Source organism: Esox lucius, chromosome 12 (assembly GCF_011004845.1).
Source record: "Esox lucius isolate fEsoLuc1 chromosome 12, fEsoLuc1.pri, whole genome shotgun sequence".
NCBI classification, from domain to species: Eukaryota; Metazoa; Chordata; class Actinopteri; order Esociformes; family Esocidae; genus Esox; species Esox lucius.
This window is the reverse complement of record NC_047580.1, coordinates 5,595,144-5,836,601: the sequence shown is the minus strand read 5'-3', so window position 1 is coordinate 5,836,601 and position 241,458 is coordinate 5,595,144. Positions and strand designations below refer to the sequence as shown.

At 42.6% G+C, this 241,458-nt stretch overlaps 16 protein-coding genes across 23 annotated transcripts; 7 read left to right on the top strand and 9 right to left on the bottom strand.

The window, feature by feature from the left end:
• The first annotated feature begins 9,572 nt into the window (after positions 1 to 9,572).
• On the top strand, positions 9,573 to 34,338 carry col2a1a (collagen, type II, alpha 1a). Of its 2 annotated transcripts, XM_010897699.5 has the most exons (54): positions 9,573 to 10,145; positions 12,617 to 12,823; positions 14,687 to 14,706; positions 15,030 to 15,062; positions 15,880 to 15,912; positions 16,027 to 16,080; positions 16,657 to 16,758; positions 16,957 to 17,034; positions 17,649 to 17,693; positions 18,020 to 18,073; positions 18,693 to 18,746; positions 19,366 to 19,419; positions 19,636 to 19,689; positions 19,872 to 19,925; positions 20,051 to 20,095; positions 20,203 to 20,256; positions 20,734 to 20,778; positions 20,962 to 21,015; positions 21,286 to 21,384; positions 21,516 to 21,560; positions 21,689 to 21,787; positions 21,933 to 21,986; positions 22,109 to 22,216; positions 22,344 to 22,397; positions 22,704 to 22,802; positions 22,918 to 22,971; positions 23,113 to 23,211; positions 23,324 to 23,377; positions 23,535 to 23,588; positions 23,841 to 23,894; positions 23,999 to 24,052; positions 24,226 to 24,270; positions 24,592 to 24,690; positions 24,866 to 24,973; positions 25,100 to 25,153; positions 25,272 to 25,325; positions 25,473 to 25,526; positions 25,970 to 26,023; positions 26,127 to 26,234; positions 26,405 to 26,458; positions 26,569 to 26,622; positions 26,709 to 26,870; positions 27,454 to 27,561; positions 29,290 to 29,397; positions 29,753 to 29,806; positions 29,915 to 30,022; positions 30,138 to 30,191; positions 30,268 to 30,375; positions 30,479 to 30,532; positions 31,064 to 31,171; positions 31,258 to 31,546; positions 31,757 to 31,944; positions 32,159 to 32,395; positions 32,531 to 34,338. In XM_010897699.5, exons 1-54 carry the CDS (start codon positions 10,055 to 10,057, stop codon positions 32,675 to 32,677), a joined length of 4,467 nt encoding a protein of 1,488 aa, XP_010896001.2. In that variant the 5' UTR covers positions 9,573 to 10,054; the 3' UTR covers positions 32,678 to 34,338. The 2 variants fall into 2 exon arrangements, with proteins under 2 accessions (XP_010896001.2, XP_010896002.2); XM_010897700.5 differs by lacking the exon at positions 12,617 to 12,823 and having other exon boundaries at positions 9,579 to 10,145.
• A 1,211-nt stretch (positions 34,339 to 35,549) lies between these two features.
• Positions 35,550 to 46,817, bottom strand: aaas (achalasia, adrenocortical insufficiency, alacrimia). The gene is made up of 17 exons (XM_010897702.3): positions 46,727 to 46,817; positions 46,372 to 46,489; positions 46,068 to 46,195; positions 45,653 to 45,708; positions 45,470 to 45,561; positions 45,313 to 45,359; positions 41,402 to 41,500; positions 40,354 to 40,497; positions 40,146 to 40,266; positions 39,924 to 40,048; positions 39,738 to 39,798; positions 39,568 to 39,658; positions 39,403 to 39,496; positions 39,054 to 39,121; positions 38,879 to 38,957; positions 37,270 to 37,354; positions 35,550 to 35,756 (listed from the first exon to the last, which is right to left on the bottom strand). The coding sequence occupies exons 2-17, from the start codon at positions 46,477 to 46,479 to the stop codon at positions 35,601 to 35,603; spliced, it is 1,554 nt and encodes a 517-aa protein (XP_010896004.2). The 5' UTR covers positions 46,480 to 46,489; positions 46,727 to 46,817; the 3' UTR covers positions 35,550 to 35,600.
• Positions 46,818 to 47,273: 456 nt separating this feature from the next.
• map3k12 (mitogen-activated protein kinase kinase kinase 12) lies at positions 47,274 to 61,677 on the top strand. 2 transcript variants are annotated; one of them, XM_034295978.1, is made up of 14 exons: positions 47,274 to 47,501; positions 50,255 to 50,808; positions 51,738 to 51,921; positions 52,095 to 52,286; positions 52,687 to 52,845; positions 55,176 to 55,334; positions 55,544 to 55,652; positions 57,928 to 58,037; positions 58,286 to 58,402; positions 58,648 to 58,782; positions 58,927 to 59,638; positions 59,732 to 59,799; positions 60,046 to 60,343; positions 60,535 to 61,677. In XM_034295978.1, exons 2-14 carry the CDS (start codon positions 50,316 to 50,318, stop codon positions 60,676 to 60,678), a joined length of 2,880 nt encoding a protein of 959 aa, XP_034151869.1. In that variant the 5' UTR covers positions 47,274 to 47,501; positions 50,255 to 50,315; the 3' UTR covers positions 60,679 to 61,677. The 2 variants fall into 2 exon arrangements, with proteins under 2 accessions (XP_034151869.1, XP_034151868.1); XM_034295977.1 differs by having other exon boundaries at positions 50,255 to 50,817.
• Positions 61,678 to 61,911: 234 nt separating this feature from the next.
• Positions 61,912 to 70,916, bottom strand: pcbp2 (poly(rC) binding protein 2). Of its 4 annotated transcripts, none has more exons than XM_010897703.4 (13): positions 70,755 to 70,916; positions 68,131 to 68,264; positions 67,869 to 67,892; positions 67,721 to 67,753; positions 67,347 to 67,463; positions 67,010 to 67,141; positions 66,678 to 66,809; positions 66,428 to 66,502; positions 66,088 to 66,147; positions 64,980 to 65,052; positions 64,812 to 64,867; positions 63,186 to 63,355; positions 61,912 to 63,074 (listed from the first exon to the last, which is right to left on the bottom strand). In XM_010897703.4, the coding sequence occupies exons 2-13, from the start codon at positions 68,197 to 68,199 to the stop codon at positions 63,038 to 63,040; spliced, it is 978 nt and encodes a 325-aa protein (XP_010896005.1). In that variant the 5' UTR covers positions 68,200 to 68,264; positions 70,755 to 70,916; the 3' UTR covers positions 61,912 to 63,037. The 4 variants fall into 4 exon arrangements, with proteins under 4 accessions (XP_010896005.1, XP_010896006.1, XP_019907547.1 ...); XM_010897704.4 differs by having other exon boundaries at positions 66,106 to 66,147; XM_020051988.2 differs by having other exon boundaries at positions 66,681 to 66,809; positions 70,755 to 70,915.
• A 5,336-nt stretch (positions 70,917 to 76,252) lies between these two features.
• Positions 76,253 to 92,737, bottom strand: kif5aa (kinesin family member 5A, a). 2 transcript variants are annotated; one of them, XM_020051364.3, is made up of 29 exons: positions 92,090 to 92,737; positions 90,353 to 90,440; positions 90,007 to 90,080; positions 89,698 to 89,802; positions 89,464 to 89,512; positions 89,312 to 89,367; positions 89,131 to 89,218; positions 88,453 to 88,577; positions 88,129 to 88,233; positions 87,710 to 87,858; positions 86,501 to 86,649; positions 86,156 to 86,358; positions 85,854 to 85,922; positions 85,055 to 85,261; positions 84,727 to 84,873; positions 82,160 to 82,348; positions 81,830 to 81,947; positions 81,681 to 81,742; positions 81,476 to 81,585; positions 81,264 to 81,365; positions 81,123 to 81,183; positions 80,891 to 80,962; positions 80,670 to 80,774; positions 79,512 to 79,728; positions 79,080 to 79,245; positions 78,873 to 78,955; positions 78,384 to 78,411; positions 78,165 to 78,250; positions 76,253 to 78,058 (listed from the first exon to the last, which is right to left on the bottom strand). In XM_020051364.3, exons 1-28 carry the CDS (start codon positions 92,216 to 92,218, stop codon positions 78,172 to 78,174), a joined length of 3,135 nt encoding a protein of 1,044 aa, XP_019906923.1. In that variant the 5' UTR covers positions 92,219 to 92,737; the 3' UTR covers positions 76,253 to 78,058; positions 78,165 to 78,171. The 2 variants fall into 2 exon arrangements, with proteins under 2 accessions (XP_019906923.1, XP_010896010.1); XM_010897708.5 differs by having other exon boundaries at positions 86,156 to 86,340; positions 92,090 to 92,736.
• Positions 92,738 to 95,953: 3,216 nt separating this feature from the next.
• On the bottom strand, positions 95,954 to 105,615 carry mbd6 (methyl-CpG binding domain protein 6). Of its 2 annotated transcripts, XM_010897711.3 has the most exons (14): positions 105,409 to 105,615; positions 104,344 to 104,543; positions 104,031 to 104,170; positions 103,475 to 103,577; positions 103,199 to 103,367; positions 101,781 to 102,817; positions 100,712 to 101,141; positions 99,614 to 100,566; positions 99,408 to 99,525; positions 98,177 to 98,322; positions 97,439 to 98,086; positions 97,254 to 97,306; positions 97,043 to 97,109; positions 95,954 to 96,875 (listed from the first exon to the last, which is right to left on the bottom strand). In XM_010897711.3, exons 3-14 carry the CDS (start codon positions 104,144 to 104,146, stop codon positions 96,804 to 96,806), a joined length of 3,912 nt encoding a protein of 1,303 aa, XP_010896013.2. In that variant the 5' UTR covers positions 104,147 to 104,170; positions 104,344 to 104,543; positions 105,409 to 105,615; the 3' UTR covers positions 95,954 to 96,803. The 2 variants fall into 2 exon arrangements, with proteins under 2 accessions (XP_010896013.2, XP_010896011.2); XM_010897709.3 differs by having other exon boundaries at positions 100,712 to 102,817.
• Positions 105,616 to 106,775: 1,160 nt separating this feature from the next.
• On the top strand, positions 106,776 to 113,690 carry stac3 (SH3 and cysteine rich domain 3). Its single transcript, XM_010897712.3, has 13 exons — positions 106,776 to 107,017; positions 107,404 to 107,470; positions 108,731 to 108,809; positions 109,230 to 109,383; positions 109,494 to 109,591; positions 109,725 to 109,785; positions 109,871 to 109,968; positions 110,079 to 110,142; positions 111,444 to 111,496; positions 111,583 to 111,677; positions 111,796 to 111,847; positions 111,952 to 112,089; positions 112,428 to 113,690. Exons 2-13 carry the CDS (start codon positions 107,454 to 107,456, stop codon positions 112,524 to 112,526), a joined length of 1,008 nt encoding a protein of 335 aa, XP_010896014.1. The 5' UTR covers positions 106,776 to 107,017; positions 107,404 to 107,453; the 3' UTR covers positions 112,527 to 113,690.
• A 6,571-nt stretch (positions 113,691 to 120,261) lies between these two features.
• LOC105026345 (neurexophilin-4-like) lies at positions 120,262 to 121,026 on the top strand. Its single transcript, XM_010897745.2, has one exon. The coding sequence runs from the start codon at positions 120,262 to 120,264 to the stop codon at positions 121,024 to 121,026; it is 765 nt and encodes a 254-aa protein (XP_010896047.2).
• Positions 121,027 to 133,391: 12,365 nt separating this feature from the next.
• ndufa4l2a (NDUFA4 mitochondrial complex associated like 2a) lies at positions 133,392 to 136,014 on the bottom strand. Its single transcript, XM_010897713.4, has 4 exons — positions 135,838 to 136,014; positions 134,360 to 134,445; positions 134,005 to 134,065; positions 133,392 to 133,816 (listed from the first exon to the last, which is right to left on the bottom strand). The coding sequence occupies exons 1-4, from the start codon at positions 135,889 to 135,891 to the stop codon at positions 133,760 to 133,762; spliced, it is 258 nt and encodes an 85-aa protein (XP_010896015.1). The 5' UTR covers positions 135,892 to 136,014; the 3' UTR covers positions 133,392 to 133,759.
• A 19,793-nt stretch (positions 136,015 to 155,807) lies between these two features.
• On the bottom strand, positions 155,808 to 160,079 carry actr5 (actin related protein 5). The gene is made up of 9 exons (XM_010897714.3): positions 159,662 to 160,079; positions 159,278 to 159,510; positions 158,601 to 158,770; positions 158,250 to 158,467; positions 157,966 to 158,103; positions 157,564 to 157,671; positions 157,302 to 157,441; positions 156,834 to 156,966; positions 155,808 to 156,440 (listed from the first exon to the last, which is right to left on the bottom strand). Exons 1-9 carry the CDS (start codon positions 160,043 to 160,045, stop codon positions 156,147 to 156,149), a joined length of 1,818 nt encoding a protein of 605 aa, XP_010896016.2. The 5' UTR covers positions 160,046 to 160,079; the 3' UTR covers positions 155,808 to 156,146.
• A 9,146-nt stretch (positions 160,080 to 169,225) lies between these two features.
• Positions 169,226 to 173,744, top strand: LOC105026331 (vesicular inhibitory amino acid transporter). The gene is made up of 2 exons (XM_010897715.3): positions 169,226 to 170,083; positions 171,075 to 173,744. Exons 1-2 carry the CDS (start codon positions 169,688 to 169,690, stop codon positions 172,260 to 172,262), a joined length of 1,584 nt encoding a protein of 527 aa, XP_010896017.1. The 5' UTR covers positions 169,226 to 169,687; the 3' UTR covers positions 172,263 to 173,744.
• Positions 173,745 to 182,942: 9,198 nt separating this feature from the next.
• bpifcl (BPI fold containing family C, like) lies at positions 182,943 to 187,966 on the top strand. Its single transcript, XM_010897716.4, has 16 exons — positions 182,943 to 183,048; positions 183,604 to 183,713; positions 183,811 to 183,922; positions 184,115 to 184,243; positions 184,588 to 184,743; positions 184,846 to 184,909; positions 185,005 to 185,065; positions 185,178 to 185,269; positions 185,403 to 185,579; positions 185,696 to 185,755; positions 185,874 to 186,041; positions 186,133 to 186,200; positions 186,289 to 186,331; positions 186,436 to 186,499; positions 186,692 to 186,768; positions 187,154 to 187,966. Exons 2-16 carry the CDS (start codon positions 183,614 to 183,616, stop codon positions 187,211 to 187,213), a joined length of 1,431 nt encoding a protein of 476 aa, XP_010896018.2. The 5' UTR covers positions 182,943 to 183,048; positions 183,604 to 183,613; the 3' UTR covers positions 187,214 to 187,966.
• A 7,791-nt stretch (positions 187,967 to 195,757) lies between these two features.
• Positions 195,758 to 199,213, bottom strand: prelid3b (PRELI domain containing 3). Its single transcript, NM_001303713.1, is given in 6 exon segments — positions 195,758 to 196,417; positions 196,522 to 196,624; positions 196,736 to 196,806; positions 196,886 to 196,975; positions 197,485 to 197,653; positions 199,102 to 199,213. Coding segments are annotated over 6 exon segments (582 nt in total). The 5' UTR covers positions 199,134 to 199,213; the 3' UTR covers positions 195,758 to 196,300.
• A 280-nt stretch (positions 199,214 to 199,493) lies between these two features.
• Positions 199,494 to 200,700, top strand: atp5f1e (ATP synthase F1 subunit epsilon). The gene is made up of 3 exons (XM_010897719.5): positions 199,494 to 199,593; positions 200,051 to 200,175; positions 200,514 to 200,700. Coding segments are annotated over exons 1-3 (159 nt in total). The 5' UTR covers positions 199,494 to 199,561; the 3' UTR covers positions 200,516 to 200,700.
• A 615-nt stretch (positions 200,701 to 201,315) lies between these two features.
• si:dkey-11f4.7 (piezo-type mechanosensitive ion channel component 2) lies at positions 201,316 to 229,859 on the bottom strand. The gene is made up of 42 exons (XM_020051969.3): positions 229,719 to 229,859; positions 228,481 to 228,629; positions 228,145 to 228,312; positions 227,878 to 227,919; positions 227,507 to 227,539; positions 227,266 to 227,390; positions 226,148 to 226,320; positions 225,815 to 225,991; positions 221,795 to 221,920; positions 221,371 to 221,571; positions 220,965 to 221,169; positions 220,503 to 220,604; positions 220,178 to 220,343; positions 219,754 to 219,997; positions 214,742 to 214,838; positions 214,105 to 214,264; positions 213,660 to 213,749; positions 213,489 to 213,571; positions 210,888 to 210,953; positions 210,533 to 210,645; positions 210,268 to 210,388; positions 210,120 to 210,194; positions 209,737 to 209,903; positions 209,408 to 209,607; positions 209,071 to 209,232; positions 208,003 to 208,175; positions 207,729 to 207,966; positions 207,298 to 207,556; positions 206,080 to 206,268; positions 205,807 to 206,002; positions 205,371 to 205,500; positions 205,047 to 205,194; positions 204,742 to 204,956; positions 204,477 to 204,635; positions 204,209 to 204,356; positions 203,597 to 203,785; positions 203,398 to 203,490; positions 203,137 to 203,306; positions 202,806 to 202,922; positions 202,391 to 202,470; positions 202,024 to 202,252; positions 201,316 to 201,841 (listed from the first exon to the last, which is right to left on the bottom strand). The coding sequence occupies exons 1-42, from the start codon at positions 229,806 to 229,808 to the stop codon at positions 201,589 to 201,591; spliced, it is 6,321 nt and encodes a 2,106-aa protein (XP_019907528.3). The 5' UTR covers positions 229,809 to 229,859; the 3' UTR covers positions 201,316 to 201,588.
• A 197-nt stretch (positions 229,860 to 230,056) lies between these two features.
• On the bottom strand, positions 230,057 to 235,490 carry LOC109616402 (piezo-type mechanosensitive ion channel component 2-like). The gene is made up of 8 exons (XM_020051544.2): positions 235,409 to 235,490; positions 234,982 to 235,195; positions 234,485 to 234,653; positions 231,866 to 231,958; positions 231,731 to 231,784; positions 231,437 to 231,578; positions 231,194 to 231,357; positions 230,057 to 230,494 (listed from the first exon to the last, which is right to left on the bottom strand). The coding sequence occupies exons 1-8, from the start codon at positions 235,455 to 235,457 to the stop codon at positions 230,057 to 230,059; spliced, it is 1,323 nt and encodes a 440-aa protein (XP_019907103.2). The 5' UTR covers positions 235,458 to 235,490.
• Between the last annotated feature and the right edge of the window lie 5,968 nt (positions 235,491 to 241,458).

The following is a 241,458-nucleotide window of genomic DNA, read 5'->3' as shown; positions in this document are numbered from 1 at the left end:
TTTTATGAGTACATTTTCTTTATTTCCTTTTCTACGTTCTGTGTGCCTGGTTATATAAAACCTTACATGGGGATTTTGAATGTTTATTAAGGCTTGTTAATAAAAACAGTCTGGTAGATTCCTCCCTGTTGCCTTAAACTGAACAAAAAGGTAATAGACTCTGTGCACCAGCGTAGTGGCGAACTTCCGCTTTTGTCTAGAAGTCGGTATTGCAGTTTCCGGTTTACTTACTAATACTCATCCCCATTAGTAAACACCTAAACTAACAAGATGAGTGATGCTGTTGTACGAAAAAAATAAATATATATAATGTACGTTACTCATTTAAGTTTCAAGGTACAAGTGGGGCATCATTTTAATCAGGAGAATATCCTCTTTTTAATAAAAGATGGCTTGCACCATTCAATGACTTCAAACGCTGGACTAGAAATAGTCAGAAAAGGCGATTTTTTGTATATACTTCCACGTAACAAGGTTCAAGGTTCACATGTCGAACGCAGGTTTAAGCGCAATTAATACCATATAGGACCAGATGTTTACTTCCTATGCCAGTTGTTATTTTTCAGTTTTGTTGTGAAATGAGGTTACAGTAGTAAAATAAAAGAGGAGACCTGTTTTGGTGCTTTTTTGAGGCTATGGAATTTTAAGCTTCATTCAGGTTGAAGAGGCTGAACGAAGGTTTGTTTCAATTCACTTGCTATGGGGACGCGCTAGCGTTCCAGCTCAGCCAGCGTTCTTTTGCCGTTTTTGAGGCTAGGGTGAATTTTTATGCATTCTATTGTCCTGCCTAATACTACACTAAAAAGGAACACGTCGCTAACTAGCGATAACTCGATAGTTGTGCAGATAACTCGATACGTAGATTTTGAATCCCTTTTTCCGCTTGCTTGTTGGAGCAGGGGACCAGGCATCAACAATTCGATGGACATCACTAATGCTTATTTTAGGCAGGTCTTGGAGACATCTACTAAAAACAGAAATTTTGGGCTACGCGGGTGATTGCCTTAAGTAAACCGGAAAATTATATGCCGACATCTGGCTAAAGCGGAAGTTCGTCCATACGCTTGTGCACAGAGCCTATTGGCCTCCCCGAATGTGTGCAATGGAAATTCAGTTTAACAAAATGTTTCCAAATTAAAACGTTTATTTATTTATTTTATTTGGAGGAAATTAGGAAATCCCAGCTTTCTTGCTACAAGCTGTACTGAATGTGATGGAAAGTCGGTTTTACCGTGGGCAGTGACACTGCTAGAATCATTGTGGACGGTGGTCTTCTGTAGTGTTGCTGGTTTTGATTTTTATAGGTTACAGCAGCAGGCGAAAATAGCGCCAAATGTATCAAAAAGGTTGAACTGCAGGCCAGTGGGAGCACGGATGCTCAGCTCCCATGTCTCATTTTAAACCTAGTGTGGGAGCTCTAGCTCAATTTAACCCCTGACAGTTATCAATATCATTGGTAACCAATTTGTCCCATTTTGTTGTTAATCCCTTAATAACGGGAATTGAGAAATACAATGAGCAGCATTAGAAAGCAAACCGTTCTCTTTTATCTTCTAGATTCCCTTTAAAAGGCGGGACCATTTGATTTATTTTCCAGACAACCATTGCATATAAAGTGCAGTGGCGTGTAAGTGCTTGGCATTTTAAAATAAATCACAGTGCCCCTTGGTAAAGGGTGTCAATTGATCTTAAATACTGAGCGCAGCATTCAAATATTAAATCTTACCATAGCCCAGTATAGGCATAACAGTAGTACACAAAAAACAAGCCTTCCTAAAGTTCCTAAAGTTTTAAACTGCAGTAATTTGTTCTCACCAAATAACAAAACATTTATTTGGAGAGAACCCTGAGATGCAGTGACTACTATCCATGCCATTAACGTCTGTTCCAGCACGGTCAGCGAGTTAGCATAAATAAGACTATTTCCATGTTAAAATGGGTTAATCAGAGGAATCAGCCATTGACCAACCGGTTTCTTTGGGAGAGCAAAGCCAAATGGAAGTCCCATCCAGCTGTTAACAACATTCAGTAGTTCAAATCAGTGTTCTCACAATTTTGATTTGGTAGCCAACTAATCTGCTTGTAGATCAGGACATCCCAATCAGCCCAATAAGGCCTTTTCTACTGTTGGTTTATGTCTCTGCCTGTAGATGTCAGGCTAACTCCAGATCTCACTGGCTATTTTTGTTGTATCCACAGAAGCACCCGCACACATAAACACGTGAGCACACAGACACAAAGGCCTAGTGTTCCTAACCCAGAAGCCTCTGTTTGAGGGGACTTGCTTCCTGTATCTTGTACTTGAGTTTGTGTATGCCCCCTTTATATATGCCCACTTTTTGAATCTGATGCCAGCAAAATGTTTAAAAAAAGCTGGGATAGAGACTACAAAAGACTGGAAAAAATGCTAAAAAACCTGGTGGAACATCTCACAACTAATTACTGTAGGTTAATTGGCAACTGGTCAGTAACATGAGTCTTTCAGAAAATGGGGAGGGGTCACCACTCTGTGAAAGACTGCATGGTAGTGCAAATAGTGCAGCAATTTAAGAATAACGTTTGTCAACATAAAATTGCTAAGAATTTGGGGATCTCATCATCTATGATACATAATATCATTAAAACATTCAGAGAATCCAGGGAAATCGTTGTCGGCACGACAAGGCCGAAAACCAATATTGGATGGCTGTGATCTTGGCTCATTATGAAATGAAAATACGACAAAGGAGACCCCAAACTGTTGAGCAGCTGAAATCCTATATCCAGTAAGAATGGGTTTAACATTTCAATTTCAAAACTACAGTAACTGGTCTCCTCAGTTCCCAAACGCTTTAAGAGTATTGTTTAAAGGGGAGATGCAACACAGTGGTAAACATGCCCCTGTCCTAATTTTTTGCTGTGTTGCTGGCATGAAATTCTAAATGGGTGTGTATTTTTTGCAAAACAATAAAATGTTTCAGTTTCAACATTTGATATGTTGTCTTTGTACTATTTTAAATGTAGGGATTAAATGATTTGCAGATCATTGCATAATGTTTTTATTTGCATTTCACGCAGCAACTATTTTGGAAACAGGGTTGTACATAAGCAATTAAAAAGTTAAATTACATTTACTAAGGTTCCACCAAGAGGAGCTGCCTTCGAGGCAAGACTTTCAGGAGATTGTTAAAGCCACAAAAGACCCCCGCGGACCATCCACGCAGCACACAGCCTTAGAAGAGTCAATGGGTTTTAGACAGAAAGGTCTGTTCAGCTGTAAACCATCCAGGCTCTGCTAATGTTCTCTAAATGGACAGAATGTTATAATATCCACTTCCTGGATGACTTTTTAGGTGACAATATTACCTCCATTACCAAATAAACAAGGCCTCATCCGGCACTGGTGGAGCCTTTGGATGTGCCCCCATAGGCATGTGACTGCTACAAAGGGCCACAGGCAAACCCATGGCCTCCCTGCATTACCTCTGCCGGTTGTAGCTTCTCTGTTTTCAGGAGAAAATGTTTTCCATTCCTCAGCCCATGAATGCCAGCTTTGTGTCGTCGCCGCCCCCCACTCCGGCCTCCATCTTGTGTGAGAAAGCCCCTGTGCCCCACCCTCCATGTCTGCACAGCTCTCCACCCACACCCGTCTCACACAGTGAAAGAAACATACCGGGGTCTGCTACTTAGAAGAGCCTACAATGGACAGTCAGTTTGGAAGACCTGGGGGTTGGAGATGCTTTATTTGGGCAGAACTATGGGTCAATATGTATTCACGTGAAATACTGTAGTCAACATTGTAAACTATTTTTCACTCCTATCAGATAATTGTGTTTAATGTGACCTTAACTAAGTATAGTATCCCATACTTCTGTTGGGTCCAAAGGGTGTTTGGGATGCATTGAGCAGTTTATGGCATGGTAAATACATCAGTATTCAGATCCTTTATTCAGTAATTTTAAAAGCGCCTTTGGCAGCGATAACATCTTTGAGTCTTCTTGGGTGTACCTCCACCAGCTTTGAGTCTTCTTGGGTATGCCTCCACCAGCTTTGAGTCTTCTTGGGTATGCCTCTAGCAGCTTTGCACACCTGGCTTTGGGCAGTTTCTCCCATTCTTAATCTCAAGCTCTGTCAGATTGGATGGGGAGGTCGGTGAACTGCGATCTTCAGGTCTCCCCACAGATGTTCAGTAGGGTTCAAATCAGGGCTTTAGCTGGCCCACTCTGAGGTCCTCTGTGCTCTGGATCAGGTTTTCTTCAAGGACCTCTTCTGGTCACGAATGTTGCCTCAATCCTGTCCTGACCAGTATATCCAGTCCCTTGCAGCTGAGATGCATTCCCATAGCATGATGTTCATCCTTTAATGTGGGGATGGTATTAGCCAGGTGATGAGTGATAGCTAGTTGGTCTACCCTGACAGGTTCTCCCTTCTTTGCAGAAACTCTGAAGATCCGTTAGAGTGGCCTTTGAGTTCTTGGTCAAGGCCCTTCTTGCTCGGTTACTGAGTTTCATGGCACAGGGTGTGAATGCTTATCTACATAAAATATTTCAGTTTTACATTTTCAGTAATTTGGCATACATTTCTAAAACATTTCGATTTGAAGTTATGAAGCATTGTGTGTAGATTGATGGCAATATATATATTTGTCAATTCTAAACTAATTCTAAAACACATTAAAATTTGAAGGAAGTGAAGGGGTCTGAATAATTTCCAATGCCACTCTATAAGTGGATGTTTGCACACAAACATATTTCTGAAAATGCGTGCAACACCAGAACACAACTAATCCATTATTTGCTAAAGAACCGATTGATATATCAAGGGGAGTGTTTTGCCCAAAGTCTGACTACTTGTCAATGGCATCTTTCTCCAATTAAACTGCCGATCTCTGAGGAAGAGAGGATGTTGTTTCTGAGCCTCCCTAAACCCTCCTGGGCCTAAGAGGTATGCTTTCAACTTTCCACCCCAACATTTTCAATGTTGAATTAAAGCCAGTGAGGAAGAAAGGTGTATGTTACACCTGTATTTCATGCTATTCCTATCCAGAGCTACTTTCCAATCTCAACAAGTTTTCAGATTTTAATTATAGAACCCTTGTTAAACATTAATCTGATAATAATCAAAGCAAGAGCAACATTTGAATTGTGTGGAGAGTGGAAACTCCCATATCAAAGCAATGTTAAATGCTTGTAGAAACTGAAGAACATATATAGACCTTTTTGATGTCAAAAATGTAATTTCAAAATTCTATTTTCTGTAGTCCCTAGCCCTAAGTCTAAACCTAACCCTTCCTAAACTCTTATCCTAACCCTAACTTTAATAATACACCTAAAATGTCCTTGTTTTAAAGTGAGGACCGGCCTTCATTTAACCAGATTTTCCATGGCTTAAAGTTCTGGTGAGATGTTCTATAAAATCACTCTTCCAAAACATTCACAAAATGCACACACACACACACGTGCGCGCGCATGGACACACACCACACCAACACCAGGTGCTCCTAATGGGTGACAACTGGGGCCAAAGAAAGACAAGTCATTTCCACCAAACTACCACTGGAGGGAGTTTTTTCACCTACTCATCTTCACATCTAAGTCATACACAGAAATGAAAGTATTTCTCACATTCTTCTCATTCTCCAGTGCAGAAGTTAAAGTTTGTCTAGTTAAACACAGTGCAATTTCATAATGTGTAAAAGAAAAAGAAAAACTAGTATCTGATTTCCTTTTTTGTACCCGTGGTGTCAGTGTGTTATCAGGTCATCTGGGTCAACCCATCCAATTTCCAAAATGAGATGTCCTGCACAAATTCTAGAATAATTATTAACAACGGTTACAATAAGTGAGATATTTTATAGAGAGAGAATGTGTTGGGACGCAGCCCCTGTCCTTTGCTCTACTCCCCCAGTTACCCCCCACTCCCCGCCGGGGATGACTGTACACATTGCAGCCATCCCCTCCACAGTGGTCACTGTGCAGAAACCTAGACACCCTGTAGACCCCTGGAGCCTCTGTGCAGTCCTGAAAGATCAACCCCTCCCTCTCCTTCCGTCACCACAGCTCTTTCCCATACTCCCCTGATACTCCACCCTTCCTCACCCCCACCCCCATCCTACCTTCTCCACCTTTCCTCCCCCTGAAGCACCCCCCCCCCCCCTTCACCAGGGAGCTATCCCCACTGCCCTGCCATCTGACAGAATTCCGTGGGCCTAGCGCACAGAGGCCTATTGTGTGTTTAGTGAGTCGGAGAAAGCGTACAGTCAGGGGAAGCAGAGGAATACACAGTATCCTATCTCAGATTAAGCTCTTCAGACCGTTGAGGGGCCATTGTGGAGGTGCATCTCAGTTCATCCATTGTTGTGATCTTTAGGTTATAAGTGAAGCAGAAATGGTTATTTCAAATAAGTCCCCAAGATGGCCGTCTCTAGTAAAATATGAATCTAGGTTGAACCATCCCTTACAAACAGCTACATTTATTGTAAACCCCTCTAAGAAGGACTGTGGGAATGGATTAGTACCAGATCAGTGGGGTGCAAAATTATGGTAACTTTTTACCAAATCCCTGCTTTTCCAGTAATCTTATTTGGAGGATTCCTCATTTTTGGGTTATTCCATCTTAAGAATCTTCCAACTATGATTTCTGAAAATCTTGTGTTGATCAGTTTTTACAAACAACTGTCCTATACTTAATTAATAATTACTGGAGTAACTACTTAATTACTACACAGGAATAAGTGTCTTTTAATGAGCATGTTATAATGAGATATACAATATCCTTCATTCCAAGGGTACTTGACCATACACATTTATTATTTAAGCAGAATAAGGCAGCTTTGGTGCTCTGCACCAAGTTCAGCTTTATTTGCAAAAAAGTTGTCTTTTTTATTTATGTTTTTACATATTTGTACACATTGATATCTGAGCTAAATTCCAACCACATTCACTGATAAAGATAAACTACAAATGGAGAAAAATCTGTCAAACATCAGAAATCAGAAGTACATCATTCCATTGTCTGAGGGATGATCTACAAATGCTCATAGACAAATTGCTCTAAGAAGTCACTAAGAACCCTAGAGTAACATCACACGATCAAAAGGCCTCTCTTGTCACAATCCATTCCAAATTCCATGAGTGAACTGTCAGAAAGAGACTCCACACACTTGGCCTACATGGTTGGTCAGGTAGGAAGAAGCCTGCTCTCCAAAAAGAATATCAAGACATGGCTGAAACCAAAACTACTGGAATAATGTGCTCTGTAAAGATTAAAGGTAAAATTGCTTGGCTGCAATGCCAGATGCCATGTTTGGCAAACACTGCATTTGAACAGAAGAACCTCATACCAACTGGAAAGCAAAGGGGTGGTGGCATTATGGTTTGAGGCTGCTCTGCTGCCTCAGGGCCGGACCAACTTGCCATCATTGTGCCAACCATAAAAAAGCTGTCAAAAAGCTGAAGATGAACTAAACATGGATATTGTAATAGCACAAAAACAAACAAGCAAAGCTACAACAGAATGGCTCAAAAAAACAAAATGGAGGGTTATAAAAATGGCCTCGTCAAATCTCAGATTTACAACCCTTTCGGAATTATGTGGGGGGACTTGAAGAGATCAATGCATGCAAGAAAAGCCCACGAACATGACACAGTTTAAGCTGTACTGTAAAGAGTGGGCAAAAATTCCTCCAAGTTGATGTAAGAGACAGACAGACAATTACAAGAAACAGCTACATTAAGTTATTTCAGCCAAACAGGGAAATGTTAGCTACTGAAGATAGGGGTATACTTAGTTTTCCTGCAGTAAGAAATTCAATTTCTGTAGATTTCAGATTCATAAAAAATTGCTAAGTATAATCTTTCGGAATAACTTGTTAAATTAGGTTAACCTTATCTGTCAGTAACATTGAGGGAATTAATGCATAGCCATATGTCCAAATTAATATAAAAAGAAGGGAGATGTACTTACTTTTCACATGACTGTAAATGATTTAGGATGAGCCAATCCAAATCTTAACCAATGGGCACTAAACAATACAACTGTCTCTGGATAACTTGTTACTGTAAGAGCAGAGGGATTTAGACTCTTCATTCCCTGTATGAGGAATGAGGGGGCTCATTCAAAGGTTATGACCCAGGCGTTACTGTGCATCTCCACTCCACAAAGACCCCCTTTCATGCTGTCTCACCTGGCCCCATCTGTCTCTGAGAAATATATGATAAAGTTTGAAGAGTCATTTTATCTGCATGTTCACCACTGTCAAGCATCACAATATAGAGACTGACATATGCGTTATCTTAATCCGGAATGATGAGGTACTGGAGGAAACATACAGATTGGAACAGCTCATTACACTGTGTGTATTTTGGATCCAGTTAATAGTACAATTAACAACAACAGCACCTTTCACCTTGTGAGGAGACAATTAAAATACTGCAATACTAGGGCTACACATTTTTTTCTGTTGTCAAGCCAAAACAGGCTATGCAGGAAACTGACAGGAAATGCCAGCAACATGCCTGATATTAAAGGGATTTTAGCCCTTTAATATCCACTGCTAAGAGTCACAGCAGATATCGTCTTTTAACTGGTTCTCACAGCCTCATGTCAACTGGTCTTTGCCCAAACATACAGGCCTCTTGTCGAAACTCTGACTGACCCCAAGTATGTAACGTGACCATGATATAACACTGTCATTGACTGGACTGCTCAACACACCCAGAGGTTGCCTCGGGTCCTTCAATAATTAGACACCCCATAAAGCCATAATCCAAGACTCTGTAAAATCTGACAGATTTAATTTAGTTAATCCTCAAAGACATGACCGGTTCCCATGCTTGTCCTCAGTGCTTCCTTCAGTAGTTCACACCATGGTCCACTTCATCTACACTCAACTATTGTTAGCAAAGTTGACAAAAATGCAGGTTAGTTTGAGGTCAGTGAATGGGTGTGTTTGGTTACAAAGGTGTAGGACCAAATTATTCTCTTGGCAATATTTTTATTCTGTAACACAGGGCCAGCATTGTACAATTTAGGACATAATTATTAACATTGGGGGGAGAGAGAGGTTGTTCAGATGTTAAAATTTTGACATTTTGGTATGCAGTGGCCATGCATCATCACTGCTGAGTGTGGGCACCTATAAGGCAGGTCAGTAGGATCCTTCTCGCTCAGATGGGACACGTGATTGACTGTCTGTCGGGCTAGAAATGTCTCCTCTTGGGATATCTACTGTCTGTCATATAGTAGATTTGCATCCGATTTAACGTTATTCAGAATATTACCTGAACCGTCTTAGCGGTCTCTCATCTAATGACCTTGGTTGGCCTGTACTGGTTCCCTTGTGGTTTACTTGTGTAATAGGCTACCGTTGCATGAATACAGCCAACCAGGCCTATCCAACTTTTTATAAGACCATACAGAATAAATATAGCTTTACGTGCCAATACATAAAGTGCAGATGGTTATTTTACGTGCCAATATAAATAGCCTTAAAAGATTAGTTGCATGTGTATATAGGTTTATAAGGCCCATACACGTGCTTTCCGCCATAGATCTACCTTAAATACTGCAATGGGCAATTATCCAGATCTGAGCTTGTGAATTGAGTCGACAGTACTCCACATTACTGTAGACTAATCGAAGGTTTGAAAGAGCACAAAAAATGCGATTTATAGGTAGCCTAGCCTAGCCTACCTCGTCCTCGAAGGTCATCATGGGAGGAATGGAAGAAAAAGCAGTCGTCCTTGGTAGAATAGGTGCTGATGAAGCTGAGGGGAGGGAAATCTGGGTCGGATTTCAGCTTTACTGGGGGTCGGTGGGAGGACTAGTATTTTGGAATATACGAAGATTCGTAGAAGGCACAGTGGACATAAAACCGCGGTTCTTGCCCTGACGCGGTGGGTGTAAAGTGCCGGCTGGGGCCCCGCGTTGGATTCCACTTTGATTTTGGAAGGTTGACTGCATGGTTCGGTTGTAGTCTCTGGGAACACATACACAGACAACACAGAAAGAAAGCCGTTTCTGCTGCATCCTATTTTTTTTCTCACCCAAGGTCCTGCATGTCTAATATTTAGACATGTTCAGCTTTGTGGATTCACGGACTGTTCTGCTACTTCTAGCATCCCAAGTTGTTTTACTATCCATTGTCAGATGTCAAGAGGATGACCGTAAGTTGCAACTTTCTGTTCAATTGTCATTTGCTAAAGTTTGCATTCTGCTGATGATGAGATTTGATGAACTGGTCTTTGTTTTTTTGTGTGTCATTGGCTCGGCATCTGAACTTTACTGTTACTGCACACATTTAACTGGCAGAATGAAAAGGCCGAAAGTAACGTGAAGAACTGTTGCAAACAAGTAATGAGAACGATAGTGATTTTGTGAACCAGTGGCGTATACTGGAGGAGCACAATCTAAGAAATCTGACACTGGAGGAATTGAACAATTATGCATTAGCTCTCTTACAGATCCAAATCAGAGATTTTTTACGCTAGTCAATTAAAGAAAGTAATGTGTAAGTATTTAAATGACGGGATCTTATCAGTTAGTATCTTGCTAATACGGGTTTGACTGTGACATACTTTCAACAATTTGATTACATTCTAAGTGTTTGCAGATACAGTTTGACCTCCCTTTGGGAGAAAAGGTGAGGCTATCAAGGCACAGCTCTGAGATGGAGGACCAGGTGAACAGGTGTCCATTTGTTTCATTCCTGGAGTCACTGTTTGCAGCTAGATCACAGTGTATTCTCTCGTAGTGCAAGTATATTTTTTAAACAAATCCATTTTGTGGAACTGTACCAGAACAGACACAGATGTCTACTTGAGATGTTTTATCAGTTCCAGAAATGTCTAGGCAATTAAGATAACGTTTACGTTCTGCCGTTTAGGCCTACATACCTGGGGGGAAAAAACATTCTGATTCAAATAAATACTTTTATTGTTTAAGGAACTGTTTGTTAGAAAAGGTGTATAGATGTTGTAATTAAGTTTTGGCCTGTGGTTGAAGTAGATAAAACAGTTAATTATATTCATAATTTAAAGAGTCAGAGACCGGGTCAGACACAGCTTAACCCCAGACTAGAAGGCTCAAAGGGGAGCAGAAAGTGAATGGCAGTTTTTCACTCAGTAAGGGGTTTTTCACTTTAGTAAGGGGTTATGCAAAGTAAAGGATTATTCCAAATATGGAAATGTATGTGAGAGATGGTAATGATACAATAATATATCATGTACTTTATGATGTGCTTTTACAGTCATGGACTGGTGCTACATAGCCAATGTGTTTTCCTCCAGCTCTCTACAAGTGTTTCTTCTAATTCTCTTTTAGAAACTGAATGACTAATGTTTGGGACACAGGCTAACTAACTACACTTGTTAGTATTTTCTAGCCTTTAATAGGACATTTGGGACTGTTCATCTGTATCTTAAATAAAGGAAAGTGTGTCCATATGTATGGAGAAAAAAAAATGGAACATCATGCCACCTACCAATCCGACATAAAGTGGAGAAAGCTATATTGTAATAGTTTACTCATCCATAATACAGTACAGTTTGGTAGCAGGTATGTGCTTAGAACCACTTTCGCATAAACGCAAGAAAAACTAATAGTTGCATTTAGCCTAGTAGGCCCAACCTTCGACCTTCTGCATGAAAGCTCCCTATTCTAAATGGTCCAATGTGTTTGAACTGGCACTTGAGACAGCTATGCAATCCAGAAGGAGAAGGTCCCCTCTGTTTACCTAAGGCAGAAGCTTGTCAATTGGGCACAGTCTCCCAGTGTGAGGGACTCATTCATACGGGTCTACAGGTTTACAACAGAGCTTTGCAGGCCTACAGGTTAAATACACTCAGTTCACCACACAAAATACCTACATCTACTGGCTTTAAATGGCACTGCTAAATGTAGTCTTTGTTGGTAGCATTAAAGCCTCAGAATACTCCTGAATGTGATAATTGTTATCTAAATGGATGTTATTAGCGCTGTGGCTTACTTTAAAATGACTCTATAATAGCGGTTAAGGTGCTAGAGATATTTACTTGGTTGAGGCTTGTTGAACTGTGTTGCTTTACGAAACCACAGACAGTTGGTTAGAGATGATCTGACAGAGGAACACAGGTATAGGCAGTGTCCTGGATCAACCCATGCTCACACCAGTGCCTTGAAAGACCCAGCGTGCTCAACATGCCTATACACATTTTATCATTTGATTCCTGGACGTGATGGACATATTGATGCTGTGTTGGGTTAATCGCTAATGCCTCTGACCTCAGTGTGGTTGGTGATTTGTGTTGTGACGGACATTGACGTGTGAAACCTGCTGACGCTCCCTCATTGGAGGGCGGAGGTTGTGATGCTTTGTGTGTGGTGTAAATGAGGCCTCATGCTAAGCTAATCACTAATCTCTCTCCCCCCTCCTTTCCCCCACCCTTTCTGACTGCGCCCCCCGGCCTCTTTTTCCTCCCCGACCTTTTGGGAACGGGCATCCACCCTGCTTGCCCTCCACCCGGCCCTGCATCCCCCCCGTGCCCCCTCACCGTCATGCCAACTTTAACCCCCCCGCACCCGCCCCCACGCCTCCCCCTCGCCCACCATCCTCCACCCCACCTCCCCTCGTGCCCTCCGGACCCCCTCCCCTGAACAGAGGAGGCGGGCGGCTGCATCCAAGACGGCCATGGCTATAATGAGAAGGATGTGTGGAAGCCGAACCCATGCCGTATCTGTGTGTGTGACGGCGGGACGGTGCTGTGTGATGACATCATCTGCGAGGAGATGACAATGTGTGCCAACCCCATCATCCGACCCGGAGAGTGTTGCCCCATCTGCCCTGCTGATGCCAGCACACCTATTGGTTGTAATTTATTTATTCACACCAGTCATGAATAAATTACTGCGCCCTTAACAGGTCACCGCTTTTGAATGGGGAACCTAACGCTGGTTAACTAGCTTTTTGTTTGGCACAGGGTTTTCGTCATGGGCCTACACTGGAATCGGGACAGATTTTGTGCCAATTAATTTTGAGGGTTTTAGCTAGGTGTGATGTTCCCCATTGAAAAGTCTTTATTTCCTGCATGTTTCAGGTTGGAGGCAGGACCTGTAACATTATGTGGATTAAACCTCTCCGTTTATGTTGACTTCATGAGAAGTTTAATCCTACAGGTGTGGCATCTGGTTTCCATTTGAAACAACACAGGGTAATAATGAAAACAACCTCTTCTGAGTTTGCTTTCACTAGTGGAAGATGGCAGCTAAGACGCCCCAGAACCTACGGGAGGATGAGTTATACCAGAAGCTCTTTTCGCACCAATCAAATCATTTAGTTGAACCTAGATGATATCCCACTAATGTCAGAATTGATTTGGAAAATTTAAGCGGCAGTTTAGGGGGATTGATGTTGCAGATTAGATTGAAAAAGGGTGAGGGTTATCTCACACAGAAAATAACATTTGAAGTCAATTTCATTTGAGCAGAAATGAACACATCGATTTGGTTGAATAAAATATGAAAATGATTTTGAACACATAAGTCCTACCCACTTTGGTCTCTGAAGTCTCATTAGTCCATCACTAGTGTATAACATTTACATTTAGACTGCTTTGCCATCTACCAAAGTTTGAACACCCATTCTAGTGAATTAAAGTAAATAACTGTGTCCAAACTTTTGTATAGTACTGTCCTGCAAAACACATGCAAAACATTATATCAAGTTGTATTTCCTGTCACATACATGTGATGGTGCTTCATCATACCAAACTTAACCCAACCTCTCAGAAAAATGGGTACCAAACAGATCTCACTGTAAGAGAACCTTTTGAGGAACTCTTTTGGGTTCCAGGTGGGATCCTTTGTGGAATCCATGTAGAATTATTTTAGACTCTGAATAGAACCTGACAAGTTTCTATATGGAAATGATTCATACTGTAGAGAAAACCAAATTCCTGTCCTGTTCCTGTCCTGAGTTAAAAGGAAATGTTCCTAAAAGATCTTTTAGTTCTTCATATTGAAGTGGTTATACGGGTTCTCACACAGTTTCAGTTTAAAGAACCCACAAAATGAATCTTCTGTTTTTATTGTGAACTCCCAGGCTCAGATGCAGATAACATAAGAATAGAGGACAGAGGATTAGGTGTTCTAACCACATCTAAGATATATTAACTTTAAGCATACATACTATATTCATATTTTGTTATCAAATCATAATAACAAAAGCTGCTTTCACATTTCAGTTATTTATGAATAACAATTACATTGGTCTATATATACAGAAATATAATAACATTCATGCATTTTAGAACAATTAGAAGTGTCTTTTTAAACACTTCTTTTTAAGTGCTTCAGGATAAACTATTTCACAACTGGATATTCTTCTACATAACACCATTGATGCAGTGTACTGAAATATGTTTGGTATCTACTACAGACTGTGGTTTTGATCCAAGCCTCTTTCCCACCACTTGGCTTTGCTTGCTTTGGCTTCCTCCTAAATGTGGAAATACAGCTAAGCTCCTGGCACACTGGTTTGATGTATTGTCTTTGGTGTTCATTGGTTTCCACAGGTGTTGCTTTTAATCTGGAGGGTTTTACATTACCTCTGGAGGTTTGGCACCCAACCTCAGCATGAAGGATCCTCAACACACAGCTGTCAGCAGTATGTTGTTCACCTGTTTTAATGTTGTTTTCTCTCTCTTCCTCATCTCCCCGTGGCCAACATCAGAGGCGGTGGTTGGTGCTAAGGTGAGACCAAGGGAACCGGTTACACGGCAACCATTTACATCTTTTATTGAATGATTCATGTGTGATTTAGACCAGTGTTTCCCAACTCCCGCTCTGAGAACCACAACAGCACCACAGCACACATTTAGAGTCTGTTGATTAGCTGACAAGTTCAGTCTGCTGTGCAGATTAAACAGGTGGAAACACTGTATAATCATCCTCACGCTATAAAATGCTTTAGACTCACATGATTGGAATAGCTCTTGATAATGTTAATTACTTCATGAGGACCATTGACTTTTTCATTATGACCATTGACCACTGACTTTCATTGATTCCATCAGGGCCAGAAAGGTGAACCAGGCGATATTGCAGATGTAAGTATACAGAACAGAGTTTAATAATTGAGCTGGAACTCTCGACTCAGCAGACCCGTCATACACATTTCTTATACATACACATGAAAACAAGCTGCTGTATTCAAGGGAAGAACCTGTACCTTCCGCTCTCTCAGAAAGAGAGGGAAGCATTTGCTTGCTGAACAAAACAGAGGGTTATGTTTTTTTTTGTAACAGCACTGAAGCACCTTTTTAGGGACTCACGCAGGGTATTGCAATGCATTCGTGAACTACTGCATGACCTCTTCAAGTCTCTGGCACGATTACTAGACACTGCGATAACACTCTGTTCCAAAGCCCTGATTAAAACGTGCCCAGACATACGCGTGGTTTCATCGGACTGAATCACAGTCTTGGCTGGACTGTGGATGGACATTCCATGGATTGTTATGGATTGCCAATTTGCCCGTTTTGTTTCGGGTCCATCTTTTGCTGAATCATATGATACCAAGCATGCCAATTGCTCAAGTTGAAAAGTGATAAGCTACTTTGCTCTAAAACTCGTGGTTTTAGTGAGAGACTTTCTTCATGCCTTGACTGACAACATGAAAGGAAGCCTACGTTCCTAGGACCTAATGGACTCGATTCACCTGTATGCAGGTCTTCTCGGAAAACTCTGACAAGCGGAGGAGGTTTTCCTTTTAAGTAGCTGAATTGCTTTTGTCTATGGCCAGCATCTTAGCTATTAAAATCAGTGATACCCAACACTGTATCAAAGACACCAGGCCTTTGAAAAGACAACTTCCCAAAAAGTATGAAGAATTGACCAATCTCTCCCTCCTCTCCTCTTGTCTAGGTTGTAGGACCAGCTGGACCAGCAGGCCCTATGGTAAACAAACTCTCAAAGTCCTATTAATTATGATGATGGTTGCCATGACATTATGTATGATTGATGTCGTTTTTGCGGGGCATCTTCCTCACCCTAATATGTTTGGTTTGGCAGGGCCCCCCAGGAGAGCAGGGACCACGCGGAGAAGTTGGACTTAAGGGTGATAAGGTGAGACACTAAATCCCTGTCACCTTTGTGGCAGAAGTGCTTAGGAATCTGTTTGCGAAATGGACGGAACAGTTCACCTTCAGAGAACACCGTAAACAGATAATTTATCAGGTCTTGAATTAAGACCACTGCTGGTAAGGTCGAAATGCTGCCTTCTTGTGAAAAAAACCCTAATTGATAGAGATTCCTGATTCTAATGACTAACACAGTATCATAAGATAACAACAAAACTGTCTCCATTCCTACTCCAGCCTCCATTCCTAAAGCTCCTCAGTATGTTACCAGTAGTCATTCTACCAGAAGCCAGACCAGTTATGCGGCAAATTAAAAGGTTAATTCATGCATTAAAGTCAATTGACCGCTTTAAGGTCGGCACGGTGCCACTCTCTACAGTCACTCGTGGCATCTGCTCGTGCGCACGGAGTCGCTTCATGCTGTTTTGGTGTGGAAGCAGTGTTGCAGCGCCGGACCAAAACCACTCATGTGTTTACTGTTGCTCGTCAGTACCTGAAGATGTTATCCGCCGACCTAAAACAGACGCAGCACTGTCAAAGCATGTCCCTCTCTTCTCCCTAGGGAAACGTTGGCCCCAGAGGTAGAGACGGAGAGCCTGGCATCCCCGGGAACCCTGGGCCCCCTGGCCCCCCTGGACCCAATGGAGCCCCAGGCCTCGGTGGGGTAAGTGCCAAAAATAAACTGAGAAGTCTGTGATATTATTCATTAGGACAGCGGCCAAATGAATGTGCCAGCATGTGTTTAGTTTCCCCAGAGCAGTGGTTATATCTAGGGAGGAAGAACAAGCCTGTGAAATCGATGGCAGGCATTGAATGTAGGCTGGAAACCGTCAGTTTAATAATAAATCTTGTGTTTGTGCAGAACTTTGCTGCTCAGATGGCTGGTGGATTTGATGAGAAGGCTGGTGGAGCCCAGATGGGAGTGATGCAAGGACCTATGGTAAGAGGACTGAAGATGCCACTGTAAACACATACATATTTACAGAGTACTGTGGACAGTAAATATATGCACTAGATAATGAATTTACAGCCTTACTGTGTTACGAACTGACAGAGTTGGTGACAGACTGCCACCTTGTGGTGGAAATGAACCACTGTAGGGAACTTACACTAGGGTTGGAGATGTCATAGCAACATGAAAGTTCACACTGTCCTATTGGCATTGAATAAGACATACAGTATTATTACGACAGTCTGTAAAATAATATATAGATTACACAAAATGTGTCTTGTTTGTAGCAACTATAGGCGTGAATTGTATGTATCTATGAAGACATAGATACCCCGTCCACCCAGATAGGAGTCCACATTAAGTCTCTGCGGTCCATCCCTGTTATCCACAAATTGTTTTTAAATATCACCAGAAAGCCATAGCCAAAAACCTGACTAACTGTGCAACATAAGACACACAATGTTTCATTTAAACTCACCGACAGGTCTGACAAGCAAAATGGTTTGAGTAAAAAAGCATTTCCCCCAACAATAAATTAACTGTGAATTGATATCCATATGCTGTATTTTCTCTCATTGTGCCTGTACTTCTCTCCTCTACAGGGCCCTATGGGTCCCCGGGGCCCCCCTGGCCCTTCAGGAGCCCCTGTAAGTATACACACCATCAGTAATGTTGGCTGGATGCCTGTCACAGCCTTGGAATTAGAACCAACACAAGAAGAATGTTGTCTAGTACAGTAGCTACTATCCATGTCTACTGACATTATAGTAGATGTCTATGGACATGCAGTGTGACTTAGTGCTGAAATGCTTTAATAGTCATTACAGTCCTTTGGCCATCAGTATAGAATGTATAAGCTAGATTCACAAGTATTACTGTGTCCTAATATACTATGCAATCCTTAATGGTGATAACTCTATAAACGTATGTAGACTATTATCTTGAACTAAATATTCCTTCTAAACAATTCCAGGGCCCACAAGGTTTCCAAGGTAACCCCGGAGAGACTGGAGAGCCTGGCCCGGCTGTAAGTATCCCACAGGGCACCACACGGCCTAGAAATAGAATGCATAGATTCTGGCAGCTGCACCTTAGCTCTCTAGTATTAGATATCTACTGAGCCGTATTCTATCGACAGGCTATAAAATTGCCTTGTTACCTCGTGAAACCTAGTGAACCCTCTCAGATACACGATATAATCAGTTGATTCTCACCCACAGCACTTATAGTTATTTTAGAAACATTGCTTCTACACATAGCCATAATCTCACCCTGATTGAACTCTCACCCGTGACCCATAGACATTGATGGAATGTTGGGTCTCCCACAGGGCAGTGAAAATCCCTACCATCATTACCCTTCATTAAAATCAAACCACTAGTAACAGGGAAATGCCTACTTGGTCGACATGCTATGAATGTGACATATACTGTAGACAAGGCTCTCTTTTCTAACATACCTGCCTGCTACATGTTTTTTAGAGCTGGCCCTGCCAGTTAGACTAGGTTGAAGGAGTAGAAATCATTTATGAGTTATTGCAATGTAGAAACGTACAATTGAAATTACAACAACAACTTACACCAGCCTACACTTATTCTCACAAAGTACGACCACACATCAGTGAACACAATATCTCCTTATAACAGGGGGCACTGGGACCACGCGGACCCCCTGGACCTTCTGGCAAACCAGGAAGTGATGTAAGTATTGTCATCTTTATTAACATAACCAGAAACAACCTGGTCTTGAAACAGATCCATGCTCAGTTAAAGCATATCTCAGACCATGTTATTTACACTCAGCAAGATCAAGAAGCTTCCATATAATATGTAGGGATTTAAATATGCCTTTGCACTTCCATATCCTCACATTAAGGTGCATTTTCTTTTGTAGAACAAAACTATTGCCTCCTGCACAAAACCACCATTACCTCACTGACCTAGTCAGGCAATACTACAGCCCCCCCCCCCCCCCCCCCCCAGTTCAGGCCATACTACAGCGGACCGTGTTTCTTACCCAATTTTGGAAAACACAAGAATGACGCTGTCTGATACAGGATCATCTGAGCTGTCCACCAAGTATCACAAATGTCTACAATGTATGATGTAACACCAAAGAATAATTGACTATTCATTTAGCAAATGTCACAGCAACAGTCATTGACAGGGCAACACTGCTCCCCCCACCTGTCTGTAGTATACTGATGATCATAGAATACATTTAATAGGTTAAACAAGACTTTACTTTTCATTTAAATCACATCCTTAATTCAATAATATCTTCAATTATAGTCAATAATGCTTTCCTCTTCATTTCTAGGGTGAGGCTGGCAAACCTGGAAAGGCTGGTGAGCGTGGGCCCGCTGGACCTCAGGTAAATGAGAGAGATTACTAGTAAAACACCTATTGTCATGGTCTATCATTTTGGAATGTGATGTACACTGGGTTTCTACCATCAATTGCTTTTATAATTTTCGACAACTTCCTGATTAAACGAACATTCAGTATACTAGGAACAATTTAAGTTCCTTTTACACACGACTCCCACACAGAACCCTTTGTCATTTCCTAATTGTTCTTGTTTTTCCAGGGAGCACGTGGATTCCCTGGAACTCCTGGTCTTCCCGGAATCAAAGGACACAGAGTGAGAGACAGATTATGCTTCGTTCATAATTACAACTGCATTACCAAAGGATAGTGTGTGTCCGGCCTGATTAGAAACATAACAGATGATTTAATCCATGCTTGTTAATTGGTGTACTAACACGGCAGGCCAAGTGAGACTGATCAGCTCTGACAAAGTCACACATTTTTCTCTGTCTGTAGGGTCACCCTGGTCTGGATGGATCTAAGGGAGAAAGCGGTGCAGCTGGAGCCAAGGTAAGACCTCCTAGATCTGTCACTCCAGTCAACCCGGGAAGGGTCCATTTCTGTGTCTATTTGTCTGACGGTCTGAATGACAGCCTGATTGAACGTCTAATTGGCTAACTGTCTTGTCTCTCTAGGGTGAGGCTGGTGCCCCCGGGGAGAACGGAGCCCCTGGACCAATGGTAAGAGAGTGTAGCAACTGCCCATTAGCTATATATCAGGAGTTTAAATGTTGTATTTCTCTACTGTGACAATCTGACCGTTAATCTAATAAATGACTGTCCCGTAGGGACCACGCGGTCTGCCTGGCGAGAGAGGCCGTCCTGGACCTTCTGGAGCTGCTGTGAGTAACCACCCAAACATTACCCTTTAACTGCGATTAAACCCTGCTCTCCTGAATAAAACATGAGCCCAACTGTTATTTATTAATACACCTAAAGATCCCAAGCTACACTCTAACCCTGATGAATGATAATGGCTGTCCCGAAACCCAATACGTGGTAAACAGACCCCTTTGATATTCTGGACTCTGTCGTAGCTGATAAACCCCCGATTATTGTGTGGGATGTTGTCTTTGGTTAACGCTTCCACCCAGTGAAGACCTATGCTACATGGCAAATCAAATGTTCCGCTAAGCCTGCTCAACAGTAATCCCATAAACCCTACTCTAGGCGTGTTAAGCCAGAACATTGAAACACATGGTGGAATGCCAACCGGCATGTCTAGGGTGACTAGCTTAACAGCGTAAATGTGTTTGTCCATAAACGCCCTGCGGTATCTACCGCTGTCATAACGTCTCCCATCTCTGGTCTCTCCTCAGGGTGCCCGCGGTAATGATGGCTTACCTGGCCCTGCTGGTCCTCCTGTACGTATGACTCTCCTCAGATTGGTTCCTCGCTGTTTCAGAAACATATGAACATTTATAATACGCATCACTTATGTGTATTTTCTCTGCTCAGACTGTTCTCCAAGTCTGCGCTGTATTCATGTGTGATAATATCAAAACCAGGAATCAGTGAGTCTGACCTTTCAACTCTGATTCCCATAGGGGCCTGTGGGACCTGCTGGAGCACCTGGTTTCCCTGGATCTCCTGGTGCCAAGGTTTGTACTGCTCACAATTATGCAACCTTTTTATATTTTAGGTTCCATTCAGACATGAACCCAATGGAAACCTTTACGACATATGACAAAAGATGGGAGACGCATTTCACCACACCACCAGTGATAAACTCCACTGAGATGATCAATAATCATGAGCTGTAATGAGATGAGAAACTCACACAGTAACTGTACCTGAAACAATTTAACGAACAGTTTCGGAGCGACGCTTCGGCCGCCCTAATGCTCCGGTGAATCTCTTCAATCCTGCAGGGAGAAGCTGGACCCACTGGTGCCCGTGGAGCTGAGGGAGCCCAGGGACCCCGCGGAGAGGCTGGCACACCCGGATCGCCTGGACCCGCTGGTGCCTCTGTACGTAACAGTACAGGACGTGATACACTCTGAAGTACATTATCTCCCGGTCAATATCTCCCAGTCATTATCTCCTAATTCGACCAGCGCAATGGTTATGTCTCAACAATATTTTTCTTTTGTTCCTTTAGGGCAACCCTGGTACTGATGGTATTCCTGGAGCTAAAGGATCTGCTGTAAGTACACTCCGGTTCAGAACGTTCCGGGCCTCTACACGCTTTATGCAGTCATTTTCTTTAAGTCATTATCAGTGTACTACAGAGCCAGGAACACTAAGTTGATTTCTCTCATCCTTCCTTTATAGGGCGCCTCTGGTATTGCTGGTGCACCTGGTTTCCCAGGGCCCCGTGGCCCCCCCGGACCTCAGGGAGCAACAGGGCCTCTTGGGCCCAAGGGACAGTCGGTAGGTTCCACTTTGTTAACCCAAAAACCTGGACACCCCAATATTATGTGGCGGTGTAGTTTGGTTTGCATTGGTTATTCTGGTGGTAGGGGTGATGAGAGAATGTGCTGTGGGTTTTTTGACTTTGCCCCTGTTTTTGTGATAGGGAGACCCCGGTATTCCTGGTTTCAAAGGAGAGGCCGGACCCAAGGGAGAGCTTGTAAGTTCAGTGGATCTTTTTTTTCAGTGGATCACTCACACCAGAACTTCTCCTCTCACCTGAGTTGGACTTGGAAGTAGGTTTGGGATTAATTAGGCATCTTTTTTGGTCTTCCTGCGCAGGGCCCTGCCGGTCCCCAAGGCGCCCCTGGCCCCGCAGGAGAGGAGGGCAAGAGAGGACCAAGAGGAGAGCCCGGTGCTGCTGGACCACTTGGGCCTCCTGGCGAGAGAGTAAGAATTACAACCAGCCCGGGATCTCCCCAACAATTGTGTTTGCTTCTTGTGTTACTGGGTCACATCAGTTGTCCCCTAATCCAATCCCTCGTCAGGGAACTCATCTCACTGTGTTTGTTTCTAGGGAGCACCTGGTAACCGTGGTTTCCCAGGACAGGATGGTCTTGCTGGTGCTAAGGTGGGTCTTCCGATGCCGATTCAACCCGTTTCCCTGTTTCAAAGTTACATCTTGTCTGACAGACAGTAATGGAGTAATGACCAAATTACCATAGCTCACAACAAACTCTACTAAATGAGATCTTCCCTGAAAGAATATGTTCAAATAGACCCCTGAGTAGTTTCCAAACACCCGAACCAGGTGTGTTAGTCCACTGAAACCTTCTCCTGGTACCCTTTCACACCAGTTGTGGTTAATACAATCACAGGTCATGAACAAATAGATAAAAACAAATGATGACTGTGTCTCTTCTCTGTTCCTCCTCAGGGAGCCCCTGGAGACCGTGGCGTACCCGGCCTGGCCGGTGCCAAGGGAAGCACTGGTGACCCAGGACGCACTGGAGAGCCTGGTCTCCCCGGCGCTAGAGTGAGTATAAGAGCCTACTTGTCCCAGTCACAGCCATCAGCGTGGCTTTAAATTGGTGTCCATTGTCATGTATTACTGTGTTTTGACACTTTTCATTGTTGCGTGATTCTCACAGGGTCTCACTGGTCGCCCTGGTGATGCTGGTCCTCAAGGCAAAGTCGGCCCTGGTGTAAGTATGCCATCTTGGCCTTACAATTAAACAATATGTGGTGCTCTAATACCAGCGTTCTACTTTGGAAACCCTGGACTACATAGATACAATGTGACTGGGTGTTGACTGGTTCTCCGTTCACTGTGTGTGGTTTTATAGGGTTCCCCTGGTGAGGACGGTCGCCCCGGCCCACCAGGGCCTCAGGGAGCCCGTGGCCAGCCTGGAGTTATGGGATTCCCCGGACCAAAGGGAGCCAATGTGAGTGTCAGAGGGGTTTCTGATAAAGATTTGATGTCCAGAGACACTTCAGCCCAAATAGCTTGAGAACCAGGTTACTCTGTGACTGACCAGGGGGTTTTTCCTTCAACAGGGTGAGCCTGGCAAGACAGGAGAGAAGGGTCTCGTGGGTCGTCCTGGTCTGATAGTAAGTTGATCAGCTGTTGGATTTACTTCCTGTTGCCTTTGGCTTATGTTAAGTTCAGGTCAAACCTGTTCAACTGCGCTATTTTACAACCATGGAAATGTAAGTAATTCAACAGTGGAGGTTGATGAAGTACTAATAAATGTGTCTCTTTGAACAGGGTCTGGCTGGTAAAGATGGTGAGACTGGCGCTGTTGGACCTCACGGCCCTCCTGTAAGTGTTCCACCTGTGACAGACTTACGTTATTAAACACCTCTTTTAAACTGCTCTTAAAGAGACAACCATTCCAGACATGATAAGTGCTCTGTAGTAATGCAATCCATTTCTATGGGACATGCATATCAAAACAGAGCTTCGCTTTGCGCCTCACACTTCCTTACATCTCTACAGTACGCTGTTGTCTACCTGAGTTGACCATCTGTGTCAATCACCTTTGAGTACCACTGAGTTTGCTTTTATCCCCAGGGACCTGCTGGTGAGAGAGGAGAACAGGGAGCGCCGGGACCTTCTGGCTTCCAGGTGAGTTCACCTTTCTTTTCCGGATCTTTCCATTCAGAATAGCTTGATGTCCGTTTTTTGACGGTGCCATACGAGGTCACTGACTGTCCTTCGTTGTGTCGCAGGGTCTGCCCGGACCTGCCGGCCCCCCAGGAGAAGGAGGCAAGCCTGGCGACGCGGTGAGTGTCCCCGCTGTCACGGCAACAGAGCCGTCCATGTCCCTGATTGACTGAACACGGTGGATGTGTCTCGAGTCAATGATGACATCGAGAGCAAACACCTTCTGTGTTTTGATGGTGTATTTCCTCTACTGTGAGTGTGTGGCTACAGCGTCTCTGTTCTCCCTCTGTAGGGTGTCCCTGGAGAGGCTGGTGCTGCTGGTGCCACAGGACCCAGAGTGAGTTGCCCTTCCTCATTTCTGATCTAATTCCAATTGTCTTCTTAGCTGCCACCCCATGGAGAGGGAAAGAATGTTTCTGTTCCATTAAAATATCTGTTCCAGTCACCTGGAGCTATTATCCAGTAATGTTGGCAGTGCCACATGTTTAACTTGATTAAAATGACAGATGCCGTTGATGGCGACAACCAGGCTGGAACCGGTTCTTCCAATTAGATCCTCCAACCATCTCTATGCCAATTCCATTTACTTGTCAAACCTTCATGTCTGTAGTACTTCCTGTTTCTGCCTCTCACTCGCTGTTTCTCTGTTCCCTGTTAGGGCGAACGTGGATTCCCTGGCGAGAGGGGCGGCGCCGGACCTCAGGGTCTGCAGGGACCTCGTGGACTTCCTGGAACTCCCGGATCAGATGGACCAAAGGTTAGGAGCCAATCCCCCAAGTCAACCTCAAATTCAATAATAGTGACCGCGATTACTGGGAACTTGGAGTTCTGAGGCCCGATAGTTTGGCAGTTACAATGCTACTATCAAGGAGAGGACCATTAGAAGCAGCGTTATTGGCCAATGTCTGACACTACGTTCTTCTCTGTGACAGGGAGCCATTGGGCCAGCTGGTGGTGCTGGAGCTCAGGGACCACCCGGCCTGCAGGGCATGCCAGGAGAGAGAGGAGCTGGTGGGATCCCCGGAGCCAAGGGTGACAGAGTGAGTAACCATCCGCAAAAAAAGGACTCCAGGCGGAAAGGTAGAAAACGACATGGCGGATTGCAGTGCTATGTGGATGTCTGATTGGTAAATACTGAGGATCTCACGTTTGACCTCGTCCGACAGGGTGACAATGGCGAGAAAGGACCCGAGGGCGCTCCTGGAAAGGACGGTTCTAGAGTGAGTACTTAGCTGAAGGTTCTCCCTTGGCAACGCTGCCCCTATATCAGAGACAATGATCCAACGGCCAAGCGAAGTCTATAGAATATATAACTTTGTCTTCTCTACTCCCTCACAGGGTTTAACTGGTCCTATTGGCCCACCTGGCCCATCCGGTCCCAACGGAAACAAGGTGAGAATGACCAGGGATAACCAGATACGTGTTGTCAGGTGCACTGTCTAATATCAGTTAGTTACCTGTATTTGTACAGTTGGAATGCTGGTTTATGGGTTGTGGACTCTAGGGGTTTCTCATTCCCACTCTCTCCTTCCCTCTCAGGGTGAGACTGGACCTTCTGGCCCAACCGGAGCTGCTGGTGCCCGTGGTGCTCCCGTAAGTTTGAGTTCTCCACCTCTGGTTTTTTATTAGTCCGTTTTGAGATTCGGTACATTTACATTTTTGGTTTGAAATGTAGACAGAGCAGGATGAACGCTACATGAACCAAACAATACCATGACACTCTGTAGAGGTCTTCAGATCAAAAGATGCTACTTGAAGTCATCCAGAATATTTATCCAGACATATTCTATACGTCATTGTGTCTAAGGCCAGTGTCCTAGTTTTCCATACATTCATGGAGAGCGAATTTCCAGGTTGATTGCCTGAGCTGGAGTCCCTCAGAATCTATTTCATCCTAAAATGTTTGACCTTTGTTGAGCAAAGCCCATTTCACAGCTCAGCTCCTGACATTTTATACATGTATAGGCTCATGTTTCTCTATTATTTTGTGTGTTTCAGTACCTGTTTTGAGCCTGTCTTTCTTTTGCTTCCTATAGGGTGACCGTGGTGAGGTTGGTCCTCCCGGGCCTGCTGGCTTTGCCGGTCCTCCTGTAAGTAGAACCTCAGCGTCACATATATAATGGACACATTATTTTAAGCCATGTAACTAGTTGGATCTTGGCTGAACTGTACCTTCCATCCTCCAACCTCCAGGGTGCTGATGGTCAACCTGGAGCTAAGGGAGAGTTGGGTGAGAGCGGACAGAAGGGAGATGCCGGTGCCCCTGGACCTCAGGGACCTTCTGGTGCCCCTGGACCTGTGGTAGGTTTCCCCCTGAATGCACTTTCCAATAATAAATACCAGTATGGCCGAGAGACAGATGTTGGTTCAAAACATTACCATTTAGAGTGTACAAGAAATGGATAGCATAATATCAAAATGGGACTTGTTTCAATTTTTCTCATGGTGTTCCTTGTTGCCTTTTATCTCAGGGACCCACTGGTGTGTCTGGACCTAAAGGAGCTCGTGGTGCCCAGGGTGCCCCTGTAAGTAAACTGTTCTGATGAAAATGTATTTTTACCTGTCAGTAAAATTCAATGTTCGGTACTTGTTATGAGCTATTTTACTTGCACTAAACTATTTTGCTTGTTGGCAGGGTGCTACTGGTTTCCCTGGTGCTGCTGGAAGAGTTGGTTCTCCCGGTCCCAATGTAAGTATCAAATCAAACAACATACAGTATGACAACATAACGTCACATGGTCATTCGGAGGTTCATCTCTTCGTTTCATCTCTCAGGGTAACCCTGGTGCTGCTGGCCCCGCTGGCCCTGCTGGTAAAGATGGTCCTAAGGGAGTCCGTGGTGACACTGGCCTCCCAGGCAGACAGGGAGACGCTGGGCTGCGTGGACCTGCTGGTGCCCCTGGCGAGAAGGGAGATGCTGGAGAGGATGGTAAACCTGTAAGTGTGAGGGCTGTATCGCAGCTATGCGTGACATCAAGCATGTGGGATGAGTTTCATATCCACTCGTAGTTGAACTCTTGTTTCAGTCATAACAGTGCATTTGAAATGACTGTGTCCACTTTGGAGAGGTGTGCAGTATAGCCACTTTGAGATTCTAGAGGCTGTACTTATGAAAACCCTTGTCATTTTTTTTGTCTTGAGTTCACCTATCCCAAAATTTCCAGCAATATTTTGATCACATAAGTGAATCCTGGGTATTTTCAGATTTTGTTAAGAATGAATAATGTAATGAAAAGTTTAGTAAATGTATAAATGTCAATAGTGTTTGTGCCCATAACTTTGGTCTAGAAGTTTACCAAGAACATCTCCAAATTGTTCCTATTTAAATTTATAACATGGTTCTGTATTTTCTGTCAGGAACATGCAAATTAGCCTTGTCCATACAGCTGAATTTCCACCAGTGTTGAGGAGTTTGTTGAGTTTTCATGTACCAACTCAGACACTTTTCAGTCAGCTAATTTCAGTGTGTCTGTGTTTGTAGAACTAGAGATTTATTAACCATTTCATCTCCTCTGTGTAGGGTCCTGATGGTCCTTCAGGTCCCCAAGGTCTGGCAGGCTCTCGGGGTATTGTGGGTCTGCCTGGGCAGCGTGGAGAGAGGGGCTTCCCTGGCCTTCCTGGACCTTCTGTGAGTATCTCACCCCAGATAGTACCACACTTGAAAAAAACATATTTTGTCTGGAGTGAGGTGATAGTTTGATTCATACATTCAATATAATATGGAGATTTATATAATGTAAAGACAGTCGGAACTGGTTGAAGTTTCCATGTTTGTTGTTATTATGGTGACCTTTACCCAGTCGCTGATGCCATACTGCTACATGAAATGTATCCATTCACTTATTGACTAGATACATGTTACATCCAATGGTTTACTGGCTGGTCAGTTGTTATATCCATTAATTCACCTATTGGCTAGTCACATATACCATCCATTAATTCACCTGCTGGTTAGTCACATTACATCCATTCATTCACCTGCTGGTTAGTTACATGTAACATCCAGCCATTCACTCACTGGCTAGTCACATGTAACATCCATCCATTCACCTGCTGGCTAGTCACATGTAACATCCAGCCATTCACCTACTGGCTAGTCACATGTAATCCAGCCATTCACCCACTGGCTAGTCACATGTAACATCCATCCATTCACCTGCTGGCTAGTCACATGTAACATCCAGCCATTCACCCACTGGCTAGTCACATGTAACATCCATCCATTCACCTACTGGCTAGTCACATGTAACATCCAGCCATTCACCTCCTGGCTAGTCACATGTAACATCCAGCCATTCACCTACAGGCTAGTCACATGTAACATCCAGCCATTCACCTACTGGCTAGTCACATGTAACATCCAGCCATTCACCTACTGGCTAGTCACATGTAACATCCAGCTATTCACCTATTGGCTAGTCACATGTAACATCCATCCATTGACATATTGACTAGTCCTATCTTACATCCATCCATTAACCTATTAACTAGTCACAAGTTTAAATTAATCCATTCAAATATTGACATGTGATGTTACATTCATCCATTCACCTATAGAATAGTCACGTTACATCTAACCATTCACCTATTGAATAGTCACATTACATCTAACCATTCACCTGTTTGCTATTCACAGGTAACATCAATCCATTCACAGATTGGCCAGTCACATTACATCCATCCATTTAACTACTTACTATTCACATATAACATCCATCCATTCACCTGTTGGCTAGTCAAAGTTTACATCTATCCATTCACATATTGACAAGTCACATGTTACATTCATTCGATCACCTATTAAATACTCATGTAATATCCATCTATTCACCTATTGGCTAGGCACATGTTACATCCATCCATCTTTCCACCTGCTGGCCAGTCACATGTAAGATCTATCCATTCACCTACTGACTAGTCAAGTGTTACATTAATTCATTAACCTTTTAACTAGTCACATTACATTCATCCATATAACTATTGGCTCATCAAATGTTAATCCATCCAATCCCCTATTGATTAGTCACATGTTACATCATCCATTCTCCTATTGGCTATTTACATGTCACATCCATCCATTCACCAATAGGCCAGTCCACTGTTACATCCATCCCTTTATTATGGACCAGTCACATGAAATCTTTTCAGACAGTAGGATGTCTTTATATATTCAGTGCACCCTAAGGGGGGCCTGTGAGTCGCAACGTATCTGTATTTGGTTTTTTTATGTCACATAACAGAGTCCCTTAGATTTTTTACATTCATAGGCTTCTATACGGCTACTGAATTTTTTCAGTATTTGATTTTGACTGGGGATGTCTGACACTTCCTGACATATGTGTTTTTTTTGTTCCAGGGAGAACCCGGTAAGCAGGGTGCTTCTGGTGCTAGTGGTGACCGTGGACCCCCTGGGCCTGTGGGACCCCCTGGATTGACTGGTCCTGCTGGAGAGCCTGGAAGAGAGGTCCGAACTCAACCACAACAAGAAAAGATATAGGGCACAGACTATAGGCCAGCCTAAACCTGCACTGTACTGCCACCAACTGGCACAAACCAGACAACCAAAACCACATCAATATACCACAACATGAATCACCGCAACAACCAAGAACAACACCAAACTACAAAAACACGCCCACAATAACCACATAACCAAACAACGTAAATCACATCAGTAGCAACAACGTTCACAAACAGCAATGAAACCCAGACAAGAAGATACAACCACAATCAAAAACACCAACCACAACAGCATTAACCCAAACACAAACATTTAACACAAACATTTAAATCCTGTCTTGACTGTCTTTACCTTGCAGGGCAACGCTGGCTCTGACGGGCCACCTGGTAGAGATGGATCAACTGGTGTCAAGGTGAGACACCTGCATTATCAAACCAAATAATCACATTTATGGATAGAAGAACCCTTAGCCGACCTCTCAAGAAATGCTTACATCCTATTCTCTCATGTCCACCTGTAGGGTGAGCGTGGTAACACAGGTCCTGCTGGTGCTCCTGGTGCCCCCGGCGCTCCCGGTGCCCCCGGCCCTGTGGGTCCCTTGGGCAAGCAGGGAGACAGAGGAGAGTCGGTGAGTAAACACAAAACCATGCACAGCATCAGTTGGAACGCTGCTGTTGTTTTGTAATTAAAAGTCGTTTGGTTCTGGTTATCCTGTGTAATAGAAGAACCTTGTTTGTTTTTAGGGTGCTCAAGGACCCGCCGGACCCGCTGGACCCGCTGGTGCTAGAGGAATGGCTGTGAGTATCAATACACCACACCGTGCAGCACACACACGACGGATGAGTAGATTTAAAACGTTCTGTCCTACTTCAGGGACCCCAAGGACCTCGCGGAGACAAGGGAGAGTCTGGCGAGACAGGAGAGAGGGGCCAGAAGGGCCACCGTGGCTTCACCGGTCTCCAGGGTCTTCCTGGACCTCCCGTGAGTCTGCCCTACTGTAGCTCCATATTGTCCGACCTTCGATCTGGGTTGCTTGTTCATTTATGACACATCTCATTCATACAATGTTTGTGTAAACCAACAGGGCCCCGCCGGAGACCAAGGAGCTGCTGGACCTGCCGGACCAAGCGGCGCCAGGGTCAGTGTAGCCGAGAGAATAATGAAGGACAGAACACTGTGAAAAGACCACTAAGACTACTTCAGTCCCTAGTCCTCCCATGCTATGATAATTAGGGGCAAAGGGTAGACTTTTTAAATTTCCTCTAACACCGTGATGAAGAGAGGGTCACAGAATTTTAATTAGCCTGTCTTCTGATAACAGGAAAGGCTAATGCTTCTGTGATTACCACATGTTGTAGCAGAGAGGAAAACAGAAGCCTAATTCAAAAATAACCCATTGAGCTGAATGACATGATAAAGATAACAATGTGATAAAGAAGCTGGGAGGGACAGACAATAAAATATGAATCATATTAGTGCATAGCTTCTATACCTGTTAATTCCAATAAGCAGAATCAAAGAGTTCAATCTCACTGTCAGGCAGTTGAGCAAAAGTGAACAGCTCAGTCACGGGTAAAAGTTAAAAAGCAATTTAAAACTAGTGAATCCACAGAAACACTCCCATTCGTGCCTTTGTGCGAGCAGTGACTAATTTCATTTGTCACCTCAGGGACCTGCTGGCCCATCCGGCCCTGCTGGTAAAGATGGATCTAGCGGTACCCCAGGACCCCTTGGACCCCCTGGACCTCGTGGTCGTTCTGGAGAGACTGGTCCTGCTGTGAGTAACGAGGATCAGCAGTGTAAATAAGGTAAACGTGTAAATGTATTCTCCACCTTGTGACTGTGTAAGCTGTTCCACTTCAGGGTCCTCCTGGTAACCCCGGACCCCCCGGGCCCCCCGGTCCTCCTGGCCCTGGCATCGACATGTCTGCCTTCGCCGGCCTGTCTCAGCCTGAGAAGTCCCCCGATCCCCTGAGGTACATGAGGGCCGACGAGGCATCCAGCTCCCTGAGGCAGCACGATGTGGAGGTGGACTCCACGCTCAAATCCCTCAACAGCCAGATCGAAAACCTGCGCAGCCCCGACGGTAGCCAGAAGAACCCGGCCCGCACCTGCAGAGACCTTAAACTGTGCCACCCCGAGTGGAAGAGCGGTGAGTGGGGTGGGGTGGGTGGGGTGTGGTGGGTGGGTGGGGTGTGGTGGGTGGGTGGGTGGGTATGGGGCTGGAGGAGATGGTAGGATTAGAGAGGAATGGAATCATGCCATTTGGTTTCATTAAGGAATAGTCCCAATCCAATAGAGAACAAAAACATGTTATCGGCCCACTAAGAGCTGAGGTTGGTGCTGGTCCGTTGTTCTGCAGGCGAATATTGGGTGGATCCCAACATTGGCAGCACAGCCGACGCCATCAAGGTCTTCTGCAACATGGAGACCGGCGAGACCTGTGTGTACCCCAGCATAGCCAACGTGCCACAGAAGAACTGGTGGACCAGCAAGAGCAAAGACCGCAAACACGTCTGGTTCGGAGAGACCATGAACGGAGGATTCCACGTGAGTCTCTTCTCCGCATGGATCCTTATTCCGCTGAGTGAAATAAAGCTAAGCGGATCGCCTAATAGGATCATTTTATTTTCAGACTTGTCATCTGTAATGCACATTCGGCCGTCGTCCGCTTTCACGAATTACAGCCTGGGAAATATTTTGTTGCTGCCCCACGTTCCACATTTAACCATACGTTCTCCCTCTCTGTCTCCCCCGTCTGCAGTTCAGCTACGCTGAGGACGGAACCAATGCAGCCAGTATCCAGCTGACCTTCTTGAGGCTGCTGTCCACAGAGGCTTCTCAGAGCCTCACCTACCACTGCAAGAACAGCGTGGCCTACATGGACGCAACCACCGGCAACCTGAAGAAGGCCCTGCTGCTCCAGGGCTCCAACGACGTGGAGATCAGAGCCGAGGGCAACAGCCGCTTCACCTACAGCGTTGTGAAGGACGACTGCAAGGTGAGAGGGAAGGGGAAGATGGACACTCTAAACCATCGGGGAAGGCAGAGGACACTGTGTAAAATACAGCTGTTAATCTTTGAATGAATACAGCCAGATAGTGCGCTGAAACAAATCTCTGTTGTTGTCCCACAGAAACACACAGGCCAGTGGGGAAAGACTGTCTTCGAGTACAAAACACAGAAGACCTCTCGTCTGCCCATCGTGGACATTGCCCCTATGGACATTGGAGGAGCGGACCAGGAGTTTGGCGTGGACGTGGGAGCAGTCTGCTTCTTGTAAAGTGGAATAAACACGACGGCTAAAAAACCAAAAAAAACATGAAAGAAATAGCTCGACCATAAAACAACACTCCACAAAAAAAGAAGACAGGAACAAAAAAGAAAATGTATACTTTTTCTCTCACAAAGAAGTGCTCTCCAAGTTTTACTCCATGGATGCTAGCACTGAAGGGCACCGGCAATATCTGTGCGTTATTCCAGCACTCCCTTTCAACCAACTTCCTGAGATCCAGTCACGTTTCACATGGCCCACAGTTGACAGGAATGAGTTTGAGCCAGGAGGAAGAGGGACCAAGCCAAGGGACAAGTGAAACAGAAACATGACTTGATGTCACTTATTTATTGTGTAAAACCTTAAAGGGGTGAGGTAAAGTAGGACTGGCGGGGCATTACCATAACAGCAACATAAGCCCCTCCCACTCCTACTCAACCTCCCTCCCCCAGTCACCTTCCAGAACAAGCTACATATAGACCATTTCGAATCAATGTAGACCAAAAAATATTTTCAGTAATTATAGAAGTCCATGTGCTCCAAATATTTTTTTTTACCATCAAAACCATGAGCAAAACATTTTTACTGTGTATTATAAATCCTTGGTTCCATTGTTGTAAAAGTCTGTGTTTATAAACAACCAGATGGTTTTATATCTACGTTGTGTGTACATGTGTCAATATGCACACCAACACTGTTTGGAAAGTGAGGTTTCATTTGGGATGTATTTTTCATTGTCCTTTACCCCTTGACTGCCCATTAGAGAAACATGTTTTATTCAGATCACCAACAACCAAAATTTTCTAATAAAATTGGGGAAAATAAATCTGTTTTGTTGTAGTCATCCTGATTGTTTAAAGCTACCTCACGCTGAAAAACAAAGTGAAAATGTTGACCTTAAATCTTGAGCTGACCAAAATTAGCTTTCAGGTGGATCTGCGACTGAACGGCCAATCTTTGCTTTGGGTTGCTCGGTCTTCAGAAGGTGCTATGAGTTTGAGATTTCAGTCTCTGCCATTGTCCCCCCCCCAATTCCCACTAGCCTCACAGCACATACACATCTCACCCTGGAGGACAGGTGCAGCCGGGCAAGGCAGAGAAACAAAGGGCTTCTGGGTAGCCTCCTATGGAGTCCAGTTCATGCCCCCACAAACAGAATCACGGGACTCCATGGAGAGCCGCCTAAAATGACCAGGGTGGGTTGTCTTGGTGTGTGTGAGGGTGTGTATATTTTTTTTGTTATTATTAATATTATGAATATTTTTTTTTGTTTGGTTTTTGTTACACTTTTAATTGATGTAAATTGGAAATAAAAAGGAAAAACTAAGTAACAATGAAGTTGATTTTTAATTGAGTTCCTTATAAGTACGTAAAATGGCATGGGGTTGAATAGCTTTGTTTTTGTTAACGGAACCCACAGTTTATGTACTGTTTTTGTTTTAGTTGCATTTCTTCAGAGGTCAGCCATCATTCTTGAATGTTTGTGAGTGCATGGTGTATGAGCGAGTAAGCATGCGTGTGTGTGTGTGAGAGGGACTGTGTTTATAGCTATAAAAGAATCAACAGAGAAACATACTGTATTCTTTCAGTGGTTTCAGGGCGGGGCTGGGCATGGTTGGCTTCTGATTGTTTGAACTAATAGATATGAATAAAGAAACTGATGTGCTGAATGGTTTTGTGAAGTATTTTGTAATTTAACCAACATGTTTGAATGACGCTCCAAGCCACAGCCATTGGTGTTGCTTAGCACTTTGGGACCTTTTCTCTAAGGCCTTTCTCTAAATTGCCATTTTCTACACCTCTCTGGATCTTTCTGCCGGATAAATATTAGATTGAAAATTCTAAATACTGATATCTTATTTACAGAGGGCTTGAATTGCGCTGAGGAAATGGCAAGTTTTTTGCCCTACCCATACCATTTTAAAAGATCAACTTTCAGTGACTTTAAAGTAGCCCCACCCTGTCCATTGAGTCAACCAATCAATATTTAATGTCCTTCAGGGTAGCTCTGGCTCAGTACATTTAAATGTGCACTCAATTCACACGATAACACCACTGAAATCAGCAGGCTCCAAAAACACACAGTTTTTAAAAAGTGACCTGGTCATAGACATGTCACCACCAATTACCATCAAAATCTAAATGAGGTTTAGGCGTGCAGCAGGTTGTTGGGGGAGAGGGATGGAGTTACCTAACACAGACACAAGCTCATTTTCAGAGAATTAAAATAAAATGGTATATCCAAGTGTACAGTTAATTATGAAAACAATCCTTAATAGCTCAAAAACAATGTGCATCCCACTTTAAAAATAAATACTCAACAGGAAATAGAGCCTGTCCAGTAAGAAAGAAGTCAGAACCATGAACGATTTACAGTATGTCACAATTCTATAGTAACTAATATAAATTTACATTGGGTGCATAAACTCTAATACAATTTTGCTGTTAGTGATTAAGACACATGGGCAGAGCACCAGGCTTCTTCAACATTCAATGTTCATTTTTTCAGACTACTTTTCTTCCCATAAAAAAAAAAGAAGAGTGGTCTCATTGATGGCGTCTCTAATAACATTTGAACATATTACAATAGAGTTATGTCTTTTGGAATATAGTTTTTCTTAGATGAATACCATAAGATATTATTAAAAAAACTATTTGGACAAACTAAAATAGGACATCTTGCATATACCAGCACCTTGTCAGCAGTAATAGCAGCCTTAATCCCGCTGGTCCTGGACAAAATACCAGATGCAGCTGGTAGTGCTATTGAAGGTCCAGTAGGGGGCCGGTATGTAAATGACAATGTGTTGTCGGCAGCGTATAACATTTCATATTACAAACCCTCTAGCAATGTTTGACAGGGGATTCACATGACACGTTCCATTTGCGTACAGGTTTATTCAAAAAGATTTACAAATGGTACATGATTTGATCAGGAGATAAGTTCAGTGTACAGGGTCTGGTTGACATAGTCTGCTGGCCTGCCCTGGGAAATGGGGAGCGGGGGGCTGCCTCCAACGCCAGGCTGGGGAACCCGGGCACTCATAAAGTAGAACGCCACGTGGGTGATCTTCCCATTGGACCAGCACTGTGAGGAGAGACAATGTCACTTAAGTCACTGGGGGTTCCAGCTGTGTCACCCCAAATCCCCTTTCATGGGAATATCTATTAGACCACCAAGGATGTTGGCTCCAAATATGACTGAGTATATGGTTGGATCGTACACATTAAAACACACGGCCAGTCAGAATGCTGCATAGGTCACCACAAACAGACTTCACCAGGTCTACAGGGGATAGCTAACTATGGCAAATGGAAATGACCAATTAGAAAAATCAGAAGACGAGCAAAAGGTTCTGTATGATTTCAGTGTATATATACACATACATAATGAGTAGTTACAGTGAACACTGAGCCTGCAGCACCAAAATACAACAGGAATGTCTGCCCACATGACCTGGAGGACAGCTTTCCAATCTCTATTATCTGACAGACCTCAACAACAGTTTCAGGAACTGTCCCTCAACTTTGTGTTTTTATACTGAATTGAATCAAGCAATAACACAAGGGATCGTGGTATATGGACGTGGTCTATTGATCATACACCACAACCCCCTAAGATGCTTTATTTCTGTCATCAATCAAATACCAACGGTACTAAGTAATTATTCTTATTACCCATGATGTACTTTGTCATGCCATGGTTTAGAGCTGGAAGCAGCTGGTATATAGTAGATGCCTATGACTGTTTCATCGATATAAAAGGGGCTTAAAAACAAAAAAAACATAGGAATCACGTCATCAAAATTATTTCTGGATAATAGGCAGTTCACAGGTTGGAGAATTGATTCAAGTCTTCATTTAGAGTCCACTATAACTACTGTGAGGAGCTCAGCGACCAGCCGGAGGAAGACGGTTCAACAGCTCCCTCTCCAGGGGTTAGGTACTCATTGCGCTCAACTATGACCACACCTGCGTCCACTGATCGCTGCATATCTAACTCTAAAGTGAGGCTCAGATGGGGAGCAGGAAACTACCACAGGGGGACAGGAAGACCGAGTGCTGAGCTTGAGGGGTTGTAAAGGCAGGCAGTGAGGAAGCCTAGCTGGGGTTCCCCATTGATAGCGTTACGTACGCGGTTAGCCAGTAACAATCATAGTTTCCTGTCTCATTATAGTTTTGCCTCGGCCTTCGCCTGAGGTTTTTCTTTTGTTTGGTTACTGCAGCTGTACGCCTAGACATAACAACATTCCCTGTTCCTGGAGTGTACAATTGTTTGGATTATTGTGGGAAGAGAAAGAAAAACACTTCTGAATGTTATAATGAAAACGCAAAATACCACAATCTGGTCTCTTCATTTCAAGCCTCTCACTTGTCTCTGAACATTCCAACCCATTACACTATATTAAAGAAATTATTTATGATTTTGGCAAAGAAGCCCTTTATACACTAACGCAGAATCTGACATACGGATGCCATTTTCATGCACTTGTGTTTCATATAAAGGACGTAAAAGGTCAAATCATGGGCCACAGTGAACAACCCCTTTAAGATCAGTTTAAGCGGTGAGGACAGTAAATGACAGTAGTAGAGGGACTGACCACAGTGAGCTGGGCTCCGTGTCGGAAGTTTGGGTTGAACTGCATCAGTCTTGGCTCTGTTCCAGGCTCCCCCTGGACAAAACCACTGACACACCAAGACATGCATTACTGACAGAGATACACAACAAACCACTGACACACCAAGACCTGCATTACTGACAGAGATGCACAACAAACCACTGACACACCAAGACATGCATTACTGTCAGAGATGCACAACAAACCAGACACACCAAGACATGCATTACTGTCAGAGATACACAACAAACCAGACACACCAAGACATGCATTACTGTCAGAGATACACAACAAACCAGACACACCAAGACATGCATTACTGTCAGAGATACACAACAAACCAGACACACCAAGACATGCATTACTGTCAGAGATACACAACAAACCAGACACACCAAGACATGCATTACTGTCAGAGATACACAACAAACCAGACACACCAAGACATGCATTACTGTCAGAGATACACAACAAACCAGACACACCAAGACCTGCATTACTGACAGAGATACATAAACCACTGACACACCAAGACATGCATTACTGACAGAGATACACAAACCACTGACACACCAAGACATGCATTACTGTCAGAGATACACAACAAACCAGACACACCAAGACATGCATTACTGACAGAGATCCATAAACCACTGACACACCAAGACATGCATTACTGACAGAGATACACAACAAACTAGACACACCAAGACATGCATTACTGACAGAGATACACAACAAACCAGACACACCAAGACATGCATTACTGACAGAGATACACAACAAACCACTGACACACCAAGACATGCATTACTGACAGAGATACACAACAAACCACTGACACACCAAGACATGCATTACTGACAGAGATACACAACAAACCACTGACACACCAAGACATGCATTACTGACAGAGATACACAACAAACCAGACACACCAAGACATGCATTACTGACAGAGATACACAACAAACCAGACACACCAAGACATGCATTACTGACAGAGATACACAACAAACCAGACACACCAAGACATGCATTACTGACAGAGATACACAACAAACCAGACACACCAAGACCTGCATTACTGACAGAGATACATAAACCACTGACACACCAAGACCTGCATTACTGAAAGAGATACATAAACCACTGACACACCAAGACATGCATTACTGACAGAGATACACAACAAACCAGACACACCAAGACATGCATTACTGACAGAGATACACAACAAACCAGACACACCAAGACCTGCATTACTGACAGAGATACATAAACCACTGACACACCACGACCTGCATTACTGACAGAGATACATAAACCACTGACACACCAAGACCTGCATTACTGACAGGGATACATAAACCACTGACACACCAAGACCTGCATTACTGACAGAGATACATAAACCACTGACACACCAAGACCTGCATTACTGAAAGAGATACATAAACCACTGACACACCAAGACATGCATTACTGACAGAGATACATAAACCACTGACACACCAAGACAAGCATTACTGACAGAGACACAACAACACTGATAACCACCGATACACCATTAGACACCCCAAGCAAATACCATGGCAGAAGTTTAAAAGCAGGGTTGATTTGTGTCTTGAACACTGCTATCATGGCGGGGCGGCCTGCTCCGGCGTCTCCTGATTGGACAGGGAAGACGGAGGTATGTGAGTTGAAAAGACCACAAAATAGACATTTCTAATTGGAAAAAGTATAGAGGACGCAATCAGTCAGACCTTTGAGAAGTACGGCTAGTCTCTCTCCTCTTGGGTCCCAGGCTAATGACTGGATCTCCCCTCCCACCCTAAAACACATAAAAACGTCAGGACTCTGAACTTAACTTCTAAGCCTAAAAGTAATCCTAACGTTAACACCGAAATCCTAATCCTAATTCCAAGCCTGTCTCATAACAGGGACCATCCCCATGTCATCTCTCCTCCAGATTTATTAAGGGCTAATAATCTTCTGAGGACTTTCGCTCCTCAACATCACAAGTTATACCGGTTTACAAACACACTAAGCTAATCTGTGAAGGTAATAAATATCTAGTTAGCAGAATGTCTAGTAAACCAAACCTTTCCTTACATGGTATCTCCGTCCGGTGTGTCCAAGCTGGTTTCAGACAGGTCGGCCACCACGGTTGCTGCCTTTGGTCCTCCAGACATCCCTAAAGGCAACCCTAGAGAAGAAACAGGAGTTGTAACACAGCAACAAGCAACCGTGTGTGTGCGTGCGTGCGTGCGCTCGTACCTGGTGTGTCAGTGAAAGTCAGGGCATATATGACGGTCTCTCCTTGCACAGTGAAGAGCAGTCGACTGCCATCAGGACTCCAACAGCCAGACTAGACGGGGCCAGACAGACAGTTAACCCGAGAGACAGACAGTTATCAAGAAAGACGCCACACACGCAAGGCGTCTCACCTGACAGCGCCCCTTCAGACTTGGCCATCGCTCGCAAGTCCACATCCTGGTTTCCCAAACCCTGCAGCAACACAGAATCAATGAATGGAACAAACACATGCACGCACGCATACCCACACACGCGCACGCACGCATACCCATACACGCACGTGCATGCACAGGCGTGCACACACCAGTGTCTCTGACCTGAACAGTGAGGACGGCGTAGCTGCCATCAAACGGCTGCCGTCAGGAGACCAGGAGATGTGGGTAACCCCACCCCCTCCCACGCGGTGGAGGGGCACACAGCTCTCAACCGCTACGTCCCACACCTGCAGCAGAGAAACCAACAGTCACATAGACCTTCTACGCCACCAAACCCACCCCCCTCGCCAGCAGCCAGTAGGGGCCACCCCGGGCGGTACCCACCAACATGGCCGTGTCCCTGGGAGATGCCGACACCAGGAGAGATCCGCTGGGGGACCACGCCACGGACGTCACAGGGGAGTGGCCTGGGTGGGACAGGACCTGGGCGCAGCCAGAGGAGGGCCTACGGGAGGGAGAACAATGGAAACGTTGAGGGAGAACCTGAGGGCTGTGTGGCTGTGTGTGTGTGTGTGTGTGTGTGTGTGTATACCTGGTAGAGAGTGAGGTGGGGTCCACATGCCAGACCAGCAGACAGTTGTGACAGGCGACGGCCAGGTCGGACGCACACAGAGGCTTCCACTGCAGGGCAGCGACGCTCCGTTGCAGGCGGTGTTTCAGGGTGGGACTGGTAGAACTGAGGGACAGCAACACGGTTCGCATGAGAGAGACCAAAAAACAGCTGGTCCGGGATATGTCTACGGCCTATACGTGCGACATCTGCATCCAAGAACACGAGTTTGAAGCCGTTACTAGAATGCCAAGTTCTAGTACATATTGAAGGAGAATTTCTCTTCATGTGGCATGCAGCACGTATCTACACTTCATTGTGATTAATTAGCTCGCAATAAAAAAAAAGAAGAATTTGCTTGTTTTTTCATTTCTAACGCATTTGTATCCTTCATTTGACAGGAAGAAGGGGGAGATTTTTGCCGTCCAACGGTAGCAGCTTGTCCAACGCCAGAAAGAAATATTATTCTCAAGTCCGCAAATAGATTCTTTAAAAAAATGATGAATAATTTGCCAACGGCACATCACTACCACCCGTCCCAGGTGGCTGTTAGTAGGATCTTGTCACGCTAGGCTGATTAAAGGGGACTTCCTCTAGTGTTCCAGTGCAACGTTGCACAGAGTAAAAAGAAACTCTGACTCATTTGGATCTAGTTTTACTCAGTTCTAAGATGGTAATAGTCCTGCCCGGTCAGTACTAATCCGCCCGCAACACTGTTTTCAACGACCACAGGGGTCAGAACTGATTGGAGCCCTTTAGTGCAGCAGTTATTCAAAACAGGAAGCTCTTGCATAACAGGCGTGGATTATTTGATTTTCCACTGAGTTAGACAATTACACATTCATTGAGGTAATAAATAAATTGCCATCGATAGAGGAAAACCGAGACAACATTCCACTCACAAAGCGAGCCGCTACATAGTCCATGCAAACACTGTCATTGGCCATCTGTTCCAAAGTACGTAGGCCTCAGGTTGACAAGTCCCTTTGATAGTCAATGACACACACAGAGTCCCCAGCAACACACAGACCTCTTAGGGTTGTAGATTTTGATGGAGTCGTCAAGAAGGGCCACAGCACATTTCTGTGTATGGGGGTGCCAGGCAAAGCCCCTCACCGCACAGTCAGACCTACGCCACAGGGAGACAGAACACAACGCCCTTCAACTACAGGTGCTTCAGAAAGGATGGCTTTGTGAGCATACGCCTTAAGTCCTCTTTTCACAAGGACGTGCAGGATGTTGAATCATGTTAGGGGCGTTTAAGGTGTCACAGAAGGAACAAACAATATGAACATTCATACACTTTGTGGGGTGTGTACTGTGTGCGTTATGAATCAGAAATATTGGCCTTTCGGATGTACACAAATCACAGATGTGACAGACGAACAAGATGTTTAAAGCATTTGATCAAAACATGACATTCCAAAGAAAACGGTTCACTGACCACGAAGAAATGAAAAGATGGTAACGGTCCATGATTAATTCAGCATAATTAAGATTCATAGATATGACACCCTACAATATTATTGTTACAGAAACTGAAAGAGTACAGCGCAAAAGTGGAACTAAGGCTATTTATTTGGGTAGGGTTTAAATAAAATAAAAAATGCAACTCATTTAAATCCTATTTGGAATAGAAAATAGTACAAAGACAACACATCAAATGATGAAACTTTTTTTTCATGAAAAACATATGCCCACTTTGAATTTGATGCCAACAATGCATTTCAAAAAAGTAGGCAACAAAAGACTGGAAAAGTTCTGTAATACTAAAAAACTAACCTGGTGGAATATCACAAAACTAATTAGGTCAACTCGCAACAGCTCAGCAACATCATTGGGTATTAAAAGTTAATTCCAGAGAGGATGGGTCTGTCAGAAGAGAGGATGGGAGGGGGTTCACCACTTTGTGAAAGACTGCATGAGCAAATAGTGCAACAATTGAAGAATAATGTCTCTCAACATAAAATTGCAAAGACTTGGATTTCATCATCTACAGTATACACTGATCACCCTTAACATTATGACCACTGACAGGTGAAGTGAATAACATTGATATTCTTGTTATCATGGCACCTGTCAGTGGGTGGGAAACATTAGGCAGCAAGTGAACATTCTGTCCTCAAAGTTGATGAGTTAGAAGCAGGAATAATGGGCAAGCATAAGGATCTGAGTGACTTTGACAAGGGCCAAACTGTGATGGCTAGACTACTGGGTCAGAGCATCTCCAAAACTGCAGCCCTTGTGGGGTGTTCCTGGTCTGCAGTGGTCAGTACCTATCAAAAGTGGCCCAAGGAAGGAAAAGCGGTGAACCAGCGACAGGGTCATGGACAGCCAAGGCTCACTGATGCAAGTGGGGAGCAAAGGCTCCGATCCAACAGAGGTCCGATCCAACAGAGGTCCGATCCAACAGAGGTCCGATCCAACAGAGGTCCGATCCAACAGAGGTCCGATCCAACAGAGGCCCGATCCAACAGAGGCCCGATCCAACAGAGGCCCGATCCAACAGAGGCCCGATCCAACAGAGGCCCGATCCAACAGACGAGCTACAGTAGCTCAAATAGCCGAAAAAGTTAATGCTGGTACTGACAGAAAGGTTTCAGAAGACACAGTGCATTGCAGTTTGTTGCATATGGGGCTGCATAGCCGCTGACCAGTCAGGGTGACCATGCTGACCCCTGTCCACAGCGTCTACAATGGGCATTTGAACATCAGAACTGGACCACGGTACAATGGAAGAATGTGGCCTGGTCTGATGAATCACGTTTTCTTTTACATCACATGGATGGCCGGGTGCGTGTGCGTCATTTACCTGGAGAACACATGGCACCAGGATGCACTATGGGAGGAAGGCAAGCAGGCTGAGGCAGTGTGATGCTTTGGGCAATGTTCTGCTGGGAAGCCTTGGGTCCTGCCATTCATGTGGATGTTACTTTGCCACGTACCGCCTACCTGAGCATTGTTGCAGACCATGTGAAGCCTTTTATGGCAACGGTATTCTCTGATGGCATTGGCCTCTTTCAGCAGGATAATGTGCCCTGCCACAAAGCAAAAATGGTTCAGGAATGGTTTGAGGAACACAACAATGAGTTCAAGGTATTGACTTGGGACTCCAAATTCTCCAGATCTCAATCCAATCAAGCATCTGTGGGATGTGCTGGACAAACAGGACTGATCCATGGATGCCCAACCTCACATCTTACAGGACTTAAAGGATCTGCTGCCAACGTCTTGGTGCCAGATACGACGGCACACCTTCAGAGGTCTAGTGGAGTCCATGCCTCGATGGGTCAGGGCTGTTTTGGTGGCAAAAGGGGGACCCACAATATTAGGTAATGTTATGGCTGATTGATGTATAATATCTTTAAAAGATTCAGAGAATCCGGAGAAATCTCTGTATGCAAGGGACAAGGCCGAAAACCAATATTGGATGGCCGTGATCTTCAGGCCCTCAGGCGGCACTGCATTAAAAACAGACACGATTCTGTAGTGGAAATCACTGCATGGGCTCAAGAACAATTCTGAAAACCATTGTCTGTGAACACAGTATGTCGCTGCATCCACAAATGCAAGTTAAAACTCATATATAAATAAGATCCAGAACTGCCGCTGCCTTCTCTGGGCCCGAGCTCATTTCAGATGGACTGAGAAAAGTGGAAAACTGTCCTGTGGTCTAACTAATGAAATCATTTTGGGGATGTATAGGGGTGCATTAGTGCACGTGCCATGCACATCTGTGAAGGCACCATTAATGTACAATGAACAATATATACAGGTTTTGGAAATATATATGCTGCCATTCAGCAACTTTTTCAGGGAAGGCCCTGCTTATTTCAGCAAGACAATGCCAAACCACATTCTGCACATATTACAACAGCATGGCTCCGCAGTAAAAAAAAGTCTGGGCGCTAAACAGGCCTGTCTGCAGTCTAGACCCATCACCCAATGAAAACATGGCGCATTATGACATAAAAAATACGACAAAGGAGACCTCGAACTGTTGACCAGCTGTAATCCTATATTAAGATAAATGGGGACACAAAAAAACATTTCAAAACTACAACAATGGGTCTCCTCAGTTCCCAAACGTAATATTGTTAAAAGGTGATGCAACACAGTGGTAAAAAGGCCTGTCCCAACTTTGAAATGTGTTGCTGGCATCAAATTGAAAATGGGCATATGTTTTCCAAAAACAATACAATTTCTCAGTTACAACTTTTTGATATGTTGTCTTCATATCATTTACAATTAAATACAGGGATACATGATTTGCACATCATTGCTTTGATTTGAATTTTACACAGCATCACAACTTTTTTGGAAACCGGGTTGTACTTCAGTTTGAGTTTCAGGTGCCTAAGACTTTTGCACAGTACTGTATATAATGAAAAACTGTACAATTATGTTGAATATAACAATTATTTTAATATGCAATGATGTAGCCCAGGTAAGCAGAAAGCATGAGACCTTTGAATGACAACTATAAGTAGTCAGAATAGGAGACCACACACACCATCAGGGTTTGATATTTGTTATTTTCTTCACCCATTGATTATGACATACAATTACTTTGGAAAACACATAGTAAAAGAATATACAAACTACACAATATGTACAATTCAAATAATCCCTTCATAGTGTAAATAAACACCCATCTTCTGATCTGAAAATACACGGCCAGAGATGGATGCTGCATTGCCCGTTCCTTCTCCTCCCCATGTATTTCCAAAACTCAGAACACTTCAATACGGTCAACACTGATCCCTTAACACATCGACATCATGAGCAACATTGTGAGTTGAATGTTTTCTGAGGGCTTAGAAAGAGACTGACTACACCAAAGTGCCTTATTCAGGGCTTGGAATGTCTTAAAATTGACAACTTTTGGAGTTGATTAGAGAGCAGCCAGAAGCCTTCTGCATCTAAAAAATGTGGTCTTACCAGTCAAGGACTTGGGAAAACTCAGCGGTCATTTCCTCACTACTCAACTGAAAACAAAGGGCAGACAATCACAGTCAATCAGCAAAACCAGCACAATTCAACACAACGCAAGTTCTGTACTGACTGTACTGGTCCACGTAAACGGACCGGAACTTACGGTAAGGTGAGGAAACAGGGAGCCGTGGAAAGACGAGACCCACTGTAACAGAGCCAGGACACAGCGCGAGCTCACCCCTAGCCACTTGGGTACTGGGAACACACAAACACTGAAAACTTGCCAAACTGAAGCCCAGCCTGCATATAACAGTTATGATAGAGAAAGACTACAGATGGTACTTACCCTCTGCACTGGAGTTGGCAATCTCATTTAGGAGCCCAGAGAGGCCAGCATCACGCCTAGCAGGCACACACAGAGGAAGGGGTCAGGGAATAGGGCATTCAAATAGACTGTGTTAATGTTCTTTTACCCTACCTCACTACAAAAGTAAAAGAAGAAACATGCAAAGTGAGGACATTTTTCCTGTCCTCACATTGACAAGAAGCTTTATATGACTCAGGGTTAAGTTTAGGGTTACAGATTGAATTAGGTTTATGTTTAGATGTTAAGGGTTAGGTGTAGGAGTTAGGGGTAGGTTAAGGATGAAATTAGGTTTAGGTAAAACATTTATTTTTAATTGTACTAATTGCCAGTCCACACCATGACAATAAAACAAAATGTGTGTGTGTGTGCGTGCGTGCGCGAGGCAGACACACACCAAGCTCCTGCGCTCCTTGTGTACAGCGTCTCACAATGGTCCCGAAAGGCTGCCTTGCTGCTGCTCTCTGGCCGGCTATGAGGCTTCAATGACTCTCGTGGAAAGTAAAGATTCAGAGCATGTGATTCCTAGAGTAAATGAAAACACATTAGACCACTCGCTCGAAACACAGACACACAATAATGCATCTGTAGTTAATACTGAATTATAAAATAAAACCCAACCATACGCTATGACAGTTTATGGGAATCGGTGTATTACAAAGTAATTAGTTGAATTAGCAGTGATATGACAGCCCACTCACCTCAAACCAGACAGATGGATCTGTAGTGAACTCATCCTTACTGTAGTAGTGAGACGTCTCTCCATCGCCGGGCAATGGAGGGGGGAAAAGCGCCAAAGAACACATCATAACCACATTCCTAAAACAGACGCATACAATTTAGTTGCTCATCAATTAGCTGTCACGACGTAGTTGCTAGCAAAGTTGGCATACTAGCTAGTTAACAACAGCTGAATAACTGAAAGCTACGTCTACTGTAGCTAGCTGTTTCGCATACTGAACTATAATTTAGCTATCAAGCCGGACAGACTTTTGCAAAATACAACTACATGTTTAATGGTAACGGTAAGTTGTCTATGTAGCTGAGGTTAGTTACCTTTATTTTTAATATAACATGTAGGTTTGCAGCTTCCGAAAAGAACAGTGAGTTAACCAGGAAATCCCGCCGTGCTCAAATTGATTATCTACGGGAACCAAACGAAGACAATTCACAAACATTTCACAAACTTTGTCCATTCGTAAATACGCTGCTGCCATCTACCGGATAGTAACGGAATTGCATACCTCTGTTCACTTGGATGGTATAAGATCTGGATGATCCTTATAACTATGAAAACGTATTGAATCTTAATAACCGATTGTTTGCTATTCAAATTCAATTTTATGAATATGTATGCATCATCAGATGGGTAAACATTGGAGGATAAGTTCTATCGCATTTGAACCATTAATTTTGTGCGCAAGTGAGACATTTCTAAAGACATTGTTTTAAGCGTAGACCAAGTATTCATTGGAACTCACGAGACACAAAGATAGTTGCTGAAAATATGGAAACTACTGTACCATTTTAAGTGGGCGATATTCGCGCCCCCTTGTGGGTAGCTTGCAACTCCGTGACGTCAATTCAGCACTGGGAAGGAGACAGCTCCCTCCCCCAACCCAGCGCGCGCCTCACGTTCCATGGGTCCCCGGTTATTGATAACACAATTTGCCCGCTGGGATTCGTTCTGATATCGTGAACTCGTGGGAAGATACTTTCACGCAATAAAACGACAGACAGACCGGAGAGGAAAAACGACGATTGTTCTTTATTATCGCATGTAGAAAGCTGAACCCACCCCTTGACAACGCGACATCAACCGGGCAGAAAGGTATGGGAATTTCATAGGCTACTATCAAATATTACAGATCAAATACTAAATCAGTTATTTTAAGATGTTCAGATACGTTGTCTTTGACTCGTGCAGTCTATGTTACTTTTTCAAATTGGAGCCTGGCACCACGTGAATCTTGCAGAAAATGCATAATCGTCGATTAATGAGAGAAATCATATTTGTGCAGCAGCATGATAGTCTGTTACGAAATATGTTTGTGCTGGTGCCAAAATTCAGTAAATCTACAGACGCTGCGGCAGTTAGACTTGGCATGGACTCGTTGGGTTCAGTATTTAATTCATGCACGTCGACTGTGATGCTAGTGAGTGTCATCATCACATCCTTGGTTATTTAAAGATTGATCTTCCTGCATTTGTGTAGCTCCTTCCCACAGGCCCAGTGTTTTTCCCATTTCACGCTCACTATTCGCTCGAGCGCCGCTGTTCTCATGCGGTGGTGCAGTAGTGTATCGGGCTGCTGTTTATTAGGAATAAACGGCAGCCTACATGTGGCAGTTTTCTTTCACTCTCCCCCCTCTTTCTTTTACAGACACACACACACACACACACACACACACACACACACACACACACACCTAAATGGGTTAGTTATGCAATTTGGTATTCTGCAGAAATAACATGGCGTGACAAGAGCATGTTGTGTATAGTTTGCAGCATAACGATGTCAAAACAAGCATGTAGCAGGACAGGAAGTGCCATTCAATACATACAGTACTAGAAGCAGTAGCTTTCTCATCCTTATTGATTCCAACAGTGCACCATCCATCTCCATCAGTGTTAAAAATATATAGGCTATCCTGACCTATGGCAATGCTCCTAAGGGGAGCTTAAGGATACAGGGATGATTATTCAGTTGTCAGTGTGGTTTACTTTGTTCCTCCATAAAACTGCTCCCCATGCCAGTTTTTTTTTGCCCTGGTTGAATGCTTCAATCCACTTTATATATATATATATTAAAATGTGCTTTATTAAATAATTTAGGCTTTTGTATTTATTAAGGAGAAATTGGATGAAGTAGTTAATTTGCTCTCACATTAATGGGTTTTATGAAGAAAGACAGAGGAAGGTTCTTACTGACTGTCTTTCTACTGAATGTGTACCTGGTATTATTTAGAATCATTTCTGCCCTACTTCATCTAAATACTAACACTCAGAAACAAGTGAGAGATGTTTTTTTAATAGGATACAAACACGTGTCGCCCTTAGAATTCTTACATGGAATCTTTACTGGTAGAACTACTACAAGGTGTAGAACACTACAACAACAAAGAAGATGCTGCAAACACTGTTATTTCCCCCAGACATCACTGGATGTGCAGTAGAAACGGTATCACCACATTGCATCGCTCCTGTTTGTCCATAAAACTAAAACCATAACAAAGGTGGTGTTCTTTGCCCTCACCTGAATTAGATGTTTAAATAAATATGAAAGGTACAAATTAACTAATACATTTTAGGAACCAGAATTGACAACAAAACTGTTTTGGTGTTTTGAGGTGAAACAGAGCATATTGAGCGTTACCCAGCAACCCTGGTATCCATATGATGCATGACTGAAAATTGTCAGAACACTATTAAGGTCATTAATACATAAGGGTAGAGCAAGTCATATTGTGTAAAAGATAACACATGCATTGCATCTAATTATGATTTTGCAGTATCTTTTAATGATTCCTACAAGCTCTTGAGCATCGTAGAGGAAAACCTTTATTTGAAGAGCTCATAGAAAGCTATTAGCTCTAACTGTTTGAAAGCTTGAGACAAATTTGCATTAGTTAACTAAACTGAAAGTGCTCTGAATGTGTGAAACGTTAAATGGTGGACAGTGTTATTCAAAGGACTAAATGGTGCATGCAATCAGCATTATATTTACATGATGGACACGGCACAGACCGGTGTTGGTCCCCAGACCTGGGTTTGAGAATGGCTGCCTAGCTCCTTTCTTTCTCAGTGCTCTGTCATTCTGTGACTCTGCTGATGCTTGTACACAAAACAGTTTGAACATACGTAGTTCTTTGTCTGCTGCATCAGTAGGCTATTGCAAACATAAACATGACACAGACAGGTTTAATTTGATGTTCTGTTTTTAGGGAGTAGCGTTAAGCTATTTAGACTAGCTGTGTGTAGCCTGCACAACATATCAAACAAACCAGACACAGACGGGGAGGCAACTTTATCATTGCAGCCATTAGCTAAACAGCAGGCAGAGTGCTGAGGCAGTGTAACTATAAAGATTTAGTTTTATATTATTACGAAAAACGCTAATTGTTTCACCCCCATTGCAATGAGTCTGGTGTCTTCCCTGTGCTGTGGTATCTGTTAAAACAGACAGAAGAGGTTCTTCAGAATATATCTATTTTGGGAACGTTCGTTCACATCACAGCTGTTCAGAAATACAATCCAGACTCATACTGTAGACTACATCACCATGTCAGTCCAACTGGTCAGGGACCGAGGGAGAGTGAAGAGAGAAAGGTGATTTTGTGTGGAGAACAGCACGATTAGAACGGGATTCAGGGCGGGGTGAAGCCTTATGCGTGTTAACGTCTTTCGGTAGCCCAGAGAACAATACTTTATTTCTGAGAGTCTATGTGCCAGACATAAAGCGTAGTGTTTTCAAAGAGAAACTTAGGTACGGGTTTAATTCAGCACCGGACAACCCCTAACAGCCAAAACAGTACTAAAGCACAGATTTTCCTTTTTTGTTCTTCTTTGTGTGTCCTCATCCAGGCCTCCCCCTCTCCCTTTCTTGTCCCATCCATTCTCGGCCACCGTGTTGCGGGACCCCCCGATGAGTGGGACCTGCCTCCATGAGCCCCGCGCCCCCTCCCCCTCCCTCTCAGGCTTCAGCACCCCCATTTCAGAGCCCCCCTTCCGCAGGCTGGATGCGGACACCCCCGCCTGCACGCCGGAGACTGACCTGACCCCCACCCAGTGCGTCCTCCGCAACGTACTGTCTATAGACACCGGAGGGGCGCCTGGGGTGCCGGGCGGGGTCGACGGCTGTCCTCACACCTGTGGAAGCAGCCCCACCCCTAGCGACGGCCCCCCGGCCCACTTTGACAACAGCGTGCTAAAGTTGTACGAGCATGAGGCTTGCCAGTGTGGAGGCGGGGCGGAGGCGGGTCTAAGCTCAGAGGCCGGGGCCGTCCGCAGCCAATCAGACAACATCCGGATGCAGCAGGGGAGCGGAGGGTTTTTGGAGGGACTGTTTGGCTGCCTCAAACCTGTCTGGACCATGATCGGAAAAGCGTACTCCACCGAACACAAACACAACCAGGAAGGTGCGTGGAGTGAGTATATTGGCCAATTCTTTGTCACTTTACTATCCGCCCAATGTTTTTTTGTAAAGACTTTGTTTACACATAGGCTTCTGAATGCCTAACTAATAGAGACATACACAAGAGACATTCAGCGTAAGTAGTAGGAGATGTCATGTAGGACACAATCTTTTGTCACTTGAAATGTTAGTCATTCACTGTGTCAAGACTTTGAGGTAAATCCGTAACCATGGTGATGCATTGGGTATCCAAGAAAAAGGTTCAACTTGGAGATGCTGCTCAACATCCCCGCTTATCATTCAGACTCCACAATAATCACTTATATTCCTCTATGCTTATATCTCTCTCGATGTCTTCCTGCCCCCATGCCTTAATCTCCTCCACAAAGCTGCATGTGTCGAATGTGGAGCTGCCTCAGTTTAAGCTACAGTAACAGATTCACAGCTAGTTAGCAAGACAAAATGAGCAGATACTTCTACAGCAGCAGGTCCCTGGAGACCAACAACACTTCAATGGACCTCTTATCCCACCTACTGATTCCTCTCTCTAAACAGTGACACCAACTTTCAGTCATTTATAACCCGTCTTCAGTACTGTAATGACAGACAGATAGGAGGTGTGCATCCGTTTGTCTTTGCATCTCTCCACAAATTCCCACATTACACTGCACATATTGATCCTGTTGTGAACTATGACGATGGTGCCACAGGGTATACGTGTGTCAATATAAATGACTTTTTCTGCAAGAAAGCCTCATATCTGTACATAACTAGGTTGTTTTGTTTCCCATGAGGACCGTCTCATTGCAGTCAGTGATCCAGGTTACATGATACACCGCAGCTGGTTTGCTTAGCAGACTGGAGTCGTTGGTCTCCATCTACCACCCGGGGCCTACCACTGACGACTTCCTGTTTTTCACCTGGTGTTCTTAGAATCCTGGGAGGTTCCATTTGAGGAGATCTCCGACCTGCAGTGGGTTGGCAGCGGGGCGCAGGGCGCCGTCTTTCTGGGGAAGTTTCACGGAGAGGACGTGGCTGTCAAGAAAGTACGGGACATCAAGGAGACGGAGATCAAGCACCTACGCAAGCTCAAGCACCCCAATATCATCACTTTCAAGTGAGGAATACAACCTGAAACCCCCAAGAGACCCGTAATGATTTAACAGTAGAGCACAACAGATGGAAATATCAAATGTTGGTCTGAGCTGTTGTTGCCTCGACCTGCTATAACCAGCCCACACTGACTGTTTTTCTAAGGTTTTTTCTCTTTGTCCCTCCATCCCTCCCCAGAGGTATTTGCACCCAGGCTCCATGCTACTGTATCCTGATGGAGTACTGCGCGCAGGGTCAACTATACGAGGTGCTGAGGGCGGGCAGGAAGATCATCCCTTCCCTGCTCATTGACTGGGCCATGGGCATCGCAGGGGGCATGAACTACCTCCACCTCCACAAGATCATCCACAGAGACCTCAAGTCCCCCAAGTGAGTCACTGCACTAGATATGATTTAAACCAACATTGTTTTGCTATTTCTGGCTTAAGAACACCTAAAATAATGCAAGTTAGGCTTTTTTGTCATGACGCTTGTTCTTGAGACAGAACTGCTCCCAAGGCAGAAATATTTGACTGGTTAAAGGGCAGAAACTACGTCACAACACTGCAGTCATCCCATTGGTCTTGACATTCAGAACAGTTAGGGCTAGGGGTTAAGGTTTAGGGTAGGGACAAGCAAGGTCAAATGTAGGTTTTAACTGTACCTCACCAGCTAGACAACCATTCACATCATGTCTGTGTTTGGGGGGAGAACCTGCACTAGAACAAGATTCGTGATGAATAATGTACCCCCGTTAAAAGTATAGTGGCTTTCTTTTGAACCGTGATAGTATGCTGATTACCCACGATGACCTTGTGAAGATCTCGGACTTCGGCACCTCCAAGGAGCTCATCGATAAGAGTATGAAGATGTCGTTCGCTGGTACGGTGGCCTGGATGGCCCCAGAGGTCATTCGGAATGAACCCGTGTCAGAGAAGGTTGACATCTGGTAAGTGAAGCAATCCAACTTTTTGCTCATCCAATTATTTGTTTAAAAGAAAAACAAGGCATCAGTAAACATGTTGTCCCCCACTTCTGCTGTTTGATGAATAGTACAAGCTTAACCTTTGAACTCCCGTTGTTTAGTTGGAGCATTTACTTAGATCTTCCGGAGTTCCTCGGTTTTACAGAGTTGCGCAGACCATTGGCTTTGAGCCAGCTTGACGAAGCAAGTGACATTTCATGTGGAAATGCATTTAGATCTTCTTGAGTTATAAAGAGTTGTTCAGAAGTAAACTCCAATGTGGTTTTGAATGAGTAGGCACATTTAGATAAAAACACAATGTATAGCCTAATGTCGATAGAGCTCTCTGGATTTGAACTCTCAAGCTTTGGTTATAAAGACAATTGTGTTGACTATTCTACCACCTTGGTGTGGCATGCACAATTTACATATACATACATATACATGTTAGCACGCATGTTAATTGATTTACATGTTTTTGTATGTGTCAATCCACGTAATTGTGAAAATGCCGGTCCTCAAAATCAAGATACATCATTCAAAGGTTTTGTCACAATATTTCTGACCCAAATTTTAGATCATAGTATAACAAAAAACATCACCTCATTCAATCAAAATGAAAATTCCCAGCCTATCATCCTAGTAACCATTTAGATTCTGATTCAGATTGCTGGGGATGTACATTTACATCTTTTTGAGTTATAAAGGGTTGTTTAGAAGAAAATTACAGTGTTGTTTTAAATTAGTAGGCACATATTTATGAAGAACATTAAGTATAGTGTCAACCAGCAAACTCACATACATGTGCCAGGTCTCTGCGTGTGCCGATTAATGTGCTACACATGTGCCAGGTCTCTGCGTGTGCCGATCAATGTGCTACACATGTGCCAGGTCTCTGCGTGTGCCGATCAATGTGCAACACATGTGCCAGGTCTCTGTATGTTCCAATCAATGTGCTACACATGTGCCAGGTCTCTGTATGTTCCAATCAATGTCCAACACATGTGCCAGGTCTCTGCGTGTGCCGATCTATGTGAAACACATGTGCCAGGTCTCTGCGTGTGCCGATCAATGTGCAACACATGTGCCAGGTCTCTGCGTGTGCCGATCAATGTGCTAAACATGTGCCAGGTCTCTGCGTGTGCCGATCAATGTGCTACACATGTGCCAGGTCTCTGCGTGTGCCGATCAATGTGCAACACATGTGCCAGGTCTCTGTATGTTCCAATCAATGTGCTACACATGTGCCAGGTCTCTGTATGTTCCAATCAATGTCATTTTGAAAATCCTGGTTCTCAACAGTGAGACACATCACAGATGTCCCCCATTACATCATCCCCCTTCCAGTGTCATCGGTGGGGGACGAATATGAGGAGTGATGTGAACGGCAGGTCCTTTGTGATCACTAATATGAGGAGTGATGTGAACGGCAGGTCCTTTGTGATCACTAATATGAGGAGTGATGTGAACCGTAGGTCCTTTGTGATCACTAATATGAGGAGTGATATGAACGGCAGGTCCTTTGTGATCACTAATATGAGGAGTGATGTGAACGGCAGGTCCTTTGTGATCACTAATATGAGGAGTGATGTGAACGGCAGGTCCTTTGTGATCACTAATATGAGGAGTGATGTGAACCGCAGGTCCTTTGTGATCACTAATATGAGGAGTGATGTGAATGGCAGGTCTTTTGCGATCACTAATATGAGGAGTGATGTGAACGGCAGGTCCTTTGCGATCACTAATATGAGGAGTGATGTGAACGGCAGGTCCTTTGCGATCACTAATATGAGGAGTGATGTGAACGGCAGGTCCTTTGTGATCACTGATGTAAGGAGTGATGTGAATGACAGGTCCTTTGCGATCACTAATATGAGGAGTGATGTGAATGGCAGGTCCTTTGCGATCACTAATATGAAGAATGATGTGAATGGCAGGTCCTTTGCGATCACTAATATGAGGAGTGATGTGAACGGCAGGTCCTTTGCGATCACTGATATGAGGAGTGATGTGAACGGCAGGTCCTTTGTGATCACTGATGTAAGGAGTGATGTGAATGACAGGTCCTTTGCGATCACTAATATGAGGAGTGATGTGAATGGCAGGTCCTTTGCGATCACTAATATGAAGAATGATGTGAACGGCAGGTCCTTTGCGATCACTAATATGAGGAGTGATGTGAACGGCAGGTCCTTTGCGATCACTAATATGAGGAGTGATGTGAACGGCAGGTCCTTTGCAATCACTAATATGAGGAGTGATGTGAACGGCAGGTCCTTTGTGATCATTGATGTAAGGAGTGATGTGAATGACAGGTCCTTTGGTGTGGTGCTGTGGGAGATGCTGACTGGTGAGGTTCCCTATAAGGATGTGGATTCCTCCGCCATCATCTGGGGTGTGGGCAACAACAGCCTGAACCTTCCAATCCCAGAGAGCTGCCCTGATGGCTTTAAAATCCTCCTGAAGCAGTGCTGGTGAGTTGAAATGAATGGATGGACAGACGAATGGTGGGATTTGGGGGGAGGGGGGTTGGAAGAAAAAAAGAGAGATTTTAACAGAAATTCTGTTCTTTGAAATTCATCCCAGCTGGGCCTGGTTCATGCAGAGCCAAATTGATTGTACAGTGGATATACCCTAAATGTCCAACATTGTCTCTGACCAAAAATATCTCTGTGGTTTTCAGGAACTGTAAACCCAGAAATAGACCGTCTTTCCGTCAGATCCTCCTCCATCTGGATATAGCGTCAGCCGATGTGCTCTCCACCCCGCAGGAGACGTACTTCAAGTCTCAGGTAGCTTTCCCTCTGTACATTACACCACCTCTTGTGTAGGCCAGCAACTCTGGAACCCTGCAGGTTCTGAGTTGGGATATAGAGTTGGGATGCAGAGTTGGGATGCAGAGTTGGGATGCAGAGTTGGGATATAGAGTTGGGATGCAAAGTTGGGATGCAGAGTTGGGATATAGTGTTGGGGTGCAGAGTTGGGATGCAGAATTGGGATATAGAGTTGGGATGTACAGTTGGGATGTACAGTTGGGATGTACAGTTGGGATGCAGAGTTGGGATGCAGAGTTGGGATGCAGAGTTGGGATGCAGAGTTGGGATATCGAGTTGGGATCTAGAGTTGGAATGCAGAGTTGGAATGCAGAGTTGGGATGCAGAGTTGGGATGCAGAGTTGGGATGCAGAGTTGGGATATAGAGTTGGGATGCAAAGTTGGGATGCAGAGTTGGGATATAGTGTTGGGGTGCAGAGTTGGGATGCAGAATTGGGATATAGAGTTGGGATGTACAGTTGGGATGTACAGTTGGGATGTACAGTTGGGATGCAGAGTTGGGATGCAGAGTTGGGATGCAGAGTTGGGATATCGAGTTGGGATCTAGAGTTGGAATGCAGAGTTGGAATGCAGAGTTGGGATGCAGAGTTGGGATGCAGAGTTGGGATATAGAGTTGGGATGTACAGTTGGGATGTAGAGTTGGGATGTAGAGTTGGGATCTTGAGTAAGGATGTAAAGTTGGGATGTAGAGTTGGGATGTAGAGTTGGGATGCAGAGTTGGGATGCAGAGTTAGGATATAGAGTTGGGATATATAGTTGGGATGTAGAGTTGGAATGCAGAGTTGGGATATAGCATTGAGATATAGCGTTGGGGTGCAGAGTTGGGATGTAGAGTTGGGATGTAGAGTTGGGATGCAGAGTTGGGATGCAGAGTTGTGATATAGAGTTGGGATGCAGAGTTGGGATGCAGAGTTGGGATGCAGAGTTGGGATGCAGAGTTGGGATGCAGAGTTGGGATGCAGAGTTGGGGTGCAGAGTTGGGATGCAGAGTTGGGATATAGAGTTGGGATGTACAGTTGGGATGTAAAGTTGGGATGCAGAGTTGGGATGCAGAGTTGGGATGCAGAGTTGGGATATTGAGTTGGGATCTAGAGTTGGAATGCAGAGTTGGAATGCAGAGTTGGAATGCAGAGTTGGGATGCAGAGTTGGGATGTAGAGTTGGGATATAGAGTTGGGATGTACAGTTGGGATGTAGAGTTGGGATCTTGAGTAAGGATGTAAAGTTGGGATGTAGAGTTGGGATGCAGAGTTGGGATGCAGAGTTAGGATATAGAGTTGGGATATAGAGTTGGGTTGTAGAGTTGGAATGCAGAGTTGGGATATAGCATTGAGATATAGCGTTGGGGTGCAGAGTTGGGATGTAGAGTTGGGATGCAGAGTTGTGATATAGAGTTGGGATGCAGAGTTGGGATGCAGAGTTGGGATGTAGAGTTGGGATCACACAACTACCACCCACCACCCCTTGCACATGCTGAAACATAAGAAACAGAAGAACACATTCATACAGTTTGATGGCACAGACATTTGCCTTTACACACACACACATTGAGTGTCTGTGTGGGTGTATGTACAGTGTGAAGAACAAGTATTTGATACACTGCCGATTTTGCAGGTTTTCCCACTTACAAAGCATGTAGAAGTCTGTCATTTTTATCATAGGTTCTCTTCAACTGTGAGTGACGGAATCTAAAACAAAAATCCAGAAAATCACATTGTATGATTTTTAAGTAATGAATTTGCATTTTATTGCATGACATAAGTATTGGATACATCAGAAAAGCAGAACTTAATATTTGGTACAGAAACCTTTGTTACAGCTCTCTGGTCTTGGCCATTGTGGAGAGGTTGGAGTCTGTTTGACTGAGTGTGTGGACACGTGTCTATTATACAGGTAACGAGTTTAAACAGGTGCACTTAATACAGGTAATGAGTGGAGAACAGGAGGGCTTCTTAAAGAAAAACTAACAGGTCTGTGAGAGCCGGAATTCTAACTGGTTGGTAGGTGATCAAATACTTATATCATGCAATAAAATGCAAATTAATTATTTAAAAATCATACAATGTGATTCTCTGGGTTTTTGTTTTAGATTCCATCTCTCACAGTTGAAGTGTACCTAATATAAAAATTACAGACCTCTACATGCTTTGTAAGTAGGAAAACCTGCAAAATCGGCAGTGTATCAAATACTTGTTCGCCCCACTGTATTTCTGGGTCTCTGGGTGTTACACAGGCTGAGTGGCGAGAGGAGGTGAAGCAGCACTTTGAAAAGATTAAGTCAGAGGGCACCTGTCTGCACCGCCTGGATGAGGAACTGATCAACCGTCGCCGAGAGGAGCTCCGGTCAGTACCAACACATTTACTCTTTACTCTCTGGAAGTGACGCAGTGCCAGGACATCAGTGCCTTGTTAGGATCAAATGTCTTCCGGGTCCTTTTTCATTCAGTGTCCTCTGATTTATCTACCTTAGGAGATATAAAACGCAAGAAAGAGACCAAAAGAAAATGTGCCCAAGGCGCATTTCCGTTTTACAGCATTTGGATCCTTTCATGCGAAAGCATGATGTCATTTGTGCACTCTTTTCTATTCAGGCACGCTCTGGACATCCGTGAGCACTATGAGAGGAAACTGGAGAGGGCCAACAACCTTTACATGGAACTCAACGCTGTGATGCTACAGCTGGAGCTCAAAGAGAAAGAGCTGCAGAAGTAGGTTTCCTGCAGTCAAAGCACTCAGCGCTTTCCGAGTTGTTTAGGTAGTTCTCGGATAAGACTTATTCAGCATATCAGTCATACCAACTAATACAGTGAACACAGTGTTTGGGAATACATCGGTAATTTGTCTCTTTTAATTTGGTTTGTAGACGATACAAGGTAACAATCTGAATATATGGCACAGGGCAGTTTCTCGGTTTGCCATGCAGTCAACATAAATGGTATTGATGTGTTCCTAGGCGAGAGCAGTCTTTAGATAAGAAGTATCCGGGCTTGTTCAAGCACCACGCTTCCAGGCAGTCTAGCTCCTCCCACTCCATGGACAAACTGATCAAGAAAAGAAACGTCCCACAGAAACTGCCCTCTGGAAAGAGGTGAGAGTTCATTCCAAGAGCCGAGCGGTTCTAACGCCAAACCCTGTCACCGGAGATCACTGCGTCGTGTAACCCGGTAACCACGTTACCTGTTGGTATCACAGCATATTTGACCTTTCCTTCTTTTATTTCCTGTTCTCACAGGCCAGACATCCTTAAGTCGGAGGTGATCATTCCCAAGATAGATTCCTCCATGATGCAGGTTACTATTCCCTCCTGCCCCAATAGGGGCTCCACGTCCCCCAACCGCTCACGGAGGGTCAAGACCCGCCACCGCAAACCTGGCAAGGGCAGCAGTGGAGACCTGTCCAGCCTGAAAGCCAGTCAACCCTCTCCTGAGAGAGAGGACCCTGCCCAGCCAAACGGCTCCAGCACGGGCCCCGCTAAGCAGCTCCTGGACACAAACGCGGCTTTGAAGGCCCTGGGTCAGGAGCAACAGCAAAGGCAGTTGTCATCCTCCAGCCCGGACCTGATCTGCACCACACTGGAAGTCGAGTGTCAGGGCAAAGGAGAGCCACCCGCTGGGGGACTTGAAAGGGGCGGCAGCTTGAGTGCCTCCGCAGGCCTCGGTGGTCCGGAGGTGGGACCGACAGGTCTGGAGGACCTCACGGAGACGCCGCCGCGAAGCGACACGCCCAGCGAGGATGCTGCCTCGTTCCCGTTCTCTAGCAGCCCAGACTCGCCGTGCGGGAGGGGGGCGGCTGCTGGGAGGGGGTCTGTGCCAGGAGCCCCACGCCTACCCCACGATGGGGACGATAAGGAAGAGGGAGTGAGCGGTGTGAGGTTACCACGGGGAGGGTCAGGACACCTCACCCCCTCTGCTATCCTGTACAGGGCAGCCATTGCACGCAAACAAGTAGGGTACCAGTGGAAGCTAGTCCTGTTTATGTCCCCTGTCCTTTCATCTCTGTGGATATATTCCTTCACCGTCTTCCTGCTCTGTCCACAGAGGCGAGGTGTGTCTTCAGAGGAGGAGGAGGGGGAGGTTGACAGCGAAGTGGAGTTGCCACGGAGACGGTGAGAGCATTGCCGCACTCCAGTGCCCGAAAAAAGAGACAAAAATGTTCTATTTTCTTTTCTTTAATATGTTTACCGAATGTTTCGCATGATATGGTATTAGGAGTCACAGGGTTGGACACAATTATGAGAACTGCATTTTGAATGGATGACTATTCTTACGGTTTGTGTAACCAGTAGAAGTTGTGAAGCGTGATTACTATTCAGTGCGAATCAAAACCAAACAATTCCCCGGTTTTTCCTCAGACGTCCGACCAGCATCACCAAGTGCCAGTCAGTGTCCACGTTCAGCTCAGAGAACCTGTCTGTGTCGGATGGCGAGGAGGGTCACACCACCGACCACTCCCACAGTGGAACGCCGGATGTCGTCAGCACCAACACGGACGACCGCCTGGACGACCGCAGCGATGACCTCCTGTCGCAGGGTTCCGAGATCCCGGCAGACAACACGGACCCGGCGCAGGCCTCAGACGGCTTGTGCGAGAGGGAGGGAGCTCTGGGCCAGGTCAAAGCCTTGCTGGACGCCTCGCAGAATCTTAATGAGGTAACGTCAGTTCTTTCATGACAGCGAATACCTGTTCCCCATTACTAGTTTCTTAAATGCAGATGTGATCGCTTCATTTTTATTTCCATATTGAGGTTAGACTAGGAGCATTAACTCTTGCTACACCTCTGAGGTTTTAGGTGTTGTTCAGTCATTTACCTCTAGAATGTTCTCTTCCCTCTGCCCCCTAGAGCCGGGCCCTTTGCGATGACTCAGACTGTGACAGCGCTGAGCTGGACCAGTCAGGAAGCGGGGAGCCCAGTCGTCCACCCAGTGCTGGGGCCTGGGCTCCTCCATCAGGGTACCATTGTGGGCCCCAACACGGGCCTCCGTAGAGCCAACACCCTGGAAACCATAGAACTACAGCTACCTTACAGTAAAGGACCATCACAGAGCCTACCTACCTACGCCAGTCTCTAAAGCAGGACTTCACTGAATGTGATGAAAGGGGTCAAATCAACTAAGCTCAGGCTATGACAAATTAACTACTAGTGTCTCATGCAGCAATATGGTTTGTTAGTTAGCAAGCCTTCATAAGACAACCCAGGTGATTTGTTATAAACTGACTGCAGTTGCAATGACATCCTGTGATATTGGACTTGATGTTTAGATTATTTTATAGAGGGATTAGGTAAAGTGTTAATACAGGTACTTTTAGCCACTTCTCCAGTTCAGCAAAAAAAAAAAAAAACGACAACTTTGGTATCTTGCCAACTGGTACTTTGCCATCACAGCTCTTGGAGGAGCCTAATGTCCAACTCACTAATTTCTCCCATGCAAATTAATATAATAATGTAGATATCCACATATCACATTACAAAAATCTAAAATTTATTTTACGTGTAAGATAAGAACTGATGTAAAAAAATAATAATAATAGCATTTTAAAAAAGCAGAATGCAGCCCAATGAACAAATGCATGACTACACATTAAGTTTTGGATGTGTCCGTTTTATATTTTGTGAGATGGTTTACACTTTTTTACCCTGGAAGTATTATTTCCATAGCAATTTTTGTTATTGATGTTGGCACTTAAGAAAGGTTATGATGTCAAAGGGGAATGTCTCACTGAAATGTTTTAACCCTTTCGTGGATAGGTCACTCAGCTGGTAATGTTTAAGTCATACTTTTATCTTAACTCTCGTAGCACTGAGTTTTGAATACACATCCCTTTAAGAGATAGCCAGAACAAAGGTGGTCGTAGTGGAATAGCAAGTATCCATGAAATATCCATAGAGGTTTTGTTTTTATACAGCATTGCACATTGGAACTGTAATATAAGAATTATCAAAATCAAAATATTATGAGCAAGAATAAAACATTTAACAAAACAATTAATCTATTGGAAAGCGTCCTGAAGAGTAAAAGGTGTGTAATATTGGGAACTTGGGATAAAAGTTGTATCCAGTTGAAAAAGCAAGACGAAAACTAAAGTGAAGATCTACAACAACTGCATGGTCCCATTCAGTGGGCTTGGGGAGTTTTATCACTCACATCACTACCAGGAATACAACCACTATTAATCAACCCCGGAAAGACGGGGGGAAAAAGGCAGCTTAAAGCCAGGGTTAATTTTAGCATTTCACGTCTTTTATTTCTGTATTTAAGTTCAACGATTCATTTTCACCCAGATCTACAATAGTTCGAAAACGTGCACAAAAACATGAGTTTCTTCATCCTGCAAAGAATAAAAAATAAAATCTGAACCAGGCAAAGGAAACTAGTGTTAATTCTATAATCTTCCTTCTAGTTATATTAAATGAATACCTCAAGTCATCATATAAAGACCCACAAGTACATTTTTTGTAGTTTAGCCCATTTGTAGTTTTGCCCCGCCCCGGCAGTTAAAAAAAATATTTTCTCTATTTAAAACAAATATTCCAACGTTATCATTATTATCTTCTTAGTCATGTCAGAGAAAAGAAATTCATCCCTCTGGCCCGATGTCACCGGGTTACCATGCCCCACCCACCCTATCAGAATCCAGTACAGAACAACACTCCGATGTTCTGATGGAGAAAAATTCAAACGGATGGAAACAGGAATGACAAAATAATTATACAGCAAATAAAAGATGTGACAAAAATTCAGTTAAAAGCACTACACGTAGACCCACTTCAGAGAGAAGTTTCAATTAATTTCATACGGTCTTACATTACATATGTTTTTAAGAGTACATCATTTACACCCCACCTATACCCATTACCCACAATGCCCCATTCAAGAAGTTCAGCTTTAAAGAATTGCAAATATCAGTGAATTCTAACAAACATGAGGACCGATGTGTATTAAATAAAAAATAAATACAGATAGAAATTCATCAAAATGCAGGGAAGGAACAGTCCATCTAGAATGTCTTTTTTTTTTCTTCATTTTTAACATTTTGTAAGAAAAATCTGACATAAAAATATGCCTTTTCAGATTTTTCCAAAACTTTTCCCCAGCTACTAAGGTCAAAACAGAAATACACCTAAAAGAAAATATCTTAGAAAAAAAAAAGCAACGGGAATTTAGACATAATAAATAAATAAAATACCAATACATCGATTAATTACAGCTGAGTAGTAGGTAGGTGTTTAACCAAAAGAAAGAAAACAGTAAGTTGAGAATACTTGGTTTTTGCATTAACTTCAGTAAGGGACCTCTCGGTAAAAAGTTGGGGGTTACATCAGGTGGTGATGAAGACCTTCCATGTCAGTTGGCTGCCAGTCCAGTAGCTTCAGAAGACAGCCTATATCAACACAACAAATAAGCATTGCATAAAAAAACATAACAGCCTTTGTATGCAAGCAGCTTTGATATCTTTTTAGTCGGAATCATGACTTGACATATCAAGACTTACCTGGCATTGATCAGGTACTCAGCCAGGCTGATACTGGCAGGGGAGCCAGTGATGGTCACCTGCCTGTCAGAGGAGCCCTCCACTGGGTTGGCGATCTTGATCTGAGCCCCAGACATCTGACGGATCTCATTGATCTTAGCCCCCTGACGGCCAATGATGCAGCCAATCAGCTGACAATGAGGAGAGGGAGTGTCAGAACACAAGGCAAAAACACCAACATGACTAGTATGATCACATTTGCCCACATTTACATAGGAGCAAATGTGAGAATTGTTGGTGGAAGAGTTCACAGAGAATGGGAAAAGCCTCTATTTACATGTTTCTTAGGAAAGCATTCCACACACCCTTTGCCCAACATAACTTTAGTGTCCTGTCAAATCAAATGCAACTTTTTTTGAGGTGCGGATTCTAGAGATAAACAAAAACTACACACTAGTGCAGGGATATTCAACTCCAGTCCGGGAGGGCCTAAACACTTCTGGTTTTCAACCTTTCCTACTCAGGGGCTGACTCGGAGACACCAGGTGAATAACTAGAAGCAAAAACAAAACACTCTGAGCCCTCCGGGACCAGAGTTTAAAAGACTTGCTCAAGAACAGGGGTCCGGAGCCTGGTGCCACTGGTCTAAATAAGCCACTATCCAGAGGGTTGAAATGAAAAAACTAGGTCCTGAGTTCATGATACATAGGGACTAGCACCACAATCCACACGCGGAAGTTATCATTTGTTCATACTATACGTAATCAATGGCTACTCCTGACTTCACCGCACTTGTTAACACCCATATGAGGCTCTCCTGTTCATATTGAGTGAGTGGCCCAAAAAGGTGATTGCTTGGGTCTGGGCTGCCGGAATCGCTGTCGTTAGAAGCATGTAGTACAAAAAAAATATACTGTATGAAGTTACATAATAGCAATTATACCAACATTTGTGAAAATCTTAAAAAGTGACTTCATAGACTTATGGCTGCCCTAATAACTTGTTAACAATATACTTTATGTAATATAGCCTACTCTGTTAAGTTGAAAGTTAAGTTAAGGCAAATATGTGTTGTAACATTTCTGTTGAGCAATAACCTTGAAAAGGGATTTCTTAGGCTCTTGCCTGCCATAATAACAGTTGTTAACAGAGTATAACAAAAAACATTGTTAAAGGAAATTAAATCACATTATGAAAATGGTGTTGCAAGGAAATGAAATATGCATAAATATAATATGCAAATGAACAGAGTTAGCTATGTTGTGTGTCTTTTAGGCATGTTGGTTAAAAAAGTAATCTGGCCCACAATGCTCTCTGGCATTTTCAATGTGGCCCCCCAGTGAAAAATATTGCCCACCCCTGGTCTAAAGGATCCAAACCAATCAGTACATTTTTACTAACGTTTCAACAGCCAAGTTAACTTCATCAGGCCACCATTATAAAACACTACAGGCTGGATTCGGACATGGATTAAGGCTAGCCCTAAAAACCTAAATCAAGCTCAATTGATCCGGCCAGCCTTCTAAACAGGCTACCCCATAGCCTTCTAAAACTTCTAACTCCTGATGAAATGCCTTTTATATATAAAAATAAAATAAAAAGAATTGTCCAAACAAAGATACCGAACAAGGAAAACATTTGACTTACATCGTTGGGAATGGTCAGCTCGTGGGAACCAGTCTGTGCAGAAGCATCCAACCCAGCTGAAGAGAGAACACGTCAGTGGCCGACTGAGCAAATGTTTCACAATGCACTGTGGGAACACGCAAACGCCAATCGATCGCATTGCCATGTCCGCCTTTCCTGTGGACCTACCTTGAAAACCCTGGTTGCTGGGAGCGATGGGGAACGGGCTCTGCTGCATGGCCAGCTGGTGGAGCTTGGTGAGCTGTGGAGAGAGAGAGAGAGAGAGAGAGAGAGAGAGAGAGAGAGAGAGAGAGAGAGAGAGAGAGAGATAGATACACAGAAAGAAAAGGGGCGACAATGAGAAAAGACGACCATCCGAACATAAATAGGGTCACGATCACAATGGACATTTCCAATACGAAGCCGTAGCAGCAAATATGCACCCACATTTCTCCACGTTAGTGAAACGAAAGGCTGAAATCCCTCACAGCCCGACATAGTAACCTTAAGTACTGTGTGTTGGCAAATAATTACAGTGCAATCAAATAATTAGCAACATTATTGGGCATTAAGCCACTCAACACAAAACAATAGAGTGATTGAAGCATAGCATAGGATCCCAATCAGGCCAGTGAGTCACGAAAGCCTAATTTCAGAATTTGCACAAACACCATAGATTGGGGGAAAAAAAACTAAAAATCAATGATACACATGGCGACAAACAATCATTTAAAGGACAAAGACCAGGCCTCATTGCAGTACATTAACTGACTGAAACACCCAACAGGAGGAGTGGATGGAGGGGAAAAGAGGCACATCTAGGCGCCGTTCGCAAATTCACTCTGGCAATCTACTCAGGGTTCAAAGTGCTCCAGTTTGAGAGCGCCAGAACACAGAACAGCTGATGAATTTACCAACGACCTAGCATGGACCACATTATTACAACAGGTGCTTAAACATCAGCTACACCACAAGACAACATGAACAGTACGGCCACAGTTTCAAGACCAAAAAAAGAACAATTAGAAAGAAATTTTCATTGTGTGTGTGTGTGTGTGTGTGTGTGTGTGTGTGTGTGTGAAAGCCGAGCAAACGTAAGCGTGGCTGCTTGGTGAGGTCAGAGCTCTCAGGTCAACCCTACCCCTCAGCCAGAGAGCACCCAGGCAGGGTGTGAATTAAACAGCTCAGGGTGTATTCCAGGCTCCACACTGAAATGTACAAACGCACCTGCGACAAGGGGGGGGGGGGGGCTACCTAGGGAGGGGGGCTGTATGTTTAGAGAGAGGGGCTCACTTACGGAATGACCTTCACTTACGTCAGGCTGTGGAATGGCGTGCTGTCCTTGGACAGCGTAGGCCTGCAACGAGACAACAGCACTTAGGAGGGTGTCAGGGGAATGGCTGCGAAAACCAAACCAACACCAGGGAAATGCATGCACACACACTGTAGTATCCTGGAGGCTTAGTGTGGGTCTCGTTTCCAACCTTCAAGGACATAATACGCTGCTTGAACACATGCACACAACCTCCAGCTGACACATCTGACAGGTCAGGACACCACACGGCGGCAATGTAGAAACAGACTAAAATAAGTCCAATTCCACCTTCCTAGAACAGGTTTAAACTGGGTTTATTTACCTGACCACCTGCAAAGATGACTGGAGAGCCTGAGGGTTTGGGCCTGTAGGGGATGGTCACACCTTTAGGTGGAGACTGAGGAGAGCAGGAGAAACATGTAACCATTAGGAACAGGAAAACAGACGAATGCCGTAGTCATTCTGCAGACACGTCAATGTAGGACAACGACGAAGTCAGTCGGGGAGGGGGGCTCGGCAACATCCCGGATCAACCCTGGCAAAACAGAAGGGGCCCATTGTTTCTATACTACTACCTCGAGCATGACCACGCAGATCTGCTTGACACACTCGATGATGGACTGGGGGGTCCCTGCAATAGTTATGGCACGCTCCGTGGAGTTGGGCAGCATGTCCCCAGCCACCTGTACCTGAGCTCCTGTCGACTGGACAGACAGAGGGTCAGCGGGAGTGTGGAAATAGCACTCAGAATTGTTTAAAGGTAAATATGGGGTAGATTGACAATATACTCCATGACGCGGCATTCCTAAGACCAGCTATTAGCCATGGTATATCGTCAATATACCACAAACCCAGAGATGTTCAATGTTAACCATTGCAATTAGTAGGGCCATACTGGACTTACCTCTCGGATCTCCTTGATCTTGCAGCCTCCCTTGCCTATGAGTGAGCCACACTGGCTGGCCGGCACGACAATACGCAGAGTGACTGGAGGTTTGCTGGTGGCCGTGCTGTTGGTCATTGAGCTGCTGATGTCCTGTAGGGAGTCCAAAAGAAAACAAGAATGAGTCTTTTAAGTCCAAATACCTCCTTTTCTGTTTACAGAGATAAATAAAAAATGTTTAACAGGTTCTCTTTTTTGTGTGTTCAATGTGCTGTTTAAAATGTCACAGTAACACGTTTACAGCACGATTTAAAACGTTATATAAGGCCTGATTGCCCATCTCCGTAGTGATTCGAACCTCCTCTAGCTTCTCGATGATCATGGAGAAGGCTTTAAAGATGGCGGTGGTGGGACCGGCCAGGGTGATGATCCTTTCTGGGCAGTTCCCCTCTGAGATGTTGATGCGAGCACCACTCTGCACAATACAAACAGGCCTCAATCATTTGTTAGCGAAAATTATTAAAAGTCCATGGGCCGGTTTTGCAGAGAAGTTAGGTCAGGTGTATAATAATATATATATATTGTAGCTAGACTAGACTTAATCTGCGTCCGCAAAATCAGCTCTAGAACAGACACCGGACAACCCCCAGAGACAAGTCATCAATCATACATTTAAAATGTCTACAGCTGGGTACATGCAGCCTTCCTTCCACCCAGCGACAGACGACTCACCTCCTCTCTCATCTTCTTCACAGACTCTCCTTTCTGTAGGTAAAGCACAAGGATTACACAACAGGCAATGCCGCAAGAAACGCTGCAAAGCTGAACACCCTGGACACATTTTAGTTATTTTTTTAAACATAAGGAAAAGGACACTCACCTTGCCAATAATGCTCCCAACCTCCTACCGACAAGAAAAAGCAACAACAAAATCAGACACCCTCATGTTTTCACAATAAACTTCACGAAGCCATCCATGCAGTGCGCAGGGCCAGGTCTATGCTAGTCTGGGCTGCCCGTCTCAAGAAAACAGCAGCCGTTGCTTGAGTTTAGATTGACGTTACACAGCAGTTACTCCAATGTTTTCATGGAATGACGAGTGTGGTCCAACAGCATATTGTGCCTTTCACGTGCACACTCACCTTCCCATGCATAAGTAGCCTAATAGTTAAAGTGACATTGAGTCCTCCTTCCACAACACCGGTGTCCATAGCTGATGTAGGGTCGGATTTTCAGACAGGCCAGGAAATTGTGTCTTTGGTCACAAGTATCACGTCTGCAAAGAGGGGGAGGAAAGATTAACTAGTACTGGTCGTTGGTTGCATATTTTCATAACTTTTCAGTGGACGTTCTTGTCAAGAGCCACTGAATCGTCATGCTTCCATCTAAAGACAATAGGTGAGAAAACCACATTGCCAGTCACAGTTAGACAGAGGGGTTAGCTTATTGGCTCATTGTTTTACATCAGTTGTGCTGACAACAGGGAAACGAGGCACGGAGTCTGCTGACCAGATGTACTGTAAAGTCCCAAGTATTTTGTATCATTATAGATTATATATTCCATTAGCCAGAACCTCATATTTGGGATCACTTGTTTGGACTGATTGTGTATCGTTGTGATTTTTTGTGAAAGTCTGTTACCATAGACTTGGAAAATGAGTGTAAAAGTAAATAAGTCAAGGAAAGCTACAAATAATTTGCACTGTCATTGCTGTACCCAGTTATTTTCCGATGGAGATTTTAGTGTGTATGTGAGGCAAATAATTGCAAAAAAATGAATTGAACAAACCAATACATTTATATTGTTGATTCTTCAAAGTAGTCACCTTTTGCCTTAATGACAGCTTTGCACACTCTTGACATTCTCTAAACCAGCTTGAATATTTTTCCTTTGTAATTATGGTATAGGACAGGAAATATGGAGATTTGGGAGAATAACAAACAAATGCTGCAGCAGTACACGTGCATCACATGCTGTGGCTATATCTGCTTCCTTCAAGCCACTGGAAGCAGGTATTTACAAAACAGTTTGGCAAGAGGTCCTGACAGGTAAACAAATTTGAATAATTGATAATACAAGCAACTTTGTATACTCTAGGTACTGCAATTGTGTATAAAATAAAAACAATATTTGAGGGCTCCCAGGTGCTTAGTGCGCTCTTTCATTGTGACAAATTGTCCAGCCTACTCTACGTTAGAGCCTCAAACCTGGTATATTCAGACATGGGGCTGAAAGTTCCATGCTCTGCAAACTGGTCAGCATAGCCCAGTCTGGGGCTTGGTGTGGACACCAGGGATCTACTTGACTCACTGCACTCTAGCAATTCTCTCAGGTGAGTGAGGTCCCTGCAAAGAGCTAACTGAAGTTGTCAGCCAAGTAAGCTTGTCCTCACAAATGCCGATCTGACTGAATTCCTAGCTGGAAGTGCTGTGCGTTTAAAAAACATTTATATAATAAACAGTTTATACAATGACCATTCCCATATACATTTAATATGTTTGAAGATGTTCTATTGAAATTATGCCTCATCGATAACTGGGTCACAGCACAAAAGTATTTCATGTAGATACGGTCATGAAAAACTGTCTAAGACCATCCTACTGTGTTTTTTAATCTTCTATGGAGTCAATGCATGAATTCTGTGATTCACAAATATTTTTCAAAACACAACTTTCTATGCTGGATATTTGGTTCCTCTAATCTTTTTTCATTGCAAAATAAAGCTACACCACTACCTACAATTCAACAGTCCCATGGCGCTTTCAATGCCAATGTTAGGCGTTCAGTTCCCATCGGGTGACCCGAATGACAAGGTATGCACTGACAACTGTAAATCACTGGATAAGGGTGCTAAATATACACGTTTATAGGTTTCCTTTTACATCTAGGTATACATGGGATTCTGATTAGTACCCTAGAGGTCAAAGTTGTATTGACCTGAACATTCAGAAAACGAGTGGCTCGTGGACTACTGATAGGATAAGGGTTTCATTCAAACAGCCAAGGTTCACTTCAGCTGTTATTGCAGTGTATCTGTTCATATTTATCTTTAGTATAGCTAACTGGCTACTTGCACCATTAACATACAAACCATGCCTCAAAGCTAACGTTTACTAGCTAACTCAACCGACGTTAAAATATTAAGTAAAAAATTGTCAGTAGCTAGCTAAATATCTAGCCTTGGCTAGCTGCTAAGGTAAACGAACTCATCAAGACATGTACCGTACGAGAAGATTGTTGGTAACGCTCACATAAATACATTATACTTCGCATAGTTACTTAGACTTTAAGTAACTGAATTTTATGAATAATGCGTGGGAAAATCTAACGTGAACAGTGCTAGCTAGGTAGCCAGCCAGACATCTAAGTCAAAACTATGTCAGCCAGCTTCAATTTCCAACTTACTTGGCCTAATTTGCTGAAATAAAAACATAACGTCGTTGATGAACAAATCAATTAAAAACTCTCTCTTTTTAGTATAATGTAAATAACTTACTAACAGTACTAGTCACATCAACATCATTATGCTGTACCTGGAACAGTAATTAATTATCTGACCAGCCCATTATTTTACACCTAAGCAAGCTGCTATTTAGAAATACGTGCGCTACTGAAATCGGAATGGGCACAATGCTAGCAAGTTAGCCTAGTATGTGACGATAATCCGCAATTTTGAATGCTGCGGCCTAGGTCCTCAGACTCATTCGGGCGCCTTTAACCCTGTCCTTCACGCCAAAGAAAATGCAGTAGTTAGGGCAAGCTTACCTGAACAGTCCCGTGAGATGTGTTCAGGGGGAGGGTAGGGTGTTAAGGGTAGAAGGGGAGAGGTTCGGGAGGGAGTTTTAAAAGGATTCGGGGAAGAGGGAAGAGACGCTGCTGCTCGATCGGGCTCCACTCTTCTGCTGCACAAAAGACAACAAAATGAAAATGGTTCAACTTTCACCTTTAACGCGGTCCTCCCCGACGTTTTAACCCCGCCCACCAAACCCTCGCGTTCGTCATCATTTATTTCAGTTGACAAACCACGCGACATATTCCCTGTGGAAGTGTTTAAAATACAGGGTATATTTTCTATGACGATGAATATAAACAGACACATCTATTAAACATGTTTTTTTTGCCTAAGTATTTTATTTTGATGTACAGGTTTGAAAAATTTGTTAGAAGAGAGCAGGGAATATGGAGGTGGCTTGATGCATTTAAGCTACTGAAGTGTGAGTAATTTTGACCAGATGGCCACGTACTGTGAACTCATCCTGGGGAAAATATCAGTAATATGTCTGGGGAAAAGCTGTTTTTCAGATTGGTTATGCGAAGCATCCATTGTAAAATGTTTTTTTTAATCTCCAGTACGGAAAAGATACAATGACGTGACAAACGACAACGTAAATCATCAGTATTTTATTCTTCAACAAGAGCCTTAACCAATACTCCCCTCTGCCTATAGGTCACACGGCAGGCAAGCCGTTTTCACAGTGTTAATCTAATCACTTCGTTTTACATTTTTTGCAAAACAAAAACTAACAGTCTAGTTCAAGGAATGTAAGACTTTTCACCTTGCTTGCTCTGGGATTCAATCCAGCAACCTTTCAGGTACTGGTCAGTTAATCTAACCACCTGACTATCATAATATGACTTCTCCAAAAAGAAAAAGTGAGGTGAGAGGAGCTTTACATTCGGGTGATTAAAATAATACAATTTTTTTTAATTGTTCTTAATCATCTGAATTTGAATGTGCTGTGAGTATCAATAAACAAATAGTTTTATTGAAAATATATTTTTTAAATCCATTTGTAAGTACCTAAAGCAGTTTTAAAGAAGCCAAATGAAGCCATATAGGATTTTTACACTATGACCAGCATAGATGACCAATAGATATCTGTAGTTAATTATTTAAGTTAATGTTTGAAATATTGTTTTGACAAAAATCTTCTGTGTGCCTGAGATGCATTTTTTTGTAATCTCATACTCTCTTTACACTCACAGTTCTGCCATTCCTCCCACCCCCTATACACACACAGACACACAACCACCCTGGACTTGCTAATACCAGGAGACAGGATTCTATAAGGTACCTCTTTAACTATATATAATCTTAATTAGCATAAAGGAGGGGGATGGGGATGGTTGTCACACTGGCTACTATACTGAACTCTGCTCCAAACAAAACCAAATTTGGTTGGTCCAAATCTGAACCAATCATAGATGTACAGAGTCCTCCATAAGGATTGGGACAGTATAGTCACATTTGCTATTTTTGCTGAACACTCAAGGCACATGAAAGTATGTTTAAAAGATGAATACAAAGTACAGACTGTCACATTTTATTTCTGGCTTTTTTTTAAAACACATATTTTCCCAACCAAGAATAACAGCCCTTTCAGAGTTCCATACACCCATTCCATGTGAGCATAGGTATAGGGACAACTCAACTTAAAGCAAATGTAAGTAGAATATTTAGTTTCAAATCCCTTGCATGCATTAACAGCAGTGAGTCTGCGACCCCTTGACATCACCAAACTTTTGGTATCATCATTTCAGATGCTTTGCCAAGCCTTTACTGCAGCCATTTTGAGCTGCTGTTTATTTGGGGGATTTTCTGACTCCAGTCTCTTATTCAGCAAGTTAAATTCATGTTCAGACATTTTTAAATCAGAACCAGTCCAAGACTTTGCACATTTCCCCCCGATATACTCCTTAGTTGCATTGGCAATGTGTTTTGGGTCATTGTCCTGTCGCAATGTGAAGCACTGACCAATGAGTCTGGTGGCATTTTCTTGTAGATGATGGCCACGGTGCTTCTTAACATTTCTGAATTAATTCACAGATGAGGAGGTGTGCTTTGGATCATCTGCAGCTCTTTTTGTCTGGATAAAGATTGGATAAAGATTCACATTTGTCTCATCTGTCGATTAAGCTCTGTTTCAAAACTGTAACCTACTGGCTGATCTCTGTATTTTTTATCAAATTTAAATCTGGCCTTTCTGTTTTTTGGTGTTGATTAGAGATTTGCCTCTTGCGGTGTAGCCTTTGTAATTCTCCTGACAAAGTATTCTGCAAACAGTAGATTATGAAAATTTCACCCCATCATTCTGGAAGTTGTTGGTGATTTCATTGACACATATTTTAGGGTTGTTTTCACAACTCTCCCATTTTTCTGTCATCAACTGCTGTTGTTTTCCTTGGCCTTCCTTTTTCAGGACGTTGGAACTCTTACAGTGCTGTTATTATTAATTGGTAAAATATATAACTGTTGAAAGAGACAGAAATAAAAGGTGACATTTTGTGCTTTTGCCTCACATTAATCTTTTAATCGTGTCATTCTTTGACTGCAGAGCAAAAGTAGCAATTTTAAATTAGACTGTCTGTTCAAATAGAGTGCACTACATGTATATGTTTCAAAGGTTTAGGATAGAGAAGAGGTCTTCACACAGGAGTCCAAGGAGAACATGGGGGTTTGCAGGGCTACTGCAAGGGGTCCTTGGTAAGATCTCCCAAATGTATTAATTTAAATGATTGTTATTATTATCATTAACAAATTATTATTGGGTTTATTTAACTTCTGGTTTAATCTTTAAAATGTGAAAACTGAAGAAAAAAAATAAGGGTGAGAAAATATATTATTGGAAAAAAAAAAAATCTGTCACTATAATATTTAAAACAATTTCAGTGCGAATATTAACTTAAGGATGTAAAAATTTATTAATGATAAATAGTAAACATTTTATTGTACTGTCTTGAAAGTTACAGTTAGGTTTGGAAATATTTGGACACAATATTTGGACAACATTTTCATAATCTTGGCTCTGTACGCCACCACAATGGATTTGAAATGAAACAACTGAAATGCAATTGAAGTGCGAAGTTTCAGCTTTTATTCAAGGTGTTGAACAAAAATATTGTATGACATTTTTAGGAATTGCAACCATTTTCATACACAGTCCCCTTATTTCAGGGGCTCAAATGTAATTAACACAATCATAAATAAAATGTACATTTTAAATACTTTGTTGAGAATTATTTTATTTTCAGGCAATGACTGCTTATAGTTTGGAAAGCATGGACATCACCAAACGCTGGGTTTCCTCCTTTGTGATGGTTTGCCAGGCCTTTATTGTAGCTCTCTTTAGTTGTTGGTTGTTCGTGGGTCTGTCTGCCTTATGTTAAGTCTTCAGAAAGTGAAATACATGCTTGATCATATTGAGATCAGGTAATTGACTCGGCCATTGCAGAATATTCCACCTCTTTGCCTTATAAAACTCCTGGGTTGCATTTGCAGTATGTTTTGGGTCATTGTCCATCTGTTAAGTGAAGTGCCATCCAATCAACATTGCTAAATATGTCTGAATCTGAGCAGACAATATATCCCTACACAATTCAGAATTTATCCAGCTGCTTCTGTCTCATCATCAATAAACACTAGTGATCCAGTGCCATTGGAAGCCCATGCCATCACACTGCCTCCATGTTTTGCAGATGATGTGGTATGCTTCAGATCATGAGCCGTTCCAAGCCTTCTGCATACTTTTTTATTCCCATCATTCCGATACAGGTTGGTCTTAGTTTAATCTGTCATAAGAATGCTGTTCCAGAACTGAGCTGGCTTTTTTAGATTTTATTTTTTAATCAAAGTCTAAACTGGCCTTTCTATTCTTGAGGCTTATGAATGGTTTGCACCTTGTGGTGAAACCTCTATATTTGCTCTTGTGAAGTCTTGTTTTTATGGAATACTTGGGTAATGATATGCTTACCTCCTGGATAATGTTCTTCACCTGGCTGGATGGGGTTTTCTTTACCATGGAAAGGATCCTACAATCATCCACCACTGTTGTCTTCCATAGACGTCCAGGGCTATTTGTGTTGCAGAGCTCACCAGTTCGCTCTGTTTTTCTCAGAATGTGCCAAACTGTTTGGTCACTCCTAAATGTTCCTATCTCTGATGGATATTTTTTTGCTGCCAAAGTATGGCCTGTTTCACGGTTAAAGGAGCATTGAGATCTCCTTTGACCGCATGTTGTGGGTTCACAGCAACAACTTTCAAATGCGAATACCACACCTGTAATCACCTCCAGATCTTTTACCTGGTTAAGTGATGAAGAAATAACAAAGAAATAGCCCACACCTGTCCTTGAAACAGCTTTTGAGTCAGTTGTCCAATTACTTGAAGTCCCTTGAAAAAGAGGGGCTACATATTAAATAGCCGTAATTCCTAACTGTGAAATATTTTTTGCTGACATTCTTGTCCTTACTAACTAAAAGTAGTGAGTCATACTCCCCCCTCAGTTGCATCAGTGGTTTTAATCGATATCAATTAATGTATGTGACGGAGGCTGAAGCTTAGAGCGTATGTGGACAATAAAAGGCAAGATGTCAGCATTTAGGGCGGTGTCGTTTCCCCTAAAGAGAAGCAAATGTAAAATTGGCATTTCTGTGTTCTTGTCTCTTCTCAGTCTCAGGATAGATTGGGGACAGTCACTGCTTGCTAGAGATGTGTATAAAGGTGAGAAGGTGATCTGCAGAAGGCAAGAAGTCTGTCTGCCTCACATTAATGTTAACCCTTCGCCAGTAACAAATCCATCCACTCCAACCCTGTGCTCTCATTTTGAAACAGTTGAAAGGTAGAAGCTGGGCAGCCTATGTAGCGTGGGTAGAAGTTACGGTTGAAACCAATAACAGACCCACCAGTGTTGGAACCAACCTGACCTAAGATTGTAGCCGAGTCAAGGCTCAAAGTCTGAGCCAATCAAGGAGTATGATGACTAAATAGCTCATACTCATTGCCTTGTGTCTTAAGAGATCAAGGGCAGTATTTGAGGCAATGGAGAAGAGCACAAACCTCCTGGATGGCTCCCAGCAATATGAGAAGCGAATCAGCCACTCTGTTGATCAAAGATTTTTATCATTCTGGTTTCTCCTCTGATTCATAAGGACTCTGTTAGCATTGGAGACAGTACCAATGTTTCCTCTGTAATGAACTACAACCACCAGCAGGAGGAGCAGTGGCTAGATAGGTCACAGTAAAGGCTGGTAAATGGTCAGCATATCACTACAAAAGAAGACAAATTCCTACAGTGTAATTTAATTCAGACGACTATTAGGTTTCTGGTTTGAAAGATGACCTTTTCCTGTTTAAGCACCAGCAGGTAAAGATGTTTTGTCAGTAGATGAATTTCAGCAGGACCTTTGACACTGTATACCCAGTATATAATGTGTAGCAAGCAACCAATAAACAGTCTCTTATCCAAAGTTTTCACAACACAATGGTTCTTTGGACATGATTGTCTTTAATTAACTTATTTGTGATCTGTTTGTTTCTGCCTACTACAACACAATGACTCACATATTTTAATGAGAATACAGAAATAAGCATGTCGCACAATGAATCACATAATGAGCATATAGGGCTACAGAAATAAATACATACTGTAAAGCATAAGGTTCCCTAACAAAGTCATATTATGTGCATATTCTTTATCTTCATATAACCACATGATGATATCCTGTTATACTTACAAATTTAACAATATTATTACATATTTTAGTTATGCTAAATTCAGACTTAATGATGTGTTCACACTTTAGGAACATTTCTCAAACTTGTTCCATCCAAAAAGGAATTTTTAAAATGTTCAGGGCCTGGTTTGAAAAAAATGCAGTCTTTCCTCTCTTTAAGTGGAATATGTTATGAGTTCTAAAGTGACAATCTTAAAATTTACTTCAGAAATTAGTATTTTCTTGTTAAAAAGGTAAGGAAGACATAGTTGGGCTCACTACACACTCTTATTAATTAGATATCCTGAGAGGCTGTAGTTTAGGCAAGAAGTGGATCAAGGGGTCCGCGAGATAAACCTGAAATTGACACAAAACTACAGACCAACTACAGTCTGTCTACACAGCACTGATCATAAGACCAACATCTCCCCACACAGCTCCATAAGCTGCTGGTTTCTACGTCCTGATTGGCTGATCAGGATTCTGACTGAGAAATCAGCAGGGCAATGGGAGAATCAAATGAAGCTGTGATTGGTCAGCTGCTGTTCCTAACATTTCACTGTTCCTACGAAAGAAAATGCTTACAAAGCCCATAATGGTAGGACCTCAGCTGAACCGTTCGAAAACATGTTCAGGTGGGTTTTTGTGATATGTTACTACTTTTAGAGAGTTTGAGAAAATGTTTACGGTGATTTTGAATTTATAGAGCTGGTAGAGGGGCCACTATTTGAAATAAGATGTGAGTATATTTTCAACAGCCTAACAACCTTAATATTTTATGATGTCAAGTTAGGGGATGACTCTTGGTACAAACAAATCTGCAAACCGGACAGCATAACAGCTACCTTTACTGCCTTTCAATCTACCAAAATTACATCACGTTGGAATTTGTTTGGAAATAAAGATATACGTTGCTAAGTTTCAGTATCAGTAGATCTAGAGGTAGTAAACACACATCTTTCTACATGTACACACACGACTCCATGTTATGATCACGTGAGATCAGCTGTTATTATCATTTAAGGCTGGGTTAGACTCTATCGGACATAGAGCATGGCTGAGTTACACACGCCTCATTACTGACTGGACAATGACATCATACAGCTAATAGAACAGCATCATAAACTCTACGCGACACCTGTCAAAACCTACGGTGTAGTTTACGCCATTTCGTTGCTAACTGAATTAACGCAGTCGGGGAACATGCAACATATTCGGGTCGGCTAACTGACCAGCTGGGCGACATGCAGAGCGAGATCCTTCGCGGTAAGCTAGCATCACGTCTAATAGAAGAGGTGCTAGGCGTGGCTATGACGGCGCTATAGGTTAGCATTATGATGCCACTGTCGAGTGAAGTGGGCCAGTACACACATCGATACAGTGCTGGTCAATACCCATACAGGAGAACACACTACTATGAGACCTAAACACAGGAGCGGCGGTGAGGGGCTGAGTTATACTGTAGGACTGGGGTTACAGGAGGATGTCAGTGGCCGTGTATGGAGGCAGTGGGGGAGGGAAGCTAGATGGCTGCATGCAGATATATGGGACATGTCCTGAATACAGTGTTTGGTCATCTGTGGAAAGATCAGGAAATAGGTGGTTAGGAGAAGAGTTGGAATCAGGCAATAGTCATTTGTCCTTGAACATGTATATAGAGTACATTATCTGTGCGTGAGTTACCATGTCATTAACTTGCAGCGGTCTCCTGCTGAATGATGTACAGTCTGCCTGGGTCGTCCACCTCACTGCTGCAGTGCACATCGCTCCTGCAAACACACACACTAGTCAGTACTGTAGTGTTGAAGAAGTAGAACTGACAGCAAAACTAAAGGTTGAAGTGCTGGTATAGTCTCAGTTCTTGTACAATATGTGGTATAACTGAGGCTCTGATGTCATTACCTGTTGTCGTTGATGTCTACTGTGTTTCCTGTTCATGAACATAATAGGGAAGCAATAGGATTAGTTTGTAAAATTAAAGTCAATCAATCTGGTTAGTTTGGCTGAAAGCTATGCCTGCAGAAAGTATTCAGACCCCCAATTTTTACCTTTTGTTTGTTTTTTATTTTCAATATATTGGCACACATTTTTACAAACATGTTTTCCCTTTGTCATTATGGAATATTGCGTTTATTTTGATAGCTCAAATTAATATAATATATATTTAATCAAATAAAAATTATGTCTATAACACAACAATGTGGAGAAAATTAATGGGTCTAAATACTTTCTGAAGGTACTCTATATAAGACAATATACCATGGTTATGACATCAGTTTTTGCTGTTGTAATTGTATTAGTAACTGGTTTACAATTGCAATAACGCATATTGCCAATATACCTTGGGGAAGTGCTGTATTCAGTCACTATATGAGAATAGAGATGACTTACCGTTATCCCTGTCCATGTTGAGTGGATAGGACTCCAGTATATCTGTGGGTTGGACTGCTCTTAATCCCAGCGCTGTAGACACTCTGTTCAACAGAAAACAAAACAGTCCCTCAAAAAGCTGGCCAATGACACCACAATGCAAGGAAATTATTTAAAGCAAAATAAAAGTATTACTAAATATGAATGCGAGTCATAGGTTGGACTCACGTGTTGGCCTGGACGGAGCTGAGTTGAGAATGAGGTGATGCGGTCTGTTCTGTGATGGACCTCTGGAACAGAACATTACTGTAGGTGTTGGCTGGCTCACTGACGCGGGTGTAGAACGGGTTGGTAGGAGAGCAAACTGGCAGCTGCTTCGGTCGTACTGGTTTAGCTGCAGAACGACAGGAAAATAAGCTAATCAACATCACACAACACTAAATATTTTCTTTTGTTCTCTTTAGCAGCGTTTTAACCTAGTCTCTACCACCATCTATTTCAAAGAGCTATGTGTACTTGGCCCATGTCCAAGGCACATGTCATTTTTCTGTGCCTTTATGATCATGATTCATGATTCTGTTTATCAACAACTGCCTGTGAATCTCTCCATCTAATAACACGCTATTCCAGTCTGTACAGACAATGGAGAGGGTGCCCTACCGATCTGTGCAGCATGAGGGCGCCTCAGAGCGTTCTTGGTCCTCATGGCATCTTTGATGCGGTCCACCTCCTGCTGGTAACGACGCCTGTCGATCATGGCGCCCTCCTTGGCGTCCCTTAGTGCCGTCTCCAGGGCCTTAACTCTCTCAGCAGTAGACCGAAGACGCTTCTCCAGCTTTGGAAGCTCACAACGCAGATCTGCATTGTCACGAACCAGCTATTGAGAAATACACAGAGAGAGAGAGAGAGAGAGAGAGAGAGAGAGAGGGAAGAAATAAAAGTGACACAAGGGAAGAGAGATTTCTGAATTGAATACTAATAGATAAAGGGTGGATGAGCTAAGAGGCCGTGACAATTGAGACACAGGGAAAGAGTTTTAACAGCTATTGAAGAGAAGAGACTGGATACTGTACTTGATGTAAAACAATGCGATTATAACACATCAAATGCTATATTTACCCACAAAGCAACATTCTTTCAAAACCATTGTGTCCCCTATCAGAATGTCACCTATTAGGTAGAAATTAATGCATAAACTAACAGGCAAGTCATTATCTTAATTTGGAACACCTGTTTAATTAAATTTATTTTACACATATGCAATCCTTTACAATGTATATTGAGTATTGATTCCTGTTCTCTGTCAAACCCCTCTCTGATTCGCTCCAAAAGTTGCATAGAAAGAACCAGGGCTTTGGTGGTGCCATGTGCCGAGCCATGTGCCGAGCCATGTGCCAACCCGATGAAGCCTAATGGATCGTGCCCAAAGCAGACCGTTTAGATGAAGACTACGGTATACACAAGAAAAAGGGACGCAAAGGCTGCTGGGAGATGGAGGCGAAAAGAGAAGACACGTGTTGCTTCCAAGGATTTACTGATCATTGTAGTATAGCCTGTGTCTCCAAGGGTAGCTCTGCTAAACAGCTTCCTCTTGGTATTTTCAAATGTCTGTTAAAGCTCATCAATGAGCAGGTGTTCATACATGACATGGCATTTGCACATCAAGCTTATTAACATTTTGCATTGTTTTAATGGAAAACATAAAAATTTATTTAAAAAAATGAAGGATGTTTACACTGGGAGTGAGAGTTATCTGGTAAGACTAGGTTTTACTTAATCAAAACTAGTCACACTACAAAATGATCTTCTAAGACTCACCTGTTTGTGAACCTTTGTAAGCTGGTCCAGGTTATTCTCAAGAAAGGAAATCTTCTGTTTCTGGGTGCAAGACCCCCCGCTATCATCAGGCTCCATTTCGGAACTCTGTGTAAAACAGAAGGAACAGGGAGGAACAGGGAGGAAAAGGGGGTCAACGACCCTTCATACTAATTAAATCATTAATTAATTTGGGGCATATTTTATATTTCTTTACAACTCACTTTTTTAACCCGCGACGTGAGGTCTTGAACGAACAGCTTGCGTAGGTTGTGGAGGGTCTGGAGCTCCCGGGCCTAAAAAACCAAATACAGAGAATGAAAACAATTCCAGAATGGAAACAGGGAGACAGAGAAGATTTAAAGCAAGGAGATTTAAACAGGGCAAGACAAAAGACATGAGGGGAATTGTGGAGCAGAAGACAGGAGACGAGAGACGAGAGTGAGGGCTACTCACGACAGTCTCCTCCAGCCCTTTCAGGTCCTGCTTAGTTTGCTCATGGCGCTCATGCAGGAATCTGCCAATAAGAGGAAACATCCTCGTTAGTAACAACCAACGTTTTCTTCTTGGGTAAGTGTGTCCTGCACTCAGACTTACGACAGCTCCTCCAGCCGCTCGCTCTTGCTGTTGTCCACGCTCTTCAGGCGGTCAAAGTCGGCGAGCACCTGAGCCAACTCAATCTGCAGCTTCTGGTTTTGACTGAGAGAGAAACGGGACAATGTGTAACGAGAGACTTCCACGGCAACCCTTCCATCGGTATTATCTGGTCATAAACTAAGGGGGTTACAGCAGTTTTGAAAATCACTGACTCTGTGAGGTCATCGATGATCCTCTGCTTCTCGTTGATCTCGTCCCGCAGGCGGGCCATCTGCTTGTGATAGTGACCGCGGTGAGCGTCACCCTGCTGCGTGGGGACCTTCTGAACCACCGCACAAAGGAGCACAACCACAGCGTCACTTTGACTTGGTCACTGTGACTACCGGGTTACGTAGCTGATCTGAGAACAGTGTTTACCTTGCCGTTGACCTCCTCGGTCTCGACCTTCTCGCTGTCCTTCTCCTCGACCAGAGAGTTATCTGTAACGCAAGCAGAGCTCCGGTGAGACGCAGCGCCCCCCCCCGACCCGGTTGCCTGGCTGATGTGACGTCGGACGGGTGTGTCACCTGGCTCCTGCAGCCTGGCCAGCTCCTCGCTGAGGGAGTCGTGACTCTCCTCCAGCATCCTCTTCTTCTGCTCCACGCTCTGCATGTACTCCGTCAGAGAGCGGATCTTCGCCTCGTGCTGCAGTCACCCAAACCAACACACAGTCAGTTAGCATTGAACACTGTACATCGTACGGACAACACATTCAAGTGTCCGGGACGTGAGGGAGTGTATTCAATGTGTTCTGTAGAGTTATAGGCATGCAACTTGGATTATATATGTATTTCTATGGACGGTGTGTACAGTATGGCGGTTGTAACTGGTGGAGGTGTTTTTACATTGAGGCTGACCTGGGAGATGAGGAGCTGGCAGGAGGACAGCTCGCGGCCCGTCTCCTCCATCTTGCGATGACACTCCAGTTGCAGGTTCTCCAGCTGGCGGCAGCGCTTCACCATGGACTTGACCTCCGACTTGATCTTGCTGATGTAGAGACGGGCCACCGTGAACTCCTCCTCGATCGCCCCGCTGATCTCCACCGGCTACGGAGGGGAAAGCCATTCGCACTTTCATGAGTCAGCATTTCGCAAAAACACTGTGCATAGCTAACGATATGACATCCATAATGTCTTTATCCGTTTGAAGACTGTATTTGTGCATACCGTTAACTTAGAACTGGGTTAATTTCCTTTTTGTTGATGATCTACAGTTAGGTCCAGAAATGATTGCACACTGACACAAGTTATGTTATTTTGGCTGTTTACCAAAATATATTTAATTTGAGAGTATTCACATTAGGGCTGCATGATATATCGTTTCAGCATCGACATTCCGATATACACATTTGCAATAGTCACACTGCAGAATGTGCGATTTAGTAAGGTAAACATATATCAATCTACAAAATTTTTTTTTTTCAAATGGAAAACCAGCATTATATCTGTCTGATATAAGGTCATTTACTCTGATTTATGGGTTATTGGAAACACAGTTTATTATTATTTTAAACACGATTTGTTGCTGCACTTAGTTGACATACAGGCTCTGCTTGCACGTGAAGAAAAGATAAGCGAGGAACAGGCAAAAAAGACCGAAATGGAGAATTTGGTTGCAAAAAGGAATGCATTGTCAATTACATGGACATTTTTCGGCTACAGACAGGATGATGTTGACCAAAAACAGGTACTTTGTCGAGAGTGCCTTGCAATTGTTGCCACAACACGACCAATTTGTTCGATCATTTAAGGCGGCACCACAAATCTTCGTATGATGAGTGCAAAGCATCTCAATGCCCTCCAAAGCAAAAATCTATTTCGGATGCATTTGCCAGTATTACACCATCCGAGAAAGGTTCCAAACGGCAGAGAGAAATCACAGATTAAATAACATTTCACTTCGCCAAAGACATTGTACCAATTAACAAGGTTACCAAAGAGGGTTTCACATGTGGCATTCGCATTTGGAAGCTGTTGCTGTGAACCCTCAATACAAGTGAAACAGGCCATCCTTAGGCTGCAAAAAAAATTATCCATCAGAGAGATCACAGGAACATTTAGGAGTGAACAAACAGTTTGGCACATTCTGAGAAAAACAGAGCGCATTGATGAGCTCTGCAACACAAAAAGGCCTGGACGTCCATGGAAGACAACAGTGGTGGATGATCATAGGATCTTTTCCATGGTAAAGAAAAACCCTTTCACAACATCCAGTGAAGAACGCTCTCCAGGAGGTAGGCATATCATTATCCAAGTCTACCATAAAGACTCAAGAGTTCATGAGAGCAAATACAGAGGGTTCACCACAAGGTGCAAACCATTCATAAGCCTCAAGAATAGGAAGGCCAAATAAGGCTTTGCCAAAAAAAAAGGCCAGCCCGGTTCTGGCACAATATTATTTCAACAGATGAAGGATCAACCTGTACCAGAATGATGGGAAGAAGAAAGTATGGACAAGGCTACGAACTGCTCTTGATCCGAAGCATACCACATCATTTGAAACACACGGTGGAGGCAGTGTGATGGCATGGGCATGCATGGCATTCAATGGCATTGGGTCACTAGTGTTTATTGATGATGTGACCGAAGACAAGCAGCTGGATGAATTCTGAAGTGTGTAGGGATATATTGTGTGCTCAGATTCAGACAAATTCTGTGAAGTTGATTAGACAGCGCTTCACTTTACAGATGGACAATGACACAAGACACTGCGAATGCAACCCAGGAGATTTTTAAGGCAAAGAAGTGGAATATTCTGCAATGGCCGAGTCAATCACCTGATCTCAACCTGATCGAACATGTATTTCTCTTACTGAAGACAAAACTTAAGGCAGAAAGACCCACGAAAAAACAACAAATGAAGACAGCTGCAGTAAAGGCCTGGCAAAGCAAATGAGGAAACCCAATGTTTGGTGATGAACATTCTATTTATGATTGTGGTAATTTGTCCAATTACATTTGAGCCCCTGAAATAAGGGGACTGTGTATGAAAATGGTTGCAATTCCTAAATGTTTCACGATATATTTTTGTTCGCCCTTTTGAATTTAAGCTGAAAGTCTGCACTTCAAAGTGGTGTACAGAGACAAAATTATGAAAATTGTGTCAGTGTCCAAATATTAACAGACTTAACTGTATGCCGCTTTCTTTGGCAATGTAAACCAATGTTTATCATGCCATTGAAGCCTCTTAGGACTGAATCTAAAAAGAGAAGAAGTAAGAGAGAGTGAGACAGAGAGAGAATGGAGATATTAGAGAAGCATGGGAGAGAGAGAGTGATTTGAGGCAACCCACGGAGGGATGAGATACGGGGAAGACTGGGTGGTATTTTGATGATGGCCGGTGGCAGAAGCTGATATCTGCTGGTACCCATTATCCTGACTGTTGCCTTATTGCTTCCAAAAGTTTTCAGTAGATGTAACCTCACCAGCTTGATCTCCCCGTTGCCCACGATGGTGCTGAACTCGCTCAGGTCCCTCATCAGGCCGTTGAGAACGTCAGCGATGCGCTTCCTTTGCTGACCGCTCACTTCCTGCATGTGGGATAACTCCGCCTCCAACTCCATCAGACTGGCCTGCCAAGCAGAGGATGAAAGGAGAGATTTATTAATGCTACACTGTCTACTATAATGATGGCACTTTGTCAGCAGAAGTTTGGTAACTACAAGTGGAGCAAATCATCCATAAAGACAATATACATTTCTGACAGGAAATAATCTGTTCTATTCTATGTATTTCTATGCTCTGCTGACCCACCATCTTCTGGGCCAACTGGTCAGCCAGCAGCTGGTTCTGCAGGCCCTTTTCCTCCACCTCCTGGCTCTTCTGGTCGTAATTAATGGCAAGCTCCTCAAGGGCCTGGAGAACTTCCTTCACTTCAGTCTTGGCGCAGTTGCTTTCCACCTGTAGCCGGCCCAGCTCCGCCTGCACCTTGTCCCCATCCCCGCGAGAAGATGCCAGCAACTATATGAAACCGAGAGAGATCCCACGAACACGACCTCACAAACATTCTCAGTACAACAGTCCTACCTAGACAACGCACACCATTAGAAATATTTGTACACAGTAGAAACCCAAGACAAACACAGATGGCCTAGATTAGAATTGGCCTGGAGCCGTCCCCTGTTGCGGCTATGACAATGGTTCTATTGAAAGAGATTTGTCGTCACACTGAAAAGGTAGGAAATGGAATTAACAGTCCAGTGTGACTGATTATCAACTTATTATCAAACTTCTGCGTGGTGGAGAGATACCTGGACATACACAGGCAGAGATACAGCTCCGCAAAAAATTAAGTGACTACTGCACCTTTTTCTTTCCTTTCCAAAAAAGTTGAAAAGGAACATTTTGAGTGAGGAACAGAAGCGTTCAATTTGCAGTGGTCTCTTAATTGTAACACTTCTGTTTCTCACTCAAAACCTTCCTTTTCAACTTTTTTGTAAAGGAAAGAAAAAGGTGCAATGTTCTCTTAATTTTTTCCAGAGCTGTACATGCAGAAGCATAGAAACAAAAGCCAAATACAGAGATACAGACGGGGAACAGAGCAGGTCTGTACCTCATCCTGATCCAACATCTGCTCCTTCAGTTTCTCAACCAACTGGCACTGCAGGTTGATCTCATCATCCTGTTGACACACACATTATGGTCACTTGATCTGCAGGTGGAAATGTATTAAGAACACTTCTGGTACCTGTTAATGGCACTGGTCTACTTTTGGATTTTATATACAGTTTGTAGATGTTTATGTAATGAAGTGTGTATGTGAAGTGTGCAATGAAGTGTGTATGTGTCTGCATGTAAGACTATATACCATATGTACTGTACATAATGTGTGTGTGTATTTCAACTGACTCTGACCTTGTCATCCAGCTGCTTGTAGAGCTTGCGGATCTCCTCCTCATACTTTTGGCGCTCCTCCTCAGAGATGCGCACCACGATGGAGGAGGTGTCATTGTCCAGGATAATAGTGGGGCTACGGTCCTCCACAAACTCCAGGGGCACCACGTCAGCAGTGGTCCTTTCTGTCTCCGGAACATTCTCCCCTGGAGGAGAGTGGAGACCAGGGGGAGAAGAACCTCCAGTAAAACACCCTTACATTTGGGGTTCTGATGGGGTATGACCAGGGGTAATAGTATACAGCAAAGAAATGAACTAGGAATTTTTAACAAAATGCTCTCAGGTTGGGTTGACAGTCATTCTCACCGTTCCTCCAGCGGTTCAGCTCAGCCTCCAGCCTTTGGATAGTCTCCTTCATGATCTTGTTCTTCTCCTTCTCCTTCTCGTACTTCCTCTTCCACTGATCGGCTGTCAGCTCCAGGTTGACAGAGGCTGTGTTCCTGATGGTCTTAGCACTGGAGGGCAGTGGAAATAACAATGTTGATGTACTGGCTTCAAAAGTTTTTATTCATCATACCTGTAGACGTGTAGAAAACAGAAAATGTTCTAATAAGGTAGTAAAATATGGTGTGGGAGTTCAATGGCCGGAACATGACACAACAGCGACCTCTCCTGGGGAAGGAGCATAGAGCGCTCCCAAATTAACCACAGCTGGGATTGCTTTGTCTCCCTTATTTAGGTCCTGGACACCAATCGAATGCCCAGGGACAGGTTGATATAAGGGAAAGCTCTAAAAATGCTGGATGAAGGGTTACAGCTGAATGTTCTCCAAAGTTCTCTACACAGCACCAGTTTTCTTGGTTATGATAGTGCAGTATACTTTGCTTCCCCTTAAAGTTGTAATGGAGTAGGGCGTATTTCAGATGTTTTATTTTTTCATTCTTACGCTTCTTTGTTACCTCTTTACATGGTCCAGGACCCAAAACACGGCTCCTTCAATAAATGATTGGACTTTACTCATCGACTCTGGTCTCTTATATTACTTGTCATGTTGTTGTTTTAGTGACAGTAGTTTTCAACCCGCTACAATGGGTTTTGTTTAAAAAAACAAGTACAGTTTTGGACTGATAATCACATAGACATTTCTGTATTCATAGTAGTTACTTTCTGAGATCTGCAATCAAAGACTTCAGTAGTCAATATCAGAAATGCATACCAGAAATATTTGAACAGTGCATTTGAATACATTTATGAAATATAATACTAGGCAAAGTGTGGTAATATCTGAATAGTAACTATACATTTGGTTAAGAAACCCTTCCCTTCTCAGATGTCTTAAATGGCTTTCAGAGTTCTCTTCCAGACTGAAAGCTATGGTAATTAGTCTGGTAACTACCAGGCTCGCCCCCTTGGGCCAACCAGTGTAATTCAGTAAATGTTGTATCTCTACGGCAAGAGGCATTATCCATAGAAATGTCTTGGAAATTGGAACAATTGGTGTCTGAGAAGGGATTGGCTTCATTTCATAGGACAATGACTATACTGTCCACGTATGACGACGACAGAGTGTGTTACCGTTGTCCAAACATCAGGGTGGACTTGGTCTCGGCGTCGTTGAAACTGGAGGGGGAGCAGCAGATGAACATGGTGGTGCGGCAGTTTCCCCCCAGGGAGTCCTGTAGAATCCGGGTCATCTTGCTGTCACGGTATGGCACATGGGTTTTCTGCCAAACAAAACGAGGTAAGAGGTGATACGGTGAGTAAGATGAAGGGGCAGGATTCAGTCAGCCTTGCTGGAAGGGTGGGCCAAGGAGAGGGTTATCACTGATGTGTGCCTGGGAGCGATTGCTATTTGATCAGACTTCAGACGGGTTATCGTCCTTGAGTGAGTTGGTGTGGATGGTATGGAGAAAGTTGACCATGATGTATGCATGCTGTGTCTGGAAGAGGTGCTGATGACATGGGGATAGATGGCTGTACTGTCCTGGACTCACCGTTCCTTCTGCCAGAGCTGAAATCACGTTGCCCAGGGCAGACAGAGACTTGTTGATGTTCTTGGCCTCATCAAGTACGGCACCCGCAGCACCAGTTTTGCTGACCTAAAAGATAGAAGGAAGGAGAAACGGGGAAAGGGGGAGTTAGATGACCCAATTAGAAATGAATTAGTGCCTGTGACTTAATGACCTGTGGACCTTCAGCTTCACACATCATCTCTTGGTTCTAAGAAATGCTGCAACAGCGTACACCAAGTTTTAAGGGCTTCATAGATTTAAAGAATCTCTCTCAGGGAGGCAGACAGACAGACAGTGAAGTCTTACCTTCTCACTACCAGCCAAGTCCACCAGGTACAGTTTCCCACACAGCTTCTGCTCTGTCTCCACATGCTCCTGCTTGATGTTGATCAGGAAGATGCTGTGGCTGCGAGAGCTGTGCTCGTTCATGTCTATTAGGAGAGAGAACAACATAAACATAAGAGTTGAATCTTCACGCCAATACGAACAGTGTCCAACCTAATATATACATGGCCTATCTACAGGTGGATTGTTTATTTTGATTAGCAGAATGAGATTAAGGTCAATTTCACCAATGAAAAGTTCTAATGGTAACTTCCCTATGCAACTTTTAAGACGAGTCATATCGGAATCTTCTGATGCAACCTCCATTCCCCAGGGGAAGGGCTCCTGTTACTCATCCACCCCTATCTTATTGCACCGACTCAATAATGGCTGACCTAAGCCCATCACTGTGTTATAACAGCTCTACAATGAGTCAGCATTACATCGGGCCAGCAATTGTGATATTCCAGCTGATGTTCTCATTGTAGCTTATTCATAGAACAGAGAAAGGGTAATGTTATATAAGCCGCCATACGCTGCACATGACCCCACTGTCACCATACACTTGACTGACCATGCAACTCTGCTGCTAGCGGAAAGACTAGATGAAAAGGAATGGACTAATACATAGAAATGTATGGGAATAGTTAGAGGCCTTACTAGTCACAGCAACATGCCGGTTGTTCTTGCCCTCGTCAATGACGTCCATGACCTCATCTGGGCTGGACACAAAGCGCTCGGTGCAACCCTACATTCCAGGGAGCGGGAAGGAGTGAGATAATGAAGGAATTATCATTTCAATGCATACTCCTTTTCTATATTTTTCTTCTGTTCAACCCACCTTCACATATGGAATTTTGTTCTTATCCTCGTGAACGGCCAGGTTAGTCTTGGTCACTAAATGAGAAAGAAATAGCCCTTAGAGCAGACCGTCTTTAAAGATGTAATGACATTCGACTTGGTACATCAAAGATTGAAGAACTGTGCACAAACCATCTAGAAGATCACGGATTTTGTCCATGTAGACTTCAAAATATGAAACCTGGAAGCACAGGAAAGAGAAGAGACACTTATTATCCTTAAAATTCATCCATGATGTGGCTCCATAACATAAACATGCTTGCTGTTAAGATTCATAATGGTATACAAATGGATGATAACTCAGAGGTGGTAACAAAAAATAAATCATCCTAAATGGCAGTGGAGGTAATGGAGATGAATCCAAACCTTGATGTGGAACTCCAGGTTCTCATCCATGCTAAAGATATGGCTGAAGATGTCCTCTGCAATCCTGGGGATGATGCCCATCTGATTGGGGTCATGCAGCTTCCCCTATAAAGATATACTGAACAGTCAGTCTGGTGTTGGAGAGGTAATACCTGCTATACATTGTATAAGGCTAAATGCATGCTAATCTACTGAGATATTTTATAATACAAGATCACTTGTTTGGGATGAGAAACACTTTTTAAAACACTGTATTATACACTGGTAAACATTTGCGTTCATCCCTGCCATGAGCAGCCCTGTAGATACCTCCATAGTATGAGTCTTGCCAGAGGAAGTCTGTCCATATGCGAAGATTGTGCCGTTGTATCCACCAAGCACATCTACAGAAACAGAAAGTAACCCAGATTAATAGTTACAAACACAATTATTTCTTCAGGCCTTTGTGTTTAGTATAAGAAAGTCACCAACAATAATGAATATAACACATTTCTAGGACACAAAGGAGGCAGGTCATCCTGTGAGATTCCACTGACTCATTTAATCAATTCATGAGTCAGAATCTCCTTGCAAACCTCACTTTTAATTCTTTGAAATAGCTTCAATGGTGATGTCTGATGTTGTTCTGGCATTGTTGACAGTATCTGGTCCTTACCCTTGACAATCTGCTTAGCACAGGTATTGTAGACCTGCTCCTGAGTGGTATTGGTCGGAAACACCCGGTCGAACACATAGGACTTCCCCTGTGAGACAAAAGATAAGGTCAGCTTGTGAACCCTAATACAGTAGTTATAATTTAGGCCCATCAAAACTAGCATTGTTACCCAAAACGGACTATAGAAATGCAATACAGTTAATTTGAAGTCCCTTGTTTATGGACAAGGACAATACAAGTGTGTATTTCACAAAAAAAGAAAGGGAGAGATGAAAGCTGAAATGAAGCGAGATGAAGCTTGATATCGTCAAGCTTGGAGACAAGGACAAAAGCTAAAACACGTTAAAAAGTAATACCGGAAGGGGCGGCATAGTGTTTCCCCGTCCCACACTAACTATGCAGTCAAAACCAAAACAATTGGGTATTTCTGTGACTTGTAGTCGTTTGGGAAATCATATCATATAGGCATTGACTGAAGTAGGTGACACAGGCCAAGAGCTTGACATCCAGACTTCTACTGTAGAACTCCCAGAGTCAGTGGCTGAAATGATGCTAGTTCTAAACCAGAGCTGTCAAGAAGATCTGTAAATCTGCCTATGGTTGAGGCATTTAACCCAAATTGCTCCACAGTTACTGGCAATAACGACTGATCCCTGGAAATGATGAGGGGGCGTTAAAGGAATAGTTATGGGATGATTTACATTACCGTTGTACAAACGGCCAGCTCACTCCCCTCAGAAAAACAACAGTAATATGCATCTGACCGCTTCACATTACTAGTTATACAGACACATCCTCCAGTTAAAACCATTGTTCAGAGTTAGCCAGACAGTCTGGCACAGATCTGGTCTGGTCAGAGCCCTACACATGATAATTATTATTGATCCTCTCCTCTCTATGCAGCTGGAGAAAGACTGAAGACATGGGTGGACATCATATCTCTGTAATGGACAGTACCATCCTGACCATCTCTGTCTTGGAGTAGTCAGATTCAGTGTAATTCATTGTCTCATCCTTCCTGCAGACCCCTTTGCAGTAGTCCGATCTTCATAAGAGATCAACAAATCGGTGGGGGGGGGGGTTGCCAAGAAAGCTTAAAGTCCCACCCAATTGACTACAATAAAGTGGTGGATGCCTTTGGTAAGAATGTTTTCTCCCATTTATGCCCCCTAACCCTCTCTATGGCTCTGTGCCAAGTTAACGTCCCTAGTCAAAACACTCTGTCTGGGCACTAGTGGATAATTACAGACAAGTAGGCCTGTCTAGGGAGGGAATGATTAAGCTTTTGTGGTCTTTAGAAAGTAGTCCATACATTTAATATATAATTCCATTACTTATAAACCTGCCAGAATCTGTTTTCCTGGCCATCCTATAAACAAAGTCATAAAGAGGCTGGTTATGTAAATAATTAAGAGGAATAGGATTATATTGAACACTTTCTGTTATCCACGTCCTAAGCAGGTTAATGTTGGTTTTGGGCATTTGTCTGATATGTAACTGCAGCACATACAGGTCAGCAATAGGCCTAAGGATAAATCACAGATGACTGAATGCTCAATTGATAGATTTGACTGAAAAATTATCATTTTGGCCTTTACAGGCTATACGCAGTTTAATGACATGCTAGAGAATATATGTAAGGCCTCCGTTAATTCAGAAATCATTATTAGCAGTCCAAGTGAAAAAATAAAACGTGAATAATTTATGAAATATCAAATGAGAAACAAAGCGCCTTACCCCAACCACAACAGTGTCATCTCCTTTAAATGTAGGGATACATTGATCCCCACGCAGAATCTCCGATTGATTCAGGGGGCGAAAGCGACACAACACCTTGATATTACATTCAGAGGTTGCATCCGCCATTGCGCAAATTCAATGGATGGTGTCTGAATAAACTAGCCGAGAATCAAGAATCGAGAATGATAACAATGTGCGGGCCCAGTCGACCGTTAAGATAAGTATTGACAGACCTGGTAAAAGCAAACAGATACGTCCTTATATCTTCAAGGTTGAAAACCGTACAACCTCGAGTTGTAGGTTAACAGTAAACAACGGATTTATTACAATTTAGATACCAGAAAAGATGCTTCCAACATGTCGCAGCAAAAATAGGCTACGCATTTAAATTCAAATTAAAATCTCAATAGGTTACATCATTATAAGAATAGACCATAGACTACTGCCATATTCCTCTTCTGGTTAAATCTTAAAAGGTTGAAGTAGTCTTTGATGTTTTTCTTATGTGTTGTCGTTGTCGAATGACGGGATGTCGGTCAGGCCGGCTGAAGGTGAGACTGCTAAGGACAGTGAGGTAAGCAGTGTTTCGCCCGTCTTGCGCTGGGTTTACTGTGGTGCGTAGGGCGTGGTCTGCCTCTTCCCGTTAAAGTGGTACCCGCTTCAGCATCCTAACAGCAAAAGCATCCAAACACCGGATGTAGCCCACCATAAGCCTACGTAAGTCTTCTGGAATAATTGCTTGATTCCACTGTAGATAATTACGAGATTTAATATCTCACAAGACTTAACGATGTTCAGTCATTTTTAGTAGTGGCTCTTTCTATACTCGTAGTTGGTGCACCAAACATTTGTTTTTGAGAAGTCTGACTGACATGTGGGTGATTACAATGCATTCTGAAAATGGATATGTTATAAAATCAGTAATAGTTACTCATGAGTATTTAATTTTGGATATTGTCCCTGTTCAGGTTATTATTATAATTTGTTTTACTTATTCCATCATCCAATGAATCCCTATTTGCATCGTTTTTATTGTTGTAAATCAAATTGTTTAATGGATTTATGATAACAAATGCAAAGACATTAGCTAGAGTAACATTGTAATGGAAGATGGTTCTGAGTGTTTTGAATGACTTTATAACACGCTAATACACATTTTCACATTGCACTGTCACACATTACAGGGGCCATAATATGAATGTAACTGACCAATATATTCAGTTTGGATAAATTAAGCACAGAAAGTAAAAAAAAAAAAATGTAAAATTGAGTAAACTCCCCCTTCAAGTAAATTGTAATGTTCATGTTTTTTCATTTAGTTTTTTTTTTTCACTTGTAGGCTATGTACTGAAGCCCTGTAATATGTATCACTTCTCTCCACTAAGAAGGCCTTCTTCTTGAAATGTAAGCCTCATCACAGAAAGAAAAGCATTTATTGATCACAACCTGAGTTGGGGTGCCTTCCCTTTAAAACAGACTGATCCAACCACCATGATTTTGCAAATAAGAGGGTAGCTAGTGTCTAAAAACCATTCAGGCTGCCAACATTAACAAACAAGGAGGCCCATTTTCTGTAAATAGTTTAATATTAAATAAAAAAGACCCCCATATAAAAAGAAAGCTACAGTACACAATTTAATCTTTTTTTAACATAAGTATTGAAAGCAAGGGTAGAATGAGAAAATACTTAATTACAATTCCCCAAAAATTCACAATTCATTGTTTTGTCTCTAACAATATAAAATCAAAATAAAACACATTAACTGTACATATTTACAAATCTCTAAGTGTAGAAATTGCATAATCTGCTTCTTTTCTTTTGATTTAAATACAGTAAAAGATGCCAGTAGGACTGGTCTGGCTTATAGTGTACAGAGCACAGCGATCTGAAGGACAAGGAGAGAAAGTACAACTATCTCACCCAAAAAAAAACTCACACATATCAACACACAACTTCCTCAGCTGTTTCCCTGTGAAAGGACCTACTTGAAATGTGCATTGTTCACTAAATTCCACACCAAGAACATACTAACGCAGGTATCGCTAAACATGACTGCCTGACGAAGCTGGTTCTTTAAAAAGCTGACCGTGAATGCGGGACGTTAGGGCTGTCGAGACATGCCCTTTTCACATCCATCTTTATGATCTTAAATTGTCCTTCAGACTATTTAGGAAGAAGAGTTAGCGTGTTAACTTATTAATTCTGCCTAATGACACACCGCTCCCGATGGCAAATGATTACTTAAGCCTTTGCCTTGCAATCTGTCGGCTAATAGTGTCCGTCTACACAGGTAGCCCAATTCATTGGTTTTTATTTTGACCTATCAAAATAAAACTGAGTGAATTGCAATTGACCATTTCTGTGTTTTGCAATTAACCATTTGGTGTTCTATATTTTTCACGTAATTCTTTTCCAGAGAACTACAACACAAAAATGTTTTGGCTACCCCCCCAAACGTGGCACACCTGGCACAGATAAGTGGTCTCTCTGGGTTCACATGCTGTATGACTACCAGGCTGGCACAGTGACAGGGCTCTGCAGGGAGCTGGAGGAGTTGGTACACATCGCCCCACATGTCCAGGGACCCATTTATTTATGCTGCATTTACATTGGCAGCACATTTCAACAATCGGTCAAGAAACCAATCAGATCAGCTCTGAAAATGACCTAATTAGTCAAGAGACCAATTAAAATGAAGCCTTGATATCCTCTTAAGGATTCTAGTTTCAGGCTCTCTGTTAACCAGCCTCAAGCATCTCTAACACAAATCACACACACACAGATGTCATACAACCTCAACCTGACAGCAAACGTAGATCATTCAAGTAGACAGTCTTATTCTGACTCACAGTTAACACACTGAGAAACAGTACAGTTTTTTTGTAGACAATTCTAACACTCACACTACTGTTCAAAGGTTTGGGGTCACTTAAAAATGTCCTTGTTTTGAAAAGAAAAGCTATTTCTTTTGTCCATTAAAGTAACATCAAACTGATCAGAAAAAGTGTGTTGAAATTGTTAATGTTGTAAATGACTTGTATTTGAAAACGGCTGATTTTTAACGGATTGTGTAGAGACCCATTATCAGCAACCATCAGCCCAGTGTTCCAACGGCAGCTGTGTTTTAGTGTTAGTGTTTGCTAATCCAAGTACATCATTTTAAAAGGCTATGTGATCATTAGAAAACCCTTTTGCAATTACGTTAGCACAGCTGAAAACTGTGCTGATTAAAGAAGCTGATTAAATACAACTGGCCTTCTTTAGACTAGTTCAGTATCTGGAGCATCAGCAATTGTGGGTTCTGTTACAGGGTCAAAATGGCCAGAAACAAAGAACGTTATTCTGAAACTCATCAGTCTAGAATTATACTGAGAAATGAAGGCTATTTCATGCGAGCAATTGCCAAGAAACAGATCTTGTACAACATTGTGTACTACACCCTTCACAGAGACCCCAGCGCAAAAATGAGCAAAAGGACAAATACATTAGAGTGTCTACTTTGAGAAACAGATGCCTCACAGGTCCTCAACTGGCAGCTCATGAAATAGTACCCACAAAACACCAGTCTCAACGTCAAAAGTGACACGACTCTGGGTTGCTGGCCTTTTATGCAGAGTTGCAAAGAAAAAGTCTTATTTTAGACTGCCCAATAAAAAGAAGAGATTAAAATGGGCAAAACAACTCAGTCGCTGGACAGAGGAAGATTTGGAAAAAAAAGTGTTATGGACAGTCCAATCTAAATTTGAGGTGTTCAGATCACATAAAATAACATTTGTCAGACGCAGACCAAATGCTGGAGGAGTGCTTGACGCCATCTGTCAAGCATAGTGGAGGCAATGTGATGGTCTGGGGGTGCTTTGGTGGTGGTAACGTGGGAGATTTATACAGGGTAAAAGGGATCTTGAAGAAGGAAGACTATCACTCCATTTTGCAACGTCATGCCACACCGTCGGGATGATGCTTGATTGGAGACAATTTCTTCCTACAACAGGACAATGACCCAGAGCACAACTCCAAACTATGCAAGAACTATGTAGGGAAGAAGTAGTCAGCTGGTATTCTGTCTATAATGGAGTGGCCAGCCGGATCTCAACCCTACTGAGGTGTTGTGGGATCAGCGTGACCATAAAAGAAGTGCCCATGAAGCCAATCCAACTTGTGGGAGGTGCTCCAGGAAGCATGGGGTGAAAACCTTTTTTACCAGATTACCTCAACAAACTGACATGTAGAATGGCATAAGTTCTGCAAGGCTGTAACTGCGGCAAATGGAGGATTCTTTAACAAAAGCAAAGTTAAGGATACAATTATTTCCAATAAAAATCCTTATTTCTACACCATTTCCTATTCATTTTGCTATATTTCCTATTCAAACTAATTTCATCTATGTTTTCATGGAGAACAAGGACATTTCTAAGTGACAAACTGTTGAACAGTGGTGTACATCATAACAGGTCTCAATCAATCACATTGTCAAGCAACCACAGACTTAAGAGAGGACCTAAGGGAAAGCATCCACTGAATTCTTTTTTTTTCATTTTCTTATTTTTCTTCTCTCGACTAGATCCCTCTCATTCAAAAGGTAAGAGGTTGGCGTGACGATATATTAGTGCAGTTGAATAAGACAGTGGAGGAGCCGGGACAATACAAAGCAGTGATGGGGGGTTGAAAGGGAAGATGAGTCCCTGAAACGGTTGGGCGACCCAGCTCCAGTCACTGTCTCTGGGACCTGGCCCCACGTCGCCTCCTTCCCCGGACCGACCGCTCAGGCTTCAGCAGCACCACCTACAGGACAACATTGACATTACAGTCTGGAAGGGAAATACACAGGAGACAACCTGCACTGTCAGCGGCTACATACATGCCAAGCCATTATTGCAAAGTATGTAGATAAGACATGGACCGAGAAGGTGCGACAAGGTTAATAAGGGTTGGCGGTCTTGTTTTTTTACCGTGGGATTAGGTTCCTCTAGAACTGAAGCATCCAGATCTCTGAAATCCTCCAGCACATTCTGTAGCCTGAGGCACACAAAGAAGGTGATTTCCGTAACCCACATAAACACTTGTACAGAGACTTTGAAAGGAAAAGTGCCAATGTTGTAGGTGCCGTCAAGAAGTTGGGGGCCCACAGCTGTAAAAAGTACAGAATCAAAATGAGCTCACGTTTGTTTCCTCTTCCTGCCTCTCCTGGCTCCGCCCGTTTGTGCAGTTTGGTTCTGGAAGGAAAAAGAGCATCAGAGTCAATCAGGCACAAATTACCGGTGAAGAAAGTTTGAGGGGTAACGTGATGTGAAAATATGGGCGAAGTGGCGATAGAAGGAGAAGGCGTGGTTACGGCCCGGCCTGACCTGCTCTGTCTGCTGCAGGCCCACGGCCTCGTCTCTGGGGCTCGGGTACTCCCCTGCCTGGGGTCCTTCACCCTGCCTGTCCGACACCGCCTGGCTGTAGGAGTCGGTCTTAGCTTCCTCCAAGTAGACTGGAGGCTGGGGGGGGTTGGTGCGAGCCTCAGGGACGCCTGGCTTGATCTGCGGGGGCGTGGCTGAGCCGTCGTCGCTGGGTTTCGGGGTGCCCTGAGCCGGGGAGTGGGCGGCCTCCATGCTGAGTCGGGACAGGTCGGAGTTCCTCAGGGAGCACGCCCGGCGGGGGCTCAAGGAGAGCGGGGCGCTGGCCTGTGGAAGGGGAGTGGAGGGCGCCGGGGGTTCTTCGGGATAGGACGGGGGTAAGGCACAGAGGGCGTCGGCCCCGGACTGAGCCGCTTCCTGTTCTTTAGCACTGACCTGGAGGAAGGAGGTGTAGATGGTGTCCATGAAGGAGGCGTAGGGGTCCAGGATGCTCCCCACAGAGCCCTCTCCTCGCTGGGATGCTGGGGCGGGGCTGGGCGCCAGCCCAGCCTCTGGGGTATGCCGATTGGCTGGAATGTCCTCCTGAGGAGCGGAGCTGTCTGTTTCCTGTAAAGAGACTGACTTTTCTCCCTCTGTGGGTGGTGCCATGTTGAGCTGAAGGAGGAAGAGGAACTTTTGAGGATATCAACGTCCAACACAGAAATGGCCAACAAAGGACTGTTAGATGTGGGATACAGCAAATACCTGGAGGTTGTTGAGGAGGTTGATGGCCCCATCAGGGTCCTGGAGGAGAGCCATGCCCAGGGCAGAGGCCTGTACGGGGGGCAAGAGGAGAGGGCCTGCCCCTAAACCCAGCAGACTGTGGAGGCTGGTCATAGCAGACAGGTCGCCTATGGAGATGCATGACTCAGCATTAAAACATTGACCTGTCATTTTGGCTCCTAGCGGTGTGCTGACCTCAGCAAAATCATATCCACTATCATATCCGTTTGACAAAGTTGATACCCTTTAATTAGAAAAACCTGGGAGTGTGTTAAGAATTTCTATACATTTGCTATGCACCCAGAGCTCTTATCAGTGCCAACATTCCTTCATTCTCACTGTTTGTAGTTTTAGAAACAATCCAAACAGTTCAAACAGTAAATTCACATGACATTTTAACAGAACATGCAAAGAAATAATGCATGGCTTCCGGGTACTTATAGTTGCCCTGTTCCACCCTTGGCTGTTTCACTTTTGAGGGGCAAAACGTGTCTTCAACATGTAACCCCAAAACACTTAAAACAACAAATGGAAGAGTAGATGCTGTATCTTATTAGAAGATCCGGTCAGAAAATGTCTGGGATTAGTAACACTAGAATTTATTAACTAGATGCTTGTTCAACCCATTTAACAACATATGACAAATAAACCATATCATGGCAAAGTAAGATATAGCTGACTAACTATGTATTGTTTGTGTTATTATTTAGACAGAATATTGAACCCTAAGGCAAGTGAAGACCTGGAAATCACAAGAATGTGTAGTTGTCTGGGCTGTTGAGGGGTAACAGACTGGTTTCAACTCCATGTTTGTGAGTAAGAAAATAATTAACATTCTCACAGATCTCAAATGCATATTCCTGATACAACTAGCTTAAAGGCTAGTAATAACTATCGTACAGAAATTGCTGGCCATCAGATGATTGTTTGAGCACTTCTCATGGAAAACGAGGACAGAAAGCGCTGCTTATTACAATCCAATCGTACCAGGAAGCTCAACAAACAACCTGCCCATGAGTCCTGACAGCCTGAACCAGCCAACGGAGCGCTCAGCATTCCGCACTGCGTGACACCAGAATATCTGCGTTTCAGTAACTTTATCGCATTCAATAATCAACTCATATCCGTATTTGACACTGTAAATAATTCACTAGTGAGAGTATATATTTCTACACAGATTAAGCATACGGAAATGAATGGTTCTGTGACTAACCTAGAAGCCCTGGGTTGAGAAGAGTGGGGAGTAACTGGTGGAGGACAGGGTTGTACTTCCCCTGGACAGACAGAGGGATGAGTGTATCGACCCCACCGTCAGGGTCTGAAGCAGAGACCTGGATGAAGATAGGAGCCAAACGTCAAACTGACATCCCTAACACAAATCCGGCGCCAACTCCTCCCGCATTACAGGGCGGAGCCTACCTGAGACGGGGGCTGTTGGGGTTGCTGGGTTGGGTGGAGCTGAGCGGGCGGGAGGTCGTTAGAGCCCAGGGCCGCGGTTAGCAGGGCAGGGCTGAGGGAGAGGAAGGCCGGGGGAGGCAGTGGGGAGGGGAGCAGGAGCGACTGCAGGGCCTGGAGGGGCCCTTCGGTCGGGGGAAGCAGGCCCTGTAGGGCCTCGAGGAGCCCGGGGAGGGGGAAGGATGACGGATCCGGCAGCCCGGAGCTTTTGTCCAGGGACAAACCCTCAAGCAGGGCCGGGATGTGCTGCTGGTGCAGCGGGAGGTCCAGGCTCAGCTGGCCCAGACCGGACAGGGGCAACATGGCCGCCTGCTGTTGGCCCAGTAGCAGAGAGGCCATGAGGAGAGCCTGCAGGCCCATTTTCTCCCCCATCCCCAGATCAGCCTCCTGGCCGGGCGTAGGGGTGGCAGAGGGGGGTGGCAGCGGGTTTAACAGGCCCAGGAGATTCAGAGGCAGCTCTCCCTGACCTCCGACTAGCGAGGGCAGCAAGCTGAAGGGAAAGCTGTGGTTCATGTGGGCGTTCTGCTGCTGGTGGTGGTGGTGCTGTTTCTCCTGGTGTTCTTCGTGCGGTAACAGCAGGTTCTGTTGATGTTCCGACAGCTGCTGCTGCTGTTCGGGCAGTTGGTGGTGTGGCTGAGGGGTGTTGGAGGGGGGGAGGTGACCCTGCTGACCGCCCATCCACAGGCCCATGGGCAGAGAGCCCAGCACGGTGGAGTCCAGGAGGGAGGGCAGGCCGGCCGTGGCCGAGAGGAGCTGGAGAAGCTGCTCCTGGCTCATGAAGGGGAAGGCTTCGGCCAAGGGGGACGACCCAGAGGCATCCCCCGGCGCGGGGGGCTGGCAGGGGCCGGGACCGGGGCTGCAGCCTCCTGAGGGTTTGGTCGGTGCGGGGCCTTGTTGGTCCACACTCCGAGACTCCGCTGTAGAAGGACGAGAGGGCCGAAGTTAGGGTCGAGGGAGGGGGTCGTTTCTGAAACCGCGTTCAAACACTAACACATGAGTCTAACGAAGGATCAATACACCCTCCAACCTGTGATGGAATTGACTCTAAAAACATATCCTTACCGGGCACGTTGCTGCCGGCAGTTCTGTCTGGGCCACACTCCCCGGGATGCGCGTTGGAGGAGGCCGCCAGCAGGGCCAACACATGGTTGCTGAGATCCAGGGGTCTTGGGGAGGTGGTTGTGCTGCTGTAGCCGTGACCGGAGGAGGGAGCATTGCTGGGAGGATGAGCCGGACCGAGGCCCGGGCTTAGTGTTGAAATCTCTGCTGACGCGCCGGCGTCAGGCGGGGGAGACCGAACAATGGTGGCGGCTGCATCCGCGTGATGGTTTTGGGCCTGCCGCAGCCTATCGGATGGGTGCTGGGTGGGCGAGGGGCTACCGAGTCGCGGGGAGGACTGGGCGATGGAAGGGGACCATCTTGGCGCTGGACTGGCCTGGGTATGCGGTGCCGACGGAGACGGTGCGCCGCCGCTACTTCGCCGGGCCTGGGACTGCGAGGGAGAGAGTGGGTTGCACGGTTGAGAGGGGGAACGTGCGGGTCTCACGTTCAAATGGGAGGGAGAGGGAGACTGCCGCGGGCTGTGCCTTGTAACTCCTCCTCCATGCCCGGAACCGGGCTGGGCTGCGGCGGCCTGAGCGTTCTGCACACTGAGCAGGTGAAGCAGAGCTGAAAGGGGCTGTGTCGGGGGATCCGGTTGACCTGCCGCAATTGTAGTGAAATCCAGGGCGCCGTCGAGGAGCTTCTGGGAACCCGAGAGCGCGCCGGGGTTTCGGACCGAGATCCTCAGAGTCTGGAGGTGACTCTCTGGCGTGACGGGGCGGGGCGAGGCTGAGGTAGAGGAGGGTTGCGAGTGCAAGGCCGAGAGGTTCAGCGCGTCGCCGGGGGTTCTGGGACCGCTCATTTGGGAGTCCTTCAGCATGCTAAGTACCGTGGGCGAACGCCGCTGACGCTTCCGGTGGGACGTCCGGTCCGCGGAGGAGAGGTGCAGCGGACTGGAGGTGCAGGGCTGAGAGGGGGAGGCGCAGGGCTGGGAGGGGGAGGCGCAGGGCTGCGGAAGCAGGAGGGACGCTGCAGGTGGGGGCCTAGCGATGGAGGGATGGCTGTTGTTGTATAAAGTGCTGTTTGTTACCTTCGACTGCTGAGACTCCTGGGAGACCTCCAGGGAGGGGCTCTGGCTGTGGGTCATCTGGCTGGCCAGCTGGGCTTTGGCCGCGGCCGAGAGGAGGCTGCTGGCCGGGAACGACGCCGGGTGCGGTTGCTTCTTGTGATTCAAGAACTGTCCGAGGGGCATCCCGGAAGGGCCAGCAGTGACAGCTGTGCCTGAGCCGGAACCGAGTGCCTTCGTCGGCTTCCCGCTCTTTTCGAGCGCTAGAGACAGGATCTGAGGATGGCTTTGGTTGCAAAGTGAGTTTGGGTGAAGGATGTGGTTGTTAGTGCTACTGCTGCCTGAGTTCCTAAACTGCTCTAAGATATCCTCGAGCTTGTATTTGGGGAAGTGGAGGTTAGGGGACCCCCCGGGTAGAGGGGAGTGCGGTGAGGAGGAGATCCTCCTAGGCGGGTAGCCAGCCAGCACCGCCCCTCCCAAACCCGGCTCAGAGAACGAGGAGGACGCGGACGGGTGGCGCGAGCGCTGCCGCGGAGACGGGCAGGACATGCTGACAGAGGGAGACGGGGAACACGAGGGGGAGAGGGGCGAGCCGACGACGCTGTGCGGATGCCCTCCCCGTCCCATGGTCACGGGAGAGGAGGATGGGGGAGGAGGAGAGAGGGGCCCCAAATGGGGAGATCGGGGCCCTTCCGGAGTGTGGGGTGTTCTCAGGCCGTGACTGAGGTTGTGAGGCGTTGGGGTGCGCGGTGACCTCTGAGGCGTCCCATAGCCGGTGAATTGTGAGGCGGTGGCGGGGAGGTGGAGGGGTGGGGGCAGTCTCCTCAGAACCTCGGGAGAGTGAGGAGAGTTAGTGACAGCGTGTGACAGGGGTGAGGAACCATTGTAGGAATACACAAGTTGGGAGGAGTTTTTAGGACTGGCACAAGGGTTAGGGGTGACAATACTGTTGGGCCTGGACGGGACTAGAGGATGTTTAGAGGGGTAAGTGACACGTTCTTCATCCCTGTCCACTCTCATCCTCTGAGGGTTTTTGTGCTCCAAACTTCCACTGGTGACATCTATAAAAAAAGATAAATATATGTAAAATAAATATAGGTAGGGCTGGCATAATAATCACATTTGTGAGCATAAATTACAGACAATAAAAATACATTTAAATGATCACAATGGTTATTAATTCAATGTAGGAGGCAGAAATGCCTGATGGGGAGAATAAACTTGTTTTCCAAGAGTTCAGAAGTGATCAGAACCATTCATTTTAAGTATGTGACCAAAGCTGTGTTACAGTCATTATTTATGTTGTAGCTCATTATCAAGTATGCAGTGTGATGATGCTCTTCAAGCTCATTGTAAACAACTATGATGATGACATGTCTGTTTGCATTACAACTGTTACCCGAACTGTTACCCCATGATTATCAGAGCCCTAACTTATTTACCTGGGTGACGGGCAACATAGGGCATTTGTGACGCCTGCATACTTCGACACAGCGCTGCCATGGCAACCACTTTCCTCCGATGATTACAGAGCTTTGTCATATCCTGCTCGCACTTCCCTGCGGGCTGGCTGTGCTGCTGAACTTTGATCCCCACACTAAAGTTGAACACCTGCAGAGACAGCGTAGGGACACTCCTTTAACCAACCGTGGGAAAACCAGATGTGACGTTAATAAAGCAAGATGGAGTCTGAGAGAGCAGAGTTAGGTCTACATTACCTTGTGGATGACCAGCGGACACTCAAGGCCACACTTGCAAGTGCCATCGGTCAACAGATATGACTTTACCTCCTCCAGTGAAGACAGGACTGTACCACTTGGACTGAGGAAGTGGACAGTGATGCAGGATGTGAGTAATCAATGAAATCAAGTATGTACTTATAATTTCCTGCTCCTGCCCTTTTTTTGGGGAAATTAAAACAACACACACCCAGAGTCTGAATAAACATGTAATAACATATTACAAGCAATATAACTAAGACATAAGGCATGAGGAAGGGAGGTATATGGCCAATATACCACAGCTAAGCGCATTTCTCAGGCACGAAGCAACGTGGAGTGGCCAGACATTGTGCTTAGCTGTGATATACTGGCCATATAGCACAAACCCCTGAGATGTCATAATGCTATTATAAACACTTAACCATGGCAATCAACGCAGTAAAAAGGGATGTGATGTCATGCCTGTGGTATATAGTCTGATATATCAAGGCTGTCAGATTATCACATTTTAGGTAGGTGTACATTTATGATACCAGTTACTTCTGTTGTTTACCTGATATACGCCACAAGCCCATCCTCCACTCTCCTCTGCCAGCCAATGGGGACATGTACTGTTACAGTGTGGACTCCATCCTTGTCTCCACTGCCACTCTCACTGCCTCCCATCATTTTGTAAAAACCGCCTTGCAGCACCTTTGGAATAAAAGAAGCAGGAACCAATGTAGTACAAAGAACTGCGATAATGAGTTACTAAGGTCATTTTTTCCCGACTGAACACACAAAACCACCACAGTTCCAACGTGTAGAAGTATTAAACAAAGAGCATGCCCGAAGTATGAGGTGGGATATAATGATCCCCAGTGTACCTTGTCATCTTTGAAAAGCCAAAGATAGTATTGGCTATGGTTTCCACAGTCTGAAGGCCATGGTGTCACGGGAAAAGCACAGAGACTTTGCCAAACACCCTCCAACGATGCCTTGCAGAACTCTCAGAGATCTGACTATGTCTTGTGTGTTTCAGAGGTTACCTCCTCCAAAACTTGGCAGCTGACTCCTGGGCCACAGTCTGTATGCAAATGAATATTGAGATAGACGTAGTCATTTAAAACTAAAACGACTAGTGAATGCTGAATTGGATTTCTCAATTCTGTTCGCTACAATAACCCACACAAAAACCACATATAGGATCGGCCTAATGGTAGTTCAATTTAGTTTATTATTATCAAATAGACAGCTAACTTGCCTAGGTACATGATGTTGTGTGCTTCTAGGTGTTGAAATGAGAATAAACATGATTTGTAACTAAATAATTGGTACATAGCAACATGCACACTATTCTTGACAATAAAATACAGAAAAAAGTAGATAATCAAATTCACATCATAGGTCATTTAGCTGGCTAACGTTAGCTGGCTTTATCCTAATAACATTTGCTAGACAGAAAACGTAAGCTAATGTTGCTGGCAGATGAGTCGTGACAGCTTGACAGACCCACCGTGCAAAATAGTAACATTTTAATCAGGAGAAAACTTGTAAGGATTGTTTATATTAATGACTTTCATGAATCCTAGCCAACTAACGAGCTGTTGTACAAAATGTATTCAGCCGTTCTGTTCTCAAACAAGCTCGCGAAGTTTTTGGAGTCTTCTCCAGTAAGCTCGCGGGAGAACCTGGACAGTTAGCTATAGTAGTTGGCTTGCTAATGCTAAATTGTTTTGAATGTTTTGTACGTTAACCTTGTCTAGACAGCCAATATGGTGATACATTATTTAATGCAAAGCATTTGCGCCACAAATCAACTGTCTGTCTGTCTACTAGCTACATCTGCCCGTCCGGTTAAAAACAAAGGGCAATAATGCTTCATTTTACTGCGTCTAAGATCACGGGCTAAGCTAACGTTAGCTGGAAAGCTAGCATTGACAGAAATTTACTTGATTCTGGAGTGTCCCAAACCCAAGGATGTCCGATCGTGTAAACAAATTATTCCGTTGTTATCTCCAGACACTGTTTGGTCAAGTCGGTGTATGTTTAGCAAAAAAAATATCGTATCCCCAAAAACCTTTTGATCCCTAATTTCACAGTTACTAGCAATTTTTTCTTGCAGATTCCGTGCAAAAAAATAATGGAGTTTTCTACGGAGCATGCGCACTGGGTAGGCGAGGGACTATTGTACCCACAATGCAACCGGACCTTTGTAGTGGGAGCGCAGTCAAAGCGCGACAATTCAGGATGTTATGTGAGATTGTTATTCTTGAATTTAAGTTGTATCTACTGCCTTGAAACAGATGCAATGTAAAACACTTTAGTGGCATGTTTTGGGCATTTATATATATATAAATATATTATCAATTTGAATACTATAAAGTGAAGACAATGTGTAATGTATTGGCACTGTATATTAATAAAAACAAATATAGTATGATGTACTATGTCCATCAGTTGACAATCACTTGTGTTACAGATTTCAAATCCACCGATTCCAAAGATATGCAAGGACCTGGAGAATTCTCAGTATTAAAGAAACTTATTTGCCAATCACACCCTTTTAGCACTTCATAAATTCACTGTATAATTTTGTGTACTTACATCTATTGTCACATGGTTCTTGACTTAATAGAACAATCATTAATCCCAATGCTTTAGTTAATTATTTAATTGGAGTTGATTTTAGATTTCACTATTGATCTTAGATTTCACTATTTGTGGCCTGCATGTCAGAATCAACTTACCAAAAATATATAAATTGGGTTTTCGGCACAATATTATCAGGGGAAAATATTATTTTTAAACTACCATAATTGGATGATGTATAAAAATGCTTTCAAATTAATACAATATCTAGAATATTTTTTTTTGTTAACTGTAAATTGAATACTGTGAAATCTCTAGCAATTATACTGTATATAATACACTTTATTTTGATAGAGACAGTGGTAAGACATGTAGTTTTGGCTGAAAAAGCAGTACCTTGCATTCAAACCCATGCTGCAGCAGTACATGGGCACCAGAAGTAGCAACCAAGTCTATTGGACCACCTAGGCTGCAACAAAGCCAATATTTATTACAATCCTCTACGTAAGTATTTCCTATAGGATGTCATTATTGATGGTAGTGACACCAATGAGAGAAACTACAACAATTCAGATGATGTCTGTTTGCACATGACGCTAACAGGCAAATGGGGGGTGCAGGGGGTGGGGGGGTTGCCTGGCAAAGGAATGGGAATGAGTATCTGATTTCTCCCCGTCATCAGTGCCCTGAAAGTTACCCAGCTGTCTCATAAACTCAACCTGTCGCCTGTCTAACGGTCACTTACTCCCACTCCTCTGGTCTAACCGCTCACCATTGGATTGCTCTGAGGAAATTACCTGCATAAAGAATATTTCAAAAGGGAAGTAACAATCTGGAAGGGTTTTGGAGGCCTCAGGTTTGACAGATTGCTCATTACACATGAACAGAACGTCTTTGAATCAAAACTGGTGACAGCTAGACAGCTAATCTAATTTTTTTATTCAGTGGACCAGCAACCAGTAGGACCAAGTATGTCTGAATTTCAATTAAATTGCATGTTTCTGTTGTTAGTAGGTGCCATCCGTTCAGTTTTTTTAATAGGTTTATTTGTTCAGTCAGTTTTGGGAAAAATTGCAAGTTCCTTAGATTTCATTGAGGGACTGACTTTTCACTAAGACAAGTCGTATATTGCTGAACTTCATTAAAAAAATTGCCATACCTGGCAAGGCACCCAAATGTATGTCGTGATGAGATGTCGTTACACTTCCCCAAAATAGTAGAGTGGATCGGTGTATTTTTGAGTGTACTATATGGCTGCATGAACTGGTATGAATATGTCCCAATCAAATGGTTCTCATGTTGAAGGTAATTTTGAGAGGCAGTGTGTCGGTTTCCTGAACTGTGATTTGTTTCAGGTTAACCAGGTAGCAGTTCAAGACGAGAGAGTGCTCACACACACTACACCATGGCCCAATATGACCAGTGAGTCAGCACCTGCCTTACCCAACTCCATACACCATGTACAGAATACACCACATACAGAATACACCATGAACAGAATACACCATGCACATAATACACCATCTACATAATTCACCACTTTACATAATAGACCATTCACATAATACACCATGTACAGAATACACCACTTTACATAATACACCATGCACATAATACACAGTGTACATAATATGCCATGTACATAATACACCATTAACATAATACACCATGTACATATTACTCCATGTACAAAATACACCATGTACATAATACACCATGTACATAATACACCACTTTACATAATACACCATGTACATAATACACCATGTACAGAATACACCATCCACATAATACAACATGTACAGAATACACCATATACAGAATACATCATGAACCAAATACACCATCTACATAATACACCACTTTACATAATAGACCATGCACATAATACACCATGTACAGAATACACCACTTTACATAATACACCATGCACATAATACACCGTGTACATAATACACCATGCACATAATACACCATGTACATATTACACCATGTACATAATACACCACTTTACATAATACACCACTTTACATAATACACCACGTACATATTACACCACTTTACATAATACACCATGTACAGAATACACCATGTACATAATACACCCTGCACATAATACACCATGCACATAATACACCAAGTATATATAACACCATGTACAGAATACACCATGCACATAATACACCAAGTATATATAACACCATGTGCAGAATATACCATGTACATATTACACCATGTACAGAATACACCATGTACAGTATACGCCACTTACATAATACACTAGATGATAAGAATTCACTATGTACAAAATACACCATGTACAGAGTTCCCTAGATGTACAGAATACACCATGGACACAATAAACTGTGTACAGTACACAATAGATTTACAGAAAATACCATGTAAAGAAAACACTAAATATACAGGGTGCACTAGATGTAAAGAGTAAACCATGTACATAATACACAGAATACAGTAAATGTACATATCATGGCACGCTAAAAATTGTGTTCTTGGTTCTAAATAAAACAAAGCGGGAAAAGTATTTGTTTAAATGTTAAACTTGGTCAATTTAAGCTAAGCCAACATAACACTGTTACTGTAACGTTCACTCTAAAATATATTTTTGGTTTCCTTGTGGCTTGATGTGGCTTAATGGTGGTCTCTTTTTGTCTGTATTAGACTGGAAGATAAACATTCTGTGGATATCCATGATAACCCCATGACCCCTGACAATATTGTAAAAGAGGAAGACAATACTGTGAGTAGTACTTCAATCTGCCCCTGGTGGTAACACCATCCCCCAAACAGTTTAAAATAGCAACCAACTGCCACAGTCAAAAGTAACCTCATTAGCTTAATATGTGTAAGGATTTCGGCTTCTATTTCCATTCTGTTGTAAGCTGACACTGTGGTCAAAATCCAGAGCTTTTTTATTGACCACTAACTCTCCAAAATAAACAGAATAGTTGTTGTTAATCATTTAAAACATATTTTACTGGGGCAAACTAAAACACTGGTTACCATGTTACAGAAAATGACCTCTTCGTAAATGTTGATTTCAGAATGACTTTGGATTTCATTATAAATGTTGTTCCTCTTCATATCAGTAGTCACTAATGTGCGGGGAAGAATGAAAGTTATGTACCTATAACATTATTTACGGAGACTTTCTCTGCAGGTATACTTTATTTATGAGGAGGAGGTGGAAGTAGAAGAAAAGGAGCCAGAGCCTGAACCCGTTGTTATCTTGGTGAATGACAAACCCCACAAGTTCAAGGACCACTACTGCAAGACCCCCAAGTTCTGTGACGTCTGTGCCCGTATGATAGTCCGTAAGTTTATCACAGCCCACAGTGGCTCTTGTATTCTTCAACAGTCTCTAAATCTCTGTAATCCTACTGACTAGATTCTTACCGTGCTTTTTTCATCTTCTACCATTCAGTCAACAACAAGTTTGCTTTACGGTGCAAAAACTGCAAGACCAACATCCACCACGCTTGCCAGTCTTACGTTGAGTACCAGAAGTGTTTTGGCAAAATTGTGAGACATTTACAATTCCTCATTTACGTTATTATCTGTATAATGCCATTTCAATGATGTGAACAAGTTCACGTTGCAAGTGTTTTTCAGTGGCACAGCAATTCTCCCTGATGTTGCCGTCTCACCCCTGTAGCCCCCAGGTTTCAGACGTGCCTACAGCTCCCCTCTGTACAGCAGTGACCAGTCAGATGCAGGTGAAACACCGTCCACCTCAACAAGCTGAGTGCTACGTTTGTGTGTGTGTACAGCATCTTTTTGACCGTGTTCCCTCCCATCCAGCCCACTCCAACCGCAATGACCCCGTGTTTGACACGCTACGGGTTGGGGTTGTCATGGCGAACAAGGAGCGCAAGAAGGGGTCTGAAGACAAAAAGAACGTGAGTGCTGTTTTACCTGTTCATGGCACATACTGGAAACATAGGTCACAAAAATGCTAATATTACCTGGGAACATCAAGTGTATGTTAACCATCTATGTCCTCTCCAAGATGATGATGATGATGATGGAGGAAGAGGAATCCCAACAACCCAAAGAAGACGAACAGACCGAAGGTATTGAAAAATAATTAAGAAATTCTGTTATAGTGTGTGATAATATACATATACAGTATGTACAGTACCAGTCATAAGTTTGAACACACTTACCCATTCACTAATATAACATAAACAGTATATTTTACCGTAACATAACTATTAAATATAGTAGGTACATATTAAATGTCTTTTTAAAATCTATACTACACTATAAATATAGCCATAAATTCTTTTGACGAGAGGAATGAGCCATATTGTGAGCAAAGGGGAGTGATAATTGAATGCTAAAATGTTTTGTTTCATGTGCAGTGTAACAAGGTTAATGTGTACTTGCTTTCATATGATGTGACTATTTAAACAAACACACACGGACATACATCCATTATGTAAGTGTATGTTGTAGCGTTTCGCAGACAGCATCTCAAACCTGTGACCTTCAGCTCCACAGCTGGGCACACTACCTGGTTATTCAAGGGAATTTCTTAATTTTTTATATTTTTCACATAGTGAAGACATCACAACAGGGACATAATACAAATGTGTTAAACAATTCAAAATACATTACATATAGTAGATTATTCTCAACACTTTGTGGGAAACATGGGAAAGGATACCACAAAGTATCTGCAACATTAAAGGTGTCCAAGAACACAATGGCTCCATCACTCTTAAATGGAAGAAGTATGGAACCACCAACCCTCTTCCTAGAGCTGACCGCCCACTGACAGTCCTTTAGGTGGGACTCCAAGTGGAGTGGCTTTTGTCTGGCCACAACCATCAAGTCCTGAATGGGTCACTTCAGTTAATATAATAGGAACTTAAATTGTGATATTGAGGCACAATTTCCACTCTAAATATCACTCTTCTTGGAACCACTGATATACAGCTCCGAAAAGAATTAAGAGACCACTGCACCTTTTTCTTTCCTTTCCAAAAAAGTTGAAAAGGAATATTTTGTGTGCGGAACCTTCCTTTTCTACTTTTTTGGAAAGGAAAGAAAAAGGTGCAGAGGTCTCTTAATTTTTTCTGGAGCTCTATTTGTAACAAAATAGCAAAGATTTGTAAACAAACTCTGCCACGTGATAAGATATTGGTGCCTATCCAAGTTAATGGTAAACTAACTGAACTATAATGTTATGTACTTGCTACGCAATATACATCATGTATGTCAACCTACACAACAAAAAACAGAATAGCACTCAGTAAGAAAAAATACTGAACATATTACACTGAATGCCTACACATCAAAGAAGTGTAAGACAGGGTATATATCCGCGTAGCCATAGTTGTACTGAGAACTCTTTTTGATGTTCTTATAGGAAAGCCAGAGGGTGATAAGAAGGGAGACAAAGCTGACAAAACAGATGACAAGGTAAGAGACCCCTTGACATGCACACGATGACCATTTAAATATCTACATGAACAGTGTAGCAGTTCAACGATGAATGTTTGTTCCAGAAAAAAAAGGAGATGGGAAACATGGGAAATCAATCCCATTACTACCTGGCCCTCTACCGCTTCAAGGCCATTGAGAAAGACGACCTTGACTTCCAGTGAGTTTACTCATATGTTGCCTTATCTCATATGAGTTTGCGTCCCATATTTTAGTTGTGATGTAATGCGAAACGTGATATCATTTGATCCGAATACACAAACCCGATGTGTTTTCAGCCCTGGTGATCGAATCACTATAATTGATGATGCCAATGAGGAATGGTGGAGGGTAAGTGTTCTTGAAACGAACCAAACTAGCGATGGTTCAAATGACTCATAGGCTCTTCATACATTTTCGTCAACACCATAAATAAGGTCTGTATTTCTTCTCAGGGGAAGATTGGGGAGAAGACAGGTTATCTCCCCACCAACTATATAATTAGGATAAAAACGGGAGAGAGGGTGTTTAAGGTGACACGCTCAGTGGTGGGAAACCGGGAGATGGGACAGATCACACTGAAGAAAGACCAGGTGACAAACCGCTGTCTCTTTGTATGTCAGACAATTGTCAATACTGTGTATCATTAATAATAATAATACTAATAATAGCATCTCGTAATAGTTGCTCTTTAAGCATCTTTTGTACTGGGCCTGCTAAAGCAAGCGCAGAATTTGACCCAGATCAGCTGTCTGTGTTTGTGCTTTTGTTTGTTTTTTCAAATGAAATTGATTTCAGCTTTACGATCATGAACAGTATTGAAGGATGGACTGATTGTAAATGACCGAGTGTGTGTGTGTGCCATTTTCAACAATTACTGTACCACTGTGGATGCATAGAACCTTCCAGCATCCTTTGTGTCGTGTTACAGATCGTGGTGAAGAAGGGAGAGGAGGTGAATGGCTACCTGAAGGTCAGCACTGGCCGTAAGCTGGGCTTCTTCCCGGCCGACCTGCTCCAGGAGATCTGAACCTGATCCGATTGTGACCACCACTGGATTGGAGTCACAAACCGTCACCAGGACCGTGGCCACACACCAAACCCACCCTGAACACACATTATTTAGAGTTTGAGTGTTTACCTTACACTACCAATCTAGCCCCTTGATTATTTTCCAACTTCAGGGGCCTGGGGTTGATCTTGGGATTATGTCAGCTGTTTGAGGGCTGTGAGGCTCAGCGATGGGAAGGGTGCTGAGTGTAACCTAATACGGCAGCCTTTCCACCCGGTTGAACCGGCTCAGCTGACCAGGCAATCCAGGCTGGAAGGAGACGTGTGACGCAAGACACATAGTGTGGTTGACAATTAAAGAGTTAACATGTTTGTGTCCTTTAAATGTGATCAACTAGGTGAACCTGAAAATAGGTATTCAGCCACTTTTCAAAAAGCAAAAAAACTGTGTATCTACCAGGAAGTGTTATGCATTCTAATGAATGTATCTTTTGGAGACTTTGATTGTAGTAGTTCCTTGGTTTTATATGCTGCTAAAATACTAGTTTTTCAAATCCCCTTAGATTGAAATGTTAAAGCGCATGTAGTCAGGTTTTTTAGAGGTCTGTGTTTTTTTAATAACTACCAAAACAGAGTGCTGTGTATTTGTTGTTTAAATTTAAAAGCTTGGCTCCCATTCAAAACAACATGCTTTTGCCAAAGAGATGTTGGCATAGAGTTAATGACAGATTCTTACATGACTAGTATTGCGTAATTAATTATCTATTGACATGCTAAGTCTTATTCCATGTATCATTTTTCTTTATTCTTTCAAAATCTGAATAATATCTTATCGCTGTGGAACCATTTAATCAATTTCAATTAGGATAACATTTGGATAAATAAAATCCTCTATTTTTGTATCAGAATTTTGCATTCATAGACTGTTTAATATGATTCAGTATTTTATGCCTAACCTTAACAGCGAATAGTTTTGGTTCGTCAGTAACTGGTAATTTACAGTACTCAAGCCTTATCTCCTAAGATTTATGCGATCTGAAGAGAAACCAGAGTGAACTGCTGATTTAGGGAAACATTTCTGACCGACTTGAACTCCGTACAAGATGTTTTACAAAACATTATCACTTAACCTTAAAAATGAACAGACCACAGTTTCAGTGATAAATAAAAATAATTCCACATTCCTCGTCGTAACATGTCTAAATTTTTTTAATACATCCAATTAGCCTAAATGTACAAACAAAATGCATGGTGGGCCATATCATGTTTCTATATATTCTCCAGGGAAAGTGTTCTTGTCATTGTTTCATCTTCCTAGTGGCAGAAGCAGGCGCATAAGTCATGAGTCATAACAAGCCAGTAGGATTGGTGACAGAAAGACAGCAGCAGAATGGTGACAAGCCTGCATGCCACCAGCCTGTCAGATTTTATTTAGAATGTTTTGACAGTGTGAGGGTCTTCCTGATTTCAATGCTTTCCGTCTGTTTACAGTTATATGGCCTAGAAGAGTATCCTTAATCCCCAAAAATCTAGAATGTTTAAACAAGGTGCATTGTAACACCAAAACCAACGGAAAGTCAGCTGCACCAATCCGATGTTGTCTCAACTTACAATAGTTACACTCTGAGGTGTAACGCCGCTTAATCAAATGTTTTGAAACAGCTTGCCAGGGACTGGGAGTGCTAAAAAAGGTTGGAAAACTTGGTTGTTTTTAGAATTTTGTAAAGTACATAATTAAACACCTCTGCTGGAATCCCTCTTCTTTCTAGAAGCTTCTATGAAGACACTATGATGGTGAGTAAAATCATGTCTAGTGCACCATTACATTTACATCTGGAATGTTGTAGCATTTGACATTGACTTGACTTAAGAAATGAATCATTTGTGACTTTAACCAAAACTGACACAGATCATGGTGGGTTCAAGTCTTTTTGGGGGCCCTGAGTGGAATTTGATGTTGGGCCCCATCTTACACCATAAATAGGGGGTATTCAAATCTTACCCCACGAGGGCCAGAGCCTGCTGGTTTTCTGTTCTAACTCATCATTAATTGCACCCATCTGGTGTACCAGGTTTAAATAATGATTAGGGGGTTGCAGTGAAAATGTGGAACAGGTTTTGAGGGCCAGATTTGAATATACCTGCCCATAAAGGTTTACATTATAATTATATTGTTTCCTTATGGTTTGTAACATCAAACCAACTTAATTTAGCACATGACCAATAAGCTGCAAATATCTTCACATAATATTGTAAAAATATTGTCTGTGATCTATACATATACACTGCTCAAAAAAGATTAAGGGAATACCTAAATCACACATCGGTTCTCAATGAACTGAATATATGAAACATCATAATCTTTACTGTACATTGTGTCATTCATTGAGAACAACATGACGTAATAACGGTCAATGGAAACCAAAATCCCCAACCGATTAAGGGCGGGATTCAAACTCACACCGTAAATCAAAGTGAACAATTGAAATCACAAGCTGTGAATTTCATCATGGCAACAAATAATGTGACTCAGTAGTGTGTATGGCCCCCACGTGCCTGTATGCACTCCTGAAAATGAGAAGATGAGATGGCGGATGGTGTCCTGGGGGATCTCCTCCCAGACCTGGATCAGGCCATCAATGAGCTTCTAGAAAGTCTGTGGTGCTACTTGGCAGCTGCGGATGCACTGATACATAACATCCCAGAGGTTCTCAATTGGATTCAGGTCTGGAGAATATGAGGTCACTGGCATCAATGCCTTCCTCATCCAGGAACTGCCTACACATTTTGTAGGGCTCTAACAGTGCTCCTCCTGTTCCTCCTCGCACAAAGGAGAAGATATACGTTCTTCTGCTGGGTTGATGCCCTTCTACGGTCCTGTCCAGCTCTCCTCGTGTAACAGCCGTCTCCTAGTATCTCCTCCATGCTCTTGAGACTGTACTGGGAGACACAGCAAACCTTTTTGCGAACAATGTATGGATGTACCATCCTGGAGGAGCTGGACTATCTGTGCAACCTGAATGGGCTGCAGGTACTGCCTCATCCTACCAATAGTGACATGGACACTAGCAAAATGCAAAACAAGAAGAATCAGTCAGGAACCATAAGGAGAGAGCAATTGCCTGTGGCCACCACCTGCAAAACCATTGTCTTTTTGGGGGTTGTCTTGCTGTTGCCTCACCTGTGCACCTGCTGTCACATTCATTTTTACCAAAACAGGTGAATATGAATCACTTATGCTTCCTAACTGGACAGATTGATATCCCTGATGTTTAATTGACTCTGTGTTATACTGTGATGATTACATGTTCCCTTAATTTTTTTGAGCACTGTATATTTGCCAATATAGACAATAGTGCAGGATGTTGATTTTAACTCACCAGCATAACTGGCAGTAACAAAAAAAGAGATACATATTCTTGCTGTTGTCTCTAAATATGTGGCTTCATCACCAGCAATGAAGGTGAAGGATCTGCTATGAAATAAAAAAAACTGTTATTTCCTGAATGGAAAAATATCGTACTTTGGGAAGCATGCTTCATATTATTATTATCAAATGGTTTGTTCTTTGATTTTTTGTTGTTCTTATTAAGTTCTATATTTTTCTTTTGTTCTTATATGTATTGGCAATATACCAAAAACCGATGCCTTGCTATTGCCTTGCCAATTACCAATGTAAATACAACAGTAACATACTTTTTTTCCTGTCTTACCTATTTCATGCAGTCTTTTATAAACGAACAGGAAATGGTTTTCGCTTATTTTTTTGTCATAATTGTATAAAGTATTTTGTGAATGGCGTGCTTTATATACTGATTGGTGATGATAGCCGTGTTATTTGACAACATACGACATCACGCGACTGCTTTTGACTGCCCATACTGAGTTGGTGACCGGTCTATAAGAGCATTAGGGCATCTCGGGGTTTGTGATATAATGCCAAATTACCAAGGCTATTCGCTGTGACTTGGCACTCCGATGCGACTTGCCACGGTTGTTCCTAAGAACAGTGCTTAGACGCGTTATATGGGCCATATAGCACACCTCCTAGTATCTTCTTGCTTACATATACCACTACTGTCAGCCAGTCAACATTCAGGAGACCTATATAGTATTTGCTAGTCCAGGGTGGTTTAGGGTGGGGAGGGTATTACTGCCAGTGTCTAAAGCGAGTATAGGAGATTATGAGTCAATGCAAAGTGATAGGGACCGGGTTAAATGGGTTTAAATGGGTTAGAGAATATTTAAAGATTATTTAAAAATTATTTGAAACATTAACTTAAAACTTCAGATATCTACTCGTCATTTTGCTTATTTTTACCACTGTGAAAATATTACATATTTTTAAAGACATTTATTAAAGACTTTCATTCATGTTTATTTTCAAAATCAGACATCAGTATAGTTGCACAATCTTTACACGTTACAGAACGGGGTTTTGAGTCATTTGATTTTTACAGTGTACATTTGAATGATTTGACCATGGTCTATTTCTAACATGGTGAAATGAGTGGCTAAAATGCTTGTTGTACAGTTTAGGGTATTCACACATACAGTACTTAACAATTATGAGAAGCAAAGCAGCGTGAGAGCGCGCGCAAATGAAGAACGGGCTGTCATCAATACGGTGAGTGTCTCTAACACTTTGTTCTCTTTCCTGCAACTTTGTCCTGTTTTTACAGAGCCATGCTCGCTACATTACATTATTGAAACCACTAAATACATGTGTTGTGCATGTCTTATGATTCTAAAGAGTTGCACGTTTTCTTTTCTCTCTTCCACGTTGATTGCTTGCAGACTTCGATTTCCCCGGTGTCGAGATCCGTACGTCCACCGACCTTCTGGGACGATGAGGATACTCATCAACTTTACCGTCTTAAGTCTGTGTTTTTTACCAACGGTAAGTTAGCTCACATTTCACGTATTTTGGCAATAATTATAGTTACATTTGTTATTGAATGCTATACAATAAGACCAAGCAAAAACATGTGGCCGTGTTAATCCCATGTATTCCAAGTGTACTTGTTTTTTTGTCTTTATGCATACTCATATTTTAGTCTATATATTATGTCACTTCACTCACGGTAAGAAATCAATGTGCTGTCTGTCCATATGTAGTGCTTCAACTTGTATGTGGTGCTGATTTGAGATGTAAAAGCAAACGGCAAGTTGCTTATAAAGTGTACATTATATAGCATATATTCCTTGGGCAAGAAAACGACATATCAATTATCTGACTAATTATTCTACTGAGCATGGAGCGAGTTTTTCTGTGCACAAACAAAAAGCCATATAGGCTACAGAATGTCTTATCATAGTTTCTATCTCCATGGCAGAGGTTGATAGTTATGATATTGGTGCCAGGCTTTGCAGATTTACTCTGTTTTTGCTTATAATATAGGATCATTTCTTTGAGTAGAACATCAAAGTAAAATGTATATTTTCTAAGTTATCTTATATTCACTATACAGCAGAGGTCTCTGGTTCCAACTAGCAGTTATGTCTAGTTTTAGGTCTGAAGATGTTTACTGACACAATTGCATGAATGACTCCTTAGATTTTATCAATAACAACTGTTCCCATATTTATCAAATTTGTGATTTGCTAATAATGCACAGGATGACTTCATTTAAGAGAATTCTCCCTGTAGTTCAAGAACACATTCCTAACAGGGTAATTAGACAGCCTACAGTACATCATCATCGTAACAGATGCATAGATGGATCATGGCTTTTTTATTCCTGCTCCAATAATCACTAAGTGTTATTATTTATTTAATGGGCCTCTTCAGTCACAAAGGTTAAACTAATATTTTTTGCAGCAAACACAATCTGGTGAAACATTAAGTAAATTATTTGTTTGCTCTTGTTTTTTCTGATTCAGCTTACTGTGAAATTTAGGTTGAGTGATTTGCTCAAAAATGAATTCATTTATAATAATTGCCAACAGAGCAGGGCTGCCCTAGCCTTTTTGATGTCAAGATTTGGTTAGGGTTATACACATTCTGCCATGGACAAAATTAAATGTAAAAAAAATCATGCAGTTCAAACTTGCAGCAAAGTCTATACATTCTGCCATAGCGCACTGAGAAATCATTTTCACCTATGGAGCTAATATTTTTAAGAATAATAATCTACAGTGGCCCCCTTGAGGTCATGTGCCCTTCGTGCCAGGTTGGTATTCGGCTGTGCTTGCTTAGGTGGCTTGCTAAACTACCAATAACAATTATTTAGCTGACAGGGTTTGTTAAGTGACTGTCAATAAAAAATGTACCACAAACTGCACCTGGTATATTGTGTACTATAACCTCAATAGTGGATATCCCGGCTGATTTCCAAATGAAATGGGCCAGCACCCTGTGCGGCAGGTCGCCCCGACCATCTAGCAGTGTCTACCATCTTTCACTGCCATCCTCATTACCATGAGCTGAGGTTCCCTCTAAGTATTGTGAGCAGCCAAGTCCTGACATACAGACACCTAGCCATGGCCTGGGTTGACAGAGTGTGGTGCCCAATTAGTGCAGGAGCATGGCTGACATACCACCCTGCTAGTGGAAGAGATGAATGCAGGCTTAGAGCTCATTAGCCTGCTGAGAGTTCTCTAATGGAACATTGGCTTGGCAGTGGATTACTGACAAGAGTATTTATGAGAATACAGAAAGTAGACATAGAGAAAGGAGACATACTTATAGGTCCATAGTACATTGATGATGGGAAGTCTAATGTAAGGTGAGATGTGCCACGATATATAGCTAGGGTTTACTGTATTTACAGGGTGTGGTATATGGCCATTATAGCATGGTTAAGAGCGGCTCAAAGCAGTTTATGTGCAGGGATATAATATATTGTATGTTGGCCATTTGCCACAAACTTCTAATTGCCTTAATGCTTTCATCAATGGAACCTGACAGTAGATGGCAGCCTTTCTAAGTTAGCATGATTAAAATGATCCATCCATAGCTAATTGAAGAACACTTTTCCCTATCTGTTTAAGCCTGAAAATGAAGGAAGTGGAACTTTGCCCGTTCTAATTTAAAGAAAATAAATAAAGCCATGGTCATTACTTGAACTGTTTTCTAATCTTGATCACTGATCCCACAATCACAAAGAACTCTTACAATAAATATATTTTTCTAAATCACAAGTGTGTGTTTGGGAGTGTGTGTGTGTGTGTGTGTCCGTGTCTTTTTGTGTGTCCTGCTGTGTTGCCGATTTTAGTAGCAGACAATGAGATAAGTAGCTGCAGCAGGGGACATGGAGCCAAGCTGACTTCATATTCAACTTTGTCTAATTCTGAGAGTCACCGTTAACAAGGGCACTTAGTACAGCAGCACAATCTATAATATCCAGTTATATCTTACACTCGATCAACCAATTAAACACTCCCGGACCACAATGGCTCAGAGCAAGAACAAAGAGATTGTCTTTTTGAGTGGATAATGGATTGATGCGATGAACTATTTATTCATACACATTCAAGAGCTTATGGCATCATCCCGTCAATTTAATCATCACTTTGTCAATTCCCCATTAACACTCATGTGTCTACTCTTAAAGTGAATTGTAGGATTGTGCGGACAGTGATCAATAATAAAAATAATACAGCAACTAATACTTTTCTCGATCAAGGTTATATCCAAATGATGCCTACAGGCCTGTGAAGACTGACAGCAATTCATTAGAGACAGAAAAGACTGACGAGAAAAAATACAATACGTATATTTTCTGTGTCCACAGGGGCAAGAGGAAAGGGCTATGAATGCCTTGGACCATCTGAATCTCAATCTAAAAGTCCACTCCATAGGAAAGTCAGGGGAAGAAGGAAACCTTGGAGCCTCACTGAGAATCAAACAGCTTTCCAAAGATTTCCAGGGCACATCTGCCAAACGCACGCCCCCCAGCTCTAGGTCTGTTGGCCCATATGACCGGTGGCAGAACCTCTCCCTTCCTCTGGATCAGTCCCAGATCCGCTCCAAACCCAAGCCCCCAGCGAAAACACCTATCAAGGCAAAAAAGACCTTCGGCTGGGGTAATTTCTACCTCAATATCAAAACCGTTAAGTTCAGCCTCCTGGTGACGGGTAATATAGTAGACCACATCAACGGCACTTTCAGTGTGTACTTCCGTCACAACTCGTCCCGTCTGGGGAATATCTCAGTGAGTATTGTTCCTCCCTCCAAACCCATGGAATGGGAGGATTTGGGACGCGCGGAGCTCAGGTCCCAGAATCAGGCACAGTCCACCACCTATGAACACCAGTGGGAGATGAAGGCCCTGAACTGCAGGGTGGAGTCCCAGAGAACCAACAAGGCCAAGAAGACCAAACCGTGTCTTTATGACCCCTCCCAGACCTGTTACTCAGAACAAACCCAGTCTCATGCTGTCTGGATCTGTGCCAAGCCCTTCAAGGTCATCTGCATATTTATCTCTTTTCTCAGCACAGACTACAAACTGGTGCAGAAGGTCTGCCCAGACTACAACTTCCCAGCTGAGCCCTGGCATTTTGGAGGACGGGGATAGGGGAGGAACTGGGTGGGGGATTTCTCTTCATCTGGTATCCTACTGAAGAACCTGGGTTGTCTTGAACAGAACGTCATGGAAGGCCCAGTGCAAACATTGCAATGGAGAGATGTGCTTAGAGGAATGGATGTCATGTCATCAGCCCAGGAACAATGAGCACATACTGATAACACATCACTAAAGGGTTGAATATGTAGTAGTCATTGTTACTGAGAACAGCTGGGATATCTAGTCATTAGGTAAACTGTGTTTGGAGATAGCGTTGATGTGGTTGGAGTGCTACTCGATATGCATGCCAATGCAGCTGGTATTAGTACAAAAACAATTCCTGCTATTTCCCTAATGTAGTGTAATTATGTTTATTTAATTGGTCTTCATTTTCATCATATGATGACCAAGTCTGATGGCTCTGATGTCATAATGTATTCATTCGCTGGTGACAAGCTAATCGTCTTTTACAAGCTCCATAGTTAGCTGCCTTAAAAAGCTTTAACTTTCTGTCCTGCCAATCTACATAACGTACTACACATTTTCAAAGTTAAAGAGAAAGAATAGAACATTTGTAAATTCAAAAAAACACATCTTCATACCCATAGTTAATACATTGTAGAAGATCAGCCAGTACAACTGTAAGTCATTTTGAATAAGACTTTTCTGACCTTGCACAAACGTTAGGGAAACATACAGTATCTACTGTTTTAGAAAAAAAGTCTCATGCTCAGAATATGTGGCAGGGAGTCAGTACAGACAGCAATATTCATGCTTAATCCTCGACTGGTGACTGTTAAATCCTCCTGCATTGCAGATTTGCCTTTGAGGATGGGAAAAGTTCTGCAGAAATAGGACAACCAGAGGGTTGGTAATTATTTTTCAGGGATACAAGATTTAACCTTCAGACAAAGCAGAACAAATTAATGCCCCAGATCCCCCACAGATGAAATGCTTATTAGAATATGAGTAGTCCTAGTGTCATACATCACACACTAGTTTCATAAGGATATAGGGACAACAACATTATTAAGAAAAACTTAATGTATAGGAAGGATGCACCTGTCCCAAACTTCTGGTATTGAAGGTTTCCATTCAAATATGTTAAATATAAAAAAAGATAGATGGAGCTATAATTGTTTCTTATCATGATATGGTGAGCTAAAAGGCAGATATGTAAAGAGACAATTAAAAAATGTTTGCCAAAGGTTTGCCTTTTGCCTTGAATAAATGAGTTTGGTTGTTGGACATCCTCTTGTATAGACATGCTTTTATGGTAAATATAAACATTATTACATTAAACATAAAATATACCTATTTAGACATGCTTATTCTATCATTTGGAACTGTTTGTAACTCTGTTTTAACTGTTAAATAAAAGAACCCTATGTGTTTTTATCATTATGTTTATCAATTATATCAATTCAACATTGCCTGGCTACCCAAAGAACAAACACTACTCCTCGAAGGAGTCTGGGTCCGAGTACCTCCAAGATGATGTCTACATTTTGATATCCCCCAGAACATACGGTTTCTGTCTCATTGTCCTCAGAAGCCAGTGGGTTGGGCCAGAACCAGAACACACATGGGTAAACCAACATTCATTACATCTGTCATTAGTGTCTGATTGGTAAGAAATTATCCAACAACTGCAACTGAAGGAGTCTGAGGTTTGTGGTGAAAAGTTTAGAAGCAGTAGAATTCAGTTGAGTAGAACATGTATCTTTTGGGTACCAATTTATATAATGCCCTAATAACTCAAATACATCAACTGACCCTCTAAACTACATGTGGCCTAGCATGGTCCAAAACACACGTCTTTTATTTCTTATGAGATTCACATTCAACTGTAGGTCATAAAAGAATGGCACAATCATCAAACAAAACATGGCAACAAAGAAAGAAATGAACTGACACCTGTTCAAAAGTCTGCATTCTCTTAGTTCTTAATACTGTGTATTGCCCCCTTTAGCATCAATGACAGTGTGCAGTCTTTTGTAATAGTTGTCTATGAGGCCCCGAATTCTTGCAGGTGGTATATCTGCTCCTTCATCTTGGCAAAAGGCCTCCAGGTCATGCAAAGTCTTAGGTTGTCTTGCATGAATCACACGTTTGAGATCTCCCCAGACTGGCTCAATTATATTAAGGTCAGTAGACTATGATGGCCAATCTAGAACCTTCACCTTTTTCTGCGGTAACCACTGGACTTGGCCTTGTGCTTAAGTCGTGCTGGAAAGTCCAAGAGCGTCCCATGCGCAGTTTTCACGCAGAAGAATGCAAATTGAATGTCAGTATTTTCTGATAACAAGCTGCATTCATCTTGCCATCAATTTACACAAAATTCCCCGTGCCTTTAGAGTTCACACACCCCCAAAACATCAGTGAACCACCACCATGCTTCACTGTAGGGATGTTTTTCTGTTCATTATAAGCCTTGTTGACCCCTCTCCAAACATAGCACTTATGGTTTTGACCATAAAGCTCTATTTTGATCTCGTCACTCCAAATTACAGTGTACCAGAAGCTGTGAGGTGTGTCAAGGTGTTTTCGGGCATATTGTAACCAGGCTTCTTTGTGGCATTGGCACAATAAAGGCTTCTTTCTGGCAACTCGACCATGCAGCTCATTTTTGTTCAAGTATTGTCGTATTGTGCTCCTAGAAACAACCACACCGTCCTTTTCCAGAGCAGCCTGTATTTCTCCTGAGGTTACCTGTGGGTTATTCTTTGTATCCCAAACAATTCTTCTGGCAGTTTTGGGTGAAATCTTTCTTGGTCTACCTGACCTTGGCTTGGTATCAAGATATCCCAGAATTTTCCACATCTTAATAAGTGATTGAACAGTACTGACTGGCATTTGCAAGGCTTTTGATATAATTTTCCATCTTTATGAAGTTACATTACCTTGTAACGCAGGTCTTTTGACACTTCTTTTCTGCTCCTCATGGCTCAGTATCTAGCCTGCTCTGCGCATCCATGTGAGAGCTAATAAACTCATTGACTATTAATACACAGACACTAATTGCAATTTAAAAAGCCACAGGTGTGGGTAATTCACCTTTAAATGCCATTTTCACCTGTGTGTGTCACTTTGTGTGACTGTAACAAGGCCAAACATTCAAGGTAAGTAAACTTTTGATCAGGACCATTTGGGTGATTTCTGTTATCATTATGATTTCAAAAGGAGCCAAACAACTATGTGATAATAAATGGCTTCATATGATCACTATCCTTAAATAAAATCATTTTCTTTGCATGATCAGTCATATTTAAAAAATCAATGGCAGAATTTCACAATTTCTGCCAGGGTATGCAAACTTCTGAGCACAACAGTATTGACCCGCTGGTCGTTGGAACATGCAAAATTATTGATGTGGTCGTAAAAGGTAATGTACTCCCAGCAGTGCCAGAAGAGCACCAACCAGCTGTTCTCTAGGTTTTTTTGCTAGGTTCTGACCCTTCTAGGTTTTTTTCCCCTATTCACTTTGCATCAAATTCTTATTTTTACTTAATCTTTGGGGTTTTAGGCTGTCTGTGTGTATAAGCACTTTGTGACAACCACTGATGTAAAAAGGGCTTTATAAATGAAAGTTGATTAGAAATTAATTATATGCTGCTCTTTCAGCAAAAGTCTGCTTAATCTTTCACAAATCATCTTGTTCAAAAAAGTATAAATTGTACATTGCTTAACAAAACAATGGTAATACTTAAAGGATAACGTCATAACACCTTTTTATAGGAATAACCATTCCATAACATCATGACAACTGACATGCCATAATGTTAGAGTATCTGACCAGTAACTGAAAGGTTGCTAGATTGAATCCCTGGCAATGTGAAAAATCGATTCGGTACTCGAGTACTTGTCTTTAGGAACATCTGCTAAATTACATAAATACACACAATTTTGTTGTTGATTATAACCAAGGGCATAGGAACATGTCCCCCCAATGTCAGAAGCAGATCAATTCATACCCCTACAATAATAATCAATCAATCACATTTATTTATAAAGCCCTTTTTACATCAGCAGTTGTCACAAAGTGCTTTTACAAAACACCTGGCCTTAAACCCCAAGGAGCAAATATTATTATTATTAATATTATTATTATTATTAATTACAGTGGGGAGAACAAGTATTTGATACACTGCTGATTTTGCAGGTTTTCCCACTTACAAAGCATGTAGAAGTCTGTAATTTTTATCATAGGTACACTTCAACTGTGAGAGACGGAATCTAAAACAAAAATCCAGAAAATCATCCATCCATCCATCTTCTTCCGCTTATCCGGGGCCGGGGTCGCGGGGGCAGCAGCCTAAGCAGAGATGCCCAGACTTCCCTCTCCCTAGACACTTCCTCTAGCTCTTCCGGGGGGACACCGAGGCGTTCCCAGGCCAGCCGGGAGACATAGTCCCTCCAGCGTGTCCTAGGTGTTCCCCGGGGTGTCCTCCTGGTGGGACGGGCCCGGAACACCTTCCCAGGAAGGCGTTCAGGAGGCATCCGGAACAGATGCCCAAGCCACCTCAGCTGACCCCTCTTGATGTGGAGGAGCAGCGGCTCTACTCTGAGCTCCTCCCGGGTGACCGAGCTTCTCACCCTATCTCTAAGGGATCGCCCAGCCACCCTGCGGAGAAAGCTCATTTCGGCCGCCTGTATCCGGGATCTTGTCCTTTCGGTCATGACCCAAAGCTCATGACCACAGGTGAGAGTAGGAACGTAGATTGACCGGTAAATCGAGAGCTTCGCCTTGCGGCTCAGCTCTTTCTTCACCACGACAGACCGATACATCGACCGCATTACTGCAGAAGCTGCACCGATCCGTCTGTCAATCTCCCATTCCATCCTTCCCTCACTTGTGAACAAGACCCCTAGATACTTAAACTCCTCCACTTGAGGCAAGAACTCTCCACCAACCTGAAGTGGACAAGCCACCCTTTTCTGACTGAGGACCATGGCCTCGGATTTGGAGGTACTGATTTTCATCCCAACCGCTTCACACTCGGCTGCAAACCATCCCAGTGCATGCTGAAGGTCCTGGTTTGAAGGGGCCAACATGACAACATCGTCTGCAAAGAGCAGAGACGGAATTGTGTGGTCCCCAAACCTGACATCCTCCAGCCCCTGGCTGCGCCTAGAAATTCTGTCCATAAAAATTACAAACAGAACCGGCGACAAAGGGCAGCCCTGCCGGAGTCCAACATGCACTGGGAACAAGTCTGACTTACTGCCGGCAATGCGGACCTAGCTCCTGCTTCGGTCGTAAGGGACCTGACAGCCCTTAGCAAAGGACCCAGGACCCCATACTCCCGAAGCACCCTCCACAGGATGCCGCGAGGGACACAGTCGAATGCCTTCTCCAAATCCACAAAACACAAGTGGATTGGTTGGGCAAACTCCCATGAACCCTCCAGCACCCCGTAGAGGGTAAAGAGCTGGTCCAGTGTTCCACGACCCGGACGAAAACCACACTGTTCCTCATGTATCCGAGGTTCTACTATCGGCCGTATTCTCCTCTCCAGTACCTTGGCATAGACTTTCCCGGGGAGGCTGAGAAGTGTGATCCCCCTGTAGTTGGAACACACCCTCTGGTCCCCCTTCTTAAAAAAAGGGACCACCACCCCGGTCTGCCATCCCAGAGGCTCTGTCCCCGACCGCCACACGATGTTGCACAGGCGTGTCAACCAAGACAGCCCCACAACATCCAGAGACTTGAGGTACTCCACCCCAGGTGCCTTGCCACCGAGGAGTTTCTTGACTACCTCTGTGACTACGCTCATTGAAAACACGCTCCCTACGTAATGCAGCTTGTGTCAGATCCTCCAGCAATGCAATGTTTGCCATGTTGGACACAAAGTCACTATGTCTCTGCGTTGCCTTTTATATTATTTAACTACTTTAACTAAATTGCCTCCAAACTTAAGTTCCATTTTCTTTCTAATTTACTTATTCAATTAGGCTTAAATTGTTTCATGTTTATGAATTTGAAAGCACCTTGAAAAAACTATTAGGAGCCTAAGTTTTAAGGGCAGTTTGAGTTTTGTACAAGGTGCTGTGCATACACATGGTTAGCAGAGTGCTCTAATTTACGCACATTCTCAAGTCTGAAATTGATAAATCACACACTTTGCTTAGAAATGATCTCACACATTGTTTGTGAAAATTTCTGTTTGTACGCAACATTGATAAATGAGGGCCCAGAATCCCAGACCTACCTACGCCACTGCTTGTGTTCTCAAATTCTGCATTTTAGTAGCCTTAGTGCTTTTGTATGCACCCAAATTAATCTATGGTGAGAAAATTTTGTAAAACACTATCATCCCACTATCACGCAAAATTCTACATATTGCCCATTTAATGAAGCATTACGTTGTACTAGTTCACCTGTATAAGGAGGAGTATATGGAGGAGTTGTGGAATAGAGGAGGAGTTGTGGAGTAGAGGAGGAGTTGTGGAGGAAGCAAATCCAAATCCCAAAATGTATTTAGCAACAACTAAGCTAGCTTAGAAACATATTTCTCAATTCAATGTTTACAGCAGGTCATTTTAGCATGGGTCTTTCTGTGAATGCTGCATCATAGTGACTGACTTCTAGATGCATAGTATTTCCTTCTACTACAGCCTACAATCATAGGCGCCGATTTATGTTTTCCTCCGTGGGTGCTCATAGGCGCACGCCATTTATATTTATATATATATACACACCTATATATACCTATATACACACACCTATATATACCTATATATACACCTATATATACATATATAAGCGCACTACTCACACCTATTCATTTACTTATTAATAAAGCCGTAAAGTAGATCTTTCAAAATGTACCACGTATCACAAATACAGGATTGGAGATGAAAAGTTTAACTGACACGTAGGCCTAACCGCGATCAGTTCGTGGGAAATTAATGTTTTGCGCTATTATCTAAATATCGATAATAAAAAAACGACACATAGTTTCTGGGAGTTTCTCCCTAATTTCTGCTACGAGTTTTTGATAGTGGCATTTTTTCATCTGAGAAACGATGTGATTGGTGGATAGGGAGCACCCGGACCAAGCGACTGGTTATGTCGCTGTCACTAACATCAACATAACCAATCACAGTGTGACAGAAGCTTTACATATCACCAACGGCAAGTTTAATTTTAAATGAATGTAGCCTACTGGCGGACTGGCGGTCTGGCACACGTGGGTGCTCGTGCTAGGTATTTTCGTGGGTGCTCGCTATTTTCCGTGGGTGCTCGCTATTTTCCGTGGGTGCTCGAGCCCCGGAGCACCCACGGTATCGGCGCCTATGCCTACAATACCCACAAGCCCCAACTCTGATTTCATAGTGCTGTGTTATCAAAGCTTTCGTGAAGACTTGTGTCTGTTTCAAGAGCCATAATCTCGTCAGGACAAGGTGAGGTTATCAATATATTTGCTTCCTGAGCTGTAGCCTACTAAAATAAGTTTGCTTATATTGAGCCGATATTGATAGAAGCCAAATTGCCCTGCAGATTCTTGATTATGAAAGGTGATGCCTACTCTAAACGCAGACTTTTTTAGAAGTTAATCTATGAATTCCATATGGAAGAAATTAATGGTGTGAGAACTGAAAGAGATGCTTTTCTAGTTGTACCTCAAGGGTTAATGGAGATTAACCATTGAGGTACAACTAGACTTCTACTATTTCAGTTTAAAATGGGTTCGGAAAAGCCCTTTAGACTTGAAGTAAACAGAACTGTAATAAAATAAGTTATATACAGCTTCAGAATAAATTAAGAGACCATATGCAGCTTTTTCTTTCCTTTTCAAAAAAGTCGCAAAGGAAGGTTTTGAGTGAGGAACAGAAGGGTTCAAATTAAGAGACCACTGCAAATTGAACTTTTTTGGAAAGGAAAGAAAAAGATGCAGTGGTCCCTTAATTTTTTCCGGAGCTGTATATAATATAATATAAACAAAACTCAAATTCTAAAACATTCAAACCAAACACACACAGACCGAACATAAAAACCAAAAGCAAACTATATAGGAAAAGAATGAAAAGCAACACTCCGCCATCTACAGAAAAAGGTATTCAATTAAGTGCATAAAACAGTGCTGACACACAGGACTCATACGATTTGGGCAGCTCTATAATAAGTAAGTTACTTTCAAAAATAAGACGTTAAAAAGGGATATCAAAAACATCATTAATTGACAGTAAAATATGTGATTCTGAAGGGTAATCATTTTCATACAAAGTTATAGAAAAAGTTGCCACTTTTTCATTTTGACTGTACCTATTCTAACCCTCCACCCTGGATATCCACTAACCTTGTCCCTTCTAATCTATTCCTCAGGTCTGTAATTGCTGGATAGACTTGACCTATACAACAAATGTATTGCTTGAGGGCAGATTTCCAGAGGGATATCATCTTAAAGGAAATGTTTGTCGGTGTTGTCTACTGATGGAATTATCTACCTGATAGAATATAAGACAAAATAGATTGACTGCCTTGTTTAGCTGAACAAAATGTATTTAGTGAATCCCAGGTAGAAAACGTTTGAAAATCCAGCAACAGTTCCACATTATCTCAGTAGAGGTCACTACAGAACCGTGCAATAGGATCCCCCACAGTCATTCAAACGCCATACATTTTTTGTGAAATTAAATTGTGTATTAAAAGTACAAAACTAATATTTACTTTGGCAGTACATACAGCTCTGAGTCTCTTGAGATAATTCTACACCAACTGTTCACTCTTGGATTTGTCAGTGTTTAATATTTTTCTATTAAAAACTGTTCAAACTGTGAATTTCCTTGGGCAAGGTCAATAGATATCAAGCATGCTTAAAGGTTTAATTTTATTTAGTTTGGGGCTCTGTCTGGGTCACTCATGGACTTTTAACTTCTTTATTTCGTAGCCACTCCATTGTAGATTTGGCTGTATTGTTTGGTCACTGAATTTCCATCCCAGTTACAGATTTCTGCAGAGGGCTGCAGGTTCTCCTGCATGTGTTTTTTGCCATACTTCAAATGGCATTCAAGCTTACCAACCTAATCTACATGTTATATTTGTGGAGTGATTAGGAAAATGCTATCCTGTGCACACTTTGACCAATCATGTCTATAAAAACGTCTTTCAAAGTCTTTCAAAGTTGTATTGGCCTCTTGCTAGTCTCTCTGATCAGCCTACTATATGGTCATCCAGTCTGAAGGGGTTGGCCTGATCTAGGCAGGGTCTTGGTGGTGCCATACACAATTGATGTCTTAATAATCATCCTGACTATGCACCTCGGGATATTCAAGGCCTTTGAGATATTTGTATATCCATCCCCTGATCTGTGTATCTCCACAACGTTGTACTTTGTTCTTTGTTGACTTCCAGGTTCTCATGGATGAGCATTTGCTTTTCAGTTCACAACCCAACAGTGGGAACCTACAGAAGTTACAACTGACGACTGGTAGAGTGCAATCAAATTGGTGTGGCATTTAGAAGACAAAAAGGGTGAATTTATCTAATTATAATATATGTTTTGTATTTTTGATAAGGTATACAATTTAGTTTAGTAATAATAAAGAACAAATTCCATTAAATATGTAGAGTTTGGTCTGTATAAGTGGGAAAATAAAACAATTTTAAATGCATTAAACACTGAGGCACTACACAAAGAAATCTTGAAAATGTTCAAGTTGGGTGTGGACTTTTTATTGGCACTGTAAATCTTTGTTGCATTGAAGTCATTGATACTCATTGCTACACCACAGTAAAAACAAGTTATTTTCAGCCTTGAGGCTCCCATATAAGTTACCTGCTGTGCCAAAATTACTGCAAGTACTTAATGAACATAATTGAAACGCTGGTAGGAATGGAGACAGAGGCTGACAACAGGAGCAGAAACAGGGGTTTAGTGACAAAGAAAAACAAAAACACGAGTACAGGCAAAAGGCTCAGTGTGGGGCTTGGAAATGTCAACAGGACACCCACAAAGCCACAAACAAACAATACTGCCTGCCAAGAGTGCTAAACCAAGAAATATACAGCTCAGGAAAAAATTAAGAGACCACTGCACCTTTCTCTTTCCTTTCCAAAAAAGTTGTAAAACACGTATTTAATAAGAATATTTACAACAGAGAATCATTTGATCAGGTGTAACAAGAACTAGGTTGTTGAAGTCATGTTTATAATCATGACCACCCCATCTAGGGAAAATGATTGCGACCTGGTGAGGTTTTAGTCCTTTTAGTGTTTTTGTATATTCGCTGGTGGATTGGCATCATTGTCACACGTCAGAGTCACTGAACTGCCCCAACTATTTCACCAGAGGACCTGACTGACTCAAAGGTGTTCTTTGGGATGTATCTAGCTCTCACAGTCACTTCATGGAACCTGAATTCCTCGTGGCCTTTGACAGCGCAGGAGTAGTTGACGGCATTGTGAGTGTTGACTGGGCCCAGGTGCAGGCTGTCGGAGTACATGTGGCTGTTCTGTATAGGTTTTCTATTTTCATACCAAACAAGGCCTGTGTTGTTAGCCGGTGTACATTTGGTTGTGCATTTCAGTGTGGCTTTCATAGTCTCTTTTTCCGAGACAGACATATGGCTTACATCCAACAAGACATCGGTGATAGTAAGGAATACACCAGGTGAACCAGTGTAATTGTTTCTAGCAGTTACTAATCGAAGTGTGTACTCCGCTGTGTCATTCTCTCTCAGGTCTGTCATTGTCAGTGTGTCTTTTTCTTGCCATTCAAGAATCGGATAGAGTTATCTATTACAATGAAATTGCAGAACATAGTGATTAAAAACAGTAAAAATAATGAATTAAATATAATAACAACACAATGTCTAAAGAACACAATTAATGTGATCATTACCCTCCTGAGACCCTGAGTCCACACATGAGGCCACTATGTTTGAGGCTTCCTGCACCATGTTCTTCATTCTGCTGTGCTGGTGCAGGTAACATGCATTACTTATTGATCTTTGAATACCTCTCTGCTACTGACATATGCAGTACACACTATGATGTATAGAAATATAACACTTTGACTGCATATGTCATTAGCAGTTGGGCCCTTATTTGTTGCCATGGCATTGAAATGCACACACACTTAGTGCACACACACATACATAGACTCACTCAAACTGTTTGCAAATTTGTACATGTTCTGTTTTGATGAAAACAGTTGAAATTAACAGTTTTCAACTTTGTTACACATTGGTGACTTTGTGTTATGTAGTAAAATAAAATAAAAAAATTCAGAAAGTACTTTCTGTTCAAAGACAATGCTTAGATATTATACTTATCAGGTCCTACTAATCCCAAATAGCTTAAAGAAATTAAATTATCAAAAGCTCAGGTCTTAGGAGGTTATGGTATTTTTATATGATACAGTAAATGAATGCACACTTACACAAATGAGCAATGTCTGAGAGCTCATAAACAGACAGCATTAAAGAATCTGGTATTTCCTCTGAGCGTTTCCTGTTATTATTTAGACCTAAATGTTTCAAAATGTTTTTGCTTGTGGAATATTGTCACAGTTTTGAGAATATTACATAACTTGGGATAAGGGATCAGGGTTTCTCCTGTCTATTACAGTATTAAATACTGTCTATTACTGATTTGAAAATGCTGCATCATCAGGGCTGTTAAAAGTCCCACAAGGCAGAAGGTAGTCCCCAGCAACCGGACCTAGTCCAGCTGTAAAGGTCAGGAAAATGAAAATAAAACATTGGCTTGTCCCTCACTAAGCTCCCTCTCTGCCTGTTTCTCACGACCTGATAACTCTAATTCACTCTTAGGTTTTGTTCTGTGTGTTTACATTTGCTCCCCCCCCCCACACACACACACAAAAACACACACTTGGGGATTTTAACTCTCCTATGGGAACCCATTTGTTCCCTTGTGTTATTCCATACATGGGTCATCATCACGGGCATGTTTTAATTTCCATTCCAGTTACACGGATCAAAGTGTTCTAATTGTAGAAATGAACGCTTGTTGAGTTTGTGTCTGGTTGGTCTGAGTGAGGGTGATGAGAAGTGCCTCCGGTACAGCACAGCAGGCTGCTGTCATATGTCAACGTGCCAAATAGTGTCTGTTCCTCTGCCAGCTGGGTCTGTTGTTGCAGAGATGAAAGGAGCAATGACTTGTACCTTACAGCTGGATCAGCGCACCGGGTATGGACGGAATACACAAACAGCACCATGGACCTACATCAGCAGCTGTCACCATGTTACCAACGGAAGCACAATTTTCAGCTACATGTTGTCGGCAGGTCTGTCATTATAAATGGAACTATGACTAAAAACTGTTTCACTGAAGTCTTGCCATTTCTCCTAAAAAAATCTCCTACTTTGTTTGGGTAGAGTATTATCAACATGATGTAGACCCTCAGAGCCACAATTAAGACATTTTATTTGGACAGCATTTTGAATAAAATAAAACTTTTTTAGCTTAAAAAAATTATAATCTATGCACACTAGCCACTTCCATTAATGCACACATTCATTGTAACATTCCGTGACTGCCAAACTAACAAGGAAGTATTAAATGATAAAGTAAAACAAATCAACATTACGAATCAATATGTCAATATCCATATTGTGTGAAAGTGTTGAGAGAAGAATTATTCTCTGATTAACATTCTTTAATCAAAACACAAACTACAGAAGGTTGACATGTGGACAGGCACAACATGACTAAAGGTTATTTACAATGCAGTCAAGTGGGTGGGATCTGGTGTTGTCAGGACAGGAGATAAGATACTCAGAACCGAGGTCCCTCCTTCTTTAGGTTCTTGTAGTCTGTGTCGATGGCTACAAACTGGAAACAAATATATAATATACAAAACTGTATTGCTATTGGCTTCTTACATTGTTCCAAAATAGTTTATTGATTTAACTGATTTTGAATGAACACATTACAGTTACATTGATGTCAAGTCGAACAAGACTCAAACATCAATCCACATAAATTGTGGTGCCAATGTATGTATGTTGCCAATGCTATACCTTATACTGGTATGTTGGGTCCAGCTGATTCCAGGGCTCAGGGTTGCTTGTCTTGTTCCAGCTGTACACCAATCAAGCAGGCCAAAATAGGACATACAAAAAAGAACTGTTAGTCTGTATGCAATGCCCTGTCCATTGGCCAGGCCTAGCTTTAAAAAATTACAGAAGACCTTTAGTTATTGGAATCAATGCCTGAGAACAGCAAGGTTGAAATAATTCCATGAATCGATTTAGCCAATGCTTTATGATTAAACAACATGCACTACTTTAGGTTTTAATGGGATAGTATTAAGAAATTGATTTCAACAATACTGATTAAAAAGGGGAAGGGACAATAAGAGTAAATAAGTCTTACGTGACATGGGGTCCCTTTGCAAGACGAACCAAATACATAGAGGCTCCTCCCATGCCCAACATGATGAAGAAGAACTGGGGGATGAGCTATGAGAGAGTAAAATAAAAAGTGACACCACATTAGCGTAGCACTGACGTATCAACGTGCAGTAGGGTGTAACAAAATAACAGTGTTTTGGAGGTTTGCATATGTCGCCAATACAGCAGAATAGAATATTGATCTGTAGTAATGCCATTTCAAATACATATGCAATACATGTTGACACTAGCAAACGCTCTCCATGAGACATTTCTACCCGTTGGACGTACAAAAAAGGTGCAGTGGTCTCTTAATTTTTTCTGGAGATGTATGTGCTGTGTGAGGTTTTGCAGATTATTCACATTCAAGTTTAGCGCGCATGGCTTAGGCCTAGGGATTCTGTTTCAACGCAAAATCTTTCAACGAAGCAGTAAATAGCAACCCGGCATTATTTTTAAGGAACAGACCTGGGGCATAACAACCAGATAGACATAACAAGCTAAAGTAAATAGTGCTACTGGTAAAACATGGGTTAATCACACTAATTAGCTTAGAACGAAATACCAATACATATTTTAGATTTCTGTCTAAATGGGAATTAAGAAACAAACTTCACAACCGCACGGATGCAGTTTGCTTAACCACCACCATAGCCGGATCAGCACTTGGACAGCACCACAGGGCTCGTTAATTAACCACCAGTTGGCTAGCAGACTAGATAAAACAACCTTGGGTGCTGCTTTGTCTACCTTAACACAGGCTTACAAAAGGTATACCAAATGTTTTGAAACAGTCTTACTCTTTGTAAACGAACAAGTTTATAAGAATAAAATATTTGCTCTTATTTTATCAAAGGGCGAAATACTTCAAAAAAATCTATAATCTGATTGATTGTTGAAGAATCGGCCCACAACTTAATTGCCTTATGAGTTCTTTTTTTAAGTGTTGTAACCTATGAGAAAACGTGTTTGAGAAAACGTGTTTGATTACAGTATTGGTAAAACAAATGCAAATGAAAACACACACGAGCCTAAGAACATGATAAAACTTTATTTATTTCATGGGTAGCCAGCCGAAAGCGCAATGTAGTCTATGTTTCAAATGACAATGTTAACAAATTCACCAATAACGTTAGGAAAAGTGGAAAAAAACTATTTTTGGCAAAAACCAAGATTGTGTCAAAACGTAGTGCTAAAGCCGTGGTAAAGCCACTAAATTAATGTATTTTACCACAAAGACAGACGTCAGCAATAGGGTCCATATGTTCTAATCTGCCATCCAAGTTATTTTTTATAATTCACGTGAACACTTAAATTATTCAAATAATCAAAAATTAGAATTGGTTTATTATGGCCTTTTATTGCTTAGGCTACATAGATAACAGAAACAAAAATAGCATTTTCTGTAGACTAACTACTTGGGTAATTACATCGCAAAAAAAAAACAAGTTGTTTACTTACCCCTGGATGCCTCTTTGCGTGTTGCATTGCTGTTCTAATCATTTTAACCTGCATTATATTAATTTCAATATTGTTTTGTGATTTGAACCACAACAATTATTCGTTTTATTCGGACGCTGCCAATATCTTTCAGAGACTATCCACAATTAGCGGTGAATCTCAAACCTGCCCCTCGCGACGAGTTTTAAATCCTCAACGACTCCCTTCGCGGACCCTCCTTGTCACGTGTTGCTAAAGGAACTTCAGTAACCTCAAAAGAGTTGTTAGTAGATCAATAAACTCCAGACATTGTGACTTCAGTTATTTAAAAAGTCGAGTTACCTTTATTCGCTGGGTTCACATACCCCAGAAACATAGCCACTTTCCTTCAACATTGTAGTTGCTTGCTCCTTGGGGTTTCAGGCTGGAGGTTTGGTAAAAGAACTTTGACAACTGCTGATGTAGAAAGGGCTTTATAAATACATTTCATTGATTGATATATACGGCGCTCCTAGTTCGTATGCTATAGCACATACATATTTACAGCTCCGGAAAAAATTAAGAGACCATTGCACCTTTTTCTTTCCTTTCCAAAAAAGTTGAAAAATAAAGTTTTGCATGAGGAACAGAAGCGTTCAGTTTGCAGTGGTCTCTTAATTTTAACCCTCCTGTTCCTCACTCAAAACCTTCCTTTTCGACTTTTTTGGAAAGGAATTATTTAATTTTTTTCCGGAACTGTACATAGGAACAGAAAACACAATCTATGCACAGTTGACATATACAATGGTAAGGATATAAAATAATCCAAAAGGAGATGGCCTATCATACACGTTAATATACAGTCGATGTCGTTATTTCTAGATGCACAATAATATAGAGCATATATACAGATGCACAGTACATGCGTATGTGCAGATGCTGGGGAATTAGCTGAGTTCCATGCAACTATTACATCATTTAATGGAGCATGAATTAGCACCTTTCCCATGGGTTTTGTTTAACAAATATATGTCATTTGTTAGTTAGGCATATTTAATTTACTGTCCAGAACATACATGCCTTATACTGCTATGTCATATAACTGGGGTTTGCCTTTTTTTTTTTTTATTATATTGAATATAAGATTAATGTTTGATGTCAAAACATCATGATTATCAAAGAGTATGTATAGCAAGAGGAAAGAATGAGTCTGTACGTGACATTTGCAAGACCGACCAAATGCATGGAGTCTCCTCCCTTAACAGGATTAAGAACAACTGGGGGATGGGCTATGAGAAAGTCAAGAAAAAAGGGGGGATAACATTAGCATAGCATTCACTCTGAGGCATAGAAATCTGAGATACTTGAATAGCTTTTGTCAACAGTGATCCAGTAAACAATGACCAACTTCCAACCGGATAATTACACAGTGAGGGATCCGTTGTGCTTTGGGTTACGTAACTGATTTTGTGTTTGTTTGCTTGTCCGAAATAAATACAAAGGGAGGCATAATTGCAAAGACCCTACGTTTTTTATCTTTTGGTTTTCACCTTTTCTTAATGAATTAAAGTTTTGTACTACATTTTTTTTTTGATTTTTTAGAAAGTTATATTAATAGCTTTATTTTTAAATGTAAGCCTTGGTTGTGGATTTCTTCCTTTTAAAGTCCTTCATGTCTTTCACTAAATACGTTTTCTTATGAATCAAGAAATACTTAAAATTCTAATTTATGAAAACATAATCTAGATTGATAAATTTTATTTAACACAACTTTCAGAGGTATATTTTTCTGCTTAAAATGTAATGATATTCATGCCTATACACACATTATAATATTTACAGAACTCAAACAGTAAAACATACTTATTGTTTTTGTAAACACTGCTGAAGCTCATTACATTTGGTTGGAAATCCTTGATGGACAATATTTAAACTGTATTCCTGTATTTTTAAGCATTGTGGTAGCAGTTATGGGTTTGCTGGTCACTGCAGGGACTGGGGAGTTTTTCAAAATTAATGCATTTAGAAAATGTTCTATACTTTTTCTTTCACTTTAAATATGTGCAAGGGATATTGTCAACACCACTATGTCATGCTGCTAGCTTATTTGGCTTGAACTCGAGACTTCCATTTTAAAATATCACCAGGGTCTATAGGAGGTAGTCTGGCAATGGGTTGGGGGCTACATTTTATTATTATTTTCAAGACAGCTATTAAATGCTATTTTTAGCAACTTTTTTGGTGAGAACTTAATAACCACAAAGTGTATCTTACAGATTTACAAGACGAAGTGTTCATGCAGAGGGGCACTAACTCTGACACCGTCCAATCTCTCTTGAGACCATTGGCTATTCATATTATATGGCATGGAGTTGTTATGCCATATTTTCCTCCACACCTATATCTTGCAAACACCCTGGTACATTCATCTTTGTTTCACATGTACACAATACCTTTTTTCAGAACTATGCAGTCACTTCTTAGGCCATCTTGTTTTTGAAGCTGTGTTTGGTCTTCTTTGATCTACCAAGTTGTTTGCCATTTTTAAGCTCACCAGTGTTTTTTCTTTTTAAAACCGAACATATGCCATATGTTTTGGAAACATCTCTGACTATTGTTTTCTGATCTTCCATCTTGATTTGGATTGACACTTCTTTTGTCCACACATTGTCCACAAGCAACAGACACCAAATGGAATTACAAAACCTAGAATCAAGACTACAAATGTACACACCTGCTTAATAAGAAACCGCTGTGAAGCCAACTTTCCAAATACATTTGGCATCCTAATAAGCACAAGTAAAGCTAGCAGTCAGCCCTTTACCTCATGTAGTCATGTTATTTGCAAATCCAAAGTGCTGGTATAGAGACAAAAACAAAACCTCATACCTTAAGAGTTTATTATACTTTTTGATTAAAATCTACATAACCCGGGTTGTGCGATTATCTCACTTATCTACCTTAAGATGAATGTACTGAATGTACTGAATTGGTCTGGATAACAGTATGTGCAAAATTACAAAAATGAAAAATTCTCAAACATTCCAATGCAAGAGCTGAAAGGAGTTTGGTATGTGTTATAAAAGTACAGAATTGGGCAGTCATAATTTGGACACTCCTGAACACCTCTGTCATATGTTTAACGGCAGATTGACTTTAGATGTTGTAAAACATAAGCCAGCTGGCTAGCTAGATAAGATAGATGGGACTCGAGTGAATTTAAGCTTGCTAACATTAGCTAGCAATTTTTGACAGACATTGCTAAAAAGTTACAACATTACCATCTGTCTAAATAGCATTTGGTTGACAATGATAATGTCTAAGAGTTTTTTTACAAAATATTTGTCTGCTTTAGCAATGCCATTATATTTCCAAGCCCGTAGTGTACGTTCCACAAAACAACAACTGCAGCATCTCTAGAATGCTGATAAAATTGTCCATGACGTGACAACTTACAACTCATAGTAAAGAGCTATAGTAGAATACTAGCTCTACAAATCAAGCCAGAAAGGACTACCAATTAACCCTGATACTAAATGAGGTGTCTGTGCACAGAAATCCCACAAAATGGAAAATGCAAAACCCAACTAATTGTTGATAAACTTCTAAATATATATCTATGTTCAGTTTATGAGGACAGAACACAGCTTTAATGAACATTCTATTTATGGTAAAGTAAAATAGGAGGAGTTGTTGCTAAATTTGTTTATAATCATACAATTACACAAGTATTACCTCATTTGGATGTATGCTTACTCTCTGTGTCAAGAGATTCCTTTATTTTGTTGTTACCACTTGTAGCCTGGAGAAAGCCCTTGGTTGGTCACATGGCACATCCATTGATATTTTGATGACCCTGTGACTAAGAGACTTATTTTGCAAGTTGTTTTGTATCTAGTGAGAATAATTGGCTTTAAAGCATTGACTATCAGTTTGTCACACAGCCAGCGTTAGCAAAGTATGGTTAGGAAATTACTAAACCCTACAGCTGCTGTAACTAGTCAGCTATGAGCTAGAAGAATGTATTTAATTTAATGACTGTCAGAATGCTGAAAGTCATTGTAACATACATTTCCGCCCTGGTTCCTTGGCTCTTACGCTCTTGAATGTTAGTGCATGAAGTTTGACAATTTAATTACGGTTTGAGCAAAATAACCAACTAGTTCAGACAGCACCAGTGGTTGATTTGAGCTGGAACCGGCTGGAACAGGATCCAGCACCTCTGAGATTTTCCTCAGTTTGTTCGGGCACCTACTTTCACATGTCCAGTCTGCTGCACATGACTTGTCTTTCCATCACTGCTTGCGTTGCACTGTAAACATTCTACTGAAACCAATCAGAGTTATCCGTTATTTACGCTACCGATTTGCTTCATTCATGTCGATTGGCCAACCAGGTCCATGTCTTATGCATGCCCCAATGTGTTCTGGGACCTCCAGATTTACAAATTAAGCACTGGAGAGCATTATTGGCTGTTGGGTGCTTACAGGACTTTTAACTCAACACTCGTGATAAGTCCAGGTCACATGTGAAACTGGGGTCAAGATGCTTCTGGGTACCATTTCCCCCTGACTTAAATGCACACTGTACTCAAACTCAGGACCCAACTTGGCGATACACAAGACCGCCTCCATTGCAACATACACTTTGAGCTCTATAAAATACACCAACAGTACTAGAGGAATGGAATGACTTACAATCAATTCTTTACCATTCTGTGCTACTGCCCTGATGAGTTAAAAACTCTGATGTATGGTTGTTCAGAAGTAATGTAAAAGCATTCTGTAGCTTGCATAATTTTATTTCTACATTCTTGGCCAGGTTTCCCTTGAAATAGAGACTGTCTCAATGGGCTTCTTGCCCCCAATAAAAAAATGAAAACTTTAATTGGGTAGTTGCATTTGCAAAATGTCAAGCCAGCTGCACAGTGACTTTACAGTATGTTTTTAAAATTCTTCAGTCTCAACTTACCACAGGGCCTTGGTGATTGTGTAGTCCGTGGATCTGTTAAGTTGGTATGCAAATTGTAATGGATCCAGTGGGTTTTGTAAGGTGTGTCACAAAGCACTTTATGGTGACAGAGGTGAATGCCACAGGGCAAGAGTTTGGGGAGCTTTTTACCCTTGTTTTATTTGTGTCAGGGACAACTGTGGATATCTTGGAGCACTCTAGAAGAGGCAGCTGAAGTACAATAAAGGAGAGGCTACGACCTAGAGGTGTTTCCAGAAGATCACTGTTAAAGATAAACCCCCTTTCACCAAACTGAGTCAACAAGTTGGCGCGTCGAAGCACAATGGACAATAATCCATTGACAGCCCCCCTTCATTCCCCGCAGGCAGCCCTCATTCCCCTCCCCCAGGACTTTCCCTTGTGTTTACGGACATCTGCAATCAATCATTGTAGGTAGTGAAATCCACAATATGAGGAGTGCCTGTGTCATTGTGAACCACGTGTTTGCGTCTGGTGTGACTGGGCTGTCTGAAGCCCAATGGGCAAGCAACAGAATATTACATTTCGTCCCGTGTTGAAGACAAAGCCAGTCAAGGTTGACAGTATATATCAATTTCCTAGCGCACTAAACCACTCGTTCACAAACCTTTTCACTCAGGCCCTGCTTTCACAATGTGGGCAGTCTTTCTCAGAATAAGCAGGCTCTGGAAGGAAGATTTCTAGGTTGCAGAAACCTGATGCTATCACCATCAATTGAAGTCTTAAAATTAAGAGGATAACATTGCTGCTATATCAGAATCCAGGAGACAGGCGTGAGAAACTTAATTAGACTGGAGAGAGAACAGGGCTTGCATGACCCCCTGCCTGGAATAATTCTCCAATTCTCAAAACAACAGGTTGTAAAGTACATAATACTGCCACGGTTGTCTTTCAACTGTCCATATTGACAGTCTGAGGTATGCCTATCAAAAAGTCTAGTAAGAAATTGCACAGGATAGTGTCCAGATCCACTTCTCTGAGCATGGTGATGAATATGGAGGAAACAATAGTGTTATACTTTAATGTTTCTTAGTTTTTTGCTGCTATTTTATGACAATGAACACATTCTTATTTTCAGCAACGACTTGGGAGCTATTAGGGCGAACTGCCGTGAATATCATGAAGGCTTTCGGTCACTGGTCAGAAGCTATACGTAACCGCTAGGCTAGCCCGCAACTCAGTTGTTGAACGTTGAACCATTATCAATTAAATGCATTCTCACATAGGCATTCCACTTCTCCTGGAGGTTTTAGGGTGTGTGAAAATGGAGGTGGCATCCTATGTCAATCTATTGTAGTAGTCGGCCAGTGGTAGTGATCCTGTCAGTATGCCTCTTGATGAAGACCATCAAGCCCCTTAAAGCACTTCGTGATGATTTGGCTGACTGTGAAGGGGCAATAATCATTAAGACATGTTGCTTTGGTTTTCTAGTCCAACAACTTGGGACAGGTTAAAAATGTCTGACAATTCCCTCCAGCTGGATGGTACACACTGTGGAGACACAATCTGGTTAGGCAGCTTTGGGCTTGTTCACATTATGAGAAAAAACAAAATGCTAGATAGACTTGGTTCACTTAATCCTTTAAACAGTGTTTGAATTTACATTGGCGTGTTGGAGATGTACTATGGAGGACTGTGGCCGTTAATCGCTGTGACAAATAAAAGTAAAACAAATCTATGGTCCCTCGATTCTGTCTCTGAAAAGCTAACCTGCGGATACAGTTTCTTTTTTTTTTGTTGATAATTATTAATACACATTTTAATGCAAAACACCAACAGGTGTCAAATCTTCCTGATCATTCCAGTCTCAGGCTCAAATCTGCAAACGTCAACAGCAATACTGATAAAGCAGAAGAACACAGCATTAGCACTATCAATGGTAGACTCTATACATAACTACACTCACCTAAAGGATTGTTAGGAACACCTGTTCAATTTCTCATTAATGCAATTATCTAATCAACCAATCACATGGCAGTTGCTTCAATGCATTTAGGGGTGTGGTCCTGATCAAGAAAATCTCCTGAACTCCAAACTGAATGTCAGCATGGGAAAGAAAGGTGATCTAAGCAATTTTGAGCGTGGCATGTTTGTTGGTGCCAGACGGGCCGGTCTGAGTATTTCACAATCTGCTCAGTTACTGGGATTTTCACGCACAACCATTTCTAGGGTTTACAAAGAATGGTGTGAAACGGGAAAAACATCCAGTATGCGGCAGTCCTGTGGGCGAAAATGCCTTGTTGATGCCAGAGGTCAGAGGAGAATGGGCCGACTGATTGAAGCTGATAGAAGAGCAACTTTGACTGAAATAACCACTCGTTACAACCGAGGTATGCAGCAAAGCTTTTGTGAAGCCACAACACGCACAACCTTGAGGCGGATGGGCTACAACAGCAGAAGACCCCACCGGGTACCACTCATCTCCACTACAAATAGGAAAAAGAGGCTACAATTTGCACGAGCTCACCAAAATTGGACAGTTGAAGACTGGAAGAATGTTGCCTGGTCTGATGAGTCTCGATTTCTGTTGAATAGGTACGAAACCTCAGTGATGAACCATTCATTTAAAAGATTGGCAATTGCTTTTTTACCTTCTGACATAGAGCCACATTTTAGATTGAATCACACTGTAACATCTTTTTCAGTTTGTTTTTCAATTTAATTCTTCATGTTATAGGTCTCATTAAAGGTGGAAAAAGTTCTGACCTGATTTATCTTTGTCTCATTCTTTACATCACAAGAACCGGGCATTTTAGGGTGTGTACACGTTTTATATTCACTATATCATTACTAACATTAATAAAATGTTTTACATCAGTGTTATGTAGTATTGCAAGGCAACACTGAATGAAGTCAATGTTTGACCTCACAGGAAAAAATATATACAGACCTATGTCGCCTGCAATACACACCCTCTGTTTCCTAACGTGTTGTTGTGTATCATGTACTGGGGTCAGGTTGAGATTCAAAAAAATCATGCCCTCCCAAGGAAGGAGTGGTCTTAGCACTTTTGGTTTACAGTCTGCAGAGAAGACAATATTTGGAAATAGGTATTCAGGATCAATAAGAGCGGCTATGACTCTAACCCTCCATCAAGGCCCTGTGTGGATTGAACTTTAGAAGGTCTGCTTTGTCTGGATTGAGCTTTAGAAGGACTGCTCTGTCTGGATTGATGTTTAGAAGGACGTCTCTCTCTGGCCTGATGTTTAGAAGGACTGCTCTGTCTGAAATGATCTTTAGAAGGACTGCTCTGTCTGGATTGATCTTTAGAAGGACTGCTCTGTCTTGATTGATCTTTAGAAGGACGGCTCTGTCTGGATTGATCTTCAGAAGATCACAAATAAAACATAAGACAGCCCTTTGCATTAACCCCCACTTAGCAATCCAGTTTAACTCATGCTTTGAAGTACAAAGGATCCTTAACTATCAAGGCCTCCCTGCAAACCATTTACTCTTCACCCCCCACCATGTTGTCCCATTGCTCCCCAGTCTATCCTCTTCTCTGAACCCTTCCCTTCCTCAGCCTGCCCTCCTCCCCCTCCCAATGTTATCTAAGCCTTCAGAAGTCAACAGGTCTTCCGGGGCTGTTTTACGCTACTAAAAAAGAGGTATTTTACACTATGATATTTTGTATTTAGATGAGAAAGATTTGATTCCGGAATTGCGTCAGAGATGCATTACAGAGGAAAATGGAAAATGTCACTAATCACATTCTGAGGAAACGGAGCTGTTGCTACTGATGTCTAATGACCTCTCGCTTAATGTGTATGAGTGGAATGAACAATGACATATGATGTCTGGTTCTCTAAGTCCTTCCAGCACCATAAACAGAATTAGGAAAATAAATAATTGGGGAAGAACTAAAAACACCTTACATTGACATTAAAATTTTTTTACTGTCACCAATCACACTTGTTTGATGGAGAACCCCTTGTTAGTAACCAGGTAGACAACCTTGTTAATGAGTTCAAACGCATTCCAGGTTAGAGGTCTGGCCAAGGTGCTGGACTTGCAGCAAGTGTTGTATTCACATTTGATGTTAAGGTTATTTAAATTAAATTGTATTCATGACAAATGACACAGTCAAAACAGGCTCAAAGTTAGTGAGATAATGTGCATTATTTTATAAGATAATTTACAGTAGGCTATTTGACATTTTCTTCCAGTAAGACAAGTAGAATAGAGGGTTTGAATACAAAAGGAAATTATACATTTAAAATATTTGGATACGGTGGGTAGGGCCTATTTAGTTATTTTATTGAAATGACCTTCACATAATATGCAAATGCAATGAAGACATGACATGCTCAGGAAGCCGGTCAAAAAGCTGACAACTCAGCCCTGCCCTGTCAAATTATTATATATTTGAACTCAACAGAACCACAAGTTCTGCAATCAAAACCTAACATTCCTTTTTCAAAATGTTTTTTTTGCAACCGAATCATACAAAACATGCACCATTTGAATTAATCTTTCAAAGCAGCAACAACACACTGATGTACTAGAAAACACTTGTCACGGTCGTGGGGTGAGAAGGACACAGGCGCAGAGTAGAGTTGGTGAAGATAATCCATGTTTAATGCTAAATAAAGAAAGACTCCAGCAAAACAAAAGGCAGCAACCAGTGACGTGGGTATTTCTTACACAGGACAAACAAAACCAAAATGAACCACGCCTTGGGGCCTACAAACTAAACTTAAATAGGGTCCCCAATTGGAGGCAATAACTAACACCTGCCTACAATTGGGGAAACCAAAAAAAGGAGTAGAGGTGGCTAAAGGCCACCTCCTGTCCTGTCCTGGCTATGCCCCGAGCCCAGCGCAGAGATGGCTAGGGGCACAGCCAGGACGTGACAGTACCCCCCCCCAAAGGCGCGGGCTCCCGACCGCAAGACCGGGACGACCACAACCGGACCGGCGGAGGCTCAGCGCCTGGAGCCGCCGGCACAGGGGAGGCGGAGCCGCAGGGACAGGCCGGGGAGGCGGAGGGTCAGGAGACGGGAGAGCCGGCGGAGGGACAGGAGCCGGCAGGAGAGCCGGCGGCGGGTCGACAGCCGGCGGAGAAGCAGGAGCCGGGGGAGCCGGCAGAGGGTCGACAACCGGCGGAGGAGCAGGAGCCGGGGGAGCCGGGGGAGCCGGGGGAGCCGGCGGAGGGTCGACAGCCGGCGGAGGAGCAGGAGCCGGGGGAGCCGGCGGAGTGTCGACAGCCGGCGGAGGAGCAGGAGCCGGGGGAGCCGGCGGAGGAGTAGGAGACGGGGAAACCGGCGGAGGGTCAGGAGCCGGCGGAAGAGCCGGCGGAGGAGCAGGAGACGGGGGAGCCGGCGGGGGAATAGGAGCCGGCGGAGGAGCAGGAGCCGGGGGAGGCGGCGGAGGGTCCGGAGCCGGCGGAAGAGCCGGCGGAGGAGTAGGAGACGGGGAAACCGGCGGAGGGTCAGGAGCCGGCGGAAGAGCCGGCGGAGGAGTAGGAGCCGGGGAAGCCGGTGGAGGAATAGGAGCCGGCAGAGGAATAGGAGATGGGGGCAGGTCGGCAGCCGGCGTCGGAGCAGGAGCCGGGGGAGCCGGCGGAGGGTTGATGGCCGGCGGGGGAGCAGGAGCCGGCGGAGGAGCAGGAGACGGGGGAGCCGGCGGAGGGTCCGGAGCCGGCGGAAGAGCCGGTGGAAGAGTAGGAGCCGGGGGAGCCGGCGGAGGAATAGGAGCCGGCAGAGGAATAGGAGACGGGGGAGCCGGCGGAGGAATAGGAGCCGGCGGAAGAATAGGAGCCGGTGGCAGGTCGGCAGCCGGCGGAAGAGCAGGAGCCGGCGGAGGGTTGACGGCCAGCTGGGGAGCAGGAGCCGGCGGAGGAGCAGAAGACAGGGGAGCCGGCAGAGGAGCGGGAGCCGGCGGAGGAGCAGGAGCCGGGGGAGCCGGTGGAGGGTCAGAACCCTGTGGGAGAGCCGGCGAAGGAGCCGGAGACGGGAAGCCGGCGGAGGGTCAGGGAGAGCCGGCGGAGGGTCAGGGAGAGCCGGCGGAGGGCCAGGGAGAGCCGGGACAGGCGAGGGCGCCGCTGAGGCCGGGACAGGCGAGGGCGCCGTGGGACGAGGCGGCACCTGGGCAGGAGAAGGCGCTGCGGGCGGCGGCGGCCAGTCATCCGCGGCCTCTGGCGGCCAGTCATCCGCGGCCTCTGGCAGCCAGTCATCCGCGGCCTCTGGCGGCCAGTCATCCGCGGCCTCTGGCGGCCAGTCATCCGCGGCCTCTGGCGGCCAGTCCACGGCAGGTCCTGGCGGCGGCGGCCAGTCATCCGCGGCCCCGGGCAGCGGCGGCCAGTCATCCACGGCGGGTCCTGGCGGCGGCGGCCAGTCATCCGTGGCCCCGGGCGGCAGCAGCCAGTCATCCGCGGCCCCGGGGCGGCGGCGGCCAGTCATCCGCGGCCTCTGGCGGCCAGTCCACGGCGGGTCCTGGCGGCGGCGGCCAGTCATCTGCGGCCCCGGGCGGCGGCGGCCAGTCATCCGCGGCCCCGGGCGGCGGCGGCCAGTCATCCGCGGCCCCGGGCGGCGGCGGCCAGTCATCCGCGAGCTCAGGCGGCGGCGGCCAGTCATCCGCGAGCTCAGGCGGCGGCGGCCAGTCATCCGCGAGCTCAGGCGGCGGCGGCCAGTCATCCGCGAGCGGGGAGCGCTGGCTGCGGCTCCCGGGCAGCAGGGGGAGCTGGCGACGCTGGCTGCGGCTCCCGGGCAGCGGGGGGCGCAGGCTGCGGCCACTGGGCAGCGGGGGGCGCAGGCTGCGGCTTCCGGGCAGCGGGGGGCCGGTACGGCGGGTCCCGATAGCCCCACCAGTCCTCACATCTCCCTACATCAGGGAAAGCCCTCATAGGCCCCACCGGCGTTGTTGCCCGACGCCTAGGAGCTGGCACCGGGCAGGGCTGGGGCACCTGGACTACCCCACACGTGAGCACAGGTGGCACGGCCGCGTCCTTCCACTCCGCCTGCCCCCACAGCACCCCCCCAAGAATTTCTTGGGGCGGACACACAGAGGTTTGCTTCCGTCGCCTCTGTCAACGTCTCCTCTTGGGTGGACGCTGTGTTGACCCGGTGTGCCGCAGGGGACGGTAGGGGTTCTCCTCCTCCTCAGTGTCGCTGTCAGGCCAACCAAGGAGTTCCCCTACCGTCCATTTCTGCCGTGTCTCTTTGTGGTGGTTCATTCTGTCACGGTCGTGGGGTGAGAAGGACACAGGCGCAGAGTAGAGTTGGTGAAGATAATCCATGTTTAATGCTAAATAAAGAAAGACTCCAGCAAAACAAAAGGCAGCAACCAGTGACGTGGGTATTCCTTACACAGGATAAACAAAACCAAAATGAACCATGCCTTGGGGCCTACAAACTAAACTTAAATAGGGTCCCCAATTGGAGGCAATAACTAACACCTGCCTCCAATTGGGGAAACCAAAAAAAGGAGTAGAGGTGGCTAAAGGCCACCTCCTGTCCTGTCCTGGCTATGCCCCGAGCCCAGCGCAGAGATGGCTAGGGGCACAGCCAGGACGTGACAACACTGCTGTCTTTATTACTTTGTATACCTTCACAAAATGTGAGAACTTACCTGAGGTTTATTTGTTGTGCTTAGGCTCAGACTTGTTTGTGTTCAATTACTGTATAAGCATTTTTGTGTGTGTTTTTTTTTGTTGCCAATTTCAGGTATGTTTTGCATTTTGAAGAGAAGTATTTCCCAAATGATTGCAAGAAATTTCGTTCTTGAAGACAATCACACCAGACAGTCACACCAGACAATCACACTGGCATCACACCAGACAATCACACCAGACAGTCACACCAGAAAATCACACCAGACAATTACACTGGCAATTGGCAGAAACTGTAACATTAAACAAAAGGGAATAGGGTTAGGGGTGCTGCTAATCATTGCAGCCTCATCAGAATCAGAAAGAGTTCTATTGCCAAGTAAGTTTCTTGGAATTTGTTCTGGTCCATTAGTGTGTATTGGAGTGGAATGAACTATGACGTATGATGTCTGGTTCTCAAGTCCTTCCAGCACCATAAACAGAATTAGTTCTGGTCCATTAGTGCAGCAATTTGTGCAAAAGAAATGAAAACAAATAAGAATAGTAGACTGAGCACTAATAAATTACTAAAATCACATTACTAAAATATACTAAAAATTATGTAAGGTGAAAGAATTGTCCAGTTGAGGGTTGTGTGTGTATGTGGGGAGGGGCTATAGATTTGTCCAATTGAGGGTTGTGTGTGTATGTGGGGAGGGGTTATAGATTTGTCCAGTTGAGGGTTGTGTGTGTATGTGGGGAGGGGTTATAGATTTGTCCAGTTGAGGGTTGAGTATGCATGTGGGGAGGGGTTATAGATTTATCCAGCTGAGGGTTGTGTGTGTATGTGGGGAGGGGCTATAGATTTGTCCAGTTGAGGGTTGTGTGTGTATATGGGGAGGGGTTATAGATTTGTCCAGTTGAGGGTTGTGTGTGTATATGGGGAGGGGTTATAGATTTGTCCAGTTGAGGGTTGTGTGTATAATTTGGGAGGGTTTATACATTTGTCCAGTTGAGGGTTGTGTGTGTTTGTTGAGAGGGGTTATAGATTTATCCAGTTGAGGGTTGTGTATGTGGGGAGGGTTTATAGATTTATCCAGTTGAGGGTTGTGTATGTGGGGAGCGGGCTATAGTCAGTTTGACTTCAGGGGAATGTAATGAGGCCTACTGATATAGGAAATAATCTGTTCTTGTGGTGAGAGGTATTGGTCTGATAGATCTGAGCCTTCTACCAGAGGGAGAATTGTAAATAGTCCGTTTCCAGGGAGAGATGGATCAGTTCCAATCTTTGCGGCTCGCCACATAAAGTTGAATATGTTTCACCAAAATCGAATCATGCAATTTGGATTAGATGCCAAAATCCTCATTCAAAGCCCAAACTGGATTTTTAAATCCTGATCCCATTGTACAAGCCCACAGTCTATTAAATCCCAGGTCTATTAAATCCCAAGGCAACTCTCATGGATATTATTTTGACTAATATGCCTGCCAAATACACAGCCAGAGGCTTTCACCAATACCTTGGTGAGCACTGCATCGCTCTTGTCCACAACATCACCTGTGTTCATTACCACCTTCTATGAGAAGGCCTTCATCAACCTGGCATCTGCATACCAGTCTAGACTCAAACGTATCCCTTTGATAGAGGATGCCTACGTTACAAACTCTTTATAGTTCTTGATGATCTGCAATAGACCCTATAGCTCAAATAAAGATTTAGTCATACACTCAGTCCCCAGTCACTCTAACATGAAGTGAATGTGCTGTTATTCTGACTTCAATTCTGTATTATAGTGTTCCACAGGGCTGTCTTGTGAAGTTGTTACTATAAAATTGTAAATAGCACAATTCAGATTGCACTGTTTGTTCTAATATCATTACCCCAAAAAGAAAATATTTTGAAGATAAAATGATCTTCTTTCTTATTGTGTCACTTTTCTGTCTGTTATATGAGCATGTTTAGATAGAGGGAAGGGCATCAGAGAGGCCTCAGGGCAGCATTTAGCCTCTGGCATTTCCTCTCCCTTTAGACGGTAGTAATGGACAAGAGCTGCGAAAGCAAACAGGATATCTCTTAGAGACTTCATTACAGATCCACACACATGAATGCAAAGGAAGCATTCATATTTTTGTTAACCTAAACATGACAACCATTTTCTTTGTTGAATCTTCATTCTTTTCAGTTTTCATTTGTTTTTCTCCATTTTCCTTGTGTGATCCATCAGGGCCAACAGAGCATTTTCTGCTGGCTATTAGCTCAAAGTGAAACACTGTATCCCTAGTGCTGTTAAATGTCCCAGAGGGCAGAAGAAAGGCCCTACAAGAAAGTTCAGCAAGTTTCCAGCCAGATTTGTCCTTGTCCTTGTCATTTGACCTCATATTGTGATACATAAAAAATGTATGTGCTTGGCTTTTGGTATTTACATGTTTGTGTGCACAACTGCACGTACAGTTTGTCCTTAAAGAATGTATTGATGTGTGTGTGTGTGTGTGTGCATACATGGAGTCTGTGTGTGCCAGATGATTGTGTTTCTGTAGACACAGTCTGGCTATAAAAATGCCTGAAAAATTGAAAAACAAACATCTGCTGGTCCTGCTGTAAACTTCATCACACAGCCTGTTTCTAACCAATTGACCACTCTGATCCAGTCTCTTGCTGTTGCAACCTAGATACAGTTGTAGATGCAACATTAGAAACGTGGATCTTTCTCTCTCTAGTAAGTACGATATATTTAATTGTATGGCAGGCATTCATTTGTGGATGACCATTATACATTTTTATGATACATCAAAAAACGAAATGTTGCTAGTTGGCTAATGGTTTAGTGCTAAAGGATCACTGTGGTCACATGATCACCCCACTGAAATTGCCAAGCTCCTCCAAGAACACATTGTTTGAAAGTGATCTCCCCTTGTCTATAAGTGACATACACATACCATAACCAATCAAAATGAATTTCAGATGTGCAGAATGTCATTCGGAGAGGAGGATGAGATGCACTCTTTTGTTTCAATAAAACAGAAGTGGTGGTTAATCTTATCTTCTAAACCAATGACTGTTTGGCAAGGCGGGACTTTTCAGCAAGAAAGATATTTCAGATACATGATCAGGTCAATGGCAATCCCAAAATGTGTTTACTAGATAATTAATATTGGCATCTTAGTTGAAAGAGTACTGTTGTTGGTGGTAGTAGCATTTTCTAGCTACCAGTGGGAGAGTTTAGTTGCTTCCCACTGAGGGAATTATAATTTTTTGTATTCTGTTTATACATGGATCAGGAAGGACTTCAGAACCAGATGTTTTACATCACACTCCATTAAACATTGGGGAAACATCGTCTCTAGACTCAGTAGCAGCAGGGAGTATCATTTGGAGAAGTATCCCATGTTAGCCTGGAAGTTGACGTGCCTCAAGTCTCGTTCATGTAAAAAAAACTGTTGTGTTGCTAAACTTGCTAAAACACAGTGTCAACTTAATTCACCAAGACAACAAAGAAAGTCAAAACAGTTAACCACACTCTTTGGAAAAACACTTAAACCAGTCCCACAGCCATATTCTTGATTGTCAGTACAAAAAGTGGATCACAATTTGAGAATCTGGTGAAGGAAAGAAGAAAACTTTGAAATGACCAAAGGGTGACGGGCAGGTTACTAACTGTTTGCGGTCTCAAGAACGGCCCACGGAATTTACTAAAGCTATCAGACCCCTGTTGGGGTATGCTTCTCGAGCCTGGTGTAATGCTGCTCTAAGATGGAATTCAGTTTCCCTAAATACACAAACTACAAATACTCAGACAAGCTAGCAGGGCTTATTACCACAGACGAAAGGGTGGCTGTTCTCAGGGGGAAGTTCAATATCAGGTCATTAAAAGCTCCAGGATTCAATATCCCGGGAAATTCCATAAATGTTTACCTAATGTCAAGTGGCCATACTGTCACTTCTTTGTGCTCATAGTTGATCCCCAAAATGGTCATTCCTAACAACAATCATTAAGAATATGTGTCTGAAGATGTTATAAAATGTCCCAAAACTCAATGAACATTATGTAACATTATTCAATGGAGGACCACACCTGATTAAAAGAACGAGTCCATCCCAAACTTTCTTTATTTTTCATGATGATACTTACTCCTGCTCCTCCCCCTTTCTAAACCACTGAAATGCCTACTCTAAAAACTCCCCCTGAACCTTACCCAAAACCTGTTTGAATTCCCTTCCTCCACTTTTTATGTATCTTCTTATTTCTTATCATAAATGCATTATCAAATCAATTTAGTAGTAATTAATTCCAAGTCACAGATGACCAACGCAACACAAAAGGTGAACTCTAACCTCATACCGAGACAATAATAAAAGGTGTAGAAAAGGTCTGGAAGCCCTGAGCTGCCACACGCACATCTCTTTACATTATGTTACGTAGGCCGTGTCTGAAGCTAATCAAGGTTGATTGTGGTCAGTCCCTGGATGGCAGACCAGACGCTGCAGTGGGTGATGGGCTGAGTGCGTCAAATCCCAATGTCACAGGACATAGGTGATGTTGCCATGCGTTGGTTTTGTCTTTTGGATGGTGTGTGAAAATGATCCACTGTGACACACTGTGGGCAAGTCCAAGGCACTTATCATAAGATTGGGTGTTGTTTACCTCGATATCTGGATACATTTCCTATCTGGCCCGGTTGAGAACATCAAAAACATCAAATTAGCCCCTCATTCCAAATAGGTGTATATGGTAGTTTTGTAGCATCCAGCGGGGTGCTACATGTTGTTGGTGGAAGAGGTTTGCATCCCCTTTAAAAAGTAGCATTCAAATATTAATGTAAATATTATTTATTATTATCTCTATTCTCTCTTATTGCATCAACTCATAATCGATAGATTTGAGTATAAGTAAAGAACTTTTCACACAGCCCTCATGGGGGAGGGGAGGGGGGTGTTCAGCCTGTCTTCTGTGTTCTCTGTCTGGGAGGGGCTATCAGGAGGCAAGGGAGGTGTAGATGCCATCTACTTTTCACAATTACAGCAGGCCTCTAGGGACATAACTCGTTCCAGACCATTAACTGGGGTTTAAAGTAAAAACATGGAATTGAAACATTTCTAAAGGCACAAAAAGGCAAAAGTTATTGTAACCAGAAGGGCATATTTTTATACATAAATAATTTTTTATATAATTATAAATAATTTTTAAAACAAAGTACTTTTTTAGGACTCTCAGAAACCCATTTGGTAAATGTCCTCCCTTGGGAGAAGTCTGGAGGAAAACAGAAACAAACATTTGTCTATAAACTGCTTTTTTAATTACACAAAACACTTCCTCTAACATTGGTTGCTCTAGTCATGGATCGTCCACATGGGGAATAAAACATCTAGCATCCCCAACTACCATGAGGTTGAATATATACAGGATACAGAGCAGAGTCTCTCAACTGGTTGTCTGTTAGACCAACTACTTGGATCCACTGTTATTTCTGCTATATTGACAGCAAATGTAACAATTTGAGTAAAGAAAAGAACAAGAATCCCACCATCTTGTTTCCAAAGCACAAAATATGTTAAATATTGCTGCTTATGCAGGAAAAAAAGGTTCTTAAAGTGTGGGAGATCCCAGATAAGTTCTTAATGGAAAAATGGCAAATGCTCTTTGAAGAACCCTTTTAAAACATTATTGGAAAAACAGATTAATTGTGAAGAACCCCTAAAAGACCTTCCAAGAAAACATTTCTTTTTAGAGTGGCTCTGTATTGAAAACCATGTAGAAGTGGATGTTCATTATCATTTCTACACACTTTCTCCCAGGCATTAGTTCTTAAAATGTAAGCCATCTCAAACAACTAATGTAGAGCCAATAAATGAAACGTCAAAAACTAGAAGGAAATTTGAGATAACTTTTTTCAACTTTAAGCTTTTTAAGTTCAGGTCCATACTGGAAGCTAGGGAAATGTCTGGTCAGAAGACAGAAAATCAATAAAACATAACGAAGAGAATAAAAGGTGTCTTCATTTTAAGCTGATCAACACTCCTGCAAATCACACGCATAAAAACTGGAGGATAATAGCAGCCTGAAGATCTTTACTCCCCACTGGCCACAACAGATGACAAGAACATCATATAACCATCCTCCCAGACAGACCTGAAGGTGACGCTTCACTTCACTGATTTGCTCAACATGGCCCCTGGGTCACAGCAGGACGTGCAGGAGGGGTGTTGTTGGACAAAGACAAGCCAGGCTTTCATGTTTTCCCTTCATTGTGATAAGGCTGCATTTGTCAAGTGGCCTGTGACACTAAATTATTCAAATTGCATTTGGTTGAAATCTCACTTGCAGTTCCTCACTTGACTGGAAGAATGACTACTCACTTATTTGGGATTTTTCTGAAAGATGGATATAGATGGAGTCCTATCAAGTAGTTCAGGTAAGTGGTTTGATCCGCTGCATTTTACACCCCCCTGGAAGTGATAATTGGCTTGTTTACCAGGACAACAGGACCTATTGATATTTTATCCATCTATGCTTCCTGCTGGTCCTATTGGGGCTGGATGCTCTCTACAGTAGACAACCACCAGGGATCTCATCTCAGCATTACCATTTACATAACATGTTATTCTACTTGTGCTGTAAAGGTCAAGTCACAGCTATGTGGAATACTTCCTGTTGTGAAAGAGTTAGTCAGATGTCCTCTTTCTATCCTAAAGAATATGAATAATGTGACCCGGGATGATCCAATGGTCTGGGCCTAGGCCAGCCTGCTGCTCTTTCCTGAGGAAAAATATATCTTTAAAATACTAATAAAATGTACACGCAAAACGTGCTATGCCAGATTATTAAAGTAAATCAAAGATAGAATCTCAAACTCATTGTTGTGAAGAAAATGGTGGGTTCTAATAAGATAAATATCTTTATCTTTCCACCATAAATACGTACTCTGAGAACATTAGCAGGGACTGTTAATGCATCTGTTTGTCATATACACAAGTATTTGGGTTTGGTTCATTCAAGTCAGACTGTTTGTCTGCTAAATCCTGTGCTGAGGCAGATCTAGGATGCCATGTCTTCCTATCAATGCCCTGTGTGGCCAGTCCATTAATACATGAAGGTTACTGCAAGGGCACTTAACTTTGCTGTGACCACAGAAGTTAGCAATCAGTATTATATTTCCTTTACCCTCCCTAATGAAAATATTCCAAAACCTGCTGTGGGAGAAAAATGCTTATGGGTGTTATATCTAAACAAGGACAAAATGCAACCAGAGATAAAAGAAAAAAAACTAGAAAACATTGAGAAGAGATCATCCTACAGTCTACAGTCCTACAGTCTAGTGGGGTTGGAAATATTGGCCTCACAGCCACTGAGAAACTTGGAGCCTTCAGCTGTTGGATCAAAGGTGTGTTGTGAGATACATTAGCTGTGAGGGGTGCAATGCCACCTTGTGGCATAATGGTGAACTGCAGTTAGATTCATGACAATGACAAAGAGGAAATTAGTCTTACGCAGTTTACAGTCGCTATACTGATATTTTTATTGTGGAATTTCACAGCAAAATGCCAGCTTGATGTTTGGTTGACAACATATCCCTGAATACATTTTATTGTTTGGTTGCATTATAAAGTTAGCAGGTAAAAACAAAAAAATCATTTTTGTTATGTGAATAACACAATCAAACAGCCCTAATGCCTTAAGCCCTGTCTGTAGTAGTTACCAATAACCATTCAATATGACTGGTCTGTTGGTCCATAATCATCGTCATGTGTTGCTGAAATCTCATCAGGAACAGCAGCCTGATATATCCAGTGAGATTCACCCATCAAGTCCAAGTTTTCCCAAAACGTGTTGAGGAGTTCAAGTTTGGGTCAGTGCCGTGGTGACAGTTGACGGAGGGCCTGAAACACTGGCTGGTGAAGCTGCCTTCGTCATGGCGATGGATACTAAGGGCGTTTCGCCAGGTCGTGGGACTGGTTTGGCGATCTTCACGGGGACGAAGACATTGGAGGCGCAGTGCTCGCTCAGATACTCACCTCCCTTCTCTTCGTAGTCCTGCCGGCTGATCCAGCCCTCCCCGCCAGGGGAGTTCTCCAAGGCCCATTCCCGAGCACCATACCAGGAATCAACTGCAGGTCGTGACGCCATGGTCACCTGAAATAAAGAAAAACAGTGGTTTCCCACGCTCCTCAAGTAAGTACAATATGTCCCTCACATTAGCGCCGTATTGTTCAAATATAATAATTGCACACTGTATAAGTGGCACTCACTGGATAGTTTCAGGTACACCACCCCGATCACAGACATGGATCTGTCCTACAGTGACTACGAGTGTCAGACGTACCCGTTTTAGTTTCAACATAGAACTTTTCCCTATGGAAAATTTCCGACACCTTGCAGAAACTATGCCCCAAAGAGTTTAGGCTGTTACAGAGACAAAGCTGTCTGACAATGAACTAGATAGGTGCACCTAATAAACTGGTCACTGAGTTTACGAAACTGTCCATGTGGGTAGTAAAAGGCCCCAGACACCAATGTGGTGCATACCTGAAAGTTGGACTGGAAAGGCAGCATGGCCAGCAGGTCTCTCTCTATCCTCTCCTTCATGCCTGGATACTGCATGTTTCCCCCTGTCAGAAACACATTTCGGGACAGCGCCTCCTGCTGCTCAGGAGTATACCTGCGTACAGTCAAGGCACACAGATTACATGATCAACTTCTACAGCTACTGCACTTACAGCTATATTGTGGCCATTTGCAGAAATGTTTTAATAAATGTAGAGTACTGTGCAAGTCTTATGCACCTGAAAGTTGAACTAAAGTCATTTACATGGATAGTATGTGTTAATTTGTAAAAATAAATAATATAATAATAATTATATAATATTCATGCATTTATAAATATTTTTAAACACGTACTACCCAAATAAATGTCCTTAGTTTGACTTTCAGGTGCCAAAGACTTTTGCACAGTACTGTGTGTTCACAATGTAAAGAGGGAATGCCACAGATTACCTGGCCAGGACATACTGTAGAGTCTCCATCAGACCCATCTGGTCCTCTCCGATTAGCGATGGCTGGAAGAGGATCTCGGACACCCGCAGGCGCTCGGTACCCACAAACAGCTGGTGGTACTCTGCCATGTTGAACACAGGCTGTGGGCAGAGGAGGTTGTGAACTGCGGATCATCCCTCACCAGAGGATTACACACAATCTACATTTTGTTCAGCATGAATGTAGTTTATACCGCTGAAATGGCAGAAAGGCGCCTGTTCACCTGCACCACATTGATAGGTTTTTCAGTCTCCGCGTTTTCCTCACTGAAGTCTGGGTCCATCTCGTTCACAGCGTCCCCTTCGTCCATCGGCTGCTCCGTTTCTGAGGCCTGGCCGAAGGAGACCCCAACAGAAACAAGGTGATGCTGGCACAGTCCCAGTGCTCCATAACCTTGGGCCCTAGTAAGACTTATGACACCACTGGCTCACAGACAGAACGCACTAGCGTGTACTTATAGTTGGTACTTCTAGCATGTACTTCTAGCGTGTACTTCTAGCGTGTACTTCTAGCGTGTACTTCTAGCGTGTTACAGAAAATGAAAAGGTCAGGGAACCAATGCTCTAGGCTATTTTTAAAGAACATTTTAGCTGGACATGGTTGTCCTCCTGATGTTACTGATTACCTGTAAGAGACGCTGCCTGCCCTGCTCCACCACCATCCCCAGCTTGTTGATGTACGACTGCAGCTCCTCAGCGGAGTCCATGTTCAGCTCCACCAGGTTCTTATGGAACTGCTCCAGGTAGCCATCCTCCAACAGCTCCTGTACAAATGCACAGAGAAAGTACAACAACGCATCACCCTGACAGATAAGACCGCTGGATAAAACGGTTAAAGCTTCAGTCTGAAAATTAGGACAGAGATTAAGGGTCACCATTAACCAAGAGGTCCACGGGTAGCGGTACTTACCTGCACAGCCAGTAGTTTCTCCAGCCGTTCTTGGTCCTGCTGCAACTTCTCCTCCCTGCGCCGGGCGTTGATCTCCTGCAGCCTGCGCAGCTGTTGGGCACGTCTCTCCTGCCGCTCCTCCGCGCTCACCACGCCACCGTGCGCCTTGGCAGAGAAGGGCAGCTGCATGCGGTGAACCTCCAGTTCATAGAACTCTGCACTGCGCCACTTCTCCAGCTCTAAGGGACACACAGAGTCGGGCAGGTGAGTGTCGGGCAGGTGAGTGTCGGGCAGGTGAGTGTCGGGCAGGTGAGTGTCGGGCAGGTGAGTGTCGGGTATTCCTTCTCACTACGCGCGACATGACAGGCAGACCTTGGTGGTAGTCCGCCGCTGTGTAGCTGTGTTCATGGAGCAGCTCCTCCATGCGGCTGAGGGTGACAGCCGCCAGGTGACCCGGATACTTGAGCTGGAGAAGACGTTGGAGGTAGGAGGCTGCCTGGCTCCCGCCCACATTCACACGCTTACAGTTCCCTGCATCAAGTCTGGTCAAACACCAAGGAAAGCAAGCATCAAAAGTGTGTGGCCGAGCGGCCAGCTATCCCCGGCTACAGCACAGTGAAACATGGCGCACTGTAGTGTGTGACCAGTGTATCCACTGAACGGATCAAGGGGTGTTTTTTGGAAATGCCCCTTGAGTTTCAAGCGAAATGGACACAGGTGAATGAAGGAGAGCAATTGAGAACATTCTCAGTTGAGATTAAAAAAAATGTAGAAATAGTAGTACTGTTACTGTACAAAAGTCATTTTAATATAAATTAAAATTCAAAAACCATAAGCAATAGGCTACTTTCTCTGAACAGGCATGGTAAGTTAAATTATTGGAAATTTTAGTTTTTTGGATTGAATCTGTGTTTTCCAAGTTTCTTATTTCTGTTTCTGGGTCAGTGTGTAAGAAATTAAGAGGAATACTTAGTTTTTTGGTGAGATCTGGTTTCAGGTGACTAAAGAATTGACAACTATAACATTATGTTATTGAGTACAGTTCTTACCTTCCACTGATAACAGGTAGCACGTGAGAGCAATGGTAGCCAGAGGAGAGGACGATGCCAGTGTGTGGGGGTGTAAGGCTGCGGTTGTTGTAGTAGAAACTGTACAAGCTATCCACGCCATAAGACACATAAGGAACTCTGTAGCATTCAAAAAGCAGCTCTGACATCATCTGGCGACTATGCAGCGGGTTGCAGGGCGCCTCTGTAAGTACTATAGGATGTTCAACACTGCCCTGAAGACGGGGAAGTAAAATACATATTTTTTAAAACATCCGACTTGTCTGAAACAGCAACTATGTAGATGATCAGTACGTTTTATTCAAGACTAAAAATGCAGTTCACTGTCTATACAGAGGAAAATGTGCAACAACTTAAACACCTCACCTCAGTGGTAACTCCGAGATGACTGAATATATAATCAAACATCAGTTCCTGTATTTCGAAGTTTACAACAACATTTCGGTCAAATTGGCTTTTCAGGAGCCATCGCAATGGCTCGAGGTTAGAGATGTCATTGCCAATTTGGGTTTCACTGCGCGCAGCCCCTCTGCTCCTCGCTGCCACGGATTTAAACAGAAGACACGGTGAGCCTAGTTGGTCCCCTTTACATGCCCAACCCGCCCTCGTTTGAAATGATCCGTTATCTATTACTATCGGAACTGGTGATGGTTGCAAGCATTCGGCAGGAATTTCGAAAATCGGGTCGGGAGATGACTTATAGTCTTGAAAGGAAAATATTTTGCATGTTGTTTCTGTTTTGGATGTCATTTTGAAAAAGTGTTACTACAAAATACGACCGACAGGAAAGCTTCTATCATCAAACAAAAGTTCCGCCTACATTTTGACAACATAAAGGGCAATTGCACCCTGGGGGACCGTTAGGTGGTTTGTATCATGTTTGAGAGATTTGTAAGTGAGATGTGTTTCACACATAATTGTCCAGAATAAGCACTGGAATGGGATTTGCCTGCCAAAAAAAAACACTCTGAAGATGGTGCGAGACAATAATAATGCATTATATTTATACAGCGCTTTTCAACGACCCAAAGACACTTTACAAAATGGACATGGAACAGAAACAAACAAAAAAATACTATGAGAAAACAAAGAAAATAGAGAGAATGGGATTAGGCATGATGAGTCTTGAGGCGTTACTGGAAGATGGGTATACTCTCAGAGTCACAGATGGTTTTGGGGAGAGAGTTCCAGAGCCTAGGTGAACATTTTACAGAGATCAGAAAAAAAATCTAGACACATTTCGCAAATTATTCATATTATACCTATTGTGCCACGAGTTGTTTTGTGTGTAGTCGTAGTTGTTTTGTGTGTAGTCGTAGTTGTTTTGTGTGTAGTCGTAGTTGTTTTGTGTGTAGTCGTAGTTGTTTTGTGTGTAGTCATAGTTGTTTTGTGTGTAGTCGTAGTTGTTTGATGTCTCTGGGTGTCTTTTAGAAAGGTTCCTACTGTATCTGCAGATATATTGATAAATGTTCAACGTATCAACAGTTTTCCATAATCTAAAGAACTGCAAATCTGCATGGGCGATGCTTCCTGGTTTGGCCCAGTCCCAACCCTACCATTGTAATTTTTTGAATTTCTTTGTATTTAACCTCAGAAGATATGCAAACTCATAACATTTGAAATATTGCTTCTCCTTAAGACTGCAGTCTGATTAAACATATATATAGTGATACGGAACCCTTGCTTACTGCTCAACAGTCGCTGTGAGAATTGACACACTGCTTCTTTGGGTATTGTAGTTTTAGAAACTGTTGAGTAAGTATTGATCTGTGCCTAGCAATCTTCTTGTAAAACACATAGGTAGTCTTTGTCTTAAATGGCTATTGTTAAAATTGCAAATTTTACTAAAACAGTGAAGTGCTTTCAATACAGTTGCCTACATGTAATTACAGAAGGCAAATGTTGTTAAAATATTGCCAAATGTGTGTTAATCATATTGTTTATTGGCATGGTATATCAACAGGATAATTACTTATGGGTACATTGGTACTGCCAGTATTTTCTGATAACATCTTTCTTCGTCTACCTGACCTTGGCTTGGTTTCAAGAGATTGCCATATTTTCCACGTAGTAAGTGATTAAACAGTACTGACTGGCATTTGCAAGGCTTTTGATATCTTTGTATATCCTTTTCCATCTTTATAAAGTTACATCACCTTGTTACACAAGTCTTTTGACACTTCTGCTCCACAAAGCTCAGTATCTAGCCTGCTCAGTGCATCCACATGAGAGCTAACAAACTCATTGACTATTTATTAACAGACACTAATTGCAATTTAAAAAGCCACAGGTGTGGGAAATTAACCTTTAATTGCCATTTTCACCTGTGTGTGTTGCTTTGCGTGTCTGTAACAAGGCCAAACATTCAAGGGTATGTAAACTTTTGATCAGGGCCATTTGGGTGATTTCTGTTATCATTATGATTTTAAAAGGAGCCAAACAACTATGTGATAATACATGGCTTTGTATGTTTTTTTCATATTTTCAAAATCAATGCCAAAATTTCACAATTTCTGCCAGGGTATACAAACTTATGAGCACATCTGTATGTATATATAATATTCAATAGTTCAACCCATATTGTTAATACTCCCCACCCTACAATTTCTAAAATTGCAACTAGTTTACACTTTTATGTATATTATTGCCATACTTGCCATATATATAATGTTCAATACTACTACCCATATCGCTGCTAGTTTACAGTACACATTTAAACTGCTGCTAGTGTATATTATTAGTAATTTTTTTGGCTATATTTTTGCTTATATATTCTCCTCCTTAACTCTCACTTCGTAGTTGCCGGGTGCCATGTCATAAGAATTTCATTGTGCAGGATGACCCTGTGTTTTTCGGTGCATTTGTCAAATAAACCTTGAAACCTGAAAGTTAAAACTCACTAGAATATCACTAGGAGCACGTTGAACACGATTATTCAAAAGTAGGAGATGTACAGTGTAAGTCTACTCACCCCTGTTAAAATGTCAGGTTCTTGTGATGTAAAAGAATGAGACAAAGAGAAATCATGTCTGAACATTTTCCACCTATAATGTGACCTATAACGTGAACAATTCAATTAAAAAACTAACTGAAATCTTTGAGGGGGTTAAAATGAAAAACTCATAATAACCTGGTTTTATAAGTGTGCACAACCTTAAACTAATACATTGTTGAAGCACTGTTTGATTTTATTACAACGATCAATCTTGCAAATATATGCAAAAGCGCTCCATATCTGTCTGATTACGAGGACATCTCCTGTGCACAGCCCTCCTCAAATCATCCCACAGATGTTCAATTGAATTCAGGTCTGGGCTCTGGCTGGGCCAGAAGGTTTGAAGGTTTTGTGCCAAAATTGCCTGGTACTACCATGCTTCACTGTGGGTGTGGTGTTCTTTGGGTGATGTGCAGTGTTGATTTTGTGCCTAACATACCTTCTGGAATTATGGCTAAAAAGTTCAAACTTTGTTTCATCAGACCATAACACATTTTCCCACATGCTTTTGGGGGACTTGATGTTTGTTTAAGCTGGGCTTGGATGTTTTTCTTTGTAAGAAAAGGTCGTCTTGCCAACCTACCCCACAACCCATTCATATGAAGAATACGGGTGATTGTCATCACATGTAGCACACAGCCAGTACTTGCCAGAAATTCCTTCAGTTCCTTAAATGTTGCTGCAGGCCTCTTGGAAGCCTCCATGACCCGTCTTGTCATCAATTTTGGAGGGACGTCCAGTTCTTGGTAATGTCTCTGTTGTGCCATATATTCTCCACTTGATGATGACTGTCTTCACTGTGTTCCATGGTATATCTAATGTTTGGTAATTATTTTGTACCTTTCTCCTGACTGATATCTTTCAACAATGAGATCCCTCTGATATTTTGGAAGCTCTCTGCGGACCATGGCTTTTGCTCTGAGATGCAACTAAGAAAATGTCAGGAAAATCCTATTAGAACAGCTGAACTTTATTTGTGATTAACCAGAGTCACTTTAATGATGGCAGGTGTGACTTTTATTTAACATGAGTTTTAATGTAATTGGTTAATTCTGAAGACAGCCACATCCCCAGTTATAAGAGGGTATGCACACTTATGCAACCAGGTTATTGTAAGGTTTTTATTTTTCATTTTTCCCCCTAGAAGATTTCAGTTTGTTTTTCAATTGAATTGTTCACATTATAGGTCACATTAAAAGTGGAAAAAGTTCTGACATGATTTATCTTTGTCTCATCTTTGTCTCATTTTCACAGGGGTGTGTAGACTATTTATATCCTCTGTACATCACTACCACAACACTGCCTTGATCAAGCAGTCCCTCCAAAATTGATGACTGAGGAAGATGCTGATCAGAGATAGAAGGGAAAATGGAAGGACCTGTGTACAGAAAAGTATTACCTACAGCTGGCGAGAAAATTAAGAGAGCACTGCACCTTTTTCTTTCCTTTCCAAAAAAGTTGAAAAGGAAGGTTTTGAGAGAGGAACAGAAGGGTTAAAATTAAGAGACCACTGCAAATTGAATCCTCACTCAAAACCTTATTTTTCAACATTTTTGGAAAGGAATTAAAAAGTTGCAGCGGTCTCTTAATTTTTTCCAGAGCTGTATAAACCCACTGCCCTCTATAGGCTGAATGTAAAACAGTTAACCCTTATGTTATGTTAGGGTGAAATTGACCTGTTTTAAGACTTTGATTTGTCTAAAATACTATTTAGATTTTATTTATCTGCGTGATCAGCATTGTGTGTATGAACATAAAAAAGAAAAGGCAACCAAATGTAAAAGTTTCAAGGGCCTCTAAATATATATATATGTATATATATATATGTATATATATATATATATATATATATATATATATATATGTATATATATATATATATATATATATATATATATATATATATATATATATATATATATATATATACATATACATTCATAATTTTAGGAACAAAATGACCCGGTGGTGGACAACAGATGAAAATGCCTGTTGAAAATGTCTCAAAACACCTCAAAACACACACACATACTGTACATACAAGCTATGCCTGCCATGGTCAGTGTTTAATTCAGTACATCTTTACCAGGTCATATGAGGTGAAGAATTGTCACGACGGACACATTTCACCCACTGAGACTCTCTGTAATGTCTAACATTACACACACTATTAGTTAAATCACCCCTTACCTTTCACAAACACAAGCTATTATTATCTTTCTTATTATAGGAACTAAACTTTTCTCCCGGGAAATACTTTGTTGTGTAATGCGTGGGCACTACACAACAAAGGGCAACATGTCATGTGAGAGCCTTCCCAGAAATCTAGCCTCAAAGAACATCATCATGGCTTATCATGCATAGATGACCAGCCTTGCTCCATCTGATTCCCTAACTTTCAGTTTGTGTGTAACATGTTTCGACCCAAGGTTATCACTATGATCATAATATCTAGATTATTATTAAGCAGAACATTGTCTAGAACATTAAAAATAATTTATCAATTTTGTCCATCATAGCAAATATAAATACATTTCTGTTTTGGGGATAGAAAACAAGTGTTTATCATAAGGTTAATGTGGCCTAAATGGACTACATGATTTAAAAACATTAGTAAATGTTATAATTTATACAAGTAATGAGTTGGGTATGGATGTCAAATACATTTGTTGGGGGTAAAAACATCAGTAGTGATTATTGGGTTGTGATTAAACATCCTGGGTCAATTTGATTGGCTGACATAATGAGTGTAACCAAAATGTTAACATAAGGGCGTTAAAAGGCTTTTCTTGGATTTATTCTCCCACCAATGTAACCACAAGAACAATTAATATGTATGTGTCAAAACTAACATTTTACTATTCTCCATTGTGACAAAAGGATTAGTTTGGAAGCTGTACTGGGAAAAATATATTTGAAAATGTATATCTGAATTAAAGCTTTGAATTGTTACCTATCTGAACAACTCCAGAACAGTTAATGTGATCACCTGTGTGTGATATCCTCCTATACAAACTAGAACTTTTGCATAGTGCAATTATGACTACAACCATGAATGAATGTTTACCACCAGAGGGGGCAATGAAAGCTGGTCTACTGCAATTGAGTTTGTCTGAATGACTAAGCTTCAAATGAAGCATGAATTTATCTTTTGGGCATTTCAGAATGAAGTCTGTGCCGTCATGATGAGAGTACCTATAAATCTAAAAATAGGGTGATATGATATTGTGTCCCTATCCAAAACATTATATTATTCTGGTCTGGCACTTCATATTTCTGTCAATGGTCTAGGCAAAATGGAGCCTCAGCTGGCCATGTAAGGCACCTTTAACACTGAACGTAGACACTCCATCACCGAAAGTTCAGGCCCCAATCACTCCAATAGTAATGGTTCAGATGAAAATTGTTCTACCCTTCTGAACCAGCCTCAGCTGATACACAGTGATACATCCTTTCCACAGTACTGTATCATCAGTATTTGCTATCCACCTCTGTATTTTCCATGAAACTACTTTAACCAAACCACTTCATTATTTGGGCCTTTTCTATCTGAGCATGCATGCATCAAAAATATTTTTATTTAAAGACAACAGGAATTTTGCCTGTTTAAAAGACTTGATTAACAGGATACCAGATATTTTGGAGCAGGGAAGGCTGTAGCTTGATGTTGTGTCATTGAATCAGAAGCACAGTTCACTGCTCAGGCACAAAGCTTTAAGTGAGGCAGCCTCCTCTGATGTTAATAAGCAGATCTAGGTCATCTCCCACACAGGCTCCCAGAAGGCAAGACGTGACATTGTACCGCTGTCCCTACCACAGGAAGCCCCTGTCTGTTGTGTATGTCATACTGTCATGAGCAACAGAGGAATGAATAGGCTACACGCGCTTTGGGACAGGAATAATGCAGCTACTCCATTTTGTAGAGGCAGAAAAATGACTTCAGCGGTAGGAGGGACTGAGGATAGGGAGAAATCCTAATTAGCTTGTCATCGGCTGTCCTATTCAGTTATTCCAGCGAGAGTCATTCATTACATTTATTTATTGTCATGTTACTACAATGGTAAGATTATGATTAGAATCTAGTATAAGTAATATAAAAGCAATGGCAATGAAACCCAGATCATGAGTTGAAACGCTGAAATGTCAGTTTGATACTTTGCGCATGTAGGACTGGTTAAGAAATGAGAAAAAAACCTCCTATTTGATTTGACACAAATGAATGAGGGGAATGTAGTTGCCATATTAGGCAGTGGCTTGCATAGAGACTCTGACTGCTGCCTCTGATATCAGAGCCACTGCAGCAAACCAAACACCCTGCAACCCCTAAACCCCCCCCCCCCCCCCATTCCATTCGCCCCCTCACAAACAGAGTCTGTCACTACTACTCTCCTCAGTCTAAAGCCCTGTAAGCAGAACAGATCTTTTTGGGCCATGGACTGATTAATGTGTTTGTGCACCTGTCACTTTGCATGCATCCCTGTGTGTGTGTGTGTGTGTGTGTGTGTGTTTTGTGTGTGTGTGATTTGCGTTTATGTTTCATAGTGAATCCAAGGAAAGAATTCAAGGTTTTACATGCTTGCGTGTGTGTGCCTGTATTAATATGAGCTGTGTGTCCTTGAGGACTACTTAGTATAAGGACCAGATTGCAGTTCTCTGTTCCAAACCAAAAGGTTTTCAGGATACTGTATTTTCCTTAGATCACTTATCATTGTCAGGGCTCTTGATTGGCTGGAGTGGCTTCCCTTTTCATCCAGTGAGGTTTTCAAACAGACAACCTGAGTTCCTTTGAGTCTTGCCACCCAATTACTGTGGCCATGGCAACTATCTGAGACTATTGCCTCAGTTGGTGCATGGCTGTTAGCAGGTTCTAAGCCTTCAGTATCTCTCCCCCTTCAGACATCCCTCTCTCATCACTGCTGAATTAATCCTCGCCTTTGTAACCCAAAGCTAAATTGGTAACCACAGCAACCAATTTAATGCTATCTGAGTAATAAAATATCTGAAAATCCGTTTATTGTAAAGTTTCTAATGTGGAAATACAGATAAAAAACTAAAAGAGTTTCTGTCAGCGTTGGTTTGCACATTTCACTAGTATTTCAAACCATGTTCCATTATGAAGATGCAGTTGCTGTTAATATGAATCCAGTTCAGCGGTTAATGATGATTGTGTGTTTATGTGTGTGTGTGTGTGTGTGTGTGTGTAAGTGTGCATGCGTGCGTTTGTGACATTTACAGCCTATCCTCTGTCCCAGCATTAGCCCAGGGTTTTACTGGGGAAGGGGGAGGGAAGCTTAGTCACTGAGATGCCCCAAGGACTCTCCCGGGAATACTCTTTCCTCACCCCCCCCCCCCCCGCCCACACACACACACACACACACACACATACACAAACACGCTTTCCCTCCCAGAAAGAGATTAGACCTATATCACAAGCATGCATGAGCCACACACACACACACACACACACATATACATATATATATATAGGTCTACGCAGGCACACAGACACACACACACAGTGCATGCCTGAACACAAATGGCAGCTGGCAAAGTAGCCTAAGCCAAGCATGAAAATGTGCAGGACTTTCTCTATCCTCTGGGTTGATGCTAAATTTAGAAATTTCGTCGTTTTCCCGTTTTTGTCATTTTGCAATGCCCAATTCAACGTAGGCTACGTTATTCTGTATTTAATTTCTGAAATGGAAGTTTCAGTACTCACATTTTTGCATGCAGGAACCAGATGCAGACGACAGCAGTCCTAATAAATTGTATAACTAGTGAAGGATCAGGTGCCTCTAGAATCCCAGACAATACACTTCAAAGGGATGTATTCCTCTGTATTTTTTGAAATAATAATAGTTCTATCATATCGAAATTTGGGAGTTCTAAAGCAGACGCTTTTTGAATGAAACTAGAATACCCTGCTTTTCCCAATAAACCGACATGAGATATTGGCCAATAGCACTTACTTCTTATTTCCATGCAAAATGTATAGTTTACATGGAATACTTTTAACCACGAATGAAATGAAAATAAAATTCCAGGCGATAACAGTTTATATTGCTAAATCCAGACGCGATTGGTTTCGTAATGCTGAAATGACTATTTTGTAATGCAGATGCATGCTATTTCAGATGACAGATGAAAAATTTAATGTATACAATAACGTCGTTTTTGGTAAGGTCAGTATGTCAAATACAATTATCAAATAAATTTGAGACAATATAATAAATATGCATTTCCTTCTAATAGGCAATGTTATTTTAAGTGTATTGGCTTCTTGGGTCGAAGAGGCATTAAATAAGACATCACAAAATTCGTATGGCAAAGTAAGTAAAAAGACACAGAAATATTCAAATGAATATGCTGTGCAAGATCACGACGAATTTGATATATCAAATTATAGGGCTATTTATTTATTATCTATTTATTACTCTATTAGCATTACACGCCTGTCACGTATTTTTGCAATATACATTTGAGAAATATAGGTCTATAAATGGTGCGCAATGTGCAGTCTTAAACATATTTGAGAAAAGCATTTGCAAATAGAAAACTATAGAAATTGGCGACCTTTGCCAAATTAACACAACCTGAATATTGTCACCGTCACCTTGTTTTAACGAAAAAGATTCGACCAAATTATGAATCTAACTGAATAAAGTAAACTAAAACAGAATGAGGTCTAATGAAATATGATAATTCTATTCAAAAACGGATATTAATTAAACCTCAAATAAATATTCTAAACGCAATCAACTGCCAATTCTGTCCTTGATTTTATTATTTAATGCTGAGAATTGGCACCTATTTTGCTTTCTCTCTCTCTCTCTCTCTCTCTCTCTCTCTCTCTCTCTCTCTCTCTCTCTCTCTCGAGCAAACACACACACACACACATTTCCAGTTCCATGAGTGATTTTTGCATGCTGAGCAAGTCATTGCATTGGCTGTCTACGAGGACACACAGATTCCAACGCTCGCAGTTTGCACTTGTCACGGCCGCAGCACAGCCGAGTACTACATCAGGACCGACTACAACTGCTTGGAGGGGTCACAAACAGGGGACATTCGATGACATTCCGCGGGTTAGAAAAACAACTTAATCAGTTTGAATTAGGTCGAATGGTTTTGGTTCGTTTCTACTGATGCCAAGAAAAAGCCAAGAGGGATTTGAGAGTGACATGGATAATCAAGACATACCGACGGGTTTTTCACGACACGCTTTGTGGATGTAAGGGTTGAACATCCGTTAATTAGAGCAACGTCGGGCAACAGGCATGGTTATCTTTCTCTCATAGCAGCAGCCAAAATAGCTATTAACCAGCCTGTATGCATTACTTCAACAATTTTCATATTTGATCCAATTATATCTGAAGATTCACTATTATCTCACAACAATGGCTCACTTAATTCGACACAAGATCGGCAACAAGCTGACAAATGCGGCCAACACAGTTTCCAATAAATCGCAGGCCAAGGTCAGCGGAATGTTCGCCAGGCTGGGCTTTCAGGCCGCTACGGACGAAGAGGGTCTGGGGTTCGCGGAATGTGATGACTTGGATTATGACTACAGGCAGGGGATGCAGATGAATATCATGCAGGGGGACGAGGATGTGGGAGAGATGGACGGAGGAGACGAGTTGATGGTGGGAGACAGCCACTACCAGAGAGATGGTACCGGCCCACCACCCTCCTCCCTCAAGAACAGTGGGTCGTGTAACGAGTTGGCAACAGAGGTCAAACCTAAAATTACATCTTGGGAAGCAGGGTGGAACGTGACAAATGCCATTCAGGTAGAAATAATTTAAATAAAGACGCTTACGTATTTTCACAAAAGTCAAATGTAGGCCTTGTGTCAAGAATAGGCCTGGAACAAGAACCCATTATTTTAGAGCGAAATGCATTATGTAATTCAGGGGACCACGATTTCCATATATATATATGGAAATATATATATGGAAATCGTATATATATATATATATATATATATATATATATATATATATATATATATATATATATATATATATATATATATATATATAGCTATGTATACATCAATTTAAATTAGGCCCAACTGTTTATATATATATATATTTTAAATATAATAATTATTATATATTCACACACACATTACATTTATAACGGATGTATTATTTCACAAATGTAAAAATATACTTTTTTATTTCGTACAAATAAATTAATATGCTTATTGTATGGCTTATTCTAAAATCCTTACCGTCCACAATATTTATCATAAATATTGTAATTTTAAAAGAGAAATCATGTCATAAGTCGCCTGCATTTAATCAAAAAACCTCAATTAAATTCGAAACATTTTAGGTTTTCGAGGTAGCCTATTTCTTATCAGTAAAAAACAGACCCATCTCCATCTGGAATGAATCACGGGTGAAATGGATTGGATTAGCTTCAGGCACTATTGGGCCTATATCATTATTTCGTAGACGATTATATTAAATCTATCTACTGTTGGTGATCTATTTGAAATAAGAAAATGAATAGGCTATATTTACATAAAAAAGCAACATCCCAAATTAAATTCATATTCTGAACAAGCACACTATTAGTCTTTATGTTTATCTCTTTAAACTGCAGTTGTTACATGTTGGTTTTCACACATAAGCCTATTATTAAGCAAATATACATGTTGTTTTTACTATTATGCAACTGTGAATGTGAATAATTTCTTTCATGTGTGGGGAGATCCTGTCACTTCGATAAGACCATGTCCATTACAACTAAACTGTGCTTGTATATCCGCAGGGGATGTTCGTCCTTGGGTTACCATATGCCATTCTTCACGGAGGATACCTGGGTCTCTTTCTCATAATTTTTGCCGCGGTTGTATGTTGTTACACCGGAAAAATTCTTATAGCATGTCTGTATGAAGAGAACGAGGATGGAATTCTTGTGCGCGTGAGGGACTCCTACGTGGACATCGCCAACGCTTGCTGCCAGCCACGTTTCCCGTCTCTGGGCGGACATATAGTTAACGTCGCTCAGATCATTGAATTGGTTATGACCTGTATTCTTTACGTAGTGGTTAGTGGTAACCTGATGGTCAACAGCTTCCCCAATCTTCCGGTCTCGCAGAAGGCCTGGTCTGTAATCGCTACCGCCGCCCTCCTGCCTTGCGCGTTTCTCAAGAGCCTCAAGGCGGTCTCCAAATTCAGCTTGCTCTGCACTATTGCACACTTCGTAATCAACATTCTGGTGATAGCCTACTGCCTCTCCAGAGCTCGCGACTGGGCCTGGGATAAAGTTAAATTCTATATAGATGTCAAGAAGTTTCCCATCTCCATCGGCATTATCGTCTTCAGCTACACGTCCCAGATATTTCTGCCCTCGCTGGAGGGGAACATGCAGAGGCCAAGCGAGTTCCACTGCATGATGGACTGGACCCACATCGGAGCCTGCGTCCTGAAGGGCCTGTTCGCTTTGGTGGCCTACTTGACTTGGGCAGATGCCACCAAAGAGGTAATCACGGACAACCTGCCGTCCACCATCAGAGCAGTGGTCAACCTGTTCCTTGTGGCCAAGGCCTTGCTGTCTTATCCGCTGCCATTCTTTGCTGCTGTAGAGGTTTTGGAGAAGTCATTTTTCCAGGATGGAGGACGCGCCATTTTCCCTGATTGTTACGGTCCGGGAGGACAGATTAAGTCCTGGGGTCTGAGCCTCCGGTGCCTCTTAGTGGTGTTCACCTTGATCATGGCCATCTTCGTTCCGCACTTTGCACTTCTCATGGGCCTCACCGGGAGTCTTACCGGGGCGGGGTTGTGCTTCCTTCTTCCGGCCCTATTTCATCTAAAGCTGATGTGGAGGAAACTGTTATGGCACCACGTGTTTTTCGACGTTGCCATATTCGTCATAGGGGGCATATGTAGCATTTCTGGGTTTATTCACTCAATAGAAGGGCTCATAGAAGCATTCAAGTATGGAGTGGAAGAGTAAGAACGTTTTGTCTGTCATGCTGGTTTTGTCTGTCATCTATCACCTGCGCTTAATGACAGACTTATTGACAGCTCAAAAGGGAAATGTGTAATTGTATTACTTTGTTTTTTTTGCCTTCGTGATGATAATGTGCAATAATGGACTTTACAATCATAGTGTACAGTATTCATTGCTGAAATGTTGAGTTAATTTGGAATGCAATGTGGAGAATGGAGTAGCTATATCTGAAAAGTGGAGAGTTATGCGTGGTTTAATCAGGCAAGGTTAGCACAAAACATATGAAAATTATCTGATTACAGACTGTCAGCGTGGATGGATTGATCAGCATTGGGAATTGTTTTTTATATGAATAATGAAATGTGAGGCATTTTAGATTACAATCTCATGCAAATCAACATAAAGAAAAACTCCCTCTAGGCACTCCCGTGGGATGTTGCTATAGGATAAACCATATCATATAAAAATCATGTGAACACAACAATTCAATTCACCTGTAGGCCTATTCCTTGTCTACACGTTATTTTGTGTTTCAAGTGTAATTATGGATGGAGTGAATTATTGCCGTGCAAGCAAGTGGCTATGTGTTTATATGAAACATCTGTAGTCTACCTTCCCGTTGAACGTGTTCATTGTGCTTTTGTGGAATTACTTATGACGTCTAACAAGCAAGTACAGTATGTGTTGAAATAATAGATAAATAAATCTAATATTTTATGGATTATGTTTATATGTTTGCCCAAAGATTCAATGTATGTCTGGAATTTGTGCACGCTCTTGTGGCGAAAAAAAGTCAGATCTGTCAGTGAATAAAATCGGCGTTTTAATTGATTAAAATAGTCAGTGGTGAAGTGGGGGCTTTCTGTAACAGTCAAATTAAAACAGGAATCTGTGGGTTGATCAATGTGGTACGGAGAAAGATTTTATAAATTATCATAAGCTTACTTCAACAAAACATGCGCACTGTTTGTACGCTTAGAAACAACTGAATAATTGTATAGCCTCAATACACAATATAAATGGACGAATATTGTTTTGAAACACGCCATTATTCTTCACTGTAAAAAAAACACAAATTCTTTCAGTTCCTTTGCAAGTTACACTATATGCCACCGTTACTTTCAGATCAGAATGAGGATGTTCTTAAATGGTGGTCCCACAAGTATCATGTGAAAAGACTGACACCCTTATAACCAAGGGCCAGCAGAGGAGACTTTGGGGACCTTAATAGATCCCAATGAGTCAACTGGAAAAACAACCCGGACTCTGCTCTCACTCTGAACCTCTTGATCAAATAAGGTGTAAAAATGTATGCATAATGAATGCAAAAATTTAAGATTGGGCAATTATAACCCAGTAATAGAAGCATATTTCATAAATATCTCTATATATTTACAATACACAATAGGAATAGGCAGACAATACAATTAAATAATGCAACTGCAATCATGCTGAAATGTGCAATAAAGTAAATAGTAGAAGCAATTTTGACCGTGTGTGTGTTTACATGTTCCCCCATGCTAAGGATACATTGTTATTGCGGACAGTGTAATATATATAATACAATGTTAAAAAAAATTGCAGGATCTCTGGTTTTTTCACACCCACACTTGCCTTTTCTACAGCAGCTGAACTGTCAGCTCCACCTAGCATCACTGGGACCTCAAGATAAGGGAGCCATACACAAGATGTAGGCACCAAACATTCTAGTTGTGAATGAATTAACACATACAGTACCTATTAAATAAATAAGAAAAAAAATCAATGATGCAGTTGTTTGGCTCTCCAAACACCTTGCTCGGCCCAAATCCTACTCCTACACCATTTCCACAGAAAGCCTTTCCAAAAATATTCTAAGATTCTATAAGCAATCTAACATCTATAATTGGTCCAAGGAACCACTGGGATGGGCCGGAGCCAGAATACACATGGGTAAAATATATTTTCAAAATTCATTCCTGGCTTTGATACAAATTATTGGGTAAAGATTATTTCTTTGCGCAATGCCCTACATTTTGGGGTCACCTAAACTACAGCAATGGTAGGGGTCTCAGGCCGAAATAATTCACAAACTATAGTGCATAATATTGAATTTGATTGAAAAACTTTGTGTTTCTAACATATAATGAGCTCATATATATAACTCCTGCACATCACACCCAATGTCTCCAACTAGATGGCTTCCCATACCATTATGGATCCCTCACCGTGTTTAATAATTGCCAGCAGATATTGTGAGCTTATGACATCCTTTGGCTTTCACCAAATGTAAACCCTTCCGGATTATAAAGAGCATTGTGTTTGCTGTTTGTCTTCCGTGTTGGTGCCCTCGCACCTCACAGAAAACTCAGTCCACTCCAAGGCACTTTTGCTTTTGTCTGGAGTGATTCTTTTGTTGCGTTCATCTTTTCTTTTTTCCGATTCACATACACTCCCACTATGAGTCTGAGCAGACACGATGGCCGGATTCCCTGGTCGAGCCACGGAGCGAGAGGACAGGCTCTGTGCCATGGACGGACAGTTCCGCAGGTTAGTAACAGCATCTGATGAAATGACGTCTCACATGACAGCATGGTTGGGGAGGGAGAGCACTGTTGAGCCAGCCGTTGCTGCTGCGCCTCCCATTGCTGACCATGTGGAGTCCAGCCGTGCCCAAGTGAGAGAACTCCGGAGAGCCTTGCCTGATAAATATGACGCTAATCCAGAGGGTTGCCGTGGTTTCCTTCTATAATGTGAATGGTATTTTGGGGATCAGCCTGTCTCTCCGATTACTATAAGGTGACTATGACAATGATTCTTGTAACTGGGTGCGCTCTCAAATGGGCAACGGCGTTGTGGGATAGTGGATCGGAGGAATTGAGGTTATTTCCCAGCTTTATTGCTCAGTTCTGAGCCGTGTTTGACTGTCCCAAAGAGAGGCAAGATGGGGCAAGCGGCTTATGCGCCTTAGGCAGGGAACGAGCACAGCCTCGGAGTGCACGCTGTCGTTCTGGATGGTGGCTGTGCCTGTGTAAGTTATTCCATGTCGTTGGATGCCTACATCTCCCGGGCCATTGCCATCAAAGGGCAGCTCCGGGACCGTGATCGTTTGGCACGCCATGCCCATCTTCCTCCCTCTCGGGTGGAGCCGGGACCTGAACCAATGGAGCAGGAAATCATGAGGCTTCCCATAGAGGAGAGAGACCGACAGAGTCGACTGGGTCTGTGCCTGTTCTGTGGTGAGAAGGGGCACCTCCGGAAGGGGTGTGCCTCGGCCCAGAAGCAGAGCAGGAGGGGGTTGAGTAGCCAGTCAGTGCAGCTGGGCACAGTACATACCTTAACTGTGTGTAATATCACTAACCCTTTCTGTAGTCTGATTGTGTTGTCTGGTGGCATTTCCTTTCATCCTTCTAGAGCTTTGATTGACTCCGGGGCTGTGAGGAGCTTCATTGACCGGCCCAATGTATCTGCTCTCAGGCTGCCGTTGCGCCGTTTGAGACTTCCATGGCTTCAGCAGCATGACCCTAACATCGCCTGAAGCAGGCGGAAGATCTCTGAAATGTCGGAAGACCTGCCTGACTGTGACGTGTGGAGTTACATCAGTGGACAACCCAGAGGGCGCCATCCCAGCCAACATCCCGCCAGAGTTTGCAGACCTGAACGGGGTGTTTTCCAGTGATAAGGCCAGATATCTCCCACCTCAACACTCCTGGAACTGCCGGAAGCCATGCCCCCCCGAGGCCGGATCTACCTGCTTTAGGTGGACGAGAACGAAGTGATGGTGACCCATGCTTCAGCAATCTTCTTCTTCATCAAGAAAAAGGACAGGTGGCTCCTGCCTTGCATTGACTACCGGGGCCTGACAACATCACCATTGACAGCATCACCATCAAGGTCTTTTACCCAATGCCCCTCGTCCCGTCAACCATCGAGCAGCTGAGGGGGGCGTGCTTCCGCACAGTGGAAAAAAACGCATTCAGCACGGCGTCGGGCCTCTATGAGTACTTGGTAATGCCATACAGGTTGGCCAATGCACTGGCAGTGTTCTAGTATTTCTTAAATGAGGTGTTCCAGGATATGTTGGGGAGGTACATAGTGGTGTACCATCAACAATATCCTAGTTTACTCCCCAATGTACCCAGACAACAGCACCTGCTGTTTGTTAAAGGAGAGAAGTGCTCAGACCATCAGGCAGCCGTCTCATTCCTGGGGTAACACATTGCTCCAGAGGGATTGACGATGGAGGAGATGAAGGTGGACGCACTGAGATCATGGCCGGTCCTAAAAACCATCAAGGACCTACAGAGCTACATTGGGTTTTTCACAGTCGAGGTAGGTTTGTCCAAGGTTGGGGTGGGGGCGGTCCTCTCCCAGCTGTATTGAAATCCCCCCAGGCTTTACACCTGTGCCTACTACTCGAAGAAACTGTCTGCTGTGGAGAGGAAGTATGATATGGGTGACCGAGAGCTACTGGTAGTGAAGTTGGCATTAGAGGAGTGGAGACACTGTCTAGAGTGTGCTGGGGAGCCGTTCACTGTCAAGGGCTGCGTGGCAGCTCAACACCCATCAAAGCCAGATGGACACTCTTCTTTAAACGCTTTACCCTGACATACTGCCTGGGGACAAAAAATGTCAGGGCAGACGTACTCTCCGCCCGCATGACCGGGGGGCTGAGACACACACATTCAGCCTGCCTCATGTGTTGTGGGTCCTGCACTAGCAACGTGCCCCCCAGATAAGACCTACGTGCCCCGGAGAGTGCAAGAATGACCTGGGCACACACCACCCCAGCAATCAGACACCCAGACATCAACCAGACGCTGGAGGCACTGCGGGAGAAGTATTGTTAGCCTGGTATGGGGAGGACTGTAAAATGCTAAAGCCATCTGCCTCTTCTTTTGGCGCCTTTCCACTGCATAGTACAAGCTCGACTCTACTCAAATCGCCTTGACTCTACTCGCCATGACTCTACTCGCCTTGACTCTACTCGCCTTGACTCTACTCGCCTTGACTCTACTCGCCTTGACTCTACTCGTTTTGGGAGCTTTTCCACTGCATTGTACCGGCTCGACTCGGCTCTACACACCTTGTCTTTTTTGCTGGCCAAAAGTTGGTACCAGAAATTTTATTTACTACCTGCTCCGTCGAGGTTCCAAGCGAGCTGAGGCTATACCAAATGGTGACGTGAAAACACAGAAGACTTCTGATTAGACAACAGTGACTCAAAGCGTGCAACAAAGCAAAACCATTCTCTTCAGGGCGCCTTTGCGGGTCTGTCCCAGGAGTCCTTGCATTGAAATGGGTTAATTTCAGTGCCAGTGCACAGGACCAGACTTGCAATTTAAGCAATCGTATTTTCCCTCTCAGTTTGGACCTATGCACTGGCGTTGAAATCAACTCGTCATCCCATCTCAGAGACCCACAAGATGCAGTTTTTGTGGCCAACAAAATGACCTCCTCTTTTCTCCTCTGGATTTTTTTTGGCTATCTGGCATACATTGCACTGGTCAAAGTCGTAATGTGAAGCTAAACAGAAGCAGCCTACCAAGCTTTCTAAGTATTTTTGCAGTCTGCAATGAATTAAGACCAACTTTACTGCTCACCCGTGCTTCCTCGCTACTACCAGTACAAACGCTGGTATTATAGCCGGCAATTGATAAGGCAATTATTTATACCCTTTAATCGAGATAGAGGGGTTGTGTAGGTTGTTTTGAATGTGTTGGTGTTGAGTTGTAAGTTGTATACACTTAAATCTAACAGAACATTCCAGTTATGACATATTTTATACTGCAGGGCAATATTTCTACTTCTTCACTGTTTTTCAAACAGGGTCTGTGACCATGTTATCCAGACTTAGTTTGATTTGCCACTTTACGTTCAATATATTTTTCTGTTCACTGCAGGGTTTACGTTAATTGGCAAATGCTGGCTTGTCACCGGAATCAAGTGTACCATATCTCCATAATTGTTCCTGTGTGTGTCAAGTTGGAGGTGGCGTCATGGCAGTTTCCTGTGGTGTCACTAGGGGCGGGTACAGGGTACTATCTGCAGTGGAAAACGAACAACGGCGAGGTCGTAGAGCCGAGTCAAGCTGGTACTATGAGGTGGGAATGCTCCCAAAGTGAGTAGTGTCAAGGCCAGGCGAGTCGAGCAGGTATATGTCATATGTCATGTTGTGTACTGTGTGCACAATCAACAACGCCACAGACGGCTCCAGTGCGCAAGCTCCATCCTCTGCTGTTTCCTCAGCAACACTGGTCCCACATCGCAGTGGAAATTATGACAGCCCTGCCACCATCACAGGGGAATAACACCATCGGCGTGGTTGCAGACCAGTTTTCAAAGATGGTTCGGTTCATGCCACTATCCGGTCTTCCCTCTGCACTCGTCACTGATGTGCTGCTTCAGCAGGTTTTCCACGGCCCCCGTGCCTGAAGGGCCTTCATGTCCAGACTGGGGGTTGTGGTCAGCCTCATATTCGGTGCCACCCGCAGGCAAACGGGCAGGCGGAGCGTACTAATCAAGAGCAAGTTCCTCCAGTCACACTGCCTTGACCATCCAGGTGAGTGGACCCGCTTTTTCCTCTGGGCGGTGTGTGCTCAGAACATTCCTCCACGGGTCTAACCCCATTTCAGGTGGCCCTCAGGCTCCAGCCTCCGTTGTGCCCCTGGGTGGGAAGTTCCAGTGACGTCCCAGCTGTGGAGGAGTGGTTCGGGAAGTCTGATGAGGTCTGGTCTGCTGCCCAGGTCTGGCGGCGGAGCGACGCCCCAGGGGTACTGCCTGGGGGAAAAGGTATGGCTGTCCAACGAGGGATCTTTCCCCCATCTGCCCTGCCGTAATCAGGTATGTGTGGCCATTTCGTGTCTTCTGGAAGATAAACAGCATCTCATACACACTCCAACTCACTTCACCATACACAAACATCTCACCCACTTTCCACGTCTCTCTCTCTCAGGTCGGTGGTTCCTGGTCTGCTGGGGGGATCCGGTCCTTCAGAGGTGCTGGGGTTCTGGCTATTTAATCTACCCGCAAAACATCAGTTGTACACCAGGGCATCTCACCTCTCTTTAGGGGGTCTAGATGTTTCAGGAGAGGGTCTGTGACATACCTGCCCCTGGTCAAGGAAGGCCCTCTCCGTGTTCGAGGTCAAGGAAGACCTTCTCCGTGTTCGAGGTCAAGGAAGGCCCTCTCCGTGTTTGAGGTCAAGGACGACTCAAGCAGCTTCTCTCCTCTGCGGGAAGCCTGGTGATTCCCAGCTCCATGGGCTCGGGCCCTGGCTCCATTTGAGAGGGTGGGAGATGGGAACGGCACGCTAGGCAGTCAGGGTACTGGAGCTGTCAATTCATGGCAATTGCCCAGGCGATGAAGGCATCCAGCGACATGGAACTGCTTATGCATGCCAGCTTCATTTGGACCTCTGTCTGCAGTCCCTTGCGGAAAGCGATCCTCAGAGCTGGCTTGTTCCACCTGCTGGACGCCGCCGCCATCCGGAACGACAGGGCATACTCCAAGGCCATGCTATTGCCCTGCCTCAAATCAAAAAATGGTTGCTCGCCACCGTACCAACCCTCTGAAGGCTGGTCAAAAATGGCTTGGAATTGCACCATGAATCTGGGAAACACCCTCAGACCTGCTGTCCCAAAGTGCCGTTGCCCATTCGAGGGTGCACCCAGTGAGAAGGGAGGTTATCGCATTTTCCTTCTCGTAGTCAGAGACCGCTGGTCCCCAAAATACAATTCTCATTGAAAAAGGAAACTGCGACAACCCTCTGGATTGCCTACTCTGGCAAGGCTCTCCGGAGTTCCCTCTCCTGGACATGGTAGACCCCACACGGGCCAACTGGGGGAGGCGCCGCTGCTCCGGCAGGCTCAACAGGGCTCTCCCCATCTGACCGTGCTGCCAGGTAAGACACCATCTCGCCGAAAGCTGTTACTAACAGGGCAATCTGTCCCTCTCTTTTTGTAATATTATCCTAAACCTTCATCCCAACATAACCCTCAGTAATGTGATGCTTAACCTTAATCTTAATGCTAACCTAAACGCTAATACTGAGATGCACACCATAACCCTAATTAAAGGGATAGTTCATCCAAATTTCACTTAACAAACAATACTCCGGGATACACATAGAGTAATTCTTTTCAAACAATCCATTATTCAGCCCTGTCCCAATCTCTAATTAATGTTATTAGCATCGTCCAAATGCATGAATGGGAACAATTCGTATCACTATCGCAAAGCTGCATTGCAAGCAGAAAACTACTCTGAAACACTCCAAACAAAGACAAGTGGTGTTGTTTACCTCAAAGAAACTCACAATGTTGTATTCCTCGAAATGAATACAAATACATTTTTTATGATATAATTCTCATTTCAAATAAACAAGTACTTCCTGTGTTTACTGGTCAGTTTTGTTCATTATTGTATCAATCCACACATTATTGTGGGTATACGTCACAGTAAATGATAGTATTAAAATATTAAAAAGTATTAAATAGTATTCAAAAGTATTGAATAGTAATAACATATAGTACTCGCTAGCTATAAAGCAAGTCACCTATTTCGTCTTTGATATGCACTTCGGACAGTCAAACTTTATTTGCTTGAGAGAGAAAGGAAAATACATATATATTATGTCTGACTTTGAATATGAGCAGGAAGAACATTTATCGGGGGATAGAGGCTTACTTGTTCTAACAATAATACACAGAGGATGAATTGATTGTATAGAAGCTTGGAGAGCAGCTAAAGGGGGTTGATGGTGAACACGTTAATATCCAACCCTTGCCCAGAATATCCGGAGGCAATGTGGACCTTGTGTATTATACCATACCAATCGGAAGTATTACTTAGAATTTGTCTTGTCTCCACGGGTTGAACTTGGTAACTTGATGGAATTGCATTCACCTTTAGTTTATTTATCAAATGCATCGAGCAACACAGCGTCATCCTGCACAAATAAATTATTGTGACATGGCACATGACTACTACGCAGTAAGAATGAAGAAATATATAAAGCAAAAATATAGCAATAACACAGACTAGGATAAGCTAAATTGTAAACATAGAAGGCATGCTAGGATCAAAGAACGTTAGAAAGCTATCACAAACTCTTGAATGGGCTTAGTATTTTGGTGATTGGGATCTGGAGGATCTTGAGATCTAGAGGCTATATGTTGTCCTGGTGATGGGGTTGAGAGATGGAACTGTGAACAAGACCTTACAGTGAAACCTTGAGTCTCCTCTCCCACGTCCCTTGTACTTTTCTTCCTTTTATTGTGTGCTGATCAATCATTAATGTTAACCAAGTCAATGGTGAATACTGTCATTATTAGCATAATTTCTGCACCCCCTCTTTTTCCCCTTTTATTTCTTTGCAATAGCTGATGCTAATAACGCTCATTACTAGCTGAATAATGGATTGTTTGAAAAAATGACTCTGTGTCTTCTGGATGAGTGGACATACTATCCCATTAACCATAACCGTAAACCTTAAATGTAATTTGTAACGAGATGGTTTTAATTTTGAATCGATTACAATAATGACCATCATAATAATAAAAGTGCTAAAGAGCAATGTAATAGCAAGTTGTTTTGGAGCAATAGCACTGTGGGTATGTTGATATTAAGCATATTAGCACTGGTGATATGTTCATACAATATGTAACCACGTTTTACAAAATAGTTGCCAACAAACATACATGAGTTGCTGGGTTGCAACCAGTCATTTTACCCACTGAACATGTTTGCGATGCCCTGATCAAAGGTGTCTGTGAGAAACAGATGCATATCTGTATTTGCAATGTGAAATCCAGAGAATAGAGCCTAATTAATTGATTTCAATTGACAGATTCCTTAGAAAAACTGTAAACCAGTACATTATTAAATACATCTATTAAATAGTTGCTTGTTGTATTTACATTTTTGTATCAGTTTAGATCAGGAATTTTGTCAATGAATGAAGCACTTTTGATATTGAATGTGAATTTGCAGAATCTACGCTCACCAGAAAACCAGGCCGGCCCATCTTGGTAGGGTAACCAGCAGTAGATTTAGCCAACTGGTCAGCCAAATGCTAATTTTTTTTACGACTGCAGACCCATGATCCTGGTTGTGTCAACTTTAAGTATATAATACTTATTTGTTTGACCTGCCAGATTCGACCTGCCCAATTTGACCCCTTATTTAAAATGTTCGTTGATATATGAAATAACAATTGTAACTGAAGAAGAAGGAGGCAGGACACAGATGGAGGGAGAACAGAAGACTCAAATAACTAGAAACTCAAACAGACGTTACAGTCGGAACTAAATCCCAAAAATTATCTGCAGCACACATGAGGAAAGATAGAACTCAAATAGGGGCAATAAGCAGGAGCCCAGGATGATAACAACAACGAAGGTGTCTTTGCACTAGATGAGGGACAGATGGCGTTGGATCTCACCCCACGGCAGGCCTGCCACACCAGGACATGACAAAAATAAATGAATGTCTGCTACTGTATCTAGACAGACCTACAAGTTGTCCAATGCTGTCTCACACTAATGGGAATACAATGAGGGGAAGTCCTGCTTTTGAAAATTGTATGAAGCAGACAAAAAATCTAACTATCATAAGACATGTACAGAATGGTTTCCTGTTTTTCACGCTCTACTTGTCAACAGCATATCTCACCACACACCAATAGGCGTTCAGCAGTTTCACTTGAAAATGAGGAAGCTACTGTGTAGCGTATATAAATATAAGATAATCACATGGTGAGTCTGTAATCAATACTACAGCAGCCTAAATCAGAACTTTATCAACCAAGGTAAATTCTTCATTTCAGTTTTCATCCATTAATAGTCTGTGCATATACTTTATATATTTTAAGATAAATATACTTACATTATGTTTTATTTAATATGACAATAAATTGCATTATTTCTTGAGCTAGAATGCTTAAAGTTAGTCCATATGTTACAGTGAACTGACAAATACATTTCCCCTTCTGCTTAAATGATTATCCCTCATAACTTATTTACGTGTAGTCAATTTACCAAATGTTTTTTTCTGTCCAATATGATCTAATACTGGTAGAAAGCACTAAAACATCTTAAGTGATTATAAATCTTCATTTGAATTTGAATTTGTTCGACTGTAATGATTTTTGTTTGTAATGTTGGACATGTTTGAGAAGCCACTACTCACTACTAATCAGATAGATAGTACACACTTTTTTGCAGTGTGCAAATCATTCAAAACAAAATTGTCTTTAATTTCTGATCTGCTGGATATGCTATTATTGTAACTTAAATGTGGTTCATGTTATTTTATGAAAGCTGGACCATTTCAGAGGAACAATACTGTATATTTCTCTAAATAGGGCCTTAAGCATGCTGCTATTCCTTATACTTCTGCTGCCTTGTACCAACCATGCTTTTGGTCTGAATCCTGCAATAAAGGCCGTATTGGCAAGTAAAGGACTTAAATATGGTAAGAAAATGTTTTTCCCTCAATAATAATCTTGAGTAAAAATACCACAACCAGAGAATGCACATTTCAACAACTATTATACTGTTTTATCCTCCAGGGACACACATTGGGACCGATTGGATGCATGAGAAGATACTAAGTATGAAAGTTCCCGATGTCACAGGTGGTGTCTACATTGGTTTTGGAACAGTGAAATACGTCCTTGATGGGTACACATGGTGTTTTTTATTCATGAAATCAAAGAAAAAAATACTTGCTAAATACATTGTGTGCTTTGGTGGTAACATACCAGGAATTAGCATTGGTTTAATATTATTTTGCAGTCTTCAGGTACGTTCTGTTAAAACATTGCTGTTGATACTGTACAGCACTGACATTGTCGCCATCATTCTGCTCCATAGAATCTCTGTGTCTTCATGTGATGTTCCAGAGCCCTCAGTAAACTTCTCAGAAGGCTCGGGACTCAAGATTGTAATCAATGGCTTGAGCATTGCCGTGAGGGGTAATTGGCACACAACATTTGGCATCATGTGAGTGATGGTGATCTTTGGCCTAATTGGTGCAAGTTTTTGTCCAATCAGGTATAATATTGATGTATGCAGTATTTGTATATTGTATTTACTGGTGAGAAAGCTACTGATGGCTGTATAAGATTAATAACTACCTCTTTACAGAGAAGCCTTTACGATGAAATACATTCTATTTAGGACCAATCAGATAAAAATGAGTTGTTCTCTGAATGGCTCTTCCTATTTTCAGAATAGAAAGGGGGATTTTGCTCCCCACTGCTGTGACCCTACTCTGCTTTGAGGCAGATGCCTCAAATACAAAGTACAATAATATGATGTATTTCTCCCATTCTCTATTTTGGTAGAACTGATGGTGGTTCATTTGACCTGGCAGTGTTCAACTTGGACTTGACCTTGTTGGTGGATATTGGGAGTGATGACAAAGGACATATGTCCATCTTAAGTAAATACTGTTCTGCCAGGATCAACTCAGCTACAATTAATTTCCATGGAGGAGCTAGGTATGTATCTTTGCAATTAATGAGAAAGAGAAATAAAGACCCAACATGAAAACTGATAGATATAGATTTCAATTAATCATTTGTTGACCATTTTGTTAATAGTTGGATTTTCCAGCCATTTGTGGACTGTTTTAAAAGTCGTATTAAAGCTCTAATTGAGGAAAAGGTGAGTTAATGGATTCACTTAAAAATATATTTCTTATATCAGTAAATATAAAAATTATGTCAACTGACTGCATGATCTTGTATTACTGCACACAGATATGCCCACTGGTTGATCAGCATGTTGCAGATTTGGAGCAATATCTAACTGAACTGCAAGGTATTGCAGTAAGGAATAAAAATCTGTCTACCACTGATGTATGTAAAAAAAACATTTTAATTATATGCTACTAAATATTCCTATGTTATGGTATTGTTCTCTCCCCCTGCAGTGTCCTTCCAGATAGATCCTATTGTAGTTTTGGATGTACCCCTGACCAACGCCCCGCTCATCAGCTCATCAAGCCTTGGTCTGGATTTGAAGGTAGAGTTGCATGACATGAATAGACACTTGACCCAATATTTCTGTGTTACATGGAGGGAATAGTGTGGGTACTTTGGAGGGTACTTTGCATCTGTACGGTCGTTGCTCAGAGTCACAGACGCTTGTCTTCCAGGGTGAGTTCTACAGTATCAAGAGTCCCAAAGAGCCTCCTTTTGAAGCCAAGGCTTTTGATCTGCCGAAGGACGATGGCTTCATGCTCTCACTGGGCCTGTCGGAATTCAGTTTTAACTCTGCCTCATATGCTTACTTCGACACTGGGCACCTTCACATCACAGTTACAGATGAAATGGTGTGTTTGTCTTTTTGTTATTCTGTCAAACACTGTAATTTCACTTTCAATTCAAGTGGAAAGCTGCTGATGAACTTCTGTTTTTCACACATCCCCTCACTTCCTCTTCAACTCAGATCCCACCAACCTCTCCTTTGCGCCTCAACACCAGCTACTTTGGGCCTTTCATCCCTCAGGTAGAGTAACACTGCTGATACTGTACATGCCCAAAGCCAACTGGAGAATTCAAGGACTGTGTTGTTAGATAGGGAAACAGTTCCCTTTAACATAACGTAACCCTTTATAAACCCACAGCTTCCCAAGCTCTTCCCCAACATGCTCATGTTACTGGAGGTGTATGCCAGAGAAATTCCAATGTTTTCCTTCCTGCCTGGCGAGGTGACACTTGATTTTCCCGGTGCTGTTAAAGCTTTGGCCATCCTGCCAAATAGAACACTGACTCCACTCTTTAAACTCAATGCTGTGAGTTTGCTTGTCCGGTAAAAGTTAAGTCTTTGGTTTTACTTAATTATGTCCTTGGCTTTTTTTATTCTAATCCATTCTTCTGTTGCAGGACTCCCTTTTTAGTGGGAAGGTATACATTTCAGAGGGGAAACTAAAAGGCCTGATGGAACTAAAAAAGTAGGCGTTGAAGAGTTTCAGTTCCTCTTAAATTAGAAATGTATTTTATTTATAAATTCACCAAATGTTACAACACTCTGTTTTTTAGTTTTACCCTGACACTTGCATCAAGTGAAATTGGAACTTTTCAGGTAGGATATGAAAATGCTGCAAATGACGTTCAGTGGCTTACACTGTGGGTCAGTTCATTTAAGTCAAGAGAAACCAAATGTTGGAATCAATCACTCTTTTGCAGACTGCGGCTCTGGAAAAAGGTGTGAACATGTTGATGAAGATTTCAGTGTTATCTGTACTGAATGGTATGTTTTAAATGTATACCTGAAAGAAAGTATTAGACCCTAGTAGACCTGTATATATGGACCATAAGCATTGTCAAAGCACATGTTTTCATAGCATACTCTTAATGAACCTACAAAAGCACTATGTAAGTCTATGCATAATGACTAGCCTCCTGTAATAACTACCTGAATCCTGTTGGGTGTTTGTTGCAGCCAAATTGAAGGAAGGAATTGCTTTACCCACCATACGGTCCCTCAACTTTGTTAACTCCGTGCTGAAGGTCCAGCAGGTCTGTATCTGACTTCCTATCATCCATATGTTTATCTTTTAAACCAGCCCCAGACACGCCTAAATTATCTTTTCTAGTAGTTCCATAAATGGTTATGGTTATTTGATAATGTTTGTTGGATTAGAAAAACATTGTAGTCCATGCAATGTGACGTCTTGTCTTTTGCTTCACAAATATTAAGCTCCCTCAGAAACACAACATAATTGAAATCATTAAGTAAATTATACAAAATGCTAAATCACTTCAATTCAAAGGTAATTTGTTTGTACATGTGTTTGTATCTTTACTGTCACCAAAGTCCATCTAAGGCAGAGGTATACTTCACGATCAGAAATGATGGACTAAAACTATTTCAGGTTCATTAATATGTTTTTTTCTTCCACAGGGTTTTCTGTCTATTGCATCAGACCTTGAGGTTCCATATCCAAAAAGAGAGTATTTTTAAGAGGGTTTATATGCCCATTTGAAGTGATGCCTGCTTATAATAATTCAGATATTCATGTAAAACTATCACTAGCCACATCTATTATTCCTATTCCGTTGATCAAATATCAAAAGAAACAACTTGAATCTACCATTTCAACTTAAATTACACTTACTGTACACATTGCCTCATTATGGCAATGGATAACCCACTGATTTACAAAGATTAACAAGCACTGCTGGATAATGAATCAGCTTTTTTCTCTTGCAGGCATTAAAGTTGCGTAAAACACAATACAATCAACGCCAACATTAATATAATTCCATACCGCATGATTAGAAATTAATTTCAATGTAAAGTTTATTTGTTAGTTTCTGGGAAATGCTATAATGTTCGAAGAGAATTACTTTCTTTACCCTCATCAAGAAACCCTGTAAACTCAGCATGGTCCCAGACGTTTGGACCTGTTTCTACTCATGCTGTCATGCATGTCAGAACTCTGACGACCAAACAGGTTTTCTCTAGCACACCAGTGGATCTGGGCTATGGCAAACTGGAGGACGACTATCTGTGGCTACAAGTGTACCAACAATCAGTATTTATGAATACAAAGCTTGAAATTTTAGTACTTGACACAACTACAGTACACTGTTCATAAAAACAAGATATTTGTTTTGAGATAACTTGACAATGTTAAGTACAACTGATTTCATTGACATTCTAGGAATGTGTGTTCCAACTATTGCTTATAAAAAATGTTTTCAGATATTCCAATATGCTTGATGGGTTATTACTGAATTAAGAGACTGTTAGTCCACATTACTCCAACCATGAAAGAACTAGTTGTAATTGAGTAACACAATACTCTTTTGGGGATTAGGGTTAGGGTGTCTGAATAAGCATCTGTAGAAATGATTTCATTTGGTAAGAAAGCTATGTTCATTACAACTAAGGAAGTTGTTATTTACCACATAAAATCTAAATGCCTGTCCAACTGGTAATTACTAGTATACTTATCATCCCCATGCTCTGAATTCTTCGGAGCTGAACTTACCTATTTTGAAAACTACTTTGATAACAGTATTTTCACCAGGAAATGAAACAACAAAACATGATAATATATATTGCATTGATATAGTTTTGGAACAATATAATTTGTTGACAATTATGATCAGTGCACTTTAGTTGACTTCATTTTAGGCCATCAATTAAATCATATGAATGCGTCCAGCTGGTATTTTCACTTTCACAAACTGGAAATGACCAACTTCACAAAAGTTACAAAAGCATTTTTTTTTTAACAGCATAACTGCTTGCAAATGTCGCTCCAAGAGGACAAACTGTTGAGGTAATTCACTGCAGAAGGGCACCAGGTCACACCATTGAAAATAGCTTCTAAACCACATGACAAAATGTTTGTTTGTAGTTATTCACTGCTTTGTTCATATTTTACAAACGGTGGTTCTTAAGCAGTGTTAAAACTCAACTCTCACTGCACAGTTATCCTGAAAATCCTCATGTCCCAGTGGGAACGGTTAATAACCATCAATACAATTTCAACCTTTACCCAGTCTTGTTAATATGCATGCAGGTGAAAAAGTTGAGGATTGAAGTATCTGTGCAGAAACAGTCATTTTGGGTGTAAAATGCCTTGAATGGGTTCTGAGTTTAGATACATTTAGGCCAGCAGAAAGAAGAACAACAGTTTCATTTTCCTGCTGTTGCCAAAACTTGTGATGATAACATTTCCAGAAAAATCACATTAGTTTCACATCTCTACAATCTCATCAGACTCAAGGGCAACCTGGTTGAACCAAGTTTAATGTTACTTAGTATTCCCCAAAACATTCACCCCAGTTAGGACAGCTTGAGTTGTTCTGAATTAAAATTAGTGGGCCAATACAGACGGTGGTTGTGCTTTAAGATCTGTAAGGTAAGGTCCCCTCCCAGAGAGAGAGAACAAGGTACAACAATATATGTTTATAATGAGCCTCACTCAAGGAACTGGGTTCATGGATGTAACCCAAATAAGTTCCCTTTTGGATGATCACTCAACACAACACTTATGGTTAAAATATATTTAGACAGATGGCCAGTTGCTGCGGGCGCCGGTACAAGGAAGGAAGTTGTTAGGGTGGCAGGGTTTTAAAATCACGATTACGTTGAAAGACCTGGCACACTACACACACTGGTCAGGGCCGAACAGTCCTCTGTCAGGGACATTTCTTGAACTGATGTATACTTAGTCCTATACATGTATAAATGGGTTACTAGTTAAAGGTACTGAGTCCCCGTGTTTAGATAATAAAAGGAACGTAGGAGGGGGATCTGGTATTTGTTTATGGTCATCATTGGATGGTCTCAGAAGATCATTGGGTTATCCATTAATCTGTCTATCAGTGATCTCTTCAGTCACCGTTTGTTTCTGTCCATTACGTGTCCCCTTGTGAACTATGTGGGGGGGCTTGGTAGACAGCAAAACCCTTCTGGACAGTAACCCTTCAGGAGACCAGGCAGATGTGTCACCATCAGCCACAACATAACAAATGTTTTCCAATTGTAACTCCCTGTAATTTGAGCAGGGGTTCCTCTAATGGGCTAGTGACCTCAGGCACGAGGGTGACACCTGGAGCATGCAGTTGAAGAGACCGGACGCTTCCAGTCATTGGACTAGATTCAGTGCTGGAACAAGAGTATCCATAGCAACCCATCAGCCCCAGCACGCGTAGGCAAGTGCAGAGCTTCGGTGAATTACATAACGGGATACGGCTGACTCCAGATCTAGACTTAAAAATTACATTTGATGACACCGAATCATGCCTGGTTTACCAGAAATCCCAGTGATTAAATGTGGGAAAGCAGCTGCAAAGTTTGCAGAGTGTGTGCTCTTTGGACTCTGCCACTAGTAACCTATCGTCCAGATTTGCTGAAGCACTGAGTACAGCTGTTTAGTTAACAGTTTGGAGCTTGCCTAATGTGAGTAAAGACTTGTTTGTCTGTGTAAGACAGATGGCCAGTTGCTGCGGGCGCCGGTACAAGGAAGGAAGTTGTTAGGGTGGCAGGGTTTTAAAATCACGATTACGTTGAAAGACCTGACACACTACACACACTGGTCAGGGCCGAACAGTCCTCTGTCAGGGACATTTCTTGAACTGATGTATACTTAGTCCTATACATGTATAAATGGGTTACTAGTTAAAGGTACTGAGTCCCCATGTTTGGATAAGAAAAGGAATGTAGGAGAGGGGGATCTGAAATTTGTTTATGGTCATCACTGGATGGTCTCAGGAGATCCATTAATCTGTCTATCAGTTTAAACCATAAGTGTATCTGTTACTTGTCCAGATGCTGTGTGTCCCTTTAGAGTTAAAAAGGTTACCCACAAGGCCCTTGGTTTAATGTTGGGGAGGACGGCCTGCCCCTTGGTTACATCCTAGGTAGTAATAGAACAAAGGGAATGTGTTTTATTGACACAGGACACCGATGCAGCATCTTACCACACACCTTTTCCCCCTTTAAGTACTGATGATTGTCCTGTATAAATTTAGAGATTATTCTTGCAAGGAGAGAGTACACCGGTTACAAAGTAATGGTGAATAAACTGTTAATTGTGCAACTGTCTTATCTACCATTTTCGTAAATCGTTTGAACTTTAGAAACTGCTATCACACCTCGCATAGTATTTGGGAAAGCAAAACACCCTCCAACGGACTGAGAAGGGGCATTTTCTTATTTGTGTTGAGCTTTAATTTTCCAAACAAAACCTTTGTGAACGTACAGTTAGGTCCATAAATAATTGGACACCAACACAGGTTTTGTTATTTTGTCTGTTTACCAAAAAGAAATTCAAGTTACAGTTAAATAATGAATATGGGCTTAAAGTGCAGTCTCTAATTTGAGGGTATTCACACCCAAATTGGAGGAAGGGTTTAGGAATTACAGCTCTTTAATATGTAGCCCCTTCTTTTTCAAGGGACCAAAACTATTTGGACAATTGACTCAAAGGCTGTTTCATGGACACGTAAGGGCTATTCCTTTGTTACTTCTTCATCAATTAAGCAGGTAAAAGGTCTGGAGTTGATTCCAGATGTGGCATTTGGATTTGGAAGATGTTGCTGTGAACCCACAACATGCAGTCAAAGGTCAAATTGCAAGTGAAACAGGCCACCCTAAGTCTGCAAAAAAAAATCTCAGAGAGATTGCAGGCACATTAGGATCAACAGTTAGATAAATCTAATTTGAGGCTCTTAAATTATGTAATTTAGAATATACTGATGCGATTTGAAATTAATGTCAATTTTTTTTTTTACATTTAAAGTAAGCTACCAGCTGTATCGTAAAAAGCCATCCTTCAGAGGACTGCACTTTAACCCCCGTCCCTAAGTACCTTGTCCTCCAGCATGTCGATATAACCTTGTCTGGCACTCAGCACTCGGCGGTCAGTAGACCAAAGACAGTTTTTTATGTATTGGGAAGTAGTCGAATGTGTGAATCTGAAACTATCTTTACCGCAGGAGTACAAGTAGTGGTGTCGGACCGTGTGTAGAGGGGCCCTTGAAAATATTTGAATCTTGAATAAAGAGGGGAGGGGCCCCGAGAGACCGTTTATGTACAGGGCCCAGAAGTTTGTGCTGAGTACAAGAAATGTAATACACATGGAATATGGTCTCTTCTAAATGCTGAATGGTAATTAGCTCAGCCATATTAAATACACACTGTATACCAGGGGTATGACATCACATCATTTTTTACAGCTTTAATTGCTTTGGAAATGGGTTTGATATGTCTGATTCATAGACCATGTAGCTCAAATAATATAGCTGTGCGTATCATGGCTGAATAGATTTCATTTCCACGCTCTTAAAAAACAGCTTTACACAGCCCAAACTTTCTATTTTATTTAACAAATATAATAGAACTCACATCAAGTATTTCAATATAAGTGCAAGCAAATTAATTTGACTTAAAACAATTATTGGTCAACAGTTTTAAAATATTAGAGCGTTGGTTTAAAAAGGCCAAAACCGCGACCTAACATGCGTTTGACACTGGCACAGCCTTAACGTCAACTGAAAAATGTATATAGCCTTAAAATGTTCGATACGTGTTTACTCAACTTCATATATCACTGCACCCAGATGTGCCCATGGCTACAGAGCAAGTTTCAGATTTGGAGCGACATCTAGTGAATATGCAAGGTGTTGCAGCAGGGGTCCAAAATGGACAACTATGGACTGTGTATTCTTGCAACTAGTATTGCGGTGCATATGGTATTTCCTTCTACAGTTTCCGTCCGGATAAATCCTGCTGTAGTTTTGAATGTACCCCTTAATAAGACAGCAGTGCAAAAAAAACATTGCTATTGATCATAAAGGTTTCTGAACCATTGATAATCATGCTTTTGATCAAACTGAATATACACTGAACAAAATTATAAACGCAACACCCCCATTAATCATTAGCTGAACTCAAAGATCTAAGACGTGTTCTATGTACACAAAAGGCCTATTTCTCTCAAAAATCTGTCTAGATCTGTTAGTGAGCACTTCCCCTTTGCCGAGATAATCCATCCACTCTCACAGGTGTTGCATATCAAGATGCTGATTAGACAGCATGATTATTGCACAGGTGTGCCTTAGGCTGGCCACAACAAAAGGCCACTCTAAAATGTGCAGTTTTACAGTATTGGGGGGTCCGGGGGTTCCGAAAACCAGTCAGTATCTGGTGTGACTACCATTTGCCTCACGCAGTGCAACACATCTTCTTCGCATAGAGTTGATCAGGTTGTTGATTGTGGCCTGTGGAATGTCCACTCCTCTTCAATGGCTGTGTGAAGTTGCTGGATATTGGCAGGACCTGGAACACGCTGTTGTATACACCGATCCAGAGCCTCCCAAACATGCTCAATGGGTGACATGTCTGGTGAGTATGCTGGCCATGCAAGAACTGGGATGTTTTCAGCTTCCAGGAATTGTGTACAGATCCTTGCAACATGGGGCCGTGCATTATCATGATGCAACATGAGGTGATGGTCGTGGATGAATGGCACAACAATGGGCCTCAGGATCTCATCACGGTATCTCTGTGCATTCAAAATGCCATCAATAAAATGCACCTGTGTTCATTGTCCGTAACACACGCCTGCCCATACCATAACCCCACAGCCACCATGGGCCACTCGATCCACAACGTTGACATCAGCAAACCGCTCACCCACACGACGCCATACACGTCTGCCATCTGCCCTGTACAGTGAAAACTGGGATTCATCCGTGAAGAGAACACCTCTCCAAAGTGCCAGAGCATTTGCCCACTCAAGTCGGTTATGCTGACGAACTGCAGTCAGGTCGAGACCCTGATGAGGACGAATAGCATGCAGATGAGCTTCCCTGAGACGGTTTTCTTTGGCAAGCAAACCGATTGTTGCAGCAGCTGTCCGGGTGGCTGGTCTCAGACGATCTTGGAGGTGAAGATGCTGGATGTGGAGGTCCTGGGCTGGTGTGGTTACACATGGTCTGCGGTTGTGTGGCCGGTTGGATGTACTGCCAAATTCTCTGAAATCCCATTGGAGACGGCTTATGGTAGAGAAATTAACATTCAATTAATAGGCAAAAGCTCTGGTGGACATTCCTGCAGTCAGCATGCCAATTGCACGCTCCCTCAAAACTTGCGATATCTCTGGCATTGTGCTGTGTGATGGAACTGCACATTTTAGAGTGGCCTTTTATTTTGGCCAGCCTAAGGCACACCTGTGCAATAATAATGATGTCTAATCAGCATCTTCATACGCCACACCTGTGAGGTGGACGAATTAACTCAGCAAAAGAGAAGTGCTCACTAACACAGACTTAGGCAGATTTGTGAACAATATTTGAGAGAAATAGGCCTTTTGTGTACTTAGATCTTTGAGTTCAGCTCATGATAAATGAGGGCAAAAACAAGTGTTGCGTTTATAATTTTGTTCAGTGTAATTTGAATGAAATAAATTCAAATTAGGATGGCCACATATGAAACATTGCATTAACAGTTTGAACCTGCAATCCTCAATCCAATTACAGTCATTGCCTTGGCCCCTTCATATAAAACAAATGTATTCAGGTGAAAAGTTGTGTATTTGTGTCTGTTTTTTCAAATGTTATATTCATTTTTGGGGTGGCAGACTCTGGAGACAATTTAAATTACACGACCTAATCGAGCTAGATAATGGCAGTCTAATTGAGCTAGATTTTCTATAAAAAAAACTAAATGCACACCAGAATTGTTGTCTCACTATAACACATCAGTCTTAAACAACTGGCTTCTCCAGTTTTGTTTTGTTTTTTTAAATTGAAGTGTATAGTGACCTCATGTACTTTCTTAATTTCAATACATTCTTTTCCCTATTTTTCAAGTACAGCTTTGTAACCAAACTGCTTCTGTTTTCAAAAGGTGTGGTTAAACAACTAATCAGCTACTCTACTGTTGCTAACCCTTCATTGTAAAATGTCACCAAGCAAATCAAAGCCAAGTGGTTCTCAACCCTCTCCTGGGGACCTTTAGTTCAATATATTAGATGTATTTCAGAGCTACTGTAGCACACCTGAATCAACTTGTAGTTAAGAAGTTATCAAGCCCTTGACTACTCGATTCAAGTCAACTAGTTCTGGAGTACAACCAAATTTTGAAACTTCTGTGTCCCCAGAAGTGTTACGAGAACCACTGATTTAAACAACACTCACATTCAAACAACTATATGGTCCCAGAGTGACAATCGATTGAAATGCTTCCAGCAATAACTGGCAAGCATTTTCACTGTTTACATCAACACATCTATGAGTGCTACTACAAACACTAGAAGACACATGTTGATCAGGTGATGTACAAAATACATATGAAATTGTCATGAGTAACTTTATCAGCAAGATTGCTTAATATTACTTTATAGCAACACTTCCTAAAGGTTGCTTAAAGGGGAACAAGACACATGATCACCTTCCTTAAATAGCCAAGCTGCACCAAAAATAAACTTCTTCAAAAGTGATTTAACCTTGTTGTCTAAGTGACCTCACTCTGTCTCAGACAGATCCCCACCAATCACAATCAATTAACTACATGTGTGCAATTGGTAATTTTATTTTAATTGAGTGATAATTGTTTTGTCTTTTAAACCAGTTATTTATTTGTAAGGTAGGAAGTTTCAGATGGATGATCATGTTGCTGTACTTTAAACAGCAATCAGTCAATGAGAGCTCAAAAATATAAGCTCCCTCAACCAATCAGCATGTCTTCCTAATTAGCCACTAGAGAAAATTAACCTTTTCAGAAATGTTTAGAATTCATTGCAGGTAAAATAAAATATTACAGGTCTACTCAAGTCTTTTTTCCATAGGAATCAGAATGACTGGACCTTCAATATTCATTGACTGCACCCTGCAGGACCAATGACTTACTACATTTTAACTGTTAACAGAGAACCAATAGTAAAATTCCCAAAACATATCCACATTTCTGAAAATTGGAAATACAATGGTAGCGCTTTTGTTACGCAGTGTTGGTAATAAGTGCAATAAAGAGTTAAAGTACTTAAAATTCAAGTTTGCATTATTAAATACATAACACAGGAACTTTACAACACTTCACAAATAGAACAGACCCACAAACAATATTAGTTTATCTTCTGTTAGTGAACTGTTCCTTGAACCTTACTAAAAAGCCTGTTTATGATTGGTAAATACATGGCTTGCATAGGCAACACAGAATGATGTATAACTGAATGTTCAAGTCACAGAGGAAACACGTTAGACAGCTCACTTCAGAATATCAAACGAGAGGGCAGGAGGGGAATAAATATAAACCAGATGACCTGTAGGCACGGTGTGACTCAAAATGTTTGAAGACTACAATCCCATGAAACTCATGTGCAACCTGCTTCGACCCTTTTTAATGTCATCAGCTTCGTTCTGTGTACCCGACAGTGTGTATCCTGCTTGTGCCGGCAGTCCACTGAGGGAAGGTGGCCTCCTGCAGACAGACAATGAGTGGGTGAATCCAGGCGGCGGTTGTGCTGGGAGATGATGTGGTTTCTCCAATTCCAGGGGAATGTCTGAGGTCCATCCAGCTGGCGGTCAATCACTTCTCTGTGACTGCTGCAGCCATGGGGATGCGGATGGTGGCCTGTGCAGTTGCTGCCAGCTCCTCGATCTCTGTGTTTAACCTCCTGATGACCCACTCCATCGCCTCTCGTCCCTAAACACATTCCACGAAATGTCAGGGCCGAACATTGTTTTATTTCATACTATATATTCATACTTATATTTTGCCCAAGGCAAGTATGCGTTGAGAACACTTACTTTGCCTGCATTTGCAGAGATTGTTTTGGCCATGAGACCCTCTAGGTAACTGCTCAGACTAATTCCTTTAACAGAAATCAATGCCTCTTGTGTGAGAATAGTCCTGAATACAAAGACAAACAGGGGGAAAAATGTTTAGCTGTGAAACTCAGACAGTTTTAATCAATGTTTCTGTATATAACCTTCTCATCAAAACATACAAGGAACCACATACTTTTGGGGGTCCTGCGGATGAGGCCTGTACGTTAACTTCTCGTCCACAGACACAATATTAGTACATGAAATCTGAAAGCAAAGAACGTGTCATCAACGGTGGGGTACTACACTGGCCACAAAATACATTCAACAAAAGAGGAAAACTTACATTTGAAGATTGCAGCTCAAATGTCTTTTCCTTGGGATCCACTACTGAATTTTCTTGAATGTATGTGTTCGTTCTCGTGATACCAATGAGCTGGGAGAAAAATCACATGACGTAAATAACATCATCCTTATCATACATACAAACGTGACATCACAGACAAAATAAAACATGCTCAAATCTGTTGAATCACAAGTTCCAAGGTTTAACAAATATTTACCCGACAACGTAATGACGTCTTGACTACGCAAGCCAAATGTGGACCTTCTAGCTGAGACAACTTTCAGTGAAGGTTAAAAAGAGCTGAGGTCATGGCAACGCTCAATCATTAGACTACCACAGTGTGTTGCTAGCTAACTACTGATAAATGCAAGGGCTTTGGTTGGTTGTGTGTGAGGCAAACCTATAGAAGTTAAGACAACATATCTGCATTAGGATTGGTGACTGACCAGCAAAGCACTTATTGGGAGATCTGTAGAAGTTGCAATATTGGGAAAATGCATCCACTGTACTGGACAATTATTATTAGTGTATAGAGCAGGCAGAGATGCAACAGTACTGACATCTCGAAACAGTAAAATGCCATACAACATAACACTTACTGTCTTGGCCAAGGAGGGCAGGCCCCACTCTGTGCTGAGCAGTCTGTTGCTGCATAGCCGGCCCTGTGTGTCAACGTGTCTGTTCAGGACGTCCACCCCCACCACGCCGGGATTCATGGGGTTGGGATACTTCTGCATGGCTGCCTTGGTCACGGTCTCCCATGGGTGACTGTGGGGAGTACCGGGGGACAGAAAGTAATACATTGTCAACCTTTTATCGGTTTTCTGTGACACTCCCCTTCCCCAAAAGTCATATCATCACAGTTTAAAATTGCAAAAAGCCTTCCTCCTAGGCATATCCACACTGCTGGTCCAAAGAAAAAGACACAAATGTTAAGGCTAATGAGGGCACACTCACATGACAACCTCGGGTTAGCGTTTCAGGCGCCCAAGCTGCTTAAGGGAGCAGCCACTGAATGGCAAGGCCAGGAGATTCCTGCTGCCAATGTTGATCATCAATGGGGCTTCCCAACAACTCACCAGATAAAAATCGTTCAAGGCTTGGTTCTTAGACCACTGTGCCACCTGGGAGCCCCCACAGGATGTAAAGGCAACAGATGGCCTAGAGGTTAGAATTTGGGGCCAGTACTGGAAAGGTTACACGCTTCAAATGCCCAGTCTATCAAGGTGAATGTGTGCACTTCAGGAAGTCACTAACAACAGTTTTCATGTAAGTTGCACTGGGTAATTATCTGTTAAATTACTCAATTGTAAATGTGAATAATGACTGAGTGTGGTTTCAGTAAGACACATGTACTTGTATGACCTTGACCAGGTTTCTTTTTTTATTGTAAATTAGAAGCTTTGTCTAAATATGATCCGTTTTGATGCAGTTGTGACTACTGTAAATTCTAAAAAAAATAATATTATGCCCTTAATATATTTATGGTGGAAAAAACATGACCCCAATACAGTTCCGGCTCTACAAAATATATTGCTAGCTACGCAGGTCTGGAATAGAAATACGTTCCAGTCTCAGACAGCGTGAACCACTAATAAATGTGTTCCATAGTTGCAACACTGCTGTCAGTGAAATTTCAGCTACTGCTTTACATTTGATCTTTTCTTCCGTGTTGGGTTGGACTGTTACATAACCGTTATTGGCTAATATTGCTAACGTTAGCCGGTACATAACGTTAAAGAATGTTACTTTCCTAAAATTGGATTGGTAGCTACAGTGTATGACTGTGTTCACATGACCTTATACAAGTAGTTTACTATAGACAAAATACATGAATACCTTAGCATTCTGCCAGTTATCTAGCAAATTCATACTGGAAACTGCTGGAATGCACTGATGTCATAGTTAGCTAGCATAATGTGCTTAGTATGCTTAGCCGACTCTACGCGTTAAGTTCAGTTTAGTAACGGGAAAATGATGGCTGGCTGTCTTCAACTATAACCACTTATAGAAACCATGGAAAACTTCTGAATATGTTGGGTTTCGGAAAAGTTATTTAAAGCGTTATTATAGGTGTACATTACCACACCAGAAGGCTAAAGTCAAAGCTATCGGCGGGCGCTGCATTGCTAACATAGCAAAAAGCTGTAAACTTAAATAATCAACCATAAAATAAACATAATGTAAACTATTGTGGTAATGTATAAATTACTCACTTGAATACATGTTCTGATGTCCAGATCTTCATGTTTTAGACAGTTTTGTCTGGACTTGGGAGCCGGCGACTTGACAGCAACCTCGCTCTCCTTTTTCAGACAGTTAAGAAAGAAACGACATTTCCCTATTGCAATTGGTGCTCCCTCTGGTGGCAAAAGTATATGCATCCCTCCCTGGCCCGTGCACTCCACCACTTAAAAAACTAAAACACGCATTAACATCTAGAATAGTATTTTTCATAGAATAGTATTACAACGTGCACCTTGGTTTTTACAATGACACAATATAGCACAAATAAACATGTATTTAACTCTCAAGTAATTTGAAAAAGCATTGCTTTTCCGTCAATCATTAAGCGTAGACTACATGTCCCGCCCCGGAAAGTGTAAAAACTACGACGTCATTACGCACGAATGTTTGCGCGTCTGAGTTGTCCTTGAGCGGATCATCACTGGCAAAATGGTTGCATATTGGAGACAAGCGGGCCTTAGGTAAAGTAATTGTATATATATCCCCTAACGTTACATATGTTGTATATGTTGATTGTAAGGCCATCAGCTTAAAATATGTACTTAAAGAAGTAAAAAAAATCTGGATTGTTCAGGTGAAAAATAGGTGAATGTAGTCAGAGCTTACTGTTAGCTGCTAGTCAATCGACATGCTAACAAGCACTAACGTCCGATAGATAGCGTTGTGTTTTTTTTTCCCGTGTAGGGGGCAGATTATATTTCTGTAAAAAACTTTGCGTGATAAAGTGTAATTACCTTTACTGTGTTTTTACTTGGCCCACTTATGTAGTTATTATAAGATGATATAACTTCAACTCGCTATTGAGTGCGTCTGCTGAATTACTACAATGTGAATGTGTGGGGTGTTTTAACTATAAATGTAATAGTATATACAGTGGTTATGATAATTAAGACATAATGGTACTGTGTTTCTCTGCAGCTACATTCGCTTCTCTGCTATATGCGCGAGTGCTGTTCGTGCGGCATTGAAACCCCAGTTCAAAGTCGAGGCACTGAAGGTGGCGGAGTCCAGCGTCAAAGTCTATAAGCCGAAGGCAATAGCATGTAAGTATTTAAATGACTAATTACTCCTGTATTCAAATATTTTCATTAATCTAACATATTTTAACCATTACACTTGCCTTTTATTTGATTTTCTTGGATTTACTGTTTCTTCAGCTGCCAAGTAAGGATGCTTGTGATTTGTCATTAGAATAGAGATATAGAACATTATAGGACTGCAGATCAACACAGTAAGACAACCCAAATTGTTTAATTTGTCTGAACTGTCACTGTTTATGATCTGCAGTTATCAGCAACTAGCACATATAAATGCAAGTATTAGTACCAGACCATAAACTAGTGTCTAATCAAACTTGACATGTTCTCCCTTCATTTTGCAGGATCTGATACATCATGTAGTCACGTTCTTCAGGGCCATGAGGGTTTGTCACCGTCCTGGCCAACATCTGTTGGAATATGCATGAAAATGAGTTGTATCTCGATTTGTGGAGACTGGGGCACCCAGTGTAATGGAAATATTTGTTTTTCTCAATCTGAAATTAAATTAAAATGCCTGTATACAAATGACTTGTCTGCTATAATTGCTTATTGATGCACTGATTCTGTATTGTTCTTTTTCTTTGATTATTAAGAAATCAAGATTGTTCCCTTGGGAGTGTGATTTGTGCTAGATGTTAAATGACCTTTATCTTCATTTGAGACAACATACTGTATATAACTTCATTAAAATTACCTTACTGTACATTAAAGGTATTAGGTATTATTAGGCTGTATTTATGAATATGATTACAGTTTCAATCACAGTTTTTACACATTTTTAGGTTAGTTAACAGTTAGGGGAAGTCAATGGGACTGATGGCCAGGTGCTAAGGGCACAGAGATGCTTTTTGCAGGTCAGGATATTTCAGTAATACTGACACTGGTATGCCGGCCTGGTTCATTTCTGTGACGTCTTGTAGATTCTTTTTGTTTACTCCTGTATTTTAAAGGTCTATCATACCTGTCAACATTAATTCTCAGTGGCTCTTCAGGGGCCATTTCGTTTACCTGGATTTTGCCTGTTTCGATAAAATCCAGACAGAAAATGATTAGAAAAGGTTTTTCCATTCAAGCTATGGATTTGTCTTTAGATTACTTTTTGAGCCTTCTTTTAAACAAGTTATAACTTCACATTCAGTGCACTGAACTTTGCATTGCTTTTATTAATTTAAATATAAGTACAGTGTGAAAGAAAATGAGATTAACAAAACAGCAGTTTCTTGGTGTGTGTAAAGTTAAAAATGTCCAAAACTTCAATTAAAATGTATTTTATATTAGGAACACATTTCTATGATTCTGACCTATGGTATTCCTTTGTAAAAATTGTAATTACAAGTCAGTGATTTCAAAATACATGCATTGTACAGTAGGAATATGACCAAAACGAATTGTCCTCTTTAAATGTCAGCGTGCTCTCTAGTCACTCTTCTCTCTGGTCATCTTAATCATGGTCTCTGGTGAGCGATACAGGAAGATGAGCTTCTCGAACAGTGTTTCCTCCAGCTCCATCTCTCCGGTCTCTCGCACCACAAAGATGTCTGTGCAGAGCTTCAGCACACGGTCCACACACGGCAGCTCCTCAAACATGATGGAACGGGATATCCCGTTGAAAAATTCCCGGACAAACTTTCCAACGACTAGCACCACGGACATGTACAGGCCCACAATTCTGCCACATCATGGTGGAATGGCGCAATAGGTCGTATGAGGTTGAAGGTCAGGGACAGGCAGGCAGCATAGGGTATTCCATAGAGAAGGAGACAACAGAACATTTATCATTAACTTAGCGCTGAAAACAAACCAAGGTAAAGGGATAGTCTTCTCAAAAATTAATCTAGCTTTTTAACCTACCCTTGTCCAGCTAGAGCACCCAGGCTAGATGGGCTGACTTTGTCGTTGAACACCAGTATCTCAATGCTGTGGCAGCCGCTTTGGATGTGCCCCTGGCCAGGAGTGCATTCCTCCACCATCCACCATTGATCCCTCTCTACACTTCCATTCTCTGCTGCCCTCTGTAGTTTGATGGACAGGGGCCGGAAGAAAGAGAACGTCCTCAGGTCTTCGGGCCGATCCAAGTGTTCTGGGTGTTACAGATGGGACGTTTGAATGTTAGTGAAACAGACCATGAGCTCCAGTTGATGGTTAAGGTTCATGCATACAAAAGTATATGTTTTGGTTGAAATTAACATGTACAGTATAATAGTTGAGGATCACTAACCTACTTCCAGGCGAGTGGCCATCTTGGACTCAGGTCCTCCGGGACCTCGGATGAACTTGGGAAGGAGAGACTCAATGACCCTAGCAAAGAGAAAGAAGGACTTCTTGGCACATATCAACACTGCCATAGTACAACCATATATTTTTAGTTTGGGGATATTTTTAATCTAATACAAGCCTCTACAACTAGTTTCAGAGAGTTGATGAGTTAGTACAGTTATGTAATGTTGACTTTTGAATCTAATACAAGCCTCTACAACTAGTTTCATAGAGTTGAGTTAGGACAGTTATGTAATGTTGACTTTTGAATCTAGTACAAGCCTCTACAACTAGTTTCAGAGAGTTGATGAGTTAGGACAGTTATGTAATGTTGACTTTTGATGAGATGTTGACAATGTTGTGAGGATGAGACTCACACTGCGTCACTTCGTGTCCCTTTGAGCATCTGAACTATCTGGTCCCTCAAGGCCTGGCTCTCATACTTTACAGTGTGTTCCCCCACAGTTTCCACGTTCATTGACAGAGATGCATTCCTGGGGAGCGGAACATGTACACACAAGTGATGTCGCAACCACTATAACAGGTTCCATTACTCTTATGACAACGTTTATGCTGCAAATCTTACAGACAACACAAGGTCACCCAGTTGGTCCCCAAGCCTTAGCACAGTTAAACCCCCTATTCCCATATAACAGACACAGGCTTATCCAACCCTTCTTTGTAGTGGCGCTGTGGTCCTGCATATACCTGACTAGTACCCATCGCAAGGTCATGTAGATGTGGGTGGAATTGCTGAGTTCATGGATCATAGCGTCACGGCTGGCAGGGCTGATGCTCCACAGCAGACTGGCATCACTCTTGATCTTAGCAATGACAATGTCCTCTGCCATGTAGTTCACAAGGAACTGCATCGCTGACTGTGAGAGGAGAAAATTAATATGTCAGAGGTCCTTCTGGTCGATTCCACAGTTCCTGTGAACTTGTTGTAACAAGATGGAGTACACGTACTGGGTGAGTGGCATAGAGGTTGGTGAGCCGGTTCAGGCCTGCCTGTGAATACGGAACCAAGTTTTGTTCCTGGGCGCTCATTGTGAACAATGGCTGAGAAATAAATAACAAATAGCAGGAACATCATCATTTAGCATCAATGACATTAACAGTTTTACAAAACAATAAAAAGACAGCGGGTTGATGGGGACTTCTCTACCTCATATCCTGCTATGCTCAGCTGAATGGAGACATCCAGAGGCTGATTGGTTACTCCAGCAACTGACTTGACCAATGACATGAAGAGGAGTGGGAACCAAATGACACTGATGAGGAAGAATATGATGAAGCCGCCCATTCCATACTTAACCACCTTTTTCTTCTTCTGTCCTGGGGTGTGTGGGTATTTCTGTTCAAATAATAATAATAATAAAATGTCCACAGGTTAATGCGTATGCAGGATATTGTATGCTTAGTATTTTAATGTATTCATAATTAATTACTGACATTCATACTTTTTTCATTATTTATTCTCAATGCAAACATGTAGCCTGCTTGTAACAATGTATTACTTTGGCAGCGAATAATTTTGTTTAAATAATCCACAAAATTCTGTTATAAATGTTTTGAAAGTTATTAGTCCACAATTTTTCTTCATACAGTAATTATCAGTCTAGCAGACAGATAGATTGATGAATAGATATCAAACATGAAGACGCTGAAATTCTACCAGTGATTTACCATCCACTATTTTTTTTATCTACTCTTTACAGAGGTGAATTTCGGAAATGACAACTGCTATCAGCCTTTGGCAGATCAGTATTCCAGTTACCTTCTCGGACTCCCTCCAGCATTTGAGTATGAAAATATTGGCATAAATGTCCTCGACACAGATCCAGCTGCCCAAACTGAGGGTGGTGTCAGTCCAGACCCAGTCCATCACTGCACGTAGCTCTATTAGAAACGGCACCAGGCGGAACCTGAGGAGAAGACAGGGACAATCCAAAACACTGGTATTATGAGATGTTCTGATTAAAGGCACTAGGAGGTGTATGTTTTTCAACTTCCATTGCTTGTCTATCACAGAACATTGGCTGTACCCTTGAAAGAGGAACAGGTTGAGGTAGTTGTAGTTCTTTGTCAGGAAGTTTCCCAGCACACGGTTTGGGTAGCCACACTTTATCTGGTAGGCGGAGAGGCCGAAGTAGATGCACTTGACAAAGTACCACAACTGTGCCACCTGGTTCATGTTAAATCTCCTAGAACATCAGAGACCCCAAAAAACGTAAATAAGCAGCTTATTTTTATTCAAAAATGTTAATTCATGCTATTACTAAACAGGGATTAATTAACCATGACTCTGACCTCTCTGTCACCCCAGGGAGAATGAAAAACATCCAAAAGTGGATTCCAAACACCAAAACCACCTGGAAAACACATTTTCCCATGAGGGTTTTGCGGAGGTAGAGAGCACGGTCCACTATCATGGTGCCGAACTGGATGAGCAACATGACCAAGAAGGCAGATGGGACTTGGTCCTCCCCAATAGCATCTGTGATGTCCGCGGCAGCGCTGTGTTTCTGTCCAGACACAACAAGTGAACAGTAAGAGATATCCACTTCAGTCAATTAGCAGCAACAGTTTTCCAAAACAACCAGACAGGTACTCACCCCAAAAGCCCAGTATCCGAATATGATGACAATGAAGTTGACCACGTCAATCAAAAACATAAGCGCATAGACGTCACACACTGGGCTGTACTCTGGGTGAATGATGTCGTAGAAGAACTGCCTGATGGGTAGATATATGTGCAGGGCCCTACAAAGACAAGAGGCAGTCATGGCAGAAAATATCCATGCATTTTGAATCCTAAAACAAGTACATAAAGATACATTAATGTCCAGTCAAATGCTGCCTCTTCGACGTGTTTGGTAACCACTGTTAGACACTGGAAAGACATCTGTAATACATGTCAGTCATTTCTAAATGCTCACACTTCTATGATAGCAGCTTTAGCCTCAAGCATTCGTTTTCTGATAAGCTTCTTGATCCTCTCCTTCCTGGTCAGGGGCACTTTATTGCGATTCCTCTTCTTCGAGTGCTGCTTTTTGAGTTGCATACCACCTGAAAGAACAACGAATTTCCATCAAGTGACTTCACTTGAATATCCACCAGTATATTCACACCGGGTAAATTTTCTCTTCTGTCCAAACAACACGCCATCTCAACCTCAATACTTAAATTCTGTATCAAACCAGATTTATTGGAAGAAACAAACAACTGAATATAGGATGGGTGCTTTAATTTACAACATAAAAAAGAACAGATAAAAGATATAAAAAATGATGTGCAGACTAAAGAGATGAATGAAAAGCCCCACAGACCCACTGACAGCACTATGTTTAAGACACTGAGTTCACCGCTATGTACCATCTGTGGACGTTGCTTTTCCCCGCCTGTGAAATAAAGAGGCAGTGGAAGCTTGTAGAGGGAGGAAGGGCAGTCTTCGCCTTGGGTGATCCCCTGGTGTTTCTCCCTCACTCGTCTTATTCTTCTCAGTCTTCTTCTTTAACTTTTTGAAGAAGTCTGGCATCTCCACCTCTTTGTTATCCCAAAGACCGTGGCACTGTGGAGAAAATAAGTAGTACTGAGAACTTGCTCTTCAGTGTCTTTAACATGATGTAACACAGAAACCAGCAGTACCTTTAGAATGGAGCGATGAAAGAACAAAGCCAGAAGTTGTATCAAGTCAAAAAGAACATAGCCATCTTTCTTCTCCACCCCAAGAATGTTTGGCAGAGCAAAGGGCCGCTCCGCATTTATGCCACGGTAGGCAGAGGTGGTCCAGGGGAAAAAGCCAAACTGGAAAAAATACTTGACCACCACAATCAGCTGGAAGAGATGGGCAACATCAATTAATGAACCAACCAGCCAGACAATCAACATAGAGTCAATAAGTATTGTAACCTTTCAGGAAATTGGTTTTGAACATTTTTGAAAGAAAATCAATTTGTTAATCTGTTAAAATCACATCAGATTGATCAGAAATACAGTGTGGGCATTGTTAATGGCGTAAATGACTATTGGAAAATGGAAAATCTACATAGGCGTATAAAGGCCCATTAAGAGCAAAACTCTGTTCTGTGTTCCAGTGGCACGTTGTGTTTGCTAATCCAAGTTTAATATTTTAAATGGCTAACTGACCATTAGAAAACCCTTTTGCAATTATTTTAGCACTGCTGAAAATTATAGTGCTGACAAAGAAGCAATAAAACTGTCCTTCTTCAGACTGTTTCAGTATCTTCAGCATTAGCGTTTGTGGGTTAGATTACAGGCTGAAAATGGCCAGAAACAAAGAACGTTCTTCTGAAACTTGTCAGTCAATTGTTAATCTGCCCAATGAAAAGAAACCCTAAGATGGGCAGAAGAACACAGACACTGGATTGATCTTTCAACAACACAATGACCCCAAACATATAGAAAAATCAACACACAAATGTTTGAGGGTCCACAAAATCAATGTTTTACAAAGGCCAACTCAGTCTCCGGATTTGAATCCAATTGAAAACCTCAATTCAAAGACTGCCAAGGATCTTGAAATGTGCTTCATGGAGGACTGGTCCAAGATCCCTCCATAACTGTATGCCAACCTTTTCAGACTTTACAGAAAGAGGTTCAGTGCTGTTCTCCACTCCAGGGGAGGCTTCATGAAATACTGATTATAGGGGTGCCAATAATTGTGAAAGCTATGTTTTTCAGAAAAATACTCTACTCATTGCCCCCTCTCATCTTCAAGTCCGAAATGTGACCGATTGTTTGTGTTGTTTCTTTTTTGCATTCACTATTGCATCATATCATGAAAGGGGCCAATACTTATTGAGCTGGCTGTATCCCTGTGTTGGAGGTGTCTGTTGTACGTACTTCTGTGTAGATGATGGCGGTCATCCAGAAGCGCTTGGTTGGCCTTGGCACAGACAGCATGGCCCAGAGGAAAATCAGGATGGGCAGGATCAGGCTGAGCAGCGAGGCTGACACCATGTGGTTCAGGATTATTACGAAGTAGCAAAGCATCTCCGACTTTGACACCATGGTGTTGTACATGGCAAACAGCAGTCTCAGAGGCCTCGGCAGAGACTGAAAGAACTTGTCGGAGTCGTTGATTTCATCATTATCAAACATGCTGCAATAAAGGAGAAAGACAACACGTGATACATGTATACTAATATGACCATTATATCTGTCAAACTCATCTGTAAATTAGTACGAGGTAAGGTTACACAACTGAATGAGTTCACTTGACAGTAACACAATTGTAATTAAAAAACACAAACTCCCAATGTCCCATGACTGACTTGTTGAGCAGGAGCTCACTAGCAGTGAGGTTCCTGGATTCACTCAGAGGCCGGGGTGATTCAGGAAAATCTTCGCTACACTTATCAAATTCCAGATATTCCAGAGAGATGGACTCTACAAGGATCACAGCCTTTTCCCTTTCCTCCTGCTTTTCTTTAACCTTCCATTCATCCATCTCCATTCTATAGTCCCCCTCTGTTTTATAAGCATCCTCTCCTTCACCGTCCTCCTTATCAGGAACAGCTTCCTCTCCTTCACAGTCCTCCTTATCAGGAACAGCTTCCTCTCCTTCACAGTCCTCCTTATCAGGAACAGCTTCCTCTCCTTCACAGTCCTGCTTATCAGGAAAAGCTTCCTCTCCTTCACAGTCCTCCTTATCAGAAACAGCTTCTTCTCCTTCACAGTCCTCCTTATCAGGAACAGCTTCCTCTCCTTCACCATCCTCCCTATCAGGAAAATTGTTGTTATGGCGGATTACATTAATTTTTTTCAGAAAGAAAGATGGACTCAAAAACATTATGAGTTGGAAGTGTTCATGTGGATGTTGAGAGAGTAGATACAGTGAAACAGTAAATGCAGTTACTTCGGTGTACAGTGGAGAGAAACGGTCAGTGGACAAGGTAGGTCAACGTCTCCTTGGTGGAGGGCTAAGTTAGGACACAGTAACCTTGGTGGAGGGCTAAGTTAGGACACAGTTACCTTGGTGGAGGGCTAAGTTAGGACATAGTTACCTCGGTGGAGGGCTAAGTTAGGACACAGTTACCTTTGTGGAGGGCTAAGTTAGGACACAGAAACCTTGGTGGAGGGCTAAGTTAGGACACAGTAACCTTGGTGGAGGGCTAAGTTAGGACACAGTTACCTTGGTGGAGGGCTAAGTTAGGACACAGTTACCTTAGTGGAGGGCTAAGTTAGGACACAGTAACCTTGGTGGAGGGCTAGGTTAGGACACAGTAACCTTGGTGGAGGGCTAAGTTAGGACACAGTTACCTTAGTGGAGGGCTAAGTTAGGACACAGTAACCTTGGTGGAGGGCTAGGTTAGGACACAGTTACCTTGGTGGAGGGCTAAGTTAGGACACAGTTACCTTGATGGAGGGGCTAAGTTAGGACACAGTTACCTTTGTGGAGGGCTAAGTTAGGACACAGTAACCTTGGTGGAGGGCTAAGTTAGGACAAAGTAACCTTGGTGGAGGGCTAAGTTAGGACACAGTTACCTTGATGGAGGGCTAAGTTAGGATATAGTTACCTTGGTGGAGGGCTAAGTTAGGACACAGTAACCTTGGTGGAGGGATAAGTTAGGACACAGTTACCTTGGTGGAGGGGCTAAGTTAGGACACAGTTACCTTGGTGGAGGGCTTTCGCAATCAAATGAGCTAAGGTCTATGTTGGCAGTTTTCAGTAGTTTCCATCTTAGCTTCTCATCAGCCGGCTGGAGTAGAGGTGGGTCTTCCAGCTCATCCTGAGTAGGCTGTCGCGACCCCAGCAGAGTCTCATCCGTCATGCAACTAAGATGTGTTGACAGGGAAACATGACTATTATACTCAAAACCTCCACCAAGACGTTCGTTTGAATAACATAATAGCATAAATGTTACTCGATGATCCATTCAAATGTCGTTCTTTGTGTATTATACTAATAGAGTAGACTTTTCATCCATTAACTAGTATTTCTAGTACAGACCTGGACATACTGCTGCCCCAGGAGATTTTGGAGTGGGTGTGTTTTAGCTTAGTGTAACCTCGCGATGATGATGGTAATGGCGGAGGAGAAATGCCGGGGGGGATGATGTCCTCTTGGTCTTCCATGGAGGCCAGGGTGTTCTGTCTGGACATCCAGTTGTCATAGAATTGCTTCACACTCTCCTGTGTCACATCTTTCCCCTGTTGAAGGGGGAAAAAGTATTTTACTTTTGTCACCACTTCAGGGAGGACAGAGCAGAACTCAAAGGAAGCATCTCGTGTGAATAATCAGAAGCATCTTTGAGGTTGTGGTGTTTGAAGTTGACTTACCTTCTTCTGTTGCTGCCCCAGAAGAGCCCTCTCAAAGCACAGCACTTTGGAAATGTCCTGATTGTCTTTGCAAAACGAGTCAAGGCCCTCAGTGATGTCATCCACGAGGGAAAGGATGAACACCCATAAAAACTTGAGCGAGTTGATGATCCTCTGAAATTTGTTTTCTGTGAGAACAGAAATGGTTCCTCAAGATAAAATATAAGGACTTCTAGGGCTTGTTTCACAGACGAGTTAAGCCTAACCCTGGACTCAAAAATCAAGCTTAAACTCATCCTGGATTTTTTTAGTCCATGATTAGGTTTAATCTTTGCCTGCAAAACCGGCCCCTAGAGTTATTCAACTGTGCGTCCACCAAGGGTCTGTAGAAGGGAAATGTTTACCTTTCTCCTCTGCTTCATCTTCATCTTTCTCTTCTACCTCCAACTCATCCTCACTAGACTCAGTCTTCTCAATGCCTTGAATCAGACAACATTGGTCAATCTCTATGACAACGCCATGCTAACAGTCCAATAATGCAGCCTCTTTCACCTTTCTGTCTCTGCAGCTTTCTCTTTGCCCTCCTCTTCTCCTCTTGTTTCATGTTGTTCTCTTCTTTTTTATGTAAATTCAGAGCTGCTTTGGAGCTTGTGACCCATGCCTCATAGGCAAACTGAGGAGAAAGGGGACCCATCAAAATACCTCCAAATGAGTTTGTGCATCAATTCTTTCTTTGCTCTTTGGGGTTTCGGGCTGGGTATCTCTAAAAACACTGCTGCTGTACAAAGGGCTTCATCAAATATGTTACGCTCCTGACCTGAAAAGCAGTTTTCTTTTTTGGTGTAGCCTCTTCCTCTGACTTTTCCTGGACTTCCTCCTCTTCCTCTTCACTGTCACTCTCAAAAAGATGGTAGCCACAGTTGTTCTCCACTGAGGGAAAAATTATAAAAAGACATAAACTTTGACTTATACACACTATTCCGTTGCTGTATATCAATCATTTTGATTACTTACCTTTACTTGAATTTGCATACAAATGTAACTATTTATAATTACATTAAAATAATGTGATCAAATCAAACCAAATCCTCCACATTTCACCATAAAATAAACTAAACCAAGTACACAGAATTGCAGTTATGGTAGTTATAGGAGGTTTAAGAAACACTCACCCCCTGGCTGTGACACCCAAGGTTTCCACCATTTCCCCTGATCATTCATTGCCTTCTCTCTCTCCTCTGAAAAAGATATTCAATTACCTGTGCATCTCAAAAAATTTGAATATTGTGGAAAGGTTCCCGTAATTCAAATCAAAAGTGATACCTTTCTATATTCTAATTTCATTACACATAAAGTGAAATATTTCAAACCTTTTTGTTTCAGTCTGAATGATTACGGCTTACAGCTCATGGAAATCAAAAATCCAATATCTCAAAATATTAAAATACAAAATGTATAATACAAAAATGTCGACCTGAGAAGAGCTCTAATTAGCTGATTAACTAAAAAAACCTGCAAAGGTTTCCTAAGTATGTTCATTTATGCACTCAATACTTGGTCGGGGCTCCTTTTGCATGAATTACTGCATTGATGCAGCGTGGCATGGAGGCAATAAGCTTGTGGCACTGCTGAGGTGTTATGGGAGCCCAGGTTGCTTTAATAGTGGCTTTCAGCCCATCTGTGTTGTTGGGTCTGGTGTATCTCATTGTCCTCTTGATAAAATCCCATAGATTCTCTATGGGGTTCAGATCAGGCGAGTTGGCAGGCCAATCAAGCACTGTAATACCATGGGCAGCAAACCAGTTACCAGTCGTTTTAGTACTGTGGGCAGGTGCCAAGTCCGGCTGGAAATGGAAATCAGCATCTCCATAAAGCTTGTCAGCAGATGGAAGCAACAAGTGCTCTAGAATGACCTGGTAGACGGCTGCATTGACTCTGGACTAGATAAAACACAGTAGACCAACATCATCAGATGACATGGCACCCCAAATCATCACTCACTGTGGAAACTTCACACAGGACTTCAAGCAACTTGGATTCTGTACCTCTCCACTCTTCCTCCAGACTCTGGGACCTTGATTTCCAAAGGAAAAGCAAAATTTACTTTAATCTGAAGAGAGGACTTTGGACCGCTGAGCAACGGTCCAGTTTTGTTTTTCCTTCGCCCAGGTTAGATGCTTCTGACGTCATTATGGTTCAGGCATGGCTTGAAACTAGGAATGCGACACATTTCCTAGACACATCTGTGCGTGGTGGTTCTTGATGCACTGACTCCAGCCTCAGTCAGCTCCTTGTGAAGCTTCCCAAGTTCATGAATCGGCTTTGCTTGACAATCCTCGCAAGTCTGCGATCATCCCTGTTGCTTGTGCACCTTTTCCTACCACACTTTTCCCTTCCAGTCAACTTTCCATGAATATGCTTTGATACAACACTCTGTGAACAGCCAGCCCTTTCAGCAATTACTTTCTGTGGCTTACCCTCCTCGTGGAGGGTGTCAATGAGTGTCTTCTGGACAACTGTCAAGTCAGCAGTCTTCCCCATGATTGTGGTTGTGTGTACTGAAGGCTCAGGGAGTTAATTAGCTGATTAGAGCTCTTCTCAGGTTGACATTTCTGCAGTGTAAATATTTTATTCTAATATTTTGAAATACTGGATTTTTTATTTCCATGAGCTGTAATCCCTAATCATCAAGACTGAAACAAAAAAAGCTTGAAATGTTTCACATTATGTTTACTTAATCTAGAATATATGAAGGTGTCACTTTTTGATTTGTATAACAGAAAAAAAAGTACTTTTCCACGATTTTCATTTTGTTTTGAGATGCACCTGTGTGGTGAGTTCAGTCTGCTACTACCTTACCAAGTAAAGCGATAGGAATACTTAATATAGTAGTGCTACTGTATTCCGTTTAAAGCTTAATGTAGACATAGTCCCTAACTACTGAAATCTGATTATTTTACTCTAGGAGGGGGAAATCTAGATACCTGATCTAAGAACTGTACCTGGTTCAGGGGTTATGAATAACTCTACTGGCTCCGTCTGATGTGAGCCCTATCTAAGCTCTGTCGACAATGCCTTTCAAAGGTGATACACTAAAATTTAACTGTTTGATATTTTATTTTGAAACACTGGCACCTTAAATCAACTGTTCTATTGTGACACTGGTTTTATTTTGGAATATATTATACAAATATACAAAAAATAAATAGTGTTGAGCCCTAGTTGACAAGGAGTTTCCTCAGCACAAACAAGTACACAAATACCATTATACCATACCACTGGTATTCACCTGTGAACCAGTAAGGTTGCTTTCAGATCCCACTGTTGAAGTATCATTGGTCATGACTCAAGAATGCCCAACAGTGGCCCAGTCAAAGTCCTGATTTCAAGACTATTGAGTATCTGTGGCACTATTTGAAAATTGCAGTTCATAATCCAACGAAACCAAAATTAAATCAGCAGAGACGCATGGGCCAAAATCCCCACTATACTTTGCAAAGCTGTTACATAATTACCAAAAGACCTAAAGCTGTTATTGCAGTGACATGTTGCTCTACCAAGTGTTAATGTGTAGGGTTTGAATACAAGCAACATTATTTCTGTTTTTTTATTTTTCTCACAAATATTTTCCAACATACAGTAAAACCAATGTCAACTTCGATTTTGGGTGTCAGTGTTTTAAAATAAAATATCTAAAATGAAAAGTTATGCACCATTTATAATTCAGTGAAATTAAAGAGTTTACGAGGCAAACTTTTTTTTACAATGCCTACCCTTTGGCACAAAATCAGTAGATGGCGCTGCTGCGTTTCTGGGGCCAGGCTTACTCTTCTGTTTAGATTTGATCTTCTCCATTCTAGAGAAAGGGTTGGACACAAGTAATTGAAACAATAGCCATTACAATAAAAACTGAATTAGAATCAGTCAAACAGCATGAGTCTTACTGCTTCTTTAGCGTCTCCACAGACTTCTTCTCCATCTCTAGTCTGGCAGCCACCCGTTTCTTCACTTTAGCTTCAAAGAGTTCAGCACCCCTTAAAACAGAAGAGATAAACAACATATTATATTCAGCCGTTGGTACCATTCCATAGAATAACAAGCAGATGCCTTGAAACCCATTTCTAAAAGTACCACACTATTCGGAAATCATTTTTTAATGTCACTGAAGTTTGGTGTACATTGGCATTTTTGTCGAACAACTCACAGACATAATTGAGGTTAAGGGTCTTTGTCAAAGACAGAACAGCTTTTTCACTTTGCCGGCTTGTAATTTGCTCTGGCAACCTTTTTGATGACTCATCAGGTTCTCTAAACACCATGCTTTCTGCCCCCCTTAAGCCCTTGGAGGCTGTTTGCTAGGGAAGTGGCCAGTAAGTTAATGATTCTAACCTGGATGCCAGGATCTTTGAGGCCCTGAGGTCAGACACCACATACAGGAAGTAGTAGCTGAGGAAAACTCTCCTTTGAGCCAGGAGCACAGTGAAACAGATCGCATCCCACACGATGCCCGCCTCCCCCTCCGGCAGCTCACACTCATCATCAGGAGCAGCTGGGAACACACACACACACACACATTTTACTATCAAGATGAGGACCAGCAATTTAGTACCTTTAAAAACAACTATGTTACCTATCCCCTAACCCTTAACTTAAACTTAACCTAACCTTAATTTGTAAAACTTACCCTAAATGCTTAAACTTAACCCTATCTCTAATTCTAAACCAAACTCTAAATGTTAACATAGGCTTAAACTTAAACCAAAGTCAGATAAAGCTTCAGGAACACACACACATACACCAATCACATATACACAACCACATATGAAAACAAACAGGCTCATGGTTAATTGGTAGTACATAGAGTACATATATGCAAACATTTATGAAAGCACAGAAGAGTAAATTGTTCAACATGCAGACAGAACAGGATATATACATTCAGGACAACACATGCATGCATGCAAATACTCACACAAACAAAACAAATACACACGTTCCACTGGTAGGTATTATCAGTCACACTTACGGACATGATAGCCTTCGACTGTACAGACCATGCTGAAGGCTTGAATGAGCCAACAGCCATTTTTCAACAGGCTGTCCAAAAAAGCACATGAGCCAAGCTGTGGACATATACAGCAAGACAGAGCACACAGGAGAGACACAACTTGACTGTGAGTCAGTGCAGCTGTTATCATACATAAAAATCTGAGAAAAATACTAGATAAAACAAAGAAGCCGTTAGCATTAACAAGTGATTTACATTATGTTATTAACATTGTATAATGTGGTTGATATACATAGTACTTAAAATTTGTAGGAAAATGTAAAAAAATATAATGGGAATAGTATGAACTCTGAATAGGTACAAATATGTCAGTTGTGAACACTTAATAAAAAATATTAGAAATCGCTTAAAGAAAATGCCATTAGAAGAGAAAAGAACTATGGATGTTTTTACCCCTGAGCTCCTATTTAATTTGTATTTGCAGAAAGTATAGGATTCCCTTGCTTTCACTCTAAGGCTAGCATCACAAATTTTCATTGCAAATGCACATTGTCTTGAAACAGCATTTGCTTTTTGAACATGTCTACATCATGTACAGTGGGGAGAACAAGTATTTGATACACTGCCGATTTTCCAACTTACAAAGCATGTGGAAGTCTGTAATTTTGATCATAGGTACGCTTCAATTGTGAGTGACGGAATCTGAAACAAAAATCCAGAAAATCACATTGTCATCATCATCATCTTCTTCTTCCGCTTATCCGGGGCCGGGTCGCGGGGGCAGCAGTCTAAGCAGAGATGCCCAGACTTCCCTCTTCCTAGACATTTCCTCTAGCTCTTCCGGGGGGACACCGAGGCGTTCCCAGGCCAGCCGGGAGACATAGTCCCTCCAGCGTGTCCTAGGTCTTCCCCGGGGTCTCCTCCCGGTGGGACGGGACCGGAACACCTTCCCAGGAAGGCGTTCCGGAAGCATCCAAAAAAGATGCCCAAGCCACCTCAGCTGACCCCCCTCGATGTGGAGGAGCAGCGGCTCTACTCTGAGCTCCTCCCGGGTGACCGAGCTTCTCACCCTATCTCTAAGGGATCGCCCGGCCACCCTGCGGAGAAAGCTCATTTCGGCCGCCTGTATCCGGGATCTTGTCCTTTTGGTCATGACCCAAAGCTCATGACCATAGGTGAGAGTAGGAACGTAGATTGACTGGTAAATCGAGAGCTTTGCCTTGCGGCTCAGCTCTTTCTTCACCACGACAGACCGATACATCGACCGCATTACTGCAGAAGCTGCACAGATTCGTCTGTCAATCTCCCGTTCCATCCTTCCCTCATTCGTGAACAAGACCCCTAGATACTTAAACTCCTCCACTTGAGGCAAGAACTCTCCACCAACCTGAAGTGGGCAAGCCACCCTTTTCCGACTGAGGACCATGGCCTCGGATTTGGAGGTACTGATTTTCATCCCAACAGCTTCACACTCGGCTGCAAACCGTCCCAGTGCATGCTGAAGGTCCTGGTTTGAAGGGGCCAACACGACAACATCATCCGCAAAGAGCAGAGACGAAATTGTGTGTTCCCCAAACCTGACACCCTCCGGCCCCTGGCTGCGCCTAGAAATTCTGTCCATAAGAATTACGAACAGAACCAGCGAAAAAGGGCAGCCCTGCCGGAGTCCAACATGCACTGGGAACATGACTTACGGCCGGCAATGCGAACCAAACTCCTGCTTCGGTTGTACAGGGACCTGACATACATAAGGACCCAGGACCCCATACTCCCGAAGCACCCTCCACAGGATGCCGCGAGGGACACAGTCGAATGCCTTCTCCAAATCCACAAAACACAAGTGGATTGGTTGGGCAAACTCCCATGAACCCTCCATCACCCCGTAGAGGGTAAAGAGCTGGTCCAGTGTTCCACGACCCGGACGAAAACCACACTGTTCCTCATGAATCTGAGGTTCTACTATCGGCCGTATTCTCCACTCCAGTACCCTGGCATAGACTTTCCCGGGGAGGCTGAGAAGTGTGTTGGAACACACCCTCCGGTCCCACGTAAAAAGAGGGACCACCACCCCGGTCTGCCATCCCAGAGGCACTGTCCCCGACTGCCACATGATGCTGCAGAGGCGTGTCAACCAAGACAGCCCCACAACATCCAGAGACTTGAGGTACTCAGGGCGGATCTCATCCACCCCAGGTGCCTTGCCACCGAGGAGTTTCTTTACTACCTCAGTGGCTTCAGCCCGGGTGATGGACGAGTCCACCTCTGAGCACTCAGCCTCTGCTTCCTCAATGGAAGACATGACAGCGGGATTGAGGAGATCCTTGAAGTATTCCTTCCACCGCCCGACGACATCCCCAGTTGAGGTCAACAGCTGCCCACCTCCACTGTAAACAGTGTTGGTAGGGCACTGTTTCCCTCTCCTGAGGCAGCGGACGGTTTGCCAGAATCTCTTCGAGGCCAGCCGATAGTCCTTCTCCATGGCCTCACCGAACTCCTCCCAGGCCCGAGTTTTTTCTCCCCAAACCACCCAGGCTGCAGTCCGCTTGGCCTGCCGGTACCCATCAGCTGCCTCAGGAGTCCCACAAGCCAACCAGGCCTGATAGGACTCCTTCTTCAGCTTGACGGCATCCCTTACTTCCGGTGTCCACCACCGGGTTTGGGGATTGCCGCCTCGACAGGCACCGGAGACCTTACGGCCACAGCTCCAAGCGGCCGCTTCGACAATGGAGGTGGAGAACATGGTCCACTCGGACTCAATATCTCCAGCCTCCCTCGGGATCCAGTCGAAGCTCTGCCGGAGGTGGGAGTTAAAGATCTCTCTGACAGTAGACTCGGCCAGACGTTCCCAGCAGACCCTTACAGTACGCTTGGGTCTGCCAAGTCTGTCCAGCTTCCTCCCTCGCCATCGGATCCAACTCACCACCAGGTGGTGATCAGTTGACAGCTCCGCCCCTCTCTTTACCCGAGTGTCCAAGACATACGGCCGCAGGTCAGATGAAACGACAACAAAGTCAATCATTAACCTCCGGCCTAGGGTGTCCTGGTGCCATGTGCACTGATGGACACCCTTATGCTTGAACATGGTGTTTGTTATGGACAAACTGTGACTAGCACAGAAGTCCAATAACTGAACACCAGCTCAGGTTCAGATCAGGGGGGCCGTTCCTCCCAATCACGGCCCTCCAGGTGTCACTGTCGTTGCCCACGTGGACGTTGAAGTCCCCCAGTAGAACGATGGAGTCCCCAGTCGGAGCACTTTCCAGCACCCCTCCCAGAGACTCCAAGAAGGTCGGATACTCTGCACTGCCGTTCGGCCCGTAGGCACAAACAACAGTGAGAGACCTATCCCCGACCCGTAGGCGCAGGGAAACGACCCTCTCGTTCACCGGGGTAAACTCCAACACATGGCGGCAGAGCTGGGGGGCTATAAGCAAAAATCATCTCATTGTAATTAATTGGCATTTTATTGCATGACATAAGTATTTGATACATCAGAAAAGCAGAACTTAATATTTGGTACAGAAACCTTTGTTTGCAATTACAGAGATTATATGTTTCCTGTAGTTCTTGACCAGGTTTGCACACACTGTAGCAGGGATTTTGGCCCACTCCTCCATACAGACCTTCTCCAGATCCTTCAGGTTTCAGGGCTGTTGCTGGGCAATACAGACTTTCAGCACCCTCCAAAGATTTTCTATTGGGTTCAGGTCCTAAGACTGGCTAGGCCACTCCAGGACCTTGAGATGCTTCTTACGGAGCCACTCCTTATTCGCTCTGGCTGTGTGTTTCGGGTTGTTTTCATGCTGGAAGACCCAGCCATGACCCATCTTTAATGCTCTTACTGAGGGAAGGAGGTTGTTGGCCAAGATCTCGCAATACATGGCCCCATCCATCCTCCCCTCAATACGGTGCAGTCGTCCTTTCCCCTTTGCAGAAAAGCATCCCCAAAGAATGATGTTTCCACCTCCATGCTTCACGGTTGGGATGGTCTTCTTGGGGTTGTACTCATCCTTCTTCTTCCTCCAAACACGGGGAGTGGAGTTTAGACCAAAAAGCTCTATTTCTGTCTCATCTGACCACATGACCTTCTCCCATTCCTCCTCTGGATCATCCAGATGGTCATTGGCAAACTTCAGACGGGCCTGGGCATGCGCTGGCTTGAGCAGGGGGACCTTGCGTGCGCTGCAGGATTTTAATCCATGACGGCGTAGTGTGTTACTAATGGTTTTCTTTGAGACTGTGGTCCCAGCTCTCTTCAGGTCATTGACCAGGTCCTGCCATGTAGTTCTGGGCTGATCCCTCACCTTCCTCATGATCATTGATGCCCCACGAGGTGAGATCTTGCATGGAGCCCCAGACCGAGGGAGATTGACGGTCATCTTGAACTTCTTCCATTTTCTAAGAACTGTGCCAACAGTTGTTGCCTTCTCACCAAGCTGCTTGCCTATTGTCCTGTAGCCCATCCCAGCCTTGTGCAGGTCTACAATTTTATCCCTGATGTCCTTACACAGCTCTCTGGTCTTGGCCATTGTGGAGAGGTTGGAGTCTGTTTGATTGAGTGTGTGGACAGATGTCTTTTATACAGGTAACAAGTTCAAACAGGTGCAGTTAATACAGGTGGAGAACAGGAGGGCTTCTTAAAGAAAAACTAACAGGTCTGTGAGAGACGGAATTCTTACTGGTTGGTAGGTGATCAACTACTTATGTCATGCAATAAAATGCAAATTAATTATAAAAAAATCATACAATGTGATTTTCTGGATAAAAATGACAGACCTCTACATGCTTTGTTAGAAGGAAAATCGGCAGTGTATCAAATACTTGTTCTCCCCAATGTATATTGTCAAGTGTAAATTCTTTGTGAGTAAATCTGGTGTTGATACCAGCTATTGTCCACTGAGCCACCAGTAAACTAGCTTATGTACAGAAAGCACGGTTAGTAATGAGCTATTTAACATACACAATGCAGGATTAGTGATAAGCTAGCTAACGTACAGAAATTTGGGTTAGTTTTAAGCAAGCTAACGTACAGAAAGCAGGTTCTTCATGCCGATGACAAAGCAGGTGTATCCAATGAGCCAGTCCCACAGCCTGATGATGTATCGTACAGGCTTCATGAGCAGGCTGCCACCAAACAGCATGAAGTAGAAGCAGGCTACCAGGTAGCCCAGGCAGAAGATGTTGATGCGGGTCGTGCCCGTGATGAAAATGAGGCATAGGACCAGCCAGAAGAAGTAGCTGAACACAAACACCTTGATCATGTCCAAGTAAGATCTGTGGTAACAAAGGAGAACCATTCTTATCTATATTACCATATGATTAGTTCCAGGAGTTTTCCCAGACCATGTGACTGAAAAAACTCCAGGCCCTAGATTTAGGCTCTACCTGATCAACTAAACACTTACAGGTCTGCTGATGTCATCCTAGCTAAGTTGGCTAAGAGAGCCCTCTGACCTGCAGTGGAGGAAGTTGTTGACGGGGATGTACTGGTTGAAGGAGCTTGGATCCAGGCTGCGGCTGATCTCCACGTTCTCCCCTGCCATGAGGCGCACCACGGCCCGGTTCTCCTCCTCAAACACCTGCCACTGCAGCGAGGAGCACAGCAGCAGGAGGTGGTCATCTAGACACATGGCGAAACCAAATGGCTTCCTTGATCACTTATTTAGGAGCAGCAGACTGATAAATGTATAAAGGAATTAATTACACACCACATCATTCATTTCAATGGAGGACTTCCCCAGAATTGGGGAATTTGGATATTGTATCTAGAGAAACTCACAAAAGATGAAAGAAGGAGCAGGACGCATGGCAAAATCTGGCAGGTAAAGCCACTTAATGAGGTTGGAGGTCAACGCTTGACTGGAGGTCCTCCATGGATAATCTAGCAAAGAGTAGATTTGAGAAGTAAATAAATTAGGCCCGTTTTCACAAATAGTCTCAAAGTGCTGATCTACAATCACTTTAGTCTTTATGAACGGAAAATCTGTATGAACACGTCCTAGCTCTACTACTCTTAAGAGGCTTTGTGAATACAGGCTGTAGTGGTTCTTGTAGTGTAAGGCCTATGCTGTGCACCATCATGTCTCTCATATCATAATCAGACTTCCACTAACCCATGGTGTAGAACTGGGTTTGTTGTAAAGCACCTCCCATTAAAAGTGCTATATGCGATTATGCCTTGCCAAAACAATCATTTGAAAACCCCTGGTGTAGAAGACAATTTCCAGATATCTGTCCTTACCGACGCAGAGCGCCGGAGGGATGCCAATGCAGAGCAAGTACTGCAGCACCATAAGGCCTGCAGTGAAGCAGCAGTACTTAGGCCACACTTCCCCAATGGACTTCCTGCGTCGTCGTGACAGAACGGCCATCAGCGCGAAGGAGTGCAGCAGCGCGTAAAAATCCATCCGCTGGCCAATCACATTCACAGCCACCACAAAACACACCTGATGTGCAGGAGGGGCATTGGAAAAAGCAGCTGTGATACAATGAAACCACAGACATGAAAAGGTCAAAGTTATAGCTAATACTATAGACAACTTCCCAAACTGTTATAAAATGAAAAATGTTAACACAGATCTCATAAGAATCTTAAATGAAAGTATGAAGACATTTGCAGCCCCAATAATTGGTTGTAGCTACTTAACCTCCAGGCCAAACTTGTAGTAGAAGTAATTAATGAAGTATTTGATGCAGGGCAGGACGCCGTGGTCCAGGTGTTGGCGTGTGATGCCCTGGAAGACAACACTGAAGCTGGGGGTCTTTAGGTCATTGGAAAGGCGGTAGTAGAGCTGGTGTCTATGGACCGTCACCTCAAACACCAGCAACCCCAGCACCATCAAATTATTCTGACATTTAAAAAAAACACACTTTCACAGTAAAGAACCTTAGAACCACATATCAATAACTCACACTAATGATAGGATCAGAATTTATAGGCACTGTATTTACTCAATTATTCGTCAATAGCTCTTCATCGATGGTTTACACGGCTGTGTAGTCCAAGACATGGTTGACAAATTATGTCATTATGAGTAACTGATCACAGCAACTGAGAGAGGCCTTTCTTACCCTTAGACAGGGAAGGATCCTATCTTCACACTTGCGCAGCTCTCCACACCATATGGCTGGGTCGACAGGTTCCACGTACAGCACGGACCTCTTCAGTAGCTCCTCCGTGTTAGGTGACACTATGCTCTGACACACAAACACAAATTGCTATAAACGGAGGCAGTCACACATACAGTGAGGGAATATATTTTTTGGATCCCCCTGATTTTGTATGTTTGCCCACTGACAAAGAAATGATCAGTCTATAATTTTAATGGTAGGTTTATTTGAACAGTGAGAGACAGAATAACAACAAACAAATCCAGAAAAACATGTCAAAAATGTTATGAATTGATTTGCATTTTAATGAGTGAAATAAGTATTCGACCCCTCTGCAAAACATATACTTAGTACTTGGTGGCAAAACCCTTGTTGACAATCACAGAGGTCAGATGTTTCTTGTAGTTGGCCACCCTCTCAGGAGGGATTTTGTCCCACTCCTCTTTGCAGATCTTCCTCTTTGCAGATCTTCATTAAGGTTTCGAGTCTGACGTTTGGCAACTCGAAACCTTCAGCTCCCTCCACAGATTTTCTATGGGACTAAGGTCTGGAGACTGGCTAGGCCACTCCAGGACCTTAATGTGCTTCTTCTTGAGCCATTCCTTTGTTGCCTTGGCCTTGTGTTTTGGGTCATTGTTTTGCTGGAATAGCCATCCACGACCCATTTTCAATGCCCTGGCTGAGGGAAGGAGGTTCTCACCCAAGATTTGACGGTACATAGCCCCGTCTATCGTCCCTTGTGGTGAAGTTGTCCTGTCCCCTTAGCAGAAAAACACCCCCAAAGCATAATGTTTCCACCTCCATGTTTGACGGTGGGGATGGTGTTTTTGGGGTCATAGGCACCATTCCTCCTCCTCCAAACACAGCGAGTTGAGTTGATGCCAAAGAGCTGGATTTTGGTCTCATCTGACCACAACACTTTCACCCAGTTCTCCTCTGAATCATTCAGATGTTCATTGGCAAACTTCAGATGGGCCTGTACATGTGCTTTCTTGAGCAGGGGGACATTGCGGGCGCTGCAGGATTTCAGTCTTTCACGATATAGTGTGTTACCAAGTGTTTTCTTGGTGACTATGATCCCAGCTGCTTTGAGATTATTGACAAGATCCTTCCGTGTAGTTCTGGGCTGATTCCTCACCGTTCTCATGATAATTGCAAATCCACAATGTGAGATCATGCATGGAGCTCCAGATCGAGGGAGACTGACAGTTCTATTGAGTTTCTTCCATTTGCGAATTATCGCACCAACTGTTGTCACCTTCTCACCTAGCTGCTTGGCGATGGTCTTGTAGCCCATTCCAGCCTTGTGTAGGTCTACAATCTTGTCCCTGACATCCTTGGACAGCTTTTCGGTCTTGGCCATGGTGGAGAGTTTTGAATCTCATTGATTGATTGCTTCTGTGGACTGGTGTCTTTTATACCGGTAACAAGCTGAGATTAGTAGCCCTCCCTTTAAGAGTGTGCTCCTAATCTCAGCTTGTTACCTGTATAAAAGACACCTGGGAGCCAAAAATCTTTCTGATTGAGAGGGGATCAAATACTTATTTCACTCATTAAAATGCAAATCAATTTATATATATTTTTTGTTGTAATTCTGTCTCTCAGTGTTCAAATAAATCTACCATTAATATTATAGACTGATCATTTCTTTGTCATTGGGCAAACTTACAAAATCAGCAGGGGATCAAAAAGTTTTTTCCCTCACTGTATGCACTCTATAATGTTAATTGATACTCTGAAATAATGAGTCAGTATTTTGTTATGGAACTTTTTGACTAAGGTGCATTTGAGAAATGTCTGTCTTTCCATTGGCTGGTATGTAGATCTTTACTTTGATTGTAACACACGTCTGTATAATATCACAGGATTATTAGGTATTTGGGCCATGTCCTCCTGCCTAGATAACGAAGGGTGTCAGTCTTTTGTTCCTCAGGAATGTGGTCCTTGGGGGAAGTAAGATCAGTTGGCCCCTTTAGGTAAACAGTAAACATAATGGCAGGAAGGATAAAGTGGAGGGACAGCCCGCCCTTTGGGTAAAACCTATGTGACACAAGACAGATGGCTAACAACTTACCAAACCCCTTTTTGTATGTGATATATACTGTTGAATGAGCTATACACTCACCTAAAGGATTATTAGGAACACCATACTAATACTGTGTTTGACCCCCTTTCGCCTTCAGAACTGCCTTAATTCTACGTGGCATTGATTCAACAAGGTGCTGAAAGCATTCTTTAGAAATGTTGGCCCATATTGATAGGATAGCATCTTGCAGTTGATGGAGATTTGTGGGATACACATCCAGGGCACACTCGGCCCTGCGGTGGGGATGAAAATCAGTACCTCCAAATCCGAGGCCATGGTCCTCAGTCGGAAAAGGGTGGCTTGCCCACTTCAGGTTGGTGGAGAGTTCTTGCCTCAAGTGGAGGAGTTTAAGTATCTAGGGGTCTTGTTCACGAATGAGGGAAGGATGGAACGGGAGATTGACAGACGAATCCGTGCAGCTTCTGCAGTAATGCGGTCGATGTATCGGTCTGTCGTGGTGAAGAAAGAGCTGAGCCGCAAGGCAAAGCTCTCGATTTACCAGTCAATCTACGTTCCTACTCTCACCTATGGTCATGAGCTTTGGGTCATGACCAAAAGGACAAGATCCCGGATACAGGCGGCCGAAATGAGCTTTCTCCGCAGGGTGGCCGGGCGATCCCTTAGAGATAGGGTGAGAAGCTCGGTCACCCGGGAGGAGCTCAGAGTAGAGCCGCTGCTCCTCCACATCGAGGGGGGTCAGCTGAGGTGGCTTGGGCATCTTTTTTGGATGCCTCCGGAACGCCTTCCTGGGAAGGTGTTCCGGTCCCGTCCCACCGGGAGGAGACCCCGGGGAAGACCTAGGACACGCTGGAGGGACTATGTCTCCCGGCTGGCCTGGGAACGCCTCGGTGTCCCCCCGGAAGAGCTAGAGGAAGTGTCTGGGGAGAGGGAAGTCTGTGCATCCCTGCTTAGACTGCTGCCCCCGCGACCCGGCCCCGGATAAGCGGAAGAAGGTGGTATGGTATGGTACATCCAGGGCACGAAGCTCCCATTCCACCACATCCCAAAGATGCTCTATTGGGTTGAGATCTGGTGACTGTGGGGGCCATTTCAGTACAGTGAACTCATTGTCATGTTCAAGAAACCAATTTGAAATGATTCGAGCTTTGTGACATGGTGCATTATCCTTCCAGTCTTCAACTGTCCAATTTTGGTGAGTTCGTGCAAATTGTAGCCTCTTTTTCCTATTTGTAGTGGAGATGAGTGGTACCCGGTGGGGTCTTCTGCTGTTGTAGCCCATCCGCCTCAAGGTTGCGCGTGTTGTGGCTTCACAAATGCTTTGCTGCATACCTCGGTTGTAACGAGTGGTTATTTCAGTCAAAGTTGCTCTTCTATCAGCTTCAATCAGTCGGCCCATTCTCCTCTGACCTCTAGCATCAACAAGGCATTTTCGCCCACAGGACTGCCGCATACTGGATGTTTTTCCCTTTTCACACCATTCTTTGTAAACCCTAGAAATGGTTGTGCGTGAAAATCCCAGTAACTGAGTAGATTGTGAAATACTCAGACCGGCCCGTCTGGCACCAACAACCATGCCACGCTCAAAATTACTTAAATCACCTTTCTTTCCCATTCTGACATTCAGTTTGGAGTTCAGGAGATTGTCTTGACCAGGACCACACCCCTAAATGCATTGAAGCAACTGCCATGTCATTGGTTGATTAGATAATTGCATTAATGAGAAATTGAACAGGTGTTCCTAATAATCCTTTAGGTGAGTGTATTGAGTTACAGACTCCTCGGACGATTATGTTTGTAAGCGGTTGACGCGTCTCTCTTATTTGCAAATTATATTAAAATGCCTAAAGAATTTTGTCTCTGTTTCTTACTCCTTTAAGAGTGTCGATCAATGGAATTACCATCACAATTTGCATGGTGGCGGGAAGATAACTCACAGCGGTGCAGTTGGAGGAATACTCCAGAGGTTTGATGACCTTGAGCTGATACAGCATTTTACAAACCACCATGACACCGGCCCAAACGGAGGACACACTGGAGGCGATGGGGCGGAGTCTGGGGAACGGCATGGCAAAGACCCACAGAACCAGGAAAAGGAAGTTCATCAGGGACACCTGGGGCAGAACAATAATAAATCAACACTGACACAACATATTGGATTATATTATACAATCAGTGTAATGGAACTGTTGTCAATTCTAAATAAAAGGTACTAATGGGGACAGGGTACAATGAGAATGTGGAGTTAGGGTCATGGAAAGACATCTAACCTCTTGTAGGGACACCCAGATGATGCCGGTGGAGACAATCTTGAGGCTGTGAAGCTCCATAAGCCTCCAGCCCATCTCCTGGGCCCACTGCAAGGCAACCAGAGCCTGGAACAGCAGCAGGCCAGCCTGGTCAACCATCAACCCCCACTGGGTCATACGGCTCTCTGGGGTGCCTAGCAAACACAGCAAAGGACACCACATAAATGACTTGCAAAACAAGAAGAATGTTCCTTTTATTAATTGTGGGGTAACTTATTAAACTTAGCCCTATGCTAAATGACACAGATGAGATTACGTCGGTGGGAAAATCCTGCATCCACCAAATAAAAAATGTATCCCCACAAACCAATGGCATTTAATTAAATACATAAATTTCTCCAGTAGTGGAAACATTTCAAACAGTTTTGTTCTACAGTTCTTCCACATCCATACATACCAAACATTAATAGGTGCTGAGTTGGAGCATCTATAAACACCATCTTATAGTCTATGTGCTTAACAGGTCCTGAGCTAGAAGTATAATAACACAAAATTCTAATTCACAGCAGTGACATAGGGGCAATTTTGGACAACTGTCTTACTGACAGAATGATAGGATTGTCTGGGTATTAAAACCAGTGACCTGTCAGTAACTGGCCACCTGTTCGCTATCAGTGGGCTAACCTACTGGCCCATTTGAAGACTTATGTCTGTAAGACTCCGAATGGTTTCAGTGATAAACAGTTAAAATATTTGTGCCACACAAGTAGATGCAAAAATCCTACACCGTTGTGACTGACTAGTAGGTTATTTTCCAACTGAGCAAACTATGTCTGTAAAAATGTCAATTAGATTATTATATATGTTACGTATCTGAATTGGACTGGCATTTGTTAATAAAACTAATTAATGCAATTGTTTACTTGTAGCCCTGGTCTTTACCTGTAGCCTTGATTTCTACTTAAGCCCGGGTTTTCCTCTAAAAGGAAATACTACAACATTCCAACGTGAGGTTAAATATCAGGGCAGAGCAACTATATTAAGTAAATGAAATTGTGAAAGAGCACATTCTTTATATTGGGTCTAATGAACTTCCTTTTCATATGGTAGACCATAATGTGACCCTAAGCAGAACAGACCTGTTTTCTCATGCCCCTCCTGAGGTGTCTTCTCTGAGGGAGACAGTCCAGCATTGTGCAACGTGCCCTGACTCCCCAGACGTCCTGACTCACCACTTATTTGCTCACTCTGCTCCTTTGCCATCCTAGCAAAAGTGAATAATGGAATTAGTCATTATAATACTTTGCTGTATACTACCAATTTATTATGCAATACAGAGCATTTCTGCATTGATGTAATTAACGTATATTGGACAGGTACCGTTCATGTAACTTTTCAAGGTTTTCTTTAATTCTAAGAAAGAAAAAAACATCAGTTAAACATTGCACAGTTGTAAAAAAAACTCCATCGAATGATCTGAAAAAGACTACATTTTAATTACTCAGAAATCATGATGGGCTGATGGAATTTAATTTGGTAGCAGAAATATATTATCTGCACACTGAAGTGGGGCTGAATTCTCTTGATAATGAAACAAAAAACTATAAAACAATACTATTACACTTTTTTCTAATGATAACACTTTACTCATTCACTTTCCTATTTTGCTCCATCACGGTTATTTAAAATAAATGAAAGACTGGGCAAACCACAGAGTGAAGCAGATATAGATACACAAATATAGCTCTTACATGTCAGCTATAACATTAACTGAGTTCCTCAGCTCTTCCTCTCTGGGTGAAGAGATGGACAGAATGGAGGGGACACAAAAACATAGACATGGGGGGAGGATGACAGACAACAAGTATTATCTCTTCAAGTTTAGTATTATTGGAACATTCCTTTAATTTAAATGGAGTTGATTTACCGATATTGGTATTACTGAGAAATCCATTGTCCTTCTTATTTAATAAACTATGCTGAACAGCTGATAATTGCGATGAGGTCAGCAAGCCCACCTGGTTTGTGCCTGGCGGACAGGAACGTTGTCCAGGTCAGTGAGATCCAGGAAGTCCTGGTTGAAGTAGTGCAGCTGCAGGATGCAGGCAAGTAGAAAGGCCGCGGGGAGGAAGATCCTAGCAAACAGCTCCACGGTATCGTACTGTTCTAAACCCAGATCCCGCAGACTACAGGACAGAGGAGGACAGCAATAGCACTGAGAATAACTTAGCCTGTGCAAAGAAGTTAAAATGTTTCTTAGCCCTGGATCATTGGACGGACAGTAAGACGCAGGGTAAGAAGAATTAAAAGAGTTCATGTACAGCACTGGACAAACTGCCACCACCCAGACTCACCCTTCCTCAGACATGCCTAAGACCTGTCGGAATAGTCCAGAGACGGTTTTGAACTGGTACATGTAGATTGCTATCAGGACCACCATGGAGTAACCCACCACCACTACCCAGAAGTACTTCAACACTCGCCTCCATACGTCATAGCAGATCTGAGGAACAGTAACACTGATGTGAAAAGCATTGATGCAAAACAGCATTTAGTAATTACAACAGAGCGCCCCAGAACACCAGATCAGAATGATCAGCATTGTTGTTTCAAATTGATCTTCTGTTTTAAAAGGGTATTTTTCATCTTTTTTTATGGAGAAGGTATCTATGTTCGCAATGAATTCAGGAACTTGTAGATTCTACTGCAAAATTCAAATACGCTTTTTCAAGATTGTGTTGAGGAGATGTTGTGTTTTTATGACACAAATGTTTCACTGCTAACATTAGTAATTAGTACATTAAGTAGTTGTGCTATGGTGAAATGAACCTTTAAGAGTAAAATAAATGTTGTGCTATGAAGATTGCTTCTCACATTTCATGAGACATGAGGCAGCCAGAGGCTAATACACACCCATCATTACATACGTATTATTTCTGTCTGGAGATATTAATTTAACATTCACATTTTATTTGCATTATGTTATCTGATCCTGTGCCCTAAGTCAGATTGTGTGTAAAACCAGAGTGCTGCTGGGACTCATGAAACAAGAGGTTAATATTGGCTACTGTCTTTCTGTCTGTGTGGTAGTAGCAAGGCCATTAGGCTGCTGTAAGTGGTCATAGATAAACGGTCAGCAGAAATACAAGATGGGGAGGGAAACCAGAAAAATGACAGCAGAAATGTTTTTGTGTGTGTTTATGAGGTCAGATCAATATTCATAAAGGATGCTGTGTCGATAAGTTAGAACAGAGTGCCTTGTGGAGATCCTTTGCCAGCACTTTCTGTACATTTTGTCTTGAAAAAGTAATTTGAAGGAAGGATTTTAAAAGTCCTTGTATTTATTGTAAAGGAATTATTTGAAATTGTGATGGAAGAACTTTTTAGTGAAACCGTATGATCCGTGAACAGTGCATTGTACAAACAACAGCTAGAGTCATCTTCAGAGAAAGATCAAACACAGGTGTGGCTACATTCTGAAGTCAAAAATTAACATATTTGATTTTCTAGAAATTATCCTTTCTTAAATTATAATTGGTACCCAATGTGAAAATAGAGATATTGTTTAAAAGAATTGTAATGTGAGGGCTACCTGGTAGAGGATGACACAGAACAGGAAAAGCATGATGTACAGGATTTTGTAGACCATCACACTGCCTGAGAAGCTAACTACAAAGAACATGGAGCAGCAGAACAGGATCCAGTACTTGACCAGGGTTCCTTTAATGGCTGAACCCAGCATTTCCATTATCGGGGAACCGTCCCCTTCATCCACTGGTAGAGATAAGAAACACAACGTAGAATATATCTGGGTTAGATCTGGGTTAGAGAACATATCTGGGTTAGAGAACACTAAGTGAAGCATGAACACTAAGTGAAGCAAACCCTGATGTACAACATATACACTACATTACTAACGCATGTGGTCATTTAAGCTGTACGGGACGGTATTACAGTGCAAATAGAGTAAAGTAAACCAGAGTCCATACGTGGGAGCGTTTTGACTTCGTCCAGAGACTCCCCTGACTCCTTGAATTCCTGCTCTTCCCGCCTCTCCTTCAGCTGTTGTCGGAGCAACAGCCAGAAGCTGAAGGTGTAGAAGACCTTGGATCCCAGGTGGACGCAGGGTGCTGGGTACGCGGCCATGTCAAAGTCCACCAGCACAGCGTGGGGCAGCCCGGGGTACAGCTCTTCCCGCCGCAGTCTCAGTCCACTCAGGAAGGACAGCAGCAGCAGCATGGTGCCATAGAGCGCCAGGAAGGGAGCGCTCATCATGGCATAGCGCCGGCGGTCGCGCATCATCCAGATGACGCAGGACCACACCAGCAAGGCAAAGGTCAGCCAGCTGTTGTAAGTGATGCTCCACACCTGACAGGATGGAGGAACACAGGATCATTCCAGACGTGTCACAGCCATGTTCACGGTAAGAGTTTGTAAGATCAGGTCAACATTATTAATCCTGTCCAGGGACATCAAGCCTTGTTTTGGGGGGTCTGGGCACACTCCCCCAATTTTATTTTCATCATCATATATTTTTTGAGTATTTTTTTTTATCTATTAAAATAAGGTTATTTTTTGTTTGTGTTAGACACTGATCTAATATGAATTAAATTATATATAAATAAAGAAATTAAAGTCCACTTTGTTTTCAACCATCCAACACCAACAAAAACAAGTACAAAACGACTGTACTATGTAGCCAAAATACTTTATATTTTGTTTCTAAGCATGATTTCTCTGAATCATTCTGAATAATTTCAAAAACAGATTTAGTAAAAGTCATTATTAAAAAAATAAACATTTAAGAAACGGATCTCCCTTTCTCTGAACAGAATACGTTGCAATACGTTAACCTCAAACCCAAACAAACATGAATCTGTGAAACACGCAGTTTTCCAACTGTGTTCCTGATGATTATTACATAAACATTTTGACTAAAGCCCCACTAAAATAGGCCTAGCATAGTCCCTGATCCTGTCTATTAGGTTTTGACAATAAGGAATTGTTTTCAGGGAGTTCGCTGTCGGTGCTGAAAACGGTTGATGACCGGTCAGAGGAGTGGTTTACCATCATGACGATGAGTGCGCTGACGTAGCTGTGCTTCATGACGAACAGGCCAAACACAGTCAGTCCACTGGGACCGGGAGGGGTGGGGTCAGTTTCTGTGGCGTTCATTGACACTCTGATCCAACTCTCCTCCACTTCACTCCTCTCTGTCACCTTCTCTGACCCTGTGAGGTGGGATCATTTCTGTACCGTAACTGAGCTGTGGCCGATTCACTGGTGATTATCATTTATTTCATTACCTACCATGTGACGTTGATATGTCCACTCCTTCATATAGTGGGGGAGGATAAGAGTTTGGATACCCTGCCCCTGGAGCTCCCAGCAATGACCCAACCTCCTTCACCCTCAGATCGTCCCATGAGCTGCTCACCAGGAAGACAGATGGCTACGTAGGAAAAATAGTAAACTATACATTTTGGCTTTGAAGAAAAGGTGGTGGCCCACCAAATGTAAGGTAAGCGTACAGTAAACATTTAATTATTTACATGAGAGTCCCTTTAAAGGAAACTTTGTAGTACATGTGGGGAGCAAACTTACCTCATGTACCCTCTCATCTGGCATGTACGTTTCCTCATCCGTACTCGTCAGTAGCTGCAAAAGGGTTAAGAAATTGTGTAAGAATTACCAAGAGACTATTGTCATGGTAGATAGAAAATAGGTAGATTTCAGCACCTCTAGTGTGTCTCCAGAGATGAACAAGATCTTGGAGAAGCTGGGGGGATTCTCAGGGTTTTCTACTGGACTCTCACACTTCACTAGAGTGTCCTGGCAGAAAAACAGCACCATGAAATGAATGACACTCAATTAACACGTTCAAAAAAAACTATCCATTTTCATCCATTCACTAGTCATTAGGAGTTTCTCAATGTCAAGGAAGGATCCTTCGAAGCCAGAATTTGGAGGATGCTACGTCATCGACGTCCGTCGAAGGACCGTTCCAATGTCGAGGATCCTCCGAATCCCCCCAAGGACTGAGTCCTTCTTTCTGAGAATTTCCCATAGACGGCAAAGGATGCATATGTGTATCCTTCGCGCTCCTATATTACCCACAATCCTATGCGTACGGCTTTGCCAGCTCGTAAAAAAAAAAAAATGTGACGGGGCAATATGCTCTTAAATCTTTAGTTTAGTGTTTAACGTTACCGTACCTTTGTTAAAACGGTAGTACAAAAAAATAAAGTTTAATGTTTAAATGCCAGTACAAATTGCTATTGATAATTAGCTAGATACCTAACGAGCTAACGGTAGGCTAGCTAGCTAGCTAACTGAACCGAACCGGACCTGTCATATTAGCTAACAGTTGTTAGCTTGGTTGCCGTCACCGGCATTTCTTTTATAAATCACTACCAGACGAAGACGGGCCTTTTCACTGACGTAATAACGCAATGACGTGCACTTGGTAGCCTGTCCCATTGTACGTGTTCTTCGAATGCTAAGGAGGAGCCTGGCCTAGCCTCTGAAGGATCCTTCCTTGGAAGGACTAGTCCTACCAAGGAAGGATCCTTGACATTGAGAAACAGCTTGCGTCTGTGTCTACAGTGGCACCCTGTTCACAGACCCATATACAGTGGGGAGAACAAGTATTTGATACACTGCCGATTTTGCAGGATTTCCTACTTACAAAGCATGTAGAGGTCTGTCATTTTTATCACAGGTACACTTCAACTGTGAGAGACGGAATCTAAAACCAAAATCCAGAAAATCACATTGCATGATTTTTAAATAATTTATTTGCATTTTATTGCATGACATAAGTATTTGATCACCTACCAACAGTGAGAATTCTGGCTCTCACAGACCTGTTAGTTTTCTTTAAGAAGCCCTCCTGTTCTCCACTCATTACCTGTATTAACTGCACCTGTTTGAACTCATTACCTATATAAAAGGCACCTGTCCACACACTCAATCAAACAGACTCCAATCTCTCCACAATGGCCAAGACCAGAGAGCTGTGTATGGACATCAGGGATAAAATTGAAGACCTGCACAAGGCTGGGATGGGCTGCAGGACAATAGGCAAGCAGCTTGGTGAGAAGGCAACAACTGTTGGTGCAATTCTTAGAAAATGGAAGAAGTTCAAGATGACGGTCAATCTCCCTCGGTCTGGGGCTCCATGCAAGATCTCACTTCGTGGGGCATCAATGATCACGAGGAAGGTGAGGGATCAGCACAGAACTACACGGCAGGACCTGGTCAATGACCTGTAGAGAGCTGGGACCGAAGTCTCAAAGAAAACCATTATTAACACACTTCGCCGTCATGGATCAAAATCCTGCAGCGCACGCAAGCCAGCGCATGTCCAGGACTGTCTGAAGATTTCCAATGACCATCTGGATGATCCAGAGGAGGAATGGGAGAAGGTCATGTGGTCTGATGAGACAAAAATAGAGCTTTTTGGTCTAAACTCCACTCGCTGTGTTTGGAGGAAGAAGAAGAAAGAGTACAACCCCAAGAACACCATCCCAACCATGAAGCATCAAGGTGGAAACATCATTCTTGACTGCACCGTGTTGAGGGGAGGATGGATGGGGCCATGTATCGCGAGTTCTTGGCCAACAACCTCCTTCCCTCAGTAAGAGCATTGAAGATGGGTCGTGGCTGGGTCTTCCAGCATGACAACGACCCGAAACACAAAGCCAGGGCAACTAAGGAGTGGCTCTGTAAGAAGCATCTCATGGTCCTGGAGTGGCCTAGCCAGTCTCCAGACCTGAACCCAATAGAAAATCTTTGGAGGGAGCTGAAAGTGTATTGCCCAGCAACAGCCATGAAACTTGAAGGATCTGGAGAACATCTGTATGGAGGAGTGGGCCAAAATCCCTGCTGCAGTGTGTGCAAACCTGGTCAAGAACTACAGGAAACGTAGGATCTCTGTAATTGCAAACAAAGGTTTCTGTACCAAATATTAAGTTCTGCTTTTTGTATCAAATACTTATGTCATGCAATAAAATGCTAATTAATTACTTAAAAATCATAGAATGTGATCTTCTGGATTTTTGTTTTAGATTCCGTCACTCACAGTTGAAGAGTACCTATGATAAAAATTATAGACTTCTACATGCTTTGTAAGTGGGAAAACCTGCAAGATCGGCAGTGTATCAAATACTTGTTCTCCCCACTGTATAGTAGTTCCCTTATGGAATAATGTCCATATACAGTAATACCCATAGTATAGTAGTCATATATAGTAGTGCCCATATATAGTACTACATTATCCCTATAAGGAATATGGGTTACATTTTGCATGCAGCCATTTATTATAGGTTTCAGTTGCATTAGTCTCCATATAGGTACCTGTTCTTCAGTGATGTGGACCCACTTGTGCAGCAGGGCCACCAATGTGTAGTAGAGGAGCAGCAACACTATGGGGTTGGTGAAGACAGGCCAGCTGACATCTGCATGCACACCCAGACTGTATGGTTCAGCCTTATTGGTCTGGATGACCGCTGTCATACCAAACAGCCTGGAGAAAATCACAGGGCGCTAGACCAGATCAGTTTACACACAACATTCACAGTGGATAGGTGTATAACGGCACTTGAAGGTGACAGTGTATTAGTTTGTTATTGGAAAACAATTTGTTTAAACTGTATCCATGTCCTGTGCAGTGCAGTTGAGTGTGTAATTGTTTTCAATTTTAACAAGAAAGAATAAAACCAGTCTATTTTTCAGCTTTGTTTCAGTGACCAAACCGATGAGGTTGATGGGACCATGTGTAACATTACAGTCAGCGCCAAGCCCAATGTCCGGCAAGCACTGACGAGACAATGGTTCTTGTCCCGTCACCCTACCTGGCGTAGATATCCTGTGGGGGTACAATCTTTTGGGCCAGGGGCAGCTGGTACAGGTAGAGGACCAGCAGGTGACTGGCGCTGAATATAGCCATCATCACGCAGAGGGTACTGAAGAGCAGCAACCTGAGGGAGCGGAGATACACCCACCAAGCCACCAGGCCCAGGAACGTCCCGAAATACACTGCTGAGGTCAGAGAGGGCAGAGCGATGCCTGGTACAAGAGGAAGAGGACCAGTCAATAATGAGGAAATTCTAGAAGTTAATTCATTAATTAGTCAATCAAGACCACTGAGCCAGTGACAATGCTGAGCCAAAGCAATGACTCGCAAGACTAGTACATAAGTTACTAGTTAGAGTCGAAATGTACTCCTTTGAACACAGTGGGATGGATAGAAACCTGGGTGTTACAGCCAATTGAGATTACCTGCTAGGCCCAGCAGAATGGTGACCACTGCTTTGCCAACTGTATTCATGATGGGGGACAATAAGACACGCAGTCCAATGGCAAAAGCAATGAACTTCTGGACGAACAGAGGAGGTGCTACAGGAGCCGCCATGCTTTCATCTGAGCTGTCATATGACGAGCCATCTGTGACCTCACTGCCTACTTCAGACTCTGAGTCGGAAGCCTCCAGGTCCTGCTTTGTCAAAAGAGCACAAGATTGATGAATATGAAGGTGGTGTGTTTCATGTGTATCTGACTTTATAATGGAATAAATCGCTGACGTCAAACCAGTAGAGTTATGAACTTCTTACAACGTCACCCAAGAATAGACTTTATGCCTAATACATATGAAATGCAATGCTATACGTAAAGCTATATGACAATTAGAGATATGTATTAGTACTAATAATTACCATGTCAGGGAAGGACTCATATTATTTAGAGTTAAATATGTTCAAAGCTCTTAAAGTATTCATCCTCTTGGAAAAATGAAATTGTAATGGGAGTGACGTTATAGTCTTTTTTGTGGTGATCAGTGGTAATAATATGTGGAAAAGTCCAAAGGGTGTGAATAATTTTGAGGGCAACAGTATGTGTGCCCACAATTTGTTGGTGCAAACATTTAATGGAGGTTGTGAAGAACCATTAGTGATTTGTGGTGAAAAAACAATTTTGCTAAACAATTTGCAATCTATAGTGAAACTGTTAATATGAAGAATAGGGTTTACAATACCTACTTCAGTACAGCATGTATGATGTCCACTCCTAAAGCTTTCATGTACTTTCATGTAAAACATAATGGCTCAAATGTACTGTGATGGATCCAAAGTGGTAGATTAAATTGTCCATGTTGATACCTCAGCATCAGAGGGCACAGTACAGTTTTCATGGATGTCGATTTGCGGCATGGTTTGGAGTAACTTCTTGATCAGGCGAAGTATGAAGAGCCCAGACAAGAAGACCCCCAGATCGGGGGCTAAGAGACGTATGATGTTCCCTGCATCCACCAAACTGAACCTGGGAGACACAACACAGTACAACACAACAACACCCATAACGAATAAAAGATTTGGTCTCAAATTGACCAAAAAATGTAATAATAAAAGCATAGCCCCTGATCTATTCATCTGTAATTCCGATCGCACATAATGACAGTGTAAACGTGTAGGCCGCTAGCATGTACATCGACATTTTCCTCATGTACATTCAAAACCCTCTTAAGAAAAATCACCTAAGTCACCAAAGAAATTGTGGCCTTACCGTACAATGCCCAGGTGGTAGAGAACGTTTTCCCAATATTCGTTCTCTGTTGAACAACACGAACATTTCAGATCAATCAAGTCTAGTCTTTTTAGCAAAATACCAAAGAAACATTCACCCTGATCATATCTGCATTGTAGGAGTAAGTAATAAATAATGTCACTACACTCTTCATATGTTGGATTTCTTGGTCTATTTCAAGCGTTGTTCAGAACTGTGTCTTAGCTGTTCATTCTCAGGGGCTGAGTGAGGTAAATGTTTTTTCACCATACTGAAGAACTGTGTCTTAGCTGTTCATTCTCAGGGGCTGAGTGAGGTAAATGTTTTTTCAACATACTGAAGAACTGTGTCTTAGCTGTTTATTCTCAGGGGCTGAGTGAGGTAAATGTTTTTTCACCATACTGAAGAACTGTGTCTTAGCTGTTCATTCTCAGGGGCTGAGTGAGGTAAATGTTTTTTCACCATACTGAAGAACTGTGTCTTAGCTGTTCATTCTCAGGGGCTGAGTGAGGTAAATGTTTTCTCACCATACTGAGGAACGTAGGCGAAAGTGATCTGCATGAAACACTGGAGAGCAAGAAACGTCACGCTGGTAGAACAGATGAGCACCAAGAACGTCCCTGTCTTTCCTTAAAAAAAGTAGAATACAGACACTGATTGACAGAGGTAGAATAGAATACAATTCAACTTATTTTTCCTTATTTGTGAAGAAAATTAAGTTAAACTCCCCTGTCGTCATCTATAAATAAAATTAAAGTCCCATCTGTCATCATCTATGAATAAAGTTAAACTCCCGTCTGTCGTCATCTATAAATAAAGTAAAACTCCCGTCTGTCCTCATCTATAAATAAAGTTAAACTCCCGTCTGTCCTCATCTATAAATAAAGTTAAACTCCCGTCTGTCGTCATCTATAAATAAAGTTAAACTCCCGTCTGTCGTCATCTATAAAGAAAGTTAAACTCCCGTCTGTCGTCATCTATAAATAAAGTTAAACTCCCGTCTGTCGTCATCTATAAAGAAAGTTAAACTCCCGTCTGTCGTCATCTATAAGGCACCACTGTGTGTAATTGGACTGTTTCTTTTGATGGCTGTTTCCTAGACTTCTGCAATTCTTCTTTATCTTAATGGCCAAGGAAAGTGGTCCAGTCTACCTTTAAGATAGAGATCCTGTATGTCTGTATTTACTGATAGTGAGCTCTGCTTACTAAACAAGGATGTGGTCACATTCTGAATATACTAAGAATGTCTAACAGCAGTATTTAAACCACAGAGTCTTTCTGTGTCTTAAGAGCAGTTTCTCAATCGATAATCTACTAAAGTAGAGAACCTGGAACTGGATTCACCTGGACAGCAGAACATAATCAAAAGGAAAACCCTTGTACTTTACAAAAACATTTAGTTTCCATTTAATTGCGTGTTCATGTGCATTAATAAATTAGATACAATGTCTTAGATTACCCATTTTCTTCAAGGAAAATGTAATCCTGCATATGTTTGAAGACATTGATTCCATTCCACAGATAAAGGCAGAATTGTTGAAATGTTTACATTCTTAACACCAACAAAAGCCATCAGTTTCATGTAAAGTTATACTTGCCAAAAACGGGACAGATCTGTAACACCACAATGGCATCTCAACAGAAAGGCTGACCCCCTAATTAAGAGGGAAGGGTGAAAACAAGGCCTGCTGGAATGGCACAGCATTAGCTGAGCAAGCAAATGGATTTCCGATGCTGAGGTTTTTACTAAAAGCTTTGTTTCATTTTTCACCGGCCAAGTAAAGGCCGGTCAATTACGTTTCAGTATGATGTGGTTAATCCCTGCGCCCCAGTGATGACCACTCAACCCAGGGTTAGTGTAATTTTAGTGCCATGATGAGAAGGAGAAGAATATGAAGCTTTCAGAGAAAAAAGGCAAACAGTTCTGCAAGCAAGAAAAAACATCTCCCAAATGCTGACACCGCAACTTTTAATTACACTATGTAATTACTAGGTTATACATAATAAATAGGACCATAAAGGCCACATCCCTTTAACAAAGTACTAGGCCAACCCTTTAATTCATCAACTTCATTGATCGGTGTACAGTAGAATGCAAAAATCCTGCATTTTGTTCAATACAAGTCAATTCATCATACAGACCAGTGCACCGGTGGTTGACAGTTCCCACAGTCAACAATGTCAAACAGATCATCAGCATTAAATGGCCTTGTTTGACTGTATTCTGGAGTTAAAAATAATAATAATATATAGTAGCTTGGAATAAAAGTAACTCTGTTTCTTTAAAGTGTCCTGCACTTTGGCTTCTATTTGGGACCCGGGAGAGTGTTCCTCAGAGATCTTACCTTGCATGGAGGTTATGCAGGGGTTTGGGAGGAGTGGGAGGATGAGCAGGAAGAGGAAGTACGCCAAAGACAGACCATTGTACCGGAATGATGACGCTACAGAGAGAAACAAGGACTTTAATTTGTGTCTTGTATACTTTCTATTTGCTGTTTTAGATGCCTTATCTTGTGAGCCAGTTGACAGAGAAACCATTGTTTAATAAACAGCTAGTAAAAATGACCCATATAATTATCCGTCAAAGGAAGTCCCAGCACTGAAAATACAGTACAGTGCTCCACTGAACCAAAATGCTTTTGTGTTGGATTGAAAAAAAATAACCTCATACATTGAGGAAGTAATTCAAAATTGCTAGTAAAAGATTTCTGATTTGTGGTGTTGTGTGTTAAATGTCCCAGACAACTGTCGCAGCTTTGTAGATATTGCTGTGAAGAAAGAGAATGGATAGAACACATGCTCTGTTATTACCGACGTCATAGCCTGTTTCATTCAGGAAAAGCTAGAACATCTAAAATTATCCTTCCAAACAGAGCTTTTGGGAAATTTAAAATATATTACTAATAATAATTAATAACATTACTTTTAGCAAAGACATTTATCTTTACAACCAGTGGATAAGGTGATGGATCCAAATGTATGTATATTAACAGCATAGTTAAAGAATTTATGGCATACTGGAACCAAGAGGCAGGCAACGGAAAGGGAACAAGCATAGCAGAGGGCTGGCACTGAAATCATATATCGGTATATAGAAAAGTTAAGTCCCCTGTCTATATATATACAATGCTAACCAAAGTTCTAAATGTTTGTTTAACAAAGTAGCTTAAAAGATGTAATACAGAGATACTTTTGTCCTCCGATAATGGGTGGGCCAGGAAATACTAAGAAATGATTGGTTGTGGAAAAATAATAATAATTCGATATAGACAAAAACCAATCTGAAATAAAACTATATAAAACATTTAAAAAATGGTTTATGGCTTAGTCACACATTAGATGTGTCTACCAACACTGTCAATGAAACTTACAAACCTTTAATAATCTTTAACTTTTGTCAATACTCAACAAAAATGCATTGAGTAGTGTATTTAACTTAGTTATTTGTCAAAATAAAAGAATACTTAACATGAGAAAGGTGTCTTACATAAAAATATTTTATTCATAAGTATTTTTATTTACAGCAGAATTTACTAAATGCATACTCCTTCAGAAGTAAAATACTCTGGGAGAACAATTTCAAGTTAAAGAATTAGCATCAGAAGCCGAACCATTCCAGTTCATTATAGTTTTTCAGGGATCTATGCAGAAAGGGTAATCAAGGAATCCTTATGTTAAGGTTAAACATTGAAAACCTTTTGTGATGCGAGGAGTTCCATTTAGATTTTAGATTGTATTTATTTGAGGCATATTGAAGTACTTTTGGACCTTTCGTTTGGACCTCCCATTAACAATTTTTTTTTTATTAACAAGCGTTAAATATTTGATTAGAACATTAAAATAGATGATTACTTAATAAGATAACTATTTCAACTTTGAAATGTGCATAGTTTCCTGAGAAAGTCATACAATGTTATTCTCATTTGATGTATCACACTACGAAAGAACAGATTAACAGGATTTTCTTTTCCCTTAACGATGGTCAAACAAAAAAAAGATGAATCTTAAAGCCACACCCTTAATAAGCTACGCCTCTACTCCAGAATACTGTTGCTATATTGAACCATTAAAGATTGATCCCTTAACTAATCATAGGTGAGAACATGAACATCACCACTACTTTTAGATGTAGTCACCACTACTAAAAGTGTACTTCATTATCACATGACATTTTTGAATGTCAGATCATTTTGCTTTTGTGCCTAATGTTAGACTTCTGTCACCAAATGTCACTTGTTTTGTTAAAAAAAAACATAAGCATGTTGCTGTAATCATTATGGAATACATGGTGATGCAATGTGCAAATTTTTAATGGTATTTTGATCAGGAATTATATTATATTTGCTTTAAATTAAGTTGTTTGGTGAAATATGTTTGACCAAACAACGTAATTGTTTACATAATTGTTTAGTGACTACAAAGAAAATGAGTTGATACATTGTGATTTTGCGCTAGTTTCTCAATTTACTTGTATCTGTAATGTTGATGGTATACAGTAATATTGTTGAGATGAATGCATTTATGTTTTCAAAAGTCACCCTACATTTTTACTGAGAACTACTGAAAAACACATAATTCCAAGGATTGCTTGTACATAAGTAAGAAATCCTGTCACCTCTAATGTTTATAAAATAGTTTGAAATCCTGTCATCTCTAATGTATATAAAATAGTTTGTGCTTTTGGTAATGTATCTGAAACTGTGATTCTGTCAATATCTTTGAACAGAATCTCTTGATAGTTGTAAAACCCACTAATATTATATTGACTG

Excerpts from the sequence above, each read along its gene's own strand:
- LOC105026345 (XM_010897745.2), top strand. The coding sequence starts at position 120,262 with ATGAATGCCTTGGACCATCTGAATCTCAATCTAAAAGTCCACTCCATA.
- map3k12 (XM_034295977.1), top strand. The coding sequence starts at position 50,316 with ATGAGTGGGACCTGCCTCCATGAGCCCCGCGCCCCCTCCCCCTCCCTC. Across the intron at positions 52,846-55,175 it reads TCAGAGAAGGTTGACATCTG|GTCCTTTGGTGTGGTGCTGT; the intron begins GTAAGTGAAGCA and ends TGTGAATGACAG. Across the intron at positions 59,800-60,045 it reads GTGGAGTTGCCACGGAGACG|ACGTCCGACCAGCATCACCA; the intron begins GTGAGAGCATTG and ends GTTTTTCCTCAG.
- si:dkey-11f4.7 (XM_020051969.3), bottom strand. The coding sequence starts at position 229,808 with ATGTTCTTTGTAGTTAGCTTCTCAGGCAGTGTGATGGTCTACAAAATC. Across the intron at positions 227,391-227,506 it reads CTTGAAAAGTTACATGAACG|GATGGCAAAGGAGCAGAGTG; the intron begins GTACCTGTCCAA and ends CACTTTTGCTAG. Across the intron at positions 208,176-209,070 it reads TGCGAAAGCCCTCCACCAAG|GGAGGATGGTGAAGGAGAGG; the intron begins GTAACTGTGTCC and ends TTTTCCTGATAG.
- mbd6 (XM_010897709.3), bottom strand. The coding sequence starts at position 104,146 with ATGATGGGAGGCAGTGAGAGTGGCAGTGGAGACAAGGATGGAGTCCAC. Across the intron at positions 102,818-103,198 it reads CTATGTTGCCCGTCACCCAG|ATGTCACCAGTGGAAGTTTG; the intron begins GTAAATAAGTTA and ends CTTTTTTTATAG. Across the intron at positions 96,876-97,042 it reads TAGAGGAACCTAATCCCACG|GTGGTGCTGCTGAAGCCTGA; the intron begins GTAAAAAAACAA and ends GTTGTCCTGTAG.
- LOC109616402 (XM_020051544.2), bottom strand. The coding sequence starts at position 235,457 with ATGAATACAGTTGGCAAAGCAGTGGTCACCATTCTGCTGGGCCTAGCA. Across the intron at positions 231,785-231,865 it reads TCTCTGGAGACACACTAGAG|CTACTGACGAGTACGGATGA; the intron begins GTGCTGAAATCT and ends ACCCTTTTGCAG. Across the intron at positions 231,579-231,730 it reads CAGATGAGAGGGTACATGAG|CCATCTGTCTTCCTGGTGAG; the intron begins GTAAGTTTGCTC and ends TTTCCTACGTAG.
- LOC105026331 (XM_010897715.3), top strand. The coding sequence starts at position 169,688 with ATGGCTCACTTAATTCGACACAAGATCGGCAACAAGCTGACAAATGCG. Across the intron at positions 170,084-171,074 it reads ACGTGACAAATGCCATTCAG|GGGATGTTCGTCCTTGGGTT; the intron begins GTAGAAATAATT and ends GTATATCCGCAG.
- ndufa4l2a (XM_010897713.4), bottom strand. The coding sequence starts at position 135,891 with ATGCAGGTTAAAATGATTAGAACAGCAATGCAACACGCAAAGAGGCAT. Across the intron at positions 134,446-135,837 it reads ACGCAAAGAGGCATCCAGGG|CTCATCCCCCAGTTCTTCTT; the intron begins GTAAGTAAACAA and ends ACTCTCTCATAG. Across the intron at positions 134,066-134,359 it reads GCAAAGGGACCCCATGTCAC|CTGGAACAAGACAAGCAACC; the intron begins GTAAGACTTATT and ends ATTGGTGTACAG.
- stac3 (XM_010897712.3), top strand. Across the intron at positions 109,592-109,724 it reads AGAAGTGTTTTGGCAAAATT|CCCCCAGGTTTCAGACGTGC; the intron begins GTGAGACATTTA and ends TCACCCCTGTAG. Across the intron at positions 110,143-111,443 it reads AGAAGACGAACAGACCGAAG|GAAAGCCAGAGGGTGATAAG; the intron begins GTATTGAAAAAT and ends ATGTTCTTATAG.
- col2a1a (XM_010897699.5), top strand. The coding sequence starts at position 10,055 with ATGTTCAGCTTTGTGGATTCACGGACTGTTCTGCTACTTCTAGCATCC. Across the intron at positions 15,063-15,879 it reads AACCAGGCGATATTGCAGAT|GTTGTAGGACCAGCTGGACC; the intron begins GTAAGTATACAG and ends CCTCTTGTCTAG. Across the intron at positions 23,212-23,323 it reads CCGGACCAAAGGGAGCCAAT|GGTGAGCCTGGCAAGACAGG; the intron begins GTGAGTGTCAGA and ends TTCCTTCAACAG.
- pcbp2 (XM_010897703.4), bottom strand. The coding sequence starts at position 68,199 with ATGGACACCGGTGTTGTGGAAGGAGGACTCAATGTCACTTTAACTATT. Across the intron at positions 67,893-68,130 it reads GGCTACTTATGCATGGGAAG|GAGGTTGGGAGCATTATTGG; the intron begins GTGAGTGTGCAC and ends TCTTGTCGGTAG. Across the intron at positions 66,810-67,009 it reads AGATCAAGGAGATCCGAGAG|TCGACAGGAGCTCAGGTACA; the intron begins GTAAGTCCAGTA and ends CTGTCTGTCCAG.
- atp5f1e (XM_010897719.5), top strand. The coding sequence starts at position 199,562 with ATGGTTGCATATTGGAGACAAGCGGGCCTTAG. Across the intron at positions 199,594-200,050 it reads TGGAGACAAGCGGGCCTTAG|CTACATTCGCTTCTCTGCTA; the intron begins GTAAAGTAATTG and ends GTTTCTCTGCAG.
- kif5aa (XM_020051364.3), bottom strand. The coding sequence starts at position 92,218 with ATGGCGGATGCAACCTCTGAATGTAATATCAAGGTGTTGTGTCGCTTT. Across the intron at positions 81,586-81,680 it reads CCGAGGAGGTCAACGGCAAG|AAGGTCCCCACGCAGCAGGG; the intron begins GTAAACACTGTT and ends GCGGTGGTTCAG. Across the intron at positions 79,246-79,511 it reads CCCTCATGCTGCACAGATCG|CTAAACCAGTACGACCGAAG; the intron begins GTAGGGCACCCT and ends GTCGTTCTGCAG.
- aaas (XM_010897702.3), bottom strand. The coding sequence starts at position 46,479 with ATGATGTGTTCTTTGGCGCTTTTCCCCCCTCCATTGCCCGGCGATGGA. Across the intron at positions 41,501-45,312 it reads TTTTCCCAAGTCCTTGACTG|GTCTGACTGTGCGGTGAGGG; the intron begins GTAAGACCACAT and ends CCTGTGGCGTAG. Across the intron at positions 39,497-39,567 it reads GACTTTCACTGACACACCAG|GGTTGCCTTTAGGGATGTCT; the intron begins GTACGAGCGCAC and ends TTTCTTCTCTAG.
- bpifcl (XM_010897716.4), top strand. The coding sequence starts at position 183,614 with ATGCTGCTATTCCTTATACTTCTGCTGCCTTGTACCAACCATGCTTTT. Across the intron at positions 185,066-185,177 it reads ATATCTAACTGAACTGCAAG|TGTCCTTCCAGATAGATCCT; the intron begins GTATTGCAGTAA and ends CTCCCCCTGCAG. Across the intron at positions 185,270-185,402 it reads GCCTTGGTCTGGATTTGAAG|GGTGAGTTCTACAGTATCAA; the intron begins GTAGAGTTGCAT and ends CTTGTCTTCCAG.
- actr5 (XM_010897714.3), bottom strand. The coding sequence starts at position 160,045 with ATGACATCCAAAACAGAAACAACATGCAAAATATTTTCCTTTCAAGAC. Across the intron at positions 159,511-159,661 it reads ATCTCGGAGTTACCACTGAG|GGCAGTGTTGAACATCCTAT; the intron begins GTGAGGTGTTTA and ends CCCCGTCTTCAG. Across the intron at positions 158,771-159,277 it reads CTACCTGTTATCAGTGGAAG|ACTTGATGCAGGGAACTGTA; the intron begins GTAAGAACTGTA and ends GTGTTTGACCAG.